The 288,358-nt window shown below is 40.4% G+C and overlaps 5 protein-coding genes and 1 long non-coding RNA gene across 12 annotated transcripts; 1 reads left to right on the top strand and 5 right to left on the bottom strand.

Moving 5' to 3' along the window:
* Nucleotides 1-108,398: 108,398 nt before the first annotated feature.
* On the bottom strand, nt 108,399-119,077 carry LOC131575539 (histamine H3 receptor-like). Its single transcript, XM_058831130.1, has 4 exons — nt 119,003-119,077; nt 113,644-113,932; nt 110,890-111,056; nt 108,399-109,184 (listed from the first exon to the last, which is right to left on the bottom strand). The coding sequence occupies exons 1-4, from the start codon at nt 119,075-119,077 to the stop codon at nt 108,399-108,401; spliced, it is 1,317 nt and encodes a 438-aa protein (XP_058687113.1).
* Nucleotides 116,550-124,693, bottom strand: LOC131576397 (histamine H3 receptor-like). Its single transcript, XM_058833093.1, has 3 exons — nt 124,161-124,693; nt 123,166-123,332; nt 116,550-120,061 (listed from the first exon to the last, which is right to left on the bottom strand). The coding sequence occupies exons 1-3, from the start codon at nt 124,414-124,416 to the stop codon at nt 119,267-119,269; spliced, it is 1,218 nt and encodes a 405-aa protein (XP_058689076.1). The 5' UTR covers nt 124,417-124,693; the 3' UTR covers nt 116,550-119,266.
* A 2,905-nt stretch (nt 124,694-127,598) lies between these two features.
* IMPACT (impact RWD domain protein) lies at nt 127,599-140,818 on the bottom strand. 2 transcript variants are annotated; one of them, XM_058833095.1, is made up of 11 exons: nt 140,679-140,818; nt 139,722-139,861; nt 138,960-139,012; nt 138,616-138,678; nt 136,448-136,533; nt 134,704-134,832; nt 134,327-134,421; nt 131,961-132,034; nt 130,313-130,403; nt 128,054-128,188; nt 127,599-127,805 (listed from the first exon to the last, which is right to left on the bottom strand). In XM_058833095.1, exons 2-11 carry the CDS (start codon nt 139,749-139,751, stop codon nt 127,734-127,736), a joined length of 828 nt encoding a protein of 275 aa, XP_058689078.1. In that variant the 5' UTR covers nt 139,752-139,861; nt 140,679-140,818; the 3' UTR covers nt 127,599-127,733. The 2 variants fall into 2 exon arrangements, with proteins under 2 accessions (XP_058689078.1, XP_058689077.1); XM_058833094.1 differs by having other exon boundaries at nt 139,733-139,861.
* A 6,573-nt stretch (nt 140,819-147,391) lies between these two features.
* Nucleotides 147,392-224,416, top strand: OSBPL1A (oxysterol binding protein like 1A). 5 transcript variants are annotated; one of them, XM_058830462.1, is made up of 30 exons: nt 147,401-147,691; nt 147,788-147,948; nt 153,289-153,411; nt 158,103-158,188; nt 160,088-160,162; nt 160,898-161,009; nt 162,187-162,272; nt 165,441-165,585; nt 166,321-166,388; nt 166,469-166,513; nt 167,900-167,973; nt 168,050-168,113; nt 169,033-169,134; nt 170,587-170,709; nt 172,501-172,582; nt 175,214-175,320; nt 194,799-194,961; nt 201,747-201,903; nt 206,912-206,987; nt 208,569-208,703; nt 211,553-211,650; nt 212,343-212,525; nt 213,009-213,116; nt 213,208-213,297; nt 213,559-213,685; nt 216,876-216,992; nt 217,763-217,886; nt 219,564-219,654; nt 220,522-220,545; nt 223,251-224,416. In XM_058830462.1, exons 3-30 carry the CDS (start codon nt 153,291-153,293, stop codon nt 223,351-223,353), a joined length of 2,886 nt encoding a protein of 961 aa, XP_058686445.1. In that variant the 5' UTR covers nt 147,401-147,691; nt 147,788-147,948; nt 153,289-153,290; the 3' UTR covers nt 223,354-224,416. The 5 variants fall into 5 exon arrangements, 3 of the variants coding, with proteins under 3 accessions (XP_058686445.1, XP_058686446.1, XP_058686447.1); XM_058830463.1 differs by having other exon boundaries at nt 147,788-147,971; XR_009276751.1 differs by lacking the exon at nt 217,763-217,886 and having other exon boundaries at nt 147,392-147,691; nt 223,251-223,378.
* LOC131575273 (uncharacterized) lies at nt 189,070-231,142 on the bottom strand. 2 transcript variants are annotated; one of them, XR_009276753.1, is made up of 5 exons: nt 230,884-231,142; nt 229,475-229,538; nt 201,617-201,755; nt 197,606-197,697; nt 189,070-189,821 (listed from the first exon to the last, which is right to left on the bottom strand). It is a non-coding gene; the product is annotated as an uncharacterized LOC131575273 (long non-coding RNA). The 2 variants fall into 2 exon arrangements; XR_009276752.1 differs by lacking the exon at nt 189,070-189,821 and adding an exon at nt 189,997-190,321.
* A 1,230-nt stretch (nt 231,143-232,372) lies between these two features.
* TTC39C (tetratricopeptide repeat domain 39C) lies at nt 232,373-270,129 on the bottom strand. Its single transcript, XM_058830465.1, has 14 exons — nt 269,793-270,129; nt 258,999-259,047; nt 257,357-257,485; nt 256,272-256,386; nt 252,457-252,811; nt 250,892-251,060; nt 243,735-243,828; nt 242,788-242,895; nt 242,178-242,287; nt 241,339-241,462; nt 238,297-238,394; nt 237,291-237,395; nt 235,573-235,611; nt 232,373-234,943 (listed from the first exon to the last, which is right to left on the bottom strand). Exons 1-14 carry the CDS (start codon nt 269,924-269,926, stop codon nt 234,854-234,856), a joined length of 1,719 nt encoding a protein of 572 aa, XP_058686448.1. The 5' UTR covers nt 269,927-270,129; the 3' UTR covers nt 232,373-234,853.
* Nucleotides 270,130-288,358: the final 18,229 nt, after the last annotated feature.

Below are 288,358 nucleotides of genomic sequence, written 5' to 3'. Positions count from 1 at the left end.
GACCATTTGTTTCCACCTCTAGATGATGAAGGGTTAAAGAGAACCAACTGAGTTGATGTATATGGTGTGTGAAAACATCTCTTTACCAAAAATTGAAGAAACAAAGGAGGTGTTCATTAGTAAACAGAGTAATGACCTTGACCCAAATTTACCTAAAATTCATGTCAATAGAGAAGGAATTACCAGGTGATGCAGTGCACCAGGCAGGACACTGGAGCAAAGGAAAACACATAGGTGTCAACCTGAAGTTAGTGAAGGTTAGGGTTGGGTCTTTTTCCTTCTCCTCCTCTCTTTTGCTGCTGATCTTTTGTTTTGTTTATTTGTTGGCTAAATTCTGTTGGTTTTCCTTTCATTTATTTTCACTATTTTATCTTGAACTTCAAATAGTTTGTTCTGGCCAACTAATTCTGAAAAGCTGCTACATGTTCGCTTTGATCATTATCTGACTCTCTCTTTTTCCTTCCAATTTTTTTCTTTTAGCTGTTGAAATGCCACAACAGAGGATATTGTTTTGGAGTGTAAAAGGCATTGTTTTCTACAACTCCCATTTCAAAGACCACTTGCTAAACGACACTGAGAACTCAAGCAGAGAGGAAAGAGAGATGGTATTTAGATGATTATTTTAAAGATTTGATCTTTCACAGTTACTCAAAACACAAGGCCAGACTATTCAATTAGGCACTAAGCCATTTTTCATGGCTTGCAAATTAATTATTGAAACTGGAACCTGCCACCAACTCCTCATCTCTCTGGACTTTTGTTCAGGATCCAGAACAAAGCTGAATTATAGGGCCAGGGTCACCAGATTGCTCTTGATGAGCCAAAAAAAGGAAAAAGGGGCAGAAACTTTCCATGTTTCTGAACCCACCCAAGCACTAGGGAAAGCATTTGCAGAGTGTAATCCTACACTGGCCACATGCAAGACAAAATGGGTTTAAACTGAAAGGGAGCAGGTTTAGATTAGATACTAGGAAGAAATTCTTTACTGTGAGGAGGGTGAGGAACTGGAACAGGTTGCCCGGATGAGCTGTGAATACCCCATCCCTGGGAGTGTCCCAGGCTAGGTTGAATTGGCTTTGAGCTGTGTGTTCTCATGGAAGATTCTTAGTCTGTGGCAGGGTGATAGAACTAGATGATGTTTAAGGTCCCTTCCAACCCAAGCCACTCCATGATTACACAAAAAGTTTCTGCAAAACTAGGCTTGTTACCTCTCCAGCTGCAGGGCCACTGTAAATAGCAGACATTTCTGCTTTGGATTATGTATACTGAGAGATAAGGAATTTTCTAGGATATAGGAAGCAAAGTTTCTTTGTGGTTTGGTTTGGTTTGGTTTGGTTTGGTTTGGTTTGGTTTGGTTTGGTTTGGTTTGGTTTGGTTTGGTTTGGTCTAGTCTGGTTTGGTTTGGTTTGGTTTGGTTTGGTTTGGTTTGGTTTGGTTTGGTTTGGTTTGGTTTGGTTTGGTTTGGTTTGGTTTGGTTTGGTTTGGTTTGGTTTGGTTTGGTTTGTGCGGTTATTGGAGGTCTGTTTGGTGGTTTTTTTAGGGCTTTATTTTATTGTTGCTCTTGTTTGGGTGCTTTGCTTGGTTATTTTTTTAATAGCTATCCTCCTCCTTCTCTGAAAGATGTGAAGAGTTTTCTGCTATATGGGCAAGCTTCCCACTGGCTGATTGGAACCTTTTAAATGGGCATCAGCTACCACCTCATTGTCCAGCCCAACAAATGCTGTGGCACTGACAGCCTTGAAATATTCCAATGGTCAGCATTTGCATTTGTACTGCCGGCATATCTCTGATCTGCATTACCATTCTGACCCCTCTTTCCTGTTCTTATGCACTGTGACTGACCTTCGAAAAGATACAAATTCCAGTTTACTTCACTTCAAATGCAAGAGTGTGAGTCAGCCCCCTGAGGGAATAGCAAGGAATTCATTATAGCAACACAAGAGAAAGATGTGGAGGAAGTAATGTGCTTTCTTTACACAAAAGGGAAAAGGAATAGATGTGAGAGCATCAAGCAAAGCCCAAGAAATCTTGAGATGTAATCTGACATAGTGGCACCGAACTCAATTCTTATTGTCTGTAGGTGTATGGCCTTATTAAAGCTTAAAAAGTAAGCCAAGTCTTGTCTGATCCCTGCTGCAGCCTGCCAAGCAAAGCAACGGCTTCCAGAAGTGGAAATCTTCATGATCAATATAAAACCACAAGAGGTACCACACTATTGTGGGTGAGATCTTTCAGAAAAATAAAAAGCCAAGATTCCTGAGTCACAGAAAATAGAAGAGGGCAAGACCTACTCTGTTTTCTTGTCTACCCCACTATCGGTGTTGTCTTAGACATATCTGTCGTGTGCTACATCAGCATGATTGCTCTTCAAAAGATCCTGAGGAAAGGCTTCCACTGGAGTACAAGACCCTTCTGAAACCAAGTATCTGTTAAGGATCCCATTATCTTTTCCCCAAGGCCAAGCTGTTGGCCTTGCTTCTCTTCCAACTGAGTAAATAGCATTCTGATTATTCAAATTCTTTCCAAAGCTAATTTTCCACTTTCCTATCCTCCTCTTCACTTTCAGTGGTATAATGCCAGACACTGAAATGTTGAGCTAAAAGTCTGTCCTGTTCCAACAAAGGTGTGGCTACGTTTAGAAAAGTGTTTCACATGTGAGTTCCTTACCAATAAAAAATACTATACCAGGGATATATTTTAATGCCATACACTCAAAATACAGTTGAAAAAAGGCAGTGGAACTCTAAAAGCTGATGAGTTACACAAGCATATTTTTGTACTGGATACAGTGAAGATGGATCCAAATTAATTTCAGCAGGAACCCAGAATCCTGTATTGGTGCACAGAGCAACATATCCTCTGATGCTATTATTGGTAGAAATGTAGAAATCATGTGGATTCTTAAAAAGGTTTTATTCTCTCATGACTGGACAGAAAGACCTAATTATCATTAATTACTGCCCAGCTAATTTTATTTGCAATTTAAATGAAAACTAAATTTAAAATATTTCTGTTATTATACTTTCATAAAAAAACACTTTTTTTTCTGTATCATTTTTAATATAGGGATTTTGTGATCTAGAATGTTTTGAGAAGTAATTGGAAATAGTTGCAGTCTTTCCCATTTTTACTATTTCCTGTATTTTTTTTTTTCCTTTAAGCTACCACCCACTACTCCTTTTTATTTTCTTCTCTAAAAATGCTTGCATCCAGCTTGGAAATGCCTTTAAAGAAGAATAACCCACCAGCATAAAAAGCACTAAACTACAGCTAAAATTCTTGCACAGGAAGATATGGTGCATATTTTTGTTTCAGACACATTCAGCAAGATTCACTAAGAAGAGCTAAATTCTCAGTACAGTGCACAGATGGAATTAATGGCAGTTACAAACTCTACTAAAATCTGGAAAAGACCAATATCCATTACAGAACTGGCCCGGAGTTCCTATTTCTCAGAAATTAGGTTGTTTCTTCCAAGCATGGGACTTGGATTAAACTTTCTGCTGAAGTTGTTTTAAATACTTTTCACTGTTTGTTTTTAAAACAGATGTTCTTTGATATGGTGGCTTCAGGAGGGTGCGGATTTTCACGTGTTCTGCAGATTGCAGCTCTGTTTTCCTGCAAATTTCCTATGCCCAGTCACACAGTACCTCGACTTATTTACAAGCACTCAAGGAAATGGAAGAAAATATTAAGTTATTTGGCAGCCACCAGGACTCCACTCCTTGACAAAACAGAAACAGGTATCACAGAATATAATTCATAAAATCAAATAAGGTAGAAATGGAAAATACCTTCCTTATCTTGTTGTGACGGTGCTAGCCACTTTCCCAAGCATTCACACTCCTGTGTTCTGCCCTAGTATTACCTGTTCCTGAGGACAACTGTCCTCCTGTAATGCTACAGCTACCCAGCTTTTCAGACTTTGGACTGCTGAGAGCTGAGCAAACCTGATAATGTTCAGGCCTCGACAAATCTGCCTCACTGGTCTTGACCAAAGTTTTATAAGGTCTTAATGCCTAAAGATGCAATTCCAATGAAGTATACAAACCTGAAGCGCCACCCCTCTCAGCTTCCCTATTTCCATGTTTATTCTTTCCCTCTTTAGCTTGGTGCCTTGAGATAAGCCCAGGAGCACCAGGCCCAGAGATTGAGGTCCCTTCCCACCTGAGGCACTTGGACAGGAAGAAAAGTTGCCCCTTGCAGCTGGGGAATAAACAGAACAGCAAAGGGCTCATGTAGCCATAAAGAGCCATGGCACAGACTTCCATGTTTGATTATCTCCATGATGTGTGTGGGTAATGCTTCCCACAGCGAGTTCCCCCTGTAGCAATATTTTCTGGAAGCTACTCCTGAGGCCAAACTGTGGTATTACTGTTACCTACAGAGCCCCTGGCCTCCTAGTGAAAGCCATCAAATGGAAGGTTATTTGTACTCCAGCATCAGTGGTATGGACACAAGAATGCTAGGAAACAGCCTAGATAATTTCATTTTATATACACTACAGAACAGCACATGCTTGCAGCTTTCAGAAGTCACTAGAGATCTGGGTCAGATTCAAATCAGCAACCTAGAGGTGAAAGTCTCAGTATCCCATTACCAAATCCTGAGACATCCAGTCCCCCATGCACATATTAATAGTTGATCATTATGAATTCCATGTTGGGATAATTAATTACCGCATCTGAACTCTGCCTTAGGAATTATTAGATCATTTGGGGCCTGTAATTTATTTTATTTAGCACTGTATGAAAACTGTTGCTTTTTTTTTTTTAAAAAAAAACCTCCTATACTTTAGGCTTTGAGAAGTACATAGTGTTTTCTGCAAAACGCAAACCACAAAACAAATATATCTCTTATTGGGCCTGGAGTAGTCCTACAGGATTTGTTAGCAGGCTCTGATGATAGACGTGAGCAGCCATGCATCCAGCTAATGAGCTGGCCCAAGGGATAAAGAACACACCAAGCCACTAGCAATGGAAGTGGAAAAAGAGCCAGGGGAATGATAGAGCATGTTGCCAAATGATGAGTCTTAAAGGTGGCTTCCCATATGAAATTAGAGGTTTTTGCAAAAGCAAAATCTGTTTTTCTCACTCAAAAATAAATCAGACAGTCAGACACATTCACTTCTGAAATGAATGTTCTCTCTGACTCCATTATGTTCTTAACAAGATGAGCTCGCTTGTAGAGAGCCAAATCCTTCAGACGTGATTTAACCTGCACTTTTGGGAGGCTTTGGTAGGTGTTGTGTAATGAGTCCTGAATAAAGACACAGTTGAGGACTACAGAAATTTTGGTCCTTTGTGGATAGGAGTTATAATTCCAAAGAAGTTGTAAGAAGACTATTCTACACATAGAAAGGTAAGGAAAAGTATCTCCACTTTTTTTTTTTTTTTGTACAGACCCTGCTTGCTATTCTGTTCTTTGCTGCAGGGATTTGTCTTAGTTAGGTCAGAAATTCTCTTCAATCTGAGGGCCAGATTCTGCCCTTCACTACATGTGTGGAATTCATTCCTTGAAATATATATTTTATTTTCAGTACTGTAGACTAAAATACTGTCTATTGATTTTTTTTTTATTTTTTTTTTTGCACAGCACACAGAATACTTTGTGCTGTTTTCACTTGTGTCAACAATTGGTAGGTATCTAACTATAGAATAGAAAGTGTCTCAGGAGATGTAAAAATACAATCCAGGTTTGTTAACATTTGTAAGCCTCTATAAGGCTTCAGCCGGGGCAAGATCTGTCTGCTTTACCCTAAATAATGCTAACTGCAGCTAATTTTACTTCCCAAAAAAGCCTCAGGAAAGCTAACTGCATGAAACACAAAACAAGTACACTGACAGTTTTGTTTTCTAATGATCTGTTTCCTCCATCTTCATTCAATCACCTGCTGGTAATTGACCCTGTAGTCCTAGAAAATTCCCATGAATCCTAAAAAAAAAATGCACTAGCTTCTCTGAGCTTCACCTTAGACAATACTTAGAAGCCCTCTGGTTTGTATCCTGCAAAAGACACTGGAAGAGGATTTTAATTTAGCACTCACCTCAGCCTGCATTAGGTATCAGCTGTGTGTGTTACATACTGTGCATGTTTGGCCTGCCAGGAAAGTTTGCAACTGTGAAAGAATCACAAAATGATGAACTTTTTGAATGAGTTTCTCAGAGGAAGTGGATGTGAGATTTACACATATGTGGATCCACATCTGTTGGGGGTTGTGCTGGAGTGGGGATGTCATTTCTTGCAGGGAGCAGTTTGTGCTTTCAGGGCAGACACATGGGATTCTGGGCTTATTTTTTTCCTGAAAGGCACTGCTGGAGATATTCTTCTCTGCTGTTATTTTTCCAGTGGGGAGTTTAGATTTCAGGGAACCTCTGTTTATTAGATTGAGTTTGTGGAAAGGTTTTGGGAGCAGAATCTCATGGTAATAAATGGAAGGACCATCAAAATGACCTTGGTAAGTTAGGGCACCACGACACTAGCAAGAAAAATGCCTGGCAAAACATAGCATGCACACTTCAGTAAGATAATTGCAGTTTTATACACCTGAAACACCTCGGGATCTCTTCTGCAATAATCCATAGTCAAAGCTGCTCAGCAGCTCTGCTTCACACTATACCACTGATGAAAACTGAGGAGAGAGAGAGGTGAAGCTGCTGTTGCACAGAGCACACAGGTTACTCAGCTGCTGGTTGGTGAGGCTTCCTTTAATGTGAGGGAGCTGCCTGGTATGTCTGTGTGTTGGGATTTATACAGCCTGGGTATCAGAGTCAGATATGTGACCACGTTATGAACACCTCTGAGACATTCCAAGCAGTTGTGCAAGACAGGAATTACCCTCATTGCTACTGCTGAAAGTATATTTCATGATCCATTCATCCCAGTCACATCCTCATCAATTGCAGATCCCATTTCTATGGCATTTGTGGTGTGTCCACACTTCCACTTTTCCCCATTTATAGCGTTCTGGACTTTTTATACAGCATCAAGACCTCTTAAGAACCTCTGGGATGACTTCAGGCTCTCTTTTGCAAAGCTTTTCAAAGATTAAGATGACCTAACCTCAGGTGTATCAAAGTTTAGAGTACCTGTAGCCAAACCTCCTCCATATTCTTTCAACCTGCAAAAAGCAAGCCTGAAATCCAAAGAGAACAAATCTTAGTGCAATTGTGTTACTATCTTTGAGCAAGCCTCATAGAAAAATTAGCTAACAAGGCCTTTTTGAGTTTTGTAACTCTCATGGCTATTTGTTACAGAGCTACAAAACTCACAAGAGTTTTAGAAACACTAGGAAAATTAACATTATATTCTCAGATCTAATTAAAGCAATGTGTGACTGACATTTCAAAGAAGGCTTCAGATTAATTCTTACATTATCTCAGAAACATGATCCCACCCAGTAACCAATATTCTCCATATTCAACCATCTTTCCCTTCCATTTTACTACCAAGCACAATAATGTTGCTGTTCATCACCATTGATTCAGCTCAGGCATATCAACTGTGCAGCACAGAAGCCGTGGATGCTAACATAGCTTCCTTTGGGAAAGTAGAATCTTTATGAGCATGTAGGGGTTGGAGTAGAGGAGAGGATGCCATGTTTTCTGAGATGGACATCCACTCTGAATCCCATCTCCCATTAATGTAGAGTCACATAAATTGATTTTTCAGACAGGGTGACACTACACAGCAAGGTGACAGGCCAGAACAGTGGCTGGACAATAAGATACTTAGGGAAGCTAGCACAGGCTTTATAGAGCTCCAGGGGAGAGTGCTGAATAATACTCTTCAAGCCAAAACCGTCTGTAGGACATAAGCACTAAATTATGTTTCTACTTCCCATACTGACAGGTCTCTGGAATCTGCAGGAATTCCCTACTCCTCAAAGGATATCAGAGCGCACAGTATGCAGCTTTCAGGGATTGGCAACCTCGCATTTGTGATCTCCTGTAATGAAATTTTACCCATAATGCCATAAGAATAAGGAAATAGAGCACTTGGAGACACTAAAACTATCAGCAGTTCCCTGCTCAGTGCCTGCACTGCTTCTTCGCCTTTAACTTTGTTAAATTGAAACAGTTTGCTGATTTATACATCAACTTGTGAGGAGGTATTTCCAATTATTTTGGCATTCGCATCTTGGACAAGCTGTTCTCTCAAATCACCCTGGCACTTAATAGCCTGCACCGACTGGTATTTCATATGACCCTGGCACTATTAGTCCAGCCTGGCTAGTGTTTCAATTCACCGTGGCACTAATGATCTGGAAGTTGTTCTTGTTTTCCAGATTAATGAGTACCCTAAAAACCACTCAAAATTGGAAGAGAACTAATGTTTTCAAAGGGGAAAAACAAGGCAAATTTGAGCTGCTTACTACCTCTTCATCATGTTCTTTCTTCATCTCCCTCATCTGCAGCTGCTTACAGAAAATAACTTCCATGGTGGTGTGGCATATGTCCATCAGCTCAAGGTGCCCACCATAGACTCCTGACCCCAAAAAAGCTCTGTGGTGACCCACAGGAGGGAAGGCTCTCTGCCAGCAGATTGCCATGAGCAAGGAGAAATGACTGAAAGGGGAAAGGCCTCATTCTCACTCTCATTGTGTGACATAGTTGAAGCTTTCAGGTCAAAATCCAGCTCAAGATGGGAGCTGCTTAACCAACATTGCCTTCACCAGAAGATGAGAACCGCACCCTCATGGGTCAAGTCAGCTCAACCTCCCTCTTTCCTGATACTGGATGGAGGTGGAGCACAAACCAGAGCAGAGCGAAGGCTCAGCCCACTCTCCCATAGCCAATAGTTGCTCCCAGAGGCAACGGGATTGAGCAAAGAGGCAGGCTCAGGCCAGTGTCTCTCAACAACAAAGTTCTCTGAGCACCATCTCCTTTAGGGAGAGGTGAGTGATCTGCATTGCCTCTGCTCTTCATGACCCCAGGGTGGTCCCCACAGGCAGGGATGGGGGAGTGCGGCAGACAAGGAGAGGGGGTGATGCTGTGGGATCCTGCTGTTTTATTAGACATTTACCCTGTGTGAGTGGGGCTGGCTTTTAACTTTATTTCCATGGGTCAAAATTTTCACCTGACTTACGTGCAAATGTGGCCCAGATAATGATGGACATTCCTAAGTTAACTGCAAGTTCCACCCTTTTGTTTCTTCACTGTGATTTGAACTGACCTTTCTTACTTATCTTTGTGGAAACAAGCCCTATCCCACCCTTGCTTTTAAAGAGAGAAAGAGGGAGGGAGAAAGGAAAGAGAGAATATCACGTGGCCCCTGCAGAAAGGTTTTAGAAGATTTTACATCTCAGCATTTTTTAGCTTCACTATGCATTTTCCATTGTACCCTATTATTGGTTCAATATGTATACTATGTTATTTAAATGTAAGGGGGGAAAATTGACTAGCAGTTATAGGAGAAGGCAGAGCTGTCACAACATATTCCTGCTAAGCCATGATTTGTTTTGTGTTCAGTCACACATTGTTTGGATTTCAGCTCTTATTTCAGTCCTGGCCTTAGGGTTTTCTGAGCAGCGTTGAAAGTCAGATACACGGAGTGCTGCACTGAATTTAGTGTTCTGTATTTCTAACACAGAAGATGGAAGAAGAGGGCTTTGTAGATGGTGGGAGGGACACAGGACAAGTTCATCCATCATTATTTACAGATAGGTAATCAAAAACAAGTTTGTGGCTGTACAGAATGTATTCTGTGTGTGTGTGTAGAAATATGTCTGGCATCCAGCGGGCTGACTCCCCTTCTCGGTTGTCTTGGCTCCAGCCCCACAGCCAGAGCTGCTCAGGCAAACCCCTGTGCCTACAGATCAGGTGTCTAAGAGTGGGAGACCAGGAAGGGTTCAGGCAACCTGTCTGAGTCTTGTCTTCCCACCACACAGCAGCTTCATCTGTCCCTGAAACCCCTGGTCCTCACATGCTCCAGACAGGTGTTAGAGACACAACTCAGATACCAGAATCAGAATCTGTTTTATCTATATAGATATATATAAAAATATATATAGATATATATAGCTATGTATAGATATATATCTTTTTTCACTATAAAAGCACTCAGCTGGCAAATCTGACTGGATTTCTGGAGATTTTTATCCTTCTATACAGAAGAATACTTCATTACGTCTACAGAAACTTGGGCAGGCAGAGGAACATGAGCCAACCCTGCAGTTACTGCTATCCTATGATGTTTACGAAATGCACTTCTATTTGGTCATTATGAGAATCATTCTCTGAATTCACAAACAAAACCATTCTTCAGAGCAGTGATGAGACAAAAATGTCAACCCAGCTGCAGCTTTCCTAAGGGATCTGTCACAATGTGTCGTCTTAACAGATAGACTATTTATTGTGCTAGGTTTCTGTTCATAAAGAAGAGTGCTTGGAAACATGAAGGAAAAGAAAATATGAAACCCATTTTTGGACAGAGGGGGGAAAATGTGGTGGGACCCCTCAGTACTCTTCTTCAGCTTTCACAATGGGGAATAGAGCATTAACTTTAGGAAGGGCACAGCAAGGTCTTCACCAAAAATGCTGTGGTTGTGCCCAAATAAAGCTCTGTCTGATTTTAGAGCTTTCTTTTGTTCTAAGCACAAATTCAGTGTCTGCCACCTTCTTTATATAGTCATCACCCCATCTAGCAGCTAGTAATAATAGCAGAAAGAATATCCTAATATCGTCTGCCTTCTCCCATCCCACCAAGCATACACAAATGCTGAGCAAAAGAGACTTTATTTCTGACATTTTTTGAAAAGCCAAAGCAATAATAGACGTAACTTAAATGTTCTTCTCTGGGTCTTTTTAGCTGTTGCCATTTAGACTTACTGCCAGCCTGCAAGGACATTGTCTCTAAGTGATTATTTTTTATTGCCAATGTCAATGAAATAGAATAGAGAGGAAAGAAGATGCTGTAGCAGTTACTAAATCTGCAGAGAATAATTTTTGTTGCTGGTGGCTTTACTTGTCTTTTAATATGACTTTATTCACGTGGCACCTTCCAGGGAACAAAAGTCTTTTGGAAAGGGAATGATCTGGAAATGTAATCATAATATAATAGCAAGGTGACCTCCAAAGGTCCATGCCAGGGCATCAGTGTGAGGAATCTTGAGCCTCTGGAATAGCAGCGAAGAGCTTCCCAGCACTGTAGAGCACCTTTCATAGCCTCACCTCGTGATTCCAATATTGGTGAAGTCAATTAAGACATGGGATACTTCCCAGAGGACTCAGAAGTTGGCACAGGTGGTCTCACCCTTGACCTTAATGGCCTCTGAATCAAATTTACAGGACTTTATTCATGTTGCAAAATTATTATTTCAGTCACAGAAATGTAGACTTATGTAAGGGTGGGAGAGCTTACCCAAATCTCATTCATCCCAGTCTAGACTAAAGGGTGCTCCTAATAATAACAACTGCATTTTTGTACCATAAAAACACCCCACAAGGAAAATTTCAGTCATGGAAAACTAAGGGGCTCCCACAAACATAAGAATAATTTTGAGATAGTAACTGATATTCAGCTGGCATTATTTACCAATTAGTTAGAAGAGGCTACAGGCAAAAAAACCCCACATGTCTTCCTAACTTACAAGTGGATTTGGCATAGAGATTTTCCAAACCTCTAAGTATTTGTTTGCCTTAGTTACTTGCAGGAAAAATCCTGAGCTGTAGAGGACAAGATTAACCTTATCTATCTTATTATTTAGAAATTAGGCAGAAACCCTTATAGTCAAAGACTGACTCTTGGGAATCTGTATCTGCTTGCACCTGATGAGTAGAATCAAAAGTTACCAGCTTTGGTAGCTTCTTAGTCCAAACAAAATGGGGAAATACACTGACAGATCACTACCACAACCCCTTACAAACCATAGTGTCTGCTGTTACCCCTGAAATGCAAGGTAAAAACACCGAACTGGAAAACTTGTACCATTGGAAAGCTGAGATACTGGAGGCAGGATGAGCAGAGCACTTTTCCTCCTGCTAAAACTAACTAAAAACCAGAGAGAAGCTCTGTCCCGCTGTCTGTCCGTGCTGCAGACACCACAGTCCAGGAGTGAGATGTGTGGGAGTGATGTTTTCTTTAACACAAACTGCGCGCTTCTTCTTCCCCCTCTCTTGCTCTCAAAGCCAGTCTTAAAGGTGCAGAACTTAATATATAACATAAACCAGATGACTGGGGATAGCAGTATCATAAAGTCACCCCAGGACATTGGTCAACAAAACCTTGATAGTGAAAAGACCCTGTGTCACATCTTTGTCCTAAGGTGAAGGTTAAATTTCTCAGTTGCTGTTCCTTTTATACTTCATAATGCTACACAAAACACTGATGAAAAGGATTCCATTACATTTCTTGACATGAGAAGGATGCAAAGGCAGGGATCCAAAGACAAGCTAAACTGCAGAGGTGATTTTATGTTTATCAATCTTATTTTTCTGTAATGCAATTCATCCCACAGTACAATACAAAATTTGCTAAAGCAGCCTCCAAAGCCAAAATCCCTCATTTGAAATACTTAGATTAGAGATCTGTTTTGGCCATTAATTGAGCTTTCATTGTAGGTCTCTTCAGCTTTTAAAAATGTTCTGTGGACTCTTTTAGGCCATCAAAAAGACACTTACAACAGGCTTCACAGTGAACTGATAGGAGTCCACTGCAATGCAGTCATCTCTGCAGAGCAGTGAAGAGAAGCAACACATGGCATTTTGCACAGCTGAGTAGAAAAAGTACTCCTCAAGGGCATCAGGGCAACCTCAGCTCTCAAACTACTGTAGGACCTCAGTGTGCACAGAGGGTGAAAAAAAGATAGCAAAGCTGCTACTGGTTTAAGACAAAGAAAAAAATTCATCCAACAACAGATCCATACCATCTAAAAATCTTGCAGCATTAATCATATATTATCTATATAAGAGGAATGAAGATCTAATCTGATTTCGCTACAAACTGAGCCTATGTTTCCAGCTAATCAAAGTTTTTCTAAGCTGGTCCTTAGATGTTAATGTAATTCCTGCTGAAAAACACAGTGATTGCTCTGTTTTTGTAATACATTCATCCCAAGGTTCATTTGTCCATCTGTTAAGTACTTGCATATGTTTGTTTTAGGAGATCATGTGTATGTGTGTAGGTGATGGGAGAATTTCTACTAGTAGTTTTATTGCTGTTGAAACAGATAAATGTATTTTCCTTAAAACCCCAGGCACAAATATTCAAAAAAGATAGTTTTGTTTACTAATGACTCCTCATAATAGCAGGGATTGATGCTCATATTTTCCTTTTTTCAGACATAGCAAGGTCTAATTTAATTGCTGCAACCATCTAAGATGAAGTTTGTAGTAATGGATAGAAAATCATAAGGTGATGAGTTACTACATATTCATGAACTCTCAGTCCTGTGAACTGGTTAATAATATCTTACCAACCTTGATAAAATTGGTTAGAAGAAAAAAAAATATAAACACAGAAGTTACTCTGGTTTGTGAATATTCATACAAAGAAATCCAGTTCACAGGACAGCAATCACACACTAAAACACAACAGTGATTCCAGGCTGACCTTAGTTTTCCCCAGCTAAGTCCTGTGAAGGCCTTGGGGACACGTGCATGAATAGCTGAGCACAGTGCTGAGGAGAGAAAGGGAAGGAGATCTGCCTGTTCAAGCATAAGGAAAGGTCCTTGCTGCCCAGGAGGCATCAGGAAAGCTCTTCTCAGTCTTGAAGCAAATAGGATAGTTGCCACTAGAGAGATTGAAACAACTGTGGGAAGACAGTGGAAGGATGTGTCTGGCAAAGATGACCACATTCTGGTTTTGAAGTTATTCTTCTTGCATGGGAAACTTTGTGCAATTTCAAGGGAAAACTCAGATCCTATAATATTGAGAACCACTTAGTAGCTACACACTCGTGCCAGCAGATGAGAAACTCATTCCTCCCTGTGCCTTGGGAAGAACTGCCTGAGCAAGTTCTCCAACTGTGCAGTCTGGCTTGCCACAGACACAGCTCTAGCTCTGCAGGAAGAGGATTCGATAAACTTTCCCTTGGAAAAAAAAAAGGAAATCAAGAAAATGATCGGGAGCTTGGGAGTTGAATGGATGCAGCAGGAGTGGTCCTCTCCCCCTGGCAAGCAGAGGAAAAGAAGGGAGGGCAGGGAAGCTCTGTGATCCTCTCAGCAGAGCAGTGAATCTAAACTAACAAGCAGAGAAAAAATTCAATCAAAACACATGCTAGTGCCTGCACCATTATTGTCCTGAGCTACCTCATGCTTTGCCAAAAACCCTTTGCCCTCATCTCCAGGAGCTTTGTTCACACAGATAGAGTATAAATAAAATTCCTGGATAGACAAATATCCACATTGTCCTCGGGTGACTTTTAAAATACGCCTTTTGTACAAAGAAACTAACATTTTTTAAAGCTTTTTGGACCCATTCCTTCTGCAAACATAGAATACCTACGATGCTTTGTAGTACAGTTAGCTTGGTTAATGTTTTTTCATAAGGAATTCTAGCAGGAACCACCATTACAGAAGGAACTTAATTCTTTGAACTGCTCTAAATAATGTAAGTTTCACTTTCATCCCAAGAAGTGTTAAGGATGCACAAAAACACACAGGGAATTTTGTGCTAGCACCACTGATTATATTACTTTCAAAAGAGAAATAAAATCTTACCCTGAAGCTCAGAATTATTAGAGTGAGCAGCCAGAATCTATTATACTATAGAAATATCACACAGAGAGCATTCATGAAAGAATTCACCAGTCAACTTGCTATGGTAGGAAGCTGTTCATTTTGTACACATTGTCTCGTTACTTACTTTCCTCCTTATTAATGAAGAAGTCATAATATGTGGGTAAATTAAAAGTCTTTCTGCTGTAACAGAGAAAAATATTCCAAAATTCATCTGCTGGGTCTTAGCTACTCTGCAGTTCTGCAACAGATTAAAGCTGGCAGAGGTGGAGGTTCTTGGTGTAAAGGTTGGCTCTTTCCTTCATGCCAGCACTAGCCCCACACAGCCATGACATGAGCCAGATTAGGAAACTGTTCTAGATAAAAATCAGTTTTCACCCCTGGTCTCCTCCTGCTGGATTAACTTGGAGCTGGTCAATTCCATCACCCATCTCCTGCCAGCACAAAGGAGGCCACAGGAACACACAGCCAAGAGGAAGACTTCTGCTGAAAGCCTGCAGATTGACAGTACCTTGACATCAAGGGGTCACAAAATTCAACACAAGCTTCCCAAGCTTGGGAAAATCAACAGAAGGGGTTCCTCGTACCAGGGCAGCCTGAAGAGCATCCAGGGGGTGTCAGCAGAGGCATCCTCTGCTCTTGTTACAACGTGCCACTGCTCTGGAGAGGTTGGACCAGACCTTTCTAAGGGACCAAAGTGCACTCCAGCACTTTTGAGATCTCACCACCCCAAGCACTACGTGCACTCTTTAGCACCATTAAAACCTCTTCATCCAGCCAGGCCTATCACCGCTTTGCACAATGCCATTAATGTTATTTTTTAATAAGCTGCATTGAAAATGTTACAGCTAACATGAAAGGCGCTTTACCATCACTCCCTCTGGGCAGTCATGCCCCAAGGACTATGTGTCACTCTTGCTCTGTCTGAGCTCCCCATCACATTTCAAAGCAACATTTTCTTTCGTTCCTGGGTGACTCAGGAACCTAATTTGTGTTTTAGAAGCAACTTGGGAACTAAAATTTCAGCTAAAATCCCAGGAAATTGACTCTCAGTCACTGACACTTTTGCATGCATTCCCATATGGTTTTGTTCTTAATTTGTCTAGAATATAATAGAAGCAAATTAGGCACAAAGGAATTGTGCCTTATAGAGATGCTTGTATTCTTATGCAGACTATGTAAAAACAAAACAGGCTTCAAGTATTGTATTCCTCAAGGAAAAATAAATCTGTGAGACCTCTAAGAAACCCATTGTCTTTTCCCAAGCTCTAGGACCCAAGAGCACTTGCTAGGCAGCAGTTCATGCCTTGGCTCCACATCTGGACAAGAAGTATACAGGCAGTTTCCAATCCTTCCTTTAAACAGTAAGGAAAGCCTGGCACTCCAGCTGAAAGGCAATCCTGAAACACTCTGGTCTTCCCTTCAGGCAAGGTACATTACAGCTTCCATCCCCTCAGAAACACAGATAAAGCTTTAGCAAAAGCAGGACAGAATTTGTTTTACAATTATTAGGTCAATTGCCTCTTACCCCTCTTTACGACATGCCTTAGTTAAACATAAGACTAAATCTTCCCATTGTCAGCTGTCTTAAAAATGCCTTTCTATATTTTTCAGCCTGTTTGAGTTTTTTGTTAATTCTACCATCTTTGTATCTGGTTGTTCAAAAATTTAGTATCTAAAGAAAACCACAAAAAAGCTCACATCTGAACCTGAAGTGTTCCTTCATATATGGTGGCTAAAAAAAAAATAAATTTAACTTTCTTTCTTCTTCTTTTTTTTTATTTTTGGTAATGAGCATCAAGTATTCCAAAGGCTACTGCAGCCAGTGGAATTTTTTGCACCAACTTTGATGGGTTCAGATCAGCCTCAGAGCACTTAAATTCATGTCATATTTTCAATTCTCTCCTGCTCAGGCTGCTTCTCATGTGGCGATGAGCTGAAATAGAAGTAAGGCCATTAACCATTCTTCTTCCAGACCTCCTCAATACAGTCAGAACTTTATCATGATTTTAAATACCACATTTATGGCCCTGATCTACTTTTTTTATTATTACTTAACCTTTTGGATGTGCCTGAGTTCACACAGTCAGGGACCTGTTCTTCAAAGATAAACAAATTGTTGGAGAACTAAGCAATACAGGAAATTCACGTGCTTCACTACCGAATTAAAGGGTGGTAGGCCGAAAAAGTCATTAGTTTTAGTGACCACAGCGGGTTTTATATAGAAGAAAGGTTTCATTCCCTAAATTGGCTCACATGTTATTGCTAATGAATGTCTAACAAAGATTCTTCTCTATAAAATGTGATCATTTTACACAGGAGATTTATCAGTCGAATTCTTGGAGAGATTGAGGCATTGGAGTCTTTTAAAAGTCCATTTTTTAAGTCTCTACTCCACATACTGCTTTTATGACCTAAAAAGCAAAGGGACTCCACATGCTGTAGGGTTCAATTGAAATTATTGTTGGAAGGTAGGAATACAACAGTAGGACTGTATTCATCACAAGAGTTACACTTTTTGTTGCTAGAGCTCAAGAAAAGTCCATAAGGATCAGAGTTGCAAGCCAGCTCTTTCATTTGCTCGTTCTTTGTGCCACACTTTGTCTCTCCCTCTCTGGCGTTAAGAGGGTCACTTGGTGCAGGCAGCGCTCTCGCACGCTCGCCCTGCTAAAAGTTTTCTGGCAATTTGTTCAAAGGTTTCTGTGTCTTGTTAAAATGCTAAGGCACGTACAACCAGCCTGTTTTTCATAAGCAGGAGCTCAGAGGGCCATGAGGTACACACTGGGGCACCTGTGGGAAGGGGGAATTCACATCACCCGCTTTTGGAATTTAGGGTGAGCTCAGTTCCTGTGGTCAGGGCAGTCAGCTCCCTCCATGTCCAGCAGAGAGAGCTGGGCACCTCTGAAGGGCAAGTCTCAGCATCTACATCAAATACTATTCCTTTAGCACAAAGTATAGGAAATCTTTTCCTTGACTGAAGCCCAAATAAGCCTTTCAAAATCCTCTTGGCAGGCCGCATAACTACAAGCCTTAGAATTATCCAACAATAATAAACACACGCACACACAGAAGAGGAACCGTGTGGCCACAAGCCATACGGAATGCAGCAGCAGGCCCTATCGGACCTCCTGCCGTATGCTCTGTGCTGAGGCAGGAGAGGTATAAATACCTTGCTCTTCATGCAGTGTACTGCAGAGCTCTGGCAAAGGAGCCTTGGGTATTAACAAAAAGGCTGTGCTACCATCGATAATAGCAGCAGAGTGAGAAAAGAGGAAAAGGAGTAGACAAAAGAAATCGTACTTCGATGCCAAATATTTGTAGCTGTGCTCACTCAGGACTAGCAGCTCTGTACCTTCAAAGCTACCCTGGGGAAGGCAGCAGTTTTCAACTGTTGTAGTTATTAGGCAAAAGGCATTGGGCATTGGGTTTCTCTTCCATGGGACACTGATATTTAAGTCTAATGCATGTGCAGTTTTTAGCAGCAATCCCATCAGCCACCTAGTATCCCAGCACACAAATCTTAACACATATTGTCATCAGGCACTTGTGTGGAAGTGAAGGGGACACTGCCTAAGCACTTTCAGAAATGGTCAGGCAATCCTTATACAGATGAAATTAAAATGGGGCCAGCACAGCCCTGGTTAGGCAAGAAGATGATACCCCTGCAGGTCTCTCCCAGTGCTGCTGTGGTGTATATGCGTTGTTGCTGAGGGGCAGCAGCTCCCACCTTACAACACTACATTCAGGTGAGTTCCTCTGTTCCTCGCTTGCTCTACATCCCAAGTAAGGTACAGATCACATGCAGGATGCCCAGCTGCACTCAAGGAGGTTGTGAGGGGACACAGCCCTACCTACAAACATGAAGCCCTAGGAGCTAGCCAGAGAAGCACATGAAAGGTGGCACATGTGAAACCTTTTAGGTGGGCATAATTCATAACAACTTTAGCTGTGCCACCACTAGCAACAGACAGGTGCTTAGGACTGCTCTGTGGCATGGAGACACACCAGTACAAGCCAACCTGCATCCATTGCCATCCTCCAGAGCAATACAGTCTTCTGCAGACTGACTCTGAGGAATTCCATCTATGCCATGCAGACTCCCAAACTGTGCCCAGCTCAGGTCTGGGCACCTAACACAGACCAAAACTGCCACAACTTTTTGACTCGGTGGGATAGACAGCAAGAGACTGGGGAAGAAAGATACTGCATTGTGCAGACATCACCTCCATACTTGCATTTCCTGATTCCCCCCGCCCCCCCCAATAATAGTACCTTTAACACTTTTGTCTTGACAGAAACTAACCGTCTGTGTGTTAAACCAGAACATTTGATTTAAAAAAAGACAAAATCATTATCAAAGCAAACAGTCTTCACCAAAATGACAGTCCTTTTTGCCTCTTAAGCTGCTGTTGTTTGCCCTGTGTGGTTGGATACCATTAATAAGTCTTTGGATTACAGGAAGAGAGGTTAAGAGCGAGAGGCAGTTTAGTTTCAGAGACCTATTCCAGCCTATATCTATTAAGGACATACGACAGGAGAGAAAAGGGGCTGTTGCTCATGAGCACATTCTACACACTTTTCTTTTTGAAACTTACTCTGTAATCATTAGCTTGCCTCTCTCCCTCTCATTTAACCTCATCTGCCTGCCTTTAAATTCATGGAACAGATTTGCACTTCCTTGGACTCCATGCAGTTGGCCATTGCAATATTCTTGGACCTTTAAAATTATTTTTTTTATATAAAAACATTTGATACCATTAATCAAATTGCCATATGTAATAAATTGGCTGCCTGTGGCACATTGCCTCAAACCGTCACATGGTTCCAATCACAGCTCTGCCAACTGAAAGTGGTTGTTGGAAAGTCTGACTCTTCCTCTCCAGCGTGGCGGTGGCGAGCTCGGCAGGGCTCTGTCCTGCGCGCACTGTACATTAATGACCTGCCGGCCGCCCCGCGGCACCGGGGCCAGCACTTACAAGTACGCACATGTTTGCAAGTGCCGCCGTACATAAGCAATAATCTGCTTGATATCAAAGCCACATCATTACGGAGTCAGCTTTCTGACAGCGTTTGCGAGGTTTGAAGGCTAATTCGGAACATCTCTAATTTGCAGCTTAAGTATCTGCCAGAGTGAAAGGTGGAGGAGTGGGGGGAAGTATTAAATTTAGCTGTGCAAAATAATTCAGGGAACAAGAACACTGCTCCTGTGATTTGGCTTTTGTGACTGTCAGGGCTCTTGTCAAGTCACAGCTGGAATGCTGTGGATTTATAAGAACAATAGAGTTATTGGGGGGAGGAGGTGGAGAAAAAGGAATAAAATGCTATTTGTAGCTCTTCAGCTAACACTTTGACACAGGTTCTTTGGATCTTTCTAAGTAGGCACGGACAGATTGGTTTAAAAACAGTCAAAAGACAAAAATCTTGAAACACCACAACTCCTGATCCTTTACTGAAGATGGTCTCGATTTTTTACTCAGAGCAGTGAAAAAAGTCTACTGACTATAGAGAAAGGCACAGAAAAAACTCAGTAGTTTGTGAACTGTCTTTCTACATGTCAGCTGAATGTGGGGAAGGGAAAGGACACTACTGTAATGAAATTATTAACCAAAAAATGGTTTGGGTTGGAAAAAAACTTAGAGATCATTTAGTTCTGACTCCCATGGTGATGGGCAGGAACGCCTCCTACTAGACCAAGTTGCTCAAAGCCCCATCCAACCTGACCTTGAATAGTTCAGTTGTGGTCACTCACAACTTCTCTGGGCAACATGTTCCTGTGCCTCTGCACCCTCACAGCCAAGAAGTTGTTCTTAATAACTAATCTAAACCTGCCCTCTTTCAGTTTAAAACCATTCTTCCCTGTTCTGACAATTTCCCCTGTAAAAAGTCCTGCTCCAGCTCTCTTGCAGGCCTGCTTTAAGGTCTCCCAAGAACCTTCTCTTTTACTGGCTGAACAACCCCAGCTCTCTCAGCTTGTCTTCATAGGAGAGGTGCTACAGCCCTCTGATCATCTTCATGGTCTCCTCTGACCTCACTCTAACAGGTCACAATCATTTATATTATTTTAGAGCCCCAGTCATGGATCAGGGCCCCACTGAATCAATTATAATGGAAAGGCAGAAAAAAGACAGCCTCTAAGCTCAAGAGATTTTAGTCTGGCCTCCGAGTTCACTGAGATTGTTCTCCTTTTTCAGACCTTCCAATTCCTGCCAGCTCTTAGTTGAAGGAAATACACATACCTCTAAAGATGTAGGCAAGGTACAAAAGAGCACCATGGGGACACCTGTTCTCACAGATCCTTGATCAGACCAAGAAAGGGAAGCCAAATGGAGAAAAGAAAAAGAAAATATTTGGAGAGAGCAAACAGTGCTCTGGTATCCAGATACTCAAGTTCGCTTGGCTGAATCAAGGATGAGTGCCAGCTGTAGTAATGCTGCAGCAATGTAAAAGTTAAAATGTACCTCTAGACGCAGCATATACATGGAACCCTGATGCATTCATAGTCTAAGGCCTAGCTAGCTTTGTGCTACATTGTTTTATCTATTAATCTGTTATTCTATTCTAGGATGAATAATTAGAAAAGTAAATCTTGCCATTTTATTACTGTGCCAATGTAATGAGCTGATGAGACATTATATAACCACCATGCTGGAAGAAAATAATGATTTAAAGGTCAGCAACATGAGAAACTCTGGACTCATGGGAGCTGCCATGCAGCTCTGGACTTTGGTCCTGAAGTCCTTGACTTCACTCATATATACAAACAGGCACATAAGTGTGGGCCAAATGTAAAGGCAGCACAGCAATTCAGATTCTCAGAAAAAACCCAATATACTATCCCCTCTGATCTATTTTTTTTTTTTTTCAAGAGACAGCTAATTTTTTTTTCCAAGCTGTTTCTCGGCTTTGCTTGATCTATTTTTCTTACAAGATATCTCAAGTTATTGCCTCACAGGCTTTTTTTCCTCAGAAGTTACTCTGAGAGGATTTTTCCTCAGAGGTCTTGATCTTTCAGACCTTTCTACCTGTGTTTAACTCAACATGTGATAAAAATCCCAGTTGTAGAATCATTTGTGAAAAACAGACAAGTATGCACAAAAATGCTTACAGGATCTCAGATTCACAAGGAAAAACTAAATAGTTGTCAAATTGAAAATGCACAATACTGAATCATGCTGTCAAAAAGCTGACACCTCCACAATGCATGGTATCTTACTACCTACTGGTGACATTTATGAGGGGTTTTGTTTTATTAAAAAAAAATAAAACGTTTCATGAGCCTGGAAAACTAAAGCTCTTGAAAGACTACATGAAACATTACCAGGCTGAATTTCATGAGCATATCATTTTCTGAAATTTATATAATCAAGGGCATAATTTTAGAGGTGTCTGTAGATGCCTTACAGTATTTCAGCTATAACAACAAGATAATAGTTTTAATTCTGCATCGTACCCTGCAGTACCTTCACAGAGCAGGCTTGTCAGGTGAATTGAGCTATGCATACTTCCAATACTGTTTTGATGTAATATAGACCAAATAAAAGACACTGTTAGTTTCAGCTGGGGAAAAATTTCCATTTTTTTGGTCTAGGGGCCTTAAAGGACCCAAGTGAAAAAGCTCCAAATACTTCTGGAAACACCCAAGCAGAAAATAACAAGCATATCAAGAAGGAATAAGCAACTACTGCTATGCTGCATAGTCCCAATGTTTTTTACTAAATGCTTGACTACTGCTGCACCAGGTGGTCCCAAAGATTTGCTAAATGCCTTACTAACAGGTACAGAAAAAAAATCTCAGTAGTAGCGTAGGTCAGCAAAGTCTTAAAAACAAACCCAAGCTAACAAACCACACATTCAGGGAAAAAAAAAAAAAAAAACACAAAACTTAAAATTTGGTGTGATTTCCTCTAGAAAGCTGCTCAGTTATCACACAGAGGAATGAGACTTAATTTGGGGCTCAAATGAAGAGGGAAGAAAGAAAAAGTCACATTCACCTTTCCCAGAAACAAATGGAACTACCATTCATCTTTCAGTATTTCAATAGATGGCTAGAGAAGGGAAAAAAACCCCCACCAAACAAAAACCCCAACACTAACAAAAAACCACCCCTCTAATTTTCAGAGTCTGCAAATTGCTCTAAAGCAGAAACCTTTCTCAGTTTGACCAATTTCATAAAGCAGAAGTTGCCTGATCCTCTTTAGTGTAACTTTACACACATGTAATGTTTACCTCATATGTATACAGCCTCTGGTATGAAAGGAGGAGACTCAAGAGTAGGCATATGCCCGATTTTAAGCTTGTAGGCATATTAATTAAAGCCCAGAAGCCTTTAGAGGTCAGGTGTTTGATTTGTCAGTACATTGCATAAAAACACAAATGTCTGCAGAATCTCCGTAACATGGACTGTCTTTTTTCCTTTGACTAGGGGCAAACCTCAAAGCAGCTCACAGCCCTTCTCTCTGGTCACCAGCAACAGGAGCTGAGGGAACACCGCATGAAGTTATGTCAGGGGACATTTAGGTTAGGAAAAGGTTTTTCTCCCAGAGGATGCTTGAGCACCGGAACAGGCTCCCCAGGGAAGTGGTCACAGCACCAGCCTGACAGAGTTGAAGAAGCATTTGGACAATATTCTCAGGCACCTAGCATGATTTTTGGGGCCTGTCCCTGCCAGGAGTTAGTCTCCAATGATCCTCATAGATCAGGTTCCTGAAGTATAGCCATTTTCCAGTAACCATGCACTAGCATTTTACTGTTAGGCTCAGGTATATACGCCTAAGATCTAGCCCTTAACTAAAAAAAGAAAAAATGTCTAAGCCAAAATTTCTCAGCTGAGAAATCCAGATCATTATTTTCAGGTACATACTATCTTAAAAAGAACTGAAAATTCTGGTAAGTTCCTCAGAACACATTTTTATTTTTTTTAAATTTTTAATTCATGTGACAAGTTAACAGCTAAAGGGTGTGAGATTTTTTTAAGCAGATTGTGCTCTAGCTATCTCACATTATCATACATAACCGCTTATATATGAATAATCAAATATATGCAGTAGAATACAATTTTTAGATTTAGATCAAGTTAAAGAAAAAAACACACCAAAAAAATACCAAACCCTCTAGGCCTCTATAGGGTAAATTAAAGCATTTAGTGAAAGGAAATACTGGAATAAACAAAGGCTTTGAATTTCAAATATCCTTCAAGCAGTTATTAAATAGAAGAGCCTCCACTGCTGAGAAATTAAAAAAAAAGCTGCATTTTGCCTGTATATCTTTAAATTGCAAAATAAATAATAATTACATTAGCTTAGACTCAAAGTAATTTTTCCATTTTTAATGCCTTGTGATTACTGGAGGTTTTTAAGCTCCTGAAGACGACAGCAACACACATCAAGGAGACAAAACTAGAATGCAAATAACTTTCTAGCTGTCTGTCAATCTACGAGCAATATATTGAGCTTTACTCTATTTGAACCTTCATGGCTTTTCTGCAGGCTTCAGCCTGTGTTACGATAAACTGTGCACATGATGACAGGCATTTGCATCTCCACAGATTTGGCTCCCAAATTCAAAACAGATGTGCCAAAGCTCAGAACCCTCTTAAAAATCTTTCTACTGCCTCATGAAAAGTCTGGGCAGAATATTGCTTTCGTCTGCTTAAGGGAACCAGTGAATACTCCTCTGCAAAACTCCTGGGATGATCATCACTTCTAACACTAGCCCAAGAGCTGGCTGTCCCAGTGTTCCCAGTGCTGCCATCGTCTTCATCCTCTGAAAATAATTCCCCTCTTATGGAGGTCGAGCTGTTGGCTTCACCCAGATGATGTGGCCTAGATCTAGAAGGATGACCTTCTTCTAGATCAGTCTCTGAACAAGCACAGGTGCAGCCTCTGACCCAACATCGAGGAGGTTCTTGCTTCACCCAGTATCTGGCAGACCTAGCCATCATTCCCATAATATTTCCATCATCAGGCAGTGCAGGAGTCCGAGAGCTTCCATCACTACCGTGCGCACTCACAGGTGGAGCACGACTGCTAAATTTGTAGACTGCAGAGAAAGTAACAAGATTAGATCAAGCAGAACAAGACAAAGACCCAAAGTTAAGAAAAGGTTTGTACCTGACTGTCCATACATCACCTAGTCAATAAATATTTTTAAGGTGTCTCATACCATTTCCCCCCAGCCTCACCACAAGCCTTTGAGAAAATAAGTCGCTTATCACAAGACTCGGCATCATTTTTCCAAGGTCAGCATTAAGAATTATCTGCACTTCATTTTGCTGTCCTCTACTGTTGTGAAAACAGCCCTTCCTGTCCTGCCAGTAAGAGCAGAGAAACCTCATGCTCTGGTTAACTAAGGTTGGAACTAAAGCCAGGGACAATGACCACAATGCTCTTGGATTTCAGTGTTCTCCCAGCACCACACAAGCGACTGCAACAGTCCTGCAATCCATCTAGCATGCTAACTTTAACAGAAGTCTAGGGGAAAAAAAAATTTGAAGGAAGGTAAAAACTTAACTACAAACTTTTCTTGAGCATCAATACTTTATTTCGCCTTTCATTCAAGAGCTTAACTCATTTGATTTACTCTTGACTCTTTTTATCACTTCTGTCTCTCCCACATCCTCCACCCCTCCAATATACCAGTTCTTGGTTTCTATTTCTTTGTGGTCTTTCTATCATCTCAGAAGTACTGAGAAAAGGGAGTTTTGACCTTGAAATATTGCTACATAACCTTCCCAGATAATCTTTATCAAGGCCCAGCTGTGGCCTTTGAAAAGGGTTTGTGTTACACAATCAAACCTGCTCCCAGGTTACAGGAACTCCCACCACTCTGAATAGCAAGCACAGAAGGGTATTTGGAGTTCTCCATGAGCTGGCCAGGAAGATTGCCTCCTCATGAGAGGAGGTCTATATGTATAAAACACTTCTGAAATTTAGGAGGCTTCCTGTACTTGTAAGCTGGCTGTAGGGTCTGGAAACTAGCTGCCTACCTGTTATATACCTGGCAGTATCCTTGCCTTGCAGTTCTGCTAGAAAGAAGCCTTTGGCTTCCACAGGATAAGAACCAGTAGGAAATTATTGTGCTGTTCCTTCTCTAACTTCAAGTCACACTGGGTAGGTACAAACTCAGTGGATTCTACATTGCTCTTGGTGAGCTACAGAGCTGAGCTGCACTGTGGGAAGGTAACATTGCTGTCTGGTAAGTAACTCCACTCAAACCATGGCCTTATGGCTACTCCACTCCACTCAGCCTAAACTCCAAGCACTATATAAAGATACCTTAAGTTTCAATGCCAGACATATTTCACATAAAAGAAGGAATTCTCAAGTAAGCACTGTGAGATGATATTTCTCCGCTTTCTTTGAAAGTCAGCAGGAGGTTTTAGCTCCTGAAGAAGAGAGCCAGAGCAAGGACACAAAACAAAATTTTGTGCAGGTCAGGAAACAGCAGTTCTGAAAACACTAACAGGACAGCCATAGGGGTGTCACCTAGAGCTCTTTTACTTTTAAACCCTTATTTCAAGGGAGTTTCCTGTATGCACACAGACAAGACAAATGAGGAATAGCAACTGAAGTTAAGCAGCACTCATTCTCCTCCTCACCCAATACAATGACCCCTTTCCCACAGATCACCTTGAAAGGTCCTAGGTTCATCTTCTCCTCGGGATGCAGGAGCTGCCTGCCTACGCCTTCTTCTCCGGGATCTAACTGGCCGAGGTCTGACAGGCTGTTCTTGGGTTTGGCTGTCTGGTGCAACATCCTCTTCCCCAGGGGGACCCAGGGCTCTTGGGCTGGGCTGTTGGGCCATTTGAATAGGGTCCACCTAAAGCTAAGGGTAAAGGTCAATGAACAGGGGACCTATCACAAAGTTACTGGTTTCACAAGAAAATGGGAAACAGAGTCCAAGAGCTATAAGAGCACACATTTACCTCATACATTACAAAGCAAAAGGAAAGTCTTAGGGCTAAATCAACACCTACAAAACTTTTCTAGTGCAACCAGACCTTACCTTGCAATTTAGCCTTACTTCTTTGTGAAGGCACCTCCTTTCTTGTTTCCTAGGTAGGAACACAGTGGCAACCCCACTGATAGAGGAAGGGGAGAGGACTATGGCTATAAGTAGCAAACAAACTACTGGAGGAGGAGCTAACACAGCATCTTCTCATTTGTAATCAGCAAAGCCTAATGAAATGAGAAGAGAGCCTACAAAACCTGTCTGTGATGTTTGGGTCTTAAAGAAGTAAAACATCACAAGGTTTCCTTGGTCCTTAAAAAGGCAAAGAAAGAAGGGTGAACTTCTCATTTGGCTGAGGTATGCTCAGCACAGGGACAAGGGCAAAATAAATAGTTTTTACTTCTTTATAACATATAAACATGTCTTATCATACTGTTTTCTATGATTTTCTTTCAGTCCTATTATGTGGAAGAATAGAAACTGGAGCAGGTACTTCTTCCTCTGTTCTAGGTGGCACTATCTCTCAGATCTTGTGAAAATGCACTCTTCCTTCTGGACTACCTGACCCTTGCACAGCCCCCCACTTTTCTCATAGATTTTCCCTAGCTTAAGAGTTTCTTAGGCTTCTTCTAGCACTTTGTGAATTCCTCTGAGACCCTTTCACAACTCTTTGAGGACCACAACAGTTAACCAAAAAAAGTCCTCAGGCCTATAGTGAAGAAGAGGCAAATTGCTATTTGCACTGCTTTCCATATCCTTGGTAACATACAAAGAGAAGAGGCAACTCTAAAATAAAGAACTAAACCAAAGAAAGAGTCATCTCTGAGTCACTTGTCACTCAGTGTTTGAAAGGGCAGAGTTGCTAATTTCTGTGCATCATAGCCTGTCCATCCCCAGACCCTCAGGCTAAGAGATAGTCCAGAATGGATGAGGGTGGATACTCCAAAAGTACTGAAATCTCGATGAACTTCCTGTGGACATGGGCTGTTTTGATATTTATGATTATAATCACCACCTTAAAAAAAACAATTCTGAGCCCTGGGTTAGAAATGCAACCAGACTGGCAAATCTTGTGTTTTCTCCTTGTCATATTTCAGAAGTAGCTAATTAAATGCAGACTTACGATGTGACTAGCACCAGACCACAGAAAGCTCGCTTCATTTCTGGGCTCTGCTATGTACGTGTTCAGCAATAAAATGCTTTTTCCCCTCCTGACCTGTCAAAGGCAAGGGCATCGTATCATGAGTTAGTGCTGGGGGACGTGGGGGTGGGTAAGGAATGGTGGCCCAGAAGTTGAGGTGGACAAAGGCTTGATGATCCAGCTCATATGACCTAATAGACTGTGTCACTGCCTTTGGGAAATACAAGCCTCCTGGCACATGCCCTTGGCTGGAAGGTCAGAATAGAAAAGGCCAAGCTCAGAAAATGAAGCCCTCCAGCTGAGAAAAATAACCCAACCATGGATTAGAAAAAGCTTTCTTTTTCTCCTCCGACTTTTCTTTTTTTCCCCAAATTTTCAGACTTGATGCATTGCTGTAGTGCACTTCACGTCTGATTAAATTAGTCACATTGCATTATGCCATATCAAATCTGACATGTTGCAATGGAATGTGAACAGCATATAAAGACGTACTGGCATCACAGAGCTGCTACCTGCTTCTGACACATCACTCTGCTAGCAGCAGGTAAGGGAGGCATTCAAGGTCCAAATCCTTCCTTGTTATTTAGTCATGCTTTTGCAGCTAAATAGTAGTTTCTTGTATGGTTACTTAATTTTTGCATCAAATTAGTAATCAGTTACTCAAAAAAACTCTCAACTACCCCACACCTGCTTGTGATAATACACAAGGATGTATCTAATCAGGATTCAGCCCATCCGTTAAGCGCATAGAAAATATGCTAACTAAAAGCTAGCAAAATGTAGAGCATATAGACAATTGCAACCTACAGAGAGCAGGGTAGAGGCATCACGTTATTGCTTGTGTACATACAGTTAATATTATTTTGGGGGCTGCAGGAATCCCCCCACAGGGAAGCTCTTAGATGTAGCTCACTAGCTGTCTTAGGTTGCAACACAAGATGTAACCAAAAGTACGTATTCTATTACCATCTGTTCAAAACAGGTGAGGCAGTGTTCTTTATCTCTTCCACGACCCATCCCTCATAACTGGGGGATATCTTCTGTTAATGGGCCATTGAGTCTCACTGCATGACTGATAAAATTACATCACCCCCTTGTGAGATGCTCCACCCAGGGGAGGAGCCAAGCATTCCTACCTGGATATAATCTGAGAATTAGAACACCATAAGCAGCATTTTTCCACTGGATTACCAGAGGAAGACTGGACCCATCTATACTACTGGGTGTTCAGAAGAAAACTACACCATTCTACAGCATCTATGGGATCATTACTTCAACAGAACGACATCTGTCACTCCAACAGGACAGCAGCCACCATTTAATCGGACTACCGACACCCTGACCAACAGGGTGTCAGGTTGTATTCTGATTCTGTCAGGGCTTTTTTTGTACTGCTGCATTTTTATTTTAATTTTCCTAGTAAAGAACTGTTATTCCTATTCCCATATCTTTGCCTGAGAGCTCCTTAATTTCAAGATTATAATAATTTGGAGGGAGGGGGTTTACATTTTCCAATTCAAGGGAGGCTCCTGCCTTCCTTAGCAGACAACTGTTTTTTCAAACCAAGACACTGACTAAGCACCTCCTGTTAGGCTGATATCAGTGCAGCTCTTGTGAGGCTCTGTAATGAATTGAAACTACTATACCAATGGAAAATTTTAATATGATCGTCCATCTTTCTTATGGTAAATGCCTGCCCCCCTGCAATATAGATCAAAGGATTAAAGAACATCCATACAAATTTGATCTCAGTAAGTCCACTACAAATGCACAGCCCAATTTATATTCACTCTGGACTTGACGTTTTTTCTGAGGTTCTTGCAGGATAGTTGGAAAGAGACAAGAACAGTTTCAGCAAGGTCTATTGAATTACTTGCCAAAGAGGTTCTAGCTCATTGCCACTTTTCTTTCCTGTTCCTACAAGTCAATAGCAGTATCCAATATATACCAAATGACAGCCTTCCTATGAAATTACTTCCTAAGCACTCAGCAAAGCCATTTTGTTGGGTAATCCTAGAAGACCAGAAAGGGGACTTCCTTCTGGTACAGGGCTGGCTATGAAGCTTATTCTATGTAACTTATTTTTCATATGTATATAATGAAATATATTATAAACCATGGAATATTCACTTTGTATTAATCATCTGAGGATGTAAGTTTTTAAGTTACAATTATTAATTGCAACTGTTTTCTCTTTTGCAGTACTGTGATATTTTGGACAATCCTGGAGGCCCCTGGCTCAGGGGTTTTAGGGAGCCGTAGCACAGCAGAATGTTCTCCTCACTTGCACAAAGCTCCTGTGACTAAAAGGGTTTAACTAGGTGGATGCAATGGGGGCTCCCACAACTCAACACTGTGAGACATTATGTGAAGCTGAAGAAGGAGGCTGGCCTAGCTGGGAGGCTTTGGTAACTCAGTCTCAGCAAGTCTAATTGCAGTGCTCATGCTCATTACCATGTGTTCCCTGGGGAAGTTGTGTCATATTCCGTGATTCTTTCACAGCATTCATCTTTCTTGTTCTGGGAAGAGAGTAGCCAGGTTTTGACAACTTTTGTGATGCATCTTTGACAGTGGAAATCCTTTTGCCTAGGGTATCTGGGCATTGCACTGTCAGGTAAATACACAGTTACAATAGATCTGTGAGAGGAATAGTGTGCAGGCTAGAATCATGAAAGCTGTACTCAGTCTCTTAACCACATATTACATTATGCTGTCTGTTTTTCATACTCAATCATAACCAAAAGTGTTCAAGCCACACATGAATGCAAATGCTCTGAATTTTCTGATTACATTGTTCAGTATTCTCTTTCTCACAGTTTCCAGCATTGCCTGAGGGCAGGTATCCCCAAAAAGTGTGTATGTGTCATGGTGCTTAATGAAAAAAAGTTTTGACTAATTAAAATCAGGACCATGGCTGTATACTTAAGAAAACATACCAGAGTGCCCGAACACACAGACCTCACTTGGGAAAATCCCCATTGTAGGGGTTCACCAAGAAGCTGAGACCACTGAACTATTCAAGTGCCTCTGCGGCAGACCTCTGAAAGCCTTACAGAAAAAGCTGTAGCTGACAGGGGATACACTTCCCTTTGCTTTTCCCATTCCCTGCAATTGGCTAGTTTCAAATCTTTTCCAGTGTGTGATCCAGAAAGGGAGGACCAGTCCCATTCATAGATTTTCCTGGCTTCCTTTTTCTGTCTTTCTGTGGTTCCTCTTTCTCATTCAATTTGATACATATTGAGCAGACGAAATGAATAACAAAAGGCAACTGTGTTGTAATTAATGCACATATGTAAAACCAGTGCCTGCATAGTTGACCTTTCCATTTCTGTATATTTGGCTGGGTATAAGAGAAACTGCCAACACAATTTTCCATTGGCAATGATGTGTTTATGACTGTACCGAACTGTAACACTTTCTGTGTTCTGGTGGATGAATACAGTAAGAAAGTTGGTGATTGTGAAACCAGGTCTGGATCTGAGGTAACCCAGTGTAGCACTTCTTCAAAAGTTTGAATCAGTTCCAGGATAACTAAGATGTGCTATCCACATTCCCTGAATTCATCTGCTTGAATAGTCCCTGTTCCAAATTTGGAAAATTTGAAAGAAATGCATCAAGTACACAGTCATATACTCATACCTGCAGCATGTCTGATGGAGAGCAAAGGGCTGATATTTGAAGGAGGCTGATGAGTACAGACTCCCAAAAGAGAATCCTTGGAGGAGGAAGCTGTGCACACCACAAAAGGTACCTCAAGCTCAAGAGCATATCTCAGGTTGGTTCTGAATTAGAAACACTGTGGCTTTCCTCTTAGGCTATGGAAGATTTTACTTGCCATATACTATCATCCAAAAGGAGTACCTTCCTGCTACCCCTTACTGGCTATATCTATGGGTGGAATAAGTCCTATACAGCAACCTAGGCAGACCTTTTCTGAGGCTTTGGGGCTAAGATCATATGTGGGTGTGAGACCTGGTCTTTGGCTGGTCATGACTTCACATGAATGTGGTATTTGAGCAGCTGCAGTCTGGTTTGGGATTCCTATAATTTACACCACAGATGATGTTGGCTCCTATCCAAGCCAGGGTCTGGGAGGACCACAGCCTTCATACTCACTGATTGGCCCACTAAAGATAGGGAAATGTGATGCTGCCCCAGCAGTAAAGCCAGGATTTTAACTGCCTGTTCAGCCATTTGATTTGTCTGGAGACCTGGTATGCATATCCAAGTGCTGGGGAAAGTAGAGGAAATACAATTTAATACTGAAGTCACTGGAGTGGAAAAGCTGTGATGTTGCACTCCCTCTTCACCCACTTGGTTTAGTCTGATAAGCAAGGAGCATCTAAAGTGATGTCAGGAACACGTGCACACACAGATGTGATGATCACAGCATGGCCATTGATACAGCCAGAGCCATGTGTTTCCAGCCACCAGCAAACCCTGTGCTGCAGAGGCACATTCTGGGGACAATGGGAGCAGGAACCTCTGCCTTTGCAGGAAGAGTGGAGGTTTAAAAAAGCCCTATGAATTAGGGTTATAGCCCTAATATAGCCCTATGCTATTGCTCCTATAAAAAGATAGGGAAACCGTTTGGTCACTCCTGAGCTCAGCTGCATGGGGAAAAGGAGGAATTGTTAATAAGCCTAGTTAACATGAGGCCACAAATTTAGGAGGGCAGGTATCTTGGGCTCTGTACAGGCAAGAAGTGAGAGTCAGAGAGTGGCTCCCTCAGGAGCCATTTCAGGTCCACTGGGATCTGAATGGCTGCCTAAGGCTTTGCTCCCTGCCTTGGCTTCATGAGGACCTCACAGGCACCACCCTGGTGACTTGGCCATTGCAGTTTAGGTGAATCCAGTGCTTCAAGCCCAAACACCCTCACAAATTACTGCAGGGCTACAAGGGACTGTTAGGAAATAAACTCAGTGAATTTTACTTCAGAAAGACATCCAGACATCTCCCTGTGTACTGCTAGGGCTTGTCTCTAGTGGAGCTGCCTGCTGTTTGCCAGCCCCTGGGAGTCCCTCAAAAAACAGCAAAGGCTAGTACCTGCTGTTTAAGGGCAAGGAAACAGAGGCAATGGGAGGTAAGTGTGGCACAGGGCCACAGGGTGGGCCAGAGGAAGGTTTAGAATTAATGATTGTGATTGACTATTTGTTTATTCCTCACCCTTAACTGGTAAAGGCTGTTCTGACTGTCATTCAGAACAGAAGCAAGGCAGCAGGTACTTTGTGAATAGGGAAAAGAAGATGCGTGAGGGACACTTTCAGCTCCCTAGAGATGTCATTGGTGAAACAAGCATGGTTAAGAGGCGACTTTCCTTGGTAGCCACCTAAATCTAACCTGAGGAGCACTCAGGAGGTGAGTTCCCATAGTCAGGTGCTCGCCCTGCATGAGCCCACGAGGTTCCCCATGCTCCAGCTCCTACAGGAAGGAGACCTGGGCATGTGTGAACCAGGCTCCAGAAAGGAGCCAAACTCTGGCACAAGGCATCTTGGCATAGCCTCTTTCCTGAGGAGGACAGAGGGAAGGAAATCTGTCTCAGAAAACTTTCTCTCAGTGTTTAGTGGAGCCTCTCTATGCTGCCACTGAAACCCAGCAGCTCCTTGCCTGTTATTTTACACTTCATACCCAGGCAGCAGGTAACAGCTTTGCTGGTAGATATGCAGCCAGCTTGTGAGGATGTTTTCCAGTTATCCACAGCCAGGCATCATAGCAGAGTGCTAGCTAATCTGCTAGCTACTGAATTTGCATTTATAAAGGCTTTAATAGCAAGTCAAATGCACTTTCTGTGAACTCTGTAGCTCTTATACAATGTTTTCAATTAATATCTGCTCAGTCTAGTTAATAGATTCCTCCTATAATATTTACAAGACTGTATGAACTCTCTCTTTTGACGAATTAACACATCTTTAAATTCCTTTGACTAAAGCTTTTTGTTGTCTGGTGAGTAATATTTGATTTACCAGGCTTTAGATTCAACTATTTGGGTGGAGGAGTCATAGGCTTATTAAAAAACAGTCTTTAATATACTTTCTTCTCATAGTAAGACAATGTATCAAGTCTTCCACTATGTCATCGTCGTTTGGTATTGTGAAAGCTTCCATTTTATGTGTGCTTTCATTTTAATGGTGCCATTTCACTTTACGTGGGGAAGCCAGGATAACTGATTTTTTCAGAGTTGATGGTTCAGAGGACTACACCTTCACTCCAAGCCTGATTCTGCTTACAAGAAATACACAGCACCATGAAAACTGGAATCACCTTTATCCCAGGACACTGAGCACTGCTTTTTAATGAAAATTATCTTTGCCTGAAACCAACAGAAAGAAAAAAACAAAACAGGATAAAATCCTCTACTATCTACCACACCTTGTGTCACCAGAATTGCTGAAGAACTGGAGACAGTGTTCTGTACTGGAAAAGTTATTCACAGCCTTTAAAAAAAGAATAGATTAGAAGCTGATGCCTTCAAAACAGAGCTCTACGCCTCTATAGCTAGAGGAAAACTAAGTCTGGTTTTCCTCACAATGACACCTCAGTATCGACCATACATTTCATTTTCTCAAAGTGCACTCGTGCTCTTCTTGGAGTGCCTGCTGCTGGACTCATGACATCAGGCACAGACATCTGACTCTTTAATTCCTCACTTCAGCACCTCTGTGCTACAATTAAAGTTTATCCACAAGCATAGTCAGTCAAAGTAGATAGCACAGATCTTTGTAAGAGGAGACCTTTGCTTTAAGGAGCAATAAAAACTTTGTTTTAAAAAAAGCACACAAGTGGCATCTGATTTAGCAGCCTTTGAACTCAGCAGCCTGAGTGTGGAAGTTCAGGGTGTATAGCTATTTGTTCAGGTGGATACCACTGACACTTGGGGGTCATATTTTTCAGATTTTCTTTCCTATCATAACACTAAGAGATTTCTTTTTAAAACAAGAAAAAATAAAGCTGACACCACAGAGAGAGTGAAGAGGACAATCTGTCTCTTCTAATCCTTGCAGGGGCTTTTGTGTTTAAATCATGCAACATGGTATTCTCAGAATCTTCAAGAAGATGTTTGAGTACCAATATTCACTAGTAAGTGCATTCCTACTCAATAAATTGAAGCAGATTTCTGCTTTCTCTTTCTGAAAATAATCTGTTTCAAAATGCTCCAAGTATTACTTAAAATGCATAAAATACTAGCATGCTTACACATAAAGGTAAAAAACCAACAACAACACAGACTCGCTTACACATTTTCATAATTTTATTTCTATAGTGAAATTTACCTTCCCACATGGAAAAATAAAGCAAATAGTAATATAGCTCCCTAAATATACTTTTCATAATGACCTTATAATAAGAAAAGCTGGTGGCCTCATATGTTATATAGTTCTATTAAAACAAAAGTGCCTGCTTATTAACTTCCCCTACCCAGACATTTTTGCTGAAGTTCTCAATACCAGGTGTCTGCCCAGGCTGACTGGCTTTAAAAATCTTTTTTGCCATTTTTTTTCAGCTATTTTCCAATCTACTTTAGAAAATCTGCAATGATTGTGTTCTTCCCAAATTTAAAATTCTAGTAGTCTTTGAGGCTTTTGAAGGCCTTATATTTCAAAACAGGGATCTGATATTTGGCACAGTGTGACCTTTCCAAAAGGAGGTGATTTACCATGCAAACCCTTCAAAACATGAAGCATCAAGATTCTGAAGTGTTAGATTTTAAGAGCTTCGTGTCTCAAGCTCTGGTTCCCATTAGGCATGGTCCAGACAAAGATCAAACAGCATTTTCTCAAAGTTTTCAAATTCCTGGCATGGCTAGGTTGGAGTTGGGTAAAGACTAAATGCAAGCTCATGGGAGCTCTTTCATGATCACAGTGAACTCCCAGCAAGGCACCAGCAGCCTGGCTCAGTGATAGTTGTTCTCATGGGTCCTTTGTTTTGCTGCCTCACTGGAAATATCAGAGCACTCAGAGCTGTTGAGGACTCTTATAATGGCAATCCTTTAAATTAATGCTGTGTTTTGTATAATACATGTACAATACTTACTCTCCTATGCACACACCTTATATAAAAGAGTAATATGTATTCATATGCACAGATGCACATGGGTTGTTCTGAAAGTTCAGATTCTTTGTGCCTCAAATTCAGCACTTGAAATCCTTGAATACTTTGGATCTTTATTTCTGTGGGCCTTAGTTCACCACTCATAAAGACAACAGTCTTTATTTTATATCAGTGTTGTGAAATTATTCTTCCTTACTCTTTGAGAGCATCCAGTTCTACAGTGAGGTGTACCATAAACATGTCCACAAAGAGGGGAGGTATTCTGTCTTCTGAGCAGGATTTGAGTATTGTGAAATACATAAAACACATGACCACACACCAAACAGCTGAAAGACAACATTGGATAGTTATTCACTCTTTCAGACTTTGAGTCCTGCAGAAATCCAATGGAAGAAATGGAATTTGATCAGGTAACAAAAAGTCTTATTTTAACATGGCATTCATTCAAGGACAGTCTGAATTCTGGTTTTGAGATCTTAATGCATGCTTGCTTATGCATCTTTTGTTTTAATCTTTTATTCTATAACGTTATTTTCATTTTGTTTGTGGGATCCAGTCTGAATCATGAAAGGATCACTTTGGAAAGGAAACACTGCCATTCGTCTATACTGCAGGATTAATTTAATTTGTGTCTCCTGAAAACAAAGCATGGTAAATATATTTCTTTTAAAATGTGTCAGTCTAAAATGACATTTAACATAGAAGATATCTTCTATTAAAAAGAAAATATGTAGTGAATAAGGGAAGAAATTAACAAAAGAAACAGTATGCCCAAGAAAGTACTAATTTAGACTAGCAGAGAGCTGAGAAGAGCTATTGAACAATTTCATTATCACATCCTTTTCAAAGAAGGAAGGCTCCTGCTTTCCTATTTCACGATAATTAGATGAAGAAATGTGGGTGGGAGCACAATTCATTGCAGAGTTTGATGAATTATTTACTAATTAAGGAGAGAAACAGGATAGTATGAGCTATATTACTTTGATATGAATGTTCCTTTTATTATATTATTTATACACATGCAATTGTTGCTTTTATTAACTAAGAGGTTAATCACTTGAATGGGATGCTTTGCATTCTTTACAATTACATACACCAGCAAATTGGCTAATTTTATGTGAAAAAAATAACCTAGCAATTTTTCTAGTACTTATCTGTATGGTGCAGTTTAATAACATTTTTGCACTGTGTAAAATGAATAAACCAGCTGGTCTTGTGCTTTGGCAGCAGCACTGCACATTGCACCGTGGCACACACAGGCTCAGGAGCCCTCGTCGGGGTTCAGGCGCACTGCAGAGGTGATGACACACAACTCCCCCAGGCTGGAAGATGAACCTGGTGACGTACGGTGCATCCAGACATCCTGTTTATGGGGCAGGCTTGAGAATGACTTCAAAGGTGACTGCCTCATTTTTTTCTGCAGCTGGGAGTGCCATTTTGTTCTAGGGCCGTTATTCCTGTAGCAAACTGATCTTTGTCTAGACTGGGTGAAGTTAAAACTGCCCTTCTCTCGGGGTTACAGCCTGATAGTGCAGAGGATACAGAGAACCCCTCCCACACCCAGCCCTTCAGTTTCTGGGCCTGAAGGACTCATCCCTTGCACTGCTGCAAAGCCTCAATGTCTGCATGCAAAGCACTGGTGCCATGAAACTGCCCACGAGCCTTTCCCCCCTGTACCATCAGCCAGACTGACACTGACAAGCCCCTCAATGGTAATTCCTCTCTGCTGCTATTCCACAGAAAGCACATCCAGGGCTTTGTGAACTGGTGCTGCTCAGATAAGAACCAAATAATGGAAAAGGTGCCTGAAGGAAAAGGATTTTTCATCTGGATATCTCTTCATATCTAGATCACCTCACCAGAACTCCAGAGCCCACACTGTAGCTGTCCATACCACTTAATTTATTTTTTTTTTTACGCACATACAGATTGTTTTTAAAAAAACCCAAACATATGGTCTCCAGATAGAAACACCTATTTAAAATATATAAAATATATTAAAAATATATATTTAAAATATATAAAAATGTGAAAGAATCTCTGTTTAGATTCCACATTTACATGTCCCACCCTTTCTTCCCTGATGCATATAAAGACATTGATATGTTAACATCATTTGTTAGTCATTAGAAAAGTAAGTAAAAGTACATGGTTTGGGTTGATGATGTAATAAATTATTTAATGATTTTCACTGATTCAATGAAAAAGTATATCTTATTGTTCACTGGAGATGGGGGATGGGAAGTTAATATACATTTTGCTTTAGATATGGAGCATTTTGGGAATATTAATGGATTTTTTTTTCAATTGTAACCACATGGGGTTTTATTAAACTTTAAAATGAAAAAAAAAATGCAGATGGTGCAGCTCAGCCATCTAACTCACTTTTCACATCTCCATAACACACCACAGTGCAGCCAAACCAAGCATTCATGACTGCAGTCCTGGGAAGCTCTGGGGAAAGCCTCAGCCCTACAGTGAAGGAGTCCATTCTCCACTGCCAGGAATAGACATTTTTTTCCATTTATCAAATTCTTCTCTCTGCAAGAGAACACAGGAACATTCTGACTGTTGTGGTTGTTCTGTGCAAGCATCCTTCTTTTACCATGCATTACTGGGACTCAGCTGAACATCACCCAGGAGTCCTCAACAGTTGAATCTAGGAGAAAAAACATTCTTAACTTGTCCAAGATGACTGAACTTTCCCACCACTTGGCAGCTGTATTCTGAAGAAGACATGAGTCAAACATAAGTATCCAACATACCCAGAAGGAAATTAAAGGGTGAGGACATAATAATGACAGTATTAGAGAAGCACAGTCTGTGTTCTCCAGTTGTCCAGGCAAGAAAGCATCCTTACAGCACAGAAGTGTGACTGAACTTCAAATCATTATCAGGTTTGGCAGACAAAATTCTCTTTCAGAATCAATTTCATTTGAAAATAGTTATTCCAAATAGGCAAACAAAGCACACACATAAATATAATAAATAAAAAAAATCTTATGGAACAGTAGTGGAAAACCTTTCATTTAATAATGTCAAAATATGCTACAGAAAAGCATAAACATAATGACTATACCAGACACCTATTTCATGGAGCTGTGGATGTGTAATTAAAAGAAGTTTTCCAAGTGAATTTTCTTTTACCGTACTGAAATATTTCATTTCAGAAAGATTAAATTAAAAACTCCATCAACACTGACATCTTTCTCTTAAACATTTATTCATTAACAAATCTGTCTCCTTTTTTTTTAATGGAAAATCCATCAATCAAAACTTTTTTACTTGTCCCTACCTTTCTGTTGTTGGAAAAATCAATCTCCCGTTCTGGGCTGGGAAGCAGCCCTTAGGTGTGGAGATGCACAAAAGGCTGTGGGGGGTACAGGGACCCTCAGGAATGGGCACCATCAAGCCTGAGAATCAGGGAGGTCTTGTCCCCTCAGGCACCACTGCTGATGTTGAGGACAAAGCTGGGCTGGGGGCAGCAGCAGGCTGACCTTTCCTTCCTGGAGCCTCAGCATGTGGTATCACAGCACAGAGGCTGAAAGTGGGGGGAAGGAATATGCTCATTCCAGGACTGCCCCCCTCTCTCCCCCCCTACCCCAGATAGGCACAGACTCTCCTAAGACACCAATCTAGACATGTAACTCGGGATTTGAGGGTTTATTGGATTCAAGGCGTCCAGACACAGCCTGAACCTGTGAAGTAGCCGAGTGTTGGGCAGGGCTGCTGACTTGTAGCAAAGGCAGAAAAAAAGTAATAGTGATATCTCAGCTTGAAGGAATATGCTGAGCCAGCTTTGCACTTAATTTTTCTTCATCTTGAATAGAGGAGAGGAAAATACCTCAATGGGATGTGGCACTCTAATATAAGGAAAACCAAAAAGTCACAGCTTTCCACACACACTTTTATATCATCTCATGTTTTTCCGTGTCTTTCCCAGTTTGTCTTTGTCTTCCCAGTCTTGCATTTGCTTGGATGCTGTGTGAAAGCTGCACTGGTCAACTGAACCCATTATGATGCTTCAATATGGCTGGGCTAGCTATATCTGCACTTTTAAAATGAAAATTTAATAACATTCCATATGGTTATAATTAAAGAAAAATCCATTTACATCTTAAAATGCACACACTTTATTGAAACCAGGCTACATAAACACATCTGGAACACAGCTTTAGATAAAAAGCATATGTGGGGTCTGATTCTGTCATTGCTTTTTCTGGAGTAAGTAAAAATTTACACCATCAAAGTCAGTTGACAGGTGTAAGGCCAGTGAGAGATCAGAATCTGATCATGGGCCTTTCATTTCAACAAACAGAACACTGCCAAGTTTCACTTCAGTCTTACAACTTGGAAGAGAGTGGAACCAAAAGTTTATAGCCCATATGAAGGATTATTGTATTGTAAGTTTATAGAAAAATTATTTCCAATGGTTAGACCTACGGTTCCGCTCTCCACAAAAGCAGACAGAAGAGCAGGCAGTAACTTCTCAGCTTTAGTAGGTTTTGTTTTTATTGAGAGGTCTGTACTTTAAGCAATGTCCAGCATGCACTGCTGCAATTAGTCATCTTCCATTCTACCTTTCAAAGAAATGTGACTGCAAATAATTGTATCCTATTTAATCAAGTGGACTCTCCACATTTTCATGGAGAGTCCATGACTCTTCTGTATCTTCTGTTTCAGTGGCACTCCACCCACAGATAAAGGATGTGTAGAACTAAAATGCCTGAAGTCCTGAATACTTGCAACATGTTCTAAAATAAACAGGTAATACAATCTTTCAGCCCTGCTCAGAACAGGACCTCAGCAGTGACACACAAACCAGACAGGTGGGTTCACTCATTTGGAATTGTAGGTATCTTGGAGTTAAACATCTTCCTCTCCTAGCAGAATTTCAAAGAAAGACAACCAACACATTATGTTAAACATGCAATGTATTGCATTAGTGGACACAAAGCACATTCAAGATAAAAATGCACTCTTTCTTCATTTTCTCATGTATATGTTCCACCACATGTATCCAGCAGGGCAGTAAATTAAAAACACTTCACCAAGGTAATGGTAGATAATTTATTCTGGTTTTACACACAGTTTTTAGCTTCCAGACATGGGAGGAATGATTCTCCCTTTGCAGCCAACCTTATCTCTTTTCCAGTGGGATTCACTTCTCTATTGATCAGCAAGGGCTCAGGATCTGTAAGATACCAGATTTTTTAATTTCATAAGTAAGTAAAAATTAAAACCTTGTAATTCTGGGCTATGTGTTTTCATGTGTGTGTATGTTATTGTGCTGACACAGGCTTGCTCTGTGTCATTGTGACATTGCACGTTGCCCTTGTGACCAGCATGACGAACATGTGTACCTGCACAGTTCATTTAATCCACTGTTACAATACTATAATTTCTGGGATAGAATGTGGCCATCAGCTAGCAGTCCACCACTCTATTATGAATACCTAAGAAAACACAGTACTTTATATTAAAAGCTGGAGGTGAATTTTAGGTTTGAAGGAATTTAGTTACTCTGAACAGAATTCGGTCCTGAGACGAAAGCTACCATCTTCACCTTTTGAAGCATGCCATGGGATCCTTAATGACCACAGATGGTTGAGGCCTCGGTTTTATGTCTCATCTTAGAGAGACAGAACAGCCTTTATAGATCTAGATGCAACTAACTGCTGGCAAAAGCTGAAACTTTTACATTTAATGAAGCTGAGAATCTAAGAGCAAATAGCAACTATTGAACTTGTTATGGACAAACCTAGAGTCTGATTAAGTCCATGGAGCATTCACTCAAAAAAAAGCAGCCCGTTGTGGTCTACATGTCAACTCTCCTTCACTGTTAAAGAAATCACTAAGTTCTCTGTGGTCTGTGGACACAAAAAAAGGCATCTACTCTGTGTACCAGGACCAAAGATTGTGCTTACAGTGAAGCCTGCGGGCTGTGCTGGGAACAAACTCTCATGGGACTGAGGATCTCATCTGGATACTCACCTGAGAGAAAACATAGCTCAAAACAAGACATTTGGCTTTTGCAATGCATTTACCTTGATATTCTCATTAACACAGCAGAGCCTGCTCTAGGGGCCGTACAGGATGGGAGGTGTAGCCTGGAAGCTCCAAGTGACAGATGATTTTTGAGAGTCCCTGTGCCAAAGTGTTTCCCCAAGGATTTGTAAATTACCTATCAAATTACTACAATAAGGTGTGTTATTTTAAATAGCTTTAGAAGGCAGGACTGTATGGCAAGTCTGACAAAGCACACAAATAATCCAGGAGAAAAAATAAGGCTGTATTCTTCAAGCTTATTTTCTCTAAAAAAAAAAAAAACAATAAAATAAAATACTGGCATCTAACTTCGGGATTTTTGGGAGCTATAATTCAGGCCATTAGGTTGATTTAATTAGCAGGGGCTAATCAATTTGAATTGGGCCTGGATGTACTGAATTCAGACCCCTAAACCTGTACAGTTTGCAGGCCACTCCACAGCTCGCTGATGTTTTTGTGCTTTGCAGTCATTTTCTGCTGCTCCACTGCCAAGCTTCACAATTAACTGGAATGTACAAACATTTCTCCTGGGTTTGACGGGAGCAGAGACCTGTCTGTGTGCTGAAGGTCATGTGAGAAGTTTCGGCAGGGTGCACTGTCTGAAGCGACAGCCTCTTGACATCCCCCTTGCAACCCAGTGTGCTCATTCTAGATGTTTTTTGACCATAGTTTGGCTGCTCTCTGTGTTTATTTTGGAGCTGGGAACTATACCCAAAAGGAGAGCGGTGTTTTTATTGCCCAGCGGGAGGCTGAGCCTGCGAATCGGATCTGATCTGACTCACCGCTGTAGGAGAGAAAACAAGCACATCCTGAGCCTCGATCCAAGTGTGGAGTCCTTACCTAAACCCCCAGCCCCAGGGAACTCCAAGAGCTGGAGTTTGGCAATTCTCGAGTCTCTAAAGCATTATCCAGAGACTTCTTCCCATGCAGTCACATTTTCAGTCAGGAGGCTTCCTACAGCAATAGGACATGACAAGGATTACTGTGATTTTGCATAATTCTATGGAGTTTGAAGTAAGGTGGTTTTTTTTGTAAACCACTGTGTTCCCCTACTTGTTTATTGTGTTTAAAATACAGTTAAGTTTTATAATATTTTTTAATTTTCCTAACATGTGAAAGTAAATATTGAAGGATGTAAGGTATATGATGACTGATCGTGCTAGGAATCATTCATACCTAAGTCAGACCTGCCATATAGCTCCAGTGGAAGACATTGCTGCTGACTCAGAGCAAAGGAGCCACTCACTGCTGTGCATCTTGGCTGTCAGGCCCTGACAGGCTGAGGGTGGGGTTAAATTAGAAAGTCTTAACTTCTGTGTATGGCTGTTCTTTGTGCCAAAGCAGTTTCAAATCTACGTATGAAAAGCACTATAAAATCTATTGTATATTGTTACTACTGAGCACAGATAATGTTGACTTTGAAAGCAAAGACTATTCACTTTTCACCATTGAGAAAAATGATATTCAGAGAGAACTGAAATAAGGCTTAGCTGAAGGTTGCATGAAAGCTATGAAGGGGACTCCAAGGGAAGTGCTATGTTTTCCCCTTTGTTATGGACAAAGGTGAGTGAAGGGAGCAGCAAGATTAGCAAGAAGTCATATTTTAAAGCTGGAGACATAAGATAAAACTTGTCTGAAAATAAAGTCTCTAGTCAGCAGTATTAATAAAATGCCAGGTTCCTTAAAAAAATAAGAAAGGGTTTCCAATAATAATAAAAAAAAAAGAATAATAATTAAATCTCTGTTTTTATTGCAACATTTAGTCTTTTGCTCTTCTAAATATGGAAGCGCAAAAGTTGCATGTCAGCAGACAGTTCTCCACCTATTGTTAAAAGGGTAGGTTGGTTCCAAGGTGTGATATGATAGACATGTGTAATATTGTATAATATTGCACAGGGTCTATTTTATCTTTCTAAAAGCCATACTGTACAATGCTGAACTAGTTTTGCTAGTCCCTCTGATGGATACAAAGTGCAAAGTGGTATCCATATGGCCCTATGGAAGTATAACATCACATTCTTCTAGCTTATACAAGTTTAATGGCACTGAATTAGCATGGGCTGCCCTTTGGTGCTAATTCTTTCTGCACTCAGGGGGTTAAAGGAGCTTCATACTATCCAGATGTTCAGTGGCTCCTGCAAATGAAAGATTAGCAATTTTTGCAACTGCTGCTTTTTCTTCTGCTCCCTTTTTAAAGCTGATATTTTCCTTAAGAACTTGCTTAGTATCTGAGTCAGAGGAATCTCTTCCCTCAGGTAAATCAATCAATAGGCTGCACAAGAAAAGGAACAAAATGTAGAGGAGGTAGGCCTGAGTTGTATTAATTTGTTTACAGGAATTGCCTTCCAGGGACCAATATATTCATCCTAGGGTTTCATTTTCCTCTGTGAAATAGGAATCAAACACAGCATTATTTCAGGGTATAAAAATAAAATAATAAGTAGCTCAAAGTTCTCCAAACCCCCCACATTTTTAGTGTTAGTCAATAAGTGTCCCTATTAATTTTTCAGATTAGACTATAGATAAATGATACAGGTTTCAGAAATGCAGCTCTTAATTCCCACCTGCCACTAAGGCATCCTGGAGAGAAACAGGAAAAGTAGCCAAAATTCATTTCAATAAACAAATACCAGCTTCATATCTTCTAAGCCTGTCTTTTGTATACATAAGTTTACTGAGGTTCCTGCTGCTGCAAGAGCTGTTCAAGCATGGAATAAGTAGAGTTCCAATGAGACAAAACCTTCTGCCTCAGCTGGCATTTTAAAACTTGTTTTCTTGCTGCAGCTCAGCTAGACTTTTTCTAACCTTAACAGAATTGCTAGATTTCACATCTTGCTCTAATATGTTCTATTCCAGTGCTCCAGTTGTGGTACAGGAAGCAATGAATTGTCAGAGGCAGAAAGCGATGTCGGATGTGTGTTACTAGCACTGTGACTGCGTTCTGTGAAACTCCCCTAATGAAGACATGCACCAGGCCGCTCTTGGTGATCTTCCTCTGCTTTTGTGAAGTCCAGACATGCACTGTGCCCGGGAACAAGCTCCTTCTCATGTAGCTCCAGCAGTTTCCATGCAAAGAAAACTAGGTGGAAATAGTAGCATATTGTATTAGTTAAGCCAATTTGGGGGCATGCTGGTAACCAGTTATTTGAAGAAAGTATTGGCATAGACCTATGACTACTTGAATTAATTGCTTATTTAATTTTATAGGCACTGATGTGTTTGTTTGGTGTTGATTCTCAGCACCCTGAGAGCCTTTCATACCCCTGGGCATGCCCATTGCTCTAAAACCTTGAGGATCCTAGACATCATGATCCCCCAGTCTACAAGGGGCAGAGATCAGTTTGGGAACACTGAGTAGGATAAAAGGAAAGGCGCACTTTGAGGAAAGGGTTCTTCCACAGCAGAGGACTCAGTTATGGACTTGCAAGGATTCCAGCGTGGCCCATCAGAGATGCACAGCTGCAGCCTGAGACAGACAGGATGTAAATGGATCAGGACTAACATGGACCATAAGAAGGATGGGCCATGGTTCCCATGAACCAGGTCACACACACACTTACCCAGCATTGCTCCAGGACTAGAGGTTATTGGCAGGGAGGCAGCTGTGCACTGAGGACCCAAAAGTACAGTGAAGAGTAGCTGCAGAACAAGAGAAAGAGAGGGGAAGAAAGAAAAGCAGAGGGGAAATAAATGTGAAAAAACAAGGATCTTAAATAAATTTCACCAGTGTGAGGATCTCAAGGGATGGAAGAGCTGATTCTCTAGGACTTTTCCTGAACTCTTGTCCCCTCCAAAACATCTTTGCTGTGTTAGTGGCTAGCTATGCTTAAATATTTTGAAGAGATCCATAGAATTTTATTGTGATGTGCTCTGTTTAGCAACAATATTTATCACAAGTCAGATTTAGGATCAGGCATGGTCCAGCTGCAGACACTTGACCCTTGTAAGCAAATGTTTGATTTTAAGTCTTTATTCCCATTTAACAAATGGGAAATTCTCACAGCAAGAGGAAGGCCAAACCTTAGCATATTACTTTCTTCTAACATGACAGATCCTGAAAGCTGCTTTTGTAAACCTCAGGCTTTGGGAAGGTGTAGGGAGCTCCAGTGACTAGTTAAGAGTCTCTTACCATTCCAGGAAAAGCAGCAGTTTGCAGATGTGGCAGGAAAGAGTTACAGCAGAAGGGGCAGGGAGCAATGGAGAAAGTTAATGATCAGATCGAAGAATCTCGCTCTTGAAAACTAATAGCATTACCTCTGTGTTTGTAAGACCTACAAACTCAATCAGAGCATAGCAAGTGGGAGAGTTCACTACCTGGCACCACAGCCTAATTTGGGCATTGAGCAGAACAGTGATGAGAGGCAGGTATTTGGAGGGCACTGAATCAGCAGCGATGACAAACTCACCACAGAGACTTTGCTAATCTATCAAACCAGAGCTGCTGTTGGCCAAGCAGCTAGATCAAGTCCAAAGCCCTGGGGGTTGTCCCCAGTAGAGTGAGAAAATCATGATGATCTACTATTTTGGATATAGTTCTTTTTATTTTACAGAAATACGTGAAGCCTAGCTTCCCAGAGCATGGGCAGAGAACCAGACAACAGGAGCCTGTTTCACTTTTTATGGCTTCTGGCTTCTTCCAGTCAGCATTCAGTCCCCAAACTCTCTCTCCAGGTAGCTGTTTTGTTTCAGGGCCACATTAGTACTACTCTTGCATCTGTCTTGTTTTACCTCACTGGCTCTTCCCTCAGTTGCTCCAGTCTTTCTGCTGTTTCTCAGAGACACTGAATTACAGACCAGTGTATCAGCCCATGGTTTTCTGTGCCAGCCACCAGGGACATAGATTGGTTTGTAGCTAATGTGAGGTTTGTGTAAATTCTACTTAGTTTTTGGGATGGGAAATGGTTCTTTTTTATTAGATCCCTGATATGACAAAACTGTATTTGTGGTTTTCTACAGCCATCTGAGAAGAAGGTGAAAGACTTGTCTCATGACCTGAAATTCAGTCCATCTTGTGAGAATAGTGTAAAAGTCTGCATGTTCACTAAATCATTTGCTTTTGCCAGCTGTCCAATGAAACAAGTCCCTCACCTCATAGGAAAAAGTATTTGGACCTCAAGCCAGTGTCAAGGGATGACATTATATCCACCCCTACCTTGCAGGCTCCAAATGCAAATCAAATATTTGCAAGAGTGAATGTTCGCTCTAAAACGCCAGATACAACATGAGCTCTGTCCCATATAAAAAGCCTGTGCAGTTCAGGAAATATCTTGGGACAATCAAATTCTACAAGGAAATCGTGGTCGCTGGAAAACATCACAGCTTCACCTCTTCCCCACTGCTTCTTTCCTCTGCTCAATGGGGAAACCATTTTCTCTCTCTGACACTCACAGCCTTTTTTTATCTCCCTTCTGTCACTCAGTTCAGCCATAATCCCACAGCACACTGTGTTCCTCGTGTCTAGTTGGCTTCCTTGAGTCTGGCTGGCCTTGGATCACACTGTCCAAGGCATAAAACAACATTGGTGGACACCTCAGGGCAGGAACAGCATCTCTGTCACATCACAGGAGTTACCGTAATTTAGGCAATAAAAATGAGAATACCCGTAAGAAAAGTCACCTTGGCTGTCCAGCTCCTTCTCTCCTTGAACTCCAGTGGCTTCTTGGCTTTTGAAATAATGTAGCACAGAAAGCTGGTCTCCCAGGCACTGAATTTCTTCTGCTGGGCTCTTGCCAGCTGCTCTCTTTGCCTGCTTTCTCTCTTCATTGACAATTTATTGGCTGCCCTACACCTGGTTTGTTTTTTTCCTCTTAAGTTTTCTCTTTTCTGGGCAATCCTTATACTTGACTCAGCTGGCAGTATATTTCCTCAGCACTTGAGCGAGAGCGTGTCGACTGCAAGGGGGAAAAAGAGACATCCCTCACTGAACCTGCCATGGTGCCATGGCCATGTCTGTTAACATCAAAATACAGCGTGCTTGGGAAATGAAACTGCTCTTCCATTTCAGTGCTACCTCCTGCTTGTACCTTTATACTTGGTTTATTTGGATCATCTCAGAAGGCTCTGGAGGATGGTCTCAAACATCCCTGACTCCCACCTCACCAATGGCCTCTCCTCGCTCTAGGCTCAGAGCTTAGTTTCCTTATTCCCCCTTCCAGTTGCTATGCCCAGCGCCTCCCATGGGTATTCATTTCTGTGCTCAGCTTCTGAAAGCATGTTTAAAATCACTTTACATTTAAATTAGCTAAGGGCCTTAATGTTTGGATTATGACTAAAGAGCAAGTGGGTTGTAACTCTTTCCTCTCCTTTGAAATTTTACATCTAGATTAAGGAAGGTTGAAATTTTTCCCTCTCCAGCTCTTCATCCTTTCTCCCAGCAGGTCCCCATCTCTAGCGCCAGTAGGAATAAACAGCCTGTCCGTGCTTGGGACTAATCGGGACTGGCCACAGGATGTCACTATTACTCCACAAACATACGGAGAGTGAGGTGTTTGTTTACAGAAGGCCAGGGTCTGAGCTTTAGTTGTCTACAACTCAGATTTCGCCAGCCTGCTCAGCTCTGGACTGGAACTCGAGGAGATACATCCCCGTGCTCCTCAACAGAGGCACAGTCCCGCACAGAATTTGGCAAGGTTCATTAAGACACAACTTGCTTGTGCGTGAGCCTGTGCACACATCAGCTTCAGTTTGCCCTAACTTTACATAGCCCTTGGATTTCACCTTGGATATGGGATTCAAATGCCTTAAGTGAGCCAAGAACTTCTTGTTTCAAGCCAAAATCACATTAAGCCTCTGAGTATCAAATGGTTCCCTGTAAAACCTTAAATCAGCCCAGGTCCCCTCCAACTCAGACAAGGCTCATAAAACTTAGGGTAAAATTCCGTTTCAAGTCCATAACAAAACCCAAAGGCAGGTTTCAGGTTTGCATTTGGATTTTGTTCTGAATGTTTGTGTAGCTCTGCTCAATGCGAGGTCACAGGCACTGGGTGGAGGAAAGGCTTTTTGAAATGTTTTCATTCTCCAAAACAGAGATAAACACATGACTGTGAGCTGGTGCAACCATGGGGTGAAAATTCAAATGTAACAGTAGATAGAAATGTCCATTCAGGAGAAGCAAATCTTCATAAGTAGAGACAGAAACTAGGCTAAGTAAAATGGTCAATAGAAAACATCCTTATCCTGGGAAGCTATCAATGTGTCAGCATAACGACCCTTAGTTTCCTCTTACCTCCCCAACACCTTGTCTTTTCTTTCTTATCCTTTGATATGTATGAGCTGCTGTACCTCAGATCTGATGTCTTGGGGAACCTCCAGGCAATTCCCTTCCAGGCCAGTAATCTTCCATCTTGCTCACAAAACACCTGAGTTCACAAAAACGTGTCCTCTGATTATATATTATTCCTGATAAGTTCTGAGAATTTATTCCTTGTTTACACCTCACTATATTGAATTCAAGTGGTTTGTTGTTATTGGTACAATTTTTTTTTTTTCCTGGGGAAGCATTTTATTATTTGCAGAAAAAGCCCCATATGTATGTACAAATACTGCTATGTTCTTAATTGATGCCGTCTTATTTGCTATCTTTTTGGAAGCACTCGGCTTAATTTTTACCCTTTGGATAATGAGGTAGCTGAAACACCAGGGGTAGTCATATCCTGTTCCTCTATAAATCAGAATTGTTTTTCTCAGTTCTGGTTCAGGAATCCCTGTTTTGCAGGGCTGGTGCCATGATGGGTAATAGGCAGGAGGTGACTTATGTGGAAGAGAGACCTCTACAGAAGATCATTTTAGACAGACCTGTCTTAATATATCCTACCAGGGCAGACTTCATGAAGGTTAGGTACATTATTTTGGGAACAAAACTTCACTGGTTTGACCATGGTGGGCTAAGATCAGTCGGACAAAGACTATTAGAAAAATCTGGAAGAGGATTTCTTTAGTTTCTGTGGAGCAGAAATATAAAAATCTATAAAAGTGGAGAGTTCCTACCTTATCAGAGGTGGAGAGTTTCCACCTCTTATTTTGTGTTTGTCTTTTTATGTAGTCTTAATGCCCTCTCACCAAGTCCCATGGGCTTTGACAACCAGCCTTAGGCCTTGACATTTGCTATATCTCACTGTTTAACTTGAAAGACTCTTGATTGGGACTTTGCCTGGTTATCTGGTGGTTTTGAGTTTTGTGCTGTCTCCTGCCACCAAGAGATAGAAGCAAACATCATTCAACTAGAAGACTTCCCTTACAATTCCAGCTTCCAGCAAAAAAACAATGGACCAGAAAGGTGACTGCTGCCTCTAGAGAGGAACTGCTGCTCCAGTCTGGCAGAATTACTACTGTCCACCTGAATTTGAGTGTAAGCAAGCTTCTGTTTAAACCTCCCCTCTCTCTGTTGCTTTGTGTGTCTGCTTAGGCACAGAAGTTGAGCTATCAAAACAGCTTCAGCAGATAAGAAACCTTGAGCTAGGCTGGTCCAAAGGTACACAGGGAATGAATTAAATAAATCAGTTGTTGATGCATTTAACAAGGATAATAATTTCCTGTTATTAAGTCTAAGAAAGAATTTGTAACATAGAGTTGGCTGCCTGGGCTGGTTTTATTTGTGCTGAAACAGCAGAAGTGGTATACCTCACCTTAGATCTGGGTAAAAAACTAGCTGGCAAATACCTCTACTGAACTATGTGCTGCCATGGCTGAATTACTAACACCACTGGAGACAGACAGCTTAATGCCAAATGGAATATGTCTCATGATCTGTCTTTTCATGTCCTCAGCCTACCTCATCTTTGCTCCACGGATGATGCAGTGCTACAAGTCTGTACAAATGACAATTTCAGTGCCCCCCACCCCAGTACCAGTTTAGTGCTGACAGCAGGAGGGTTCCAGCTTCCACAGCACTCTTTCCAACACTCCCTTCAGCTCATGGCACATCCCTACAGGGAGGCACACAACATGTGCTCATCCTGCAGCACACACCCGTTATTCTCTGTGCAGGTATGGAAGGTTGTGGCGGGCAGCACAAAGATATTTGGCACACAGGCCAGCTCATATTTCCATTGTTTAAGAAAATGAGTTGTAGACATTTATGTAGACTACCTGGGGTTCAGGTAGTAAGGCTCTGTCATGTCTCATTGTCATCAGACAGTAACAAAAGATTCTGAAGCTGTTGTCATGGGGAGTTACATCTCCTGATCGGATTAGAGCACCATCAGTGTAGTCCACAAGCCCAGTAGACCAGGCTGCTCTATTTTTGTGTTTACCTCTCATTCTCTGATGAAAGTACTTCCTGTAACAGGAATGTTCATCCAAGGCACGTGGTCCCCAGGTCTTTATCCATGTTTTGCATTTAGTACCATGTCCCTTGTAACTGAGCTGCAGCTGTCAGAGCAGCAAAGTGGATGCATCCAACAACTCCATACCCTTTCTGTCTGTCCAGTTGCATTCATGATTGCACCAACCCAGGTCAGACTCAGAAGTCATAATTTGCATGACTTACTTTTGTTATTCCTACCCACATCACACAAAGAGCTCAGTGTACATCAGCATGCCAAGATGCTTCTGAGACCTTATTCCTCCAGAGGCAAGCATAGCAGTTCAGGTTAGAAATCACTGTTCTGAAGCCAGTTGGTAGAGCAGAGATAAAGAAAATTAAACTTGTACTCCTACTACTAGTAATTGTTAAGCTACAGTGGGTATTTTATGTTGCGCCTTTAGACATGTGCCATGATATTTGAGTTAAATGTCTTCTTTCCTCTATTTTGTCTATTTTACACCTCTCTCTGTGTTTTACACATTCAAACTGCCATACAGATACTAATGTGCATGTTTGTGTGTTTGTATCCTAGAGGTCAATAAGGAATAAGGACACCTGACAAATATGGTACTCTCTGTCCTGTCTCTTTTGGCTTTGGGACAAGCAGAGCTACTATGAGGTACCAGAAGAAAGCACAGAAAGGTTTTTTTAAAATCAGGCTGAATGCACACATGGTTAGAGTGCTTTCAGGTGGCACTTCAGCATGTAAGAGTTGAACTGATTTTCTTTGGTTTAGCCATTCAAGCCACAAAATGGGTTAAATACAAATGTAATAATTTTACGATGTATCCACTAGATGGTAGCCTATCCTTATCCTTTCCATTTACCAATTCCATAAAGACATTTTATACCATGACCAATGATCCATTCCATCTCAAGAAATCTCATTGTGTATATTCCTATTGTCAAGGAGATACTCACCCAGTGGAAACCAGCACATGAGCAGGGAAATGCACCTCATAAAATTTCCTCCTTGTCAGAAATGCATGTGCCCACTGTCCCGGTTCAGACTTGGTCCAATTTTTAGTGACCTTTAAGAAGAATCCAAGCAGTATAACCTATATAATGCTGGCATCTGTGGTTACATTTTTGTTATTATTTCAAATTCAGAGCAGTCATTCACATTGGTCAACAATGGTTTTCCTGCTTACACTGGCACCTAAAATTATGATATTTTCTTATCTTAAGAAAGCTTATCTAGGGCATGATTAGCCTCTTACTAAAGGTCAGAGTCTGTACAGAAAGTCTAAGAGGTTTCTGCGTAGCATTTTGGAAAGAGGTAATCAATAGTGGATCAATGTATAAGTCTTCCTCTGAGCCTTCCTGAAAAAAAATCAGGATAATCATGATTTTTTGTGCCTCCTAAGCAAAATGCATTGCTTTGATCTATTTTTTTCCTAATACATATAAGAAAGGAGAGAGAGAAAGGGAGAAACATACATTATTAAGAAGTATCATCCCTCTTCACAATGGTATCTGTGTACCAACAAAGATAAATACAATCACCGAGGACTTTAAAGGAGAATCGAAAACAAAAATTATAGTGTTTTGTGCTGTGTGTGGCATAAACTGGTTGAAATAAAAGCATGCCACACAGCAGCTTTTCTGCTGTGCATGCCTCTAATTTCTGTCCTCGCAGTGCTGCCAGGTAGGAGGTCGCAGAGAGCAGCAGGTGTTTGACAGACATTTCACTTTAATGGCATTATATCAACATGCCACAAAATGTCACAGTTGCCTTTAATTAGCTGCATAAGCATTTTATGCTCGTAAATATATACATATATACTATATATATACATATAACATATATATGTATATCTATAAATATATTTCCAGCAACTCCACTCCAAGCTGGCTTCATCAGCCCCTGTAAGGGACTCCAGATGTGTCTGAAGATCAGTACTCACCAAGGCAGTTGACAGACACTGAGGTTGAAGGCATTCAGGTGAAAAGCTGGGACAGAAGACATCTTAAACAGCCAGCATGAGCCCTGACATCTGTCCAACATAGGGAGGTGACCATCAACCATTACAGTGTGGCACAGATTGCAGTTATTCTTAGCCTCAAAAACACACTGACTTGATACAAGGGCATTTCCAGTGTTTTTGTGTCATGAACTTCTCTACTAAAACTTTTAAAAAGTAATAAAATTAACTAGTTGGCAGGATTCCTGTGTGCAGATCTGGAAGTACATTTACACCCTAAATTGTTTTTACTCAGCAACTGAAAATGCTTCCCTAGTTTCTGCATCTCATTTGTATGATACACAGCAGTTAATAGAACACTTAGGAGAGTTATTAAAAATGCTCATTCCATACCATCTTTGCCATTTTTATATTATACCAAGGGGACTGAAGTGCACTAATGCAATACTAAAGCCCTTCAGAGTTCTTACTACTGTATTTTTCCTGCTTGGTTCGTGTACCATGAGTTTATATAATGTGGTCTGAAGGAAAAGGAGGGAAATATTATGAGGAAAGTCTCCTCTGACTTAAATTTGTGCTTGGACATTTGGTCAAGACCAGGTAGAAAGGAAGTTGACCAGATGCGTGTGGCATTTTTCAGCCAATCTTCAATCCACTATCACAGAGGAACCACCAGCACTGCTGAGAGGCTCAGCTTTGGGCAGCCCTGGGTCTACACTGGAGCTGGCTGGAGCTGGCTCTGCCCCACATGGCAGCAGCTCCTGGTCTCATCTCACAGAAACCAATCCTGAAGCTGTGCTGCTACCAAAACCTTGCCACATAAACCAAATACATTTACTTCTTCATCACATCAAAGGAACCTCCACATATTTCTACTTTTAGGGTTATTATAGTGGCTCATCCTACCAGACTAAAAAGATGCTTAGCTGTTCTCCTCTGATGCCGGCCTTATGGCTGTTCCTGGATAATTCACAGTCTGGAGGACTGTCTCCTTCACATTCTACATCCCCTGCCAGACATATCAAAATCCCAAAAGAAAATGAAATGGAGAAATGCAGCCAAATGCAAAATGTGCTCATCAGTTGTTAAATTTTAAGTGCTAATATCTGACACAAGAAAATGGAGGACTGTGTAGTGTGATCTCAGGCATTTTGTACTGGCACAGGAAGAATGCAAACATGCTGATGTTTAAGGAGAAGTCCCCAAGCAGCACTGTTGATCCTTTAATGTAAAGATCTGCTCAGAATTTAATTGCAGTTAAACAAAAAATAGGTAAGCACCATCCTGATTTTTAAAGAGAGAAAAAGAAAGTAGAGATTACACAGTCCCACAATAAGCATCAATAATGCTCATGCTGCAGCTACAGCATTTTGTACACCCAGTTTTGGAAAGGATACAGCAGGGGCAGGAAACAAGATGAATAAGGAGCCTGATATGGCTTCGGTATGAAAGGAACCAAAGAGAATGGGACAGTTAAGCACAGAGAACAGGCAAACTGCTGTACTTACTGTGCTATAAAGCAGGAAAATGAGATGCTCATAGTTACCATAGACTACATGGAATTATTCTGAAAGGCTGGTTAAAGGAAACACCTTCAACATACCCTGAAATTAGTCGTTGTATCGAGATGATATCAGTCTTAAGCCCTAGTATGATCCAAAAGTAGATGCTCCAGAAAGTCCATCTCCTGATCTGAATCTGAATTTTATAGTTAGAATGAGCTTGAATGTATCTGTTAAAGATATTGGCTTGTCAAAAAGAGAATATATGTTGCAAAAATAAACATTCACACAGGATATCTGTATTTCACATTTATCTGCTTCTCTGCACTATACATGAAGGTCACAGTTCCCACTTAGCATGACAACACTTACCAAAGTCTGGAAAGAGAACGCCGTTTCAAAGGAAGCATTTTCTCTTGGCAGTTACAGTAGCTATAGAGCAAGCTGCAAATAGTTAAAGAATTATTTGCCTAAGAAGGTCCTTATGAGTAGAACCTGTTCTTTAAATTTATATCTTATTTAATCCAAAATACTGTAGAAGGGTCAGCAAGGCCTAAATCCCAGTGCTTATCCCAACCCCACTAATTAGGAGCAGCAGCAGTAGCAATGCAAGGTGGACAGCTGCATCCTCATGCTCAGTGGATGCAATGGATCACACCCAGCAGAACCCACATTAACAAAAATGTTCACATTTTTTTGACAGAAAGCCAGTCCCCCTTCCTCCTGTGACCTTCCACCCCAGTGTTGGTGTGCTAGCAGGACAGGAGCATCCTCCTAACAGTGAATTGCCAAAGATGGAATGCAACCAGTGCCTTGGATTAGTGACCACCACAGTGGGGCAAAAGCAAATCCCCAGGGCAGACAAGCCCCAGCTGAGATCTATGAGGCGTTCAAACTGAGCCAGGATGATTTATTGGTAAGGCAGGTCAGTCAACTTGGAATTGATTTTGATTTGCACTCTCTTAAACACTTCACATTCAGACAGGTGTTAGCTCCATAATCAGAAGGTGAGTTTTGTTTAATAAAACTAATTTGCAAAATATTTTCCTGCAATGTGAAAACTTGAAAGACACTAATTTCTACGCTGATCCTTAGATATAGAAACTTTCACCAGTTTTTTGTATAGTATGAAGGGCAAATATTCCAGCATCACGATAGGAGGATTTTTAAGGTAGCTTTTGATCCTTGGGGGTGCTAATGATCATTAAATAATGGCATACAAACCCAAACCACATTGTGCTGGATAATCTTTCTGCAAGCAGGCAGTTACATCCACATAACATAGTGATGTGACTATTGATTACATTATAGGCTAAGCCACAGCTATTTAATTAATTTCTGTTGAGGTCTACTGGGTAATTTGCTGAGGAGTGCTCTGCAGGAAGCACTCTGACAGCTACTATATGTTGACTTCAGGGCTGATAACTCTGATAGTGACTAGCAGCTGTTCCCCAGGAGACTGGGATGATGTGAGAAAATGCAAGACTTCAGGACATCTCATGTCTTGGTGCAATCTGGGTGAGATTTTCTCATGGATCAAATCAAGTTGAAAATCTGCTGTTGAGGTATCTCTGGTTTCAGCACTCACATCTTCTGCCTCCAGTGGTTCCTCACATTCCTGCCTATCTGTTTCTCCTCACATTCTTTCTTTCTTTCTGTTTCCACCAAAGTGTGGAAGTGCTACTCCAAACAGCACCTTGTTATATACATTCCCATGTTACAGTTGAGGAGGTGCTGCCCTATAGTGAAGATCCCTAAGCATGTGCAAGTGTCTTGACCCTATTGATTACAAGATTTATTAACTAAAGCCATCCAAAAATCCATGCAAGATTTTGAGCTGCAGCTGTTTGTGCCAAAATCCCACATTTGGATCATTCAGTCACAGCCTCTCAGCTCCTGTCTCAAACCCTTCAGGAGTTTTCATTAGAATCATCTACATCTTCAGTTTTAATTTCATTATGAGCCTAGAAGGGCTGCCCTAGAGCACTGTTGACCGAGCAGGTTGGCACCAATTTCATGCATCCGCCTGCCTGATTCTCATGGAGCAGACATTCATCCCCATCTCACATTTTTGTGTGACTCAACTTAAAAAGTGGTCCGAGTGCCAGTCAGCAAGGTGAACATTACATAAAGGCCACTCAAAGAGCAGTGTGGTTAGTAAGGGTATTCATGCTACTTTTCCAAGATGTTATCACAGGGAGACAGAGGAGTAATCCATCCCATCCTCTGAGAGACCTTGGAAGCAGCCTGGAGACAACTATGTGATGGCAGAGGGATGGAGGAGAGGAACACTCTTTTCCTTCTCTGAAACTTGTCTCAGTGTGGGGTAACCACGTATGAAAGAAGTCTCAGAGAGAGAGAAAACCATAATTTTTAGGTATCATTCAGTGAGGGATTTCTTCACATTCAGAACATTCTTCCAGCAGAAACCTCACTGGTTGAATGTTTGGATAAGATGCATCCTGTGCAAAAAGCAACATTCACTGCAGGATGGAGAGGGAACAGATATGCACACCACCCTGCAAAGGGTACTGCACCAGGTGGTAAAAACCACCTTTCAAATCATCTAAGGCAGACAAGGAAATGGTAGACAGATTGTCCCCAGGGATCTGAGCAGGACAGTGTCTGTGCTGCACAAGAGGGAGAAGGTTCCCACTGGTCTTTAGAGAGGTTCCATTGCAGGGGAGCACTGAGGGTTTGGACCTGTTAGTGTGCGATTTTTTTTTTTTTTTGTGGCACAAAGTGTTCCTACATCCTGGAGGGGCTTGGACACCACCCTGGCACCTCTTGAACAGTGAACAGCTCTGCCAGCCCTGTTCTGGCCCTGGGGAAGCGTGGAACACCAAACCAAGTGCTGCACACCTAATCCAGACCTGAGGACTGGGGGTGCTAAGGAAAAGCTGTTGCTGGAGTGAGAGCCCTTCTGGGCTGGCCCAGCAGGAGCTCAGCTGCTTTGAACCCCGCCCCAGAGATATTTGGATAGTAAAAAACCTACCATCACAGGTTTTGAAAATTGATGTTTGGGCTGAAAGCTGCATATTTGAATCCTGGGGAGCATCCCATGTCCTGGACATGCAGAAAGTCTGTGGTGGAGCTGGGGATTTGTCCTGAATCTCAAGCTGGAATGACTGAACCACTTTTCTTCCTTCTCAGCTCACTGGAGACAAGAGTTTCAGACTCTTGTCATTGTCAAATGAGTTTCAGACTTGTCATTTAGTGCTCAGGCAGCCCCTGAGTTGTCGTAGATTTAATTCAGGTACACTGATAGTCCACAGAATAAATTGCATCAAATATCTAGGGCTACTGAGGGAAGGTAGCTGCCATATTTTTGATGTTTTTATACATGAAAAAAAAATTTGGTAAATTTGGTAAAGCTCTTTTCCATTCTTTTAGAGGAAGAAAAAAGGTCAATTTTTATCTGTCAAGTTTTCCTTCTGATTTTTAATGTGATTTTAAATGGATTATGCAGACTTCATCCCAGGCATGCAGTAATTATTCTGTCGATGACCAACTTACAGCCAGGGCATTTAATAGGGAACTTTTCACATACACTCATTTTCAAACACATAAATAAATAATCTCAGAAGCAGCAGAACTCAGTATTAGTAGCTAGAAATACACTTGCTTATTTCTGAAGTTCACAATCCCGTTGCCTGAGGAAAGAGCAAGAGAGTGTGAAACATTATAAAGTGTCTGAGAAATACTGAATTGGTTGGAAGAGCTGCCTCTCCCCCTTGGGTACCAGTGCTTGCTGTGATAGCACCCAGCAGAGCTTGGCTTTGGTACCAGAATGGCATTAAAATGTGATTGCTACAAAGGTGACCAGCTTGATATGTGGACTTACGTTGTGGGGAGTTTTTTCTCAGGACACGAAAGTAAAGAAGAACCCTTAACTGAAGCAAGCTGAAATGAAGAGGCCATGGTCCATGGTCTAAGCCAGCATGGAAGAAAGAACATGACTAAAAGCCATGTGGTGTGAGGGGCCCCCTTTATACTCACTTATCACCAGCTACATAATGACTAGTTAAATCCTCATGGGAGAAACAAACACATAGATTTTATTTCTTTTTCCTGGCAGCTGAAGTGAAATTTTATTGATTTGACAGCTTTTCAGATAAATCACATACAGATCTAGAATGCAAGATTTCTGTGACAAAAACTACAGTTTGAAAGAAACTCAGGCAACTCCATCAATAGCAACTGATAGAGCTGAATATCCAGAGGGAATGTATAAAGCGATAAAAAGCTTTTGGGGGGAGCAGATGGAGGCTGGGTCAGAAGATTGCAAGACTGCCTGTAAGGAGCATGTGCTAAATGTAGATTTCAAAATGTGTCTAAATTTGATCGTTCAGAGAAGTCAGCTGAAACAAAGAATTGGAGCATTTCTAAAATTTAAAAATTTTATTTCAGCAACAAGTATTTGCTTGTTTGTTCAAAAGGGAGAAGTGAAGTGGCACAAGACTGGCCATAAATATTTGGAAGAGAATCTGAAAATAAGTTCTGGGGGTGTCAGTAGGGACATTTGTAAGTTTTGTATGGTACTGTGGCAGGCCCAGACAAGAAGCAGCACAGTGGAATGGACAAGATAGGTCCTACATGGAAAAGCTTACACTGACCAGCTGGGTTTGAGACTCCTTTTTCTTTGCTATTTGCCTCATAATGTGTATAAATGCATAAACCAGCTCCACTGTTACTATTATCAGAACAGTACCATAATTTACTCTTTGCTGTACAATTCTCACTTCATGACTGCTCCAAGAAATGATGCTGAGGTGGAGCAGCAGGTGGAGTCTCTCACAGAGTGCTTCCTCCCTGGAGCAGGAGGAGTGTGACTGGAAGCAGAGCCAGCTCCTCAGTCTGCTCCCCAGGGCAGACAGTTTAAACAGACCTTGTGTATGAAAGCAAACAACAGTTTTAGGAGGCTGAAAGTAGATCATGTCTCTTGGTTCATTAGCTCTAGCCCACAGCTCTCTCAGATACTACTGCCTGAAAAGTCCTTCCAGAAGTTCATCAAGTGCCATCTTCCGGTCTGGTAGGATTTTTTATTTCATTGTTAAAGAGCTGATCCAGGACCTATTTTTGCTAAAAACTGTATTTTTTATTTTTTTTTGTGTGTGTGTACTTAACTCCCTCCGAGTTTTCATTTTCTGAGCATGGGCAAGTCAAAATCTTCCAGTCTTTTCTATTGCAAAGAGCTCCCCCACTCTTCATGCCATCAGCCCATTCATAACATGTTTTTTAGGCTAACTTCATCCTTCTTGAACTAGGATGACCCAAAATGTGTGCAACATTCCAGTTTAAAACCCTTTCACTATTTACAAGAAGGAACTTTTTAATAAATAGCAGTTTACCCAACTGATGATTTGATGGGGAAGACAAGATATGCTCTGAGCTCCCAAAGGCTCTTGAGTCATTTCTTGCTCTAAAAAACACAAACAAGAATATGTGGCAAGACCATTGGTGTGTAAACAATTACAACACCCTCACTGCTGAGACTTGAGTTTGCATTTTTGGTTAAGCTGATTGCTCATTGAAAAGTGAATATATGGGCTTATTTCTGGAGAGGTAGTGTATTCAATGATAGTTCTGAACTCATGGACACATTCCCTTGATCTCTTTTTAGTTTAACATGTGAACAAATGAATTTTCTGTAATGATCATGTTTAATTATCTATCAATATATGTACTGGGCAGTTTGTTAAACAGTATGCTGACTATGGAAAAACTATTATGACCATATTTTTTAGAATAATATTAATTAGCCTTCATGATAAATTAACACCTTCCCTTCAGCAGTGCCACACACACCATCTCAAACATAGTATTAACTTACAGGTGATAACAAAGAAATGCTGTCCATCTAGAGTGTGGTCTCTAAGCAGGGAACCAGACAACAAACTATTCCAGGCTTGCTTGCTTATGATATAAATAATGTTGCTTTTACCCTTCTGTTGTTTTTTCTTGTAGATTCTCTTCTTGCTTTCTCTCCTGGCATTTTAAGATGTTTGGGACACAATAAATTACATTAGCAAGTCATTTGACCCAAGAGGTGTGTAACTGTAGAGCAAAACTGTCAGTACTGGGACCCAAAAGCAACACTATTCATCTCTCATTTAATGTAACACATTTTTTTTCTATCTCCATTTTGGTTTAGTTGGATTCAAAATGCCAAAAATACTAAGATCTTGCATAAGCCACAGTTTCCTCTTTTCAATCAGCAACAAGTCTCTTTTTCTCTAAAAATATACAGCTGGACATTTTTATAATTTTCTGCCAAACATTTTATTATTTTGGATTGTGGCTTTTCATGAGCAAATCATTTGGGTCGCATTGGGCATCTCCTTCTTCCTTCTTGAAATACTGTGGAAGCTTGTTGACATTTTGGAGCAAAGTAGCAGCAAGTGTTGCTCAACATGTAGCTTATTCCACAGAATTCACTTAATATACTTGAAATCTTCCTGTAGATTTGTTCACCTAATTGGTAACGTGTGACTCTATCTTATTAGACATTTGCTTTTTGCCATTAGGTATGGAACACTTTTTGACAGCCACTGTAGCAACAGGGTAACTTTTGTATATAGTAAATGGAGGCTTAGCAATTGCATATCATCCTGTACCCCAGAGAAACAAAAAATGATGATTCCTGATGCACACAGATGCTTTTTATCTTCAGGGAAATACCAAGCAACTCTCTTTGCACCAGCCTCTGATGCTGTTAATGTTCATAATTACTATATGTTTTCATAATAGCATATTAAGGTTTTTTCTTCTTTATTAGCACTTTCATTAGCCTTTGTTTACCTCCTAAAATGAACCCAAGTTCATTTTAGTTTGCTTCCTTGCTTTCTTAACTTTTTCTTGTACTAGTAATAACCAGCAAGTTGCTTCATTTTAGGCTGGAATGTTAACAGACTTAAGCTAAATTCTCTTTGCAGCTGGGACCTGTTTAAGCAGGTCCTGCAGTTGGCTCTCAAGAGCCCCATGACACAGGCTGGGGGAAGAGTGGCCAGAATGTGGACAGCCAAAAAGGACCTGGGGGTGCTGGTCAACAGCTAGGTGAACATGAGCCAGGCTGTGTCCAGGTGCCCAAGAAGGCCAATGGCATCCTGGCCTCTATCAGCAACAATGTGCCCAGCAGGACCAGGGCAATAACTGTCCCTCTGTACTCATCACTGGTGAGGCCACCATGAATCCTGCATTCAGCCTTTGACCCCAAACTACAACATACTGAGATGCTGGAGTGCATCCAGAGGGCAGTGGAGCTGGTGGAGGGTTTGGAGTAGAAGTCTGATGAGGAGAGGCTGAGGGAGCTGGAGTTGTTTAGCCTGGAGAAAAGGAGGCTCAGTGGGGACCTTATCACTCTACAACCACCTGAAAGGAGGGGGTAGCAATGTGAGGAGTGGTCTCTTCTCCCATGTAGCAAGTCACAAGGGAAGAGGAAATGGTCTCAGGTTGTGCCAGGGGAGGTTTGGATTGGATATTAGAAAAAAAATTCTTCTCAGGGTTTGTCGAGCATTGGAAGAGGTTGTCCAGGGAAGTGGTTGAGTCATCACCCCTGGAGGTACTTAAAAGATGTGTAGATGTAGCAGTTGGGAACATGGTTCAGAGGTGGACTTGGCAGTCCTTGGTTAACAGTTGGACTTGATGATCTTAGAGGTCTTTTCCCAACCTAAATTATTCTATGATCCAAAGTGTTGGCTGAGTGTTACCACCTCTCTGTGAATCTAGAGGGCCAGAGGTTCAGATGTTATAAAGTGTATGTGTCACTTGCCAGGGTCAAGCACCCAGCAACAGGTAAAAGTTCCTGTACAATAAAGGCAGTGATGTATGTTCAAAGTTTGTATCTGCACAAAAGGCTGTTTGGTCTCAGAAGACGTACCTGCTCATGTCTAGACTTCATTGTTTATAAAAAGAAGACCAAAGAGGGAAAATAACCTCTTCCTTTTGAGGCATCTAAATATAGGATGAATTTAGGTCATTTTCTTTGTATCATTAAGACATATCCAGCGGTATATCAGATGTACCACATACACACCTTGGGGAAGCCTCAAGAGTTAATGCAAACCCAGGAGCTTACATATGAAAGCAGTGGGAACATTCAAAAAGAAAATGTTTCAGCCTATCAGTCTTGATAAAGGCCACGACGGGTAAAAATGTCAGCTTTATGTGTGTTCCAGCCACTCTCAATCAATCTACTTTGGTATGTAGGTTACTGAGTGTGTCTTCCCCAAAGCATTGAAGGCTTTAAATCTTGTGCCCAGAGTGATGCCATTATTTTCATGATAAAATTGATCCAGGCAGACATCAGCTTTCATTTTCATGGTACCAGACTGGTGGGATTGTACTTTTCAGCTCAATGATTCTAGAAATTCACATTGCAGTGGTGATGTATTAAATTGATTCTCTTTTGCTTTATATATCACTAACACTGCACAGGGGAAGTGATTTTTTTTTTCCTTTCTGCCCACATCTGGCATGAGGTAACTGAATTGCTCAAAACCAGGGGAATTTAATAATCTTTCCACAAGGTCTTACAGTGAATGCAATTAGGGTGTTCTAATTCAACCATTGTATTATTAAATGTGCTGAAAAGGATTCAGTGATGAAATGAAATGAGAAAAATTGCATTTTAAGACCTGATGCGTAGCATGCCTTCCCTGTTTCCTTGCTTTTTCCCACACTTGGTTCTGTCCCTTTTTTACTCTTGAAAGTTACACCACCTCCTCTGTAGCCTCTACTGCTATCATATGCTGTAGTTATATCTCATCTCATGAATGCTTTTTCGTCTCCTCATCTTTTCCCAATTCTCTCTCAACACTCACCCCTCTTGTTCATCTCAAACAGACATCATCTGCAAGTTGTCCTGTCCTTGTCCTCTTCACCACCAGTAACATGCCAAATCCTCAAACAGTAGCACAGCCCTGGACATCACAAAAGTGAACTGCAGGACAAAATCACTAAATGTCTCCAGTGCACAAGAGAAAATGGAAGGAAACCTTCAAGCAGTTAAGAATATCTGTTTAAGGGAGCAGACACAAGATTCAAGCACAATGTTGTCCAGTTTGGTGGTTACTTTTCATGCCAAGCAGCATGATAGAGTAGACAAGGCAGAAAGCAGCTCTTGACGCAATCACAGGTCTCAAAACCCCTGAGCATCTTCAGGTCATCAAACATTTTTTATTTATATCCATCTGCTTGTTAGACTTGAAATAACCTTTCCTGTGACATACTCTGACCTGGAAGAATTTACCCACAAATTTAAACCTTCACAGATCCATAGGGAGTCGATCAATGGGTGCTGTCACCTGCAATTCCGTTCTATGTAACAGCTTCCTTCTCAAAAGAAAGGTATTTCATTTAAATTAATTTTGTAATTTAGCAATTGATTTTGTTTTAAAAGTTTGATTTTTCAACTTTCCTTGAGTATTTTATAGACATAAACACCAACCTCCATATTTATATGCCAGTGTCATAGCATCTTAATGAATTGATGATACCTAAAATTATTATCTTTGTTTCAATGAGAATAGCATTCACCTTAAATCCTTGCGGCGTTGAGAGCATTTCCAGGGGATGCCCTTCAGTTTCTGCAGAACCCTGCTGCTTCCATCTCTATCAAAGTCTGTGACAGTTCTCCTGAGCATTTGCTTCTGCAGAAACACAGGTGTTAATTCTCAGCAACTCTGCATGTCCAACCTGCTGTGAAAATTACAGAAACTCGGAGCTGTTCTAATTTCTTCTCTGCTTCCCACTGCCTCTGAGGGAGCAGCTCTCCAGCACTGTCCCATTTCTTCTCCCAGTTTCCTTCCCTGATGTCTATTGGACTTTACAAGGGAAATAGAAGTCATAAGGATGCGTATCTACCAAAAGTGGGGAGTCTCTGCGTGCAACAGCTACGTCCTACTGTGAAGATCCACTGCCGATAAAGCCCCTCAACCTAAGCAAGTTAATACAAAGATTCCCTAGAGTAGCAGAGTCTCAAGTCATTTTTCTTCATAGAAATAATTTGTTTAATCAGCTCAGGAAAGTGTGCATAAATGTTGATATTCTCTTCTGAAAGAGTAAGATTTAAAATTCCTTTCCTTATTGAACAATATTTTAGCTATTCGTGCAGATCTCCTATACTTATCTGAAAGATGGAGGAAGATTAGAGTGTTATAAACATTTCCCATTTCATGTGCTATGTACTGGGGCTTCATAACTAAACTTCTCCAGGCTAAGTCCATAATTTAAATAACACTGGAATATCAAAACAAATCAAACTTTCCTTTCCAGGATCATAGGATGCCTAAAAGTCTAGATCCAAACTCATACTTCTAAGAAGCTTGAATGTGGCCACATTATTGATTTAAAGTGGAGTTTTTCTCATGTTACTCCCTAAGTCTGGTGGCTGCTTAGGTGCTATCTAATATACAGAATTATTTGAGTCTGAAGCCATTACATCAGGGTTGCAGAGAGCGTTATCTATCATACTTGAAGCAAGTCCATTGACACTTGAGGCTTTTCAGGCCATTCCAAAATAATATTGTTCAAATTAAGGACTCTCTACTAATTTATTGGCAGGAATATTCTGATCAGTCATATACCAGACTCCATGCTGATGCTTTCAACACCCACACTATTTCCATTCTCTGGAATTGTCACCTTTATTTCACTTCTAAACTATCAGTCTTTGTTCTGCTAGTCCTTTCTTTCATCCTGCTTTCCTTCAAAATTCTTTTTCCTTCCCTTTTCCTTTTCTTTCTTAACCAATTAAAACAGAAATTGAACTAACGTGACATTTACCTCTGCTGTAACATGTGTCTTCATGGTGGTCCAGATCCCTTCCCAATATTGTATCTGGATTGTTTTTTTAGATTTATGGCATAGACTCTATTCCACTGTATGGGCAGTGTAGTACAGTAAGGCCTGATTTTTAAGTTGCCCTATATGATTATAGATAATTATTACTCATAATTAAGAATATTGAAATTTCCAGAACATTATTTCTTACTAAGATCACAATCCAAAGATTACTGAAGCTAGAGGAATGACTTCTGCTGATGTGAATGGTCATCACTTTAGACCAGGGCACTCTAGTTGGTGTAGTCCAAAATGAGGACTCAACACTTGGGAAGTTAATGTATACTAAATCAAATCTTTTGAGGATGAGTCATCACGACACTCAGCTCTGCTCAGTGACATTTAATAATAGTGTTACAGATTTCCCAAAGTAGCCTTTCATATCTGCATAAAAATGTAAAGAAGCAAATACTGAACCAGCTTCTTGTATAATGAAGATGGTAGAAATTGTACAGCTTTTACCGCTGTGATTCTTTTATCTCCTTTCAATTTAACATTCAGAGTTGGTGCTTTTGAAATAGAAAGAAGTTTTCTTAAGGGATAACAACACTGCAGGGCTTGGAATTACACAACTGAATAAGAATATTGAGAAGGCTGCATACATCTCCCAGACAAACACTTCCAAGTAACCACCACTGGTAACCAAACATAGTCCCCCAGCCCATCTCAATGTGAATATGGTTTCCAGAAAGTACTGGCTCATGCAGCACTATTGCAATAAAAATATTTATTTATAGACTTCTAATAGTTTCTCTATCACAGTTGCAAATTCTGACTTCATTCTTGAGCCTCACTAGGGTATTATTTGCTTGTGGAGGGAGTGCAGAAATACAAGGCAAAACAACCCATTAAATACACAAAAAGGTCTCTTGGATTTCATCACATGGTGTGCACTACTTTGTGGCTTTCCAAAGGATGATGTAAAGTATCAAACCACTGTTGTCTTATATCTCCTGCAAGCTCTGGGATTTCAAATTGTCTGGCAGGTGCTAACTTCTCCCAAAACCATGACCTGCTGTTAGAAGATAAGTTTTGCTGAGTTCTCTGAAGTCAGTTCACCCAGGAGATGGAGCTCATTTGGCATTTTGTGGGTTTTGTGTTTGCTGCTGCGCACAGAAGTCTCTCTGTCTAATCAAGCTCTGATAAAAAAGACTTGGGAAAGGCTCCCAGACCTTTTCTGTATGAAAGAGCTCAAAAGTGAGATATATTTTTATTTTTTTAATGCCAGCACAGGATAAAAACATGAGGTGGATGGGCACAATGTGGGGAGAGATGTTTTATAGTGCTGGAATCAGAGCAACTCCACACTTTAGGACAGCAGTAAGACAAAAATCCACAGTGAAGCACAGTCTAACAAGCTCATGTGAGACTGACTATATCACTAAAGACATAGTGATCACCAGACCACTGCAAATATATTGGTGACTATAAACAAACATTATCAGTCTTACAGCTAGGATGGATGAGCTGAAATGGCATATTTAAAATGGAAGTAACCCTATAGTCACACATATTATTTAGGAGAACAAAGATGATCAGTGACCAATTGTAATGCTATGATACAAAGGAAACTCAGTCAACAAGTTCATTCAGTTTTCAAAGTACTAGGGAATATAAGATTAAATAATCACCTTAGAAATAATTTGTGATGTGGCTTGGAAGCCCACACACATTAAGCAGTGGATATCTTTAGTCTTCCACATCCCACTGAGGAAGAGAGATAAACAAATCTGGGAAAGCACACAATGATCAGACGCTCCCACATGCTGCATCTGTGTCAGCTGTAACACAAGGGCTGTTTTTCAGACACAGGAAACAACTCTTCAGATTAGCTAGTCTGACCATTTGCAAGAAGATATGTAAACTGTAGTTTTAGTTGATTTTAAGTAGGATTTTAAAAGAAGGTTCAGGATGCAACTGTGACCCTATAATAGTGAGTATAATGCATTTAAATTCAGTGTCTTCCTTTCAGAGGAAAAAATTTCTAAAAAATCACACTAAGTAACACCTGATTTTTAAAAGTAGACCTACAGAAACAAAGCAAATAACTTAAAGCAAAATAATGATGGCTTCTGTAATATAAAATGTGCTTTTGCTCTTGCTTTTGCTCTAAGGACTAAACATCAGAGGCTCAGGTTAAAGGTATATTACTCCAAAAGATTCAAACATGCCAGTACAGATAAATGTTAGAATAAATGAGGCTATTATGAGTAAACAGGTGTTTTCCAAAAAAAAAAAAAAAAAAAAGGGGGAATTCATGCATAGGTGAAGAAACAGATAAGAATACAAACATTTAAATTTATAATATTAATCTAAATTTTATATATATGTGTGCTAAGATATACTAATGAAAGCAAGAAAGACTTAAAACATCTATTCTAGAAAGAGACAAAAAGAAAGAAAGGGGAAAAAACCCAAAAAGGCCTACAAGAAAGTTTGTGGGATCAAAACTCATCAAAGGGAAACACATTGCAAAATCTATCCAACTTATTTGTATTAGCATGCACATCAGAAGCTAGAAAGTTTTCACACCTCACACATGGGGAATGAGCTTGAAAAATGTATTACAAAAAAGTGTCAGTGAAGATGTTTCAGGCAAAATTAGTAATTCAAATCATAACAAATCAGGAGGTAGGATTTTTTTTTTTAGCCCAAAAGCTCTGAAAGAACTCAAATGTGAAGTTGATCACCACCAAATTTAGCTTGAATCTTAGTTTATCTGACAGTTCTGTTTCATAGCATAGGGCTGAAAAATGGCAGCCATGACACACTCTTTAGAAAAGCCTTGCAAAACTTCAAAAACTACAAACCAGTAAGCCTTACGCTGGCACCAGGAAAATGCCTAAAGCCATAGTAAAGAGTGGAATTGACAGACATGGGGCTAAGCCAATTTTGGTAAGGTCAGCCCCTGTTAGTGTTCCTGAATCTATTCTGAAGAAGTCAGTAAGAGCACCAGCAAGTGGTGTTCAGCTCACTTAGTAGGGTTTATTCACGGCTACAAAGTGTGCTCAGACTTCCAGCTCACAAACCCACTAGGCTTTTATGGAAGATGGATGTCTTTTCTGCTTTTATAAGGCATCACATGAGGATTTCCCAAGGCTCTCAATGATACCCCTGTCTCCACCAAAGCAAATGGGAATCTTGTTAGAAGCAGGATGAGGTTGGGAGCTTTTAAGCATTTTCTTTTCTGTTTATGCATTTGCAGTGGCACATCTTTCCTCCTTCATTTATTATCTTTCTTGACTTCCTTTTAATGAGTTATTTTTATTTGAATTCTACTTTTCTGTTGCTTATCACCCCAAGTGCCTCTGCAGGAAAGTGGGGCATACTGTGCCCTTTGTAAATTAAGTATTAATTACATGATTAATTATTATTATGTGCAGTTCCCTGCAAGGTCTTATACAAAGACAGTTAAAATGCATAAATTCTCCAAGGTATGTCTGCAGAGTGATTATGGACTTCACGCTTATACAAAGCTATTGATTTTTCTCGTGTACTCTAGTCTATAATACCATATTCTGTACCAAATAGACACTATTTTACTATGTTCTTCCTCTTTATGATCAAGCTTTGTATAAAATTTTACACAAAGGTAAGGGTAAAAAAAGGAAACTCACACATAGACAGAAATTTGTTTCCTGAAAAAAAACCTATTCCCTTGGGAAGTGGGGAAATTGTACTTAATCTTTGTTTTCATTATTTGTCCTATATTGCCATTTTGTTTTCACACAACCCTACAATGACATTAATGAACCTTGCAGGCAGTGAAAGAATTCGCACTCATTGGTAAACTCTTAAGAAATATTGCAGGTATTTTTAAGCAAAGTCTGCTTTGGCAGTGGTTACCCGACAGCAGCAGCTTGGGTCCATGGGGAATTTACATTTTCATTTATTTCAGAGGCTCTTGTGACCCTTTTGAATTTTTGTGCCTCTGTTTTCCTCCAGAAGCAGAAGACCAGAAACTGCATGTTGGAGGGTCAGTACAGCCTTCCTCAGGGACATCCTGCACTCACCCCAATTCTGGGAGTTCACAGTACTCAGAGGAACATCCCTCAGAACATTTTCTTCCATTCAGTAAAGCTATGAAGGCAGATGCTTCTGAAAACACCAAAAGACAGAGATGAAGTGATTGTCATAGAAATTCAGAGTGAAAGAAGGGTACAGACAACATGGGCTGAAGGCCCTGCTCCATGGGCTTCTCCAGTATGGCAGGCCACAGTCCTGGAAACCACAGACGTAGGGACTTCCTGCACCAGGGAGGGTTTGTCTGCACCTTCCTTCCATCTGACTCAAACACAGTCCTGTTCCTTCTCCTCCTGATCCTCACATGATGGTGGTGAGCGGGGAAGATCTTAGTTAAAAGGTTCAATATGAGAAATTCACATTCTCAGCAGTACTGGAAGTTTTTCTAATCCTATTAAACCTCACTGCTACTGTCATAACAGATGTTCACCAGCAATAATCAAAACAATACAAAAAATACACAGCTTCTCCTTCCTGGGGAGAGAAATGTTCTGATTCATAGATTAGATTTTTTTTAAGACAAATTGTCATCAATTTCTCTAAAAATGATCTTTTTTGACAACATGAGAACATTCTCCTCTTCATGCAAGGGTATGGATGCCATTTGCCCCACCGACTATTAAGCCCCCATCCTAGAAGGAGAAATCCATCTGCTTCTATGCCCGTGCTTTAAACCATCTTTACTGAACATTTTGCTAAACCACCTCAGTCCCATTTGTCAATTGTAGCCTTTGTGTGATTCTTGTAGGCAAGTCAGAAGCCATACTAAAACCTTCTTCTGCCCCTCCTGTGGCCCAGGCTATGGACAAGTGACAACAAGTTGATGGACAAGCACATGCTTGTAAATGTTGGTACTGTTATTTTATTCTGGGTACAACTTCTCTTTTAAAAAAGCTTTTGTACAACCCTTGATTTTGCAGTAACAACCTTTGATTAAGTCAATAATGTTATTGCAAATTATGTAACTAATCTTCTCCAGTTATTTATGTATAGTTACATTCAAAAAAAAAAAAATTACCATAATAACTATAGTATGGTGAAAGCAGGACTATCTGAGTTGCCCTAATGGCCCAGGGGTCAGTACCCATCTCTGATCAGGTTCAGATGTTGATTTTGTACAGGCACTGATACCTGAGCCGTAAAAGCCTCAAGGCTATTTCTGTCTTGAATATGAGGCTGGAGAAAGTGGATGTCTGTGCCTACATCTGCACTCCCACTGAGACAAGGTAGAAAGAGAGAGACAAGGTAGCAGGAGAGAGTCAGGGGTGCCTTTCCTGCTGACAGATAGGTCAACAACTTCCAGGTATCAGCCAGCGCTGAAATGTGGTACAACAGGAAAGTAAGAGCAACGCTCTCTAAAATGATGAAATAGAACAACACAGCTGCCACCACAGAGTTTGCATTAGAGAGATGGAAAAACACTGGTAGAGAGGAACCAAGTAAGCCATACTTTAGGTACTTGGCACACCAAGTAACCATCACCTGGAGGAATTGTCTCACAAGTTGACACAAGGTGTGCAACGGGAACTAGAGTTCTGAACAGGAAATCATGAAGGGAGCCAGAACAAAAGCAAAACTTCTTCCTTCCAAGCAGCTTTGACACATGACTGTGAGTACTGCTGGACTGGGACGCAGCTCACTCTGCCCACCAGAGCCAGTGCATGGAAGGAGAGTGGCAAGAGACGTGAGCATCAGGGCTCAAGTGTCAAGCCAGCTTGACACTTGCCTTCATCCCTGGATTTGAGGCACTCTCCCATTACACATCCTTCAGTAGCACATGCAGCAAAAACACCATCCCAAAACAAGCAGGTTTGCTGAACACGGTTGCCAGAGGCAGAAGGTGGCAGGAGAGGAAAGGTATTGCAGGCGTTGCAAGGGGAGAGTGGTGTGCATTGAGTGACAGCAGCAACACCTCCACTGCCCTTCCATGAGGCTGAAGAGATCATTCTCAGCTCCCAAAGCTGGCACTGAGACAGCCCAGACCCCTGCCCCACCTCTGCCCCTCATGTCAGGTGACCCACCACACTGCAATGCCACCCAGTAGCTTGGCCATGTCCTGGCTCCTGGCGCTGCCTCAGCAGCACATCCAGGAACAGCCACAGCCAATGGTGAAAAGAGGTTGTAAAGCAGGGATGTTCACGGACTCAAACTTTAAGTTCTGTCCCTAAAATGAATTAGAAGCATCTGGCTGTTTTGCTGTTGGTGGGTAATGATGCAGCCCCGTCGCAAGCCCAGATGTGATTCTACATTCCTGCAGCTGTTCTGGTGGGAGTTTCAACACCCGAAACATCTGCTATTGGGAATCAGAGGCACGATACTTACATGATCTTTTAGGGCTGTTATTTTTGTATGTTTGCAATTTTGTTTTTTCCTTTCCTTTGGAAAATACATTCTATTTATGTAACAACGCTTTCTGTTCCTCCAGTAGTGACCTCTCCCCCCGTGAGGGTATCCCCGCGTAAGGTTGTTCTGCATTTCTGCAGCGTTGTGCATGAAATGCAGCAGATTCGTGTGTCACGAATGAGGTTTATGGGGGCTGAAGCTGCAAAACACTATGGTCTGTCATGTAAATATGTATGTAGGGAGCTGCTAAAATGAAATCATTACTGTCTGCTGCAAAAACATGTATCTGGACCATCTTTATAGTACAGAAATGTCCATCTATCAGGTAATTACATACTTAGCCTGTGGGAGAAAATGTTGTTTTGACATCCAGTAGTTACTTAAATCCATTCAAAAAACAAAAAATCATCAAGGCAAAGGAGATGAGAAGCCTGTACTGTGACTTTACACAGACAATAAAGGGAAGATGAAAGCTTTCAGGAGAAAGTGAATTCTGAGCTGTGTGGAGGTGGTGAAGCCTTATAATGCCCAGACTTATCTACTAAATTTTGTAGGGAAAAAAATGCAGTTCGACTGGGACCTCTAAATACCAGGATTAATCCTGAAGTGAAAGTTCATTATTATATTACTCAAACCCATTAGAAACAGATTTTCTAATGGAAATGCTGACTTTGCACTGTAACACAAGCAGTCAATATTATAATTTCTTATTTCCTGTTTCCATGGACAGTTAATACATTGGAAAGAAACAGAGGAACCTGGAAAATTTATACAAGAAACCATGTCATGCCATTTCTTACCATGCTGTTAATTATAGTTCAGTTCCCGCTGTGTGACTTGGCACAGGTTTGCCAGCCCCCTGCATCTGGAAGTCATCCCTTGCCCTCCCGCTTCAGGAAGTTATTCCTACACCTTTTAGGTGCTGCAAAGGACGTGCTATGCCACCAAGACTTCTGTGTGCTGGTCAACACCCACGAAAGCAGTAATCATCACACCTCTGGTCCTCATGTTATTGTAGAGAAGAGAGGGGCAGGGAGGCCATGGCAAGGGTCACAGGGCTGGTGGGAGGGTCCATCTGCACCGAGCTGCAGGCAGCACAAAACCCAGAGAAGAGAGGAAAAAGCCAAAATAGGCAGTAAGAGAAGGTGGGGACGCCAGGGACAAGGAGGCAGGGGCAGAAAAATCATAGGTGCAAGTGTCAAGAAATGAGAAAATGGAAAGGTTGGTCAGAAAAGGAAGGAAGGAAAGCAGTCTGGAAAACTGCTGCCCTCAGAAACATTGCCTTATTCATGCACTGCACTGTGGGGCTGTCTGGAGAAGAGCCACTTCTGGACAGGGTAAGGGCTCCTGGGACAAACTGGAAAGCCTTGAATTCCGCCTCAGCATAGAGAAGCAATGAGGTAATGGAGCTGAGGAGGGAGACGGGAGTGGAGGGAAAGGCACATCAAAGACATCAAGTAGAAATATTATCTTCTTTCACAGTATGGGACGAATCCCCCATTTCACTCTTCCATGTTTTCTTTGGATTGTTTTCAAGCAGGGCACCCTGGGTTCCTTGCTACCTCTTGAGAAAAGAAACTCCAGCAAAGCAAGACCAGCTCCTCACTTTGGCATCTCAGTCAGCAGTAATTTATATTGCTGTTCCTCCTTAATAAAATCCATCGTGCACTCCAAAAGAGTAACTAGGACACTTAGTTTTTATTCCACATGCATCTCATTTGTCTTCAGCAGGTTCTTCCATAATCTCATCATTATTGCAATCACCCTCTGAGGACAGCTGACTTGCATTAATCAGCTAGGCCTCTCATCCCTCACTAGATTCTTTACAGTTTTACTGTGCCCTTGGGCATCCTAACTTTACTTGAAAAATTAATAAACCTCCCCTCTCTTATCTTACCTTATTAATGTCTGTCTTTGTAACCCATTATCCCTGCATCTCTTCAGTGACCATTTGAGGATGTGGTTACCACCAAAGGATTGTGCCCTGGTGAGGCAGCACACGAGAGTGCCCTACATAATTGAAAAAAAAATGAAAAAAAAAAAGAAAATGAAAAAAAAAAAAGAGGGGTGGAGGTGATGAGAGAAAGAAGGAAAAGGACCATGAAAACTTTCAACCAGCAGAATTGTTTACAAGGGAGAATAAAAATATGGGAGATGCTAAGAACAAAGTATAGACTATTCAGATTTTTCAAAGAGTTCCTTTTTGCCTTATTCCTCATGTCATGTAAGCAGCCCCTTGTCCTGCAGTCCCCCCATGCATACCCCAGATCACACCTGCAGTCCCCCCATGCAGACCCCATCCCTCCCTGCTCCCCTTCCCTCTCACGCACCCTATTAAACATGACTCGCTCATTTTGGATGTTTTGAAATCCTGGTACATTAATCACTTGTGTTTGCACACACTTTATGTGGGTTGTTGGTCATGGTCTGTAGTTATACTGGCTGTCTCCCTTGCTTGCTTAAAAGTACAATCCAATTGAAAATAAAGATTTTGCAGGTTTGCTCATTTCACACAGCGATAGCAGCTGGTAAGTGTCTTTCGCAATTCATCAGAGGCCTCCCAGACCACCTGCTCTTGGCATCCTGCAAACAGCTGGCTCTGTGTAAGTACCATAAGCTATTATCTTACTCAATAAATAATGAAATAAAGGAAGAAAGCAGGACAAAACCACATCTTTGTAAATAACATACATTCACGACTAGCCATTTCTCCTGCTTTGGTGATGAAGAAAATCAAGTTAGGATCCTTTACTGGCTTTAGCAGTACCTTAGCATAGAAGATGGGGATAAATCAACACCAATACATAGGGCTTTGTATTTTTCTTTCTTTCTTTCTTTTTGAAATCTGCTCTATTTCTGAGAAGGCCATAGGGAGCTTTTATGAAACTTCAGCTAATGTCACCAGATGTCCCACTATTGAGAGGTGACTCTTGGTCTTTGAAAGACTGCCCCACTTAGATTTATTTTTTTTTTTAAATGAACTTTTGTCCTCTCTTTCTGGTCCCAAGAGTAGATATGAGGTCACTTTCTCCTCCCCAATGCTCTGCTGCCCATGAGGCTGCTGCCAGGTGTCCTCCAGGCTGGGGGAAGACCTGCCAGCTTGTCCATCAGGAGACAGGCTGGAGCTAAGGTCAGAAAGGCCATGAGCCACTGGAGTTGGAGCATGAAACACATCCCTGTGACTGGGAAGCAGTTTCAGAGATGAGAAGGAGGAAGTAGATGATGGAGGAAACAGTGCCAAACTATTCCCTCTGAAGACAAATAAAGGTTTTAATAGGAAAGTGCTGCATTTTGGGCACAAAGCCTGTAACTCATAAGGATTTTTATTTTTTAATCTATGAATTCTGCGAGGCGCATCTAACAGATTTCTTGCGCTGCAAACAAAGGCAATAAATAAATGCAATCTGTTGCATGAATGATTTATATCGGCACAATTTAAATTTAGGGTCTGATTTACCTTATTTTTTTAAATGGCCTCCTGTTTTATGTCTGCCATAAACTGAGGATGCAAGGGGTGGCAGTCGGAGACTTGACTGCCTGAGCAGTGGAGAAAACTGGGAAGTTCAGAGTCTGCCACGGTTTGCAGACACAAAGCCACTCTTTCTCCCATGGAGGAAAGCCTTGCTCTGCAGGCTGCCTCATTCCCTTTAATGGCAGTCCTCCTGTAGGAAGGTATTAATCACTGCAAGAAAAGATGTCTGACCCCAGCTCCTGCTATTGCAAGTGAGGACTGGGAGAAGGGTATTTAAAAGCTTGCTCTTAACATCCTGTAAAAAAAAAATAAAAAATACTTGTGATGGTTTTCACAGCAATTATTTCCTCCATCTTGTCTTTCAACCACCCTATGATATTTGCTGCTGAAACTGCAGACCAAGGTATCATTCCGTCTCCTGAAATAAGGTGGAGCAGCTGGCTCCAAAAGTGGGGTGGAAGGGAAGGATCTCTAGTTTGATCCCATCTGTCCCAGGCAGCATTGCTGCACTGGCAGTGGGATATTTCAGTTTTCTGCCCTCAGAGATCAGTGGCAAGTTAATACCTTGCTGACACGGCACACAGCCAGGAGAGGGTGAGGCAATACTCTGCCTCAGAGAGATGTCTCTGTTGGGCCCCTTAAAATCCTGTGACTGACAGGGCCATGCCATGCACTTCTAATGCAACATTTAAATATCCCAGGAAGCATGACAAATGTTCGTGACATCAGTGCAAGTTTTCTTTGTTCCACGGCAACTTTCCTGCCCTTTCTGGTGTCTCCCTCCTCTTGTTTTCAAGAGCAGTCAGCTCCAGAGACCAGCTCACAGATAAACATGAGATACAAAATATAAACCAGCCAAGCATGACCTCTCCTTTTGGGAGATGCTGGGGACAAACAGCCACAAAGAGAAGTCTTGACAAAAACTCTGGTGTGAACAGCACCAGTGGCTGGTTTCTGCTGATGCCTTTCTGGACTGATTTCCAGGCCTGCAACATGGCAGATAATCTCTTTGGAGCATTGCTATTCCAGCAACAGGGCAGCTTATTGAGGGAGCATGGTTTTATGGAGGGAGCCACTCACCCCAGCCTCTGCAGGTAGTTAGTGTTTGCCTGTTAAAATGGGAGCAAAGGAGCAATGGGCTTTGACATCTCACGAGCAGTTAGGCTGCTTTGATGAATGTGGTGAGGTCTCCAGAGAAAAATAGCAGGATGAGTGGCAGCACTTCTGTGGGTGTCAGTGGGTCTGCAGAGGGTAGAGTGGAAGATCTAAGTCAGTCTCAGGTACTGAATGTTTTGTGGCTTCACTCCTATGGCATTCATGTACTTTTAACACTATAGAGATGAATCCTGTCCTGCTGAACAGCGTGTGGTATCCTGTGCTTGCACTGAGCTGGAGCCTGAAGCAAAATCCTAGACCTAAATGTTCCTCCATTCTGTGTATGAGACTTTTCTTTATGCCCTATATTTTCCAGCTTTTTCTCTTTTTGCCACTAAGCATTTTCTGAAACTTGTGGCTAGAAGCTATAGTTTTTATGATATTTTTAGTACACTGTATGGTTGTTTAAAGTGCACCTTATAAAACTGCAGTCCTCAGCCAGCTCCCTATAAACTGGTTCTGTTTTACATCAGCCAGCTTCAAACCTTCCTTGCCATTTTTCACCCTCCCCTTTTAATAATAAGACAATCTGTAGCAACCATTTCTCTTGCATGTGGTGATGCAGCCTGCTCAGAATTCAAGACAGGAGGCTTTTACTTTCCTTTATTATTTCACCAAGACTAAAATCCTCCAGATACTATTTTCATTTTTAAGAGCAGCCTGGGTAAACACTGAAGATGGAATTAAGAATTTTGCTCTTGACAGAAAGGAGTTTGAATAAAATGAACATGGGATATAGAATAACCTAGCCAGGTACTGAAAAAAAAATAGTGATTCATTATGAGCACAGGCTTGAGCTATCATAACTGCATAACTCAGGCTCCAAACATCCTGAAACACATGGGAAGTTCAGATCTCATTTCTGGTCTGGCCAAATCTGTGGTTGAACTGGCCTTTCAATATTAATTTTGAGGAGTTTGGCTTTGCAGCCAGCAGATTTTGTTTTTCTATAGAAAACAATGATGGGCATCGCTCAGAGTGTATGAGTTTTGGTTTACATCTGCTCTTCAACAACAAGGTTATCTTGAGAGTTAAATGAACTACCATAAAACCTACAATACCATATTTTTCCTGATGATGTTGACTACTTCTTTTTCTATCAGATGGAATAAGTGCCATCTCCTGTATGATGCTGATGTCTCTAATTAGGATGTTACACTTCTGTTGGAGACTGCCTAGAATACTCAGCCAAGAGCAGAGCACCACTGCAGCACGCACATGGCTTATATATGTAATAAGAAACTTAATGCTGTGAAAAAATACCCACCAGTGAATCCCATTCATCACTTGTGCACCAGCCACAGTGGGACTTGTTTTCTGCTTGGATGGGGAACACATGCTTTCAAAACTTCATTAGGGACGAGACTGGGGATGCCAGAAAAAAAGTATTTTTACTCTCTCTATCAGGGTTATTGTTGTTATTTTGTTTCAGTGTTATTTTTGCTGAGTGAATGGAGTACCAAACTCCCATTTGTGGAAGTTCCTGCCAGTCTCTTCTGAATCTCATATTCCACTCCAGCCCTTCAGTGCTTGCTTGTCTTTCTCCAAGTATTGTCATGCACAAGGCAACATGTTTTTCAAGTTGCCTGCATCTGCCATTGAAATTCCCGTACTTTAGTTAAAAACTAAAAGTAAATGGAGGATATGGAGTATCAATGGGAGGTAGCACTCAAGCTGATGGTGCAGCAGTGTTAATTACACAATACTTTTATTGAGCAATTCAGTGGTAATTCTTACTGCTATTCCTCCTTAATAAGATCCATTGTGCACCATAAAATAGTAACTAGGACACAGTTTGTATTCCACATGCATCTCATATCTCTTTAGCAGGTTCTTCCATATCCATAATCTCATCATTATTACTATTACCCTCAGAAGACAGTTGACTTGCATTAATCAGACAAGCTGCCATTCCCTTGCCAGATTTTCTGCAGTTTTATTGTGCTTTTGGACATTTTAATTAACTTGAAAAATTAATTAAAAATCTTACCTTATTAATATCTCCTACCTTTCCCCTACTCAGTAATCCATTATCACTGTTTATCATCACTGACCATTCAATTCCAGAATTGTCTTGTAATGGGAGATCACACCAGAATGCCCAGATAATGCTGAAATGATGGGGTGACTCAGACATCTTAAAGTGCTCGATTTTGTCTTTTACTTAAAGTACACATGACTGTTGGAGAAGCGAAACCAAATGGCTACAGATCATTAAAGACAATTCCAATTCCTTCCCACTCACAATCCATCATAAATGCTCAGATCTTTCTTCCATGCTTGTACAGTTGGTTAGAGGTTGCCAAAGAATGGATTGAAGGAAATGAAATGAAAGCCAACTCATTTAGAGATGCCATGACACATCCCCGAAACTTGGTCACCAACCATAGTAGTTACAGTTTTACAATGTTCTTTATGAAAAAAAGAAAATTAAACAGAGAGCTATAGAAATTAATAAGGACTCCATGAAAATTACTCTTAAAACATATGCAGTTTAATAGAGAAAAAAACCTTTCTACTGGTATTTTTAAAATAAGCTTCAGAACTCTGTAAAGAGCAGTTGCCTCAACATTAAATTCTTTAGAGTAGTTTAAAATTCACAAGAGGTTGTAATTTTTTGTACAGAAAATGAAATGCTTGTCAGAAAGGGTATTTTTCATACATTTTTTGTCTTTTGTGCCCCACAATCTGTCAGCACTATTAATATGATTAAATCATGATTACACTGGCATGAGCAGTTCCACTGGGCCAGCTAAGCTAACAGCAAAGAAGGGCACACCATGCCACAAGGGTGCACAGGCTTGTCCTCAACGCTTCCATTGGAGGTGCCAGCTGGGATCTCAGCTCTTCAGCTCGTACACTGGGTGATGCCCAAACTGAAAGATTTGGAAATAAACCAGCAGATTTTTGATTCAGTGCACCATTGTTTTTAATTACCTCTGTTTAGTGACCATCCAACCATATGTCAGTGGAGTCACTACAAATTACCTCAGCTTTAAAACTCACTCAGTGTTGTATCTTGATGTTCTGTTAAGAAGGGCCAAGATACACCTGAGCCAGTTCCTCAGGTTTTAGGAACAGGAGTCCTCAAGCTGCTGAAGTGATAGATGATCACTTACCTTGGAAGAGCTCATCTCCCTTGTCCCTGGGAAGGAGAAAGACAGCACCTGTTACTGTATTCATGCACACAGGGTTATTTATATGGAAAATTAAGAAATAAAGCCAGGTTCCTACAAATATCACTTGTGATGCTCTACAACTTTCACAAAGAAATGTGGCCTGCTGGAAACCTGGTAAGATTTGAGCTTTACTTTCCTAACAGTAAGGGAAGCTTGTCCCATCATGAAAACGTTTGGCTCATGGCTTAGAACATGTAGGTTAAATTCCCCTCATGGGTATCCTGTCTGTGCAAATAATTTAGATATTTCTTGTCATGTTGATCACCTGTAGTCAGAGTCATGTAAGGAGCTATAACTAACACTACTGCTCAAGAGAGAGAACTAACAGCAGGGGGAAAGTTAACTGATTTTTGAAAATTTAAACCAAAAAGAAGTTAATTGTTCCCAACAGATAAAATATAAATTGTGGCATTTAAGAAAACAAAGAGAAACACCTAAGGAAGTTAAAATTGCTGAAGGCTGATGTGAGTTTGTCTCCTAGCCAACAACTGGCCATTTCTAAGAATTGCAGTTTTAACCATTGAAAAGTGAGATCAACCTGTGAACACCACCTTAAGACCTAAGCCTGGGAATTTCTTTGTCTCTTTGTTTCCTGGCTGTGAAAGGTAACAGAGCTCCGGCTGGCCTCCCGTTCCTGCCCAGGCCATGCGGCTCCATGGGGCAGGGGCCGGGCTGGGCCCAGCGGCTCCCGGCCGGGAGATGGGGCCTGCGGGGCTTGCCCCGGGCTCTGGCCGGGCCAGGCCGGTCCCTGGCTCGGCTGCAGTTTTTGCTGTGACTGAATTCACCAGAGGCTGCCGAGTAAAGAAAGGAAAAAGCTCTTGACCTGTGGTGGGCTAAGACAATGACCACACTCTCCAGAGCAGCTATGAAGAATCTTCCATCGCAGACAACTCCAGCTGCTGCTCTGGCAGAAATCACAGAAACATCTACAAAGCCTGGGCAAGATTTTAACCCTATCACTACCCAGATGAGACTTGCAGATTAATCCTTCTTTCCAGAGAAAGAAAAAGAGAGTAATCAACACGTAAAGAGACTTTATAAACTATCAGAGACAGTAAAGAAAAGAATTAAGCTTCAGAAGAGGTAGACAATAAAGAGATGCTTTAATTAAGCTGAAATATTTTTCTGTTAAATCTATGGAGATGGACAATAATGTTCTGAAAAAACTCCTTTAATTCATGACAGAGTATTTTGGGAGGAATAGAGTGTTCAAAGTGTAGATTTTGAGCAAAAGGTGGAGTAATTGTGATACAGTGAGGTGCTGGAACAGAGCAGAGAGAAGTAATAGTTGAAGATTTGAGGCCTTGAGAGGCAATGAGAAAACTTCTGTTTCCAGGGAAGCTCACAGAAATGGATGAAGAGAACTTTTGCCTTTGAATAACTCATCCTTAAAAATGACATCCCTAGACTCATTGACCCATACACACCTCAGAGTGATGTGAAATGGGAGGAGAGAATCTGATGGCAGATTTTTCCAGGCAGCTGGCATCAGAGAAATAGAAAGCTATAACAGAAATAGTTTTCTTGTGAGAAACTCCATAGATTATCAGAATAAGACTTCTGTTTCTCTACAAAGACTGATGAAAAGACTCTAGCAAGAATTAGGACTGTTTTAAACACCAAAGTTCCAAAGTTTTTTGTCTCTATGTTGTCATGTAAACAAGGGAATGGTTGGGTAGTGGGGGAAAAAAGGGGTTTTCTAGAGGTTTTATTCTGGTTTTGTTATTCTTGTAGTTTGTTAATAAACTTTCTTTATTCCTTTTAAGTTTTAAGCCTGTTTTGCTCTTGTTCTAATCCACATCTCACAACAAGAAATAAGTAAGTTTTCTAGTGATTTTTTTTAGTTGCTTCTTTAAAACCATGACATAAATATTCAGAGCAAGCACAGCACACCTGCAAATCCTCCCCAACAGGACAGTTCCAAGAGATCTGACAATGATCCAAGAAAGAGATACCCAAACTGCTCGTGGTCTTAGTCATTCCAAGAACAAAGAATTTGGGTTTCTTAATTGCTGTCACAATTTCACACACAAAGGCATTCACCCACTTTTCATCCAAGTAAATACACATTTTACCAGAAGACAAAGGAGTGACCAGTATGGCTCAATTCCTAACAAAAAGCACTTTGAGGTAGTTTAAAGCCACACATCCTACCGCAGCTAGGAGAGAGGCTTCTGAATTATTTAGTAAGCTTAGGCCTTTCAAAAGGAGAAGAAACTCATTGCCCGGTTTCATGGGACTTAGATGAAGTTGTGCGGGTAGGACTATTAGATATTTATTCACCATGGACTTTGATAAATAATTTACAGTTCAACTGTGACTAATAAGTTTGCTGAATGGTGAAATCTCCGCAATAAGAAAATAGAAATGTTTCCTCTTTGACTGCCCAGGTGGGGACCCAAACTCATCAAGGGAAGCACAGGCTGCATTTTGTAAAAATCAGCCAGGTAGCCAGAAAACCTCATGGCAGTGGACAAAAGTATTCTGCTACATAGTTATCATTATGGACCCAGTCTTACCTGGTGTGTGGTAAAATACATGAATTATTAATATAATCCTGGGCCACTGGATCAGTTGAGCCCTCTGCTCAGTACCACAATGCTCCCCATGCAGAGGTGGAAGAGAGACAAAAAAAATGTCTTGTTCTTACACTGAGCAAGTGAAAAATGTGTCAATCCTGCCCCAAATGCAGTCAGAACGCTTTCAGCCGTGAGTGCAGAAAGGAAGGGAGTTCTCCACTAACACTGCTAAACATACAGAGGCAGAATTTATGCGCAATCCTAAATAGTTATCTTCTCATTCTTTTTAAATAGATGTCCCAGGGGCCTTCCTTAAACCCCTGTCCTACTCTCCTTTTGAACTAAAGCCATTTATACTCTCAGTTGCCTGTGCACATTGTCAAGCAATAGTGACATCAAGTGGCCTGATCGCCAGCATTTTTGTTTCCCTGCTCATCCCGAGGGCAGCTATTGATCGTCATCAATCCTTTGTGTAAACAGATCTGAAATAAATCCAGTATCAGACATTTATCCTGTGGAGGGTATTGCTCATCAACTTGATTTAAGTTATGTTTATATGTGAGTAGAGTGTGATTTACAAGAGACCTTCCAACTTTTCACTGTATGGTAGTTTAAAAGTTCTCTATCAGAAATATACCTGTATAATCTTGACAGTAAGAAGATTAAGAGCCACCCTCTCTTATCTGATATATAGCACAAGTAGAGCAATGCAGCAGGAATGAGGATTATTTATTGTCTGAATTCCATGAGTGCCTGGTATCCACCAGCAGAGATCAGGGCTATGTTGTGCCAGACACTGCAAACGCATGAGGAGAAATGTTCCAGCACCAAGAGTGTCCCCGATGAGAAATGAAAAGAGCAGAAGCAGTCAGAAGGTAGGAAAGCACAAATCTATGAAGAGTCAAGAGCAACATAGTAATGTAGTTCTGCCCCAACAGGTTCTGAGGAACAAGGAGGCATAAAACCCTCTTATATGGTGACACAAACCCTAAAAATATGAAGGCAGTTGGAATGGCCAAACCATCACTATTGGATGGAACATTTTCCTCCATGCTCTTTCATCAGTAATTGTGATGGTGTATATGAAGTATATTTAACCACACTTTCAGGGGTTTCAGAAATCTTCGGGCTTGGGCAGCAGTGGACAAGGTGAAAAGCAATTTGGGGAAGGTGATAAATACCACGAGCACACCAGCTTTAACCTAGTAATGGTAAGCATAAGATCCTGGAAGACACAAAAGAATTTGAGTAAAAAAGATTACTAAGGGTGGGAAGAAGGAAGAAGGTGGGTTTGCTGCATATAGAGATTGTCTGCACACAGATATCTTTTGCTTCTCACATCAAAGGTGGTGGTCACAGCCCCATGATAGCACAGCCTCTCTTGTCTGACTGCAATTGTCCAACCTCCAAACAGGTCACTGGGCACATACCTGGATCCCTGGTTGCCAGAGGGGCTTGAGGCCTCTGCAGTGACCTTCAAAGATACTGATAGGCATGCTGGTTAACTGGCACCTGGCACTGGTTCCTCATCCTGTGCTAAAATCACGCGTTGCTGTAGAGGTACATCCATGGCACTGCTCGGTTCCTTCGCATCAGAAGCACAATGTGAGGGAACTAGAGGAAAGTTGAAGGAGCCAGGTTGACCATGGACTTGTCCCATATTTCTTTCTGTTTCCTGACATTTAAACAGCCAGATTCCATTTCCTTATCCCCATATTGAGAAGTCAGCAGGTTTGCATACCAGTGTCTACTGGTAGAGCCCATGTATGGGTACTGAAGGCCCCAAGTCCAGCTAAGAAGTGCCTCACAGCAACAAGCTGCACACGCAGAGTGACTTGTATGGCACATGCACAGCACACACAGTGCCACAGCAGGAGAAAGAGACCCTTGGAGCTGGGAAGTCCCACCACCCCATGCTGTCAGACAGCCCTGGTTATAGCTAAGTACAGGTGCAAGGGAGAGAGCATGTTCCTCATTATTAGTTATTCACCGTGTGTGCTCCAACATTCATTAGTCTCCTGTTTAACTAGAGTTATTCAAGTAAGGAGCAGTGACAATACCTTATGACTTGTGTGAACACACACGCGGTGAATAATGAATAGTGGATATCCAAAGTGAACCTCTCACTGGACTGAAAATGCTTTGTCCAAGATGTTTAACAAATACTTATTAACAAATATTCCCATTGACAGAAACTGGACCTTGTCAAGGAATAACTGATGCATGTACAGAAATAAAAAACACACACCGCCAGCCCTGCAATTTACTCACTATGAGTAATCTCAGTAGGCTCTACTATCCTGCAACTATGGGAATCCTATCCTGGATCCACAAGAGGAGGAAATACAGCTTTATATATTTACACACTATTTTTTTTGTTGTTGCTGTTATGGTTTTTTGTAGTATTCTGGACAGAGGTAGTACTGAAATAATTTCCTCTGACAGCAGACTGTTAAACGGAGGCACAGCAGAAAAGTAGGACAATGTTGCAGATACACAGGGGCTCATTCACCCTTTCAGGTTTCAAAGGGAGGGATGCTCCTCCCAGTAGCAAGCTGCCCAAACAGGATGCAGGGAGTATGCAAAATGAATGGAGATTCCTGGGCACAGACTCATTCCATCATTCAAGTCTATTAGGGAATGACATTTACTCTGGCTTTCCCGTGTTAGGTTGTCATATCACGTTGAATTCAGAACTCAACCCCAAAATGAGTGGTGGCAGACTCAGAATGGCGAGACAACTAGAAACAGAGGTTACAAGAGCTGGAAATTATCTCTTACAAAGCAAAAAAAAAATAAAAATAAAGCTAGCTGTATTTCTTGATTTTTATAACAGGTAGGCTGGGAAAATACTCACAGGCTATGCATGAATGCATAGCAGCTTGAAAGGTGTCCCGAACAGCTTAGGGGACCTGCTTAGGAGAAACTAATGTGTAAGACTTCCAAAGCCATCAAAACAATAATATGGTCTGAAATGGTTGCATCTTCTACATTGTGTTCTGCCACAAAGTGCTACAAGCCTTGAATTAAATCACAGAGACACAAGCTGAAAGTGAGGACCTGTAGCCACAGCTTGATCCTAATGTAAAGCTTACCTTGTGTCACCAGAATTATCCAGGGTAGTGTTACGAACCAAATTTTCACATTTTCTGCTGTCTGACACAGCACAGAGCATCATCCTTGGAAAATATATAACCTAGCAGAAATAGAAATATATAGACCCAGGATGCCAAAATAATTTGCCCTTTGCAATCAGGATCAACTTTCATTCTTAACATACCTCTTTGGTCCATTTAATTTCATATTGCTCTGCTTTGTTTTCTGCACAGGAGCCATGGGTAGTGCTGCAGATAGAGGGGGAAAATCCCAGGGCTGTGTTTAAAAAAATTCCAGATGTAAAGCAAAATGGATTAATACACTTTTCTACAAAGTGGTAAAATGAAAACACATCTGATGGACTTCCACACAGTTTGCCTCAGGCAAAGAGCATTCCATTAAAATAAAAATACATTTGGTTAGAGCAAATTAAATGTTCCCAAGAAGGAATAGTTTGAGGTCAAAGGTGAAGCCACTTTCCTTGCACACGTGTTTTCAATCTGCTTGACCTCTGTGATCAGCAAAGCTCAGATGTGCAAAGGGGAAGAAGCTTAAAAGAGATTGGGAAGAATAAAAAAATAAAATACAAAGAAATGCATAAAAGATCTGCATAATATAGTTGTAAACTCTCCTTACTGAAAGAGGAAAAGTTATGAGGAGTTTTTCTGTGATCCTGCTCTGAGTGATAAAAGACCTGGAAGATCTTGACCATATTACAGAATAATGCTTCTTCTCATCAGCTGGGACAGAAATAATGACTCCCAAGCTGTTGTGGCAGGGGTTCGTGTGCCTGGTGGTGAACAGTCCTGAAAAAAATCTAGGGAAGTGGATCAAAAAGAAGAAAAAGAGCAAGTGAAAGACCTTCTGTTGAACCAGTGCTCCATGTCATGCACACTTCCCAATTTCCCAATGAATGTGCTCTGGCTTCTCTCTTGCCTGCAAATTTTTGAGGCAGGTTTTTGTTCAATAAACCAGGCCAATCAGTCAGAGGACAGAACACTGATGTTTTCCTAGGTGGCAGCTTCCAATGCAATTTTTGCTGTGGCTTAAATCCACAAGGGATGAGCACCACATGTCCTGCCTCCTTTATGGGACTAACATAATGTAAGGTCTTACTTCTGCACTCTGGAGTGTCTCCTTGGCAGACAGGGGATAGGTTGAACAGGGGCAGGGAAAATGGGGTTGTGTGTTTTTTCTCAGTTTCTTTCCTTCCTCTTCTCTACTCTCTAAAAGACACCACGAGTCAAAATTTTCATCAGCACAACATGAATGTTTTGAACCCACACTCAATTATGTCCAAAGAGAAGCAGAAAAGCCAAACCAACCTCAGCTAAGGTTTTCCTGGAGTTTGCTCACTTCAGCTTATATAGCCATGATGCTACAAACTACAAACCATTTTATTGCCAGCCATGGGTTTACAATGCCTGCTAACACTGCCTGTTCCCTGCTCTGCCAGCCAGCATTTAACTGGCTTTCCCAACTAGCTTTCCTCTGCAGCTCATGCTTGAGAGAGGAGCCTCTCAGTGATGGCTGTGCCTTGCAGCTGAGCCTTAATCAGGTCAACAAGAATGGATTTTGCGCCACACGCCCGATGTAAAGCTGTCACATGAGCATGGACTAGAAGACCACAGATCTTTCGGACAAACTAGACCTACCCAAAAGCCACTGGTTTGTTAGATTGCTGTTTAAAAGCCAGTCAATTCAGCTACTCAATCTTTCACAACTTATCTCTTTGCTGTGGGTTAGCAAATCCATTGGCCCCTCTCCATCTGTGGCAGCTGTGTTACTGCCTATATTGCTGCAGGAAAGAAAGGTGCTTCACATCTTTCGTAGGTTGTTACTGCAGATTGATCCTTACAGAGTGCTGCAGCTGCAGCTGCAGTCCTGGTGGCTCACTACCCACCCACACTCTAGCAGGCACCAGCATGGCTGGTGCATCTGCTCTGCAGGGCCCTGGGCTCAGCTGGGGGGCTTGGGGCTCATCTGGGCTTGGAAGGCTTGAGTGGCATTTCCATAGGGACTTTCAGCATTCTTTTGTTTTCCTCAGTAACTGCAAAGCAGCAGATAACCACAAATGCATTTTTCAGAAGGAGAGTGTGTCTGCATCTCTGCTAAGTCCTGATTAAGAACAGCAGCTCTGTGTTTGCCACAAATTCATGTTCTCACTGCTCCTGAAATCCCAAAGCCAGTGTAAATGACAGGACCTGAATAAAAGTCAACTATACAATATGGGTTAAAATCAGATGAAAATCTGGAAGGCAGTGCTCAGAACATGTACAACGATCTCATGTGTGCTTCAGTTGCAAATCAGTCCCAAACTTCTGACCAAAACTAGCCATGCTTTGAGTCAGTCCCAAAGCTCACACCCCAGAGCTTTGGGGCAGTGGGGATCTTGAAATCAGGCTTGAATCATCTGGAAGATCAATGCTATTTACACCTTACACGATGGCAGTAACACATCCAAAAGGGATTTGCTAGACCTCTCAGAGTAGCCAGGATCTGGGATGTCAGCCTTTTTATTAACAGGCAAGGCTGTGCCATGTGAGGAACAGCAGAATTTACACTTGCCATCTGCAAAATGAATTACATGTTCCAGGCATCTGCAGCTTCATAAATTATAACACAGTGTCAACAGTGCACCTGTGAGGAGATTTTAGACTACAGGAGCAAAGAAACTGCCAGTGCAGCAAGGGGATGCACAGGCAGGAACGCTGGGAAGACATTTGGCTGCTGCCTCCTTCAGCTTGCCCGAGCTTTTCCCTCCTGCATGCCCAGCCGCCAGCAGATTTGCACCACCAGGAGTCACAGAGAGTGCACACTTTTATCAGCCTTTTAAACGCCGGGCTCCTTTCTGTAATTAGGTGTGGGGATGAGGCTCTGCTTGGCCTTCCTCTGTGGTCCCCCTTGGGCATGACTGGTGAGGGGCCCTTGGGGAAGAGGGGGCAGGCAGGGGGGCCGGGGGGCTGGGGTTTTGCATATGAGATTAAGGAATGAAGATCCCGTTCATTTTGCTTTTATCTGTCTGTGTGCTGTAGCGCTGAAATCTCTGCTTTCCCTGTGTTATATTCAGCGTGCAGAGTGACTCATCTGCAAGCGCAAATTACCTTGCTAAAGTATTCTTAGGAGAAATAATTAGCCACAAGCACCTCCTCTCCAGCCTCCTGTATGTGCCTCCAGGGACTGGGGCGCTTGACATAAATCATTTAGTCCCGAGCCCTAGCACACACCTTTCCCAAAGGACTCCATAATTGGCAAAGTAGTTGCCAACCGGGTTTAAAGTGATTTGAAATTGTTTTCCATACAGCCTTGCTGATAGCAAAAGGTTTCCCCCTTTCCTCAAGCATGAGTTACAGTAACATGATTGGATGTAACCCGTTATTCAGTTCAAGCTGTGATTCTGATACAGTATAGACAATATAAATTCCCCAGAGCTCTGTGGGGCCACCTCAATGGTCCATTTAAGTCCAATTCAATTAGGCTCACTATAGTTCTTAGGATTTCTTAGGTATGTTTGCAGCAGCCTTGGGGTTTGAATGTGAGAACAGTATTCATCTAGGAGTTTTAAATTAGGTCTCAGGTGTCATCATTCTAAATGAATTATTACAGTGGTGTGTTCATGCCATTACAGGTAAGGTTATGTTAGTATCTCCGCTCAGCCATATTAATGCACCAAGGGCTGGAGCTTGGTATGTAAGGTCCTTGCCTAACAGTGTCCACTTTAACCTCTTCCTCAAAATAATCGGGCTGCTGGGCACCGAGCTATGTTTAAAATACATGTAAATAGGTTGTTTACTTTCAGTTTCCGACTGATTGTCAGCAATGTGAATTAGGAGGTGCTGTTACACCTGCAGCACTGCCAGCGCACTTCCCTCCACAGAGAGCTGGGGGAAAGGGGCCCTGCCCATCCTGACTCACCACCACTTCCTATGGCAAATAGGTGAGCAGAGAGGAATGGAGTGCTAGGATGGGCAAAAGAACAGGGGAAAGACTGCAAACCTTGCTCCTGCCTTTCTTTCAGCTGTTGATTTTGGAGTCCTGGTTTTGCTTTATTTCCCTAGCCACAGCTCCTGGGGACGGAAACGTGAAGATGTTTCCCCAGCTTTTCTCCGTATGTGTCTAAATCTGATCTCCCTCTGGTATTTAATGCTCCTCTCAGTGCTTTCAGGAATGAGTGTGATGAGGGAAGGGAAGCACTTCAGCAGCCCAAATGGCCCCTCCATATTTCATGTCTACAGATGGACACCATTTGGTTCCTATAACAAGGCAATGCAAATACCAGTATGTAGATGAAGCATACTTCAAAGAAGGAAAAAAGAAGAAGCAGAGAAGATGATTAATTTTTAGCAGGGAACTCTGAAAGCCTAAACAGGCATTTGGATTGAATCCTGAGACTAGATTTAAAGGTCAAAGATAACATGTCTTTATTGGCCTATATGTCGAAATTATTTTCATTCTTTTACTCTGGTCCCACCTAGTGGCTCCAACAGAAAGTGAGAGACCTTCACTCCATTTCTGTATTAACTGGAAAAGCCACAGTCCCACTAAGGCTAAACAGAGAAGGACCAGGGGATATTTCACAGGTGGAGACCTGAGAAACAAAGCAATCAGTTGGCCTTTACATAGTTTCACACCAGCTGTCAGGTCTCCCAGATCCAAGCCTCCTGAGACTCACACAGTACTTTCTAGAGGAGCATCCCACTTCCCAGAGCCATAACCTTTTCCTATTGTTTTTATCCTGGAAATTTCACTTAGTTTATCTCCACTCTGATTTGCTATAGTTTGGCCCTATGCTCCTGGGAGAAACATGTCAATATTTTGCTGATGTTATGCAGGGGAATAGTCAGAAGAAAAGGCTCAAAATCTTTCCTCTGCTCTCTGTCATATCTTTGCTAGGGCAGACTGTAGCCCTAAGGTCCTTCCAAGATCAAATAAATGCCTCCAGGAAGAAAAGATCAAAGGAGAAAAAAGCTTAAGAAGTCACTAGTCTGGGTATTTCCTTCTATTAGAGTGGCCCATCATGATTCAAGTAGTCTCCAGGGTTACAAAAATTATGAGGCAAAACACATTTCCCTGGGGACAGAGGCCCCCAGGTGAGAGAGAGCATCTGTAGGGCAAATCCACTCAGGCAGGACTCACTTTTCTTGCAGCCATCTAGAAGAGATTCAGACCTCACCCACAAGCCAAGGAGCATTATTACCAATTATTTCCAAGATTCTCAGCAGGGCCCGTGGGCAGTGCAGCACTAGCACAAGCTTCTGGGCATCTCACAGCCAGGGTTTTGGCTGAGCACAGAGACGTGGCATCCATGAAGGTTCCTCCAAAGGCATTTGGGGCGCATGCTGAGGAATGGCTCTGCTGTTTCTGGACCTGAGCTGGGGTATCCTGACTGCCTCATTATGCCATAGGAGCTTCTCTGGGGGACTAACACTAACTGGGGGATACCTGCACTGTGCATAGATGACCACTTAACCAAATATATTAGGTCACCTGCTAGGTGCTGGATGTTTCCATTCATTTTCTTGTAGCCAGCTTCAATTTCTAATAGTAAGTTTTGTCTCCTCATTTTTCCTTGGCATCATCCTCCCTTCTTTTAATACTGCTACTATTAAAGTACAATGAAGGTCACTTCAGAGTCTCACTCCCGGGACTGTGCTTTGTTTGCAGATACCCAAGGGAATTAGATCCAAATGACTTAGTCCCATATGCAAATATCTTACTGAGTCAAGGCTTCAGTGAAAGGGAATGTGATAAAAATAAATAGCTCCTAAGGAACAAGATTCATTTGCCACTTTTTACCTTATTTACCAGAACATTTTTTCTGGGAAAGCTCTATGACTTCCTGAAGTTCTATTTAAATAATTAATTATACAGATGTATTTTCTTTCCATTTAACTAAATTCTTTTTGCTAGAAACACTTTCGGAAATTTAATCAAAGAAGACTTAGTAGGAAAACAACAAGTGCCCACTATATATCTTAAGAAAGGTAGGACATTGCACAGAAGACAAATCTTGACGTCCCTACAGATCTAATCTAAAGCCAGACTGGCAACTGGGAGAAAAAAACCTTCCCTAAAACACAAAAGCTCAACAGCTCTGTTTTGGACTCTCAGATCTAGAAACCAATCTTCATCCATGAGGAGCTTCTGTTCAATACAAGTATTGGAGAGGAGGAAAAGACAAGTAAAATTCCTTTGCCTTTGTCTCTCTGCCTGCCCAGCCTTATGGTCTGCTGTGGCCTAAATGCTCTAAACAGAGCAGAATTATTCACAGGTTTACCTAACATTGTACTGTCTGCAGTCGTCCTCTCTGGACAGACCCACTGCTCTGGGCTCACTGCTGTTTGTCAAATGTTGTCTGCATTGGGGGCACCTGAGGACACCTCCCAGCTCCCTAACTGGGCAGCCCAGTTTCACCCCAGCCACGCATCTGGGCAAGACCAGTCACATGCTGCTTTCCACACGCCCTGCTTGGCCCAGGAAGTGAGTGCAGGCTGGGAATGAAGTGCTTTTCCTGGCTCCCTTCCTGGCATCCTGCAGCTCAGCCCTGATGCTCTGCAGGCCCACGAGATGCAGCCTTCTCATTCTGGCTGGACTCCCGCTGCCCTCAGACCTTTGTATGCAGAGAAAAGATTAACTCTTGACTGTGAGGGGGCTGAGGCACTGGAAGAGATTGCCCAGAGAAGTTGTGGATGCTCCATCCTTGGAAGTGCTCCAAGACCAGGTTGGATGGGGCTTTGAACAACCTGGGCTAGTGCAAGGTGTCCCTGCCCATGGCAGGGGTATTGGAATTGGAGGATCTTAGAGATCCTTCCAACCACCATTCCATGTTTCTATGAGTCCATGAAGTGAGCAGCCCCAGGAAATGTCAAAGACCCTTTAAAGCTGCTGCTGGTGAAAGATCCTGCTAATTTCATCACTGTTTCCTTCCATTATCAATAAGTAGCTATCACAGACATTGCACAGCACCGACACTCATAGCATCCATACCTCACCGTCCCAGAATCCATACCGTCCTTTTGGGGCTGCTCGGAGCCACTCAGAGTAGCAGATCCCGCAGTGGGTGTGAAAATCCGTGTTCTGCCACCCCATAGGAGCTACCATCGCTCCTCCGCCGTGGTTTTCAGAGGGTTTCCGCGGAACAACAGTGACATCCAGTGGCCGCATCCACCCACCGAACCGGTGGGATTCCTGCTGCAGGAAAGTCTCGGGAGCATTCGAGATGCTTTGCCTTCATTGTGGGAAACAAACAGGCGTGTAGAGAGGACTGCCAGGCTGGTGAGAGCGCAGCCCTAAGGGACACGCGGGGCTCACTTTCCAGCAGCAACCCTGGGCTCTCCCTAAGGCAGCTGGAGTCACAGGTCAGTCGGGGGAAATCAGGAACTGCCCGAAGAATGAGGGAAGAAGCACTTTTGTGAGGGAGAGATAGTATTTCCGAAGGGGAAGGTCACCTCTATGCCTCTGGCCGCTGGCCTCCCAAAACCACAAAAGAGATGGGGAGTAGCGTCACATGAGTAAAATTATCCTGGTGGTGTTTTTCCTTCTCCTTGTTACAAACCTCACAATTGTGCCTGTAAATCATCCAGCTACAGTCAAGAGGAAAAAAAAATATAGAAAAAGGAAAGAAAAGGCAAATGCTGTGATTCTCCTGATATCTGCCCATCACTGGAACCTTGGCTCCAAAATAGTGAGTACAGGGAAACAGGCAAAATCAAAGGGTCAGTGATGCTGCAACCTCTCTGACTTTTTTCCCCCAACAGTCCAGCTTCAGTGTAAATGATGACAAGAGCTACCCTTAAAAAACCGACCTGAGGCTAAGTCTGCACTGGAAACCTCTAGCTGTGGAACCACATTGGTTTAAGCAGTGACATTTTTATTCCTGTTTTTTATTCCTGGTAAATCCCTAGAGCAGGATTAGCTGTACTAGCAAAAGTTCCTGTGAAGGAGTGATGGCAGGCAAGTTAACAGGCAGTAGTCTCGGCTCACTAGCAGCGCCTGGGGCAGCCCCAGCTCAGCCTCAGTGGCCTTTCCTCCTGACCCTTCTCCCTCTGAAGCTCAGCCCTTGAGCTGTGGTTGTGCTGGTGGGCTCTGCGGCTGCGCCAGCTCAGCTCTCTTGCTACAAAGAGACCCTTCATCATCACCCTTGCCTGTAAGATCCCTTATACAGCAGCAGCCCAGTATTTCCAATATGCATTTACTGGCAATAGAACTGATTACAAGTGCTGCAAGGTAATTTGCTACAACTCCTACACCAATCTTTCCTCTCATAAGATCTACAATAGTAAAAAATACTCAGTAGGTGGAAAAATGCCATCAAAAAAGGAGGGAGAAGGGCTCTGTGCACCTGAGTCATTCCTTGTGCATTAAAGATGAAGGATTGGAGTAGCTACATGAGAAGCCACTTCCCAATTTCATTATCCTTGGCTGCACTGTAGATATCATAGCTCTAACATTTAAGTAAGTTACATGGATGCTGAGAGAGGAATCCATGACCCATGAATGTTGAGAAGTGGTTTTTTGGTCCCTGAGAGGGAAAAAACCAGATAATTAATTAAGGTAAATAGTAGCTTTATATCTAGCTTTCCCAGTTTCTCCAGGGATATTCAGGACTGTCAGTGAATTGGGAAAAACTCAATAACTAATTGAGAAGTAAACATTTGCTGTTACAGGTCATCCCCTGCAACCTCAAGCCACAAAAGGAGAGCCCTCTTCTTTTAAAATTTCAGTGCCTCAGGCTGGTTTAAGAGATTGAGAGGACTTTAGTAGACCACCACCACCTTTCACTTGGTAGATTTGAGGGAGGACAGAAACTCTGCAGGTCTCCTGCAAGAGCCCATCACAACAGTGCCTGGGACACCCTCCTATCTCCAGCCTTGCTCTAGCCTTGCTTGTGTCTCCTAAGAGTCACTTTCTTTCTAGAAATACTGGAAGAGGTTTCCTAAGTAGCAGCGAACATTTTGGGCATGGGCACGTGGGAAGAGCTGGACCTATCCTGGATGAGACAGCACAGGACAGGTGCCTCTTCCAGAGGCAACTCTCCTTTCAGGGAAGACACGCCACTGATCTCATGACAATAAAATGACATTTTACCACTGCCACTGCCATAGTTACCATTACTGGCCATCTTGGCAGGCAGGCAGAGGGATGTGCCCCTGACCTCAGCACGGAGCTGCTCCTTTTGCAGAGTGCCCACAGCTGTTCCATGTGTGGAGGCTGAAGAGGAGAACAGACTCTGCTACTCCACCCCTCACTTAGCAGCTGCAGCAAAACGTAGACCAAGCCAGTCTGTAAGAGAAAACTTTCTCACGCAGTTTGCTTGTTTAACAGTATTGACTACTGCTGCTGTCTTCCATCCCCAAGTCTAACAGGGAAAACCCACTGGAAACCAGCTGCTGCTGGATGTGCTGCAGCTCCAGCAAGGGGCCCGAGTCAGCGACAGTGGTGGTAACGTGCCAGGACTCCTGGAGCCGGGGTACAGCTGTCAGCACAAGGTCTGGGTGCCAAAATTACACCAGCACCTCATTAACCTGGAGAGGCAGCTCTGTGCAGCAGAGGAGGCAGGGATGGCCGAGGAGGAAGAGACCAAGCTGCTGCTCGGGTGTCAAAGCACAGGCAATAATTGACAGCTACATGCTGGCAGGCAGCAGTGAAGGAGAAATCTGTATACTTGTCCTCCCCACATGAGGAAAGAGCCACATGGATCTCTAACAACCTCATTTCGGCATCGTCTCCCTTTTCATGTGCGTAATAGCTACCAGCAGCCTTTCCTGTCAATCGCTGACAAAGGATCCCACCTGGCACTGTGCAGATGCTGCCTCATGAACAACAGGCCACCAGGAGAGACGTGTTGAGTGCTGGAAGATTTATAGGAATCAAATTCTTCTCTGTAAAAGAGAAAAAATGTGGGTGGCAAGAACAAAAAGGATGAGAATAGCAAAAAAAAATACAGGGAGAGAAACCTGCTGTGAGGAAATCCAAGGGGAATAAACTTACAGGAAAGGAGTCAGTGGCCCAACCAGGCTGGTGTGAGGAGTTTGGTCCTCTCTTTTGCTTTTAAACTGTGTTAGAATTTTCAGTCATGGGTACGACCTTCAGATGGAGGTCTGAGTTTGCGCAAACAGTTCCTACAATTCATTTTAACTCATAAGGTTTCCAAGTAGTTGTCATTTCCCTTCCTGCAGGAAGGGTCAGTAAGTAAGAAGAAAGACCCATGCAGTGATATTTTACCCAGGTACTTCTCAATCCTTCCTTTTTATCAGTGTAAGTTCCAAAGGTGCTTTTCCTCGCCTCTAAATGTCACTAAGTGTGGATGTCAGGTAGCATCATATCTATGACCACAGACACTACTCTACAACTTGTCTTCATTTTTCACCTTTTTGTTTTGTGGAGGAACAGCTTCTCTGGCTCACCTGGTGAACTGAGTCATCTGACATTACATTTGCACTTTCCCAGAGGCCAGCAGGCTTCAGCTACTAAGCCATCATCATCCAGCCTCCCCCTATGGGCATAATATGCTAATTTATACCTACAATCAAGCATCTGTGATACCATTTGTGCTGCAGATACTGTGGAGGGATGGTTATTCTGCTCTTGTGTTAACTGAGGAAAAACTGATTTATTTTCCCACTGAGTGGAGCAGTTACTAAAACCAGTGTGGATGAACTCTGCTTTTTCAATGTGCCTTGGCTGCATGCTAATAGTTTGGAGTCTAGGTGACTCATTTGTTGGAGAAACTTTGCTCTCTGAATTATTCACTTATTCAGCCTACTAAGCCAGATAATAGGAGATGGCAGAATCCTTCCTCATCTCTCAGAGGGTATATTGATATCCTTTAAACATTCATACTCTGCCCAAATATATATACATTTCAAGACTTATTTTTGCCTGTGTTCTGGACATTTTTTTATTCTAGCTTCACTTGTACCATGCACGTTTGGCTGGGAACAGAGCTATACTTCCACACAAAGAAGGAAAATGAGTTCCCTTTTTTTACACAGGCATCTTACATGTGAAGATGTTCAGCTTTTATCATCTGTGAGGGGAAACACACTGCCCTCTTTCCTGTCTAATAGTCACTGTCTATATCTAAAGTCATTTCAACTCTATTTTAAAACACAAACAGCTCTATATGAGTGAATTCACCATCATTTACATAGATTACAGTAGTTTTTCTCTGAGATAAAATCCAAGGTACACATTACTTCTTGTCTGTATTCAAAACAGATTTCATGACACCTTTCTAGCTTTCTACCTTTTCACTTACACTGATCCCCATTTAAAATTCTCCTTCTACCCTAAAATCCTTTGCTGTACCAGGGCCAGGCTCCCCAAACTGCAGACCCCTTCTGTCTGCTCTCATTTTCCTAAGGGCCTTGCTTCTCTGTCTGCTTTACTTCCCATTCAAGTTACAAGAAGTAGATGAACCTACTACTCCCTCCTCTTTCCTTTTCACAACTTCTGTGCTGATCCCTTCTCCTAGAGGACAGTCTCCCCACCCCGACACTGGTCACTCACTATGTCCCCAAGCTGTTCTCCACTCCTCCAGCAAAGATGAATCACCAAAATCATGGCATTGCAGAGATTCAAGCCCCAAAGGTGAGCAAAGTACTGCAAGGCCCTGAATGCTGGCAGGGATTTTAGCATTGCTATTGCCCTTATCTATATATCACCACATAATTATTTATCACCGTAAATTCTGTTAATGAGGAACAATACTGGGTCCAACAATAGACAGACAAGATAGGTGTGATCCACCATCCCAGATCCCTCTTCAAGACTCATTTTTTCCAGAATCTCTGAAGTCTGATAAGAAGTCGCAGATGGTTGAGATGCTTTTAATGTACTAATTTTACTTCATTCTGTTGCGTATCAAGGCTGGTAACCCCTTTTCAGACAAGGACCAGATAATTCTGTGATTATAAAGCACCTGGCATGGCTGAATCTCAGTCCAGCTTGTCTGTCAGCCTCCAGTTATGCAAACCATGATAATATCTGCATGCCTCTCCATTTGTCCCTACCTTGGGATTTCCAATATGAGAAAGTAAATCAGGGACCAAGTCACTCTGTGCATTGTCTATTGCAATAGACTCCTGTCCCAAGTTTCTCAATAAAATTAATATAACATGATAATATGTAGAAAGTCTTCACTCAGACTTCCTTTTTTCCCATTTATTCTTACAATAGAAACTTAGCAAGGTCGCATGTAATAATAATAATGGGATTAAGGGTAATTTCGAACATATATAAGGACAGCTTCAGATCACAATAAGGTGAAACACCTCTTTCCTCCTGCTGAGGCCTATTTGCTCCAAGTCATTATTTATCTCTGGCTCTTCACAGCCCTGCTGTGCTAATACTGTTTCAACACAGATTTTTTAACATTTAATGAAGGCACTGTGTTAGATTTTAACCAACTGATTGTTGTATTCTGCATAGCTAAACTTTACTTATCCCCTTCACTTTTTTTCAGGCAAAGCATTACATTTCATTTCAACTAAGCTGGTTTCTGAATAGACCAGATTAAAATATCTGCAAACTTGCTTGCATTTTCTTCACCTAGGGATAATGAAGCACATGAAAGCACATGAAAGCCATGTTTCTGAAGTGTAGTGATGAACTACACATTGGAAAAAAAAATAACATGGTCAGTAATGGGTGAAAGAAATGGCACAGTGAGTGCTATTTTAAGAAAAGTTAACACTTTCAAGGAGAATAGGAAACGCACAGGGGCAGAGTGTGGCCTGTGGATATGAGCATGGGAGAGAACCAAAGTAATTCCTTCTTGCACAGCCAGTGTAAGCCATAGGAATACCTTTGGTGTGTGGTTGCACCTTGTGAGGTCAAGAAGAAGCAAAAAACCAATGCGTACAGACACTGGCAGAATCTAAAAGAAGAAAAAAAAAGTCTTCCTCGGAGATATCCACAGTCCTATGGGTCCATTGTACTGTACTATCTATGCCATCCCTTTGCAGCAGATGAATAAAGAAAGGAGAGTGTTAAATTTCCTGGCATCTATTTTAACACATCTTCCATTCTGGGACCTTAATTATATCCAGGTGGTGTCCAGGTGCAGTTGTCTGGACTATCTCCACTGGGCACATTTGCTTGTAGAATAGTCTGGTTAGAGGCTTTTTTGTTTTAGAAAAATGTGTTCTCCTGGCCATTCATTATGGGCTCACACTCTTCCCAAATTGTCCCTATGTCCCCAAACTGAAAAATATCTAATCAAAGCCATAAATAAAAGAAACCCACTTTGACAACTGCAAACACTTCTAACTAAGTTTATACAATACATTGGGCATCACTGATTTTTCCAAAATCCACAGCAAGGGCATATTTTAAAGAGTGCAATATTATTTCTGAAATTAATACGATTTGGGATTTTTTTCTTTTTGTTCTTGAGACCACTGAATTTCACCATGAAATCTAAAAAATACCCTGGACTTTATGAAGCAGTAATATGAGAAGAAAGAAAGTGATAATAATAAAAAATGGTGGCACCAATATACACTAAGAGCTTGAGAAAACAAAACAAAACAATATTTTTGGGAGGCAGAAGAATTTTCCAATGATCAGACACTAAATTTCACCACCAGATTTGGTTATACCCTACAATCTCAGAGCTAAGTGCTGTCAGAAATGTCGTTATGGCAAACTGTGACAGCCTAGATGTGGGTTAGCACACAAATGCTTTTAATGGTAATATGGTCTGACAATATCATTAACTGAGATAACCAACAAGTATCCTCATCCTCAGCAATCCTCATTCAGAAGATCAAGTCTGGACTTGATTTGGTTCATATCTGAGGCACTGTAAAAGACAGATGATTAAAGCAAATATCTTTTAAGGAGTTATTACAAACTATCTCAGCTTAAATTAAATGGGAAACACAGGAAAAGAAGTTTCATAAGTAAAGTCATTAATTTGAAAGAACAAAAGTGCAGGTAAGTCAGCCAAACTAAATATTAAATATAAAGAAAATGTTCAGCTTCTCTAAGACAAAGGTGATCAGCATGCTAGAATAAGAAGGATGAGATAATATCCTGCCTTATATTAGGAAAGCTTTGCCAGAAGATTTTTCAAGTCTGTTAGCAAGTCTCTTTGGTAAAGTAGTAAGGTTGTGGACAGTGCCATAGGACTGGGGAACAAGGGTATGACCTCCAATTAAGAAGGTGAAAAATTTGACCCATATTTACAGGTCTATTAGAGCCACTTGAATAGCTTGCTAGGCTTTAAAATAGTGTTCTGTGGGGAGTCTAATTAATGATGCAGAGGTAAAAGCAATATGGGATAAAATGCAACATGGGTTTACTAAAGGTAGACCTTGCCAGACTCACTTAATTTCCTTTTTTGAAAAGGGAACGATGAGGGCAGCAGGGGAGGTATTTCCAGTAAAAATAGGGAAGCACTGATGTCTTTGTATGAGGCCCAGGTGATACCATATGGAAAACTGCTACAATCCTGGTCACCCATGTTTCAGGGAGATACCTTCCAGCTGGAAGAGGCACAGAGAGGTCAGTGGGAAGGTCAGGAAAATGGATGTGAGATGTCTTGCTGTTCAGCCTAACAAAGGGTGGCTGACTGGGGATGTGTCTGCGAGAAGCAGCCTGGGGAAAAGAGACGTAGCTAAAATAAAAAGCACTGGCACGGAACCTATACATACAAAGTGCTCAGAAGTAAATTCAGGCTGGAAGGGAAACGAGCTGCAAAAGCTTTGCAGCTCAGGCAAAGGTTTCCAGCAAGAGTTGTGACACAGAAAGTTAACTACAACTCAGGCTGAGCTGCAGGTATGTGAGAAAGGATGGCCCCAAAAAGTGACCAGAATGTCACTTTGAAGACTCTTAATGAAGATTTCCTCAGCTCCTGCTCAGTGATTTCAATTGTTATGGTTTTACATAGAACACATGCTCTGAACTAACTTTCAAATCAGATTATTCAAATTAGTTCATGTTAAGAAGCTAGCACAAAACTAGCATTGCTATTAATTTTGCTAGTGGCAGGAGTTGCTGCTGGCTGCTGACAGGATCCCCTTGGCCATTGAAAGCCCTTGTCTTGTTTTGATGGGGCAGGGTGTGATGTGGTGGATCCCATTTTGCTGCCTCAAAAACATTCCCCTCAGTTTAAAATCTGTCTTGCTTTAGAAGTCTTTCACACAGGAAAACAATTGTGAATTGTAGCACTCTACTTCCTCTGCTTTCACTTCCTTGGAGAATCAGAATTGATGCACAGAAAGAAACTACTAAAAATAAAAGTAAAACTTGTTTACATATTTAAAGTGTTCTCTCTTGAACTAAATTACCTTTTCAGATTACCTCCAACCAAAATTATTCTGCAGCTATATGAAATGGTGCTACAGGCCTTGTCAGCCTCTTCTCCCAGTTGACCCCTCTCATGGAAGCTGGAAATGGTTTGGAGCAGAAAGGCTCCATTTGATGACAGGTACAGTCTACCTACAAGGATGGCACTGCAAGACCAAGCCATAAGAAAACTGCTCACAGCATCCCCAAACTCATGGATGTTTGAGGGGAAAAAATTAAACTTTGGGTAACAGTAATTTCAGTGGTGTTGAACAGTTTGAGAGGTATATAATGTGTAATCGAGTCAGCTTTGAAACCTGCTGGATTTGACACAAGCTCTGCTGCATAAGAAAGGCTTAATATTTTTTTTAAATGTCTGAGGGATGGTCTGCAAATCTGCAGCTAAGCTGTGTTAAAGGTTTAAAGACCATTTATTATTTTCTACTGATCTAAAATCCTTAAATCACCTTAAACTCTTAGCTCACCTAAGATCTTAAAATAGAAGAACTTAAGCTCCCTGTGTCACTGTATCAAGCATTAATCTGATCAATATTTACTAAACTTATGCAGATAAAAGTCTAGGCTTTATATTATTAAAAAGTTGTGATGTTTTAAAACTGTCATGACTAAATGTGGCTCTCAGCCAACTTCGCAAAGGCAGTCTGCACTCATGTGAACATTCATGCTTCAGAGATAGTTTATTCTCTGTATTGCAGGCATCCCTTCAATTTGGGAATTTATTATCTATTAGTCTACCCTCTTTATCATTTATGAGGTAGGGGGCCACTATAATAAAGAATAATCAAATGATACCAATTTTGTCTGTAAGACTAAGGAATGTATCCTACAGTATTTGAAGTTTGTGTGGATAACTGCACTCCATCATTTTGTTGTCGCTCAGTGGGATTTTAGTCACACGTTGCGCAATAATGACAAATTTTGTGAAACATATACAGGCTTGCAGCTAGTCTTTTGATTTATTTTTCATATCTTAGAGAACCATTAAGGTTGGAACAGACCTTCAAGATCATTAAGTCCAACCTTTGACCAAAAACTATCATGCCCACTAAAGCATATCACAAAGTGCCACATCTGCCCTTTTTTTTTGAACACTTCTGGGGATGGTGACTCCACCACTTCCCTGGTGATCCTCTTAGCATGCTTAATCACTCTTTCAGTGAAGAATATTTTTCCTAATATCCAGCCTGAACCTCCCCTGGTGCAAACTGAGGACATTTCCCCTCGTTCTATCCTTTGCTGCCATGAAGAAGAGGCCAACATCCACATTGCCACTGCCTCCTTTTAGGTAGTTGTAAGAGCAATAAGGTCTCCCCTCAGCCTCCTTTTCTCTTCCCTCATTTCCAGGGAAATTTAACTTTCCCTACTCGGTGTTAAACAGCCTTTCACTTCCTTGTATCACATCTTTTGTTGTAAATAAAGGGTAGTTTTGGTTTTTTCTCTCTGTTCCCTTAATGAAACCACACAGATGGAAAGATAACTTTGCTTTCCCCAGCACCAAGGATGCACCCAGAGCAGTTAAAGATGAGAGTAATAAAAAAAGGAAAGACAAAGGAGGCTTTAAAGGACTAGAATTTCATGTTACTGGAGCTGTGAACATTACAGTGGGGAAGGAATGGCTCAGCAGAGAAAATGGGCTGCAGCACTTTCATATACCCCAAAAATGTAGGGGGTGATGGGGCAGCCTAAGGACCCAGGCAGAGTGCTCAAAGGTCTTCCATGCTGGCCCTCATCTTCACCCTTCCAGCAAGCACATCAACCACATTCACCCTTGATCAGTAAGTTAACAAATTATAGTCTGGAAAACTCCTGTGACAAGATCCATAGCTTAATTTGAGGTATTAAAGAGGAGTAAACACCTCTTGGCTATAAATTGGAGCAGGAACTAAGCAGAAATTTTCAGATGAATTTTTTTGTTTTTCAAAGCCTGACATTTAGAGAAAAGAAAAGAATCAAAAGACACTGCCCAGCTTGGAACACACAAGCCCGAGGAATATCATAAGGTAGATAAACCTGCCCTCAATGTTTGTCATTATATGCAAAGATAATTTAGAATTGGAGACCCTGCAGGCTGAGCCATCCAGGTGCCTGTGCTCAGGGTACCCAGCTCTGGAAAGCTGCTTCCTCTGGTTCTCTGTTGCCCACCTCACACCTCTGCCCTCCTCTCTCTGGGGCAGGGCACAGCTTTCAAATTCACCTCACAGCTGTGGAGCTGTGGAGCTTTTTGCCTCTTGGAAAAGCTAAATTGGAGGCTAAGTGCCCTGACTGTCAGCAAAGCACAGCTGATAGCAAGAGCCACCAGGCAGCCGCTTCTCTTTGCAGGCTGCTGCCCCACCTCAGGCTCAGCCAGAAGCCCTTCAGGTGCCACAGAGGCAGCTTCCTTTTCAATTAATAAATCTGAACTGGGAAGAGCCATGGAGAGGCAGGAATTATGCAGGGCAGTCAAAGGGGACAAGGCAAAGGCTAATGGCCTGAAGCAAGAAAGAAAGACAATCCAAGATGAAAAGATCTTAACAGCAAGGTCTGCCAGGAAGCACCCACAAGAACTCTTAGAATGGTTATTTTTGCTTTGGGAGGATCAGGGGAAGGAAGGATAGGATGCAAAGGCTTCAAGTCCAAGAAATAAACAAACATGCTGTAGGAATACTAATCACTACAGAGAGACTTCAAGTTGCTCTGCTGTCAGTGAGGTAGTGCTCTCTCCACAACCTGGCCAGAAATCTGTAACATTATCAGCAGTGCAAAAGTTCAGTTCACAGTTTTCCCTCTCTGTGAAGCTGACATGCCAAAAATGAAGGGAAAAAAGCTCATTTTTTTAAATGGGCAATCTAGTAAACTACACCAATGTTATTAGCATCTCTGATTTTAAAGGATCTAGAAAATTTGGAGGGGAAAAGAAAAAAAGGAAATACTCTATTTAAACTCTCAGAGCTTTTCCAGCCCAGGACTGGATATAGCATAGCACTGAACTGCACCTGTCCCTCTGCTAGTTCCCTTTCTAGTGAAAAATACATCCAAAGAAACCTGCTACATCTCTCTATGGTAGCTGATTCACTCAGATCCTTTCTAACATCTAAGAAAGTATGTGAGATGAGACACTCAAATATGGCTCAAGGTCTTTACCAAAACCAGAGGTGTATTTTGTCTGTTTGCTGTTTTAGTAGGCAACCATTCCTCCTCACATCCCTTGTTTGGTTCAAAATTTCCTACCTGTGCCCACATTACCAAGGAGCAGCAAATCTCTGACTTCACAAGAAATAACTTGCACAAGGGTCAGGGTCTAAGCTCTGGACATGGGAAGAATCTCAGGAAGATATAAAACCACCACTTTGTTTCAGTTTTAGCTTAAGCTCTTCTTTCTTCAGTCTCTTAAATGCCCAGATTCAAGTAGCAAAGAAGACATAAATCTGAATGCTAGATGGAAAAACTATAATACTGTCATTTCTTATCAAGAAAAAAAGCTTACAAGCATTTACATGCAGGTTCTCAAAGCACTCTAATTCCAGTACCTCCAGCATGGTGAAGAGGAGGGATACAGCACCAGGTGCAAGGCTGTAAGAGGAGGTGAGTCAGAGGCCAGTGCAATTTGCTCTCATTATATCTGATGTATAATAATGAAAAAATTATATTGTGACATTAAGTAGTGTGAACAACCCAGCAACAGTGAATAGAAAGAAACAGTGTATAATACCACAAAATCAGGTGGCGAGTTAACCTGAGATGCCATTAGTGGAACAAACTGAAAACTGATTGATCTGTGTACACCAGAAATTATTACAGAAATAGAATATAAATAATAAAAATCCATCAACTTCAGAGGCTATACCCATTAACTTCCTTGGCTTTATTCCAGAAACTAATTTGGCTTGTGCCCTGTAAAGAAGGCATTTGCACTGACATACTGTCTTTGAATATACGTGAGGATTGACTCTACTTGCAGTCATTTGTCAAAAGCAGCAGAACCAGCTGAATGTAAATGTCCCAGCAGGGAACTCCACAAATTTTTACACCTACAAACAGTTTCCCATATACAAACGGTTCAAGACAGAGGTCAAGTTATTCAGGTCTTTAGAATGCCAAGGAAAGCATTAGAACCTAGATTTGTCTTACTGAGGATATTCTCCATCCTCAAAACCTCTGCTGAGCTGATCCCCTTGAAGTTCTCTGCTGTACAGATCAGGCAAAGGCCTACTCTGTTCTTGTTTGGCACAGCTTGGCTGTCTTGGTAAATCCCCAATGACTTTAACAAAGCTAAAGCTCTGATCCATAGGAAATGACTGAGAAACATAACCAAGTACTCATATCCAAAGCTGCAGCTTCATTGGCAGTTGAAGATAACCCAAAAGTAAGGTGCTGACAAAGGGCAGCAAAAAGGGTATGAGAGATGGACTTCTTTAGCAGCAGCCCACAGGTAGAATAGCTTAAAAAGCTTAATGAGAAAAAAACCCTCCTATATCAGAAGATAGGGGACTCTTTTTTCTGACAAGCCAATGCTGAGGACCTGCTCTCAGCTCACTGTGACTCTCTATCCTTTTCCATGGGTGACATAAGGCCCTGCTTTAAATTCTGAGCACAGGATGATTTCTATGCAGAGCAACTCAGAAAGAAGTTCTGTGCTAACTTATGATTATCTGTGTTACTAAAGTCTTCCTTTCTTTGCCAAGGTAATAAGCCATTCCCCTAATCTTTTCTGCAGCACAGTAAATATTAGATGTAATACAGCAGATCTGGTGGCAGTTTTAGCAGAAAGGTGCTGGTGTCATATCATGTAGGATTGTACACATAAATAGCACCTTTTGAAAAACCCACAGATTTGCAAGGTTTAAAAATACCGTGTAGCACCAGTGACATCTGCAGGAACATGCTGGTTGGAACAGCAACAGGAAAAAGATGCCAAAAAGAGGCTTCTGTGAGAAGCTATTGTAAGGAAAGCCAGCAGATGTACCCACAGTGCCCACCTTCCAGGCATATTTAAGCCTACCCTGGCATATTTCAGATAAAAATTTTAGGCAGGGTTGTTTAGCAAGGAGAGAAAGTAAATGAACAAGTATACACAGAAGTGAAGATCAGAGGACTGAAGATCAGAGCCAACATTTAAAGGCAAGAAAGTATGATCCAGCTTGAAGTATAGTAGCCAGATCAGGAAAAAAAAAGGGCTATAGGGGGAAAGTCATGAGAGGAAAATATCTAATGATCACTAGTGATATACAAAATTGTCTACTTTTTCCACTTCCCCATTTGCACAGTAAAAAGGTTGAATTTCACCTTCTTCTCTCATTACAGGATGCTGTTCCACTTTCGCCACACAAAAATCCAGCCACTCCACTTTATGCCAGTTTGCCCTATTTTCACTAGGAAAGCTAGTTTCTAATGCACTTGATTAACACTGCTGCAAGAAAATCGTGTTTAAAAAAAATGCAAGTTGAAAACAAAGCCAAATAAAAAAAAAAAAAGGATTTTTCTGGTCTGGATTCAATTTTGTGTTTCTTGGCTTAAAATGTCTTTTATTATTTCTGTGAAAAAGCTGTACCAATATGGCTGGGGAACTGTTGAGCAAGGCACAGAGAAATATGTGCCACAGCAAATCTATAGACACTACAACAGTGTGGAGGAACATGAACTATCTATTGTAAAATGGGAAACCTGGTAATACAGGAATGCAAGAAATGTGGTGAGTCTGCAAGGAAAAAGAATGCAGCATTGAAGGATACAAGTGAAGGGAAGATTGATACAATGATACAGTATTAGGAAAGCAGCAGTAAAAAAAAAAAATTAAAAATTGAAAAAACAAAACAAGAGTGGGATCTGGAATTCTTTGTGGGGAAGAAAGCAAAATATCCTTTTCAGGCAGAACAGACAACCTGCTGGGGAGTCCTTGAGCAGTTTGGATTTGACCCACTGGTGTGATTTCTTTCTGAGAGATGACTGATATCACAGACTATGCTGCTGTGGGTGACTTCAGTTCCCCAGGTATAGCTGGGGCAGAACATGACAAAACATGAGATGACAAGCTGGGTCCAAGGCCAATCTCAGAAGTCCAATTAAAGCCTCAAAAAAATGCAGAAGACAGTGCTCAGAGCAGCCTACAAGCACTGGTGTATCTCAGGAGAGAACCACCTCAGTTTAATGATGCTCTTAGGCCCAAGGCTGGAGTAAGGAGTGAAGGTCCAGGGGAGGTCAAGCCATGGCAATTAAGTCCTGTTTTGTGCCCATAAGGCCCTCATACAAATAGAATAAGACTTAATTGTTCCTGATTAAGCTTTCTCAGCAACAGGTCCTGCATGAGTTTTTGTTAGAGCCCAAAGAAGATGTTTTTCATGAAGGACTAAGGTGTTGACTAATCAAACTAAAAAGCCACCTCTCCAAGGTCCAGACAAAATCCTCCTAAAAGGCATGGTACTGTCTTTTAGATTTTGGTCTCAAGTGCACATCTGAATTTTGGTTTGTTTTATGGTTCTATCAGTTCCAGGGAGAAGTGAAATCTGCATCTGACAGCCCTATCAGATTTTTCCTATAACCATCAGCCTTACTGATGCCTTTCATCAGCATGGATCCCAAGCCGTGGCTTGCAGGTCCTGCACTGGCCATGGGTTCAGAGCAGGCATAAGAAGAATTTCATGACATCGGCATGAAAGTGTTACTTAAGTCAGTAAAGCAGCTTACTTGTGCAACTTCCACAAGCACTCACTGTCCACAAGGCTCCTCTTGATCTAAACCTTTCCCTTGACAATTCCAAGTGTTTCCACAGCCTGGATGAAAGGTAAGGGGTACAATGCACAGAGATCTTGTGAGACCCCACCTGGAGTTCAGCATCCCGCTCTGGGGTTCCCAATATGAGAAGGATATGTTGAAGCAGAGATCCAGAGGAAGGATACAAAGATGATCAGAGGACTGGAATACCTTTCCTATGAGGATTGGCTGAGTCAATTGGGTGATTGGGGCTGATTGTTCACCTTGGAGAAGGTTGTTAGCTCCAGAGAGACCTTGAAACAGCCTTCCAGTACCTAAAGAGGGCTACAAGAGAGCTGGAGAGGGTCTTTTTATAAGGGCATGTTGTGATAGAACAAGAGGCAATGGCTTTAAACTGAAAGAGGGCAGGTTTAGATTAGATATTAGGAAGAAATTCAAGGGTGGTGAGCCACTGACACGGGTTGTCTGGAGAAGTTGTGGATGCCCCATCCCTGGAAGTGTTCAAGGCCAGGTTGGATAGGGCTTTGAGCAACCTGGTCTAGTGGAAGGTGTTCCTGCCCAGGTATAGATGATCTTAAAGGTCCCTTCCAATCCAAACCATAGTATCAATGCAAGCATACATTCAAGTTTTTGAAAGTAGCTCCTATTTGCTTCTGAAGGCCAAAAACCTTTAGTGAAAGGAAGTAATCCTGCTATGTGCCTGACAACAAAAATCATAATTTCATTGGATGTTTCATATAGGCAAAAATGAGATTCTGAATGCAAATTATTCAAAAGAAATAGAACAGATAACAAGTTTAGAATTCTACTGACACTATGGGTAATCTACAACTTTATTTTAACAATTTTTAACTAATATCACCTGTGAACACAAATATAAGCAGTACTGCAGTTGAAGACAACATTTTCAGCAATCAGAATTGAGATAATGTGGATAGACTACTAGGTAAAGTCAGACAGAGGCAATAGACTTTAACTGGTTGATTAAAATAGCTGGGAAAAGTACACAAACCTTGGTCATGCACATTAGTCTACAGGAGGACATTTCACAGAAGGCATATTTAGATTTCCCAACTAGTTTAATCTCCTGGAAAATACTTAATCTATTTTCAAACAGTGGCTACTTACATTCCTCATGCAGCTCCTCATTACCTTGTTTTTCTTTTTTCTTCTAAAAAGAACCTGATCTCAATGTAGCAAACCTTTTGTGACATAGTATTTTAAGAAAAGCTATTCGAAATTTAACATGACAGAGAGGGTAAAGAAATGGGTTCAAAGAAGAATTGATCCACAATAGCCAAAAGGTTGCTTCATACAGGGAGTTATGGATGCACTTTCCCTGGCAGGCCCCACGAACAATCATTAATAAAGAGTATGGGGCCCAGCAAATGGCAAACACACAGACAATTATGGCAAGAGATTTCGCTACTTTCTTGTCCCACTGCAGTTTTGATCTGGTCTTTGTACAGAAAGAAACAGAAAAATAATTTTCTGGGGTTACAGAATTGTCTATGGATGGAGATGAGCAGTCAGTTTCCAAAGATTCTTTCTTTGGTCTCATGGAAGAAGAAACACTGTCCTCTGCTTCTGATGTAGGAAATGATGCCCCTGGCCTCGGCAAGCCACAAAACCTCCAGGACAGGCTGCTGCTCCTTGCAGGCTCACAGTCCTGCACGCTGCCACACCGCTGGCGCCTCTGGATGTTGTGGAAGATGTGCATGTTGAAGTAGCTCACCAAGAGCAGTGGCACAAAGAACTCCAGGGTGGATGCACACAGGAGGAAGTACCAGTTGTCAAAGAACTCGACATGGCACTGATCCGCTGCTACCACGCTGTGTCCGGCCAGGTGCTCCCAAAACAGGATGGCTGGGCAGTACAGGAGGAAGGCAAAGACCCAGATGGCCACAATCTGGATGGCAGGGCTGGATTTTATTCCCTGCTGGGCTCTGTAAGATACCTGTGAGGGAAAAAACCATAAAAAGTTCAGACTTGTAGAGACCCTTGGAACTAAGAGAAGCAACGGGAGGTGAGCTCAAGAGATGCTTGGTAATACAGAGATGTGGCTGTGCTGATCACAGCTGAAGCTCACCCAAGCACGTTTATTTCATTGATGCTGACAGCACAGGGTTGTCTCTCTACAAGTTAATGTCATTGTATCAGGGTCCAAGCCCAGGGGAGGAAACACGATCATCTATTAGCACCTAGAAATTTCATATGCCTTGTTTAAGACACTGATGGTTTTAAATGCCAGAGATATTAGCACTTTATAGTTGTTGGGAGCATGACTCCCACCCACTGGAAACTGCACTGCTTTTTACAGAATTTTACAAACAAATAATGGCATGCATCATGGTGCCCAACAGAAAAGGTGGCACATTGATTTAACCTATAAGAAAATTACTTACTAGACAATTCACGAGGATGAAGGAATAGATACCACACCTGCACCACAGGCCTTAGCTGATGAAACTAAAAAAAATCACCCATTTTCTTCTTTCTCCATACACTCCAGGGCCAGTACATATTTTCTACTATACATTGCAGAAAAGATACATGTAACGTGTTTCGCAGCCTGCTTCATCCCTTTCACAGGATGAATGTGTAATTCTGCAAGCTTAGACATCCAACTGATAACAAAAGTTTGAATTAATGTCACTAGAACTATCATACAAATGCCCATAGGTCTTAATTACATTTTTATAGGACCTCTGAATTTTGCATTTTGTAAATGCTGAATCTTTGACTTTCCAGATTAAGGTTTCTTACACACCAAAAATTTTGGTGTTTGGTTTCCAAGATTTTTGCCTTAAATAAAATAACATAATACCATTTAATAAAAAGGCAGAGGTAGGAAGCTAAATTAATTACCACAAATAAGACTGGAATTCTATTGTGTGAAGTTATGTTGACAGTCTCATAAGCTCAGAAGAACCTTTAGTTCTCTGTGATATTCCCTGCCACTTGAGCTAGCAGCGTGGCTGGTGAGAAATGCTGGCCTCCACCCCTAGCATGGCCCAAGACATAAAGCTCACACTAGGTGTGTAGGATTCTCTGCAGAAAGCAGAGACAGAATGTGTCTGAAGTTTGGGGTTCTGGTCCAGACACAAAGAGGAGTTTATTGCTGTGTATCTACAGGCAATTATTGCAGTCTGCCCTTTGTCCCACTTTCTGCCTGATTGCTCTTGCTCCCAGTCTTATCCAGAATCATTTTTGACCACATCTCAGGTCTAGACACCCTCCCCAGTGTCCTTTATTTCACTGCCCTAGCTCCACTGTCTTTTCCTTTCATGCCTGATTTTAGATCCGAACCCAAATCCAGTTTATTCTGAATTTTCTCTTTCCCTGCTCCTTTTTTACCAGGCTGCTGCCTTATCCATTTTACACCCTAGACTGCTTTTCCTCAGGCAGTAACACAAAAGCAGCTTGCAGCAGAAATTGTGAGAGAAGTCCCGGTTGACTGGCTTTGCTCTGAAGCATGCTCAATGTAGAATATTTGCTCCATCTGGCTGCAAAATATCTAATAATCACCAACCACATGCCAGTATATTTTTGAGGGATATTATCTTCACTAAATTTGGGCCTTTACTCATGAACATGGCAAAAGCTGGTGAATATAACCATTCAAGGAAAAAAATCAGAGAAGCTCTATACAGGGTACTTACAGCTTTAGTAACTGACAGGAAACGGTCATAGCTGATAAGAACAATGTTAAATACTGAAGCTGGGCAGAGGAGATAATCCATAACCAGCCAGAACTTGCAGATGCCTCTTCCCAAGTGCCATTTCCCTGTCAGGCTGTAAGGGATGTAGAGGGGCATGCAGAACACACCTGTGGAAAGCAACCAGAAAGACACCATGCAGTTCATAGGGATTGCAAACTCCTTGAAGCAGAGAGACACACTGTTTTGGTACTTGGGTAAAAAAAAATCAACAAATCTATTAAGGTGAACATGCAATTTATATAACTTATATACATAAATTCTTTAATTCTCATGAAATTTGATGGTGACTTTCTATGTCTTAGATCTTAGTGTGATTTATGTATGCTGATTGTTGAGAATAAGCTGAAAGCAATTCAGAAAAGAAGGATTTGCTGAAGAAGGAAATCCAAGTCTAACCAACCTAGACTCTCTAAAGATATAAAATCAGTGCTGCAGCATATATGCACTGTGGTTGCATTCTGATAGGTGACCTCATCATTGTATTTCCTCTATCCTTTCATCTGTATTAGAATTTTCCCCTAAACACATCTGCAGATGTTGCCAATGGTAGTTATTCCTGTAAGGTTGGTTAGCATTTGTAAGCAGAAAACAATATATTGGGCAGTCTGTGTGGTGTTCTACCAGAGATAGAGCAGACACACCAGAAGTATGAAACTCTCATTTTTAATGAGTTTTTTTAATCTTATGCTTCTTCTCTACCTGAGAATAACTCCAGAACTATTTTGGTTTGTTAAATTTGTATTTTGTCCGAAAGACCTTCCACTGAAGTACTTCATTAACAAAATCATGTTTGTGTTTTATTTTTAAGCCACCATCTTCTTCATTTTAGCACTAACATTTTTTTCAAAAGTGTGGTGCAATAGTTGATTTTTGAAATTCCTAAAAATGCTCATCTACCAGAGGCAAATAGAAAATTATATGCCGCTTCAAGATGCATTTTAAACTCTCCAGCTTATTCCTTTCTTGACATGTCCATCAAGATATTAGAAATTACTAAACCAGGGCGATGTGGTCCACTGACAATAAAACTGGACAATGAGTAGACAGACTGTTATCCACAGGGAAGTGCTCACAGCGCTTTCAATACTGACGGCTTATTTTAACATATACCTTAAATACAAGCAGCATCACTTTGGTACTAAATACTCATTTTTCATGGTTGCTGATAAAAGCTGCTATTCTCATGAACTTCAATGGGATCCATGTTTGGCAGCATGTCAAAGAGTAATGACTGCTTTTAGCTATGCATATTAATACAGAGGCAAACCCCAGGTTATAAGCATTGATATTTGAAGCTATTCTTACTTTTACTAATTAGTGGATGCAAAAGACGTAAGTCACATCCCTGGAGAGATTCCAGATTTTTAAAAAATTTTAAAAGAAAAACCAACCCCACAGCAATTTCAGAAAATAAAGTATTTCCTGACCAGTATCAGAGGCAAAAACTTAGATTTACAGTCTATATAGGCCCATATAATACTGATTGCAATCAGTTCCTCTTGGCTGACTTAAGAACGCATTAGACACCAGCCACAAAGAACAGATGCAGAAGGTAGATATTTAACTCTCTTGACTAGACTATGAGACATGAGGAGAAAGAGACTTTTGCAGAAGACCTGAGCAACGAAATAGCAGCTCCAGCAAATTGTCTACCTTAGCAGGAAAGCAAAGGCTTCATCACATGCATTGTTTGATTTCTGCCCCATGGAGTAAGGGACAGAATAAGGCAATACATGTTATAAATGGCATAAATGAAGGAAAACCTTAAAGCTAAACTAATACATTTCTCTATACAGCACTTGACGAAAAAACAGCATTTGGGGGAAGGTGTTGTCAGAAGTGCAGTAGGTCTGTGGCCTTGATTTCTTTTCTCATGGCTCAGTGAATATTGGTCTCCGTGGCCATCCTGAAGAGGAAGCCTTTGTGTGCAGAAATACCTCTGTACCTCAAGTCAAGACATTTGCTGGCACATTTGCCAGAGGACTATGGTTTTGCTAGGCTTTCTCTGCTGCGTGGGCTGTTTCCCTGGCTCCAGCCATGGAGGAGTGCTGCAAAAGGCAATCACTTGGTATCACCAGCCAGGACTGGATCCGTGGCAGCTCCAGCAACAAACTCTCCTGGAGTTCTGCAGTGCCACTAAGGGAATAGGGGGCCAATGAGGAATATAGAGTAGAAATGCCAGCAGGGTGTTACTGGTATCAAACAACCCATTGGATCAATAGCCTGTGTTAAGCTGAAGCCAGTAAAAAGTCCTGGTGATAAAGTGTCTTTTCTAAACCATTAGTACTATGTAGAGAAATAATTTATTTACCTGGCTGTATCACACATAGGAATGTTCTGAAGTGTGTGATGAACACTCTTACAGGAGAGGCAAGGGTAAATCCTAAACTGTAGCAAAACACCTCTTCAACAATTATTCACTTAGAACAGTCACTCCTTTGTCTTGAAGCATTATAAGTATTATAGGTATTATAAGTATTTATATGAAAAAGGATGCATTTCATATTATAACATATTTTGAGACATATAGGGCTATTAAAATACTTCATGCAACTTCCACCATTCCTCATCCTTCCCCCAGACACAGCTGGGAAATAATTCTCTCAGAAGAAAACACACAGAAAATAAACACCAGTACTTCTCCTAAGAGTCCTACAACACAATTAGCACATGGCTCCACAGCTGGTGACTTACCCACTGCAAAGTCAGAAACAGCAAGATTCAGAAAGAAATAGTTACTCCGATGCCTCAGGTTTCTGTCCATAACAAAAGCAAGGATCACCAGGATGTTTCCAAGGATGGTCACCACACACAGCAGCACCATGAGGAAAGCCAGCAGCACCAACACACCCAGTGAGAACTCGGAGCTCAGCGGCTGGCTGGGCCAAGTCTCGTTACACGTCGTAGCCGCGTGCGGAGTTTCTGCAGTGCTGTTGTGCATGGTGGGTATCCAGGTCAGGTCAGTCTGGGAAGGAAGTTGTATCTGGCAAAGTTATCCAAAAGGTTGAGACAAGTCTATTAGCAGGCTGGGCTGAATACTGAAACATAAAAAGAAAATATTCACAATATCAAAAAAATGGAACACAAGACTCTCTGACATTTCTTTATCTGAATGCATCTATTTGCCTTAGAAAAGGCACCCCATAAACAGCGTCTTTCCTGGACACAGATCCTTATCTACTAATCTAAAAAACTTGTCTGAAGAAAACTCTTTTCACAGTCAAGCAGTTTCCATATTAGCAATGTGTAAGTGGTTTTACACATCAGATGGTGCTGAATCTAAAACCATATCTCATTTTCACCTCCACAGTGGTTAACAGGATTAAAATTATTACAATTCTATTTCCCTTACAGTAAAATGTAGACACTTTTGCACTTGCTGCTATAGCACTTTTTAAATTTTACAGTTAATAACAGAGAGATATTTCTTAGTGTTTCTGATTACAGAGCATTTGTAATACAGTTACATGCAGCAGAAGCAACACCAATACCTCTTCAGCTCACCCTAACCAGAAACTCTGGGCAGAACAAACCAAATACTTGGACTTTGGAGGTCTTTATAGTGTGGCTAAGCTAATACTGCACTTCCCAAGTAATCCTAGATAAGCTTCTACTCCATGAGGTACCAAGCCTTTAGCCCTTTTCAGGTGTGAGTAAAGATATCCCATTTATTTTGATAGGAGTGCACAGAATTTGGTAGGCTATGGTTGTGGTTGACACTCAGTGACTCTGTAACATCATGGCACACTGAGTCATCTGCATTTCAAACTGCAGCTATATTGCCAGGTGTTTGGGAAGATGTAGGGCAAGAAACAAGAAAAGAGAGGATGGGCAAGATGTGGGGAGGAAAGATGCAGTGCTCTGCTACCATACTGAAGAACAAAGGGAATTATGTTGTAAAGAGTCATTAATGCAAAAGGTGTAGGGTGACAGAAACAGAAGAGACTTCAGGAATGGCAAGATGTGGCAAAGAGACACAGCTCCCTTAGGACTGTGTGCACAGCTGCAGCCTGGGGAGCACAGAGGAGGTACTAGAGCTTCCTGTGCAGTCACCAAGCCACACTTGACATGGGCGACATTGTGGTGAGAGCATGTTGCAGAGCTCAGGGTGAGGGAGGTGATTAAGTCTTTTTTAAGCAATTCAAGGAAGCTTCTGGACCACAGGACCTGCTTCTTATGTAGGACTTTAGCGTTCATGGCATCTGCTGGAAGTGCAACACATCAGGTCCTAGCAGTGAACAAGGTTCCTGGAGGCTGTCAGGGGGAACTTTCAGATACAAGTCCTGCGTGGGCTAATGAGGGTGATGCACAGCTGAATCAGCTGCTCAGTGATAAAGAGGGGCTGTGTAGGGATGTGTTATCAGTGCCAGACTCAGATATAGTGACTGAGGTAGTGGAACTCCAGGTCCTCAATGGGATGAGGAAGGAGAGTACCAGTGCAGACCATGGGCTTGAGGTTAGCAGATTTCTGTTTAGGAAAGTGGTAGTGGGAATCCCATGAGTGGCAGATCCAAAAGACAAGGAGCTCAGGGAAGCTGCAGGCCTCTAAGAACAGCAGCCTCCATGCACAAGAATAGACCATCCCAGCTCTCAAGAAAACAAGCAGAAGTACCATGACAGTGGCTAACCCTGGAGACTACAATGCAAAAAGGCAGCATGAAGGAGTTTGAAGGAGGGACAGAATACAAAGAAGATATTTAGAATATGTTTCCTGGCCACATAAGAATATGTTAGGAAAACAAAGCCTCATCTAGAGCTAAAGTTTGTAAAGGACATGAAGAAAAACATGAAGAACTTCAGCCACCCTATTAACAGCAAAATGATGAATAATAAAAATATAGGTACTTTTCTGGATGGGATCAGTGATCCAGTGACAGCAGGTGTAGGTACAGCTGAGGTACCCAGTGCTTCTTTAGCTTCATTCCTTACTAACTAGGTCTACCTTTCCTCCATGCTTAGTGAATGAGTTCACAGATGAGAACTGTCACAAGCAGGTGAGAATAAAGCAGGACTACTTGAAGGGACTTGACCCATAAAAGTTCATGGAACCCACTGGGCTATCAAGAGATCCAGCTACCACCTTTGCAAGGCCATTTTCTATCCTCTTAGAATGGTCATGGAGATAAAGGGAAATTCCCAACAACTGAAGAAAGGCAAATATTGCAACAATCTTCAAATGCTGCCACAAGGACAAAAGGTCAGATTGTCTTTAGTCCTTGGGAAAATAATGGAGTGGGTCCTCTTGGAAGGTATTTCTGAGGACCTGGGGGAGGAGAAAGTGACTGGAAGCAGTCAGCATGGACTTACAGAGGGTAAATCATGCCTGAGCAACTTGGTTGTCTTCTTGATAAAATTAGTGAATTAGTGAGAAAGGGGAATGTATTCATTTGCTTTTAAAATTAGGGAATAAATCAAATGTTGACGTTTTAATCATAGTCCTGTGTGGCACTCAGGGAAATCTATGTGGTCTTTCTTTTGGAAAATAAAGGACATGGACATTAGGAGAATCATTAGGATTTAATATTTGTTCCAGAAATAAACAAAAAAAGATAACACAATTTCTTCCAACATGAATTTTTTATTTGTTGAGATTTTGGGGTTTTTTTTGAATCTGAGAGGGTCAGATTAGAAAAAAAACTGGTGTGGTTTGAGTTGAAGCCCACAAAGTCATACAGCTACTGTCACCATGTATTTAGAAGGCCTACTGAACCTCTGCAAAGACAGAAGAAAATTCAAGGACATGAAATACTGAAATGGAAGAGTGACTGGTTAGAGAGACCTGGGTTAGAAAACTCTTTGGCAAGAAACATCCATTTCAGTCAGGGCATAAGAACAAATGCTGAATAAGTATCTTACCATAACCCTGAGATATGTCTGATTTATGACTTACAAGGGAAAATATTTATGATGCCGCCCTGACAAAGACAATTTTAAAGCTGTGGGCACAGCAACCCAGTGCTTGATTTACCCTGGGAGCACTAAGCAAAATTTTCAACAATTAGAAAAATACAACAAATTTGTCTATTACACAGGAGTGGTGTGAGAAAAAAGTTTGAACACTGTGTGTGTAAAACAGACTCTAAAAAAACACTGATCTCTAGTAGCTTCACCATGCAATGTTGTTTCAAGTTTGCTGTAGATTGTGCTGCCTGGCAAATTCCCTAACTAGTTTTCCAGCACTGCAAAATGTAGACTCAATTTATCTAGTCAATAATCTTGTAGGTTATTTTTCCAAAATGAACAACACATTCTTTAAACACAAAATGCAAACTAAATTTTTATACTAAAAGCATAGGGGTAGAAAAGCAGACAACTCAAATTAATTTCTATCTTGGGCCTATCTTCAGATTCTCTGTTTAACAGATGTTTATTACACCAGCTAGTCTATAAATGTTTTAACTCTGTGTGTGTGTTTAGATTTTTTAGGCATCACAGAAAAACAAACCCCACAAAATCTATGGCAGCACCATAGCTCATGACAGTAAAAACAGCTGTGCTGAATCAATGACCTCCTCCTGAAGCTGCATCTCTCTTAGCAATTAGGCTCACAATCGGTAACACTATCCACGTGAGGCAAGGACCATAGCGAGAATGAATGGGGAAAGATAATGTTCCAACAGTGTGAAAACTGGCAAGAGTTTTCTTCAGTTCCAGACCTCTGAACAGAAAGACATTCTAGCTCTTCAAAGCCATCAACTTTTGTGTTATAATTAGGCTGCTTCCATGCATTTGAATTGCGTTTGCAAAGGAGTACTCTGTTACGGCAATATTTCTAAAGCAAATTTCAAATTAGATTTAAAACTATTTAAATTGAATACTGGTCTTCATTGTTCTGTGCATCAGATTTCTCTTTCCATCTTCATACATTTTTATATTTATAAACAAAGAGGAATAAAATTACATAAAAGGAGAGAAAAACTGTAGCCAGTGAATCTCACTTACCCATCCATGAAAGCCTTCTGAGTGAGTTGCAACACTCAATACATGGTAAGAAAGTTTGGCACATGGAATGGGGTGTAATCAAGCTCCATTGCTTTCTCCAACACATCTACTCACTCCTTTCAGCACTGGACATTCAACTTCTTTGTTTGTTAAGAGCTGCTTAAGACATCTCTGTATCAGCTTCCAGACCTCTGTAAACCTCATTCTCAAGCAGTGAATATGGTCCTTGCACCCTAATTGAAAAAATCCACTTTGATATTTGTTCTGTGGCAGAGATATCCATATAATGTCACAGTAACAGGACACAAAGAACTGATCTAGTATAAAAATCACTCTGTCAGATCAAATTTGTTCCAGACATTTTGATGGAATATCTTTGCACTTGCAAAGCTTTACACTGGAGAGTCTATTGTCTATTCTCGCACAGCCAGCCAAAATCATAAATCCAGTATGAACTTAGCATTGCTTGCTCTGCTAATTCAACAGGAATTTTATCATGTGCCCAAGCCTGGCCTATCTTTTAGGCAATCACATAGTGCACAGATCTGTCACTAAATATCATTTAGGTGTGACCAAAGAGGCAGCACTGTCAGGTGAAAAAAGAGTACAGGTGATAAGACTAACAACCATTTATGTCTGACAATTTTGATAACCAATCTCAAAATTCTCTTAGTATGGAAAATTTCATTCTCTGAAAATCATTCAGAATTACTAACTTACAGGTACTTTGTCCTGCAATGCCAGGTATGCACTACATTAAAATTTGAAAAGGACAGATATGGCAAGTTAGGCAGTCCACTCACTTTCATATTGCTCACTATGGGGATTATAACAAGGAGAAGGCACGCTCTTGTCTTCATAATAGTTTATAAAATAAAAATATACTGCTTCCGTGAGTATTTTTACAATATTTTAAAAATGCAGCAGAATTGCTTCTTCACTGATAGCTTTAGGTTCATAAATAGGACACAAATTTTACTTAAACACATACATGAGCAGGTATCTCCCTCCAATGACTCTATGGAGACAGCGATAGCAGAGTTCTTTCACAGTGCCAGCTCTTTGTATTAAACAAAGGAAAGAAAAAAAAGAGAGAAGGAAAAAAATATACCTCACATTTACAAACCAAGAAGACATCCAGCAAAGCTTGTTGTTCTTTACAATGCACTAGACGGTAATCTGGCATCATACCAGCAAAACCAAAAATGAGATCCTGAAAATTATCAGCACCAAGGAAACTACACAACTCTGCTGCACTCTTAAACAATGTCATTAGTAAACAAATGGTTTCTTCCTGTTTATGCCAATGATACATATGAAAAGGTATCACTAAATAACAGAGGAACCTTATCTGCAAGACACTTATTTTATCTCTCTAAAAAGAAGGCGTATTAACAGATCTCAATGTTGCAAACTTTTTGGGACATAATATCTTCAGAAAAGCCATTCGAAACCTCATGTGACAGAGAGGGTAAAGAAATGGGTTCAAAGAAGAATTGATCCACAATAGCCAAAAGGTTGCTTCATACAGGAAGTTATGGACACAAGTTCCCTGGCAGGCCCCACGAACAATCATTAATAAAGAGTATGGGGCCCAGCAAATGGCAAACACACAGACAATTATGGCAAGAGACTTTGCTATTTTCTTGTCCCTCTGTAGTTTTGATCCAGTCCTTGAACAAAAAGAAGTGGAAAAGTTCCTTTTGAGAGCCATAGAACTGGTTTCTGTTCGAGATGGAGCATTAGCCACCACTGCTGGTCTCCATGACCTCGTTAGTGATGAAACACTGTCCTCTGCTTCTGATGAAGGAGATGATACCCCTGGCCTCGGCAAGCCACAAAACCTCCAGGACAGGCTGCTGCTCCTTGCAGGCTCACAGTCCTGCACGCTGCCACACCGCTGGCGCCTCTGGATGTTGTGGAAGATGTGCATGTTGAAGTAGCTCACCAAGAGCAGTGGCACAAAGAACTCCAGGGTGGATGCACACAGGAGGAAGTACCAGTTGTCGAAGAACTCGGCGTAGCACTGATCCGCTGCTACCACGCTGTGTCCGGCCAGGTGCTCCCAAAACAGGATGGCTGGGCAGTACAGGAGGAAGGCAAAGACCCAGATGGCCACCATCTGGATGGTAGGGCTGGACATTATTCCCTGCTGGGCTCTGTAGGATACCTGCAAGGGAAAAAGGACACATCACATATTCAGACAACGTTTTGGGAAAATTATGTCAAAAACCCATACGTAATCAAGCCAAATACAGTATTTGTTCTGTATGTCCCCAGACTCCTAGAACGTCTGTTGCAGTCCGCAACCTCAAGATCACGTCCAGGGAAGCCACAGGGTTCTGGGGACCAGCATGAAACACCAACAAGATGGGCTCCCAGTCCATGAAACCATTTATTCAGCATGGGAACAACTCAGATCCAGAACAGAGAGCCCTGAACAAAGGCAGAGCCGGGGTTTTTGAGGGACAGAACTCCCAAGGGTCTCCACCTTTGAGGGTGGAGTTCAGGGTCAGGGACCACTAGAAACATAACAAGGGAGAAACCCCCAGGGACTCAAACCCAATCAGAACTCCTGGGCTGCCCTTCACAAGGGGTTTGGGGTGGGGTAACTTCATCCAGGGCTCACATGCCCATCCCCCAACACAGGGGGTAAAAATTCACACACATGGTTTACAGCCATTCCTCTCCTTTCACAATGCTTATCTGAAACTAACTCTTTGCCTCCCTGAGGCACTTCACAACAAACGTCTTCACTATGTGAGGCTCTGAAAAACTGCTAGTCTTGTTCTCCTTACACTGCAGCTCTGTGATTTATTTTAATACTGGACATAGGAGAGGAGTAGAAATTATGATGGCTAAACTATTATTTGGCTTCCAGGTATGAAAGGGCATAGCTTGTTTCCACCACACCGTAAAGTAGCAATAAGGAATTAGTAAGGAATAGCTTTATGATTCATCAGCCCAGGCTCAGCTGTAGGAGTTCCTACATGCCCAGGAAAAGTAGAAGCCTTCTATATTAGACAGATTTCCATATGAGACTGCAAACACCAGACAGTATAATTTTTCGAACTGTTTCCTCTTGCCATAGCAGAAAAATCTATCCCAGACATATACTGTAACATCCCTGCCTTATTGAATCACCCTATTTTAATGTTAGCCTTATCTTGTAAGCAGTTCATTCCACTACTGAAAATCTTGATGCTTTTATGTCTACCCAGATAGCATATTAAGAATTAAAATAAAATCATCCAAGGTTAGAAAATACAAGAGCTAAGCCCACCTTGTAATATATACCCCAGCCATACTCTTGGTCCCCTCCATCTTTCATAGCACAAGAAGATAAGTTACTGAAAAGCCGGACAATTTTATTTCCTCTATACTGTTCAACATTTGGCATCTCTGGCTTTCCTCAGAACTTCTGCCTTCCTCATCAGATTCCTACGCTGTTCATTAGGAAAGCACCTGCATGCTACACAAATAATAATGAATGACACCTTCACAACCACACACCAACCAAGGGCATTGTCCCTATTTCACCATTGAGTATCAGAGCAGTAGTGGGTTATACACATTGGTTTGAATTTTCTGTTTTAAATATCTGTAGCCTGAAGATTCAGAGTCCTCTACATCTTAAAGCATCATATTAGCTTTACACGACTATCTCGTCTGCACAGCTCCAAGTTTGCAGTAATGAATTTGCTGCCCTGTGCAAGACCACAAGCAGCTCAATTTAGAGTCAGAAAGCAGGAAACTGGGCACAGCTCCACAAATTGTTAAGTCTGGACCCTAGCCACAGGCTAGGTTTGCAGCAGAAGCAGAGGTGGATTCCAAGTCTATGAGGAAGCATGATGTCTTTTCTTTGGATAACAGCTCTGTTACACATTCCTAGACTCACTCCATCCTAATAACCTAAATAAGAAAACCAGAATGTGATGATGTAAATGAAGACCATCAACATTTGCATAAGAACATGGATCTCAGCTAGGTTAAAGAGACCCTTGAATTTACATTTTTCTTATTCTGAGCTCTTCAGCTTCATTAGTATCTTAAATGCAGGGATTTTTATACTTTACTGTCCAGCTTTAAAAGAAGCAACAATCAAAACCAACAAACCAGCAAAAACCAACTGTAAAACCACACCACTAGGATAGAAGAGAAAGTGATTAGGCATCGTATCAGTAATTCCCAAATGAGAACCTCCCAGTCTAATATGAAACATGTCATTCAAGCAAGCAGACTCATCAGCCTGGAGAAGAAAAGGCTTTGGGGTGACCTGAACGCAGGCAGGTTCTGAAGGGCAAGTAAAGATAGGACAAGGAGCAATGGCTTTTAAACAAGAGAGTAGGTGTAGATCAGATATTAGGAAGAAATTCTTTACTGTAATGGTGGTGAGGAACTGGAACAGGTTGACCAGAGATGTTGTGGATGCCCCATCCCTGTAAGTGTTCAAGCCCATGTTGGATGGAGCTTTGAGTAACCTGGCTTAATGGAAGGTGTCCCTGCCCATGGCAGAGGGTTGGAACCAGGTAATCTTTATGGTCTCTTCCAATCCAAACCTTTCTATGATTCAATGACCAAACATAAAGTAGAGCTTAGAAATGGTGAATGTTAATATTGATAACTTAATTCTTATAGCAATAGTAAGTAATTCTATTACTCAATACTTAATACTAATAATATTTATTACTTGATTCCTCAGATACCTTCTGAAACAGAAGAACGACAACACTCAAGAAACATCTCTTACCTCTCCACATATTTTAGTATATTTCTTTTTACTTCGAGGGATCAGTTTCCACTCAACTGCTCATTGTTAGCACATGTCAACCACCCCCTGTGGTAATTCAGATCTTCATCTGATCTTCACTCAGTCCATCTCACATGTCTCTCCATACCCTCTTCTTACAAAATTTATCTAAGCCTTATCACATCCTTGAGTCAATCTAGTTTTCATCACCACCACCACTTCTAATGGCTAAAGTCCCAAGTTCTCCACATGCCTTCTGTCCCTTTCCCACCTTGACCTTTCCATCTCCTATGTAGTGTAATTAAATAATTTCTAGTGCAGGCATGAGGGTAACATTGAAATAATAGGCAAGGCAATGTCCTATCTCTAAGTCCCAGTGCAACATGGAAGGAGCATTGCTTCTCCATTAAAAAATGGTACCAATAACAAAGCACCCTTTAGCTTAAAGTATTAATTGTGAAACACTCTGAGTTTTATAGAAATCCCAGCATATATAAAGCAATAAATAGAAACGTTATTCTTACAGCTTTTGTAACTGACAGGAAACGGTCGTAGCTGATAAGGACGATGTTAAACACTGAAGCTGTGCACACAAGATAGTCCACAACCAGCCAGAGCTTGCACAGGCTTCTTCCCAAGTGCCATCTCCCCGTCAGAGCATAAGGGATGTACAACGGCATACAGAACACACCTGTGAAAAAAAACCGAATGCACACATCAGCCAGCATTGAACTGCATGAGAACAGAGAAACATTTCTGTGGTATCTGATAAAAGTTTGATCAATACTGGCTGGAATTGCCACATAGAAGCCTTTGTATTATCCTGCACCCAGAGAATCTCTATTATAAACTAGGTACTGGTAACGTTCTTATAATTAATACCTCTCTGGAAGGTGTGTCATGTTTATTACGTATCATCATTACCTCTCCAATTACCACTACCTGCTGAAGTAAACACTATTCTGTGCTATCTGCCTATAAAAACATATATTCCTAAGGTATTACTCTAGACAGAGCATGTACAGCAAAAAGTTTAAAAATAGCATTCATCGCTATTTAGTCACAAAATTCAGGTGATGATCTCTATTGTGTGACAGCAGAAAAGAAGAAACAAAGATATTGAGCATGTATGTAATCATACCATGTATTGACCATGTATGCAAGATCTGTCAGACAATATAAGCTGTATTTGATCTATCTGGATTTCAGCCAAAACTCTTCACAAGCACCTCCCATTCTTTGTTGTTCCATAAAATTCCCACAGTAGTATTTTATCCTGAAGCATTAAACATTACCTGCTTAACAAAGCATTCTTGTTTTTCTGAAAAATCATAGGCTTCTAAAATAATATCATAGGCTTCTAAAATACTTCATGCAACTTCCACCATTCCTCATCCTTCCCCCAGACACAGCTGGGAAATAGTTCTCTCAGAAGAAAACACACAGAAAATAAACACCAGTACTTCTCCTAAGAGTCCTACAACACAATTAGCACATGGCTCCACAGCTGGTGACTTACCCACTGCAAAGTCAGAAACAGCAAGATTCAGAAAGAAATAGTTACTCCGATGCCTCAGGTTTCTGTCCATAACAAAAGCAAGGATCACCAGGATGTTTCCAAGGATGGTCACCACACACAGCAGCACCATGAGGAAAGCCAGCAGCGCCAACACACCCAGTGAGAACTCGGAGCTCAGCGGCTGGCTGGGCCAAGTCTCGTTACACGTCGCAGCCGCGTGCGGAGTTTCTGCAGTGCTGTTGTGCATGGTGGGCATCCAGGTCAGGTCAGTCTGGGAAGGAAGTTGTATCTGGCAAAGTTATCCAAAAGGTTGAGATTGCTAAGGTGTCAAAATAGGATGGGTCAAAAATCCAATAAGCATCCAAAAATAATTGTCCCAGGAGGGGAAAAAAAAAAGATACTAGATAAATCTAGTCTTCCTAAGATTCTTTTAAAGCAGAACTCTAGCAGACTTCTGCTTAGGAAATATGCAGTTTTTCAAATGCAAGTTCTACTTTAAGCAACATGATTCTTATCTGTGGACGTCAGGAGGGTTGATTTGAGGTTCCCTCTTGCTTTCCTCCCTCCCTTCCTGATGTCTTCTGCTTGCTATCATTATATACAACAACTTTTTCTATTTTTTTTTCAACCTGTGTACATATCTTAATGAGAATTTAACCTACTTTTTAATTTTATCCTTCTTTTTCTGACATTGTTGCAATTCACCAAGCCTTTAGTCCCTCTCTATATATTTATACTTTTTGCTGATGAAAGGCACTGGTCAACTTTGTTGTTGTTATTGTTCTCCTTTTTGTGGACTCTAGGGCTGAAAACTGATACAATGTAAATAAGCATACATACAGTTATTTGCTAGAGCAGTCTATCTGTAATGATCCAACCCTCAGAGATCAGTTCAAAACTCTCACTGTTTCAAAAATCTTAGCAGCAGCCTCAGTGACAAAGCACCAGCTGCTGTTGTCCCAGAACCAAGGAAATACAGACTCCCTGAATGAGAGCTTGGCAGTTAACAGGATGAGGCTTTTCTTTCCACACTGGTGGGAAAAATCGTGTGTCTTCCACCAATGCTTATATTTTGTATGAATAATGAAGCCACTTGCAGAGAGCTGTGAGTATTCTACAGTTGTAAAAATTCAATCATTTTTATTACGGGTTCTAAAAACACTTTGGTGTCTAATTTTAAATACTTAAATTTGAAAACTGTTGGCTGTCATGCCTTTGCCTCTGTTGTGGGAACAAATTCATTAGCGTTTGCCAAGTGCTTTTACTGAATGTTTGAATGGCAGCAGTAAAAAAAGGCAAAACTTTATTATCCATGCAAATACCTTCACAGCATGTATGTCCATCACTGGTTTAGCTTTATTTCGTGTCCAGGTAGTGCAGAAAACATACTGTGGCACAATTACTAAGTAATACCTTTAGTAGCCTTTCTTCTGCCAGCCATACTGAAGCCTCAGAACAAAATTCAGCAGTTTCACTGTTTTTCAAGAGAACCAGCTGACCTTGCTACATGGCTGAAATCTTGGGAGTGCTTCCCAGGAGTATGTAGCTGCCTAATTGTATCCCCTCTCCCTCCCTCAAAATTTCTTATTGGATGTTAGATCTAACTTGATTTCTTGCAATCTTGAACACCCAAGTCTTCCACACCATGCTTGGAAAGCCTATGTGTTGCAAGGCACCTATACATATGAAGTTCAATAGGGGACACACTTCATGAGCTTTTAGCAGAATTTTTCTCTGTGTGTGGCTATGAGAGTGATTAAATTAGTCTAGAACATCTAGTCTAGCTAGAAAAATATTAAAGTAGCTAATAAACTGCTTTATTTCTTACTGAAATAGACATGCTAGGCAATAAATGCAATGATGAACACACCAAAAGCATCCACAAATAAACATCCCATCTTTATCTTCCCTTCCTTCTTTGCCCCACATTAAACACATGGTAAACAGTAGAAACACCACCTTGAACTACCTGCACCATGAAGAGATTACTAACAGCCCAGAATTGGTGTGCTGCTGTAAGATAGAGAATTATCTTCACTTTTAAAAGTTAAGATTTCCAAAATGTGACTTTCCATATTTCAGAATGAAGATTTCCAGATGCGTGCAGAACACTTAGAGGAAATGCTTGAGAGCAAAACCACCAAGCAGTTCTTCAGAAAGTATTCGACTAATGAGTTATCCCAATCAGAGAGCAGATACAAACTCTTGGTCTGCTCATTTAGGTGTGAGACACAAAGAAAAAAAAAAATTCTGATACTACCTTGTAGGAAACTAACACTGTAATGGCTAATCTGTATTCAGCTCTACTCCTGATTAATTTTCAGAATAACAAAGCAAAACCAGGAAAATAAAAAGATACAACAGAGTGGACAAAAAGACAAAAGCCACTATCCATCCTTTCCTGGTAATGTTTGATTCCTTGTTGACATATTTTAATGACAGGCAATTGTATTTTGGGTATAAATTAATTATATCATCCTTCTTTTCTTCCTTTTCCCAGGTAATGTAATTTGTAACTCTTCCACAAGTGGGCAGTATGTCTTAAAAACCTTACAGTATTTGATAACAAAAACGGTTAAAACTGCTGCTTCAGTTTAACATTAAAAATAATGTCCCAGCAGAATTTTAAGAGTTGTCATCAGACATTTTTGGAATCTCTTTCTCTTGTTGTATTATTCCTTAAAAAAAAGGAAGTTTAAACTTAGGAAATTTTTGCAAACAAAAATAGGAAGGGACTGTAACTTCTTTAACCGGAAGTGTCCACAAGACAGACAGCATTTCATGCTCTCTCTGAAAGAAATGGTGTGAAAGTAAAAATGCATTTCCACTCTGATGGCCTATTTTCAGACATTTTAAAGGACCGGGGATTCATTCTGCTCACTGAGTGTACGGTCAATTTTCCTGGTTCCTTTAATTATGCAACACAAAATCCTCATCTTTTCAACAGGTTCCTTGAGTGCCGACTATCACAGAACAATCCTCAAAGAAATTCTGTAGTAGTTTCATCACATTTCTTAGCTCACTGCCTATGTTCAGTCTTCCATATGTCACCAAGCAGGCCCTATCTAGCATCTGATCAGGAACTGCTCAGGCAGGACCAGGCACTCCAAACACCACACTCAACCCCATGCTTTCCTTTCACAAAGGAGTATCTGAAACTTTTTAAGTGACATGGTGTATGAATGACTCTAGTCCCACTCTCAGTACAACAAACTACAGAATTCAATTACTAACACAAGACACATATTTGAATCCAGGGATCGAGATCAGAAATCCACATTATCAATTAGTCAACTGTTGTTTGGTGGGAAGGGACTGGATGGAGCAATGGTTCCAGATGCTGCACTGTCCTCGTAACAAGCAGCTCCGGTGTATAAGAAACAGAAAACTTGTGTCTAAGCTCTACTTCAGAACAGCAGAAGAAATCACAAAACAAGATGAAAATATATCTATGGCTTTACTGAATTCTCTTCTGAATACAACATGTCCATTCTATAAGATAAGGCAGTAAGGTTCAGGGGGTTTTTGTATAAATATGTGCAAAATACTCTTTTAAAGTTTTTAAAAAATAAATTAGTGTTCTGTTCTCTTCTTGTTATCCTTCCTTATCTTTTTGCTCTTTCCGGCTTGTCTAGATGACTCTTCCTGAAATGAAAAACAAGCATTGCAAAATTTAAAAAATATTCTTGTAAAACACAAGTATTCTCCCAAGGTCACCCATGAGAACTATTTTTAATATGAACAGTACGAATAGGTCACATAGATTTATGAAAATTTGGACTTGTTTATCCATTCACACAGGTTGCAATTACTTTTCTTCTGGCTCCATCTAACAGTGGAAAGTCACACAAGTTCACATGCAAACACCTTCATTCTGGGAGGACGAAACATACCGTTGATGGTACATAGTCGTACTCCACAAGTACATTTCTTGCACAATTGTTTATATGTTTGAATCGATCTGGTCCCAGAAGAATACCTCCATACCAGCGGGACACCACAACTAACACATTGTGGACATTCAAAATCTGTGAATAAAAGAAAGCAATAGAAGTCATTATCTTTTAATTGAACCTGGTTCACTGCTGGCACCAATTTGAAACATAAAATAGGTCTACTATCTTGTATTTTAAAAAGTTACTGAGTTACATTTTTCATTCTTTGGTATGATCAATTATACTGCTCTGTCACTAAGCTGATTGTCTATTCACAGTTTTGGAAGTGTTGGTGGATGAGGCTAGTAACAGCCAGGCCACAGGCATTATACATATGGATACATAAAATGCTATAAGCTAGTACTGTTAATATGTGCATGTTACCAACCATTAATCATCTCTGTTAAGGAGAAAAAAACAAGTACCTGACTTGTTTGAACAATACTGTTAGAAGAGTCAATCATTGTTTGAGAAAACAGAAATATTCTTAGAATTTTAAAATAAAAAGAACTGGCATATTCTGTGACAGGCATTTTCTACTCTTCATTTATGTACTGGCCATAAAGCCTATGTATAACAACTGCTGACAGTAAACAGGATGGTACTAATCTAAACTACAGCTTCTTGTAACCTCATACAAGTACCAATCTAAAATACATTTTTTTGTAACACAGAAAGTGCTATTTTGAAATGCTGGTCTTATCTGAAACAAGATTAATTTCTATTTAAAAAACCAAAAACCTAAACCACCACCACCAACTAAAAAACCCTGTTAGGTTCAGCAACAATAAATGTTTTAAATCACCTAATTTTCATACCTATGTCATAGGAGCTCAAAACAAAAAAGCTACAACATCTATGAACATCCTGAAATCAGCCCATAAACTACTTTAATCTTTTCCTATGGCTGTAAATTGAATTTTTCTGACCCTTATCTTAGTAGTCTTCCAGAACAGAAATATTCCCAGTAACTAGGATTGCAGACACAGAATGATGATCCATATGATTTACACACATTCACATTTGAAAGTGACAGTCATGTCATGTTCTAACTGGATTTTTATGGAATATTAAGTGCCCAGACAACTTTCAAAAGTATGTGCTAACACACTGAAAAAAAGCTGATAATCTCAGAACGAACTCAGGTACAACAACTGCTAAATTGTATCTTTACATTATTTTCATAACAATAATGTCTTCATATTTAGCACATACACTTGCATATATTACATAATCTAAGTTTCTTTATTTATTAAACCTTCCCAAGTCTGGTTTATGTTATTTAGGAAGTCTGAAAAAGCTCAAAATTAAAAATGTCAAAATGTTTCCATTAACTATATTTTTTTCAGGGAAAAAAAAAGGAAACTTGGGGGGAAAAATATTTCCAGGAATAAGAGTGCAACATATTAAGCAAAAGAATATTCAAGCAACAATAGGACAGGAAAATAAAACTCCTGTTGTGAAGGGAACATCAATCTAAAATAAAAATAAATATTTTTATATTAAAAATATAAATTTAAAAATATTTTTATTTGCTCACACAGCTAAGTGACTTGAGGCACAGCATTAAGATATACCCAGCTGTCTCCTGTAGTTGGGCTATTTTAATTATGGTTTTACTAGGGCTCACATCATGAACCAAAATTTATCAATCTCAACTCACATTTAGTAGCACCTTTGACAAATATTATTTCAATACTTGAAGACTAAAATATATGTGAGTATGAGGGCTAAGGACCCAGAACAGGAAACAGCACAACAAAACAGACTAAATGATCAAACCAACTTAGCTCCTTCACTCCTTTTGTATTTGAAGTTCTACTCTGCAAGTTCATATATCAGTGTCTTTTTATTACACCTATTCAAGGGAACCATATGAAAGGTTGTGCACAGATCAGCTGTTATATTCTGACAGTCAGCTTTTCCCAGTCTTCGTTTTCTGCGTACCTTACATCACACAGGAAGCACAGGATTTAAAACTTAACCTTTAACTCAAACTATTAGTGCCACCTATGAAACATCACTTGCTTCTATGATCCGAGACTTGAAAGTGCTACAGTCTGTGCATCTCCTTTTACCTTGAAAAAGCAGTCATCTGGCTGGATGCTAGCAGAGCAAAAATTAAAATAATCTTCTACAAGTTTATTTACTTTGTAGCAATTTTTAAAATCAATATAAATTCAAGATTTCCAAAAGCCAAAGATTAATTTCTACAACCTGCATAAGATGAAGAAGACGTCCACCTGCTGCTGTCTCTCCATCATCTTCACAATCCTGTAGGAACGTCTGCTTATCTTCACAGTATATTCTATAAAAGAAAAAAAATAACATAAAATAGATTAGAAAATGTCAATCAACAAATATTTCTACATGATTAATAAAGTCTCAGATACCTTTCATACATTTGTGTATCAATTCTAATTCTCTACTATGCATATTTACATGACAACAGGAAGAGGCACAGTGTAAACCACAAGTGTTCATCTGTACAGTAGAACAAGTTTTGAGAAGCTTCTACACAGACTTCAGCTACATCAGGTAAACTCCAGTCATTACCAGTTTAAACTCCCTAAACAGAAAAATACCCAGGTTTTTAGCCTAATAATTGCATCTAGCTGAAACCAATGCTTATCAGATACAGATTCAAAAAACAGTACAAACTTAGAAGAACTTGGACAAAAACATTATGAAAAATTAATTAGGTCTGTATTTCAGCAGCAACACGAAACTGTTACTGAAATTTGCCTTTGGATTCTCCATGCCATCTTCTTCCTCAGGGGGCACTGCAGTAAACTTTTGGGTGTACTGTTTCATAAAAAAGACAGCTGCCCAGGTCTAATTTTCCAGAAGTAATGCTCAGAGGTCTACTGACCAATAAGCTGGCTTATTACCAACTTATTTCCTAACTTCTGAAGTTAGTTACAGGTGACACAATGAGAAAGAGGCTTCTAGTACTAAGATGACAAAGACGAAGCAGTAAGTGTAAGTATGTGCCTGTTCCTTTTTTTCCTTTTTTTTGTTTTTTGAAGTGGATTTGGATAATATGGGTGAAGGAAGCCAGATCATCATCTGTGAGAACAGAAATACCCTCTTTACAGAAACTTTTTACTTAGGTAGAAGCTTTTACTTTTTGGTAAAATTAGTTTTCATTTCTTCCCATTTCATGTTTCATTAGGATCACACCAGAATGGGCATGAATGAGTAAATGTCTGTACATACTTTTTTAGATGAGTGGTTCCTACAGTTCCTCCCTTTTACTGTCACTTACATTCCTCAGAAAACCTACACTGCTATCTGGACTGAGACCAATTCATTCCACATAAGCTATATCCATCAAAGTTGCCAGTGCCAGATGACTGCCAAACTCATTTTTACCTGTTTGTCATAATTCCTGAAGTTTCTTGTATTTCAGCTGAAACTTCATGCGCCAGATGTCTGCATCAGGCTTTCTGATTCAACTTTTATTTCAACTGAACATTTTCAGCTATTTCTAAGGTTGGGGGGGAAAAAGAAGTTATTTTACCCAAATAAAAACACATTTAGTTCAGGATGATGTAGCATTTCCATGCTCAGACATACTACAAAAGTACACCAACATATGTTCAAATCTATTTTTTTTTTCTCTTCCTAATGCTGCTTCACTATCTTATTTCCTACTGTATGTTCTACTTGCTTAACCTCAAATTCAAAATAACACCTGCAACGCCAACCATACAAATAAGAAACCTACTCCCTAAAGCAATGAATTGCTTTTAAAAGCAAGGAATTTAATAGTAAGGAATTTCTTTCTCATGTCCTGCACTCATTTGTCAAAGAACACTAAAAAAACACTAAAAAAAAATAAAAATCACTATTTGTTTCTCACCTGTATGCATATATGTTGTGGGTAGCACTTGCAATTTTCTTGTTCTCATATAATTTTTCAAGAACTCTTTTAACCTATAAAAGACAACAGAAAAAACCTTCCTTTTATAACTGGAGTTTCATACATTCCTCTCAATATCACAGCTAAAAAAACATCTCCCTAGTACTACAATGAAAAGATTTTATGCTTTGACATAAAATGTTTGGTGTAATAACTCAGGAAGCAGCTTTCAGTATTCTCATGCTTGTTTTAAACAATTTTCCTGGGATACTGAAAACAGCTTGTCCCTTGAACTGCTACATTGTGTACATTCATATTATTGCTCAAGATGTAGAAGTGTCAAATTGCTTTATTAAACAAGAGACAGTAAGATCCAGAAAATATTTTTAGACAGTATTAGGTATCAATTGCACCTGCTTATTTTTTTAGCATAAAGTTAAGCTGGAATAGAACACAATGTGCATATTCCCACTACATACTGCTTTTACTTATTTCACAAAAACATGATGTTTAGAAAGCCCTACTAAATTTCATGTTTTTCCTTTTCCCTCAAACATGTTTTGATTTTTTTTCAGTTTTCATTTCACAGGAAGAACAGTGAAAACAAAAAATATCCTATTAGGAGTCTGAAAGTGACAGTATTTCCCAGAAAACAGATATTCCCATCATATATCTCTTTGCTCTTAAGAAGTACCAAATTCAAAACATTTACCAATATCAGTTCATCATATGTTTCTAAATAAACAAGCTAGCAATTGTTCAACTCTTTCCAATGGTCTAGAAAAAAAGAAGAGCTTTTGATTAAGACATCATTTTAGTACATAATACAAAACATTACTGAAGTTGAGAAAGCTTGGGAAAACATGCCTGGCAAGTAAATTGCCTCCTGTTCAAAAACAAATGTCTCAGACGAGTAATCAATAGATATGTTTAATATCTGCCCTAGCTATACTGTGCTTTTTCCCACTCTTCTTGAAGAAATTCAACTGACAACAACCACCTCAAATAAAAGATACCACAATGAAAAGAATCCTATTATTAATGCAGAATATTGCTTCAGACATCTATCTTCTTGTTACTTTGAACACTGAAGGAAGACAACTTGTATTAATTAATACACTTTCATACACATGGACAGTAAGTTAAAACAATAAGTTCAATACAGGGACTTAAAGCACAAATCCTATGAAACTATCATTAACTTTGACATTATTATTTCCCAGGTACCAGGTTCCTGAAAACGTACTTTAGAGATAATTTTTGTGCTACAGCTCTATCTTCTTTAAGTGATTCTTTAACATATATATGTATAATAAATGAACTCTGTTACTTCAAAAAGGGAAGAAATGGGAATCATTGGCTTAATGTATCTTTTTCATTTTAAAATACTCTCACGCTTTTATCATGGTTTGTGAGTAAGTTTTTTCCTACATACACAAAACCCCACACAAATGTACAGTGTATGTGAACTTAAAAGGTCAAAGTGCTCCAGAAGGGATGCTGGGATTTAGAGACCAATTCTTCTGTCCATGCTAAGCAAATTATTGAGAGGGAAGAAAAAACAAAACCAAAAAACCCCACAGACAGTTTCAAACATTACAGCTTTTGTATAGACAAATCAGCCTAAAAACACTGTCAACCTGTCAGTGTTTTTTCATAGCTCATACTCATACTGGCTACATAGTAGACCTAGGTCACCTGGAATTTCAAGAAGCACTTGACAATATCCTTTACCAAAATTTTTTTTAAAACATCCCTAAAATTGCATAAAAAGAAAGAGAAAAATCCTCTCAAGGTTTAATTCTGAGTTAATAAAAGAAAAGAACGGTAGTTTCCCCACTAAAAAGGGCTGATCAAAGGAGGCTGATGGTGACAGATGGAAAGTGATGTACAAAAGAAGCTCCAAACCCCTCTCAATTAGGTCATGATAAAGGTTTACTTATGCACAATCCAAGTGTGTTCTTTAACAGAATTCTTTTCTGAAGGAGGGAAAACATTTATAAACCCATTAACCCATTTATTAACCCATTATTAACCCATTTAACTCCTTTTCTAGCTAACACATGATAGACTCGGTAACTTCCAAACATCTTATGACAAACTTGCCAACATCCAGAAGTCAAATTACAATGTTCTTATTCTCTTACATCTAATGCACAAAACAGTAAAGAATAGCAGGAAGAAGAGCTGTATTTGACTGTTCAGCTGATAGTGAAAGCAAGAAACCAGCAAAAAGCCTATTCAGACAGGATCAGCACAGGAAGATGCACAGACAACCCAACATATCTGGCAAATCCCAAGTATTCCAGTAATACTTTGTCAAGCTCAAAATACAGGCAAAAAGAGAAGAACTGATCTCTACTAACTTGTCTGGTTGTCACCACTGGAGCCAAATGTGCTTGGAAAGTGCTCCTTCGATCTGTGATTGGGTTTCCATGATGTATAGGGGGCAGTTCTTCATCTATGGGTCACAAACAAGGGAGTGTTTCTTTTCTTTTAAGAGTACAGAAACAATGCTTGTGGCTACAAAAGTAAAGAATGTCTCAACTTTAAAAAAAGGGACTTGTTACAGAGAAGTACAGAAAATAACATACAAACCCACCAAAAATATACTGCATTTTTTAATGACTGTTATTAAACTTTATAATAATTCTACTGTCACTTCTGAAGCTGAGCAGAAAAGCAGAATCTTCATGCCTCTTTCAAATTATTTCAACAGAATTAAAAAGAGTGTATTTTTTACCTTCCTGACTTCCAGATGTCATGGAATTTAATATTTTAATTTGATCTTCCTGAAGGGGTTGATAGTCTAGGAGAAAATCATCCTCATCATTTTCATCAACTTCTTCAGTGGTTTTCTTAATATCTGGTTCTATTAAGACACACGTAGTAGAATTTATTACACATTTTTTGCAGGGCAAGCAAAACAAAATTTCACACTCTCTTTCTTAAGAAGTCTCTGGCTTCTCAGTTCAAAACAGTTCGACATTAAAAATTATTAAATGCAGAATAGTAATATTAATTACAACAAAACCCAAAAGTACTCAGGCCAGTATTAACTTAAAACTTCCTGAGAATTAAAAGTAAAATACTTATACTATGGAATCCTTCCATAAGATCTTCTGCTTCAATATTAAGTAACAGTATTTCTAAGAAAAAAAGACAATAAATGTTTACTATTTCCATTAAACATTCAAATTCTACCTTTAATCTGAATTTAGAGATCAAATTAAGCTGATGTTTCACAAAAACTCCAGTCATTTACCGGTCATTTGGGGGAAAACGTAGTGCTGTTGCTCAATGCTACTTCATGAGGGTATAAAATTACTGGATTTGAAACATCTCTCTCAACATGCTTCAAGTATTCTGGAATTCCAAAAATCCTGTTTTCCTTCATGTATAGAACATCCAAAAAATAATAGTCGGTAACAGAAGAGAAAATATTCAGGGTTCTGACATCTGGATTTAAAACCAAATTAATATATCACAGTTTCATTCCTATTTAGAGGGCCTATGATGTGCTTATGATGCAGGTTTTATAATATATGTATTTTCCATAAAAAAAAAAAAAAAGGTGTGATAAAGCATGTTTAAAAATGGAAGCCATAAGGTTGTGGTGAAAATACTCAAACTTCCAACAATGTCAGTAAAATTTTCACTTCTCAGTGTCCACTCTTTTAGTCACATCAGTTAAAAAGGACTTCTCTGATGTCTGTGATGTAGCAACAAAATGCAGTTTATTGAAAGACTAACACTAGACCTTACCATGAAACAGCACTGAAAATGAAATTTCCTTTTCTTCAGACTTTTATTTCTCACAGGACAAAGATAAACCCCTGACAGAGAAAAATCTGTTTCTTTTTGCCACAGTGCATGCACACCTCACTCACACATTTCATAGCAGCTTAGCTATGAAACAAAAACCCCCCACCATTTTTTGAAAGAACAACTGTGAATTTATACAAACTCTGTAAGAATAATAGCAGAAGAATCACTGCAGCTCTACTGATGATGTACCTCTCATCCCAATACAGTAAAATGAATGGAAGGACAGAAAAGTAAAATGATGAAATACTTGATCATTTCTCTGCATAGTCCACTGACTATATAGTTTATCTTCTCTTGAATCCCAATCCTCCAACAGTGCACTCAACACCAGAAATTAATTACCGGTATGAATAACTCCTTCGCAGAATGGAGAGTAATATATAATGCACCTGTGGGCAGCACTGTCCTTTCATGCCAGTAATTTCATTCCTGATAGAACTGTGGACCTTGTTCCAGTTCAGAGGCCACCCCCACCTTCTTTTCCCTACTGCTTTTAAAAAAGGGATACTGCCACTGTAAAACAACAAGCCCTGACACAGGAGACTGTTCTCTGATATCTAGATCCAATTCAAAAATGAACATAAACTAATTTGTACTGAAATCTTACTTTGCATTGGAAGAGGAAGGAAAATAAAATCCCCATGTATTTTCTGAAGTACCTGGATCTGAAGACTGTGCCTTTTCTACCAGAACTTCTCGTATCTTCTCCACCCATAAATACAGTATACTTTCACCGAGGTTCTGTCTGGAAGTAAAAGTTCATGGTAAATGAAGAATCACTTTTGCAAATTTCATTTGGAAAGTACATAAAATAACATACAGATTTCAGACACACACATAAATTGAACACAAGCTAGTGAGATAAAGAGTTTAGACAGGCTTGCGTAAAGTTCTGTCTTAGTAGCTCCCTGGGTGAAAAACTTACCAGTGGACTGTGATAGTAGGTCAGTGGAGCATTGGAATTAATCAGTACAGTTTGGGTAATAGGCCATGGGACAGGGAGATAAAGATTTAGGCCTAGGAGGCTTCACTCAGGGCACACAGGTGTGTATTAAGGTACTGAGGGAGGATGGGTTGAACACATTTTATATACACATGCTAGGAGTTAAGAAATGCTTCTTTTCTGTGCACCAGGACCCAAACAACTCAAGACACATTTCAAGTGGTTAGGAAATGGTTTAAAAAATGGTTATGAACCATGCATTTTTGTCAAAATGTTTTGTTTCTTTCTGTCAAAATGTTTCTGTTTGTCAAAGAAACAAAACTAAAGATTTAGGGCCATGGATATCTCACGGGTTCTCATTAATTCTATTCTTACTGCCACCACCTGGGCACCAGTTAAGTAACAAAATTACATATTTAAATTTTGCTTAATGTATACAGCACTACTGATGGAAACAATCAAATTCAAATAAACATACATATTTTAAGAAAAATATTCAAGCAAAAATAACGGTTTTATGAACTTGTAGCTCTGACTGCAAAATCCAGACAGACTCCAGAACAATTCAACACCCTGATTTCACACTGCTTATTTTACAGATGCACTGCTTTAATACCTGAAGACTTTCTTTTAATGATGGAATGAAAAATATTAGAGAAGGAACAAAATTTCCCTGTTTTACAAAAGTAAATACCACTTTGTCCATCATCACCCAGTTAGTTTCTGAATAGTTGTAAATTACTTTGTGTCTCCCAAAACAGACTTTTGATCTATAATTATCCATTTTATCCACTGCAATTGACAGTACACTTCATGTTGGTTTAGACTGCAGAACTACACAACTTAGATCTCTAGGGACTAGAAAACTGGTCAAATACAATGCAAATAATGCAGAGTATCTCTGTTCATCTGACAGTCATTTAGACATTGAATAGATAAAAGGCTTTCACAAATACTGTGCACATCAGTGATTACCCCAAGTCTTTAAACCGTTTAAAATGACCTAAAGCACATATAATGGCCTGAAGTACAAACACCTTCATTTCCAGCTGAACAAACAGAAGTGAGAATAGACCATCAAGGGCTCTGACCAGCAGCTGACAGAGATAGAAGGGAGCTGAACCAGCACAATTTGACAGCCTACAGCACTGAACAGGGGGGAACGAAAAAAAGAACCAGCAGCTCTACCTGTGGTAGAGACTCCATCAAATCCTTAGAATCTGGACAGCACTAAGGACAACCTCTGTCCTTTTTCTCTCCTGAACAACTGTGATGAATATGTTTATGCAGAACTTTTCACTTAAAATCCTTGCACATTTTTAACATTTCAAATTAAATTTTACTTGGTTAAATGACCTGTTGCTTAATTAGCTAGGAAACCCAGTTAATCATAAAAAACCCTTATGCAAGCTAAGTGCTCTCTTCCTTATGGCACTAAAAAAATATTTTTTATGCAAGACTCTCAGATTTCACCGTCTGGGGCATGACAGGGCTTCCTTATGTTTTCATTTCATTTATATTGTATAATCTTTGGGATCTAAAAGAAATAAATAAACCATACAAAATTACTACATTTTCTACCCCACTTTCACAGGAATTCAAAATCATGTAATTTGAGTATTTCTAAATGCTGTTACTCACATGCATCCATTACGCCTTGTTGTTTGCTACACACTGTGTTCCAGATTCCATTTAATAGAGTCCACATGTGTTTATTTTAAAATGAACTTATCCCTCAGCTTTTAAGAAAAACTGGTATGCTACTTGTGCTGTAAGACACAACTAAAAGTTTTCACATCCTGTGTTTTAACACTCAAGTAATGAATAGATAGAAACTGAAAATATGTTGTCTCCTTTTATTGTATTCCACAGTCTTGAACTTACACATATATTTCTTCCAAGCTATTTGCTAGCTCCGTATAATCTTGTCCTCGAAGCCAAGGGGCACTAGAATGAAAAGAAATGCAATGAAAATTGTGCTACATGCTGCTTCCAACATTCCCAAATAAATGGGATAAACACCTTGAAAATATAACTTTGCCAACCATCAAGATTCCAGCTGTAAACATTTCAGAAAAAACAGAATAAAGAATAGAATATCCTTGCTGGAAACATCCCCCATCAGAGGTATGCTTTAATTCAAGGAGTATTTTAACTCAACTTTACAGGTAAACAATTAACAGTGGCAACTTATAAAACACAAATGTTTGAAAGAAAACTTCACCTACTTTAGTTGATAAATAGGTGGCTCTGCAGTTGGATATCCTGGTGGCAAAATCACCTGAAAGAAATTCACGATATGTATTCATTGGACTACCCTCAGCTAGATGAGCTTTACTGAAGGACCCTGCTGTCAAGCAGCAGGACTACAATTAGTGTTACAAATGAAGAAAACAGTTGGGTATGTTGTTACAGAATTACAGGAACAACTGAGTATCTGCATTTAAAATTTCTATGATGGTAATGCATACAATTATGTTTTATGGGGCAGTTTGTAAGGATGCAAAATAAAGTACAGAAAAAACTGAAAGCTGCACACGTGGTTACTGGACTTAAATAAGAGGTACTTCCCTAAGTGCACACTTCCATGTTTCTTACACTAAGTAAACTTATTGCTTTCAGTTCTGAAAACAAAGTAAGGAGTTGGATCAATTAAGTTGATCCAAATTTCATTCTGTCTCAACACTTTCCAGGAAGCAGTTCTAGATGCAACTGCAGTAGATTCACTGAGGCACAAAGTCGATGTGTAAGTATTTCAGAAATTAGTCTTTGGTGAAACACACTGAAATGCTTTGGTCATGTGTGGAATTAGGATATGTAACTACTGAATATATCACAAGCACACCAATGTGTTACAGGAACAATCACTGAAAAGCCTCATCACAGACTCTAATCCAAAAGCTTCTTAATCATCTGAGTAGATAATAAACCATATTTAAAGGGTTTCACCTGCATCAGTCCAACTGCAAAATTTGTGCTGAACTTCTTACCACCACTATACCTGCAAACACAGGGTCCATTTTGGTTGATCCAGACAGTCACTAATCTTAATGCAATAGATTTTTTCATTTTCATCAACAACACACCAATCATCACCATAGATTGATGAAAGGGCTTCAATTTCATCAATCTAAAAAAAAAAGAAAAAAAGCAAAAGTAAATACCACCCCCCCTTGAAACCCACGAAACTTTGTGTGCCGATCATCTCATCTTTTTAAAGCCTTGTTCTTCTACAACTCAATGACAGATGTGACACGATTCACTGCACTGGAAGGCCCAAAGTATTGGGGATCCAGTCCTGATTGACAGGACTTCAGGTGAGCAGGAGAGGTTTCAGATGGACATTAGGAAGAATCTTTTTCACAGAAGGGGTGATTAGACATTGGAATAGGCTGCCCAGGGAGGTGGTGGAGTCACTGTGCCCAGAGGTGTTTAAGAAAGGGCTGGATGTGGCACTCAGTGCCCTGGTCTAGTTGACACAGTGGTCTTGGGTCACAGGTTGGACTCGATGATCTCAGAGGTATTTTCCAACCTAACTGACTCTGTGATTTTGTAAGTAACCTTTGCTCAGTTCTCACACCTCTCACACAACAGCTTTTCAATTTCTGAGGGCAATCCTTTCATTCTCAGCACTGACAAGGCAAGCAAAGTGACAGGGCGCAGATACCAACACGTTCCCCGCAGCTCCCAATCGGTGTTGCTCCTGGCTTGGTGGGACCCCGGCTGGGAAAGGACCCTGAGGGCTCGGCACTAAACTCTTCCTGAGGAAGAGCGGATACACGGCAAATGCCCATAAAGAAAAACCAGAGAAGTACCTTCCACCTAGAAAGGAAACACCTGAAGTGTGTCGGCGGTGCAGGCTCGCCACAGCGGGCACGGAGCCGCTCAGGGCTCCCCAGGAGCCCCCTGAAGTCACCGCTTTCCCCGCGACCCCCTCCGCCGCTCACCTGCTGCTGGGCCCTTTCCGCGTCACTCGCAGCCATCAGAGCCAGGGAAGGAGGAGGAGGAAGGAAAGGAGAAGGAGGAAGGAAAGGAACAGGAGGAACGGCAGGAGAAGGAGGGAGAAGCACAGGAGCAGCCCGGCGCCGGGCCGTGTGCGCAGCCGTGGCGGTGACGCTGAGGGCCCTTCCTTCCGCTGGAGGGACGGAGAGAGTGGGGTCACCGTGTTCTCCTGTCCGGCATTGCCACACAATCTGCATTATAGCCCTCTTGTATACTTTCCCCTTACTCCGTACGTCCTCTTTTTAAGCTAAAGCACTTCTGTTTCACTGAGGATTTTACTGATGCGGCCGTTTTCACATTGCCTTTATGTCACACGTAATGAACGATTGACATACCCACAAAATTTCCTTTGAAAATTATTTGAAAGAGTAACAAGTGTTTCAAGCAGTTTTGATTACAGTTCTAGAAATCCATTTGTTTTATTTAACCTCGGGAAGTTTAAGGCATCTCTTTTAGAGACGGCACTGATCAGTAAAGCTCTCCTTGCTTGCAAAGCATGAGTTTCTCCGTTCTTGCAGTTTTTGTAGTTTTATGTTTCCTTCGAGTGTGATTTTATTCGGACACAGTCGGGAAGAATTCAATGTAAACTTCGCTTTGCCTTTCTCGAAATCTTGGAGAATTTGCACTTGTTCCGGAGAACAGGATTCGAATTCAGAATGGTTGTGACAATCAGGCAAAACAGAAAAATCAAAAACCAAAAAAACCTGACAACCCAGAGAATTAAAAAAAAAAATAAATAAATAAAAATAAAGGAATTAAAACTCTCGGGATGCTACTGAGTAGGGAGGCACAAAACTAGCGCTGTATTATCAACCATGTATATTCTGGATGGAGAACTACTACTGGTTGCACAGCAATTCTGCAGAAATTATTTCAGAATTAGAGTGAATCAAAGAACATCTTTGTCTTCAGTGTCACGAACAGAGTTGGTTTAATTATTTTTGAAAAGATAATTAGAAGAATATACCCAATCTCAGAACATGATAAAAAATGCATATTTTATCAGACGAAGTCACATAGTCTAGTTAATTTTAAAAGAGAGAAGGAAACGAAGACCGACAATGAGCTTATTGTTTAAACAATTGCCTTCTGACCAAAACTGAACTGAAATCTTTAATCCATAAGGACCTAAAAAAGATGGTGTTCCATCTGTCCATCCTAATATTAAATTTCCTTATAAATCTAAGGAGAGAACTGTGACAAGACATAAACTTTCTGACAGCACTTGTGCTTTTTAAGTTGCTAGTTTTGACTTAACTGAACAAGTGACTTTACAGTACTGTACACATTTTTTGCTATTAAATTATGCTATAAAATTATTAAATTAAAAAATGTTATTTCCATTTTTTATGACTGTTGTCTCTAAATCATATAAAAGCATTGATATGAAAGACTTCAGCAATCTCCTATTGGGCCAGGAAGAAACTATATCAGACAAGGAGGCACAGAGAATAAATCCCAAAAACTGTATGGACTGTAGACATCTCTGACAGATTTCAGGAGACTCACTAATATCTTTTCATTACCATTTGTATTTGTGAAGAGTCTTAGTAAGTAGAAACGGAGACAAATGTGGCTAATGAATCTCCAGCATGTTTATAGATACTAAATTTATTAATAACAGAGTACCTGAACTGATATGGTGCGCAGGAATATTTACCAGGTAATTAATGTCTTTGTCTGTCTTAAACAATCTACTAAAGCAGATATGAAATACATATCCACAGCTTTCAAACAAAGGATAACAGCACAGTGCAGTTTACTAAATTATTTGGGGTATTCTTTTAGTATATAACAGAACCTCGCTATTCTTTATAGTGAGGCATCTCCCAAAATGATACTCTTCACAGCAATGCATTAACTTTGATATTTAAAATGGTTAAAAAGTCTAACCTTGGTCCATCAGTTCAGTCTTTGTGAACTACAGATAGCAAAGAAAAACATTTAAAGCTCAAATCAAATCAATTAAGCCAAAGAAAACCCTGAGGTCAGGGAGCAGCCCAAATTGCTACCTTGAATTCAAATTCTTTGTTCTCTTGTCAGAGCAAGATAATACACTGAGTAATTACTCTTTCCATTCTGCAGCTGGAATCTAATACTAGAGCACAAAAAGCTTAAACTAAATAAGAATAATATTCATTCAATCAGGATTGAAACACAAATAAGTGAAAAACACAGAACTAAGAAATACAGACGAATTAAAGTTTGAGAAAAATATCCATAACCCTTCTTTATTTTGAATACAACAGTTCAAACAACATGATGCATCTTCAACTTCTCTTTTACATTAAAAAAAGGAGGAAGATTGGGAAGAAATAAGGACTATGTCATGTACTAATGATTAATCTCCACAGTTCTGGACTCTGGTTTTGGGCAGGATTTTCTTCTACTGGGACTATTCCAGTAGTGTCTTAAGAATAGTTCAAGGAGAGCATTTTGCTATAGTTACTTACCAACAAAACACTAAATTTTCTCTGATGTTCCAATTCCACATTCAATAGAATGTTCTCCATTCTACATTCAGTAGAAATATCATTATGTAATAAAAATCTTAATTGGGCCATCCAATAATGAGCATTTATCCATTTGAGGACAAAGTAGTTCAGCTGATTTCAGTTCCACAGTGATGCATTTTGCTAGATGGTGGTCTAAACTGACATAAATTAGCTAAAAGGTTCATGGCTCTAAACTCTCCACATGCAGCTGATTTATTGTTTTGGAACTAAAACCAAACCAAATTGGTCACAAGAACAAGAAAGTGCATTAAACAAACCTAGTTCTTGGTCTAAAACTACATGTCTGGTAAGACAAAGGAGAAACATAGGTACAAGTGACTTAATAGCTTGGTTAGAAATGTTTCTTCTCATTTAGCCACAACTCAGTTTTTGTGCTGGCTATAGCAGGGTACAATTGCCTTCTGTAGAGCCACAGAAATTCAAAAGCTTTTCTGTGAAGTAACTACTAGCAGGTTTTAGGAGCCTCCTGAGAGAAGAGGACCAGCAGTGAATTTTAACATTTTCTCCTGCCATACCTGCATTCAGATAAAAGCAGGCCTGTTAAAAGGAACTTTTCTCTGTTACAGGATTTTTTTCCCTGCTACAGGATACCTCAAGAAGCCACCTAAGCTTGCTTCAGTGCTGCTTTGAGCAGCAAAAAGCATTTCTCAGCCCAGGAGGCCACCCAACTCACACCATCCACAAATTCACAACATTATATGGTTATTGTCTGCAAAGTGTGAAAGGAACTTCAGCAACAGACTAGCATCTGTAAGAATTCCTATTGCAGGCAGTTCAGAAGAACACAGTTATTTGCTTTGACCACTCACTGCCAGTTGCTCATGGTAATCCAGAGTGTTCCACAAGAATCACATCTAAGAGTGTCAGCACATTAATTAATGTTCCTGTGTCTGTGTTTTGCCAGCCTAATAAATAAAATCTGTATGGAAATATGGCAAGGACCTGTTCTTGCTGCACTGCTTTTCAGAGCTGAGGAGCAGTTTTCTCAAGAAATGCACCAGGGCTGCAAGAAAGCTACTGAGGAACAAATTTTTAGGACTGCTGGTGGGCTAACAGTTAAATTGTTATTTAACATGCTACTATGTGAAAACAAACATACAACCCATCATGTGTCATTCATCATTTCCACTTCTCATTTCTCTATATGCACTCCAGTCTGTTGCCCAGTCATATATCTCAAATTTGACCAGTATGCTGTAGTCTGAAGTAGAAGAACACAAAGTGTCAGTGCAATAAAAGTTGCATCATCACAGAGAGTATATAAAAAATACTATACCGTGAAAATCAGAGACAAAACAGTTCAGTGAGTTCTGTGCAAGGCTGTTTGCCAGTGTGTTCAGCCCTAAGACAAGATATGTTTCAAGCTTTCTGAATCACTAATTTCAGCAGGTTATCTGAAAAAGGAATGACAGGGAAAAAAACCAAAAACAAACAACAGAAACCCAAACAAATAAAAGAACCACCAACAAACAAACAAAACAAAAACAACAAAAAAAAAACCAGGTAAAAGAGAATAAAACCTCGATATCAGCAACACTCTCTTTTTCATTCCCACACTTCAAAGCCCAAAATGCACTGGGGCATTATTATTCTGGGATGTGCAAAGAGGCAAAACACAGGTGGAAAATCAATGCTCTTTGAAGATGATGGAAGCAGGGGAAGTGCAGTGATCCTGGCCAGGAGAGCTCTGTACATCCAGGGGTCGGTGATTCACAGTACAATCAAATGGAACAGGCTCAGCTGTGTGCTGTGCTGCCTCTGGGCCTGAGTTGTGGTGCACAAAACCCTTGGAAGCAGGATCAACTTCACTGTGCTCCTTGGCACAGAGTGCAGGCGATTGTAGCACCTGTGTGGCCTTGCCCTTATCTAGAAGCACACAAGGAGTAAACCTCTCTTGTAAGCATCCTTTATGAATGGCTATTTTCTTGTAAGAAAACTAAAATACTGCAACCAAAGAGGAGCCTTTCTCCAGAGATGAAATCTGTGCAGCCTGCCAAGGGAGAAGTCCACCCAGGGTCAATCCAATGCTGCAGGAACGTGGACATAATGCCTTCTGATTTACTTGCTATCTCTGTTGGTCTTTACTCTGTCTTTTTAAAACATTAAATGTATTAAGTTAGGTTTCCAGGCTTTTCTTACTCAGATTCAGAGAAAAACCCTGCACTGACTGGCTGAAAGGTGAAATTGAACTGTGAAGTCTGTGTTGCATTGCAATGGTTTTAGAATAGGTGGGTGACAATACCTCTATTTCATTATAAAACTAATAAGAAATATGAGGTGATAAGATACATATTTTGATTTTGTTTTTGTGTATGCAAAATAGATAAAAAATAGGAAAAGGTTTTATTGTGAGGTTGCTTAAAGCATTTATGACATCGTGAAAAATGGCTCAGAGTCAGAAGCAAGAGGAAGAAATAAAGGAAAAGGTATGTGAGGATGACACAGCTAGTGCTTTGACAGTAAGGGCAGCAACTTGGAGCCCTGCTCCTAAGGAAAGAAAGACAATGTGATCCTTCCCTGAAGCCTCTCAGATGTTATATAATTATTACTAAAGCATCCCTGGAAGCAGATCTCTTAAGTAAGATAAACTAATTAAAAGTAACAAAAGGGAGCAGAAGCTCAAACATGATACATTTGTGTTATCCGCAGGTGTGCAGTTGTTAATTTTCTTCTTTTTGCTATGTCATTCTTCAAATATTAAAAATACATGTAGCTATAGACAATACAGAAAAATTAAGCTTGCCTCATTATTTACGCCTGAAGAATTTCACAAGAATTGCTCAGGTTTAAACTTGCCCACTTTTGGAACAAAAGTTTCGTTCTAATCTTTTGTGATAGTTTGTCATGGCACCTGTGGCTCCTGCTCTGCCTTTTCAGCGCTCCACCTGCATATGACACAGGCTTGGTCATCCCACAAAACTGCAAAGCTTTTCTGCTCCCTTAATAAACTCCTGCAGGAGTTCAGAGGCACTGTGGGAGTTTTCAAAATGCAAACCCCCTCTCATGTGCAAAAGAGAGGTGCCAGCTCTTCAGGTGAAAGGTGTAGTGGAGAATAAAGGTAGGACAAACAGAGGGGAAGGAGCAGTGGACCAAAGGGCCTTGAAAAATGTGAGTACTTCACTTTTTATCCCTGGTAGCACCCAATTTCTCTTTTAGGTTGCTTTTGGATGTGCTGTTCTTAGAAGCAGTGTGTGTATTGACAATTTTCTTTCACCTGCACCACAGTTGTATAGACTACCAAAGCGATTTCCAAAAAGACCCTGTTTTGCCCTCGGTCGATGCACCATTCTCCTAGTGTTACAAGTGCTCTTTGAGGCGGGTTTGCCCCTCCATGTCTCTGAACGCCTGTCGGTGTCTGAGTCCCGCCCCTGCCGGGGGCGCTCCCGGGCAGAGCGGAGCCCCGGCCGCGCACCCGCAGCCCGGGCGCTCACAGGGCAGTGTCATTCGCAGGATAGTTCGGGTTGGAAGGCACCTCTGGAGATTATCTGCTCCAACCCCCTGCGAAGTGCGGGTCACCCAGCGCAAGTGACACGGGAACGCGTCCAGGTGAGTTTGGAATGTGTCCAGAGAGAGAGACTCCATGACCAGCCTGGGCACCTGTTCCAGTGCTCTGACACCCTCAACGTAAAGTTCTTCCTCATGCTAGGGTGGAACTCCTTGTGTTTCAATTTATGGCCACTGCTCCTCCTGTCGCCGGGCACTACTGTAATGAGTGTGACACCAAACCTCAGCGGGCACGGGGCACAACCTGCGGGGTATCCCCGGGGTCGCAGGGGGTCACCGTCCCTCCCAGGGAAGAGTGGCCGCCTCCGGCTGCGCCCGGTGCGGGCCCGTTTCTCTCAGAGGGTCGGGGGATGGAGCGGGCGCAGCGCCCTAGGTGGGACATTGCTTCACCCCTCCCGGCTTTTCGGGCGGACTGGGCGAGATACGGACGCCCGTGCCAGCCAGCCCCCGTGCGGGCGGCGGTCTCGGTCACGGGGGCGGTGCGGCGGCCAGGCGGGCGGAGCGCTGTCGCGTCCCGCCCCGCCGGGAGCCCGCGCCGCCCGCCCTGCGCGGCGGGGGGAGCTGGGGGGCGCCGCTGCCGGTCACATGGAACCGCGCCCGGTGCGCGTAGCACGGCGCGGGGCGGCGGCGGCTCGCGGGGCGAGGCGAGGCCAGCCCGCCCGCCCGGGGCGGGTTTCCTTCCGCGGCGGGGCCGGCGGGGGATGCGTCGCCCTCCCGCGGAGGCGTTGGCTTTGTTGCTGCCGTGGCCGCTTCTCCCCCGCAGGCGCCGAGAGCGTGTTCGGGGGTGGGGGTGCCGCCGGTCCCCCCCGGGAGTGCGTTTGGGGCTGAGGGGACGGCCCCAAGCCAGGCTCGGCTCGAGACACGAAGCAGAGGCGGCCTTGGAGTCGGGGGCCGGGGTGGTCTCTGGCCCTTGGGAGGCGGTGTCCTCGCTTGCTGCTGTGCGTGGGTGTCCTTTCCTCCTCCTCTTCCCCCTGTTCCCCTCCCTGGAACAGGCGCGGCGCTGGCCGCAGGGCTGAGCGCACCTTTCCCCGCAGGCAAGGAGCGCAGCTGCTGCGACGCGTGAGCCTGACTCGCCTTAAAAAGTGTTTAATTACCGGGACCGGAACGAGCCTCTCGATTCCAGGCGGGCGTAGGGAACTCCGGAGGTTCTGCTGAAGTTCTGAGTGCTTGGGACTGTGCCTGCCTGCTGATCCCGGTGAGATCTCGCATGAGCTGTGGGTAAGCTTATTCGGAGCGCCTGGGCTGAAAGAAAGTCTTTGAATGTAACAGAAATAAAATATGTGCGGAAAACAGCCAGGAGATGCCCAAGAACGAGGATTAGTTTAAGTAGTGTTGCCTTGGGAGTGGTGCTGAATAGATGTGTTATTGCAGATATTAATTGCTGTTAAACAAACAGTATCTTGATTTTAGAGAGGTGCTGCTTTCACAGGAAGACTGTCATAGACAGAGGCATGACCAGCTTCTAACTTCTACAACCCTTTACCCGAAGACTGAAACAACTACTTTTAGATAACATCACTCATGCATCTAGTACACTTTCTTCTTGGAGCAGCTCCTCTCAGTACAGTGTGTTACGTGGGTTTGTGGACAGGTTCTGTCTGTTTGTGCGGTTTAGTGCGTTTTGTCCGCCTTCTTTGCAAGCATCACATCGTAATGTGTGCGTGCTGGGACGTGTAAGAAATCTTCCTGAACGAGTATCAGCCCTTCCTACGGGAATCTTTCATTGCTAGAGGAAGATCTGTTGAAATACTAGACAATGTTGTGCTTTTTGCTAGCCTTACTGTGTGTCATGAGGAGAAAACTTTCTATGCAACCCATGGCCACTGTCTCAGAGCCTTAATGTTAAGTTGGCCAGTGCTAGTACTGCTTCTCCTGCTCTTCTAGCTGTATATGAGTGAAACCCACTCATATTCTGCTTAGTGTATATTGTCATTGTTCTGGGCTGTGTACGTGGCTAGAGGATTCAGCAGGAGAAGAAATCAAAGCAAAAGCAAGTGGGTCTTACAAATAGTGCTGCCTCATAGTCAGGAGTGGCGCTTTGGATCTTTGTAGATTGCTTTTAGAAAAGCCGGGTTGTTTTTTTTTGTGTGTTTTGTTTTGTTTTGTTTTTTGCTTGGACTTTATCCTAGCAATTGGGTAAAGTTAGTTGTTTGTATGTAGGTAGTTAGGCAGCCTTTTGTGTTGAAGCATTCTGCAAAACTCCCTTAATCAGGCTTAAACAGAATGGTAACCTGTGTTATCTGTGCTGGAAACAAATGTGTGAAGACAGACCCTGTAGCAGTGTGGCAGGATCACTCTGGCATAGGTTTCATAGAAGATAAAAGTGGACCATCTCAATGCTATTTTTTATACCTTCTTAAGGGATAAGATTCAATTAGCAGTCAAGTACTGCAGTGGCAGTCCTAATGAGTTCAACCGAAGTTCCTTGCAGTCACATCTGAGCTGCAGAGGGCATGCTAAATAATGTTCTGTGATGTGGATACTGCCATGCAAGGGCACAAGGCATAAATAGGGGCCATGAAAGGCAATTTACCTGTATCAGCTGATTAATGGAATAAGGTAATGATGGCAGCATGGCTGACTGGAAGATGCGTTCTCTTTTAAGTGGCTAGTAGATGTACACAGAGTCAGCACAATCCATATGGATGAACGTTCTAGTACTCTCTTAAGGCTAGTAACTCCAAACAAAATATTAAATTTCTCCCTCAGTGCTGATGGCCTGTCTCGGTGCCTCAAAACTAGTGTGTGAGGATTTTGGAGCTCTTCATGGTAGATCATGGGACCAACTGAACTCCTGTCTGCACAGGAGTATAGGTGTACGAAGTACAGCTGCAAATACACACCACTTGAATGCCTGTGTATTGATTTGTTTCTATACTCTAAACTTGTCACTCAAACTTATGTTGATGGTTTCTCATCTCCATTATAGAGCGAGTCCTGTTACTTAAAACAGTATTTACAAGAGTATAAAAGGTTCTGTTAAGAGTCTCTTTGCTGCCAGCTTTATTTGGGCATGCCATTTAGCTCATTAGCTGAAACTGTATGTTCTTTATCATTTGTCTCATGGGTAACTGCATGCAGGTTCACTTCCCAACCCCAGTTGTAGAAACACTTTGATGTGAGTGATCCTTCTATGATTAGTGGCCAGACAGTAATTCTTCTGCATCATTGCATGCTTCAGGCTTACAAAGTTTATTTGAAATTGGAGGCTTGGCCTGAACAGCAAGGTCTTTGGGGACTAAACCAGTGAAGCAGACAGACCATTACTGTGCATGTTACTCTATTGCTAATGTTTACTGTAAGAGTACAAACAAATCGGTGATTTTAACCTTACATTTGGTGTATATTTGGTGGTAGAAAAAATATCCAAATAATTTTATATAGTGATTGAACTTTCTATGTATCTTGAGCTGTTTAAGATTCTGCTCATGTACATAACGGGCCTTGCTGCATACAAGAGTTGTTTATTTGAATTAGCATTTTGGTTTCTTTCCCAAACAGTCTTTTCTTCCTTCTTGTCAATATCGAATGGAAACAGCAGGTTGTTAATGCAGTGACAGTGGATTGCAGTTCGTACCTGCTAAGTATGTGGGATGTTGACAAATGATACAGAGTAATGATAGGAGCCTGTTTCTCATCTGAGACATGGCTAAAGCAATATTGTGCAGGAGGGGGTGAAAATGAACGATGAGCTTTGCTTTCTGCCTTCCCTTCTCCCCCACAATGATGGCTAAGCCAGCAAAATGAGTCTAACTGTCCTGTTACCTTTGGTTTGTGTGATTCCCAGTGCTGGGTTCTGTGTCCCGCTGAAACTGTATCACTCAGCTTCAGAGATAGTATTACAGGCTGATAATACATTAACATACATGATTTTGATCATTCTCAAGACACTGCTGGAACTGATTCACTGAGGGAAATTATACCTGTCCCAGTAGCAATAAACTGTACTGTGTTACCTCCACAAGTGGACAGACTCCTGTTCAAAGGAGAAAGTAGCTTCAGGGCCCAAAGGACTGCTAGAAGAACTAGTACTGATTGTTTTGTTTTCTGGTAGAACTGAAAAGCATGCATGAACAAGAGTGCTGACTAACTGCTTCTGGAGAAAGCATTTGTATCCTGGGTCTGTGGTAGATTGCAGGTGACTGATCCAGTCTGTTCTTCTGAAATATGCTAGGAAGGGCTTGTTTAGTCTTTGTCAAATTATTTGAAAACAGATTCTCTCTCTGCCTTTGCTGATTGAGGAAACAGTAGGGAAACCTCTCTTTGCTGTATTGTTAGCACTTTAGCAGTCTGTCCTGTTCTAATTTCTGCCCCAGTCTTGAACATTGCAGGATCTGCCAAGGTCACAGCCTTTTTGTTCCTTCCCCAGTGTTCTCACTGTCTCTTTTCTTGCTGAGTGGCTTCTTATCTTACCGTAGTCGAAGAGCTCCCTGCATCTATTTAAGCTGTGAATGTGTGTGTGGTGCAATCAAGCTGCCTGTTCAGAACAGCAGTGTAAACAGTTTGTGGCACCAATCAAAACCTTTGCTAGTATCGGAAAGCTAACTGTGTGAGGCCAGTAATCGTTAACTGTCTGCAGGACCTGGTAAACATAGTGTGTCAGGTGAACATACTAAACTGGAGACACTAAATTTGGAAGTCTCTTGTTTGCCTATTCTATCAACAGCAATAAATTGTCTGTATCAGTAGAGTCTTTTGAAGCACTTTTTAACATAGTTTCTTGACATCACTTAAAAGCAGTGTATTTAAATAGGGCAATGTTGTATCTAGGTCTAGTTGAATCATAGAATAAACTGAGTTGGAAGGGACCCATCAGGATCATCGGGTCCAGGTCCTGGCACTATGCAGGATGCCACAGGAATCTCACAATGTGCTTGAGAGCATTGTTCAAACACTTCTTGAACTCTGTCAGGTTTGGTGCTGTGACCACTTCCCTGGAGAGCCTATTCCAGTGCTCAGCCACCTCCTGGGTGAAAAACTTTTTCATGATACCAAACCTAAATCTCCCCTGACTCAGCTTTTTCCCCAAGTCCTGTCACTAGTCACAAGAGTGAAGAGATTGGTACCTGCCCCTCTGCTTTCCCCCATAAGAATGTGAAAGACTGCAGTGAGGTCTCCCTTCAGTCTCCTCTTCTCCAGGCTGAACAAACCAAATTACCTCAGCCTGCCTTCATAAAGCTTCCCCTCCAGATCTTCATTGAAGATCTTCATCTTCAGTGCTCTCTTTTGGACATTCTCCAATAGCTTAATGCCTTTTATGCCTTTTATGCCTTGTGGCACCCAAAACTGCACTCAGGACTCAAGGTGAAGCTGCCTCAGTGCAGAGCAGAGTGGGACAATCCTCTCCCTTTCCCAGCTGTGATGCTGTGCCTGATGCCCCCCAGGAAACTTTTGGCCCTGACTGCCAGGGCACTGCTGACTCAGATTCAACTTGCCATTGACCAGGACCCACCCCCAGGTCCCTTTCTGCACTGCTGCTCTCCAGCATCTCACTCCCCAGTCTATACACACATCCAGGGCTGCCCTGTCCCAGATGCAGAGTCCAGCACTTGTGCTTGTTAAACTTCATGCAGTGGTAGTTGTTGTAATAGCATTTAAAAAAAGCAAACCAACTTCAGATTGTGATTTCAGTATAGAAAAAGATTGGTTAAGACATCATTTAGTAACTTCAGCAGACCTAGTAAGTAGCAGTATTGCTTGCCCAAAGGTCTAAGGTTCCCTGTCTATTAGAGAGCTGTAAAATAGTTATGTTAAAAGTTTTGGGGTTTTTTTCTCCCTTCTTTGAAAGACATGAATACCACTTTTTCTCCTTTACAGTTCAAGAACAATAGTAGGTTTAGAATTACTTATTAGTGATCTTTTACAGTTGTGTGTTAACTTCTTTATATTGTACTATTGTGTTTCTTAAAGATAAGGTCAAATCTACGAAGTTGTCTGAGTCCTTGATTCCCTTTCGAGTTGAGGTTGCAGGGCCTCAGATACCCAGGCTCAAGAGATGATAGTACTAATCACTGATGGGTATCTGACATCTCCATGCAAAGACATTGTTCTCCAGGGTTGGCAGCCAAAATAACTCTCAATTAATTCTCAGGTAATACTTGGGTTAATGGATGTACATAGTTACTTTTTTTTTTTTTTTTTTCTTAGCTGTTGCCTTTGGAAACCTTAAGGGATAAGGGTGAAAGCCTTGTAAGGAAAAAACGCATGCTTGTAGCTGGTTATGCTTGTAGCAAAGCTTGCCTTGTTTGTGGCATAGAGTTTCAACTCCCAAGCCACCCTTAGAACCTAGAAAACAGAGAAGCAAGAAAACATGGGTTATTTAACTGCTTTGTATGAGGAATTTTAATGCTTCTTAGTAGCCTGAGTGCTGGACTGGTGCAACAGCTTGTGCATTAAGTGTGTTCCACAGAAAGAATAGTTATCTTTCTCATACCAGGGTTAGAATTTAGTAACAGCAAAAAGTGACATAATTTTAAGCTATAACTTACAGCAGTATAACCGATTGCAAAATCTCTTCTTTCAAATCTTTAGTTAGAGATGACTACGGAAGCAGAACAGCAGCTTCTCCATGATGCTAGAAATGGAAATGCTGAAGAAGTTAAACGTCTGTTGGATACCTTGGACAAAGGAGAAATAAGCTTTGATATCAACTGTAAAGGTTAGTAGCCTTCCTCAAATGTTTGTAATCCTGCTGTTGAAGTCACATGTAGTGAAACTGATAGTGATAGTATAATCTTGCTTTCTTTGGAGTGCTCAGCAGAGTAATAAAAACACAACTTAAACAGCTTTTACACAATGACTTAAGGGCATATTTGCATAGGGGAGAGATAATAAAAGAGTATGGGTAGTTGCAGTGTACAGAAAAACTCAGCATAATTCACAGACACTAGAAGTATCAACAAGACAAAGAATCAGTATCTCTTTTTGCCTGTGTTCATGCTTATGCCAACTTTGAAGCTTTAGAATACTAAACAGAACAGATTGGGTTGGTGCCCGGGGAATGTTCAGGGAGGTAAATAGCTTTCATCAGGGCTTCGGAGAAGATTAGATCAGGTCAGTCATTTGTGCTCTCCTCTGTGTAAGGGTTTTTTATCTTTGGGGTTTTTTTTAGGCCCGTATTTTGTTATCACACAGCAGAAGCGTTACATTTCTTGCCACTTGCAAAAATGTTTGGGACAAATACATACTTCTTACTTCTAACAGAATACTAGGTTACTAGGGAAAAGAAACTAAGACTGTTCTTCATCTTTGTCTGAGTCTTTGGCCATCACTGAAGTTTTGCTCATGTGCAGCTAACAGAGGTGTGGCTCAGCAACTTGCTTGCTGTGCATTAAAACTTCAAATTGGGACTAGATTTGCAAGCTTGCTAGCAATTGCAGACTACCTTACTTCTTTGTTATTTTAGTAGCTTTATATTTCTCTATATTTGCATGAGTGTGTTTCTGGTTGCTTCCAAGATGTGGATGTGAATCCCACTCTTTCTACCCAGGCTGGTATTCCATTGTTCAGCATTTAACTGTTTAGCAGCACTGAGAATAAAGTGCTAGAGGGAGGGTGGACTGTGCTTCCTCTCAACCATAACAGAAGGGAACACCTTGCCCTAAAGGGCAGGGATTCCTGTTACCTGAGCAAGCTCTATCCCTTTCCCAGGTCTTATTCTCAATCATCAGCTTACTTATTGTTTTGTTTAACTACTCAGCCGTGTTTGTGTTTCCTCAATGGTTAATGTACTCACCTCAGAAAAATAAGTTTTGAAACCCAAGCTCTTTCTACTTCATCTTTGGGGAACTACTTCATAATTTAAAGGGGAACCAGACGTGCCTTGATGAAGCTGAAGTCCTCCATACTCAGAAATATATCCTTGGTAACTATGCAAGACATGTGTAGTGCTTATACAATTGGAATAAAAGTACCTTAAGATTCATGCAACAGTGCCCATAAGTGAATTCCTGAAGTTCCCTGCGCTTAGAAGAGATTTCAGAGTGTCTTTAATGTGTTCTTATACATAATCTGAAGTCAAGAAAGCATAATGAAATGGCATAATCTGCCATGTATTGTATCAAGCAAATGGGTCTCTGATTAGAAAGTCTGCAGCATAGAAGAGACTCGGGTAATGAAGTGAAAGATTGGTGCTTAGCTGTTTTTCTAGTTTAGCAGTACGTGCCAGCTAGTTAATGCTTGCTAATGGGAGGTCTAGGAAGCTAGAGGGAATGTGCTTGTGATGTTATATTTAATCTAAACTAGTTCCAAGTATGGATTTTGTTCACCATGAAATCTTTGCTTTTGGAGTTTCAATTCTTCTAAATGTTAGAGGACACAGAAGCATAATTAGTTTTATCTGGAGGAACTGCTCTAGTTGTGTGAAACTTCAGAGTTAAGTCTCTTCTATTCTTCTGCAGTCACTTTTCAGAGCTTGACTTGTTTCACTTTGCCCCCATAGAGTGTTCCATTGGAAACAGTCTAAGACAAATTCAGGCCAAACAGCCTCAGCTGTATAGCCAATCCTGACATTCTGCCTTCTCACTAGCCAAAGCACTATATCTTGTTCTGATTGTTTTGATCTGTTTGGGTACCACCAGATAGTAATTCCATAACAAACTGATGATTAACTGAAGTACACACTGTAGACTGTAAGGGTTGCAAAAAGACAGTTAATCTTCCTTCTCTTCCTGACAACCTCTTGTGCTTCTGTCATTATCTTGGATAATAGATGTCCCTAGAAAGTTAGGGTGTGGGGAATGTCTTCAGTGCTGTAGCAGTTCCTTCAGGATTTGCATTTGATAGAACAGTTCCACTTGGCTTGAAATAAAGTGCTTCTGGAGAAGATAGGAGGCTGTACTGGAGGTGGTGTAAGCTTCCTGCAGGGTGTGCCTTGGTAGCTGTAAGTCTGACAGGTTGATGTGCCTGGGTGTCAAAGCCTATCTTCAACATCTTTTCCTTGTCTTTTCAGAGGGGAGCTACATCTGAGGCTGTGTGCGCTGTATATTCGTAAGTGTCAGGTCTGACAACAGTGATCCTAAACATCACAATTTCAGTCAAAGTGAAGGAAGAGAAAATAAATTCAGGCTTCCTGTACTCGCTCAGTTGTGACTGTATTCTACCCAGTCATTGATGGCAGATAAGCAGGAGAAAAATCCAGCCAAACAATCTGAACATCTCTTTTTGGGTTCGTCAGTTCACTGGTTTGGAAAGAAGGTGTCCATGTTAAACAGTACTGAACCCAGGTTTTCCAAGGCCATCTTTTGTTGGGTCATTCTCCTTCAATACAAGAAAATAGCATATCTAGGAATTTGCAAAGTGAAAAAAATGTGTAAAATAAGGTCAGTAGTGTGTTATGGCAAAATACACATTTAAAAGACTGCACAGTGGCCTAGCAGTCATGGCTGCCATGGAAAATGACTGCCTACCTTGTTTCCATTCTCTAAACAAATGGTAACACTTGAGACTTAGAATTAACTGGCATTAAAGCAAAGAGCTGTGTGCAAGAGGGAGAAGAATTATGTTTTTTGTTGGAGTTTCATTATTTGCATTCTCCCTAGTGTAATGGTTTAAAATAATAATAAAAAAGTACAAACACTTGTGGTCACTTTAAAGAGAACACCTCAAAAGCTTGAGAAATAAATGGACAGCTAACATCAAAAATTCAAACATTCAGAGTGGATGCAGAACAAGGGTGTGTTCTTACTTCATATAGTAAGAACTACAAATCTGGACAGGTCCTGGGTTATTTTTTTTCATGACTGAATTCCTTGGCAGCAAAAACATCTTGTCAGTGCTGTTAACTAATGACTGTTCTGGGCTAATTGTATAAATTCAGTGCAGCTCAGACCTCTTTTGTATTCTTTGAATGAACCTTATTCTCTACTGAAATGAGGGATGAGTGAAGTCTCTTTAGTATGTTATCCGACATAAATAGCCCCAGAGTTAGCAATCCCACACAGTGTTTATCTTCTGTGATACTTTGGCCCATCAATGACATAGGTAGGAGCTCTGTTGTGGGCCAGACTGTAATGAGGGAAAGATCTAAATCTGGGGTTGGAAACAACAGAAGTTGAGAAGAAAGAGAATCAAATTACAAAAGAAATTATCAGTAAAGGGCAGGAATGTTAACTGGAAACAGTTATAAGAAATAGGAAAATATTTCAGCTCTGAATCACATGCTAATGTTAATTTTTAATATGAGAGCAGAAAAGATGATGAACTTTCAAGATGAGCAGTTTCTTTTCCTTGTGCATGTTTTCTTGGGGGAAACTTGTGCTCCATGTGTCAGTACTTGAGGTTATATGACAGGGGAAAAATTAATGGTGGCAGTGATTTCAAAACAATTTCTACTGCCTTATTTTCATTTTTTTTTCCAAGTATAAAATGATAGCTTTTAGGTGACTCTGTAATGCTGTGTGTCTGTTGCTTAGTAAAAACAGCATAAGTTGCCTTTGCTTAATAGAGTTGAGTGTTGCAGTTGGAAAGTGAGTTGCTAACTTCAGTAATCTCTAATGCTTTAATATCTTGCTCTCAAAGAATTGATTGTAGGAGAGTTGTTGAATTTCATACAGCCAGTCCTCCCCATCATTTTTTAAATGCTTTTTAAAGTATAAATCAATAAATCATACTTTCCTTTGCATGGTTATTTTTGTGTCTGGTTCCTGTCTTTCCTTTATCATTCTGCAACTTAGAGTTGTAGATGATACATGAGTTCTATTGTGCTTATAGATTTCAAAGCACATTACTTAGTGAGGCTGTCTTTATTAAAACTGAGTAAAGCACAAGATAACAAAAAAACTGATGACAAAAAAGCCTCAACCTTAGGTCATTCCACCTATTTTATTTTGAATCCTTTGTTTGAAAGATGGGTTGTCTTACCTCTCATTTGGGTGAAGAAAATAAAATTGTGTAAACCAAACCTTTTTTTTTATAAACAAGAAAAAAATGTGCTTGCATGTGCCATTTTCATAGTGAATGAAGAATGAAAGTACCTGAAGCTTCTTGCTGGTATTGAAAGGTGCTACATGCAAAGAGAAGTTTTATTCTCAGTCAGGCAACATGACTTTTCACTTTTAGAAGGTTGTGGGGGCTTTTGTCTGGGTTTTTTGGGGTTGATTTTTTTGAGTTCAGTAGTTTGTTTTGGTTGTTTGTTTGGTTTTGTTATTTTTTTTGGTTGTTGGGTTTTTTTGTTGTTGTTGTTTGGTTTTTTGATAATTTTTTTTTAATAGATTTCAATCCAGCTTTCTTCCAGCCTCCTTGTTCCTCTGCTACTGTGAAGAATGGTCATCCATGGCACCCTCCAAACACACGACAATATTTCTTTTGTACTGTGTGACCAAAACTTAATTTACCTGTTTTGTCTTTTAGGCAGAAGTAAATCTAATATGGGTTGGACACCTCTTCACCTTGCTTGCTACTTTGGACATGCTGTTGTGGTAGAGGATTTGCTGAAGGTATATATGTGTTTTCCTCTCTGTGTAAGGCTAGATACAGTTAGTGTTCAGGTTTTTGTGACAGAAGAAAGGAGGCCTTGCAGAGAGGCAGAGGCACTCCTACAGTTTATCTACATGTAACATAGACATAACTGATTGCTTTGACATTAAGATAGGCCTGGTTTAGAAGGACCTAGTGAACGTGGAAGTCTATACAGTAGAATTGAGTCCTTACTCAGGGCAGTTTTTACAATTATTGGTACCTAGCTGGTTTTCTCTTCGAGTGTAACTCTTTGCATGTGGGAATTAAAGATGTGCAATATATAGGTGTGCACTGGTGAAAGCTCAGATTTTTTGAAGCTTAGTGGGTGTCTGTATATAATAAGCCAGCATGTGATACTAGTAATGCAATTATTTCAACAGTTGGTTAGTTTACTGTAGTACATAAAGTACTTAAGATTATGCAGTTTCAGTTACTGAGCTGTAGAAAAGGCTAAAGTGTCTCAAATGCAAAAAAAGCTGCATTATCTAATTCTATATTGTGAGTAGAAGCATGCACAGAATTTTCTGCAAAGTAGTTTGTATGTGTTTCTTTCAGGCACAGGCTAACACAGTTCATTATTTCAAAGACATTAGAAAGAAATAATGAGTCAAACTGTGTGATGAATTTTGAAATGATGGACTTCTGTTATCAAAACTGATATGTTTGTATTTGCATAACAACTGCAAATGCAGTGTCTGTGTGGCTTCTGACTGAATTTTTTTTTTTTTCTCTCAGGGTAGCTTCTTATAACCTTATTACCTTATTACCTTCTTATTACCTTAACTATATTAGACCCTCTCTAATATTTTAAAGATTTTGCGGGATGGCAGGAGTGTGGTAAATGGGCTCAAGTGCAAAGATAATCTAAACTTGAATTTCATTAAGAATAAAAGCTGCCAGCATAATCCAGAATTTAAAGGAGGAAACAAATTTGAGATTTCTTTGAGAAATTCTTCTCTAGCCTATACACTTGCTCAGTAAATAGTGCTATTTTCAATTCAAGTGGGCTACTTAAAGCAAAAGGTAGCTTTATCACTTAATGCATTTATCAAGCATCCAGTTTCAAGAGTTAGAAGAGTATATACGACTTTGTACTTTTAGTTCCTTTGATAGGGCTCTTGAAAGGGTATTATTTAAAGAACAAGGTGAGAAATAAGTGAGGCTGTGCACTTCTGAAAGCTAGGCATGTATAAGTGTGTCTGTGTACTTGTGCCAAGAGCAAGTGAAGGAGGCATTATCAGAAACAGAGCTCTGGAACTAGTCAGGTTCATCAGTTAACTTCAGGCAGGCAGCAACGACCTGGCTAAATCATGTGATCTAAACATATGTGATGAAGTTAAGTATGCCCTGCCCTCTCTTTGACCCTTTGAGAGGTTAGGTAGTGTGGTGTAGAAGAAATACTTAATGAAAGAAGGATAGGATTTCTTGGTTTCTTGGAAGAGTGCCTGTGCAGTGTGGCAAGCACTATTCCTTTCAGATAAAAGGTATGGGATGGAGAAAGTGTGTGACAAAAAGAAGGGCGATTCAACAGGAAGATCTACAAAACCCCAAACTACCCAAGCCGAACAAAAGCCAAGACAACAACAGCCCCCCACCCCTTGTATGAAACTTACTTCCCATATACCCTCTTATTAAAAGTGTGCCTGGAAGAATGCAGAGGGCTTTTCCTTTTTGAAGCAATTGAGAGAATGCTGGCTATGAATCTTAGATATGTACATACTTTATCCTTGCTTCCAAGATAACTGTGTTACAGTTCTGATATGATTTGCCACGAGGTCTACATTAGAGTCCTGTCTGCCCTTCCCCCCAGTCAGAGGGAATAGCCATGAAGTTCTTATTGGAAGGACATTCAGGTGTCTTTTGGTCTTGCTGTTTAGGCTGGTGCAGATGTGAATGTGCTGAATGACATGGGGGACACTCCGCTCCATCGTGCAGCTTTCACAGGGCGTAAGGTAAAGTATGGTGGGTTTTTTTAAGCCTCACTTGTAGAATTATTAAGAAAGTGCTAGCAATAAGATCACTTCAGAAAGATGTTTTTACAGTGTCTAAAAAATGACTTATTGTCTGTTTTGGTACAGCATGTTCAGAGGGATTAGGCACATTGCCTAGCTTGTGTAACTCTGTCCAAAAAAAAAAAGCCACAGAGAGAAACCACATTGTTTTAATCTTAGCAGCTTCTGGAGGGAAAAGAAATCTCTTAAATTAGGACACACAGGCCCATTTGGTATCTGGAAATGCTGTTTCTTCATAGTAATTAGAACTAAAGAGCTTTTTATAGGCCCGTGTAATGTGACTTTTTTTCTTCCCCCATGCCACCATCATTCCAAAACTAGTACTACCTCTGGGTAACAACTTGGCCCTTCAGGAGTGGCTACTTTCTGTCTTGTCAGAAGAGCCAGTTATACAATTTTTATGTCAAATTCAGCATTCACACCAGATATACCAGCTTTTCAGGGTCAGTCTGTTCAGCTGTACCTCCTGTTGGCTCCTTCAGCCTGACTGATGAGAGAGAAAATGGTGCAGTCAGTCTCACTCTTCAATCTCTCTAAAACATCCCTTCCTGTTCTCATAAGAAACCAGCAGTGGTGAGAGGCCGTTGGTTACAAGGATGTCAATAGCTGGAAAGCCTGATTGTGTCCTTGCAGTTGCACAGACAGATAAGCAGTGTTTTTCAAATTGTTTTTCAGGAGGTGGTGATGTTACTCTTACAGCATAATGCTGATCCTTCTATTGTTAATGGCAGTGGAGAGACTGCAAAAGAAGTTACTCATGACAAGGACATAAGGAATATGTTGGAAGGTAACTTCAATAGGCCAAAGTTTGTTTTGGGGTTTTTTTACATGTGTGCATTCTAAAAGCTGCTTCTTTTTTCATTTTTTATTATTTTTTAATTTTTTTTCTGCAAGTTACAGAAGTTCAATTGAATTTTCTTTTTAAATTTGGCTATTAGAAAGAAAATAGTCATAGTTTTTGATTCTTGTCTGCAGTACTGACAAGTGGGAGTTTTTGTGACTCGAGAGATAAGTATTATGAATACAAATAGCATTATTCAGGTAACTATTTCAGTCCTGCTGAGGTAGGTAGTCCTTGCTACAGCTTTGAATGGTACATGGGCAGTTAAAGCCTTGGCTCTTTGGAAGAAAAAAACCTCAAGAACAGTAAGTGGCTTTGTGTCAACCAAATCATTAGAGAGCAAAATTCTGAGCTTTGAAGAGGTGACCCAGTTATGATCAGATTTAGGACTTGCTATTGCTGTCTTAGGCATTGTGTCAAAAGCATAAAAAAATCAAAATCCTTCCCATTGTTTCCTCCATGGTCTCACAGGTGTCAGAGATGAGGCAGATGTTGTCCAAATACTAATCTAGTTCACTGATTATAGTTTTGGAGATTTCAAGAACTGTTGCTTCCTGGTATTACTATGTAATACTCCTAAATACTGATGGAGCTTTGTGTCCACTATCACAGACTGCATGATATCTCTTATGATTCTATATGCAAATGCTCATTTTCAAAAAAAAAAAAGAAACAACTCATTTCCACTGCTCATCTGCTGAATTGTTGGAGAAAAATAAAATTTTGGTAGGATGATAAGAAGAGTAGAAGAGAAGCTGAAAAGAACATAGAGAAGATCTGAAACGAGGGTGTTAGATAGTTCCCATTTTCCCTTCTGCAGGGAGTGGCCTTGGTTTTAAGTGTCAAAATAATGGTAATAATAATGATAATAACAATAGTAATAATATATGTGTATGTGTATACAAACTTACACGTCTTGTCAAATTTTATGTGCTTTTTTGTGTTTATATCTTTGCTCTGACACAAACTTCTCTGAGTAAATATTCTATTTATACCTGTCCCAAATAAATAATACTGGAAACTCTTGCTTCTCTAAGCTTGTTTTGCTATAGTTTTTTGAATGTTGTACCTCATATGTACTCTACTGAGACTGACCTTACTTCTATTATTTTTTTCTTAATAGCAGTGGAAAGGACACAAGAAAGGAAACTGGAAGAACTCCTCTTAGGAGCAGCGAGAGAGGGGGAAACAGGGAAACTGATTGCCTTGGTAAGAATTCAAGTCAAGTGATTCAGTCCATAATGCAACAAAATATGACTTTGTGCTTTGCACTTCAAAGGCTGTGACTTTGGAATATTAGTGCTGTGCACCATGTTATTGGTAAGGTGCTGAACCCTCAAGGATTTTACTCTTTGTTGGAGGTTGCAAAACCAACGGTTTTCAGCTTCTTTTGTGTTTTTAAATCCTTTAGAAAGAATTAGCTAGTTAACTGTAAACAGCAGTGGAATGGTTCGTGGTCTGCTGAGATAAGCTTATTATGTTATTGTGGATACCTTAATGTCATGAATGCCTAGATTTTCACCACAGTGTGGCCTGTCTTTAATCTTGAAAGTAAGGTCTTTGTCGTTAGCACCCACTGTAGTTTTTAATGGACAGTCATCTGCACAGCACCGTTTCATGCTGAGCAGAAATTGGAAACTGTATGTGTGTGTGAGCACACTCATAATACTCCCAGATGAACAGTGTGGTGGCATGGGAAGGCTGTGGCAGAAGCAATCACAGAAAGACTGGAGGGTGCCTGTGGATGTAATAGAGTCCAGCTCCAGTTTGCAGAGCAGAATGAACTAGAGCAGGTTGCTCAGGACCAAATCCAGCTGGGTTTTGAAGCGGAGTCACAGTGCTTGAACTTGGGCGTTTGAGAGTCCTGAGGAGTGTCCTTGGAAGTAAAATGCGCAGTATGGAATGGTTTCTACCTACTTAGCACCTTTAGTAATGCCTTTTCAGGCATCAAAATTCACAAATGTGAGATTTGTATATTGAGATATTTGATGTTCTTTATTTTTCTCTCTAGAAGCCAGAAGTGAACACCTGTTCACATTTACTTCCCCCTCTAAATTTTTTTCTTATAGCCCAAAGTGCACTCATCTTTCTAACTGCTTGCATGGAAACTCTTGTTAAGTCTTTGGTCATCCTTGTAATTCTTATTTGGAGTTTTGTGCTGTCCTCTTTGAAATGGGGAGAGAACCAGAGCTGTACACAGCACCTAAGATGTGGAAAAATGGTGCATTAATACACTGCACAATTTTACTGATTGTAATTAATATACTGACATAAGTGATTTGTTCTTGATTCTGATAATTTTAATACTTGATACATGTCTGCTAATTCTTAAGCTGATGTGGAAAAATAAATCAGAAAAAAGTGGCTTCTTGTAGAAACTTGTCATTAAAGAACTCAGCTTTCTCTCATGCAGCATTTAACTATGCATGAGCATGTAATTCTCCCTGTGAACATTTTAATTTCTAAGTGATTTCTTTTTTCTTTTTTTTTTTTTTTTTAATATTTGCTATCTTTAAGCTCTGTACATGTGAAGACAGCTATATATTGATTTCTAAAACTTCAAACTATTGTCACGTTTTTGACCCGGAGTCAGTTTTAAGTCAATTCTTAACAGGTGTTCCTTGGAATACACTTACAACTCTGTGGTGTAAACCCCTTTGACTTTCCTACCCTTAGGTTAATTACCTCTATGCAGAATTTGTGTAGCTCTTTACATAGCTACTATGTGCTATTGTGTAGCACAGCCCTTTAGCTCCAGAATTCCCCATACTTTGCCTTCTAATTGTTCAGACCTTTCTGTTCCTACTTAGATTTTTTTTTATTAGCAGACTATTATGCTCATGAAACTAGCTGCTTACATCTACCTTTACTGTGACACCTAACACCAGAACATGTTATTTACTAGCAGTTAGATCTTCAGCAGCTGAATCTTAACCCAGGCTCTTTAGTCTACTTGAGGCAAAGTGAGTGTGCTCTTCCTGTGAATTCCCAAAAATGTACATTTCCTGAAGTGAGTGGAGAGATTTTTATCCCAATGAGTTGATGCATGAAGCTTTCTTCCAAATATTCCCTTGTGACAGGGCATAAGGTGCTGAAAGCACAGACATGGGGCTTAAAAGTTGTGGAGGTAAGAAGCTGGAAGAGAGAGTAAATGTAAAACAGTTGGTTGGAAAGAGCTGAAGCTTAGGAGTCCTCAGGAATGCAAGACTACAGTGTTAAGGAGGATATGCTTCCACAAACTCCCTCTTTTTGACTTCTGTTCTCTTACCAGTTGATCTGTAAACAACAGCTATAGTAGTTTATCCCTTTTAGGACTATTTCTGAAATACATATAAGGTGGTTGCTGTTGATAACTTAAATTGTGGCTGTGAGAATTCTGTTATTATGGAATAATTTTTCAAAGAAAGCATATGGCTAATGTGAATGCTTAAACTGAGTTTCTCAAAAATCGTTGTCATGCACTTGTGACTCTGGTCTCCTAAGGCTGCTTCTCAGTAACTTACACTTTTTATTAAGGCACTCCCATCTGGTTTGGGAGCTTAAGTGATTGATAGTGCATGAAATGGTTTGGGCCAGAAGGGACCTCTACTGATCATTCAGTTCAATCCCCATGTACACATCCAGTAGCCATGTATTTGAGTGGAAGTGTAGTGGTGTTTTAGGGTAGTTAGCAGTGTTGTGCTCAGTGACCCTTCTATTTGAAAGGGTCAGTTTCTCAAAACATTTCTGTTGTGTGCAAGTAAAACTCAGTTTGGTTTTTTGGCTTTTTTTTTTTCCCTTGGTTCCATGGCTACTTCTATCATAATAGACTTAAGAATGCAGCAAAACTCTTTGTGTAACAGATTGCCTATACTAGGAGCTCTAAATGGCCTAGGATAGCTGGCATTGGGACTGGCAGGTCTGCCACCCTACAGTTCCGAGTTCTTACTCTCTGAAACAGTGGCTGCACAATTTTTTTGCGGATTTAGCATTGGCCTGTGGTAACTTCTGCATTGTGCCTAGAAGTCTTCTATGAAGAACAGTGGATTTTTTGACAGTAGAACTGGGCAGGGCAATTCTAGCATATAAATGACTGAACTGCAGTACTGGGCAACTTTCCCTGGCACTGTGCAGTTGAGCAGAAAAACGTGTCCATATTGTGCAGCAGAGGTGGAAGGGGTGTAGCAAGAAAAGCACTGAAGTTCTTTACTCTAGCTGAATGTCTTGTTTGATTGTTGCAGTTCATTGCCGTTGTCATATCACTTGCTAAATGCACTCTTTGTTGCCAGATCTACACTGAAGCATCCTAGTTAGGAACAAATAATTTTCAAAAGGGAGAATGTGGCATCTGGAGAGGGAGGAAAACCAATAAGTAAGCAGAACTTTGTTTTTTTCCAGTTAAACAAGCGCAAGCCACCTGATATCAACTGTACAGATCAGATGGGGAACACTCCCTTGCACTGTGCAGCATACCGTGCTCATAAGCACTGTGCATTGAAACTTCTAAAAAATGGAGCAGATCCTAGAATAAAAAACAAAAATGGTGAGTATCAAATGAAAAATATGTTAAGTGGAGACACAAATTCAACATCTTCTGTAAGCTGTGTTACTTATTATGCAGTGTTCAGGGAAAATGTTATAGTGCTTTGCAAGCTTTGTGTCACTAATAAAGGAATGCCAACAGTGCCTGAATTGCAAGAGGCTGAAGAACTGTGGCAAAATAATTATTGTATGTGCTTTTATTTTCCAAGCTTAGCTGCCTCTAGAAAGTTTACTCACTGTCTTAACAGTGAAATATGCCTGCCTTTTTTTTTCTTGATACTGAATGTTGAACACAGGTAACAAAAAAAGCAAGATTGAAATTGTGGCTGAGACAAAGTGACTCCTCAGAAGAAGGCTTCTAATGAAACCAAAAAGAGGAAAACTTGATGCAGATGTTATGCAAACTGTGTTCTTGTCCTATGTTTAAGGATGCCTCTGTTTTGGTATTTGTGAGTGTCCTAAACTGTATTTTATAGCTGGCAGCTAGAAACAAATTTAAATCAGTAAGGGCAAAGGGCTCTCTGCAGTTAGTAGAACTCTGACAAGCAGTGCAGTGCCTTAAAGTTCAATACCTTTTTTAGTCTTCTGTCCTTGAGGAGTTGATATTCACCAGTTCCAAGTACGTGTAGATGCTTAGAGGCCAAACTGATGGGTAAAGAGTGTAAAATTCTGATGGGTAAAGTACATCTAAGTTTATTTGCATCAAGTTCTCATTCCTTGTCTTGTTACTAAACAGATCAGACACCCCTTGATCTAGCCCAAGGTGCAGAAATGAAACTGATACTGGCAGGTAAAACTGGAAAGGTAGGAACTTTGGTATCAATTTAAAATGCCAAGGCTCTCTAGTTGAAGCTATTCCTATATGAGCTTTAATTTCTGTGCAGGTTATCACCAAGCCGCTGAGACGATATGAAGGTCTCCTATGGAAGGTATGGCTTATTTCATTTTCTAAAATAGCTTGTAAGATTTCAAAGTATGTCAGTATGTCCTTTTTCTATATTTAAGTGATAACTGATGAATGAAGGAACTTTTAAATAGTACTTAAGAGTAATTTAGTCTAATATGTATAGATGGGCTGGCTGAGTGGAGCAGCTACTAGATTCATGGTACCCTGATCGTAACCTCAGTCTCTAAAATCTCTATTTCTTGCTAATTTTTGTGGCAAAGCTTCACTACAATAAGGCTTTTTTCCTTGTCTGTGTGGTGGGCAAAATGCTTTTTGTTTTTTCTTTCCATGATAGATTGCTTTGATAGTCTGTGACTGATACACTGTCTTTAAGAAATTGTGACTAATATTTTGGTATCACCTTCTGAAAATTTTAAAACTTATTGGGAAGTAGCATTCAATGAATTTAAAGCTCATTTTGCTATGTTGCTCAAGTGTATCTAAGGTCTACATGAATGCTTAATTATGTTGCTTAATGAAATCTTTAAAGTTTTCTTCAGTGTAAATTTTCCTATATCACAATTGTAATATAAGGAACTGTTCTTAAATGAGAACTGTGTACTATAGCTTGAGAAGGATAAAACGTTGTAGTTGGATATCTCAGTGTGTTTTGTTTCGCATTTGATTTTATAAAATAGAACTGTGTGGTGACCAGCAATTCCTGTAATACTAAAAATTGCAACATTTTAATATTTCAGTTCTTACTGAATCACAGGCTCAACTTTTATCTTTAGGTGGTTCCAAAAACAAGGGTAGTGCTGCACTTGTAAAATACTGTCAGGTTGCTGTGATCATCAGGATATGCAGAAATTAAAAGGTTTTTGTAATATTTACTAGTTTTAAGTGTTAAGGAAGCATCTCTGCCTGACAATGCAGGAGTCACTCTCTCCACCACACTTCTTCCACCAGAGGCTTTTAACTGCTAGGACCAAAGCCCCTTTGCAGTTGGTGGCTCCAGTGAGTCCACAGGTGCCCAGCTTGGTTCCCTAAACTTGCCATACTCAGTCAGACAAGGTTTTCTTACTGACTTTCCCATAGTTGAGTCTCAGACCTCTGGATCCTTACTTTAATCATTGTGCAATAACAAAATAGCAGCTTGAGTTGGTGTCTCTGAGGAGGTACCCAAACAAAGGAACCCCTGCGTTTCTGCCCTTGCAGTACAAGTGTGTGAAAATCTGGAGTCTTCCTGCTGAGTCCTCGGCTCACAAGTCCCTGTGCCCTTGGCTAAGCAAAGGGTCTTTGCCACTTCATGGTCTCTTGCCTCAGGCTCCTACCACCCAGAGCTCAATTCTGCAGCTGCACACTGAGCTATTTGTACTAAAGGTGTTCTGTTAAGCTTACCTGGCTTTTTTATTTTTTTCCCTTTTAGAGCTCACGATTTTTTGGTTGGAAGCTCTACTGGATAGTTCTAGAACATGGAGTGCTTTCCTGGTATCGGAGACAGTAAGTTCTGTGTTTAAGTTTCTGAAAAGCAATTTAAGTAATTCCTGTCTTCACTAAATCTCTTCTTCTTTCAAAGAGCTGATGCAGTGAATAATGATCATCGTCAGGGATGCAAGCATCTAACACAAGCTGTCTGCACGGTAGGAAGTGAAATGTGTTGTAACTACTGAGTTGTTTTTTTTTATGTTCCATTGTATTCCATTCCTGGTTAATGAAGACTTCCGCTGGATTGGTAAGCCGATCTTCGTTATAAAATAGGGAGAAAGCTTGTGCTGTTGAAAGAAACGCTTGTTCCTGTCCAGCAAAGTGTTCTTTTATGTAAAGTGGCCATAAAGCTCCCTCATTGCTTTCTAAAGTCTTGAAGATTTAGACACACAAGGCATCCTGAAAGCAGACCGGGTCAGTTTGAAGCATGTGATCTAGAATAGCCAAAGCTCCAGTTCCTCCTTAGCTGTCTCTGGCTGCTTGTGACTGATTGCATAACTTAAGCTGATCTCAGTTGAAAGACTAATCAATTTTAAAAGTGACTTTTGGAAAACTTCCCTGATTTCCATTATGCTTGTGGGAATCCATTTTGGAAGGGGTGAACAGAGAAAACAAAGGCCAGGTGTCATTTATAATGCCCAGAAAGATGAAGTGTTTAAGGAAAATGCATTTAAGATAATTTCCATATTTCTATAACTGCCCTATCCTAATTTGGCACCACAAGTTCTGTTAAACCACACTTATATATACACTCATATGGTGTGGAAAAATGACTTGCTTTCCAGTATCTTCAAATTCCTTAATATTGGTGACCTTGAGCTGTTGCTGTGGTTTTGTCTGAATCAAGTGGTGCAAATAAATACAAATACCATATTTAGACATAGGAACCTCTACATTACTATTCATATTGTAATGGAAACTGTTCTGACCAAAGTTTTTCTAAATTACAATTACTTGGATCAAAACTGAGGCAAAAACTTCTGAGTTAAGCGTAATTTTCTACTTTGTTTACACTTAATTTTTTTTCTGATTGATTCATTAAACTAATTTTGTGTTTTCTCCACCTTGCTCTAGGTAAAATCTACAGACAGTTGCTTCTTTTCTGTCAGATGTTTTGATGACACTGTTCATCGTTTCAAGATTCCTAAAAATAGCCTTCCTTCTCAAACTAGAGAGGTAATAATGACTCTTTATCAAAGGCATTAAAACACGGTAACTTCTGTAGTGAATAATTTGCATACTACTTGCTATGGATGCATGAATATCAGCCTGTTTCATACTTTGATCATCAGGACTTGATAGCTTAAGTGCAGGTATTAAATCTTTTAGCATGTTTATAGATGAAACAGCACAAAATTGACCCATTGTAATTATCTCTTCTTTAAAATAAGTGCTACCTTGTTTTCCAGCTCTGTGCCTGTATTATGCCCTGTTATCTAACTTCCTGTTTTTCATTCCCTTCTCCATGTGGTAAATTTCTATTGCAACCTCCTTCTGTTGCACTTTCATAGTTCATTATCCCAAACAAAAGCACTTTTAATGGTACATTCTACTCTTAACTGTACTCCCAGATGACCTAATAAATTATATTTTCTGAAAAGGTGGCTCTGAAACAAAAGACTTTTTTTTTTTTTTAGGGCTATTTGTAGTATATTCACTGTTGTACTTCTACAAGTGTACTAACTAGAGATGGAGTTGGGTTGGAGGCAACAGGAGTGCTGGAGTGCTGTGTCCAGTTTTGGGCTTCTCACAACAAGAGAGATACAAACATACTAAAGAGAACTTAACAAAGGGCCATTAAGGTGATTGAAGGGATCAGAGGATCAGTTCTCCTAGGAAAAGCTGAGAGAGCTGGGACTGCTCAGTCTGGAGAAGGGGAGGCTCAGGGAAGCTTGTCGATGTCTGTAAATGCCTGAGGAAAGGTGCCAAGAGGGACAGAGCCAGTCTCTTTTCAGTTGTGCCTGGTGACAGGACCAGAGGCAATGGTCACACACTGAAGCACAGGGCATGAGAAAGAAGTGTGAGGGTGACCATGCACTGACACAGGGGGTCCAGAGCAGTTGTGGAATCTCCACGCTTGAAGATTTTCAAAAGCCATCTGGATATCCTGGCCTGCCAGCTCTAGGTGGGCCTTCTTGAGCGGAGGTGTTGGACTAGATGACCTTCAGAAGTCCTTGCCAGCTTCAGCCACTCTGTGGTCCAATGACCAGGAAAATAATCTACCTCTTAGTTATGATAGTGCTTGAGGTTTTGTACAGAGTTTGTCATGCATAAGGAGGCAGACTTTGTCTCAGGGACTTTGCTGTCTAAACAGAAGCCCAGAGATGCAAAATATATTCCCTACAGTCCTTTAATTAATAAGACTTTTTCATGTGACCCTGGATAGACGGAGGAGTGGGTTACATTTGCGCTTAATGGGTAATAAGTCTGTGGTACTCTGCCCACAGAGTATTTAATTTGCGATATGTTAGGTTCTCTAGCAATCTATTTCTTGCCCATTGAGATGTCTCATTTTACTAATGACTGTCTTATTTATATCATGAGAAAATTTTGTTCTTCTGCTTCCATGATACCTTGTTTTGGGGATGACCTTTAAAATGTTTATTAACTCTGTTTTTTCTTTTCCAGAGTTGGCTGGAAGCAATAGAAGACCACTCTGCATATAGCACTCATTACTGCACACAGGAACAGCTGAGTAGTGATGATGAAGATGATGCAATATCTGCTACAGACCTACAGGACACTCTGAAAGTATGTACTGAATGCTTACTTGGCTCATGGATCTGGGCAGTTGCAGATTAATATTGTTCTGTGTTGAAATACTTCAATATACCTTTGACTAAAAGTGATGGTTCCTCCTATGGATGCATAAATGCTGCTTGTGTTTGCATTGCTTGCTGTCATGTATTCCTGCACAGACTGTGTGCCTAAAATGACCTATTTATCTGAGCTACAGGGCTGTGGTTTCACTTTTGCCACCACTACTGTAAGACAGAAAGCTCTGCTTGGGAGTTTCAGCCAGGAGAGGGAGCTTTGTGTACTGTACTTGTTATTCTGCAGTCTCAGTGTCACCAAAGCTAACCCACATCGAGCTCTGCCTCTACAGAACAGGCAATGAAGTGTTTTAGAAGTGATCTTTTATCACCTCAGATGCACTGTACAGTGACTGCTCATACCTGCAATGGAAATGAGTAGTTTTTGGTAATTCTAGCGTTCAGCCATGATTCTTGTGTTTTGCTATACATGTACTGTTAAACCCTTCTATTTTAAGGGAAAGTTGATGCTGCAGTGAAAAAACTTCATGTGGCTGAACTCCAAGCAGCTTTTACCATTCCTTTTAGTACAAGAACTTAAAGTAGCTCGTGGCACAGCAGAGGTGGGAGGATAACTGGTGCTGGCAGTCCCCAGCAACCTACAGAAGATGGTATTATTTAATAGATAACAGTGCACTTGAAGCCCAGAAGACCAACTGCATCCTGGGCCACATCAAAAGCACAGTGGCCAGCAGGGCAAGGGAAGCGATTCTGCCGCCATCTTCTGCCTCATAAAACCCTACCTGGAGTGCTGCACCCAGCTCTGGGTCCTCAGCACAAGAAAGATGTGAACATGTTAGAGCAGGTCAGAGGAGGGCCACAAAGGTGTTCACTGGGAATGAATGAACAACTCTCTTTTGAAAACAGGATGAGAGAGCTGGAGAAGCAAAGGCTTCAGGGAGACCTCACTATAGCCTTCCAGTTCTTAAAGGCAGCTTATAAAAAACAGGGGCAACTTGTGACTTTTTACACAGGCCAACTGTGTAACAGTGATTACACACTAGATGCAGTTGTGATAGGATAAATAGGAAGAGGAGAGATTTTGTTTTGATATTGGGAAGAAATCCTTTACTCGGAGGGTGGTGAGGCACTGAAACAGCTTGCTGAGAGAAGCTGTGGATGCCCCATCCCTGGAAGCAGCAGCAAGTCAGGTTGGATGGGGCTCTGAGCAACCTGGGCTAGTGGAAGGTGTGGTTGGCCAGGGGCTGGAACTAAATGATCTTTAAGGTCCCTTCCAACCCAAGCCATTTTACGGTTTCATGATAGCTGTCTCCAGGTTTGAATGTGGGCTTGAAATATGATCTTGGGGTCGGTTTCTGCATGTCCCTATGCTTGCCATTTATTAGTTAACCTGTGAATGTGCTTATTTTGTCCTTAAGTTTCTCAAAGAACAGGGACTTGCTCTTCCTGGATTTTTAAACTGCTTTATAAAGAATGAGGGAAAGAGCAAAAGTGGCACATACAACAAAGCTTTGGGAGTTAATTTGCTACATTAAGTTAAATAAAATCTGGCCAGTGATAAAATGTTCATAAATATTTTGTTTGCTTGTGTGTCTTTGAAAGTACTTTAGATAATTTGTTTCAGTTTTAATATATTAGTCTTTGGGCTGGGAATCTTTGTTAATTTGATGCTGTCCAAATTTTGAAATTTCACTATAGTAAAGAAAGAAAACATACACTTTCCTTAAAACAAGGCACTTCTGAACAAGCTATCCTTGTTGTCTTTCAGAAAGCACAAGCATGCCAACAAAGACTCAGTAAAGAGGTTTCAGACTTCCTTGCAATGGTTAAATCTTTGGATGCTACAAAAGGTAAAGCTTATTCATTTAAAATGTCATTTGTTGCCAAGCAACTGATTTATTTTTTTTTAACAGGATGCTTTTATTTCCCCAAAATCAAATTTTCAGGAGCTTGAAAATAGAGAACAATTTTCCCTATGAAAAAAAAATTCAAATAAAGTAGCATTATAGTAATTGCTAACAATTAAGATTTCAGATTTGGAGAAACAACTAAGAAGTATGCTGATTGAAAGAAATTTTATTAGCAGCTGTAAATGCAATGAAACTGCCTCTAGCTATAGTCCTTAGTGAGTAGTATTGTAAAAATATAGCACAGGAGTCTGCTTTCAAGGATTTTTAAAAAAAAATCTGTAGTTACTAGCTTATTGTAGTGCATAAGTGTCTCCTCACAGGTACAAAGAGCAGTGAAATCACAAAACTATACAGAGAACTGAAGGCATGGTATGATGGGACATACTCCTGGTATGATCTGTCCCATCATGGTATGATGGGACAGATTTTGCCACGACTTTTATGCCAGATTTGGACTTCCCAGGTTTCATTTCAAGTTATAATTCTTAACATGTACCTGGATTTTCGCAGCATAACTGCTAAAATATATCACAGGCATCAAGATGCTAGAGGTCTGTGCTTGTTTTATTAAGTGTCTTAAACATGTACAGAAGTTATTCATGTATTAAACACAAAAAGGAGTTCTGTAAGAACATCTGACTGTTGGTCCTTTGGGCCTGAATCCTAGTTATATATTGTGGCTAAAATTATGAAACTCAGATTACAGAACAAGTTGTTTGTCTATACAGATCCCTAGCCTGTACTAGAATATCAGTTTCCAGAAGAAAAAAATTATTCTTTCATCCCTGTGCCTTTCCAAAAGGAGGCTAAAATACAGCTTTTTTTTTTCCACTTGCTGCTGGGGTGTTACTTCGTGATATTACCCTGTCTTTTTCATAAACTGAGTTCTACCAAATTTTTATTTCACAGGGCAGAGGGACATTTCATAATGTATATGAGTGTCTTATTGTGAAGGTTTTGCAATTACTATTATAGTAAAACTGAATTCTTCACAAAAAAAGCCCTCAATTTGAAAATTAGTATAAGGTGGATAAATTCCCTTTGGTAGCTACAGAGGCGGTTTCCCTGACTCCATAATGCTGACCTGAAGAACCAGTGAGGTGCTTTTATAAACAAGAAAAACATTTTTGAAAAGGATAGATAAACAGCTGATACCCATAGTAAAGCAAAAGCAGATTGTATCTCCTTCCTAGAAATTGCTAGTCTTGCCCAATAGCAGTAGTAAGTTCCTGTTTTCCTTCCAATGAATGTTTGTAACTTGCTAGGTCAGTGAACTGTTTCTGGGTTCATGTGTAACTTCTATAGGTCACAATAGAGACAACTGCTCTAGTTCTTCCATTGTTGTGGTATTTTTTAAGTATTTGAGTCCTCTGGCTCCAGAAGAGTGTAAATTTCTGAGTTAGAAACCCTTCTATGTGGGGTTTTCCCTAAAAACATTTGAGTAATATAAAAACAGCTCTGTTGGCACCTGATATTTAAAATTCTCTCCCTGTTTCAACATGCTGTTCTGAGTCCAGTTGTCCTTGAGACTTACGCATCTTGTATATTACAAATAAAGATGTCTCCTGCACTCAGTGTGCTGCCCCTCCTTCTAGAGGCACTAGCTGTTTTTAGTAGCTACTCTAAGAGTCAGTTTTGAGTCAGTGGTGAGCTCTGGTATCAGAGACCACAATTAGTGTGTGGATATGTACTGTATCTTATCCTGAATAAAGCAGTATAAGTTCAAAAATAAATTCAGGTACTATCAGTGATGGACCTCTTAATCTCAAATGGTGTGACATCAGCTTGAAGCACCTGTGTTACTAAATGGTGTCAACTGATCCTGGAGTCTGCAGGCACTAAACGTTGCAATTATTTTAATTAAAACAACTATGCTTCCTGAGAAATTTGCTTTCCTGATTTCCGAGGAATTGCTGCACATCACAAAACTTCACAGATTGACTCAAATAATTTCTACCAGCTGATTGAGTTACCATGATTTCCTGCTGGTTATAGGCATGCAGTCCCTTCTGTAAATGGAAGTCAGGATGTGAGGTGACAAGCTGTACTACTTACACAAGAGTCTATGAAAATAAGATCTTCCCCTTTAATTGTTCAAGGTGCCTGTGGTTACAACTCCATTTATTTTTTTTAAACCCAAATTTACAGCTGCACTGAGTGTTGTGGTAAGCTCTTTGTCTTCTGTATAATACATGGCAGAAATGAAAAAATATCTACATTTTACACTTTTATTTATGTTAAACCAGTACAAAATCCTGTTTATTTATGAAGCTTTAAAATCTAGAAAGTAGTTAAAAGGAGGTTGTTGCTAGTCCCTTTTCCAAGTGTCCTGCTGCCATGGCTTACTGCCTCTGCTTTCTAAACTGTGCTGAGACTTGATCTATTCATGTGACTCTTATACCAGTACTAGGGAAAGGATGCAAAAAAAAAACCTCCCACAGATTTTGCAATGCAGCAGCCTTCCTGTAGCATTTGAATGTTATGTCTGTATTACTTAGAGGAAAAAATAATTTAAAGAACCCTGTAGTTTACAATGCCCTTCTAACATTACTAATATTTTTATGCTTTCAGGAATATCTCCTCCCCTCCTGCAGAAAGTTGATGTGGTCTCTGAAGTATCCCAGGAAACATGTGAGGCTCTGTCTGAGTGCCTCACCCTATTCACAAAGCAAGAAGGGGTATGTATTGTGCTGTGTGGGTCTATAAAGTGTCGAAGAGCTTAGCATGTTCAGCTAGTTCCCTGCTTACCTGTTACAAAAATAAATACACAAGCCCATACAACTTCATGTTGCTGGTAAGCTGTCCTTTTGCATATTGAATGGGACAAAAATTCATTCCTCTAGAGAGAGAGTAGGTATATGCCTTGGCAAAAGGATATCTTAGCATTTGGGTGTTCAGAAAAGAGACATTTTGGTTACAAGCTACTGCTTGCAGTGTTCAAACTGAATGCTTGAATTCAATAAAGCTGTTGCTTTGCTGATTTGAAGGTCAAAATATTGAGAAAATTAGCTTTCAGATTTTTTTTTTTAATTTTTACTAGCTAACTGAAGTGTTGAACAATATTGCTTCTGAATTTGTTTTTCAGACCATGTGCTTAGTGGGTGTGCTATTTGTTGAACTTCTGGCTTTCTCAGTGACAAATATCTTGTATAGTGTTAAACATAGAGCAAACACTTCAGTTTGGGAATATATGTCAAATTCACTAGTTTCTAGAGTAGGCGAGCTGGTATTTTTCTTCCTTCTTGCAGATGCCCTAGTACCACAGAATAAACTTGTCTTCCTGTACTGTGGTAACTATAATCCCTGGGTTAGGCTCTTACTCTACTGTCATCAGTTCCCTCTACTGTCATCAGTAAGCTGTGTTTCAAAATGAGGTTTGTGTTGGTGCTGTTAGTCTTCCAGTTATTTAACAGTGAGCTACAAACACTGGCTCCATTGTCTAGGTTTGTTTTTTTTTTCATTCCCTTCCAAGTCCTTTCTCTCCAGTCACGAGTCTTTTAGACTTACTTAAGTTCTAGCAGAGTGGAACAAGCATTGGGTTTTTTTTACATTGAGTTTTTTCCTTAAGAAAGTCTGATATTAAAGTTGCCGGCTTCATTTGCGGATGAGGGGGAAATTGTTACAACAGTGGGTGTATAGTGTTACTTAGTATTCCTTAATTGTGTTGGCATCTTGCTTCAAACCAGACTAAAATAGCTTTCCAGAGTGGAGTATGGCAAAACATATGGTGAAATTGTAATTTCACCTTACTTGAACTTGAATAGTCTCAGTAGGTGTAATAGAGGCCTTATTTTAATCTGGAAGAACATAGATTTGGGCACAGAGGGATAGGGTGAGGTGCGAACTTGATTTTCCACCAGAGCTAGTGAAATCAGTCGGTCATAACAGGGACAAGATGTGATCCAAGTTTTTTGTCTTGGTATTTTTAAACTTCAGCCTACTGAGTTCAGGAATATAGTGCAGGCTTTTAAAGATGATATAATCTCTTCCCGAAGACTTGCAGCTTTTCAAGAAGCTACATTCATTGATCATTACTGTTCTTAAACCCACAGCATTTGGCTTTGTTGTCCTTTATAAGTCAGGGCCCTGTTCCTTGCTGTTCAGTATTGATTTCTAGACTGTTGTTCTGCTGGCATTTGAAAAGCGATATGTATAACCTTGCAACCGTATTGTGCACGTCCCATGGTTATCCCTAGAGCTAACGTTTTCTCCAGCCTGGTGCTTTTTTATCTTGCCTCTTTAAGGAGAATTCTTTTTCCCCTCTAATTTAAATTGTCAGCATACCAGAAGCTACTGCTTGACTAATGAGGAGAGGCTCCTCACTTCACTAAGGATTATTACAGTGAACGCACTTTTGGCTCTCTAGAGAAAACTTTTAGTGTTACGTATCACTGTGCCTTGGCAATTGTAGTGTAATCGCGCAGTCTGCGGATGAAACTGCTAACGCAGCACTAAAACGCTTCACCCGTCTTCCACTTGCTCTAGAAATGGTGCATGAGCGTGATCTCCGATCGCTCCATCTGCTTTTCCTTCCCCGCGGTGCGGGGCTGGGCGTGCCGGCAGCGCGCTCCGGAGCCGGCCCGGCGGGCGGGGGTCTCGGCCGCGCCGGGAAAGGCGTGACCTGCCCGCTCCGCACGGCGGGAGCGGCTGTGACGCCGCAGAGCTGGGAGCGGGGGGCGGGGGGACCTTCCAAAAATAACCCGATGCGGCGGGGCTTCGTGCGGGGCGGCCCCGGAGGGCTCGGGAGCCCGCAGAGCCCGCGGGGCCGCCCCGGGAGCCGCGGCGGTGAGCGCTGGGCAGCGCCCCAGCCTCGGCGGCGGGGCGGGGGCGCGGCGGGGGCGGGCGCGCTCGCTCTGTCAGGCCATTTTTAGCCGGGCTGGGAGCCGCCGTTTCGGGCTGGTTTCCTCCTGCTGCTCCGGCGGAGCCCGGCGGGAGCGGCGCTGAGCGGAGCCGCGCCCCGGCTGCGCGGGGCGGCCGCGACTCCCCCGCCCCGCCCCGCCCTGCGCCGCGCCGGGGCGGCCGCGGAGCCCGCGGAGCGCCGTGCTGCAAGGTGAAGGGAAGGGAGCGGGGCGGCAGGTGCTGCTGCAGGCGGGGCGCCTTCCCTCGGAACGCTGCTGCCCGAAATCGTCCCGCGGTACGTAGCGTTCGTGATGGGCTGGGGGCTGCTCTTGGTGGCTGTGCTTGGTTCGTGACATTGGGATGAACCCTTCAGTGTCACGCAGATGCGAGCGCAGATACTTTTTGCCAAATAGTTAAAACGTGTGAGGGCAAAAGGGAATGTAACTTGGTTGCTTTAATCTGAGTATTTGTTGGGGCGTTGGTGTCGGAGCCAACCGGCACAACTTGAAACGTTTTCTGCAGTGACTTTGGCACAAGGTTAGTGTAAGTAGTGTTTCAAAGCAGGGGTTGCCTTTGACTGTTTCTAGCAAATATTAGAACCTACATTCCTAAAGCGGTTTGATTCTAGTAGTTTTTCTGTCCTGAGTTATTTTATGTAGTTGTAGGAGGAGTTGCTCTTAAGGTTCTTTTCATGTTATGCTCTCTGCTAGATTTCCTGAATGAGTTTAAAATTCATCTCTAGTACTTGAACTACCTGTACCAAAACTGTGTGAAATTGATAGAAAAAAAAATATTATTTGAAGAATTTAGCTTCTTCCTTTTTCTGCCTTTCTTCTTCACTAACCAGTGCTTAGGTAAACCATGTGGATGAGTATCTTGATTTTTAACTTTCACTTTTACCATCCAGTGTTATATGTAACAGTAAATTAAGAGCTCATGTTGCATGAGTGTAGAACGGATAGCAGTTGTAAGCTGGCTGGTTTCATTTGTAGTCTATTTGTGGCTTTGATCTTCAGCCCTTGCAGATGTTGTCATTCTTTCTAGTTTGTTTTTGTCTTAAAAAGGGGACTTGTTTACAAGCTGGCAAAAAGCCTTAGCTGATGAGATAAGGAATTCAGGAAAGGTTTCTTCACTTTTTGCGTTAAATGAGTTGTATATATCAGCTATGAAGAATCTGTCACAACAAATTAAGCTTGTCACTTCTACAAAAGCTTTTTAATATCAAAATAGTGTGGTCATAGTCCTTGAACTTAGTTATCTTTACCATGGCATAATGTGCTATCTCTTGTATGTATGTACATCCTGTAAATAAAAAATGCGCACACAGTTCAACTGGTAAATACCAATCTCTGGAAGTTCAGCCTTAGTTTATTTCATATTTCTTGGAAACATAATTGAATGTCTGAAGGTTAGATGTGTCTCTGTGTGTTCTTGTGAATGAGTGAATGCTTGCATGCTCTTTGGCATACAAATAGTTGTCTTTAATATATTTCTGATTTGTCTTCAGGGAGACAGGTATGAGCACAGCTGTTATCACTTAAACCTGCTTCCTACCTTACTGTATTGTGAATGAAGAAGGTGCCTCTAGGTTATGTCCAGATAACACCTTAATGAGAAATTTTATTATCTGTTTCTTTGTGGGGGTGCAAGCGAGGAGAGCAGTGATGAGAATCTGCAGTCAAGGGAGAAATGCTGATAAAGGCACCCTGTGCAAATCTGCTAGAGAAGTCCTAACATCCATCAGCACTCTTTTTCTTCCACCTGGCAATATCATCAGCTACATTAACCTCCATAAGGTCTTGGGAGCCTCTGGTGTGTGGGAGAAAGAGATGAAGAGGGGTGAGGGACTCAGAAATCAGAGAAGTTAAGAAAGAGGTTAATGATAAGATTTCTGAGTTAGGTCTAGTAAGGGGATCATGTATTGGCTGGCTACTGAGCTAGACTTAGAACAACAGAGTCTACAGTCCCTCAGGTGATAAAACCAGTGCTTTCATTTTTCTGATCTTTTCTCTTTTTGTTTAGAAACAAGTGACAGCCCTATTTTTTAATTTTTATTTTTATTCATTTCAATCACTGGAACACAGAGGAATTAATGTTGTCCATTCTATTCAGCTCTCGCTGAAAGTAGTGGAGCTCAAGGGAAAACCTCAGTGTGTCAAGGCCTTTATGCAATGCCCTGAACAACTGGAATGGTGTTCAGGTTGTATGCTCGTGGAAGGGAGGAGTTTTTAGACAGCTGATGATTGGGCTGAACACAGCAAGAGCTGTTCATTGTTGTGAGAATCGAAGTGTACATACATCAAGAAAACCTTTATTGGCTCTTGGTCAGTAACTGACTTGATCCTGTTTCTTCCTCCAAATAAGTGGAAATATTCTAGAAATACCTAGTGCAGCTTGAATCTTGTTTGAAAGTATCAAGTTCATTGGAAGGTTCTCTATGTTCAGATGGGCTCCCTTGCAAAGACTCGTATTTTTCCCTTATGCAGAGGAACATAGGATATAAAGCATTGTGGAATGTTGTATAGGTAGGGTGTGTAAGAGAACAAAGCTTCTGACAGGAAAGTAATTTGTTTTTTCTCCTGCTAGAATGTTGACAGCTCTACTTGTTCCTTGATGATTCTTGCTGTACTAATTTTTGGGTTCTGTATATGCACATGTCTTTCATCTGGGCTAAATCTCTATAGTGAAGATATTAAAGCTGGAGTAACTTAACAGTGAGATGCTTGTGGATGGCATAGTGTTCTTCCTCTGAAAGCATTTTTTTTCTACCTTCAGTGGCTTCAGTGTACTGCAGCCTTGCAGGTATAAAGCTAGGTACAGATCTGTGAAGACAATGTCCTTATCAGTAGAGGCAGGAGTTTAGCAAGTCCGAAGTATCCTAGAGGTAGGGGAGTTAAAGAACATAACTTATTTTTTCTGAGATTTCCCTATGGCAGCCAAGATTCAATAGGTCATCAGAGTGGGAAGTGAAGCTAAGCAGCAGCCCAGACAGAAGCTTTTTAAAATAAGAAATACTGAGTCTCCGTTGAGGAGAAAGACAAGTAAATATTACTGCTGTTCTTTTATGAAAAAGTATTATGTGTGTTGACAGAGTGCCTTTTTTTGAAACACTTGATATAGGTTTTGAAGCAGTTGATAAGATCCTTGTGTTGGTCAAGTGTTTTATTGGAAAGGCTTCTAGGTGAAAGAGGGTTCTGGTTCACAGAAGGACACTCAGATGTTTCTCTAGGGTAAAAGGCAAGTGCATTTGGTCTTTCAAGTACAGCAGGGTCCCAACTCTGGAAATTTTTTTTTGTGGTTTTGGGGGTTTTGTTTTCTTATTTGTTTGTTTTCTTCAAGATTGCCAATACAGTGTATCACCAGCTACAAGGAAAGAAATTGCCTTTGAAGTGTACAAAGTGACGTACTGACTTCTAGTGACAGGGAAACTCTTACTGACCTGTAGCTCAAAAAAAAAGGTCAGACAGCTTGTCTGAAGGCATTCCTTGCTCCTCACTGTGTACCCCAACTGGAAGCCAACTGCTAACCTGTTCTTGCACTTTCTACAGTGGGTTAATGCTTATTCAAAGCTTGGCCTGTAGATATTTTTTGTTGGCGGTTGTTGTTAAGCAGCCTTGTGTAAACTAGCTTGGAATCCATTCATGGGCCTCTGGGGAAACACAGTGTAAAAACATACTGGTTTGAAATTAGACTCCTCCTTAATGTGCTTCTGCAGCTCCTGCTCTGAGGTTTACTTCTAAGGTCTTGTCTACAACTTGTTTGAGTACTTAATTTTTAATGTTGAGAAAACAGTCTTAGCTGAGGCTGCAGGGGGAAAAAACCAAGCGGCGATCAAATTTAATGGAATGGTCCTTGATAGAGTAAGCTTCTCAAATATGAATTAGGAATTCTGTTTTCTATGAATGTATTTGCAAAATTATGCTCTTGTCTTAAAGCTGATGGAGACAAGCAGAAAAAGAAATGTATGAGACCGCTATTTTCTCTAAGTGTTTTCACTACTTAGTGCTATGAGAATATTGGGTTTTTTTCCTCTCATGCTTGGAAAACAATCTGGAGTGAGAAGGGTGCACACTTTTATTCTTCTGATATCATTGTCATGTCATCATGGCATGTAAAACTGATCAGCTTGCTTTCCATGTTCTGGCTTAATTTGTACTTAATGTGTTTTGGAAGAATGGCTGAACATACAGTTCTAAGACTTGTTTGCTCCCTGCCAGACAGTTTATTGTCAGCTAAGGACTGGTAACATTTCAGGAAAAAAATAAAACAGAAAACAACCAGGATATAAGGCTGAACCTCTATGCATAGCACCATTCCTATTAACTTTGTTTGCTGGGATTTTGCATGCAAGTGTGTGAGATAATTGACTGCAGTCACGGTCTGGCTGAGTGGTCTGGTTTTGTGTCTGAGCTGCATAAAACATCAGAACACCAAACTGAATAACTGTGGTTACACAGTTTACTAATTCTCTGAAGATGTATTGTTATTCTTGACCTCTCTTTCTTCAAACTTAATTTATGAAAAAATAAAAATGTAGAACAAGAGGCCTTATTTTCTTGTATAAGTCTGATAAAAGCTATTTTATGATAGTAATAATTTTTAAAATTAATTTCTACACATATGAAAAATAATTTCATGTAGTTTACCAATTTCTGGATATTAACACATGCTTTTGGGGGAGACAGAATATTTAACTCTTTATTATGCATGTATTTTGTGTGAAGCTGTTTTAAAGGCAGTGTTTCTGGGCAACGTAAGTAACTTAAGGTTTTGTGTCACTTAACAGTTTTTCAATCATCTTAAATTTGTCATGTGGTGGGATTTTAGTGTATTTTAGTTTTGTTGGCTTCCTTAAACATGAGCGATACCATATCTCTTGCCTTATGGGCTGGTAAGCTGTCCATGTGTAGCCTTTCCTTGAGTAAAGGAGATTGAGTCTAAACTTGCTTTTTTTCTGTTCTTCCTGTTTTTTTTAGCTGGCTTATTTTAGTCACTTCTGGTTCCATGAAATAAAGGGGTCTTCTAACTATGAAGGAAAGAATGGATGATTTCCATTTAGACAGTATTAGTGCTTATGGGAGGGTGTGTTGTCCACTGTGTTTTTTGGTTTTAACCTAACCTTCACCAGGTCACAGTCACGGTATTTCAACCAGAACTGCTTTTTGTACTTTTTTTTATTCTGACTTATTAGAGCTGATACCGTTTTTATAATCAAGGTAAGCAATTGTGGAATTTGACCTCACGTCTGCTTTTTAAATCAGATGACTGAATGTGTACTAGTTGACCTCCCTCTCCCCACTCCCCCTATAAAGCCAGTGACTTTGTTTTAATATTAGTATTCAGAAGTGTGTTATCTCTGTTTGCTCTGCTGTCCAGTGATGAATGCTAGCTGCTGAGTCACCGACGATATCACTAGAATTGGTAAATGGACTGTGTTCAGAAAGTATTTACACCCAGAGAGTAAATCACTGGTGTTGTACTTTTCCTTGAAGGTACATTCCTGTTCATAAAGGAATGTGAGTAAGCTCTTTCTCTGTATTGCTTGTATTTTTCTTAAGGTCACTCTCCTTGAAATGCAGCAATAATACACTTTAATAATAAATGCTTTCAGTGTTATGTACAAATGGGAAATACAGGCCTATTCTATCCAGGTGGGTTGATTAGCACACACAAAACAAATTATGCTCCATTTATAGTGAACTGAATGTAGTTGCAAAGAAATGATAAGGTAGAACCCTCTTACAAACAGAGTGGATCCATTTGTTGTGAACATCCTGATGAGTCCAGTGTGAGGAGGAAGTCTGGCTTTCTGAGCATAGCCCTCATCTGAATATCTTGTCTTTGGGACTGATGCCTGTGATGTGCTTACTTTGCTTGCATAGCTTCATTTTAAGCCATTTGTACAGTAAATGTGGACTCAGTGTTTTTGAATAGGAATGTTTTCCCTCCTCTTATGCTTGCCAGGGCTACATTATTAATGTTAAAATGTGGACATCAGTGCAATAACTCTTGCATCCGTAGGTACACTTTGAGAATGGCTTTAGAGCATGCCTCTTTGAAGGGGGTCTGCAGTGTACCTTCATAATATGGGGGTACTTTATAACACAGGAGTACATTGCAAACTTTTTCATCTGCTTCAGGGAGTTTTGCGTTGCCAAAGGTGCACTGCTTCCACAATAGTCTTGTTCAAATATGTTTGGCCTTTAAATAGCAATACAGCTTCTTGTTAATCTTTAAATAAAATAGTGTCGCTATTGCACATCCCTTTTTTTTTTAGTCAAGAACTATGGTGGGAGAAAGGATAGAGAGAGCAAAACTACTTTCATCTTGTCTGGAAATATTCAGTGTAATTGGTCAGAGTATCAGCCTCCAGGCAGGGCTACAGTATCACAAAAGCATCTGCAGGAACTTGGTGGGTTTGACCTACTGGACATAAACTAATAGGACACCCATAAACAAAGCTTTTATCATTGTGGTGAGGAAAAATCTTGAGTTGTCAAGATAATAGAATACCTCTTCTAGGTAATGTGGTAATCCATGTATGTCAGTAGTTTTTACCTTTCTGGAAATGCCAAGATTATTAATTGTGTATGTATCCTGTGCTATGCATCCAAATTGGATTGTGTGTTTTTTTCAGTGAAACTCCTTGCTGCAAGGTCAGACAAATCAAATTGAGGTTAAAATGAGCTGGCTGTGTCTTTCAGACAGCTGGAAAACCTTAGACAGCAGGCATCTGTTCCTATGGATAGCAGAAATCTAGTTTTGTCTGACCTGTATCTCCTCTACTTCTGAAGCGACATTTTGGGCTAAGGCCTAAACCCTAATTTCACAGAACAAAATGGAAATGGTTGAGGTTGGAAGGGACCTCTGGAGGTCCTCTGGTCCAACCCCCCTGCTCAGCCAAGGCCACCTGGAGCTGTTTGCTCAGGACCATGTCCAGATGGCTTTTGAATATCACCAAGGATAAAGGCTCTACAACCTGTGTGGGCAGCCTGTGTCAGTGCTCTATCACCACCACAGTGAAAAAATGTTTCTTGACCATCAGAGGGGATTTTCTGCCTTTCAGCTTGTGCTTATGCCTTCCTGTCCTGCCACTGGGCACTACTGAGAAAAGCCAGGCTCCAGTTGTCTTTGCATCCTCCCTTCAGGTAATTATATAGATGAGATTTGCCCTGAGCCCTCTCTTCTCAAGTTTGAGCAGTCCTTAGACATACAAATACTTAAGGGCCAGTCCAGTCCAGTAGTGTTAGAAAACTTCAAGGAACCATATGTCAAAGGTCAGCTGGTAACATACAATCAGTGCTTTTCTACTATTGTCTTTGTTCACACATGCAGTTTATTGAATTAAAAAAAATATGTATCATTCTATGTCAGATTCTGTTTCAGCTTGGGGTGGGGAGAACTTGGAACTTTTATCAAATCTAAAAGTTCTCTTCTTCCTCTGAACTGTAGATGCTACTGGATTGCATATAGGGGAGTAGTAAATAGAAGACTTAACAGTAAATAGCTTTGCTGCAATGTTCTTGAAAAAAGATTTTAAAAACCCAAACAAACACAATAACAGCAGAAAGTCCCTATCACATAGGGGCAAAAGTATTTGAGATCATTCATAAGGAGAAAAGATCTGTTCCACTAAATGAGAACATTGGGATTATCGAGTTCTGCACTGAATTTCCGTACTCCATATTTATCTGTCTGCTCCAACTGCTGGACAAATGTCTGTGGCATACTCTAATTTCAGGAAATGTCTTATCAACTTACCCAGGGCCTGGCTGAAGTCTGCTGGCTGTTTCCTGGAGTAAGAGTAAGGACAAAAACAGTGTCTCAGAGGGAAATCATCCCTAAGAAGGGACAATCTTCTTAATGCTCCAAGTCCTTCAAAAATCTGAAGTAAAAGTGGGATTTTTGCATCTGTATTGGTCTTTGAAGTCTGATTCTTTAATATTGGAAATGTGGGAAGAATGTGTTCTGGGCTATAGCAGAAAGAGAAAAGAATGCTTTCCAAGGTGGATTTTATTTGTAGCTAAGAACTCCAACATTGCATTGTGAAACTTACTGTTGATTTCTGGCCTATGTAACATTTTTCACTGCAATTTGGTTAGTGTCCAAAATGAAATAAAAACTAGCAAGTGAGACCTCTGAGTTTTTCAGAAATGCAGAACAACTATACAAGCATGCATGTTTGGTTTGGAATTTCTTTTTTAAAAAACCCTGTCAGTTAGACTTAAAGAATAATGAATAATTAACAAGAATCCCAATGCAGAGCTTGTAGAACAGACGGCCAATTTCAGAAGTGTTAATTTTTTTTTTAATAGGAAGCTGTTTCCACTCTGAGTCAACAACTGAGTCCAGCAGCACGAGTAAGCCCGTAAGAGCCAATAAAAACATGGCAAAAACATGACATTTGCTTCAAAAGAGAAAACATTGCATGCATTTGCCATAATCCAGTTGGGAAGAAGTGTGGGGGAGAGATTACAAAGGGGTTTATCAAAGTAATCAGTGGTGTGTACGGAAGAATACTTAAGGGAACTAGTTAGATCAAAACTGCCTTAAGATCTATTTTCAAAACAGTCCTTAAGAATAAAATGTTTCCTGTATGTATTCTTAAGAACTCTTACATCTTAAAATCTGGTCTCTCTGTGAGAGCAAACTTCAAAGATGTCCAGTCCCTCAAAGGGAGAAGAAAAAAGTTGTCCCTACTGGATCTGAAAGCATGCAGCAGTATGCTGTTCTGGTTCTGTTCTAGTATCAGCATAATAGATCAGCTTCAATGAGGCCTTTAGCTTGAGGAAAGTTGCTTCTTGCAAATACCTCTGAGAAAATAAATGCCTAATCTCACTGGGGCAGCTAAATATCCTTGGGGTGTGGTTTTTCTCTGGTAATCTTGTAGCTCTGCAGCTCAAAACGTGCTTCCCAAACGTGTGCATCACTGCAGATGTCATTGAGTTTGTTTTGGCATTAGTATTGGCAAGAGTGAATAGCAACCATATTTAATTTCAGCATTACTCAAAATAGAAACAATACTTCACAGAAAATGACAAAATCAGAAGGCTTTTTCTTTGAAGTCCTCATATTTGACTAATCAGTATTATAGTACTGGAACACAAGTAGGGACAGAATGGGCTCTGGAGACTGGCAACTTCTGCAGCTCTCAAACCTAAGTAGACCTTGTGACATTTATCAGATTACAGTTAAATTGTTTAAAAGTAAAATGTGAAAAACAAATACATTTGAGAAGAAGACTTGGAATTGCCATTGAGCCTCACTTTAGAAACAAACCAGGAAGAGCTTTTTTAAGTCTTGACTGCACAGAAACACTTTGAAGAAAGCAAAGTTTCTGATTGAAAAGCTTAAATCCAAGGTTTTTGGCCAAAACCAACCTTCTAATCTACAATCAGCAATTAGTCTTTGCAGTTTGCTCACGTGCTCTTAGACAGATTCCTGGCTGGGAGCTATGACATTCTCCACTGGTTAAAATTGCAGCGCTTCAGCAGCCTCTGAATAAACAGACTTTGACATAGCCAAATGTGGAAACAGGAGAGGGGAAGGAAGGCAGCAAGGTCCGTGTTGAGGAGGAAGTGTTAGTGTCTTAGCAGGGAAAGGTGGGAGGCAAACAGTCCTTGTCCCTAGCATGTGGCTAGCTCAGAAACTGTTATTCCTGGCAGTCTTGAATGATGAATTTTTATATTAGGCACGTACACTGGGAGAAGGGTGCTGCGTGCTCCCAGCATCTCCAGCTTTTCTCTTGAATAACAGTTCTCTTACAGCCTAGATGTCTGAGTTGACATGATCCTGCCAAAGTAAGAATTCCTTTTGTGGATGATAACTTGGCTCTTGCTTCTACTAATGCTTCCGCTGTATTTTTGTGATCATACCTGATCCTCTCCTTCATTAGCAGAATTTAATTATATTAATAAATCAATTAAAGGGAAATACTACAACTTTGTGCTCAGAAGAATGAAATGTAGCCATTCTAAATCAGCCCTGCTAAACTCGTTCTCTTGAACTTTGATGTGAATGTTTGTAGCTGACTGACAATGAACTCTTGTGTTCATCTGGGGAATGACTGAGGCAGTCGTATGACTTGTTCTGCAAAGTCTGCTTTCTTCTGTAGACTTTGGGTTGGGATGTAAGAGAACAGATTACCAGGACCTTAAATTGGTATGTATGGGGTTTGGCTGTGTGTATGTGGGTCTTTCAGCCTTTGTACAGAAGGAAACTATGTTGGTGATGTTTTCTGTATATGGGTCTGAAAGCAAGCCAGCTGTTATGTTTGCCTTCCAAGTGTGTTTTCTCTTTTGAATGCGATGATCTCAGTAAGATGCGGTACTCTGATGCTGTAGAGTCAGCTGGCTGGACTTTGGAGATGAAGACTGATGCTGTCTTGTGATACAGTAAATAACCCTTTGCCTATCACCAGTGAGCTCAGCTTACTGCCTTGATTAAGCGTTCACATCTTGTTTTGCTTTTCAGTAGTTGCAGTAGCAGTAGTTCAAGTCACTTTCGCTTTCCAATTATGCTGGGTTTAGATCTGATAGATCTCTGAAGCCGGGTAACTGACAGGCTTATGGCACAGAGAGAGGGAAAACCTGAGCAAGAAGCAATGGCTGAAGTAAAGCATGATCTATTTTGGACCAGTCCTCTGGTCCTGGGATGAGCCAAGACTGTGATGAAGTTTACAGGAGCTAGTTTACTCCAGCAAATGAAGAGTTAGGATGCAAGACTTTACCATATGTTTATATAGCAGACATTTGTCACAAGTCCCTGGTGCTGGGGAGTAGTGAGTCAGCAAAAGGTTCTTTGTGAAAGGGTCTGTGTGTAAACAGATCAGAACTCTGAAAGTTTTGTGTAAAATATTTACATTCTTTAGGAATCTGGGGATGCGTTCATGAAATTGCATCTGTTTGGCAACACTTTGTTGTTGCTTTAATGTGAGCTGTCACACTTGCGGTGTTTTGATGTGCCATAGGAGTATTCGTGAATCCTTCATTCCTTTATCTAGTGCCTCAAATATGTGAGCCATACTTGTAAAGAAACATTCTGAAACTAGAACTGTACCTGCTTTTTAGAGGTGGAAGGTTAAGAGAAAAGCAGGATTATACGTATTCATGTGACAAACTAATGTGTGCTTAGTGGGAGTTCCATGAGTAGAGGTAAAAATCAATCCTTTTCTAAAATTTGTTTTCTTTTTGGGAAGCATCCTGCACTGAAGTTCAAGTATGGTTAAAACTATGAGAACTTTCAGAGTGAGTCCTCTTTGAGATCAACTGGTTTCAGTTTGCACTTCAGTAGCAGCTTATTCGGTGCTATTCCAGGTAGTCTTACCAGCACTTTTCATGGAAGTTTATCCTGTAGAACTAGTGCTGCAGTAGCATGCTTTGAAGTTAGCTAGCAAAATATATAGAACTGTTCTGTTTCTAAGCAAATACACCTCGAGGAAAATACTCAGTCTTTACATTTCTTCCTTTGTTCAAGACACAGAGGCAGGCCTGGCTCTTTATAAAACTTTTTAGTTCTTATTCTACATTAACAGATTTAATCAGTACTAGTTCAAACTAGACATCACAAAGGACTGGCTTATGCAAGAAGGCACTAGCAATAGGGACTGTATTGTAACAGCAAAATTGCAGCTGTATGAGCTTGTTAGAATAGACAAACTGCATACATTTCAAACTCCGCACCGAGGTTGTGGTTTCCACTCTTTGCCTCAGATTTTTTTGGTAGGGATTTTTGTTTGGTATGAAAATCACAGAAGAAGGGACAGAGTTCTCACTTTGGATTCCCAGTGCTTTCTGTGACGGGTTTTCTGGAGTGTAATGTGTTTCAATGCGGTGCTTTGTAAGTTCTGTCTTTCTGGATGTCACTATGTCCTGTTGGAGTAGCTGATCCTGGGAACTGTCAGCCTCATGTGAATAGAGGTAGTGTGAAACAAATGGCAGATTTGATTTGCTTTACTTTATTACAGACATTATCAGATGTTCACATAAAAATGCTATAAATGTTCTACTATAGCAGTGTTTTTCTAATTCCTTGGTTATGTGTTAATTTCCAGCCAGGTGTAGACTAGCCCCTACCTTCCTGCTGAAAACTTGCATGTCATTTCTGTGCTTTGTGGCAAATGGCCCATAAGAAATGGCATTTTTGGGAGGATGGAATTTCTGTGGCAGTTGGACAAAGCCATTCATTTTGAAAACCAAACCCTCCTTTCTGAGTTGTCAGAGACGTTGGTGAGGCAGTGTCACGGGCAGCTCTCCCGTGTTCAGCCTGCTGCAGAGCAGGGTTGGTACACAGTGTTCTGACATTCCAGCAGAGTCTGCCTTCAGATCCCCTCGCAGTTTCTCTGTCAAAGAGAAGGTACTTCCTTTCAGCACACCTCTGAAGTCTGTGTGTTTTGGGCAGTCATTCCTAACACTGAAGTTGAGTGCTTGAAAATAAAATTCAGCTAAATCACACTGCAGTGTTGTGAAGTCTGTCTTTTTTCTCTCAGTCCAGGAAAAGTCGGATCTAAGGTATGTTGTCTTTTAATTTACTGTTCTAACATTGAAAGCATCTGTATTACTGAGGTGTCTTCATTTGTTCTATGCTTTGCTTGCTGTATGTTTGGTTTAGTGTTTATTTGCAGCCGAAATAGCATGTTGCTGAGATAATTTATTAGCTGTGCATAGAGTGGTGTGATCCTTTCCTACCCTATAGAAGTGCCACTGTTGTTGCGCATTAATTTAAATTAAAAGCTTCCAGCACCAAACAAAGCAAGTATTTTGTGTATTGTACTAAGATGTCTTCAGGATGGACAGAGAAGCCTTGGTTACAGGCTGTGCTGATGTAGTTCAAGACTTCAGCCTTTAAAAAATAAAAAAAGGGGATTAAAAAAAGAGGAGTGGTTTGGTGCTTGTTACTGGTCTCTCATCTACCTAAGGAAAACTGAGAGTACAGAATGGAGTGGGACTGGTGTTTATTACACACAGATAAGTTTTTTGGTTTTTTGTAATAGACATGTGAAGTTTCTGCCAGTAGTACACAATGAAGAAGTTAACTTTTAAACCATGCTCTTGTGCTTAACAGGATTTCAGATAACATGGAAAGGCAATAGGAGTATTTGCAAATAGTTTGTTACTTTCCTTTAACAAAAGAAAGAGAAGTCTGATTGCTAAAATAACTCGCTGCTACTATTTAAACTCACAGTGTGGTGTTCACAGCACCAAATGTTACAGTGGCATTTACAGGAATGTTATAGGAAGCTGTTGGAAGCAGCATTCAATTAAACCAAAAGTGAAACTAGTTACCAGACCGTGGATATGTTTTTAAAAGTGGATTGTTGCAGTGACCTAGATACACTGACAGAGAACCACCAAGACTTCAGTCTGAGGATACAGCTGTGTCTATAGCTGTAAGGATAATGATGGAGTGATTGTTCACTTCTGTGAGACAAGGGTAGATAGTTTCCATCAGAATTAGTAAATCTGAAGTTTGACTGGAATAGCATTCTCTTCAGAGATGGAAGCAAGGCTGATCTAAAGTGTCATTGTCTAACGGTGTGAGTGCAAGCCCAGCTTTATTGGTAGCTATTTGCTGTTGCGCAGAACAGCTCCTGACAAGGGTAAGGTGGGAGGCCTGCCCAGTTGGACATTGGGAACTCAGCTGGCATCACACTGGGTTCACCTGAGCACTCAATGCCACTTTTTACGTAAAGCTCAGAGGAAAGCTTAGAATGCTGCTGGTGGCACCAGTGACGGGGATCGAATAGGTGGCAGCCACTCCATAGTTGGAAGATGAGGAGCTGAACCCAGTATGATTTGCCATCTGTCTCTTTCTCAGCTCAGGCACCATCATGAAAGGTACAGAAAACACTGTATTACAAGCTGTGCCTTACTCAGGCTATCAATAAAATGATTCTTCCAATATTTCCTCATGCTCAGACTGGATTTCAGTGTACACAGGTGTCTGCATCGTTTTGGTGTGATACTTGCTACATTACATAAATATTTGTGTCAGTTCATAAAATGATTTAGTATTCAGCTGATGCAACTTCAGAAAATCAAGGTGATACTTTGCTGAAAAATACTGGTTTCTCTGAGTCTGGTTTAATAGACTTGCTTGAAGCATTGAAATGCTTCTCAAGTTTTTTTTTTTATGCTTTTCCTCCTGCTTATTACATGAATCCTACACTTTTTGTGTTAATGAAAAATTTTAAAACAAGGCTGGAAGTTCCTTCTGTAATCTTGCAGATGTTTTTGTGTTGGGAACCTGAAGAAAGACACAATGGGAAAGAAACAACTTTGCAAAAGGGATAAAGCTGAAAAGCCATCTCTAAAAATGGTGGTGGAGTAGCAAGGTAGATGTACTAATTCATATCAGAGTCCTGTTCATTGACCATGTTTTGTGAATGAGAAATAAAGCATAGCAAAATGATGCATAATGGCAATCTGCTTCTTGAATTTTGGGAAAACCTATTGCTCAGTTGGTCAATTACATTGCTCAATAAACTTGCGATCTGAAAACAGCACCAATCTGCCTGCAGTGTTTCGTGTTAAACTGGGAAGAGAATGTGTGATTCTGAGAAAACAAAACAACAACATCCTCCCTTAACATTCAATTTACTTCAAGTGGGTTTTAGGGAGGTGTACCTCATCACCTTATCTTTTATTATTGACAGAATGGAGGTATCTTTTAAAGTTGCTTTGTGTTAAAAAGAAACAACCACCTGCTTATTTCAAGCAAGTCTTTTTTCTCCTGTATAGTTGAGTATGTCAGGATTCTACCAGCTTTATATAAGGGTAGTAGAATAATTTTTAAATTTTTTTTTCATTCTCATGTTGATACTGTGAAACTGTTTTTGTGCTTAAGGGTGTGGTGGGGTTGCAGTATTTCCTGCCAACAGCCCTCAAGGAATGACTAGTGTAGAGGTGACAGGCTGTAGAGATTGGTAGGGCAATCTGTGGACTTTGTCTGAATGTGTATGTGTCCAACCCATAACTGTTGACAAAAATGTTATATTGTAACTTTTTTCCTCAAGCCCATAATATTGATTTAACTGCTTTAAAACCAGTTTATTCAGTTATGAATGAACATCCCTGCAGTTGCAAGCAGCAAACTTAAGTGGGCTTTCTTTATTCCTTAGTTTCTGACTAGCATTATGTTGCTTATGGAACAGATGAAAAGCTTTGGGTTTTTGTTACCTACTGGTGTATAACTGCTGTACTAGTAAGTGTCTGACAACTGGGAGGTCTGGGAGCACACAGAAAAGTGAACCTTACTGTAAAGCTGGAAATCGATTTTACAAAAAGGGAATTTATTTGTAGTATAGCTTCTTCAGTTCTGAATAGCTCTACATAGTAAGACAGAGGAACCTTAAAGTCAAGAAAGCAGGCGTGGTCTTAGACCTGTATGTGTTGCTGCTTCTTTAGTCACACAGTTGTGACTAAAGGATGCTAAAAGGGTCCATCTGGGTTCTTAGATTGTTTTGATTTTCCTTCAATTTGCTGTAAGTTTCAGATAAAGATTTAAATCGCTCCAATCACTTACCAAACCAAAGCATTAGCTCATAATGGCATCTGATTCAATCCTGCTAAAACAGCATTATTGCAAATAACATATTCATAACTGGTTTTGCTTTGCTGTTTAATGAAAAGTACAGTTTTATTTTCAGTCCTCTATCCTCCCTGTATCAGGAGAGTAAAATACTGGTGCTGTTTCTCTAAGCGGGTGGTTCCATAACTATTTGACAGCATACCAAATGTTTTTAGCAGAAACTACCTAATAACAGATCTTTTGCAGTGGCATGTCTGATTTGTATGAAACATTGCAATAATTGGCTTCATTGGTACTGTCAGAGTGAACTTTAAATGAAAGTGACAGTAACTAGTCCAGACTTTTTTCATTTTGTTCAGAGTAAAACTATTAGACAGTAAGTGACTTACTGGTTTTTCTGCTTTTAATTAGCAACCCAATTTTATACTCTTTTAATTATCATTTAATTGGATTCCCCCCTTACACTCCGAGCCTGGCAGCCAAAACAGCTGATTTAGTATTTGGCACAACTGAGGGGTGAAAATTTCTTCTATAAATCTTTCTCTAGAGGATATGTTTCCACCAGCATAGAGGCTCTTTTCTGGAAGTGGCAAATCTCTTTTAATATCTCCTTACTAGTCTCTTTTGTGCCTAGCTCTGAATCCACTATTTGAGAAGTGGTTATAACTGAGGGGGCTGAAGCCTCCAAAGTAAAGCTTTAATGTAAACTGTAACCAGAGAGGACATACAAACAGTTCTTAAATTAGATTCAAAAAGGTAATGTTGGTATATGTGTAAGTTGTCCCTGTAACTGTTCCAAGAGATTAATTGTCATGTCCTTGCATGTTCTTAGGGGAGGGGGAATTAGTGTTGTAAACTGACCTTTGAGGGTAAACTAGAGGACAAGGCAGGGGTTGGGGATGCTTTTAAAAAGGGACTGGAAGGGAGAAAGAGAAAAACTCAATGGTTTAGGGACTGAAAGAGAGGCAGCACACTGAAACCTTGCTGGGCTGGGACAAGTGGCCAGTTACAGCCCTCTCCCCTCTGCTGGCAGACAGAGGAGGCAGGGAAGCACCAGCCAGAAAAAAGAGGAAATAGGAAGAACATATTGCTTATCCATCAGTAGTACTGAACTCAAAACATGGATAACATCATCTACTCTGCAGCCCATTGCATGTGTGGGTTTTAAAAAAGGTCCACCATCTGGTGGCTGGGCTTCTCTCTTTGTTAACTTCTGGCTCCTCAGTAAACTGTTCAGGGAGTTCAGAGTGGGGGCTGTTAATATCAACGTTAAGTCAGTTACCAGAGGAATCTCTATTTTAGCCTCCTCCTGTAATCTTCAGGGTTAAATGTTTTCAGCTCATAGTTCAGTTGCAGTTATTTGTAGCTGGCATTCACATTTGCTCTGTAATTCAATTTAGATGATGCTGCTTGGCCTAAATTGGAGCAGACTAGTAGAAGGAGCTTGGTGCGTTTAGAAACCGATCACTGACTCTGTAGTTAAGGTCATCCAAGTAGAGCTATAAATATTTCCCCTCAGTTTTAAGGTGTAGTTATCTGGCTTGAATTCACTTATGGAATTGTGATTGATACTGTCAGATCTTATGTGTCAGTTTTTTCAGCTACTAAAAATGCTGACTAACAACCTTATTGTCATCACACAAGTACTGTAATAGTCTCATTAATCCATGTGGTTTCAGTTCCAGCTGTTTGCTAGTTATTTATTCATTAGAGTCTATTTTCTGAATAGCTTCCAGCTACACATTCTTCAGAGAGATGAGATTTTATTCATACATGTATCTACTTATAGGTGAGGAATTTGAAACTGGAGCATGAGCAGGAGAAAAACAAGATCTTGTCGGAAGCACTAGAGACACTCGCTACTGAACACCATGAACTAGAGCAGTCTCTGGTTAAGGGATCTCCACCTCTCAGCATCCTCAGTGAAGAGCAGTTCTATGATGCTGTTTCAGGTAAGTGGTGATGTCCAGAATGTGAGTGTGTAGACAGCACGTGTGCAGTGAATGCCTTGGGGGCAGGTGGGGTGGGGGAAGAAGGTGGGAGCAGTCTCACTTCAAATGAAATCTCTGCCTTTCTAACATGGACTTAATTTTAGGGGTATGCTTGATGCATTTCATGAGCAGGGCTCTAAAAATTTGCCAGAGTTCACCTGCAGAATTGTATTGCTTCATCTTAGCTGTGACCAAAGGTTAGAAAACCTTTGGTTAGAAATGAAAGGTCTGATTGCTTGGGAGTCTACACCCTTTTTTTAAATAGCAAAACATAAGGCTCCTATTTTGGGAGAGGTAACTGTATCTCATAGCCTTACGACTTTCTTTGTCCATGGTGGTGTCTGCTTTTTCCTTTGTTCTGTTGTTAAGATCAGACTATAAAAATCCCTAGTTTTGAGGGATAATGATGTTAAGAAAGTCTTGTTCTGTTTCAATTTTGTGTACTTGAAGTGTTAAACATGAAAGAAGAGGATGAATCAAAATCCTGGATTCATTTCTTAAATGTCTTTTCTTTCCCTATCTGTTCTTCAGTTTAGTATCTTTCATAATTTCATATGCAGAACATGCCAATAGTGATTTTGGAAGATTCTGAACTGCCTGAAATGAATTCAACATGCATTTGTATAGAGAAGCTGTACATAGTGCAGCTCAAGAGTAGCTCTAACTGGGTGATCCAGCAGCACACACCTGTCTACAACTATGAAGGATCTGAAAAGCTTGAGGGTGAACATAATCTAACTGTAGCAGACAATTGGGTTGCGATGGCAGACTTCACTAGCAAGTATGGGGTTACTTTTTCTGTGAACTGAACTGTCTGATGCTTCTGACAGATGAGAAAAGCTGTGTTCCCAGACTGCTTGATAGGTATTCTGCAGTGAGAAACTTGAGCTGTGAAAAAAGAGGCAAAGGAAGTCTATGCACAGGAGCACAGTGAATCAACTTTGTGAAGCAGATTTAGCTGTTTATCAAGTAGGAGAAGTGACTGAGGAACACTAAAACAGGTTCTTCCTCTGGAACCCAAGGAACAATTCTGCTAAAAGGCCTCAGGATCTTTTGATTGTCAACCAAGCAGAGAATAGTTCTTTATCTGATGCTGTTGGAATGTAGTCTCTCCAGCTGGGCTTGCTTTGTGCATATGAGAGAATATTACACTTTAAAGAGCTGCTAGTCGATACATCTCATAACTGACTCTATCTCTTAATACTGTTGAATGAAACTGTCCAAAGTCACCTCTCCTGTTGTCAGAGGTGATAGTTTTGTCCTTTCAAGCTACAAACTAATCATATCAAGTGGATTTGTAAAATTGTGAAACTCGCTGAATGCATATATATAAAAACATACTTAAAAAAACCCGAACATGACTTCTTGCTTCTTTGGGAGAAGTTACTTGACATAATTCATCTTAATTGCATTTTAAATAATTTTCTGGGACAGACTTACTGTCTTGGCTGTCCATTAGTTTAATCAGACTGGTGTTAGATTCTCTTCTCTAGGTTGTTCACATTTAGAGTTTAGCAGAGATTAAGGTCCTTTCTGTCTCTGAAGAAAAATGGAAATGTGATGTATTTTCCTGACTGCTGAATACACATTACCACCTTCACTTTAAGCATAAAAGGAATTATTTTTTGTTGGTACAGTTTGAGGAGAGATTTTTTTTTTGTTGTTTTTTTTTTTTTTTTTTTGTTTCTGGAAATCTAAATTGTTGCAACTGTCTGCAAAGCTTTTGCTTAACCTGATTTGCAAACTGATAGCATTAAATTATATTTATTTTGTACAAATAGCCATATTCATTATCTTTCTAGGTTGTATAGGAAATTGAGCAAACAAATGTATTTTAACAGGGTGATATAACAAATTATAATGTCTGTCAGTGGGAAAATGCCACTACTTAGAGTATTTTTTCTATCAGAATGCCATCTTTTTCTGCTTGCAGTTCTATGAATTTTTAAATCCTTGCTGTAGGAGTGAGTTTAGAAGTGAGAGTGTTGCATAAGTAGGCTTGCACTTTGAGCTGAAGAATTGTTAGTTTTGACTTGACAGGTTGAAAGAAGATGCCACTACTGCTTTTTGTTTGGTTTTTTTACAAGAATTTTGTCTGTATAAAAGACGTTTTTTGTTTGCTCTCAACAGAAGTATCACTTATGAGACCATTCAGAGCAATTTTCAAGCAGGTTTTTGAGGAAGAGGTGTATCAAAAAGGATGTATTCACTACAGCAACTACTTGTCCCCATTTGCCATGCTCTGGTTCACATTGTAGAACAGTCCAGTTGCTTCTGAATGAAGCTGAACAGGAGATACAGTCCAGTTCCTATTGGACACTCAGTCCATGGCAGCAGAGTAAGAGCAGATCTGAAGAGAACAGCATTAGAAATGTATCTGGTTCGATTGTCAAGTCCTCAGCACCATCTGTTCCTCTTGCAAATCTGCTCCAGCCTGAGCCATGCTACCTGCTAGTGTTGGCATAGGCTGAATTGTTCACTGTTAAAATCTGTGGTGTGTGGTTCTGTTTGTAGAAATTGTGGCCAGAGTTACAGAAATATCCTCTTCCTTTTCCAAAACTGGAGTAAGGAAAATGTTTGTTTGCAATGTGGTAAGATTACTTACTGAAGCTGGAGTTTATTTTCCAAAGTCTCCTTTCTTTTTAAGTGATATGCTGTTGTCAGAACTTTCTGACTGTTGCAGTAATTCCTAAATCCCTGCAATGAGAGAGAAATTAAAGGAAGAACCTACAGAAAGTGCAAGTTTTTTGTCTTACCAAAGCATGGTATCCAGTGTTAAGAAGAGCAAAGTTAAGGGTGTTATTAATCTGAACTCTGATAGCCATAGGTCAGTTAACAACACTTCCCAGTGCGCTGATCCGCTCATCATGGGAGTGGTGGAAATGTGTAATTAAACTCGATACCACACAGAGTGCTGCAGCTCTCACTTTCAGGATTGAATGCTTAACATGTGTCAAACTCTTCTATGTTTAAAGCAGGGTGGGGCGGAACAGGAGGGCTCTGGGAAAGGGAAGAAGCACTGAACAAGTAGAAAAATTCAAACAGACCATCTCCTAGAGAGCTGAAGAAGTTATTAGCTTTGATTAAGACAGACCTGAGGAGCATATGAAAATGGGATAGGAGTGCAGAGAACATCCACAGTGCTGAAAAATGGCTAAGCAGGTCAAGAATTAAAGGGTAAAAGTACTTGATTTTTGCCTTTCAGACAAGATTCCCTTCTCATATGCAAATTGTGCACCCAGTTTGGGAAAAGTTTAAATTTTCCTTTGTTTTGCTCTTTTAAACAGGTTTTATCTGAGAGGTGGGGGTTTTTCTGCAAACAGGATTTTTGTATGTGTTGAGAGGGTTATTGATGTCTTTCTGTAGATGCAATCTTGCAATAAAAGCAGTTATTTAGCTACAGGAATATTTAAGTACACTGAAGCTAACCTGTCATAGTACAGCTTCTGCCGGTATCTACCGCTACTGCATGTTCTGTTTATAAATAACTCTCCTAAGTGGTACAAGAAGTAGCAGACTACATCCATTGCTTTTGCTTGTTTCCTAGTTTGTCTCCAGTAATCAGATCATTTAAAAGTAAAAATGGTGCAGAAAGCATTAAAACCTCTTGCCCTTCCTTCCATGTTTAGAATAGTTTGTCAAGTGGCTTTTCTTGAACGTGTACCAAAAATACTTCACAGCCTCTGTGAGAACACTGCTGCCTGTCACTTCTTGCCTTGAATAGAGCTAAAAGAATGAATTCAGGCATCTCAGAGGGATAGGAAACACCTAGTCAGAACTGAAACCAAACAGTGCCAGTGGTTAAACACTATATTTCTCAGGTTTATTTATTAATCAAAAACCTTGGCCAAACTTTTCTATCTGCATCTGAAGACTTACCAGTTGCAGCAATAGGAAATGAGGTCCCTTAAGTTTCTGTCATTGCTTCTGCTGCTTCCCGGTGCTCTCTCACTCTTGCAAAATGTAGCTGGTGTTTGTACTGTTACTCTTTCAGGTTTCATGAGCTGGAGAGCTTCCTAGTCAGCCTGGTCTTGTCTAAGAGATCACTTTAAAATTTTGGCTTCTGAACAGGGACTCTTATTCCTTCTCCCCCCTCCTCAGCCCACAACTCCTTAAGTTCAATTAAAAAAAAAACTAGTCATTTTGTCCTAGTCATCTGTTTGACAGCTGCTCTGTAGAAACTTGTGAATATAAATCTTTTTTTGCAGTGACGGGGGAGTATGCAAATCTTAATTCAGAAAAGAGTTCGCTGCAAGTGCACAGGGAAAAGCTTGCTTTGAGTTGCCTGTTGATCTGTGCTCACAATACAATACTAGGCTTATTCACTCTGATACTCTAACAAACTCTCAAGGCTTGCTAAGTTCTGGGTTAAAGGAGGTAGCTGAGGTTAAGGGATTGGAGACTGAGATCTTTGATGGCAGGAGCTGTTGTAGATGTACTTGCTCTGTTTCTCAGGAAACTGGGTGAGGTTTCTCTAGGGAGAAATTCCTTACAACAGTTGTGTTTCACTCTTCTACTGTTTCTTCTTGTATAGCATGGTCTTCTTGCATGAGGTAAGGCATGTGCCCTGGGGAAGCTTATCTGGGAGGTGTCTACAGCTCTGGGGAGGTTTGAAGGTATGGAGCTCAGTCCAGCAGAATCATCTATAAGGCCAGCATGAGGAGAACTGAACGTGTGTGGTATTTAAAAATCTTTGTTAGACCAAGAAGCATATCCAAGAGTGACAGGCAGTTCTGGTGCAGCTTATCTGATCTTGCCTTTCTGCTCTGGAGTCCTGGGTCTCCAGAAGCTCAGATTGAAGTAATTGGCATGCTATGACTCTTGTCTGAAAGCAAGACGGTCCTGGATGGTACAAGAGAAGAAAGGACCCTACAGGATCGAGACTTTCTTTTATGTTATTGGGTTGGCTTCATGCTTTTTTTGTCATGACAACTGTTGGCACAGTTGAGCAGCTCTTTCAAAAGAGGTGGAATACATACCTTGAGGGGATTTATAGCTTGTTGTGTGGTCAGGAAGCTGAGGGCCACGTTGTGTTACATTCCTAGTGTCTTTTCTTCTGCAGTATTTGGATATGCAGGAAAACTGTATTTTCCTGGCTACCTGGGTTTAGGATCTCTGGACAAATCTGTATTTTATGTAACAAACTTGTCCCAAGTAAAAATGCGTTTCTTTACCCTACTTGTTAAATATAGTACCCACCAAACTAATGCTTTGATATGTTATATCATAACTTGGCACAGAACTAGACTGACAAATTTGGGGAAAATTGTGAGAAGATTCTCTGGAGTGCCAGTCCACTTCTTTAACATATCCTCAGCACCAGCTGGCAGTTCTTTTCATTCCCTAGCAACTGGCTTAATTTCAGTACTGTCTTGATGAGGATAGGCATGGTTGTTTTAAATAGTAGGAAAGATCTCATTTATGCTTCTAGATCTCTCCCTCTAGAAAGGATGGAGACATTGTGACACAGCCCATCCATTTATCAGGATTCTGTCCTGTTCCTGACCCTTATGTGATCTGGATGTGGTAGAAAGTCCTCCTATTACTGTATGTGTGTGTGTATATATAAATATATATATATATACCACTCGGCAAAGCAATATACAATTTGCATGTTCTGTAGAAGCTACTGGCACAGCTTTTTTAAGACAGAACAAGAAAGCACCTGGCAGTAGACAGCTGTGAGTGAGATATTCTTTTGGACTGGCTGCTACTTCAGCAGATTTTGATTACTGATTTTGAATTAGAATGAGTGTGTGAGAGAATGGCTAATTTTTCAATTATTTCTCTGGGATTTTGCAGCCAAGAGTAACAGCATATGCTGGAAGCAGTACATGGCAGGAATAGTGTCTACTGTAGATCAGTTCTACATTTTTCAGAAGCAGTGAGACTTGCATTAAGCTGTTTACCATTCAGTGTGGTACCTGGTTTCTGCTAAAGAATTTTTCAAATGAGATAGAAGTTGATGTCTTGAGTTGTTCCTTCACTTCCTGGAACTTGCAATTGGATAATCCTTTGACAATCTTGTCAGGTTTGAAAGAAGACCTAACTCAAAAATACAGCCTTTGCCAGGAAATTTTTACCTTCTGATCTGGGAGAAGACTGTCTCTTCTCCAGAGGTAGACAAGCAGTACCTGACTAAAACACTGGTTGGAAAGAAGGTGGTGGTGGTGGTGGTGGTGTTTGGTTTAGTTGAGACGTGATATGGATTGTACTCTTAACCTGCCTTCCACAGTACGAAGTTTATCTTGTTGATTGGTGAGCTTATCACTTAGACTTTACTGGCACCTACGTAGTTCGCGCTTTCTATATGATACATCTCCTGTTCTTTGATACTTGTTCAGTGAGTTGGGAAGTGAAGGTTGGTGAACAGCACTGAGAGTCTTGAGAACTTAGAGCTAACTGAAGAAAGAGTCATTACTCAAGGTACCTGTTTGTTTGGTATGGCACTGGCACTTGTCCCAAGCAAGGTCTAGTAGCTTCAGTTTAATAAATATACCAGATTTTGGCTCAGTTTGATAGGGGATTTTTAATGTATTGTGGTCTTGCTTATTGTGCAATTTCTTTATGTCTAGATGCTGGGCTGCAGCGGTCTCTGGCAGTACTAGTTACTTACCAAATGGATGCTGTCATCAGGACACAGTAGGCGACTTAGGTTTCAGTTTTGTACAAGGCGGGGAGATCTGTTAGTGACTGAAGTCTAGCACAGGCGGTAGATTCATTAACATGCACCTGCTCTTTTGCAGATTCGGAATCTGAAAAATCATTAAGTGGGTTTGAAACAACAGCAGCCTACTCATTAGAGGACAGCATGGATTCAAAAGATACAATAACTTCAAGCATGTCTGAAGAAAAAGTGTGTGGCAGTGGGGAGTCGCTGTCAAACGGAATCAAAAAACACAGGTAGGATGTTGTCCGTTCTTACAGTTTTATAATATGCATTAATGGTAAGAGACCACAGGAATCTCTGAAAAGCTAACAGAAAACTTTTAAAACTTTGCTCGGGATGATTGACAAGTAATAGGTTGTGCTATGATTTTATAAAGACTGTTTTTCCAAGGCTAGTGTGCTCCTTCGCATCTTGATGATCCAATCTAAATAAGTAAAAATGAAATATAATGTGCTGTTTAAAAATGGACACACTTGTTTTTTATTAGATCTTATTGAAATCTATGTGGATTTTAATTCCTTCATTTATCTTTAATGACCTGTACCTCCTATTGCCTCTTTAATTTCGAGTTATTTGATCCTTCTGTTGGTATCAGGAATGAATGAAAAATATTGCTAGCCTGGCATCAGAAACTCAAATGTGAACAAAGGGAGTCTTATTCTAAAAGTCTCATCCATGTTTTATGTGCTTATTTTGTGTTGTCAAATGATCCATTTTTGTTTGTTTCCTTGCTGATAAAGGAGGACAATAGGTCTGGAGTTAATGAGATGTAACAGACACCACTATTCTCCAGTTTCAGTGAAAGGGCAATATAACATTTGTGCTACAGATAAAGCCAGACTTCAGCATGTTTCAAAGAGACTATTCTGGAAGTGTTTTGGACATACAGGATGATGAGGATACCACATTTATGTAAAAACAGGAAAATAATATTTAATTTTACAGCAGGAAGCTTGACAGGCTTTAATTACTTGGTATCTTAAATAGTTAAATTGCAGTAACTGTTGAAGTGAGTTGGTAGCATCAGACCTGATGTTTCAAGGGTCAACCTGTGCTTGTCTCGTACTATGCAGAGACTGAAGCAAATGAGGGCTTGGGTGGAGCACTGGGTGTTTTGGGGAGATAACATAAAGCAGCTGACTAAGCGTGTTGCTTTGCTCTTGTGCTGCTAGCAAGGTGGTATTTATGGCCTTGGCTAAGTGCCTTCCCTAATTAGAGCAGGAAGTTCAGGAGTGGGGGGAGGAAGCAGTAGGTGAAGGTGGGACATCTGAATTGCCTTCACTGCCTTGGAAACAGTGAGGAGAGAGGATGCAGTACATAATCAACATGAAAATGATGGTGCATGTTGACTTGCATTGTAATTCCTGTTAAAACTTGAAGAGTTTTAACATGAATTACTCTTCCATTTACTATAAAAAAGAAGTTACTTGACAACTTCTTGCAATGCTGCATGATGCTGTCAGACCTGCAGGGAGTAAGTGACTGGAGAAGCATTTCAGAGCTCCTGAATTTTATAAAGAGTAATGAAAAGTAATAAACATGTACATCTGCCTTAGTTGTTTCTCTGAACTGCCTCTTCTAGGAGTAAAGAGAGCATAGGACGTTGGAGTAAAATGGGTGCATAAATTGCTAATAATTTACTGCTAAAGAAAAGTGGAACCTTTTCTGAATCTGTTTTGCATTTAGATAAGAATGTATGGACATATTTTATGTAACTAAGTAGCTGTAGAATATATTGTTGTATTTTATGGGATTAAATTACCGTAACAACATTATAGGTTGAGCTGTAATGTTAAGCTTTTTGACCTGTCACTTTGGTGTCACACTGGGAGTTGTCCCCAAATATATTGATGCAAACTGTTTCTCCCCAGAAGCTCAGACAATTTAAGCTTTACCTCCAAGAGAACCTTCTCAGGGGATGGGAGATGTGTGGTATTTTTAGCCATTTTTCTGAGGCTGTTGGTAGTAGCCATGTTTGGCCTGGTGCAGCATCTGTTTCATGTGACTTCAGAACCTTCCTGGAGCTGCTGGCTCTGATTTGTGCCTGTTTTGTCTGGGGGCTGGTTCTAACTTGTGTGCATGTGGTCAAACAGGCACTGCCTGTGATACCACCCGTGTCCTTTTCAGAGAAAAAACTGTAATTTCTTGGTGTTATGCAAAGTTAGGGGTTCAAGATGTTTTGACATCACTTAATTCCGTCCTTACACCCTTGAATTTGCTTATAGTTGTCTTGGGTTTTTTTTTTTTTAACTTCCATTTGTGTTAACCACATGGAAACAAGTCACTTAGACCAGATTAATTTTTTTTACCTAAAATCTTAGTACCTTCGGATGAGTAGAGGATCTGTAGTTTGCCTTTAGGTTGCACATGAGATTACCTAATGCTGTGTAGCCATCAGTTTAAATAAGATTATTTCCTGTCCTCATCTAGACAACCTGATCTGTAACCTGCACCTCAAATATTATTTGAGTGGTTGAGAGTATTCCACACAGAAGTGGAGGTTGTTTTTTGCTTGGCAGGGGGAGCAGAAACTGCTTTGGGTTTGGAAATGTAGGAATAAGTCTGTTGGTTCCAAGGAATCAAAAGTGTTGGGAAGTACATATACAGATAGATGAAGCCAGTACCACATATAATCTGATGGTTTATTCTGGGGTTTTTTTCTGGATATTTTTTAGTGTAGCTTGCATCCTGCAGATTCTTCACAGAGTGTTTTGATTTTTGTTACACTTCTTGGGAGAGGCTTTGAGAGAAAGAATAATATAGTAAATAATCAGGAAGTAAATAACAGTAAATGATCAGGAAGAATTAAATCACTTTTTTTTTAAGAGGGAATTTTTTTCATCTTAGTCAAGCTTAAAGGAAAAAGGAAAAAAAAGCCCCACCCCTCAAAAAACTCCAGTCAACCCCCCAAAAACTCCATTGCATAAAAATGTTCTGTATTAAGTGCCAACATTTTACATCCACTTGTCACTGCTGTTTCCTTTGTACTGTTGAGTTTGTTGTCAGCTTTCTCTCTGGTCCCTGCATTGAGGCCTTTCAGAATGCAAACATGTTGGTGTTCAGCTTCATGGGAGCCAGGAGACTGTTCAGGTTGGCATGAAGAGCAAGCTGAACATGCCTTTTTCACTCCATATGTCTCCTTCCCCACAAGATGCCTGTAGCAGTTGATGTGTAATAGCTAATGCTTTGTACAAGTGTTTTTGTTTAAGTAAAGGATCTTAAACACATCTCATCTGTTCTACTGCACAGAAATTCCAGCAGATGTTTTTGTTACTTAAAGCTAAAATTAACTTCCTGAGTTGTTTTCGAAATTGACATCTGGAAGGAAAATTTTGCATTCAAAAACCTTTTGTTTAATCACAAAGTATGAGTATGTCAAGGCTATTAGGCCTCAAGTCTTGACTGCCTGTCATGTCCACATGTCCTTACGTGTCCCTGGGATCTTCCTTGGTGGCTTAAAACCGCTTTGTTTTTTCAGTACATGTATGTCAGAGGGAGGAGAGAACTGACTCCCATAGCAGTTTGACTGATACAGGCAACAAATGCAGATGAGTGGCTGAAACTGAATGCCAGCTTTTGAGTGATTAAACAAATTGAACAAAAGGGCAGATTAATGAAAAGTTTTAGTATGTAAGGAGAGCAATTCCTGTGTATACTTCAGCAAACTAAGGGTTAATGTGATTAGCATGCAGAAAGGCTTACTTAAGCACAAATATCCACTCTGCCTGCATTAAAGGATACGTGGGTTGGGGGGGCAGGGGGGAGCAAGTTAACATTACAAATGAAGATAACACTGAGTAGTTGGTGGACACTGTCCTCTCCTGGACATTTGCATCAAAACATCCATAGAAGTATTTTATACTTAATATTATTCAGGATGATCTGTTTCACAGAACATTTTTGTCTCAGTGAAAAGTCAAAATAGGGAGTGAATGGTGGTATGTTGGTCAATTAAAATAAGTCGTTCTACCCACTCATCCTCTTCAGGGGAGCTGAGTAAAACAAGTCAGTGTTGGGCTTGTAGCTACTTGCTAACACAGTAGTTTGCTACCATGAGATCAGACATGTAATTGGGTTTTTGATGGGATGGGGCTTGTTTGATTTTAAGGAACATTTTTTGGTTTTGTTCTTTCTGAAAACTTAAACTTCAGCCCTGGTAAAGGTATTCCAGTGGCAAGTAAGTAGGGGAGGTAGCACAGCAAGTAAGGCTACTGAAACAAACAATTTAGCCTGAGTTTTTTTTCTCTAGGCAGTGTTTCTGTTTATCAGAAAGGTAGGGTGGAGAAAGAAGGTGCAGCCTATTCACACTCTCTGAAAAAGACTGCTTTAGCTACCTTGAGCAGAGACAAGACAACCTTGGTTAGGAGGGCAACACAATAATTTAGAGCTGACTAACCTTTGAAACTTTATTAGTTCATGCAGTTTGAGTGAGCTCTAGGTACTTTTTATCTAATAATAAGAGCAGAAAATTTGTGAATTTTGCTTATTGGCAATAGCTTCATGATCCAAAAATGGATTTGTGTTGCGGACAAAGGGCTTTGACCAATATTTATGCCTTTCTAGAAGTAAATTGGATTAACAACTGAGCTGGTCAGTAGCAATAAGAAAACTGAACAAATCTGTGCTTGATCTCCCATAAGGCTGAGAAATGCATGCTGTGTTCTCAGCTTAAATGCTGGTCCTTGAAAGTATGCTTATGACTTGTTTTGGGATATGTCAGCCCCTGTAGAACAGGCTGCTCTGTTTGCTCTTCTTTAATGGTGCTGCTTTTTTCTATTGTTCTTGAAGGCTGGTTTTAATATAGACCATAAATGTTGTGGCCCTTCATTGTCAGTATAAAGGTGACTAGCAGAAAAACCCCAAAACAACCCCACTGTTTAGCCCTCAGATCTGTTCAGACATAGTGAATGTACTTATGTACCAATTCAGTTAACATTTTCTCACAAAGACACAACTAAACATCTTAAGGTGCCATTGTGAAAACTATTCTGATGAGTGCTGTAGACATTCTCTTCCTCTGGTGTTATGCAAAATTAATGGTTCTGGTTTTGGAAAAAATAATGTTTCTACACAGGTAAAACAGTTTAAGTGCTTCAAAGTAGCACTGTTATTCCCCCTGCCTTTTTAATTTAAAAATTGGGAAACTGTTACTTTCATAAATGAGCATGTGTATTTCTTAGTCATGGTTAGTTTTGGAATATTTTTCTTACTTCTGCTTTTTTGCCCTCTCCCTTTCCACAGAACAAGCTTACCATCTCCAATGTTTTCCAGAAATGACTTCAGTATCTGGAGTATCTTAAGAAAATGTATTGGCATGGTAGGTAATCAGAAAGCTATGATAAAAAATGGGGAGTGATAGTTTTATTTGAGGTCCAAATTAAAACTTGTTTGGGAGAAGAGGTCTTTTGTATGTGTTTTTTCGTTTGTTTATGGGGTTTGTTTGCTTTAGTTTATTTAGTTTATTTTTAATTTGCTGCTTATGCTTTATTTGCTTGCACAAGGTTAGAAGGTAAGACTTGGTCAGAGCAATATTCTTTCAGTAAAAGCATCTTCTCTTGACTTGAACCCTTTAAGTACTCCGTGGGGTTTTTTTTTTCATTTATTTTGACTGTGGAAAAAACAAATCAATCCCAGGAAAACAACCACTTCATTTTGCTTTTGTGCCTTCCCCTTAGCAACTGAGTATTCCCCCTTCCACATGGTGTTACTGACCAGTAAGTGGTCAGATCAGAGTTAGCTGGTTGGCACCTAATTTGCTTCCAGCTAGGTGGGAATTGAGAAGAGCTCTTCGCTCCCTTAGATCCTACAATAGGCTGAAAATACTTGCTGCTGATAAACCTTTGTCAGTCTCTAACAGTAGTCTACAGAAGGGAAGGTTTGTGGATTTGGTTGCTGCTGTTTTCTCCTCCTGCCCTTGGTGTAGTTAGGAGCAGCACCAATCAATGAGGTGTGGAAATTCTGGGGAATGCCTGCGTCAGCAGCTCCAAGTCTCCGTGGTTGATGTGAAGTGAGGCTTTTCCCAGTGTCTTTAGTGGAAAAGTGTTACAAAATAAAAAGAACACATTGAAAGCCTGCCTTGCATAAGGTGTGTACAGGAAAAAAGGGTCTTAATTCTGCTTTGCAGCATTGCTGCAGAGAAGTTGTGGTTGTGGGGGGCAGCAGAACTTGTAAAGGCATGTACCAAAGCATCTGCCAAAGCTCCTGGTGCCAGGTGCTGCTGTTTTGGCTCAGGACAGTGCTGTTTGCCGCACCCTTGGCCAGCAGTCATACTTTTACACCCTTTTTATTTGCTGCTGCAGGCAGTTTAAACCGTTGCTGTGTTATGCATTCAGAGGGCATGCTTTTTAAAAATGGAGAGAGAGAACAAACAGCATCTAAACTGTAGGCCTTCCTTTAAATTCTTATTCCTGTTACAAACCCCCTTTTTTCTTCAGAATACAGAATTCCTCTTTTTATTCTTGTACCACCATGTTTCCCTGCCCTTTCTCACTCTTCTCTTCCCCCCAACCCACTTGCCCACCTGCCTCCAAAAAAAGATAATATCTTTAAGTAGTTAAATGGTCTGTATCTATTTATGAAATAACAAATAACTTATTCTTTAGAAGGGTCCTTAATACTTCTTTCCACTGTTCCATCTCACCTTCTTAATGCATTCATTGATAGGAAGTTGGATGTTTGGTTTTCTTTTTGTTTTAAAAGTAGCCAAAACGCCAGCACAGCTCTGCTTATCAAGCTCATAAGGGTTTTGTCCTTTCAGTATTAGCAGAGCCAGGTCAAGCACACTGCATTAGCACTAAGAGCATCATTTATTTTTGTAATAAGCCAATTATACTTGGGTTACTGCAGGTCAGTGTATGTAATCATTCAACTTTTAACTCGAGTTTCATTTGTGCATCAGGAGTTGTCAAAGATCACAATGCCGGTTATATTCAACGAGCCTCTGAGCTTCCTACAGCGACTGACGGAGTACATGGAGCACACATACCTCATCCACAAAGCCAGCTCACTTTCCAGCACAACCGAGCGAATGCAGGTACGTTGGCTTTGCTGGTTCACGTGAGCTCTTGGTGAATGTCATGGGATATTTCTTCCTTATAGATGGTCTCACTGTGGGAGGAACTCCTGTAACTTGCTGCATGTTGGATTCTCTTATTCATTAACTAGTTTTGTTTATTGTCCTGGTTTTCACAGGGCTAGAGTTCAGTTTCTTCCTAAACGGTGGTATGGTGCTGTATTTTGGATTTAGAATGAGAATAATGTTGGTAACACGCTGATGTTTCAGTTGTGCCTAAGCTGTGTTTACAATAAGTTAAAGACTTTCTGCTCCTTGTTTGCCACCCCACCAACAAGGAGGCTGGGGGACACAAGAAGCTGGGATGGGGGCAGAGCTGGGACAGATATTCCATACCATATGGTGTCAAGGTTAGCACATAAACTAAGGGAAAGCTGTCTGGGGGCTGCTGCTCAGGATCTGATGGGGCATCGGTTGGTGGGCGGTGAGCCATTGTGCTCTGCATTACTTGTTTTGATGATTGAGATTCTTATATCATTATTATTTTACCTTGCTTTTCTGCCCTATTAAGCTGCCTGTATCTCAACCCACTGATTTCACCTTTTTTATCCCCCCAATCTATCCCACATCCCATGTGGGTTGGGGAGGGGGTGGGTGAGCAAACGTGTGGTGTTTATCCTGCTGAGTTAACCCCCAGCAGTCCTTTCTGGTACCCCACAAGAAGCAGAGCTTAAAGGGTTGAGAGAACAATGGATCTGACCAGAGCATAACATAGCAAATTCATAATAAGCATTTATTATATTAGTTTGATAATATTGATTTGCAGTGTTGATTTATTTGCTCTCAGAGCTGCCGTTAATGTTCTCGGAGTTGGGTTATGCAACATCTAACTCACTGTTTATGTTCCCCGCTGTGCCTCTATCACCTCTGAGGGCTGGGTTAAGGTTGGCATTTTGTTGTACTTTGTAACACTGTCTTATGATATGATAGAATGCCAGGTGGTGCATCTGAGCTGGTATTTGTACTTAGCATTGCCAGCATTTCCACACTTTGGGAGCCATCTATAGGAAACCATTCATAGTTACACCTTTTGCCTTTTCTCGTCAGAGAGCCAATCCATGTGCGAGATACCTTCTTCCATCATCCCCCCTCTCTTTCAGGCTAATCAGCTCTTGAGAATTTTGAATAGCATGAGGATATCAAATCTATTTGTTCCTTTGCTGCATCTCCTGAATGTGTTTCAGGTCTTGTTTATGGTAAAACAACTATTTATGGATACCACCCAGAGATCTGCCCCAGGGCTGGAAAGCTGAGTGGCAGGGTGTGCAGGATAGCATGGGTAAGCTCTAGGATAGTGGGCATCTCTAATGTTTTGAAATTTCACTCCTAAGCAAGTGCAGAATCCTGAAAAATTAATAAAATATTTGGGAAAAGTATACTGTTCCCCTGGCAATTCTAGAGTGACAGAAATCACTGCAAGGTGCAGGGGCCTGGCCCAGGCCTAATGAGCCCTGTTCTATGCTATTCATTACCCTCAAGGGGAAGAGAAGGCCTCTGGATCTGACAATAGAACAAGAGGCACTGGAGCTACTCCAACTCCTATGTCTGGTGCCACTGCTGAAGTGAAGAACCAACCTGTGCTGTTGTCATTCACCCCTGTGCACCAGAGGAACTATTGGAAGCAAAAGTCAGCTCATTCAGTAAGGGATGAAGGAGTTTCTTCCAAAAGGGAACCAGGAGAAAGATGCAGACAAGACAGACTACTCTGAAGCAGTGCTGTCATGAGAGAACAGGAAGAAGAGGAGAGGTAGCTGCTTACTGGGGAGGTGGAAAATGAAAAATTCATAAATGAGGCAGTATCCACCCAGTCCCTGTCCTTGAGTGAGCTGTGAGATACACAAAAAGATTTTGGCTGTCGTCCAGGTGAACACATGGTCACCAGCCTGCTCCAATGCTGGGGTAATAACAGAGCCAGTAGTCTGGGATCAGAGGGTAAGGGAGCCAAGCAGGTAGGATCCCTTTCTAGGAACTGGGGCAGGGACAGGGTGATTGGAAAAATGACACAAGTCACTGTGGAGGTGACACATGTCAGGTGTGAAGGAAAGATATTCCTTCAAGGGAGATTCCCAGACAAGTGGAGCACCTTGGAGAAAGGTATCGGCACCTGAGGGAAGTAGCCCTGCTGGAGGTGATTTATGATGACCTGGACGACAAGCAGCTATCCAGAGGTGCACATGAAATCAGGTGCGTGTGACCCATGTGGTGGAAGTTTGTACAGAACCAGAACTGTTTAAGCCAGCAGGCAGCTTCAATACCAGACAGCCACTCACCCTAATTCCCCTCACCTCCTCCATGGGATGGGGGGTAGAATTGGGGAGGTGGGGGGAGGAGAATAAATGATAATTTGAATATACAAAGCAAGTGATGTGCAGTGCAGTCACTCACTGCTCACTGAACAATGCCCAGGCAGTTTCCAAGCAGCAGCAGCTCCCAGCCAGGTTTCTTTCCCCCCTAGGTTATTTATGTGCTGAGCATGATGTCATGTGGAATGGAATATCCCCTTGGTCAATGTGTCAGCTCTCCCAGCTGTGTCCTCTCACAACTTCTTGTTTCTCCCAGGCTGGTGGGGTGGTATAAGAAGTTGAAAAGTCCTTTACTTTGTTGCTAGACATTGCGTAGCAACAACTAAAACATAAGTGAGTTATCAACATTATTCTCACACTAAATCCAAAACAGCACTGTACCAGCTACCAGGGAGAAAATTAGCTCTGTCCAGCAGAAACCAGGACACCTGTCTAGGAAAATATTTTGATATTCTGTAACACCATGGCTACTGTTGATTAACTGTGTGATCTTATTCTTCTGAGTAGTGTGTTGCTGCATTTGCTGTGTCTGCTGTGGCCTCGCAGTGGGAGCGTACTGGGAAGCCGTTCAACCCATTGCTTGGAGAGACCTATGAACTGATCAGGTAATGACCAGAGCTGCACTGGAGAGTGGTATTCTGTGGAAGAGATGTTTCATTAGATTTGTGAGCTGGCTGGCAGATTGCATTTCAGCTCATAAGCTTCCAGCCATTCTCCTAGCTGCTGCAAGTGCATGCAGTGCATGTTGATGTTCACCAATTCACCTGTCAGTGAAGAGAAACTACTTTACTTTTCAATTCACAGCAGGCAAATTAAATCTGCCAGGTTTAAATGCATGTTTTATCTACAAAAAAAATATTTTTTCCCTGAAACCTTATGAATGAAAAATGTGCATGGTACATAAGGAGAGTGTACAGTAGTACACTTCCGTGTACAGTTCAGAGTACCTAATAAGCAACATGGGTGTATCAATGTGTACCTGTACCTAAGGCAGATTTTCCTATCAGTTAATAGTTTGGCCTTTGTTTAGGTAAAGATTTAAGAAAGAGATCAGTATCAAAAGTAACTATATTGACTGATCAGATCTGGTAGTTCTTGTTTCTTTGTTATATTAAGTGCTTAGTTATTTAGAATGAGGATGTTCTATGTTTTAGTTCATCTTCTCAGCTTAGCCTAGGCTTTTAATTAACTCTTGCAACTATGTATGGGTGCAAATATCCCTTTCACCTCAGGAAAAAGAACTGCAACTTCACTCCCCTTGATATGTAGGTACACGGTTTGGTTCTTTATTTTGCAGAGATGATCTTGGATTTAGACTTCTCTCAGAGCAAGTCAGCCATCATCCACCAATCAGTGCTTTCTATGCTGAAGGTTTAAATAATGATTTTGTGTTTCATGGATCAATTTATCCTAAACTCAAATTCTGGGGCAAGAGCGTGGAAGCAGAACCAAAAGGCACGATGACTTTGGAGCTTCTTGAGTAAGTGGAGCAGTAATAATTGAAGGGGTACAGTGCCTCATCCTTGATGATTAGAGTGCATTAGTCTCACGGCTTAGTAACAGAGGTGTCCAACACCCATATCCCAAAGTCTAAAGGCAGTTCACTTTGTGGGGAGGAGGAGTTGGGAAGATGAAAGGAGTTTCCGTCGTTTCCCCATACATGCTGCTAATAGCACCAGTGGGGACCTGGGCCTGAATGTTCTTCAAGTGCCTGAACATCAGTTCTACTAAAGCCAGCATGCCTGAGTCCTGTTGGCTTTCTTTGTATCTTTCCATGCTAACAGTGACTGCATCAAAGTGGCCATTTTAAGGAACTGATAAAATCAGTAGCAATAGCTTAATAAATGTCTTGGGTTTACTGACTTATTGCCATGCCCATTTCAAGACTTGGCATGATGTCTTATTGAAGGACTGGCATCCTGTACAAAGATACAGTATTTTAATTTTTATTCCCTTCCCTTAGGCACAACGAAGCCTACACATGGACAAATCCTACGTGCTGTGTGCATAACATTATTGTGGGCAAACTTTGGATCGAGCAGTATGGAAACGTGGAAATAACTAACCATAAGTAAGTTAAGAATGTGAACACCTTCACTTCCTGCAGGTTTGAAAAGGAAAAGCATTTGGAAGTAATTAGTGCTCTCTTGTTCTGCCTTTAGAACTGGTGAAAAATGTGTACTAAGCTTCAAGCCCTGCGGTCTCTTTGGGAAGGAGCTGCACAAAGTTGAAGGCTATATTCAGGACAAAAGGTAACAGCTTAATTCTAAATAGGAAACAAATGACTGCCCTTGGCTCTGAGAGGAGCTGTAGAACTGAATGCCTTTAACAGAGTCTGTCAACAGCATGAACCTGCAATAGCAGGGTTATGAATTCTCCAGTACCAATAATGGAGTTTTTAAAGTTGCCCTCAAAAGTTGTTCTTTCATGTATTTTTGGGGAAATAATGGGGAAATGGGGAAATAAATCTCTTTTAAGTTCCCTTGTAAACTTAGTCTGCTTCTTTTTGACAGCAAAAAGAAACTCTGTGCGTTGTATGGGAAGTGGACTGAGTGTTTGTACAGTGTTGACCCAGCTACATTTGAAGCTTACAAGAAAAACGACAAGAAAAATACAGAAGAGAAGAAAAGCAGTAAACAGGTATTAATCACATAGATATGGGATCTCAAAAGCATGATAAGACAGCTAAATATTTTAGCATTTAACAGCTTTATGATTTCCTTCACTTGCTTTCTCTTTCCTAGTAGGATACAAAACAGATTGGGTGAGTACCAATATTAAGAGATAAAATGCTTTTCTTCTCTTGAGTTTGTATTCAAACTTCCCAAAACCTGGTGTGATCTAAATACTGTCTAGTTCATTACCTGCCTTTTCCTCCCAAGTGACATGGAGGAAATAATATATGCATTAGTTGGGCCATTTCTGATAATGTATGATATAACATATTCTAGTGTGAGGATTTTGATTCTTAGAAGCAGGACAGATTAGTATCTTAACTTGATAGAAAATCATATTTTCCAGCTTTTATAAAGAATTTTTTATTGCTTTCTATTAATTTTTCACAACTGTAAAAGTGCTGGCATTTTTTTATTTTTCATCACAAGTGATTTTTTTTTTCTTCTGAAAAAAACCTCACTCATAATTCTTTCAAACTTCTGGCAACAGTAAGCTTTTTGTTTAGGACGAATGGTTATGGTAACAGCATACAGCTTGGTGAAGAACTGTCACTTGGATAATAGTTTAAAACTGGGTTTTTTTTCCCTTTGTGAATGCAGGCAATTTTGGTTTTTTTTTTGTTTGGGTGTTGATAGTTTTTGAAGAAACTTATGAGAAAGTAAGTTGTTTGGAGAGCTCTGAAAGCAGTTGTGCCTGTGCAGGTTCAGATTGTTGCTGTATCTGAGCTTGCTCTCCAGTGCTTGTCATCAGGAGAGTAGTAAAGCACTGGGGATTGCTGCTTCTCTGGGAGTCTGACCTGGAGAACTCTAGGGAGAAGGAACAAATAGAAACATACCCTGTGTCTTTGTTCAGCTTTCTGCATTCTCCAACAATGCTCAGGATGATAATTGCTTTTCACTTTGAAGTGCAGCACCCTGTTGCATAAAGCTCAAGCTGCAGTGTTTCTCTGACTCTAAGAAAATGCTTTTCCTACTTAATTAACAGAACCCTTTCTCTTACATAGAAAACTGAAGGCTTTGTAATGTGAGGTATGAACCAGGCAGTCTGTGTTGAATATGTACTGCCGCTATTTTCTATGTTTTTGGAGAATTTAGGTGAGCCAAGTCTCACATAGAATGTCTGGATGTAGTTTCTCCCTTCATGGTAGTGAAGGATTCATTCAGGCACAAAAGTACATAGCTTTTTAAACTTCTAATTAGAATTTTCAGATTTATGTAGTTGTTTTCCAGATATTACATTGTGCTGTATTGCTCCTAATCAATAAATATTTCTCCCTCCCTTGAGGGAACCTGCTCGGATGAGAGTCCTTTTGAAACTTAGTCCAGATTTTCCCCCAAATCCCTTTCATTTTTATGGAAATATAATTTTTCAGGGAACTAAATAAGCCTTCATGCATGCAAAGGTGATAATTTACTAACATCAGAAGAGTTATAGTAGACCCACAGTTAGACCAGGGTGATTCTGCTCTGAATGAACTGGAGTCTTCTTTTAATCAAGATGAAGCATTTTGTGCAGAATTTTCAGTGCAAGTACATGGAAGAGAATAATGTAGGCAACAGCAACTGGCCTCACATGTGCCTCATTTATAGCCACCTCATTTACAGAGGTCTTGCTTTGGCAAGTGTGTTAACTATCCTCACAGCAATATACTGAACAGTTGAATAGCACTGAGCATAATATGTGGATCATTGTGACAAGAGTATACGAGAATCCACATTTTGCCTATTTCTCTGTAATTCTTATGCTGGTTTAAGATTTTGTATCCAACAAGGCAGAAATTGCATTGTGTATTGTAGCCTTTCTATAAAAGGCTTGGAATTCAACAGTCTGATACTGCATTGTCTTTGTTTTGATAAAAGGATAACTTTCTGATGTGTTCTTCAAATTCACGGTTTCTAAAGGATTGATCAGGATCATGTAAAGAATAAAATGACAGGTTGCCAGCACAGTTCAGATAGAGTAAAGTAAAAGCCCTGTTTGTCTTCGTAAGAGCTGAGGGGCTGAACCTGGTCTGCACATTGTTCTGCTGACGGTTCATTATAAAAAGCACAGTGAAGGGCTCCTCAGTGAAGCAGAATCCTCACTACTACTTCTGATTTTCTTGGAAGCGTAACACGTGAATCATCTCAGGGGACAGCTGAGTGCACGTTGGGTACTGGATGTTTTCAGTATTATCTGATGTAACCTTGGGAGAGCAAAGCTCATTAGCAGCAGGATTGAAGCTGCTGGCCTGTAGCCAAAGTATTTAAAGCATTAGTTGCCTTTAAGTTTGGCTTTAATCTCCGGTGATCTCTGAAATGTGCTGCTGTTTTTAGCTGTGATTGTGACACCAGGTTTTCTTGGGAGAGCCTTACTCATTGTCCAGCATGGCTTTAGTTTGATCTTCCAACATCCTCTTCTGTGTTGGAATTAATGTCAGCAGCATCAGAGCCCAGCTGCTTTAAAGCTGTGTGTAAAACGGGAAATGGTTTAGAACTAGTTCAGGTCATACCTACGCTGTGATCACCAGTTACTCTCCTGCCCCAGTAACCCTCTGTGGAGATTTTACTTCCTGGGAAAAGCATTTCACAGTCCTGTGGGGGACTATAGCTGCTTCAGCTCGCCCTTCATACACTTTCCATAAGCTGTAGCTAATTTAGGGTATTCATTTCACATTTGCACTTTGCCATTTCATTAGTGCAGTGGTTAATGCAAAGGCAGGTTCCTCTGGGCACAGAACAGTAGAAAGGGCTTTTTGTTGTGCACAAACTGGGCAGCTTTATGTGCTGGCATTTCTTTCTTGTGGAAGGATGAGGAATGTGACTTCTATTCTTCATCTTTAATGAAGCAGTAGTGAAGTTAAGTATCAGGCATGAAAATGCTTGTACTTGAGGAAACAGGACATCTCTGAAGTGGAAAAATTGGCATTTCTTAGAGCTTGAACATCCAGCTTACATCTACAAAGATGTTGATGCAAGAATCTGTTGGTAGTGTTCCACTGGGAGGGAATTGGGAGTATGTGTGCTATGTTAATGCCTCAATCATTGATAAGAAAAATAGTTAAATAAAATAAATAAAAATAAATAATTTTCTGTGAGTTCCAGTATTGGAATGATGGGGTGTAAATGGTTTGTGACTTCAAAGAACTGCACTTTTCCTTGTGTGCTGCCTTTAGGTGGGCAATACCGAGGAATCAGATGAGATGCCATTACCAGACTCTGAGAGTGTGTATGTTATTCCTGGAAGTGTTTTGCTATGGAAGATAACTCCAAGACCTCCAAATTCAGCACAGGTCAGCTATGCTTCTCCTTATTGAAAGTGTGTGCTATCCTGTTACTCTGTGTGGTTTACACATCCACTTGCTGTCTTTGTCATTAGCAAGTCTGGATTTGCCTGTTTATTTCAACAAGCCTCCCCACCACAACTGTAACTTTCTAATGTGGGGTTGGAAGGATAACTGCAACAGGGATCAATCTAGGATTAGTGGAATTGCTCTGGAAAATGGGATGCTTCACGTAGACAGTGGCATGGGGCCTTTCCCCCCACCTCTTCTCTCCATCCTGCTGCCCCCACTGAGGCACCAGCCTTGTAAGAAATCACACTGAAGGGCTTTATTAGAGGCCAGGCATTTCCAAGGACAGACCTGCATGGCACAAGTTGCTATGTGAAGGCTGCAAAGCTGGAGAAACACTAGGCAGAATACAAGGGTATTATGTGCAACTGAGAAGACAAAGAATTGGTACAGAAAAGATGACCCCACTGCATTAATCAAGGGGGAAATTTCTCTGTAGAGATAGAAAAAATACCAGTAGGACTGGAAAACAAAGTGAGAGAGAAATAGTGCACTGAGTAATTGGATACTGGCCTCAAACAGAAACAGCAAGGATCACCTACACTGCCTGAGAGTGCAGTTTTGCTGGTATCTTGAGCAACCCTGTATTGAGTGATTAAGTAATACAAAAGCACTTGGATGTTTGTTTTTAGACAGCAGTTTTCTTCTGTATTATGACAGTAGGTAGAGGTGTCATAGAGTCACCTTTCATCTTTGTCTCTGAATTTCAGATGTATAATTTTACAAGCTTTGCTATGGCTTTGAATGAGTTGGACAAAGAAATGGAGAGTGTCATTCCCAAAACTGACTGCCGGCTACGACCAGATATCAGAGCTATGGAAAATGGAGAAATAGGTAACTTCAGTTATGGACAAAGGCGACTTTATTTTTTCTTAAAACTGAGGGACTGGGAAAAAATTGTTAGATGAACAGCTAGAGGAAGTAGCTCCCCATGCACTCCTCCATGATGGCAGGCAGTAACTTTTTAACACAACTTTCTGCAGGCTGTGTTGAGCTTCTGGTGTCACCCACCTGTACCAGGGTTGGGATGGAGCTGATCTTCTTCTTAGTCGCCTATATCTGCTGCTGTGGTTCCAACTGGTGACCAGAGCAGTGTTGATAGACAGTATCTGCACAGCCTTAAGGAAATACTCGTGCACTTTTCAGTTTGTCTGTTTCCATCGGCGTGATGCAGAGGAAGTGGTGTTTTGTTGTACCAGTGCTGAGAAATGCAGTCAAAACTATGTAAGTGAAACTGCAATGCCAAAAAATACACTTGACGCAAAATTATACTTCACTGGGAGTTGAACACTTGTGCTGTCCTAGAATAGTGAATTAGAAATACATGATGAGACTTCCAGTGAATAGGAGTAGTGTGCTTTTAGAATATGAAAGCTGGATGGCCAGCTTTGTAGACTAAGAGCATGGGGCTCTTGTTTTCTCTGGTTTGCTAACTGGTTGGGGTAAGTCATGAAACCCTGATTCTGTTTCAGGGCAACAACTGTGAGACTGGTGATAAGTAGTCTGAGATCTAGCAATAAAAACCAGTGTCATGGTGTAACACAGTGCACCTGTGCAGTTCTGTTTCTTTTTTCTCAGAAGCTAATAACCATTTCTTTGAGGCTTTTAAAAAAGTAGATCAGTGAATTCCTACGACCACTCTATCCTGCCTGTACAGCTGATTTGTGGCCAGGATGATGGATGTATTTGGTTCAGAGCATCCCCTGTAATTTTTCTGTTTAAATTTGAAGTGCTGTTAGCAACAGACCATATTCCTTTATGACGCACTAGTGGCGTGAAGTTTGTATAGCAGCTAGTAATACACAGTGGGTTAGAAGCTGACAGGGAATGGCTAATTGAAAGAAATAGTTAAGAGAATAATTCTTGGAAGACTTAAGATGTGTATGAAATGCTTTTTGAGGATTCAGGAAAGTGAGTGACTTTCATCTAACCTGCTTCTGAGTCTGACTTACTCCTCAGACCTTCTGATCATGCTTCCTGACAAAGAGAAGCAACTGTTCTGCATGTTTGGGATGCTACATTAGTGTATTACCAAAAAAAATGAAGGCATGCTGCAGAGAGACAATTCTTTGTGATTTGGAAATAAGCATTCCAAACTCTGGTGATGAGGAACTAAACATCAGTAGCAACTTAACTCAAAACTCAACAAGAAGCAGGTGGCCAGACTTCTGAAATGAATTGAACATATCTTCAGTTTCCCAACTGTATGCCACCTCCCTTGACTCACATTTGCTGTCATGTAGACACATTTCCAGGGTCCTCAAGCCATGGATAAATATACATTTAGCAGTCTTAAAGACTAGGATGCCACTGGCTGATTCTGTGCCACAGCTGGCCTGGCTTTGCTCTTAGACTAAACCAGTAACCTTCAGTGTTCTGTAGCAGACTTTTTAAATGGACATTTTCTACTACTGCCCTTATTTATTTTCTGGGTCAGATGAAGTAATGTCCCTGTCTTACATATTATGCTTTAATGTCTTCTGTATTTTTGTGTAATTTTATTCCTTCAAGATCTGGCTAGTGAAGAAAAGAAGAGGCTAGAAGAAAAACAGAGGACCGCCCGCAAAAATCGTTCAAAGTCAGAGGAAGACTGGAAGACAAGGTTGGTGCCCTTGCCTCTGTATGTGTGTAGTTATGTAAAGACTTTGAACATTCAGGTTGAGTGACAGTCTCCACTGGTGACATGCAGTGAATGTTGTGTCAGCATGAAGAGCAGACAGACAGCATCAGGTCTGGCAGTGCCGCTGCCGTTGTGTTTGCAGACTTGGTCCCAGAAGGATCTAGCGCTTCCAGGGGGAAGTGCTAGGCTTGCTCTCGGTTCTTTCCCTCACTGCTTGCACACCCGTATGCAAATACAAACTGTTGTCTTCTCTGAGCTCTTCTTGGTTCTGACATGACAAAGATGTTACCTCTGATGGCTGCTTGTAAGGACTGTTGTTGCTGGTTAATTTATACTTGCCTCAACTTTGCATGCCTGGCCAAAGAAAGGAGGAAATGCTCCTCCCTTGTGAGCTTGCCCATGACTTCTCAGCCCAGTGGCTGACAATGCCATATTCTCAAAGTTTATCACACAGTTATCCAAGACCCTGCCTTCTTTTGGAGTGAGCCCCTAACTAGAAAGGAGGAGCTAAGGGAAAAGTTAACATACTACAGACCTGCCAGTATGTTCTGGGGATTTTTTGGGGGGTTTTCTTTAAACAATGAGGAGTCAGCTGGGAGCTCTTACACACAAGCTACGAAGAAACGGAAAACCTGACCAGATTAATCTAGTTTAACCAGACAAAGTATTTAAAAGTATAGTAGTAAGTTGGCATTATCTTCTCAGGAAAAACAACAGCAGGGCTAAACTTTAAGTAAGCAAGGTTCTTCTCTAGTATTAATACAGTCAGACACTCTGGATTAAATATCTTCAACATGTTTATAACTATAAATCACATTTTTTTGTTTGTTTTTTTTTTTTTAAATGAAGTCACCCATCATCCCAAAATCCCAGGTTTGGACATGTCTGCCTTTGTCTTTTTCCTGTGCCTGCATCTCCTGAAGTGTTTGGGTTTGTTTGCATAGAGACTGATGGAGAATAACATCTTTGTAAAGCTTCTAAGCGCTGGACAGCCTTGCACCTCTTGCTTCCTTTCCTGAATTCAGAGTGGTTCTAGCTCTCACCACCTGTTTTCAAGTCTGGGATAGTTGCATAGTATTTTCCAGGTGCCTGAGGTAGCTTAAATATAGCTCAAACCACCTGAGGCTGGAAATTGGGGAATTCCCATGGAGCTGTGGTTTTTGGGTTACATAATTAGCACAGATTCCATTCACAAGGTTCTGCAACTGCTGTTGTGCAGATTGTGTAGACCTGTTCAGCATGAGCCTGAGATATCCTTTAAGAACTCTTTGCTTTCCAGAGTGTTTCTAAAGCTTTGGCAGAAAATTCCTGGTGTCTGATTTCTTTAGTAAGAATGCCAGGTGTGGCTTCCTATGAAGAATGAATGTTAAGTTTAGGGAGAGTTGTGCTATGGGGGGAAAAGTGCATGTTGTGAAGATGAACTGACCTGTTCCCAGGTCATCTGTAGGTGTTATTCTGCAGTGCTTTATGAACTCAGATCTGAACTACTGTCATTTCCTTGACATAGAAAAACAGGTTTCTTGCTTTGTCTAGTAGATTTCCTCCTTCCTAAGATAATTCTCCAAAGTGCCCAGTGATTTTTTTTTTAATATATATATAATTTTATTATTCTGAATCCACTTTAGAAGTGGAGTCTTAGTGTTTCTTAAGAGATGATTAATGTTGAACATTTAATATTTTAGATGCTGACCAGTAATCTTAAGGCTTGAGTAAAAATATTTAATTCTGTTCTGAAATACAGCAGTGATGATTTTGATGAAGGCTGTCCTGTATTTCCCACATCACTGACTGGTTTAGGTCTTATACATGTCTCTCAGACATTGTTCTTCCGATTGCTTTCCCTTTCCTATTGGAGTAGGTGGACACTGGGGGAGGGGGCACTCTGTCCTGACCTGTACAAGTGTTGAGGACACACTAATGACCTGTGGGGTGGTAGAATTTCTTAAATCTGAGTGGTGAGGTCACTGTAGCCCTGTCTCACAGCGAATACTTGGCTTTAGCTCTGGAATGAGCTGCTGTCACCAGTGCAAAGGACACCTAAGGCAATCCATGCACCTCTTATTTGGGAATAGCTCCTCCTGTGGGAGAAGTAGGAGTGAATGACTTCTGTTGACTTCAGTTAACTTAAGCAGGGCAGCAGGAGTACCACTGGAGTGTTCACCTGTTCAGTTACTCCGGGAAGGCAGCACAAGGCATTTCTTCCAGCACAGCTCTCTCAAGTCCTTTGAGCCAAGCATGATTTGCCTGTTTGCTGCCCTCCTTTGTAACATAACCCTGCAGTACTGGTGGCCTTTAGGCTTTTGCCTTTTAAAGAGATGAAGTCATATTTGGTTCAAATGTTCTTTTTCTCATCTGAAATGTTATGGTGCTGGTGAAGGGAAGAGCAGAATTAAACAGGCTGTCTTGCAGATGATTTACTTAAGTGAGTGTGGTCACTACAGTGAGTCACAGAAACAACTGGCTTCTGCAGTCAGTGAGGAGGTGAAAGGAAGCTAGAGCACATTAACCACAGAAAGTTTCTACCAAGCTGGCTCATGCCATAAATGTGGCTTGGCAAAATACAGAAGGAAGTTAAAATGCTTGAGGTCTGGTACTGTGCACTGTTGAGGCACAAGATGGAGTAACTGGGCCAGAAAGTGGCATTCACTGTGTGCTATATGGTGCCTCCAGATTAGGCAGGAAGAGAAAAGAAAGGGAAGAAAGCAGGTGCTCAACTTCAGTGTTTCTATTAATAACCAGCTTAGTAAAACCTTGCAAGTAGCTCCATGCAGATGGAATCAGCTTTCTGGGCATTCAGATTGAGTCTCCTGCTGCCAACAGTATAACACAACATAGTTAACTTGTAATGATCCAGAACTCTTCCCACAGTCTGTGGGTGATGTTTCATCCACACCCGGGATAGATGGCACACTTGTTACGAGTTACCTGCTGGTCAAACCAAAGGGGAGGAAGCAAATGCACAGGCAGTGGAAACAAGACCTGTGAAGAATAGAGATGAGTTATATAGGGATGGCGTAAGGAAGGCCAAGGCAATGCTGGAACTTGGCAAAACATGCAAAGAATAACACAAATAGCTCCTACACATATGTTAACCAGAAAAGAAAGGTGAAAGAAGGTGATGGTTTTTAAGGTGCTTTCCAACCCAGGTCACTCTACAGTTCTATGATTTAAAAAAACAAGGGGTAATCTAGATCGAGGGAAGTAATACTTGTTTTCAGGACTGCAGTGCTTGTGGTGTTTCCATGTCTTGCAAAAACTGCTTGTGCATGCCAAAATGGTTGTTCACAACTGCTTTGAAATAAAGCTGTATCTGTCTTTTTTTATGCAATAATCTTGGTAGCTTCAAATGGCAAAACACTGGTGTCAGTAATTCCATCTCAGAGATGTTTAAGTGGTGTAGCAAACGGGGAAATGTAATCACTGAAGATGACTTTAAACTCACTTAAGAATTTAAAACCAACAGGACTCCTGAAATAATTGTTTTGTGCAGTAAACTGCTGAAGATGCAGCAAAGCAGTTCTGAACTTGTACAATTGAGTCTTAATAGCTTTACTAACATGCTGTGTGTTTCTTTACAGATGGTTCCACCAAGGCCCCAATCCTCACACTGGTACACAGGACTGGCTTTACTCTGGCAACTACTGGGACAGAAACTACTTTAACTTGCCTGATATTTATTAAAATGCAGTAAGGAGCCTCTGACTGATACAAATAAGTCTTAATCCATTTTAATGTTTTCCCTTGTTCTAACTTATCTCCTGAAAATACTGACATGTTATCAAACAGAATATTAAGCGTCTCTGCAGTAAATCTGGTGGTACACAAGCTGCAGTTCTAAAGGTAGGGGAATAACTTTTCTGGCTGATGGTGGTCCCACATGGACAAAGTCGCTGTGGTTTCAAGCTGCTCTGAGTACACCTATATTAGGTTGTGGTGTATGAGGAATAGAACACCTTCAGCTGTTCTATGAATACTTTATTTTGTAGATAACATTGGCACAAGTAAAAATGATTTTATTTATTGTGACATGGGAATGTTTAAAAAGCACACAAAGTAATTGCAATATTCTATTCTTAAATGAAGAAAAGGATGTCACTTCTGTAAAGATGTAATTTTTCATAAAGTGACTTTTCTTTTACGAAAGTAATTCCCTTTAAGTAATTCTCTGCTCAGGAGATTCCAGAAGTGTTCCCATCTCTGGAGAAGTAATGCAGTTGTTTAGGCTGGTAACATTACTCAGAGGTTATTTATTCAATGTTTTGTGCAGTGTGTTTTGAATTTTGCTCTCCTGTTTTGCTACCAACCTTATGGTTTAAGGAATTAAGAGCCATTTAAATATCTACAGATTTGATTTGAACTGCACACTAGTAACAGGTTTTAAAAGAATCTGTTTCATGCACTAGAAGTTCCGGTGCCCAGCACCACTGCGAGAACTGAATCAGTCCAAGAATGACCTAGTGAAACATGGCAGGGGGACAGGACTGTGTCTGTACTGTGCAAACTCCCTGAGAGGAAGTCTTGTGCATTTCAAAGGTAGTACAGCACCTCAGTGAGGCCTCCTGTGCACAACTGCTTTACCCCTTTTCAGTGGGGTGCATTCAATCTTAGCCTGTTTATACTGAACTGTGTACAGAGCTTCTAGAGGGCGAGCTGCTCTTTGTACAATATTTTAACTGCTGTCTGGAGGTTAGTGTTAATTGAATAATTTAATTGCTACTAAATAAAGGCTTCAAAACTTCTTGCATCTAGTCTAAAGTGAGTGGTGTTCAACAGTGCTGACCCCTTCTGAGCAAGCCTCATCCAAAACCTGCTGCAGTGAGGACAGGTGCTATGTTTCTTTGTGCTCCAGGGACCTCTCTTCTTCCTAAGCAAGGAAAAGTCTCCTTCTAGGAGCTTGGAAGGGCTGAGGAACTGAGAGCTGTGAGTGGACTACTGGAACTGTTAATAAGGCAATGAGATGCTTTCTATTTTTATTCTAGGCACTACTCGCATTACCCAGGTCTCGATGCTGAGACGTATTTGCATAGCTAAGGGAAAGCTTTTCCTTGGCAGCCTTTCCTGTGAGGGCCCAGCTCCCACAGTGACCTGTAGATGCAGGAGTTTAATGCCTGTTCTATCTATAGGAAGGTTCTACTCTGGCCAGAGCTTCTTGAAATCTGTCTTGTCTGTTGTGCAGCTTCCAGCTCCTCATTGGAACAGCTCCAGCAGATGTGGCAGTGGGCACAGTTCACACAAAGCTAACAATGGGGATGTTCAACATAGGAATGCAGTTCTAATTTGTAGCTGGCTTTTTTTTTTTTTTTTTAAGCATTTGCTTAACATTTATTTATCGCAATGTAAACTCCATCCATCCTGACCTCCTCCTGAAGTGCAAACAGCCTCTCTTCTCCAGCTGCTTAAAAATTAACATGAACTCAGTAGATAAGTGTGGAAGAACTGTCTTAGGTGCTCCCTAAATGCACTCCAAAGGGAAGGTATTTTGTCCCACTCTGAATATTACATGTTACACAAATGCTAGAAGGCTACAGGCAAGAATATGTGTATAAATGTGAGATTAAAAATGTGTTTTTTTCAGACTAAAATCAGAGCAGGACTTGCAAAGAGTAACAAGCAGAGGAAAGCAGTGTGGATATGTTATATAGGACAACTAGTTTAACTAATTGTCTCAAACATTATTTTATTTTGAAAAGGGTTAAATTAAGTTTCTAGTAGTAAAATCCAAACAGTATCACAGAAAGCTTACTTCTTCAGTACCCCCTGCTCTGGGCATGGGGTCTGAAGTACTGGTAGTCTGTCCTTGCAGTACTGTAACTTTCTGCAGGAGCACTTATTTACTGTGTGCTACTGCCAGCTGGTCTTTGCAGACATCACATCAGCCAGCTGGGAAAACATTGGCTGTGCATGGCTTAGCTGCACTTGCAGCTGCAGAATTAGAACCAGGGATTGCTGATTTCTCATCAGGGAAGGTAGTGGATCTCCTCCTTGCTCCAGCATCTGGCTATCCAAAGATGGCATGGGTAGAAAAAGGTTTCCAGTCCTGTGTGTTCTGAACATAAGAACCCACTAGAACAAAAAGCAGATAATTTCCTCACTTCATTTTTCTTGCATCACATAATTTGGAGCAAATATTAATGACAGCTGACCATGTTATTGATCTTTTCCCCTGGAAAAGCTAAGAATTGCCCAGGAATAAAGATCCCCACCTCCAGCAGGAAAAAGGCTTTGTGCTAATTTTTGTCTCAACTCAGACAACAGAAGGTCCACACATTAGAGTGTGGTGGATGTCCCAGGCACCTGAGGCTAAAAAGACAGAAACAATTGTTGGAATCAGGAGCAGCAAGTTCCAGTCATATTGTAAATCTTTGTCTTAAACAAACACACCTAGACCTAGAGAAAGCAAGTATGATATAGAAGGAATCTGGGACAGCAAACACAGTTTGGTATGTGAGTGACAAACACCTGCAACCTAGAAAATAAAATAAAAATGAAAAAAATAAAATACTCATTGTCAGAGCAGAGGCTCTTTTGTCTGGTATTTCTGAAACTGAACTTTGACAAACTGCCCTGAAAGTTTGGGGTTTTTTACAAAAAGCCACTGTTAATCTATTAATCTACCTAAGCTCAACTCTCCTTTACAAAAGGCTCTACTGTTCCAGGGAGACTGGGGCCAGGATAGCTCCACACTGGAAGATTTCTCCTGCTGCAAGGGCTGAGCCAGGCCCATGCCATCACAGAGAAGAGATGCTGATGAAGGCCTCACCTAGAAAGATGGGCAACAGCTTTCTTGCTCTTTGTGGAAGGATGACCAGTGCTTGGCCACTTAGCCCAGCTGCAGAAACTTACCAACTCCAGCCACCACAGGCCACCAGCACCACTTTTTTTCTAAGTGGAAAAACATAGATCACTGCTGGAATAAATGATCTTTCAGGCAAGTAGAATCAAAAGTAGGGCTCCAACTAGTCCAACTCACCTTAGTCACAGGGAACATGGCTTACATCTTAGGTCCCTAACACCTGCTTCAGAAAATACAGTTTTTCATCAAGATCATTTGGCATCAATGGGCACATTCCCATTACTTCTACCAGTCTCTGCCCTCAGGAGTACAGTCCTGGCCAGAGGCATACTTCTTGGACCAAATGGCAGTGAAATCTAACACATGCATTGGGACCAGGCAGACAGTGTTGGTTCAGTGGTTTCTTAGAAGTCATCTCTAACCCTGCATTGCACTGACAAGAGGTGATCTTCCATTTGTTAACCACTAAGCTGTAGAGCTGGAAGCTGGAAAAGGAGAGATGGTATGAATGCCCAAACTTTCTTACCAGACAAGACAAACTTGCCGAATTTGATTCCACTTGTGCTGCAGATTTTGTTCTTTAAGGATGACAATTAAATAATCATCAGATGGGCCTAAGGTTGTAGTACTTGAGGCCTGCATTTAATGGCTGCTTCACCTTTAACAGAAAATTTCTTCAGTCTACGAAAGGAATTACTTTGGAGACCGCTCCATAAAAGATAGAACCTCTGCATCGATAATCAGCTCATTGCCCCAACACAATGATATAACCTCACTGATTGAGGTAACCTTGGTTTCACTGCAGAAAGGTACAACTTGGATTGTTAGGATGGTGGAGGTGAAAGGCAATGATTCCCTGTAAAACCAGCACAGTAGTAGAAGAAAAGCCAAGTCTTTCAATGCATCACGAGAGCTCAGCACTGAGCTGCTTTCTGAATGACATCAGAAATTATGAGAGAAATCATCTGAAGCATTACAGAGCTAAATCCCCTCTGAAAAACATTATTCTGCCTGCCAACCCAAGCCAAGTCAGACCCATTTATAACCTGTCAGTACTGGGCAATCCCACAGAAAGGAACAGCTGCCTTGTAGCTGAGCAATCCAGTTAGCTCCCTACTGGTGAATGAGTCCCAAATCCTATACTGGCACTGTGGGTGGGAGACTCCAGAGGAAACCTTGTTCCTAGTGCAGGTGCTGTGAGTGTCACTGCCCAGGTGCCTCCTGGATGGTTGGGATGTTTCCTTAGCACAGGCATTCAGATGACAACTTCTGAATTATGCAGCCACTCATCACAGTTGAAAAGTCATGGCACTCAGGCAAAGTCCTCAGTGACTGGAGAAAATGGACTATCACATCTGTTTTTAAGAAAAGGTGATGAGGACTGTAGGAGCTACCAACCACTCAGCCTTACCTCTGTGCCTGGTAAGATCATGGTACAGATCATCCTGGAAGGTACATCACAACATATGAAAGATAGAGAGGTAGTTAAAGACAGCCAACATGAGCTGCAGCTTCTCCAAGGGCAAATAGTACCAGACTGATCTAGTGGCCTTAGATGATGGAGTGACTACATTAGTGGACAGGGATGAGCTACAGATGTCACCTGCCTGGACTTCTGGAAGGCCTTTAACAGTCCCTCCCAACATTTCTGGTGGCTAAATTGTGAGATATATGGGTTTGATGGACAAGGAAGTGGCTAGATGGGTGGAAACAAACCAGCAGTAAGTGGACCCTCAAGGGTCTGTACTGGAACCAAAAGTATTGGTAACAAGTTTGTAGCAGACTTGTTACTGTCTCTTCAATGACAGCAGGATCAAGTTCACCCATAACACCGAGCTGAGTGTGGTGCAGTTGATTTACCAGAGGGAAGAAATGCCATCCAAAGGGACCTGGGCAGGCTTGAACACTGGGTCCTTCAGCCAAGGCCAAGTGCAAGATCTTGCATCTGCCCCCAGCAGTCACACATTCCCATGAACCACTGCCTTTTCCCCTTCCCCACAGTACCATGAAACCTGCTTGTGCTTTCTGGTGCTGGCTTGCCCAATGCCCAGCACAGGCAGAACCCTTCTAAGCAAGTGCCTTTGCCAAAACCCACTTTCCTCACTAGCAGCCAAGCCGTTTCTTCCCAGCACGGGATGAGGGCAATTCTTCCCTCAGCCTCAGGCTATGATGTCGTCACACAATCTCATGCTGCAACTTGTAGAAAGCAGAAAGGCTGTGGTCACATCCTACCCCTCTGCCAGCTGCGGTGAAGAGATGGGTGCACAGACCATCCCCTGCTTACAGCCTGGCCTTTTAAGACAGGTGACATACAAAATGCAAGGGATTTGAACCAACAAACTGCAAAATACAGCACCTGAGAAACAGTGTTCTTTGGTGGCCTCTGGAAGGGACTCAGAGGACAGCTGGAGACTGTAACCTCTTCAATCACACCCCAAGAGGAAGGAGGTTATTCCTTCATAATGGCTTTGTTTGTACTGTGGAATCTTATGATTGCAAGGGCAAACCCTGAAACAAACCTCACCTGCCCAGGTGATTGGGGAAGGTGACATTTGCTTCCCAGCAGACGTTATTAGTAGGTACACACATCATCATCTGTTCCAATACAACAAGCACAAAAAAGGTCACTGTGTAGTGCTGTATTTTCAAGGTTACCACTGTGTTTTGGAGGATCATGAAGACAGAAAGATCAGAAGGGCAAAGCATGATCAGGAGTCTGCCGAGGGATAAAACTTCAACTACCAACATTGCTGCAGATCAGCCTTCATTATAATTGGAAAACCATCATCTACCTACCTACCTGCTCTTGCATTCTTGGATGTCTGCATCTCCACACAAACCTGAGGGGAACTCCAGCAGTACTGAAGATTTAAAACACTTGGGTGCTAAAGCATTTAAAAAATCTACAATGGCTTCTTTTTAAAAGTAACATGCTTGCAGCAGAACTCTCTGCTAATTTTGAATGACTTTCAAGTTCATTTACAGAAAGTATGCTAATGGTTCACTCACCATAAAATGCTTCTTGAATGTTTAGTAATTTCTCAAGAAAACTTCTCACATTATCTCTTCAGTCCTGGAGAGTGACAACACATACAACAATATTTGAAACATTAAATATTTGTATGTTATGACTTGTGAAATTAGGAAGAAGAGCTTCCTATAGAAAGAGTATTTTGAGAATATATATATATATATATATAGTAGAAAACACATCATTTTGGAATAGGGAGAGCAATCCAAAGTCTAGATTTCTGTACTGAGAGCATACAGAAGCAATATCAAGCATATAATGCCTTGATAAAGGCATTACACATACCTGAGTGCAAAGGTAGCCATGACTACTTTGAAACCATCCTCAATGAACATAGAGCAGAGGAGAACTTGCACATTTGCTTCTCTGGAAAACTTTAAGAACTCCACATCTGCAAATCTCTGCACAGCAAAAGCTTTAGAGAAGCTTAAGTACAGATGTCATAAACCACAGAAAAATGTATTACCAGAGGTGACAGAACTGAAAAACCTCTGTAAATATCTGAAAAGGCTGCAGGACCTAACAAAATTTTGAAACTAAAGAGCAGCTATAGGAAAATATATGTCTGGAAACTAATTCACTGTGCTGGAACAGAATGCTGGTTTTGGAAGCCATCAAGAGCAACATACCAGGTACTGTATTTAACACACATCAATGACCCTTTGGCCGCAGAGGGAAGGGCCTATCAGCCCACAGGCAGCCTGCCCAACTCAGGTCATTGCCTTGTCCTGCCACCTTTTGCCCCTTTGCAAAGGTAACAGCTTCCAGGCAATGTTGAAATCTAAGAGCCTGGGCAGAAGTTAAGCAAATCAAGGTCCCAGATATGCCTTATTTTCCTACCAGAAAAGGGATCAGGCCATTCATTAACTGAGAAGAAGTCTATGTCCCATAGTACAACTATTTTTTTTCAATACAGTAAACATTGCTTTTAGTGAATGTCTAAGAGGTCTTTATTACAAAAATTATTTTGCTTAGCAAATTCTGACAATCTCTTTCTCCCTTCTTTCTCAAATCCTCAACTCAAACCAGTAATTTTTTCCTTTTAAACCCTTCCCCCCTGCCCACCTGGGCATTTCCTCTAGGTAAACACAGATTGCCAGAAATGCCTGAAGAACACTGAACGACAGCCTGTCCCACTGAGCTTAACAGATTACTGGACTGGAACACCATCATGGAATAGGTCACATCAAAATACAAGCAGCATTTTGGAAAAAACAGCAATGGAAAAATTAGGGCTAAGTTAGTCTACTGCACATGAACTCCCCATGGCTGACTCTCACTGGTGGTTAAAACACAGGAGGTTCAGTAGATTGTGAATATCTTGGGGCAATTTGCAAAGAGGTTCTGAGCAGAAGCAGGGAAGAAATATACAACTAACTACATCTACCCTGGTAATCTGTGGTGGGTCCTGCCGCGGCAGTGTCCATGACAGGGGTGCCGCAACTACCCTGAAGAAGCCGTCCTGAGAAGGACTGCCCAGGGGCACAGGCACGTCCTCTGCCCGGCGAGTGAGCTCAGCTCAGAGGCAGCGTGCAGGCGACACGGAGAGAGACTAGAGAGCTGTATGGCATTCCACTGAGAAACAGCCTTTATTATAGCAGGGCCCTCAGTGAAGGGAGCCAGTGACAGCAGCTCTCCGAACAGGGGAAAAAACAGGGTATTTATAGGGAAGGAGAGGGGCGGGGGAAACTTGGATACGTGTATCAGGGTGGATTGATAGGGAGGGAAACCAATGGGGTGTAACAAATTAACATGTTCAACTCAAAGGCCTCTGGGAGTGACACTTTTTCTCTTCACGACATAAAAGGGTCTCATCTAGGGAGAAGCTCTCCAGGGGAGAGCCAGCATTTTGAGGTTGGCGGGTTCTTCAGCCTCCACAGGTCCAGCTGTGGGGTCCAAACAGATCAAAAAAGTGATTAAAAATAGAAATAATTCAGTATTTAATTCTGGAAGGGCTGCCTCAAGTTGAATTTCTGTGTAGTAGGAAATGGGGGGCGCAAAAGAGGCCAAGTGAGCAGGAATCCTTTTCACCATCTCCTAACAATGGCACAGATTTTTGACATGAACAAGTCTCTTCTAAATTTCACCCTTCCTTTGTGCTCTAGGCTCCCTGCAAAGCTTCTGACAGATGCCACTGGCTGCCCAATTGCCTTAAAATAAAAAGATAGGCATAAATTTACTTAAGATTACCTTTAACAATATTTGTTTGGGATTGCATAACTTCTAATGAAAGTGCTTCCTACCACTTTTGGTGTTTCATAATGACTGCTGGAAAGGAAGCTGAGTGCTGTACAGGCTATTCTGCTTTCACCCCACTGCAAGGTTTGATCAGACCTACGCCAACCTAACACCTGCTCCTGTTCACACTTCAGCAGGTACAGAGCAGTTCTTAAACACAAGTACAATCAATGGAAAGACACTCACATTGTTGCAAACTGAAAAGCAATTCCATACAGCACTTGGGGAATTTTATTTAGGAATAAAGCATAACTAGAATATAAAACAAGCATTCAAAGAGAAGAAATTGAAGTGCTTGCTTTAGAGTAAATTAGAAACACTTTTCAAAGGTGCAAGAATGCAACAAATAAAATTGTATGTAGTTCCTTTTCTTCAATGAAGAACAAGTGAATTTGATATTTTAAAAATGTTCCTTACAGCTCCATTCACTTTATGGTTGAGCACAATGTGACATGTACCTCACTTGCTAATCCAGGAAGCTGTAATTATACTGGAAGAAAAAAGGCTGGAGGCAATTGCTGACTGGAAAACTTTGTTACAGAGTCACTTAACATCCCACAAATTTTCCCAGAAGTTGGTATCATCTTGTTCAGCAGGCCACCACTTAGAAGTCAAACTCCAGAAGCAAAGGAACAAAATTCATGTCCACATTTCTTTTAATTTTACTCAGAAATATAAAAGTGCAAGTTCTGTAAATTAACAACATTTACAGTACATCACAATAAATATGCCACCTTGTGACATCTAAAAATTCTAGTTATTTATTTGAAATGAGTCGTACTGAGATAAAAACTGCATCAACATCAACAAAAAATACCTGTCCCAGTAAAGATGGCCTTAATATATTAATTAGCAAGATGCATATTCCATTATTGCCATTAGACCATGCCTCCGAGTTCCAAAGTATAAAAACTTACTAGTTTACACAAAAGACCATTGATTTTTTTTCTCATCACAGGCACAATCTAATATAAAAAATAATTTTGCCATATACAGTGTCGAAGGGTCTCCTATGAGGGCGGGGGGAAATTAATACAGAAACATACAGTTGTGGTGATTTGCTAAGCCCACAGGAAAGCTGCACAGAGTTATTGAACTGTTACATGAACATATAGTGTCTTTCTATACCCACTCCTGGCCTGGTGAGAACAGGCCTTTTAGTAAATTTACTACAGTTTTCTAGCTACCTCCAAGGATGCAGACTATAAATATCCCAACACAAATCGCATGCAGGTGCTTTGTGTCCTGAACAGCCAAGTCTCACATCATATTTAAGGAGTGTATTTAAAAAGAATTTTGCCAGTAGCTGCACCATTCCCAGCTATTTACCCAGAACAGACTGTCTGATTACAAAACATTAAAAGTCAGATAGGACAAAGTAAGATTTAAAGTACATTAAAGCCCATTTTTAAAATAATTATTTGAACTCTAAGCAGTCACTATATACATATACAATATATCATTTTCTAGTCAATACTTATTTGGATTGACCAAATAAGGTTGAACACTCATTTATGACTCTACTATTGTCAAAGTCAAATAAAAAAAATGCAGTGTAGTACCTGTAACACTCCTAGACTATAGAAAAATAAAATGCTTTTTAAAGAGTTCCTCCTCTCCTTCAGGAACTGCAACAGAAGTGTTAAACTGCTCTAGGAATGCCTTTCATAGCAGAACTGTATCTTTCTAGAGAGAAATGAAAGTGTCTCAACCATTTCATTTGGCCTACCAAACAGGACATTACTTCTCTCCTCCATATCAGTCTTGCTTTAGATGTAACCTCAAAAGCAAATCAATGAAGGTTAGGTGTGGGCAAAGTCTAGAACTTTGGCAACATGCTCTACAAAAAGCTAAGAAGAAACAAAAAAAAAAAAGCTTAAGCTAAGGAACTGTTTAAGGCAACCTGACCAAAGTAAAGATAAGGCTTTTGGATAACTACTTCCAAGGATATCCAGTTTTCTTAGCTTTGCAAAGTAATGTAATTCAACTAACGTTATGGTCAGATTTCCATTCATAAGCTTCTTTAAAAAAATATTTACCTTCCTAGAATATAATATTAGCTGAATATAAAATACAAGGAAATACTATAAATTACAGACAGAAGTAAAAAAAAAAAGCTGGAGATAAGCACATTGATGGCCAAGTATTAAAAATTATATGTTCATCACAAAAGTTTTAGGCTCTCTGAGGTATTTCAATAACTTCACAGGCTTGAAATACTTATACAGAGACTGAAGATATTGTAATATTGATGTAACTACCAAAGCAGATTTGTGGGTTGGCATTTTGTTTGGTTGTGGGTTTTTAAAATATCTTTAAAAGTCACTACTGTAAGGATCCAGTAGTTTGAATGAAAAACATGTAAAATCTTAACATAATATTCAGAATATAAGAGCCGAAATAAGAACTGCCCAAGCAGTAGCTGCATGTCAAAGTATTTGTCTGGAATGTACCAGAAGCAAAGAACCTAAATATTGACATCACTCATATCACAAATATGAGCTGGGTTGGGAGGGAAGGAATAAAGGATAAAAGGGGGTGAGAGGTTTAAAATTCACCAATAGTCATCATGAGGTAACTGGCATAAGCCACTAAAATTCAGTAAGATGTGCTTTTTGTGGCTGAACAGTTTTCCTTCTCCTCCTCCTCCTGTGTACTGGCTGATACTTGGAGAAAAAGGAGTATTCTATTTCCAACTTCAACATTTAAACCAATTACTTATATTGCATTATTCTGACCAAACCAAAAGTGCTTCTCCTGGCAAATTTTAGATGTAGCTGTTTTAAAAGGTAAAAATCAACCTTGCCAATGTTGTTGAAGTAAACCATGTGCTTGTTTAGGCTCACCCACAGAGTTACAAGTAATTGTGTTCAGATTAGTTTAAACAAAATAAAAAAATGAAGAGTTAAAAACACAAGGTCACTTAACCTTCCTGGCTGATGTACCTTTAGTTAAAACTGTAATGTTTTTACTCAGCTATACCAACTCTGACCATACTAGGAAAGTGTCTCTGGCACAAGTGGTTTTCAGAAGAAAAGCTGGACTTCCCAACAGCTCTTTCTTCTGCTTCATCCTAAAGTGCAGGAACTGTGGGAAAGGATGGCAAGCCTTCCTGTCAGTCACTGTGGAACCACTTCCCTTAGAGAGGCTAAGGCTGCGTGTATGCGGACGTGCAATCTGTTCTCAAAGTCATAGCCAGCAAATTCCTCCTGGAGGGAAAAAAAAAAACAAGGTAAAAAAACTCAAACATATACCTATTAACCTCCTTCACTTCAGGATATGAAGATATTTTTGCTATTAATGCTTAAAAAATCATGTTACAAAAGAGTCCAAAGAAAAGAGGTGAACTGGCGATTGCATGTTGTAATATCCTCACACTACCCACAGCAAAGGAATTATTACAGAAATTCCTAGCTGGTAAAGAGAGCAGATTGGAGTCCGTAAAGTTCTGAAAGGTTCTACTAATCCACAAGCTCCAGAAAATACCAACAGGCCCGAGGCAGGAACCAGTTGGAACAGACAAAGAATGGAGAATTGTCATTTCCAAAATTTCTGTAGCCAAATATTAGTTGAAAAACTTATCAAGGTTCTAACACTGCAGGTTCTAACTGCTGTCAGTGATATGGGCTCTGTGTGATGGCTGACCTAGCAGCAGTTACCTGTGGAGTACACATAAATGTGTATCATGCACATTAATGCACATCTATGTGACAGGAGTTGTAGATTAAAGGTGAGGGACACCACCACTTAACACCCACTCCCTCTGCCCCAAACCCCTGAAAACGCAATCTGCCCTTTCATCTCTGACAGTTAAATTAGAAAATGCCTTAGTTTTTACCTTCGCTTGGAGGAGTAAGGTTTTGCCTCTTGGCACAGTCTACAAAAAGACAAACATTGCATTGGAAACACATCACAAATGTTACAGAAAATACTTTAAGTAAATGAGATGGTGAGACCGGAGTAGCACCTCTATCTTTGAAAAAGGTACTGAGCAGACAAAACCCTCTCAAATTAGGAAACTGGAAACACTAAAGAGGCACGAAGAAGCACTGTAATGTATTTCTAGTCTTTTAAAAAAGGAGAAATTACAGAAATTATAAAATCCTATTCCCTTCTCTTTCTTAACCATTATGAAGCTCTAGCACAACACCCCAGCTACTAAATAAAATTTTGTATAAGCAGGATCCACTCACCTCTAGTTCTAGCTCTCGCTTTCCCCTACCCCATCCCACTTTATTGAAGTCAAGCATCATTTACCTTCTCATTTTCTGAGTGCCACAAGAGGGAGTTTCCTCCACATCCTTCATATGCTAAACGCTACCACAGCTCCTCCAGCTGAGGCTTGATCAGCCTCAAACACCCTACATGAGGCACATTCAGCTAAAGGAAGGACAGAAGAACTGCTCTCACATTTTTCAAATCTTAACATACATAATTTTGGTTTTTTTTAGTGACACTAGACATGATCAAATTTAAACATAAATGTGGAAAGGCAGCAGGAACATTATGTAACTCAGACCTTCTTTCCAGGCTTCAAAGCCCAGCTCTAAGTCAAAGGACAGGATGGTTTTCAAAAAGAAAATTAGTTTTAAAGGCATTTTCTAGTTCTATCCTTTGCCATGATAATTGTTTTTAGTGAAAGATTTTCCTCTCCTTCCACCTTTAAGGGGAAGGTTCAGCTCAGCTAACTAAACCTGACAACACCAAAACCAACTGAAAACAGAATCTTAAGAATATGAGATACTATCAGCCCAACTACTTCATACACTACATATAGTGAAGTGGGGGGGGGGGTTCAAGTGACTACCCTGTAACCACTTCCTCCCTAACTTGCCATCTGATTAATGACACAAGGTGGCATAACTCCAAGGACTGGAGTTACACATTCGAGGAGGGAAACAGCACCAAGAGTGCTGCACAAGTTGCTCTGGTTTAAGATTCTCTGAGGTAGGGTACGTGCAAAGACCTGAACAATTTATTGTACCATCAGCCAAGCCATTTGGGCAATCTGAAAGCCAGGTGAATGATCATGTTCCTCATCCTGGAAAACAAAACCTTCACTACTCAGAGTGGAAGTCAAAATGACCACACAAACAGCTTTAATGGAATTTAAATGACTGAAAGAAACCCACTTGCTATTTTAGGAAGGCATCAAATTCTATTTTGGAGAGGATAAGTACAGGTGAACTTTGAATGGCATTCAACAGGATATTAAATAGATAAGAAAAGGACCCTAGGCATCTACCACACTAAATACTACCTGTGGACAAGAAATCCCTGCCTACCCAGGGCATCCTGGTCAAGCCTTTGTTGCCACCATCAGCAAGAACACTCTCAATATTAAAAATATAAGACATTGTGACCTAAAACACATTCCATTTCTTGGATTGAACCCCCTTCCCCCACAAAGTTGTAAGCTTCTTTGTGGTAGGTATAAAACAAATTTTTAAAACTTAATATGCACAGGCACCTACAAGCTTTGTTTCACTCGTTGCATAGTGGTATGTTGACTCCTTCCACTACTTTTCTAAGTTTAAAAATAGGTCATGCTGTTACCTCTGGATTGTCTAACAGGATACAGCCAAGTTCATAGCAAGCATATGGCTGGACATACAAGTTGCTTTGACGGCAGAGTTCATCTTTAGCAGCTCGCTGAAAGTACTGTGAAAATGAAAGGGAAAAAAAGAAACCAAAGACTGTAGAGGTACATTAAAATTGACTGGTTGTTACTTCCAAACAATGCAGAAGCACCATTCAACTTTAAGCTGCAGAAATTAGCCAAATCTCAAATGAGAATGCATTAAAATTTACAATGGTATAGATTCCTAGATGTTTTTACTAACACTACTTTATCAAAGAAAAATTATTAGTTTGGACTTTTACCAAGTATTATAGTGACTGATTCAAGAGTTTTCCAACTTCTTATTGAAAAAAAATACTAGCTCTAACAAGAAACTGTGACATCAAAGATGAAGTACCCAAATTATTTAAGGTATGTTTGAGAGAAATGGGGCAGGGGAAGGGTTTAAAGTCAGTATCTTGTTGCTTATATGAACAGCATTCTATTTCGGGGAGGAAAAAGGAGAGCTGTATCTACAGATCAAAACCTGGAGTGGTGACAAAATTATTCTTTGGTATGTGCTAATAACCAAACCCCTCTCTCTCTAATATGTCCAGAGAAGAAGTAGCAAACCTGTGCTTTCAAAAGGTCAATCTCCAAGATATTAAAAAAAAACCTGAAAACTTTCTTTGGTGGACATCTAGCAGAGCAAGAACTTTTCTCTTATTCTTCCCAGCTTCCCCTTAACTCTTGTTACTACAAACCACTTTAACTGCCATGTTCATTCAACAAAGCCAATTACTTTCACAGCACAGAATATAATGAGGACATGTTAAATCAGAATATTTTAAAAGAAACTCTGTTAGAATTCACAAACCAGAATGATCAATGGCACTGAAAAACTTACAACTTTCTTAACACTTACTCAAAAGTATTCACGGTTTTTAAAATAATAGTTTATAAAGTAGGAATAATGGTGGAAATTACCAGTTAACTACTTACCTGAACAGCATCTTCAGAATTCCCTAAACATTTGTGTATGGCACCAAGAAGCAAATTCCTCAAACCAGCAGCTGATGAATCATCCACATCATGACAAGCTTAAAAAAAAGATTCCAGTAAACCAAATGAATTGAAACACTTTCTTAGACAAGAACTGTGATTTACATTGTATTTTAGTCTGATATTTAAGTTGTACCAGAAAAAGGAGACGCTAGTAACGTTAAGAGAAAGCCAAGCAAGTTTTTTTCTTTTAAATACAACCCATCCTGTATGAACCTCATCAATAAATCCATCACTCATGAGAGCAATTCCTAACAGGAATGAATGAAGTCAAAGGCAGTTGGTGTCTTACTCTCACAAGAGAAGAACTCGTCTCTACTGGTCTCTGAAATATCCACTAAAAGGTAAAATTAAGGAACAATAATTTCCTTCTGGTGTTACAGGACACTGGTTTGTCCCACATATTGAAAGAAAAACACACAGTCCAAGTTAGAAGGAACACAGGGCAAGCAATTCAGACAAACCTGATTTTTTTGTGAACTGAAGCCAAGTGACAGACGCACAAAAATCTGTACTGGACTTAAGAACACCCAGACTAGGGTGTTTTGGCATCACAATTCTCAGTGATGATGGGAGGATAAGGTTAATCTGCCAGACCTTAGCTGGTCCACAATCTGGGGACAGACTGTGCCTCAGCTGAGTAGTGCTCTGTTTCCAGGAAAAACTGAATCTTTCTAAACGATTCTTTCTAAACCAACCAGACTCTTTTGATCAAGCTTATTAGTGCCAGCTCTGCTAAATCAAGGCGAGTTCCATGAGGAGCCATTTGCACTTGCCCACACCAGCACCTCTACAAAGAAGAGAGTACAGGGCTTTTTATCCCATAACTGCTGTGTCTGGAGCAGTGTAGCTCCTTAAACATTTTGCCTCACAGCATAAACCCTGCCAGAGCTTAGCCAACTCGGCATTCACAACACAGATAATCCACAGCACAAAGAAGCCACCTATGGATAACTGTAAGATGGCTTCATGAAGTATTTGCATTGTCAGCTCCCACATAGATTAGTCTCAAGTTACTTAGCATTTTATTTACACAGATGCAAGTGGATACAAATTAACTCCTTTAAGTCAAGTTTTAGCTCTGTGGAAAAACCTGGAACTCCACCCCAACAAATTACAATCCAATTGTTCATTACAAGAAGAAACAAATGCGGGAAATAAAAAACACCCCTGTTATTCATGTTTTTGAAATACACATAAGGTGCAGAGGTAACATTCACTGCACAGTAAACTTTCAAACCAGGAATGGCTGATGCAGACATATTTGTCAGTGTCAAACTTACAAGCAGTGTATCTCTGAATTTGAACCTATACTGCTATTTCACATTAAAATGTGAACCACTGACTGGAAGCTTACACAAGCGAGACCTATTCTGCCTCTGAGCGTGTAGGAGATAATACAAACAAACTCCTTACACCCTCTAAAACTGACTTCTCTGAAGGCAAATTATAGCCCAAAAAGATTCTAATTTATTTTGATGTAAGTATATCTGATTTTAAAGCCTACCATTACCTTTGTGACTAGAAAACTAGGGATCTTAATATAACCCACTGCCATCATGTAATTTAAATGGACAAGTCAACTCAAATTAAAACTGGAACTAACGCCACTACTAGTCCTGACTCTTGCATTCAGTACTCGAGTTTTCTAGCTTAACATGAAAATTCTGTACAATCCCCAAAATTTCACAACTACAAAAAAAAAAAAAAAAATAAAGCATCCCATGGCAGACATTTTTTGTTTTATTTTCTAAATGTGCAAGTAATAATCAGAGGATTTTAGAATGGTTTGGGTTGAAAGGGACCTTAAATACCATCTAGTTCCAGCCCCCTGCCATAGGCAGGGACACCTTTCACCAGACCACGTTGCTCAGAGCCTCGTCCAGCCTGTCCTCGAACACTTACAGGGATGGGACAGCCACAGCTTCCCTGGGCAACCTGCTCCAGTGCCTCACTACCCTCACAATAATTTCTTAATATCTAATCTAAATCTGCCTTCTTTCCATTTAAAGTCATTACCCCTGTTCCTGTCACTCCCTGCCCCCGTAAAAGGTCCCTTCCCAGCTCTCTCACAGGTCCCCTCTAAGTACCGAAAGGTTCTCTAAGGACTTCCTGAAGGCTTCTCCAGGCTGAACATCCCAAACTGTCTCAGTCTATCCTCATAGGAGAGGTACTCCAACCCTCTGATAATCTGTGCCTCTCCTCTGGACCTGCTCCAACAAGTCCATGTCTTTCTGGTGCTGAGCACACCAGACCTGGACACAGCACTCCAGGTGGGATCTCACCAGAGCAGAGCAGAGGGGCAGAGTACCTTCTTGGACCTACTGGCCACACTCCTTTTGATGCAGTCAATGGGCTGCCAATGCACATTTACAGGTCATGTTGAGCTTCTCTTCAACCAGCTTGAAACTGTTTGCAGAATGCAAACATGAGTGATTGCTGGATGGAGTGAGAAGCACTGATCACTTCATGATACACACTGCTACCATAAGCTTCATGTGACAGACACCTAAAGTCAGCTGGAGAACGAGGCAATCACTCACCACTAAGAAGGTCCCAAGACAAACAGAACACCTCCCATGTCACAGATAAACTTACAAGCTACCTATTTCCTCTTAGAAGAAAACTGACATGCAGGAATGAATAGGTAGTTTTAACTTTTTTTCAATTTTGTTGCTAGGTTTAATTGAGTTACATTTCCACTTAGTGACTTGGAACAGTAATTATCATGCTATTGTTTCATTTTAAACAATGATGAACAAAGTTATATGCAGCAGGCAGTTACAACTTCTCCCAAAAAACTGTAAAAATGCAGCACTAGGCTGAGTCGTCATTATTATTTTGTTACTCACCTGTATTTTGCTATGACACATGCACACAAGTTAAAATTTTCATGTTACTGCAATTAGCTGTTCCACACAACAGCATAAAATCCTACATCTCATTAAAATGGAAATAAATAAATCAAGGAGCCATATATACCTTGACTCATGTGTTGTAAGTTCGAGAGGGAACAGTTTGGAAGGGCTTTCCATAAGTATAACACTTCAATGGATGCTAGGACACAGAGCTCTTTGGTTGGCACTTGTTTCCTAAATCTATCTGCCTGCAAAGTGGGAGAAAGAAGGAAGGGAGATCTATAATTCGTTCTTTTAGAGGAAACACGATATTCAAAAACAGTGTATCACAAACACTAATTTTAACTGTTTTATAAAGTCACCCAACAATTTTACGAAAATAAAGTCAGTAGTAACTTAGCATAAAGATTTTAAGACTGAAAATCAAAATCTTTCAGCTAATTAAAGGGCTTACATATTGATTAAAATTATAACCTCCTTGTGTGCAGCCTGACTGGGTTTTACTGTATTTCACAGTCCCAATACACACTGACTGGATGCCAAGACAGTACCATCTGCAAGATCATCAGTTGAGAGCTATTTCCTAGACAACTCCTAGCTCTCAGAAACAACTAAGGCTTTCACAAACAAGATAAAAAGGAGTAAGAAAGGCAAAGCTAGAAGGAAAATCACCAAAGCAACTACAGTATTGTGTATTTTCATCTTTAATAATTACTTACAGAGTAATTATTAAAGTTATATTATTATATATATAAAGTTATATTATTAGAGTTATAGAGTGAATAGCTAATTAATTTCTGTTGTTAGGTCCTTCCAATGACACTATTCTTTTTCCATCCCATTCCTTCCCACAAATTCTACAGAAGCAGCACAGCAGAAGAGATATACAACCTGCTAACGAAAACACCGACCTAAGAACTGTCATCACTGTTCCAAAACAAGTCACCCTATACAAAAGCTAACCTTTTTCACTGAAAATTGTTCGATCTGATTGTTTTTTCTTTTGAAAAGCTTCTGAACTTCCTTGAACACATTCTGAGCACCATTGACATCACCAGTGGCTCCTTGACACACTGCAAGAACACCGAAACAAAAATACATTAACAGTACTGCAATATGAAACAGGAAAATCTAAGATTAGACATCATATGGTCACAGAGAAAAACCTCCACACACCTCCAGAAAATGATCAAATTATCAAATTTTATCAAAAATTATCAAGGATTTGACCAACATGGTAATCTCAACTCCCCCAGGTACCCTTGCGTTCATTAAAAACTCAGTACTACTTTTTATATCCATTAAAGGAAGTAATACCACCAAGCTTGTAAAGTGGTAATAATTCTGTCTACATGGAGAGGGGTGTACAGACAGGCAGGTACATGTATGGGCATGCAAGTGCTCATTATGGAAACAAAGACAATTGTCCAAGTCAAGCCTGGCACAAAGCTGCATGTGCAGCAGGCAGTGTGGAAAGCACTACATGCACCAGCAAGTTTCCCAAAAGAAAACAATGCCAAAACCTTACCACATCACTGACTTACCATTTACCCAACACCCTGGGTATACTCACCTGCTGTTAAATAAGCATAGTAGCACTGGGACCACCTGGATTCATTTTTAAGCCTTTCAAAGGATTCAAACGCATCTTTGAAGTTCATCTCTATCATGCTGCACCAACCTAAAAGCAACACTGATTTAATTTCAGGGAAATAACAGTAATTCAAACCTGGTGTCAACATTATTGAAACACAGTTCTGCTGTGTTTGTTTTGTTATGAGAGCTGGAGCACATTTAACAACTATAAAAGTAACTGGAAAATTAAAAACAAAACAAATTATATACATTTGAAGTCTGGTTTGAATTTACTGGGACATTTTGAATTAGAAGATTCCATAGGAAATAATGAAACCACATTTCAGAGCAGGAACAAAATTATACCCCAAAAGCTCTCATTTTTAAAATTTAGATACTACATTTTGTAGAATGCTGAAACTTACAAAGCTATTACTTCTTCCCTTATTATTTTCTACTGTGACAAGATCCCACTTAAAGCTTGAAGCAACCTATCTTCTCCACTATAAAGACTTGTATGCAAATTAAGACCATACATCATATCCTGCTATTGATAGAAGGAAATGAACATGAAATACAGACCCTGAAAACGGTGAGGCTTCACTAAACTGATTAGTTTCTGGCACAGAAATGGTGACTCTACAGACAAGTCAGATGTATTTATTTCTAATTTTAAATAATACTCAGTAGATTAACAGTTTATCCTTGATTCCAGAGTCTACTCTCTGGTTTTCCATCATCTTGTACTTGCAGATAATTTTATTATGAAGAAGTGTTGAATTCTACTTGTCTAAACAAGATCATTACCATAATCTATCCAAGACAAAGGCCAGTAATCTAAAACCTTTTTTAAAATCCTAGTAAGAAGTCTCCAGTTTGTTTACTGAAGCTGCCAGTCAAAACTTGAAAGTGAGCTATTTATGGTGCAAACACATCCAACGTTACCTATTTCATATAAGCAGACGTGTTGAATCTCCCTTTGGTCTGTTGCAAGTTCCAAAGCAGTATGAAATGAGGTCAAGGCACTATTAATTTGACACTAACAAAAGTGAAAGAAAAAGAAAAAGAAAAAAAATCAGACACCTGAGATTTAAAATTTGCTGGATAATTTAATTGTGATAAAGAAAAGAATTCATATTTCTTTTAATAGGTAGTTAATAAAAATTAGAGGAGTTTAATAGCGTAGTAGCAGACGGGTCAGGCCAAGTCTCAACCTTCAACCTTAAAAATCAGTGACTGTATTCCTCATTAAGTCCAAAATTCATTGAGTTTGTGCAGTAAGCTTTTAAGTAATCTCACTTCTACTTGTAATAGTCATTCCACCTTTAAAAGTCATATTTTTAGCATCTGCCAATTAAGTTTACTTTCCTGTACAAGAGAAACCTTTAGTGTTTGATTTCATTTATTTTGAACTTTCCAACCTCTTCCCATATCCCCCAGAAACCCCTTTAAGCAACAATTAATAGAGAATTCATAAATGCTGCATGACATGTAATAAGATAAAAAAGCATATGAGAGAAAAAGCATTTTGATAAAATCATTAGCTAACAACAACTTAGAAAAACGTCAGCTCTTTTTGCTAAGAACTAGAATGATAGTTCTTTTGACTACGTGGCTTTCCCAGTCTGGGATGGGACTTCCCCCTATCAATCATTATTGGGGGGAGTGAAAATCAGTATTTAATTAGTTTTAAACATACTGTATATTCCAATGCAGCCTATATCAGCTTTAATACCATTCCTGTATTTATTATCACATACATTTATTATAATTTATACAACAGAAGAATTTTTAAGCCACTCTCTGCTGACTAAGCATGTGAGCAAAAGAAACCCTTGAAAATGCAAACTCACCATCTATGCCAGCATAACTGAATTCAAAAATTCCTACAAAGATCTGCAGCATTGTAGCTTAAGTCCAGGCACACACAGAGCTCTGAAATGATTGTATCAGTTTTTCTCCTTTGTCTCATCAGGGAAAACTGGTTTAGTTGCTAAGGAATGATTTAACTGTAAATAATACACACTGCATCAAGACAGCACAACTGCCTGCACAGGGAGCCACAGCTGTATCAGTATAAACACTGTATACTTTGAAAGTACAACAGTGATTGAAATAAGATGCTTGTTGACCAAGGCAGAATACAACACAGAAAGACAGGTGAGTTGTATTTGCCCTCAGAATTGTCAGTAAGCCTGGGCCATGCACACCTTGCTCACTGATGCTGTATCACCCCAACACAACTACCTGGAAAGGGCCAGTCTTATAGAAAAAATAAAATAAAATAAAATAACATCAGTTTAGAACTTTATTTCTGTGCTAGGAATTAAAAATCTCTGTAAATCTGTGTTTTCAATGCTTCTGAGGAAAAAAAGAAAAAAAAAAATCTGGGTATTTAGTCCTCTTCAAAGATATACTGCCTTCTAAACCCCTAATCATTCTGAAATAGGAATCATTTATTCCATACAATGACTACTGGCCATCAACTCATTGTCTACAATGCTGTACACCTGCCTGAGGCAGCACAGGAAATACCAACCACCTGGCAATATACAAGTTCAGACTGTTGAATATTCAAATCTTCTATAACCCACCTCTCTAACTCTCTCAAGTGTTTTGACATATGCCTAAGTCTTCCTTCAGCATCAAGCTCATTCAAGTATGTTTCAGAAACATTCATTAATAATTGAAGTTTCAATCATCTCCAGGGATTGCAGCAACATCCTCGAAGATGAATTACTACTCTTGGTGTTAATTCTTAAATTAATTACTATCTGTTTACTGTTTAAAAGAACAAACAAAAAGAATTATTAAGTCCTAAGAGTCTAAGCATAACATCCTGGCTGCACCTGAAATTGATGTTCTTTAGCTTTATAAATACATAGACACACTTAATTCCTTCAATAGATATCGCTCACGTTTCTCTTGGACATAATATAAAGACAAAAAAAGATGAACCATAAAATATGTAACATACAGAACTACAAAACCATAAAGAGGATGTATCAACCTAATGTGAGAAGCCTAGTCTTACATTTCTGGACTTCATATTAAAACTGAAAGCCCCAACACAACAACTAAGCATCTACAGAGCTTACCAAGACGGCTTCCAATGACAGCATACATTTCCCCAGAGTTGTTCTGAAATCTCAGGACACCTTTCTCCCTCCAGAACATCTCTGTTCTCAACTACCACTCTGAATTCATAATGATTTTAAGAAACCATGCTCAGAAATGAGGGAAAACCAAAAATCAACTTCTAAAAGCTAATAATTTATACCAGAGGACACTATATGGGTGTTTTAAAGCCTACACTTTCTATTCCTTAACACACTAAAACCCATTTTTCCTTAGACAAGTCACAAAATCAAACTGGAATTAAACTAGGATACTGTACTTTATAGCAAAAAGTAACTAGAAAAGTCAGCACATTTCCTGAAAATAAACTTTGATATTACATGTCTTCAATTTTTTTTTTACTTTAGACATCACTGTGATTGTCTTCCAGAAAGCTCATTTAAGACTTCTCAATGCTTGCTATTACTCTTGTCCTCAGCCTGCTTTTCTATACCACAGCCTCTCACCCCTAAATAAGGATGAAGGTCCTGATACTGTAACATCTACAAAAGGTAGCTAAAAAGCAAGAGCGCTTGTAGACACTACATTTAAGCACATGTTACCACAGCACATTTTCAGCAGCCTGCTCATCAACCACAATTTAGCACACCTAAAGCTACCACTGGTGTCAGCTGGAGTATTTGGTACTTTTTCCCTCAGACTATTTACATGCACCTACACCAATGGAAAAAATGGGTCAAGCCTCAGAACCTGAGGGATTTTTTTGCAGCCAGAGATTTCCTATTTTTTATATATACGTATATATATATATACACACATATATATACACACACATATATATAGATAGATATAGATATATAGATATGTACACACAGCACACACACAGGGAGTGAGTTCCTAATTAAAGCAAAGCCAACCATGTCCAGTTCATAACTTTTTTCAAATACTTTATTTTTGCTTTATACCCTTATTGCTCTCCACATGAAGCCATCAATTTATTAAACTATTGTTGAGGGGTATGATTTTAAAAGATTTTAAACAGTGTTGCTGACTAGGGAAGAAAAAACAAAAAAGAGAAAGCAAAACTGGAAGATGAAAAGCAGAAATGGGCAAGATCCAGAACACCACCTCTCACTGCCCTCTCCCATGCTACCACCATGTCCATCTTCCACTACTGGCTACAAAATCACACCTGAATAGTGTAAATCTTGGTTTCAAAATTAAACTGGGGTGTATTAACATCGTTCTAGTATCAGACAATACACATTTAGAATGTGGGTGGCAATATTTTTACTTTTACAGTAATAAGAAATGGAGTTTCTGGCTGTGTCTGTGGACCTATTTTAGACCAGTGGGTTTCAGCCATTATAATACCAACTCTATTTTTATGTACCCTTTAGGCCTAAGTATAAAACATAATTCTCACTTGTTTGCAGTAGTTTAAGCTTACATGAAATATCACTACCAGCTTTAAAGGTAAGTTATTTCAAAGAAATTGTGAGACCTTGACAAAGAAATACTTGTGAGGATGGAATACATACCATATAATCACAAATCAAGCACAGAAATGTCCATAAAAGCAGCCTTAGTGAATTACACAAAAGTCAGTAAAAATGCTACTTTTAATACACAGTCTCTTAACCTACTCTTTGGAAAGAAAAAAGACATTTGATCAGCCTAGCAGTGCAACCTTTAACTTTCTGGTGGATTTTCATTCCAGTCTCCCCAGATCATCCTTCTTTCCTTTCCCTTAAATTGCTCAATTCAATAGTCTCCAAGTGCTTTCAGACTTTTTTCTCAAAAATGTGAATCCAGGAAAAAAAAGCTGACAGAAAATTTGCTCCACATTTATTGCACCTGTAAGGCTACTTCTTTGAAAACTGAAGTCTGCTAAGGGTTTTACTGACTAATATCCATTCATGCTTTTTGGGGCACAAAGCATTATTCAGTCCCATGCTGTTCATTTGTCTTTTATAGACAGGAAGGTTTCAGAGAGATAGTGCTTTCTCCTTGCCTGCCTTTCTTGGCAATTTCCCCCTTTGTCAGATTTGTGTCTCACTGTCCAGTCCTGAATTACTGCTCCTGCGTTTTGAACAGTTTCCCTGTCTCCAGGTGTCCATGGTCTGAACAATGCTCCTTACTTGTTTTTTCTTCATAGAAAAGAAAAGACACATACATACAGTATGAAGGTTTCCTAATGGAAGCTGAATATACCATCAGCTGAAGGCTACAAAAAAAGCAAAAGGAAAAAATTTGATAGACTGAGTGCTAGCAGGCCCTAACGCAAACCCTACAACCATAAATGGAACACACAACGTCTTCTGAGTAACATCTAAGGGGCCTTTTATCTATCTGTACTATTATATTATGCCATAGAACTGTTAAGAGATGACAGATGTAAAAGAAGGACTAAAGTAGATAAGCTTCAGCTCAAGGTATACTTTTAAGTGAATATACATTAAAATACAATTCTGGTAAGCCACCTGGAATAATATCCTATGCCCATTGGAAAGAATTTAAACCTACCTATGCACTAACAGTTTCAAGGAAGGCCAAATAAGCACTTCCTAGGCTTTGCAGGAGCTCTTGGAAATGAGGAGGAAATTACAACTCAGCATATTAGCCTGTAATGTGAGTGTCTGTGCACGTCTGGTTCAGAATCACAGAATCGTTTAGGTTGAAAGAGACCTCCAAGATCAATCCTTAACCAATCATCACCTTGGCAACTAAACCACAGCACCAAGAACCACATCCAATCATTTCTTGAATACCTTCAGGCAATCCCACCACTTCCCTGCACAGCTTGTTCCAATGCTAAACAACCTTTTGTGCAACTAAATTACTGCTGAGGTGGAACTTTAATCTCCCCTAGTTCAGCTTGAAGCCATGTCCTTCATCCTATTACTCACTGCCTGTGATAGAAGAGGCTGATCCCCAGCTGGCTACAGCCTCCTTTCAGGCAGTTGTAGAGAAGCCACCCCTAAGCCTTCTCCAGACTGAACAACCCCAGCTCCCTCAGCTGCTCCTCAAAGGACTCATGCTCCAGACCTTTCACCAGTTGTGCTGCCCTTCTCCAGACACACCAACAACCTCAATGTCTGTCTTGAATTGAGGGGCCCAGGACTGGACACTACTCGAGGTGTAGCCTCACCAGTGGCCCCTCACAAGGGGACAGTCACTGCCCTGGTCCTGCTGGACACACCAATATGCAATGGATGCTGCAAGACCAATGCCCAGATTCAGGACACAGGTAACCACAAGTGTGTTGTGCAGAAACCCAGTGCAGCTCCACATGCCATTGCCACCAGTTACATTCCTTCCTTCGCTATTATGCCAATAGCCTTTAAGCAAATTAAGCTGGAAAAGTCCTACCAAAATCTAAAAGAGCCCAAGACACTTAACAGGAACATTTGGACGTAGCAAAACCTCAGTGACAGAGCACCACTGGGAACAAAGAAATGACGGGGGGGAGGGGGAAGAGGCTGCTGAATGGAAAAGCTCTCATGAAAACACACACATGAATAGATAGCAAAGGGACATTTTAATTCCTTCCAGCAACCAAAAAGCTTTCTGCTGACTAAGGGCATGGCTACACAGCATAATGCACAGCACTCTGCCTGCCTGAGCTACTGACTTAGTTAACATGGCCATGCTGTCGCCATTCACTTGGAGCTAAACTTAACTGTCTCCATACAGTATTTGTGCATTAAATAATGCAGTAAGATTACATTTAAACAACTCTCCTTTGAAACATTACAGTTCTCCAGAAAGGGACTGACTACACAAAACTGATACTTATCCTAAATATATCCTCTTTCTTTACACATACACTCCATTTATTAACAATTTATGCTCAGACTTTTGCCATAACTTGCCCTGAAAGTCAAAAGAATCATTTAAATTTTATTCCTTGTTACATTAAAATACCAATTTATACCCTGCATTGTGTAGTTATTCCCAACAAATTTGATTTCTACCATGAGAATGGAAGAGGCATATAAATGAATAAAACCCACTAAGGTCTTTCCTACTCAGGCAACATTAATACCTTCTCAAGACCAGCAACTTGCCTGTGACAACGTAATTTCCAAAACGCACCACTGCTTTCAGAAAGACAGCAAAAAAAGAAAAACAACATTCAAATCCCACGCAGGGGTATGCCTGCAAGTCTGAAAGGGCATTCTTCTCTGAAGCCTGTTCCTCTGTTCTGTTACTACCTCTCTGAAAATACTGAGCTACATCTGAAAGATTTAACGGCAAATCTAGCAAGGAACAACCATCAACATCTCAATTAGCTCTTGTAATTATAATGTTGACATGAAGGGTTTGAACATTCTGGGCTTCTGCTTTTGTGTTAGGTTTTCTGGTTCATGTAATTGCTCTGAAAATATTCTGGTCTGATAAAAGCAGCAACTAGGAGTTGAGTAGTACTTCAAACAGATTCTTAGAGAATAATTCAGCCAAAATCCACAAGGCTGCTGCAGTGTTTGAATAATGCTTTGCAATAGCATTCACAAACACATTTTCAGTGAATACATTTCTGTTTAGGTCAGAGCTCGCTCTTAGGAACAGAAAACATCCTGGTGTGACCTCTGAAAACCGAAGTAGTTATTTGAGGGAAACTACTGCAAAGAATTAGCTGTATATGAGCAATGCACAAAACCAAGAGGAAGATAGATACTATGTACTCAGCAGATAACGCTCAATTTTAGCTTGACAAGCAAAACTGAAATAGCTCAAGAAATCTGAGTGGCCAAATGCACTTCCTTTTAGCAGAGTTGCAGAAGTATCAAGTAGCTGAAAAAGAATTTAAAAATGTTATTAATTCAGATAGACCTAGTAGAAGAGCAAGTTTTGCATGTGAACTTGAAACTAGGAAGGACTTCATCCAATCTTTCTTATCTTTCCATGTACCTGTATCTTTAGTCACAATCTGCTGAAGCTTGCACAGTTCATTCACATCACAAAAACAAAAGAAACAATCAGGAGGAAAAATCAGTCTAAAGAATGAAAATATGCAATACCTCTAATCGCTGTATCCTTCCCTTGAAGAACATGAACAGAGAAGAATTTGGATAAGCAGATTCTTTCTTGGCAAGAATTTCTTTTGCCTCCTTCAATCCTGCCTTGTTATCACTGCCATCAAGGGCAAAAAAGGGACGAACAACGGTGTGGTACCACAACAGAGCTAATCTAAAAGAAATAGAAGAGTAAAAAGGATTACAGCTTGTAAACAGAAATTTAATGGTAACATTCTACACAGACAAACTTTTTAATTATTCTGGAAGACAAAGACAGATATGAATCTTGTATTATACAATCTGGCTTTATACTTTAAACACAGTACTACTGCCATACATCCTACATACTCCTAAACTGCACCTGAACATACAATCCAGTGCATGTTACCCAAAGGCAAAGTAACAATTGAGCTCATAGCATCAAAGCAATTGAGCCTTTAGAACTCAGCACATTTTAGAAAAGAAAAAAACACAATAAAACTTTGAAAACTAACTCTTCACTAGAGAGAGAAACAAACAAAAAAAGCCAAACAAACAATAACATAAAGCAAACAAAAACCCCAAAACCAAACAACCAAAAAATCCTGACAAAAATCAACAAAAAACCCTGAGCACACACCAGCAGACACTCTTGAAATCAATATGAAAACAAAATATATCCTGTGTTCAGAAGGGTAGATATTTACATGACCTACATTGCTCCTGGAAACAAAGGCAGAGCACAAAGCTTTCCAACGCTACCTAAAGGAGGAATCATTCTCCAAATGTATCATTTTTCTCCCTTAGAAAGGAGAAAGACCAACAGGAATATTTAATCCTAAAATTTTTGAAACTAACAGAATCACAATTTTTCTTCTGAAGCAGAAGAAACTTCAGCTCTGCTGTCAGTGTTTCAAAATTGACACCTGATGGTACCTGCTGTAGGTCCAGTAATAAAAGCATTAATTTGTAGATATTTGTAGATAATGGAATAATAAAGCCATTTATGAGGGCAGTTTAAATTAGGTCTGGCCAATCCTTCAGCTCTTGAAAATACCTGAGCGCAGTATGAAGTCTTAGGAAAAGGAATACATACAAAATACTCCCTTAAAAATACTGTAAGGAACATCTCATTTCACTGAGATGCTTAAAAAAAAAAATGAAAACCATTGAAAATTTTTTGTGTTAGTAGTAAGAAAAAATGGCTAAATGAATCCAGTGACTCATACTAAGTAGCATGCTCTCCACAGCAGAGAGTGTAACTCAGGTAAATTCACACAGCCTTCAGGGGAGCTTTTATTTACTCTGCTGGCATTTAAACTACAGAATATTAGAACTGCAGGTACTGAAGAATACAGCAAAATACTGACCCAAACCCCAAATACATGTAGATAATTAACAGCAGAGATATCATACATTAGTAACTGATGAATTTACTAAACCATGGTATGTTAAACAACAAACTACCAGTTTATTTTACCTGCTGTTGTTTCCTTTAAAGCAACATGACTTTCTGGTTTTGAGTTTTTCCCAGTTACTTACTTTTAGTACTAAGTTATCTACCAAAGCATTTCAATATAGCTACTCACGTAGCTAAAGGGGCCTTCATGTCCTTACTTTCACTTGCATACATCAGTGAGGAAAGCCCCTGTAGGCGGTCTCCAGGAAAACCCAGCAGGTTGATGATTTTGAGCAGGTTTGGGGGCACCATGGATATGCAAAGATGAAAAAGTCCATATCCAAAGCTAACAGCACCTTTCAGTCTGTTTAGCGAATCCTCCGTTACACCTTCTGCAGCAATATGATTATCATTTGCAGCATCAGAAGTCAAAGATTCCTGAGTTGTTTTCTTCTGATAAATTTCCTGAAGTGCATTAATGTCCGTATAGCACTTATTGTAAATTTTCCAGGCTTTTCGGAGTATCCACCCACCTTTTATGTACGCTATAAAAAAATCAAGGAAGAAAATAAATACTTCAAGGACATACTTCAGAAGCCAAACATCCTAAAGTATATTGTAAATGCTATTTTCCATACCCAGGATGCTCTATTTGCAACAACTTAGTGTATAAAGGATTTTGTAATAGCTACTGTTCCCTCAGAGAGGTCTTCCACACTGGGCACTATGAACTTCAGTGTGTACAACCACAGATTTTACAGCAGCACACAACACAAAGGCACCTGCAGTCAGCAACGTGGCAGTACAGCTGTCACAGAGAAAGAGAGCAATCAAAGAACTTAATGCTGGATTTTGCTCCACTGTAGAGTGCAATAAAACGGCTGTCTAGCAGAGAGAAGCAAAACTCAAAAGGGATTACACCTCCTCTTAAAATTGTGTTAAAAGACAGTTGATGGGAAAATACTAAGGAAAGCCTCTCCTTTGGGTTAGACAGTAAAATTTTCAACATTATCGTTTCCCTGCCCTTCACATGAACACAGTCCCCTACAATTAAGGACAAAAAAGAAAAAAGAAAAAACAAAAATTATATGTTTTTTAAGTATTTTTCAGTTGCCTAACTTCCTTAATTTAAAATGCAATGTGGGTACCTCAATTTCCCTAGGAATCTGGTCTTGAGCATTCTTGTTGGAGAATGACAGTATTCTCAGTCTGTGATCTTTACAGCAGGGTAAAAAAAGGCCTGACATCAAAAGATTAAGGTGTTCAATTTGTCTATTTACACAAAAATCATCTTTGTTACAAGCACACCCTTTAATAATGATAAGCGTTAAACATGAAACAAATGGAGAACATCCTTGCACAGTTTAGCTGTAAAAACAGACACCAGCATTTTGGCTGTGACAGAACCCTGAGAGTTAGGAACTGCAGTGACAAAGACTAACTAAAAATAAAATAAAAACATGGTTATAGCAGCAGTGTTCTAAACAAATATAGCCAGATTTGCAAAGATCAGTGTTATAACTAATGCCAGAATTAGACCATAACAGGTGGGGTGTGTCAAAGAAAAGCAAGATGCTATTAATACCAAACAACTCTATAAAAGCCTTTGATGCCTTTGACAAAAACCCTCACAAATCACAAAAAAAGCCCCAAGTTCCTAGAGAAAGTAACATCACAGACTAGACTACCTCTTTTTGGATTCTTGTTATACTAAGAGGGCACGAAGCTAGTTCGATAGTCTTAAAAAAACTGTACTGAGAAAGACTGTAAAATTTGTATTCTCAGTTATGACAGACGGGTTCTGTCAACATGAACTTGGAAATATTTTAAAAAAATTAATCCTCTCTCTTGAGATAAGTATTAAAGTATTAGAATAAAAATGAAACCCCCCAACCTTGATTCAGCTGCATTACAAGACTAACACTACTATAATTTTAAGCAATTAGGTCACTTTTTGGCTGCACAGAGTACTTTAGAAGTTATGTGGCTCACCTCAAGATGAATGCTCACACAACCCTGCACAGCAATGCAGCACACAGGTAGTAAGAAAACCCCACATTTTACTTCTCCTAAAGATAGTGCTTCTGCCCACAGCTAACTACTGCGTTCCAGTGCAAGCATGAAATGTAAAAGATGTGGTATGAAAAAAAAGCAGTTTTACACTTTACTTCCATTGGTCTGCTGTCATTAAACTGTTCACTAACACAGCATAACCATAATTGATAGGATATTGCTATACCAATACAGAACAACCTAACAAATTAAAACAAGGAATTTCTGACTTTTTAGACATAAAAATTAAATCAAGCCAAATCACGAAGCTGACTTCCTGACATGAAAGCAGTCAGACCCATGACAGTAGTGATAAATACCAAGAAAAGGTAGTTCAGTATTGCCAGGGGAAGCTAATGTCAATTTGGTCTGCCAAGAACTTTATGATGGAAGTATTTCTAATACATCCACGAGGGTGGAAAAGAAAATATAAAACGTGTTAAGCATATGAGAAACCAACTTGCGTAGCATCATATGCTTCTTGTCAAACTGTTCCAGGAAGAAAAACAAATAATTTTTCACCCATCCACCAATCAGAAGTATTTGTCTCCTGGGTTTTTTTTTGTGAAACTGCACTTATTTCAATAATCTTGCAGAAATGTGCAGAAATACGATAAAAACAAAGAACGTATGTACATAAACAGAAAGATAATATACTTTAAAACACAAAATAATGAATCCAATATCTCAGCAATGTCAGTAACTAGCAGTCACTGAAATAGCATTTAGCTACTTGAAATTTTAACTAAAGATTTCAGGTACATTTTTTGCTCAGTAGAATAACCCAAATATACTGCATGTTCTGCAATTCTCTGCTACCCACTTGAGTTCTCTGAGCTGCAGACAAGAGAGAAAAGGAACAGACACCACCTTCAGTTACAGCATCCAACCCAGTTATGCAGCTGCAGAATACATACTGAAACAAGGGGAAAAAGCTTCAAGAGGGAGGGGAAAAAATAACCACCGCAAACAAAAACCCAGAACTGCATCAAAAATAGCAAGACCCTTCTGCAGCACAACACACAAAGTAGACAGAAATATCTCCTGAATTTCTGCTAACAAGAACCAAACATATTCTTGATGCCATAGCTTGGAATAAAACAAATCTACATATCACAGAAAACATTACATCCTTGACTGAAATTTTTAAGTCTTATTTTAAATAATCTGAATGATATTTCCACATTCCTTTTCAGATGATCAGCAGAGTTTGGTCTGTCTGCCTTATCTTGATCTTCATTGATTTGGTAGGACCCTGAGGTACGCTCATATTTTCTATATGACCTTGACCAGAGTTTCTATAAACTTACAGATAAAAGTATGTTTTAAGATTGTGCAAGAGATGCAGAAATGCAACAAAACATCAGAAACAGCTCTGCAGTTGAAAGGAAGGGTTTGTATTCAACACGACAGGATTACTCTCTTTGGCATGCAAGGACGCACTCCAGTGACCAGAGAGTAAGAACTGATTCAGCAGTTCCATGTTCAGCACACACTCATTTAAAATTGCTTTCATTGGCACTTTGTCACCTCCCTGAATTGTCATGAACAGAATACATATGGAATATCAGGATTTTCCCAGTGGCCTGCATTTAACAGCCTCTTTTATCTTTCAGGCCACAAAGTGCACAGATGCTATCCATCTTCATCCCAACTCCTCTACCACCTCTATGATAGCAAGCGAACTTGTCTAAGGAGAACCAATTGAACATGATTATTGGTATGGAAAAAGAAAAAAAGCCCTAATTTGTAGCAATCCATCTCATTTTTCACCACTACCTACACACAGGTGGAACACCTCTGTAGGTGTATCAATTTTGGAATGTTTCAAATGGAACTGTGCTCCTTACAAAACAATTACTTTTCCTGATAATAATACAGCAATTTTATGTTTAAGCTTAATTAAGAAGATATCATGCTAAAATATATCTAAATACGCAAGCCACAGCACACCTGATAACTCTTGTTTGACAAATGAGAGCACAGCCAAGTAGACTTGACAGTCTGCTACAATTATTTGTCTTTGTAGACGATCTATCATGGATAGAGTGGATTTCCGTCCATCAACCTGTTTGGAATACAAACACAGAGCACAGAAAAATATTAAGAAAGATAATACATAACACTTGTCTAAATATGAAAAATTTAAAAAATCCAAAATTAACTGCAAGTGGTAGCATTGCTACTAAATTAACTTTGAAGTTGAAAGCTATGCTAAAATTTCTTGGACAGATCATCAAGCAAAATCCTACTTAACAGAGAAATTTTACACATATATTACCAGTTATTTTACACAAGGTTCTACTAATTGTCAGAACAGATTAAAATTTCATTTAATTATTACTAAATGCTTAAGACACGCAATTAACAGATATTAAACATGAAGAGCACAGAAAAGGGTGTATGACAAGTGGCAGGGTAAATACAGTGCCCCTTAAGAGCAGAGTTAAGTACAACAGGTGCAACACTTTTTACCAAGCAAACTAAACACTGAAGGGAAATGGCTTCTTTTTCTGCTGTGGTTCTGCTGTGTCACACTTGGCAGGCTGCTCACTGGATGTTTCTATACAACTGCTTTAACTTGTTCTGAATCTCCATGCTTTATTCTTCCTTTATTATTTACAATGAAAAATCTAAAAAAAGAAGAAAAATTCCCTAGGAATATGCCTGGCTCAAAGCAATCTGCAGCCTCAACGCTGCAACTTTTGAACATAACTAGAGCATGGATGAATTAAAGTTAGACTGAATTAGACAGGCTACAAGCTTCCTGAAATAATTTTAGTAGGTCACAAATTTTGCATGTTCAGAAAACAGTTGCTAGCATCAACACAACGTGACACTTCAGAAGACGCTTTACTCACCTGAGACTAAATATTTTAGAATAATTAGGAAATTCAAACAAAATATTTGACTGAATTTCCAAATTTATTATTAATCTCAACTGATCTTCACATACAAAAATCATATTTTCACAATACAAAGAGGACAGAAAGGAAGTTTCCAGAAAAAGTTATTCAATACACAAATTATGTTCTTACGTTCTTTTTAATTTTATTTTTGATTGTTTCTATAACTCCAGCTTCTTCACTTTCACAAAGTTTCTCTGTAGCCTTTAAGTCATCACATGCCAGTTGCATTTTCTCCTCTTCAAATGTCATCATGGCATTCTATCAAAAACCAAGCACATTTGAATGATAAAAACCACAAATACTTTTATTTCTACAAAAGCTGTGGGACAGTAAAAATTTTCATAAAAACTGGACAGTAGAATTTTTTAAACTGAAGTATTAATATACACACATCAGTGCAAATACTTCTAACACATAAACACAGAACTAGAAAATTGAGTGCTTTACCAAAATTTCAAGACAATCAACTCAGAACACACTAAGTGCTAAACACTACCCTAGACTTCAAATACAGTCAAACTAAATGCACTGTCAGATTACTTTAGGTAGAAGAAAAATTCCTATACATTCATTTGCAATTTTTGTTATGTAAGGCATTATATCAATCTGTGTAGGTATCTGTTTTTATTCATTCATATAAATAACAGGCCTTTAAGGTCAGTAGCAATAAGCAGCTATTAAATTCTTCAAAATAATAGCCAGTGCCTCCACAGGTAAGAAGAAAAAGAAACCACATCTGACTCCAAGTACTGCTAAACCAACTGAAAAAAAATTTCAGGACAAGTAACTTATTTTCTTGGACCTTATTAAACAAAAGCTCTGAATGACACAGGAACACAAAGTGCTGCTGCTATATTTAGAACAGCAGCTAAGCTAGATACTTTCAAGATCCTCTGATGCTGCACTGTGATGTTGCACTGGTTCAGCACATCAATTCAGATAAGCAAGCCTGAGAGATTTTCTCTTTCCTTTCTCCCCTCCACAACTTAAAAGGACGCATATGCCCCAGGAGGTTTCCTAACCGGTGTATTTTTTGATATTGCACACTACAGAGAATTCGTATTTATTTCATTCACAAATCATGTACTTCTGACATATTATAATAAATTCTGTTCTTCAAAAGAGTATTACCATAGATAATTTCTAGTGAGATCTAAGATGAAGCAGTGAAGTCAGAATAAGGAGAGTCTAAAAAACAAAGATCCAAATATTTTATAATATACTTGCTCAGTTTTTATACATGGCATTATAATTTCTAGTATGCTATATTCAAAAAAAGCATTTAACAAATCTAACTTGCTCATTATGACTTTTCTGTCAATCAGTCTTCTCAATTCTCATCTATCCAAATTGGAAGCAATGCAAATGGATTGAATTAACACCTGTCACCCGGACATATGGATGGAAAAATCTTCAACAGCAAAAGTTACCAGAGAAACAGGCATTCATGACTTTTATTTTAATCAAATAAATAAATAAATAAATAACTCAACTGCTCACTTAAGAGAACTTTTTATTATGGCTTCGTTAATGGAACACATAAATATTTAATACATCTGAGAAGCTGGATTGCAAAACCTTTACTTTCTATTTAAACCACATGAGTAAATAAGCTTTACACAGCATAATGCCTTGTTCTCTAGCTGTGTTTAATGTAAAAATTTGTAAAAAAATAGTCTCAGAAAAAGAAAAAAAAAGATAAGAGTATTATGAACACATGTATGCACATACAGCCATGAACCCCAAGAGATATGTGTTCTCATCTACTCACCAAAAAACTGACAAAACTGGCCCCAAAACTCATTAATGGGCTATGGTTTCTGTAAAGAAAACAAAAAATAGTTACTGTATTTGTACATACATATTTTCTGTAACAACGATCCATATTGAATCCCTTGGGTATAGCTTGTTATGTTTGTAAATAAATCTCAGTGGGTGCTCTGTATCAATTACAAAGATATTTGCAAAACCTAATGGAAATAGAAAACCAAAAGCTTCATCTTTTACTATACTGAATATATTTTTAAAAAATAATTTTTCAGGTATTAGGATACAGATATTTTAAGAGAAACCACTGCCATCAAAATACATTCAATTCAGGTCAAAAGAAAAAGCTACAAAAAAATTAAAAATCTGCCAATTCCACACTCCTCTTGTGATCCATCACTACGAGTCTGTCCTAGAAGACACATGTTAAGTGGTTCTGTTAAGAGAGTCCCATTTCCATCTGTTTCTAAGAATTTAAGTTAACCTACCCACTAAAAAAATGCATCTATACAACATTATGAAGATATTGTAATACAACGTTCTTACAAGGCTTATGGTTTTGTAGCTGTTTTCTTTCAAGCTCAGAATCCCTATCTTACTACCCTGTGTGGATCAGCTTTAAGATGCTTCAACCTATTCTGTTCACAGGGCTATTTACAAAGGGTGAAATCACAGCTAGATCAAAAAATTGAGGCAACTAAAACCATGGTAATACATTAGCAGACAGGTTTCATGAGGCTACAGCAATGCCACATAGACGGCACTTCGAAAAAAAAACAAAACAAAAAATGTCAGAACCTCCGTGGTACCACTGATTCACATTGTTCAGTGGTGGGCTGCCAGGTTATATAAAAACACAGACTTCTAGCATTTAGGAAGTATTTAAGTTAGGCTACAGAAACATATATAGCTACAGTACAGTACCTATTTTGTTTTCAACTTTATTTTCCAAGCATTAGATTAAAGCAGAGCTTTAAAATAGCAGAGGTACTTGAAAAACCACCAAGAAAGAAGCATATTGCTAAAACACAAATTTCCAGTAGTGAACCGGTACCATACAATACAATACAAGAGTAGAGTTTGGCTGTTTGGCAGGTTTTTTTTTTAAAAAAGCAGCAGTCAGCAATGCTTCCCCTACATACACCTTTTCTCACTTTTGATTTAGCATAAATTTCTAAAAGCAAGACCATTAACAAGAATAATGAGAAAGAAAAACAGGGAAGACAAACAAAGCATGTTGTAACAGGATAAACCTTTCCTCTCTATATACACTGCTCAATTCTGTATATACACCTAAATGTAAGATCAATACAACTCATCACATTTTTTCCATTATTTTTTCCAAAGGAACAATAGGTTGAGTACTTCCCCCTTTGTTAGGAGGCAACAAAGAACAGCTGCCAGTAAATGTCTCTGTTTTTCAGTACCTGGACTGTGCTTTCCCAGCAGCTGTGGTACACAGGGCAGCAGCAATCAGCCACACAAATTGCACTTGCTGCAGCTGGCACCTCCAGCATGAACTCCTACTGCAGAGGGCACATGGCTCGTTCATGATCCCTTCTTCAACTCATGAGGCACATGGGACCATTCAGCAGGCAGTCCTACCATCATACTCCCAGCACAACCTTCTCCACACATTTCAAGGTCACACCTGCAATATCAACGCCCAACTGATCTAAAACTGCAGAACAGATCAGCACACAGATCACATAGATCGTTTTCATGTCTGTAAGTAGGAAGCTGTGTACTGAGCTTCAAATAAGCCCAGAAATAAAGCAAGTTTTCATTTTTGTGTTTCCTCAGACCTACGTACACATGAATGCAAGCAGTTCTGGAGGGTTAAAAAATGTTAAAATAATGTTAAAAACTGAGATAACTACAGTTGAGAGCCAACTGGTCTTTAAAGACTACAAAATAAACTGAAGCAATGAAAATTCACCCAAGTGTATATTTGTCTGTGTACAGCTGAGTTTTTTCCCCAAGTACATACTTATCTTTTTCAACTGACCTTTCAAAACTGCTTCCATACTTGCACTCTTGACACTCACTGTTACTTCTGTTCCCAATTCATCCCCCATGATCAAAGATGAAACAACAAAAAAAATCAAGTCACATCATTATTCCACTCTGAAATTATCAGCAGCTATAATACATGAGGTAAATGTCACAGATCAGTTCTTTTTAACTTTCAGTCACACAATCTATAAAAAGCATTGCCATTACAGCACATATGGGCTGTAGCACAAAAGGACCCTGAAGGAAGGAAACGCAATGCATAATATTATCCTATGTCTGGGAGATGCTTCTGTTGAGACCATGGAATATGGCAATCAAAACATCAAAACTTTCCTGTAGGAGTCCCCCACACAGAACTTGTGTCATCACTAAAGAAAATAAGGAACACTTACGGCACATTCCTACACAGTCACTGGGTAGAGACTATAATTGCAGCTTTATGGAAGATCATTTAATAAGGTAATTTAAGTGTTTAAAATACAATTTTAAACAACAACCATGTTATGTGCTCAGTCTTCATGAGTCTGATAAAGTCGTCAACAGTTTAAGGTCCTCTTTTCCTTGAGAGCGAGGAAAAGTTTGCAATGGCATGGTACTGTTCTGAGGTGTGACTAATGATGGCAGTAAGTTTCTGGGAAAAACACAATCCCACAAAAAGCTCAAAGTCCTTGTAAGTGACCTTCAGCTTCAGACATGAAGTTCCATCCTTTTTGACAGACAACTCTAAAGTTGTTAAGAAACAAAAAATGAGGCAGTACTTGAGAAGATACTAACAGCAAAACAAGGGCCGCATCTATGCTGACAGGAGCTATGGAATCAAATACAAATTAACACTGAGACACTTGGGGTATATATATATATATATATATATATATATATATATATATATATAACTTGGGTAGCCAAGTTATCCTCACAACTTTGAAAGCAATAACCTCCATTAAGTAAAGAAAAATCTAACGACTTTCAATTAGCTCAAAGATGAAAGGGAAAAAAAAAATCAGTCTCCAGACATATTTTGTAAAACATAGTTTACACTTCACCTCGGAAACTAGGACTCCTGAAGGTATCTTTTTTATAAGAAACTATGTTATTAACACCATTACTACAAGAAACCACAGTAAAAATTCCTACATATCAATAAAGCTGGCATGTGTAACTAAACTTAAGTCAAAAACTTCAGAGCACTGAAGCAGAACTTTCCTCCAGACATATAAACTAGCATTACACAAGACATTGCTTCTTCCAAAAATCCCTGATTGATTTGCCTCATTTCATAGCATATATTTAAGGCATTAACTCAGTTTCAGAAGAAAGGTATTTGCTATGCCCCATTTTCACACACGATGATAAATTCAAGGGTTTAAAGCTTTGGTTTAATAATGCTGAGATAATACAGCCCAGTTTCACAATAAAAGAAAATACATCAGAACTGAAGCACATAAAAGCAAATAAAAAAATACTTCTCAGTATTTCCTTTTTTTTTTCTACAGCTTTTTCCAAGACAGTATTTCCCTTCTCCACATCAGCCTCTAAAGCTTCTACAGCCCAGCTCAAGTTTAAATTTAGAGTAATGTAATTAACTTGCCAACACATCCTCACAGTTTTTCTAGTCCTTGCTACTTTAACCACAGTCCATCAAGAATTCAGTCATCATGTTGAGTGATGCTCAGGTTGAAACAAAACAAATTAATTTTTATCCACAAAGTGGGAGAATAAAGCAAAATGGATGACATAGTTCATCTAAGTTCACAGATAAATACAGATGCAGGAACTAAATATTTTAAAACAAGGCAGAAAAATATGTAAATAGAAAGGTAAGGAATTTACTGCAACAACATACAAAGCCTTCGGTCATTATTCCATCACAGATCATTCTAAAATATTCCAGAAATTTTGTGAGACTACAAACGTGACAGATCCTCATATGTAAAGCTCTCGTCCAAAACTGGTATATAAAATACCCATGGTAATAAAAGTGTCAAGGAAGGATTACAGTATTACATCACATTGCGAACTGCAAATATCAGATCTAGGTTTAGTTTACATTTCATAATCAGCCCAAATTTGCTTTGTTAAATGAATCCTTAACATACATTTCTATTTTTACTAGAAATACACAACCAAAAGAGAAATTCAGGAATATAAAAATAATTCTGTGGCCCTGCTCTATCCAGTTTTTATCTCATTTTTTTTGGTTCTTCTGCAAATTAACGGGAGATTGCTTTGCTCTAACTTCAGGCTGTGAACTTTAGACACACAACATCAAAACACCAGAGATTAGAAGAATTTTCAATTGCATCTTCAATTTGAAACTAGTTACAAAGGTGAGAGACAAAGCTAGTTATATCAGCAGATTTATTCTAACTCTCCACTTGCACTCTCTAAATTTGCAAGAATTGGGGACTTAAGCAAAACCTTTTCTTCCAACCTGACCAAAATCACTTTCCATGACCAACTATAACAGCTGAACTGACATAATGTAACTGCTTTAGCATCTCTGAAATCCTGAAGTAGATTAAAATGAAAACATATCTATCCTATCACAACAACCTGAAATATTTTACCAGAAACAGTAGATCAAGAAGTAGGTGCACTAACAAGAGTAAAAAGTCTTTAAAGCATTTGCATCTTTCACAGAATTTAATAAGATCTGCTTACTATCACACCTCTTTTGCCATTTCCACCAAACCTGACTTATAACCTTTAAGTTATAAACCCAGATTTTAGCTTTCTGTCATTTTCACTTGGACTTCTAGCCATCAGATACTGCTCCATATGACAAACAGATCTCTCAACCTACCTTTACCCTTTCTACCACTTCTTCTGGCAACAGTCATAGTCTGTCATGAAGGCCACAAAACTAAGTGTCACACTCAATGTGATTATCTCTGTGTACTGAGGTCTTGGAAGATTTAAACTGCAGAATCTTAGAATCTTAGAATCCAGATAGCTGAAAAACTGATGCTGGTTTTATGTGCATCATTATTACTATTACCCTGCCTAGCACTGAGCAATGGAATCTCACCTCATTGAGGTACACATTTAGAATTTTGCTCCTAAAAAACACTTCCCTTACAAATAACTCCCTCTTCTATACATCCATCTAGCAGCTCTCCTCTGCCTATAGCTGCTCAAACAAAAGCACACAGGGTTGCTAGCAGGGCACTCACAATTTATTCTCACACTACCAATCCAGATGCTATCATCCTTCGACCAACCGAGTGACGTCAGCTCCCACTCTGCTGGCTTTATCTCTAGAGAACCTACTGCAGCACCTATTAAATCACTTCATTTTTGCTCTTAAGGTCCCTTTGCTGAGGTATATAAGAAAAAATTTCAGCAGTGGTTAGACAGCCCTTACATGGGTCATAATCTACCTCCTGATCAATGCTAGCTTAATGTGACCTTGTCTCAGCTTGCATTGGGGTCAAAGGTGTTTTTAGCTACAGACAGCATTTTAAGTTGGTAATATGAAGTTCACATGCCTATTCATAATGGACTTCTGGTCCATTATTAAGTCTGTGTGTCTGTTAATACACATAATGTAGCATGTCAACTTGAAATTAATTTCAGGGTTTTTTAGCAACCATAGTAAGCTTCCCAATTGCACCAGCTTCCAGTTCTGCATGTTCCTCTTTACCCTAGCAAGCTGAACATCATGTCTTTCTACACTGGCCTCATTCTTTAAATCTTTACACATTTTGTATTATAATCACATTTCTCTAGATAATCTTCAATTTCTTCTGTGGATATGCTCTCACTATATACATTTTACTTGTCATCTTGTACCATTTCTCTTTCCATTAAGGTGGCAGTTGGAAACTTTATCAAATGTTCTCAGATGCTAGAGTCATTCATGCAGAGTCAAATGTTTCTTTGGTAGGAGACAGAAGATTGTTGGATTTCTTGTGAGTTAATAGCCCTGATCTCATGATTTATGCCCTGGCAGCCAGGAGGGCCAACCATGTGTCCTGGGGTGCGTCAGGCACTCAAAGTGCCCTGCACTGGGGCAACCTCAGCTTGTGTTCCGTGCAGTTTTAGGCACCACAATATAAGAAAGACAAGGCCATCAGAGAGTGTCCAAAGGAGGGCCTCAAAGGTGGTGGAAGGTCCTTGAGGGGAAGCCATATGAAGAGTGGCTGAAGTCACTTGGCTTCTCCAGACTGGAGGAGAGAGAGAGGAGACCTCACTACAGCCTACAACGTCCTCTTGAGGGGACAAGGAGGGGCAGACACTGATCTCACTCATGACAAGCGACAGGACTCAAGGGAATAGCATGAAGCTGTGTCAGGAGAGGTGTAGGTTAAGTATAGGAAAAGGTTTTTCACCCAGAGGGTGCTTGAGCAATGGAAGAGGCTCCCCAGGGAAGTGGTCACAGCACCAGGTCTGACAGAGTTCAAGAAGCGTTTTGGACAATGATCACAAGCACAAGGGGTGATTCTTGGAGCTCTCCTGTGCAGGTCCAGGAGTTGAACTCATTGACCCTGATGGGTCCCTTTTAACTCAGGATACTATGTGACTTGACAATTTACATTGCGAGTAAACACTCAGCAAAAAACTCCTGGCTTTATTTAACATAGTCTTCTCTTAGCTGGAGGAAGTTTTTAAATAATTTTTGAATTGCAAATGCTCTTAAGAAATGAAAAATCAGCAAAAATGTAAGTTCTTTTGATAATTTTTTTCCCTTCTTATGTGTCTAGAAATCCACAAAGCTACAAGGGGAAAAAGAACACTCCAGTTCAGCTCTCCTGCTAGTGTCAGGGTGGTTCACCAAAACAGTACCATCCTGCTGCCTGAGTGCTCTATCTTCACTGTCTATGTCCTTGGTTAACCTCCATCCCTCTTGCAGCTTCCACAGATACTCAAAAGTTTAAACTGATGAGAACTAGGACAGAGTCAGCATTGTTCAAGCTGAATACAAAGACTGATATCTGACAGTTTCAAATATGAGTTAGCACTGAGGGAACCTTATTAGGTGCTACAAGCACTAAGGACAGTGGTGCTGTCTAGTAAAAATCTCTGAAAATACCACATCCAGTGGTATTTGATTAATGTTCAGAATGTTATCACCACTAGCAGGTAGAGGATCTGGACTTCTAAAAAACTTAAACTCATGAAAAAGCATGCACAGATATGGATGCTACATGCAGATAATTTTTCAAAATCTACTATCTTCCCTCAAGTATAATTTATAATAAAAATACAAACACTTGACAAATCATCAAGTGCTTTAGTGTGATAGCCAATGCAGTTCCAAGTACATGTTGTATCTGGCACACAACTGAATATCCATCTTCTTCAGATTTTCTATAGATACGTATATGAGCTGTAACCACCAGAAGACAAAATACCACTCTCCCATGTCCAACACAGAAATAACAGTTCTGTGGCACATAACTTCAAAGTACTACCACTCTTCATAGGTAAGACTTTACTGGTGTGGATATGCATATGAAACACAGCTGCAATTCCAACCCTGGTATCTTTAAAGACTGCATTATGACCAGCTTTCAAATATAACTGATTTTAGGCTTGGCAGATAGCTTTCTTCTGTGAGTTTCTTTCTTATATGCTTAAAAATCCACAAAGCTGCAGGAGGAAAAATAATACCCCAGTTCAATACTTCCTGGAAAATGTAAAAATGCAGAAGAGCAAAGAAAAATACATACTGTCTGTTTTAGAGACAAGGTTGCCTGCTGCCTTGCAAAGACAGAAGCATTAATTTGAATTCTTCACAAGATCTTTCAGGTGGCAAATGAATTAAAAACTGAAATAACAAAAAACAGAATCAAAACCAGCAGCTTCTAAGAAACAGTTTTAAGTAGTTTAAGTGATGTGGCTACTGAAACAGAAGTTCTGCTGAGTATCTACATTCTTCACTTCTACAATTCATTAATAACTGTTAAGTTTCTGAAACAGAGCTAAACTACCTGCATAGGCAGTAGATTAGAATTAACACTTTCTACAAGAAAGGTCACTTGAAATACAGACAACACACACTCATATCCAGTTAAAAAAGCTGCATGCCATCAGACATCTTTGACCTCTAGTACCATGAATTACAAACATCAATATTAAATTATGGAGAGCTTCTAAACCCTCCTCGTTTGGGTTTAGATCCATTTAGGATGGGTTCTATTTCATAATTCTAAGCACACACCTAAAAAAACCACACTCATTAAGACTGCATGCAAACAAGCATATAATAGCACTGCTTAAGTCCTTGCAAACACACTCAAGGCAAGCACAGAACCAAAAACTGTTGGGAAAAACAAGTGTCCCTCACTGCACATACCTCCAGAATTCAAGTTTATAGGAAGTTGACCATACTTTGCTCCATCTTCTCTCCTATATGAAATCCAAATTTTCAGCATACAGTTATACTGCAATTCAATAAGGGCTTATTATTTCACAGCAAGAGGAAGCCTACTACTCAAATTTTGGGATGAAGGAAAAAGTTTTTAAATTATTCTGAAAATCTCCAGCCCAAGATAGCAATTATCAATTTATGAACCACAAACTATTAATCTTATAAAGGGATTCCTATTTACTCCTTGCACAGGGTGTTTAAAAGCCACAATCAATGTACTACACTGAACTCAGAGGCATTTCTTGATAAAGTCAAACAAAGAAAATACTGCACCTGGCAAGAAAGACTGGCAGGTTTCTGCATTTAACACATCTTTAGTAATAAAACCTTCTAGATAACCAAGAGAATAGTTTGCAGAAGAAATCATTATTCACCCTTTCAAGGGAGGATTAAACTGCATTCTGAGAACAGAAACCTTAACAATTTTACTCCCCAGTACTACTTTAACATGTAAGAAGCATCACACATCTAGAACTCCAAGACTCCTTCCAGATCCACACTACTGAGAGAAAGCAATAGCACAGCACAAGCGAAAGTGGAGGAGAGGAAACTACACTGAGTGTTCGTTCCTTAACTGGCACCTTAAAAAAATTACACAACACAAAAGCATGCAACCAAAACCAACAGGTTCCTTAGATACACAGAACAACTGAGGACTTCAAAAGAAAGAAATACTCAAGAAGTAACTCATAGGGTGCAACTTCACATGGCACAGACATGGCAATTACAGACAGGGTTTAGCAGTGGTCTTCGCAGTGCTGGGTTAAGAGATGGACCTCATGTTTATGTACATGAGGAATGCAGAATAAGACCTTGCTTGTCACCTGCAATATTCCAGTCAGTTCTACACAGCAGTACTTTGTGTAACATAGCAGTATATACTAGAGACAAAATGACATGTTTAATATTAACCTGTTGCAGGTACACAATAAAGTGTTATTCCATTTTTTTTGTTATTATTAAGGGGAATGTTCTTAATGTGTCTTACTCCCTGCACCCTACTTCCAACCATCCTTTCTGTAAACGAGATTTAAATACATAAGTACACCATCACCATGAAGTCCTATTTTAAGTCACTCAAAGTCATTTTTAATCATAGAGACAACAGCATTATAGTGCATATTAATTATTTAGAATGTATGCGCAATTACAGCAGCTCAAGCTCAAGTGGAAGACATCAGTCCTAAGAAAAGAAGCAAGGACAGGTAGGGGCAACCTCTTCTTTAAACCTGACTTACACAGCTGTATTAATGCCATTCCTACCAAATGCCTACTTAACGCAGAAACCTAGAGATGATGTATGTGGGGATTATGAACATAATCTTACAGCCCAAAGATAATCACAGCAGCACTCACAGACCTTTCACTGCCATCCATTTGGTATGCTGAAGACCACATCAGACCACACACGAGCACCAGAGCAAAAACCCCCCAGGACATATCTCCAGCCACACATGTGTGTTCGCACATACATGACAGCCAAATGCAGTCAGTGCTGCAGAGGGACCCCTGCTCAGCCCCTCTCCACCCCTCCAACAGGGCACCAGACACCCCCCACCACAGCACAGCACACACCACCCCCGAGCCCTTGTGGCCAAGAAGGCAAACAGAAGCCTGGGATGCATTAGGGAGAGCAGTCCCAGAGGGACTGAGGTTGAGGGATATGAGCCTGCCCCTCTACTCAGCCCTGGTGAAGTCACACCTGAAGTGCCATGTCCAGTTCTAGCTTCCTGAGTACAAAGGAGCTATGGAGCTCCTGAAGCAGGTCCAGCAGAGGGCAACGAAGATGACCGGGGGACTGGAACATCTCTCTTACGAGGAAAGGCTGAGGGAGTTGGGCCTGTTCAGCCTGGAGAGGAGATGACTGAGAGGGGACCTCATCAATGTGATCTAAAGGGAAGGTGTCAGGAGGATGGAATCAGGCTCTCCTCGGTGGGACCAAGCAGTAGGACAAGAGGCAAGAGGCAAAAACTGATGCACAGGAAGTTCCACCTGAACATAAGGAGGAGCTCCCTTGCCGTGTGGATGACCCTGCAAGGGAGCAGATTGCTCAGAGAGCTTGTGGAGTCTCCCTCACTGGAGATACTCAAGAACGGTCTGGGGAAAATCTTGTGCCATGTGCTCTAGGATGACCCTGCTTTGAGCCGGGTGGTTGGACCAGATAACCCACTGCGGCCCCTTCCCACCTGACCCATTCTGTGATTCTGTGAAAACAACGCGTGTCCCTTCCTCATGAGAGCCCCGACCGCGGCAGCGAGCGGCAGCACCGACCCTTCCGAGGGGCTGGGCAGGGCGAGGCTTCCGCCGCCAGGGCCCCCTGCGCGCCCCACGGCCCCGCCGCCCGCTCCCCTCCCGCCCGCGGGGGCGGCGGCAAGGGGCCCGGGGAGCGGAGGGGCGGCCGGGACTGACCTGTATTTCTTGAAGAGCTGGTCGGACTCGCGGAAGCCGTTGTTCAGCAGCATGTTGATGCCGGCCAGCGCCAGCTCCGAATCCTCGATGGGCAGCGGCGCTTCCCCGTCCTCCCGCTGCTCCGAGCCGGCCATGACGATGAGGAGGCAGCGGGACCCAACCGACTCTGCCCTACCTTCCTACCTACCTACCCAACTACCTATCCCTTCCCGAGCGGCTAGGTGCTGCCTCGGCGCGCCTACAGGTGGAGCCGGGGGCGCCCGGTGTCCGCGGAGGCGCGAACTCGGCGGTGCCGCAGCCGCTCCGCGCCCGCAAACGCTCCGAAAGCAGCGGCGCCTGCCCCGCGCCCCAGCGCGCAGGCGCCGCCACGAGGCCGCGCAGGCGCGGGGCCGGTGCCGGGCGAGGGGCCGGGGGCGCAGCGGCTGCGGGCGGCTCCTGCTGTGGCCGGGCTGCGCTGACGGCCCTGGCCGCGGAGCCTTCAGCCGCCTTTCGCGCCGTCACAGACTGTCTTGGTTTGGAAGGGATCCACGAGGGTCTTCGAGATCTGCTCCTGTCCCTGTACAGACACCCCAAAAAAGAATCTCACTGTGCGCCTCAGGGCATTTTCCAAACGCTTCTTGAATTCTGTCAGGCTTTGTGCTGAGACCACTTCCCTGGAGAGCCTGGTCCAGTACTCAAACACCCTCTGGGTTCAGAACCTTTTCACAAAATCACAGAATGAACTATGTTGGAAAAGACCTTTGAGTTCACCATTTGAGTCCCAACCTATGACCTCCTCATCAACTAAATGATGGCACTGAGTGCGATATCCAGTCTTTTTTTTAAATACATCCAAGGAGGGTGACTCCACCACCACCTCAGTGGGCAGAGGATTCCAGTGCCCAATCACTTTTTCAGTTAAGAATTTTTTGTTATATCCAACCTAAACTTCCCCTGACACAGCTTCATTCCTTCAAGTCCTGTCACTGGTCACCACAGAGAAGGGATCAGTATCTGCACCTCTGCTTCCCTTCACGAGGATGCTGAAGGCTGCAGTGAGGCCACCCTCAGTCTCCTCCAGGCTGAACAAGCGAAGTGGCTTCAGCCACTCCTCATATGGCTTCTCCTTCAGACCCTTCACCATCTTTGTTGCCGTCCTTTGGACACACTCTAGAAGCTTAATGTCTTTCTTATATTTTGGTGACCAAAACTGCCCCCAGCACTCGAGGTGAGACCACCCCAGTGCAGAGCAGAGCAGAGCAGGACAATCTGCTCCTTTGCCCAGCTGGCCATGCTGTGCCTGATGCACCCCAGGATGCGGCTGGCCCTCCTGGCTGCCAGGGCACCACTGGCTCTGCCTGGCTGCTGTACCTCCAGCTCTGGGGACAGCACAGTGAGCACCAGCAGGAGAGAGGCAGGCACTGATGCCTGGATTAGGGGTGTCCGTGTGGGGAGCTGCTCTGCCTCCATGTGCTGCCTTGCCCTTCCCATCCTCCCATCCTCACACCTCGTGTTGCTGTGCTGGCAGGAACTGCACAGGTGCAGGCGGCTGCCCCCAACCCTCCTGCCCTCAGGTGGGCTCTCCACAATCCTGTGGCTTCTTGCAAAATCCACTGTAGTTTTTAATGGGTGGAATGTAGCAGCTGGGGTTGCAGCCAGCCCTAGAGTGTGAAGAATAGAAGTCCTAAGTCCTCCTCTGATAACGCAGCTTTCTGTTTCCAGAGAATTGATTTTTCTTTTTCTTTTTCTTTATTAGCGGTTTTATTCAGTGACTACAGTCACTAGAACAGAGAGTAAAAATTCCTCTTTCATACAATGGCGACTTTGTGACCTCCCCAGTGCAAGTCTGGGAAACAAGGGTTTCTAGGAATTTGCTCCCTATCTCTTGATACCTATCATTCCTGTTTCTAGGAATTTGCTCCCTATCTCTTGCTACCTTCATGAGTAGCAATGTGAAGTTACCTGTGATGCTGACAGAAAAAGTCAGTATTTGCAAGTTTGGTTCAGATACAAGCTAGTCTGGCCGGTGTTTCCAAGCACAGGATGGGCAAGAAAGTACACTTGTATAAATGTATCCATTCCAACCCAAAATGGCCAAGTACCTGGACACTGAAAATACACCCATGTTGTTTTCACCCTTCTTTGCAAGAAGAGGTTTTCTTTGCTGTGCTTAAATTTAGGTGAATACAAAGGCTAATACAAACAGCCTGGTCTTGCTTCCTGACAGCTAGAAGAGTGCTACAGCTGCTCTTGAGAAAAATGTAAGGCTCAGACTTCTCCCACCTCCTCTTGGTAACATACAAAAGACTAGGACCAAACACTACTTTTAGTAGCAACCCGTTTTCCCTATCAAGCAAAACGTCTATCTTCCATGAATCAAGTTGCCGTATTTCTGTACATGCCTTGTGGGAATTGCTACCATGCCCTCGGGAAATACTCTGTACCAATAACTTCTTGAAAAAACAGTTCTTGAGAGGTGTGGATTGCCTAATGCCAGGAGGCTTCTGCAATCTCTCAGGTGTGAATCTCATCCTTTGGCTGATTGCCAGCCCCTCTGTTTTACTGAGCAGGGCTGGACAATCAGGGGGTGTTTAAAGAGGACACATCTTCTGTCACAATGCATATCCCCAAAACAGCATGGTCTACACAGCCTAGAGATCCTAAAGGGCTTATAGAAAGTCAGCACAGAATGAGTAGGGAACAGTGTGTTCTCCAGTGTGTTTACAGGTTATTTGTGAAACTTGGACTCCAGAAATACAAGCAGCCTCACTAAAAGAAAATTGCAGGTTGCAGTTGCACTACCCTTATTCTTTGTTTCAGGCTCTCTGTTTCAAGACACTTCATTCCAAATGATAACAGTTACTCCTGTAATATTATCTGCCAGGCAAGATTCTGTGGGCAGGGGTTCATGGTGGAGCAGTTTATTATATCCTTTCCCTTTGTCAGATGTAATCAATCAAGAGGCAATGAATCTTCTTATTCAGTATTCCCTGAAAACTTGTCACAGGCTAACTCCTGCCTCCAAGTACTATTTCTGAGGAGCAGCAAAGAGTCAAGTGCTTTGTGCAACATCTACTAAATACTTTGTGCAACATCTACTCTATTTCTCCAATGCTACACTCCTATTTCCTTGCCCCTGTGTTTGAATAATAACATATTATAACATAGCAGGGCTGTGTGCTTCCTGCAGGTTTGGGTCCCATGCCCAAGAAGTTAGAATTCTTTTGAGATCTTCTTTCTAGTACCCAGTTGCTCCAGACCTTGCTGAGGGCTGGCACTGATAATTTGTCTTCTGTAACAAATGCTTTTATAAGTACCCAGTAGCTAGCTATTAATTTTCAAACTCAAGATGTGAATAGCTGAATCAACTCTACAGAAACACAGTTATAAATGTATGAGGAAAAAATGGCAGAATGAAACTGCACTTCAGCTGTTCAAGTAGACAAGTAACATGTTGAACACACCTTCCTTAATGAAGGAAGTTGTACAGTTTGACTTTATCAGCTGAGCAGCAGCAGTTTTATAGTGCCCATGTTGCTGTGATCTGCACTGCAACCTCATTTTCCTGCAGAATTGGATTGGAAGTCAGCAGAGCTGTAGGTCTCCCTGCCCTGCAACAGCAGATGAGGTCTTGTGATGGGTTACAATTAGCTTGATTCACATGGAGGATGTGGTACCGCTGATTCATCCTGCTAAAAATGGACAAGGGAGTGAAGAAACCGCAGTGAACAGGACTACATGGATGACTTGTATGTGCCAATCAAAGCTTATATTGACGTTGGAGTCTAACAGCATTCTAAGCATCTTTCTTGAGGTTTTTTGTGGGTTTTTTTGTTGTTTTTTTTTTTTTTAATTCCTGGTCACATACTATCATCAGCAAAATAGGCAGTCATCATCCAACCATTTCAGCACAGGGGTCAGTCGGTGGTGGCTAGCTTTCCCCTCATCTCACAGCTCCCTTCAGGGCAGTGTTGAATAATCCGTGCTGCTGTGGCCTGTAACCTCTCATGAAAAAAAGTTGAGGCAACAGATTTTTAATTACTCAAAGACAGTGAAGTTATTGGTGAGCAAGAATTGTCCTTTTAATAAATTTACTGGCCTGAAATTTCCAAGACCTTTACTCTAGCTTCCCAGAAGCTGTTAGACAAATGAAAGGTAAACTAGCTACAGTATTCACATCCCGTATGGGATACAGAATTGTGGTGGTGTTACAGCCCCTTTGCAGGACACTGCTGTTGTAGTTCAAGATAGCCTGCACCTTTGAATACTCAGCTGCTCTTCCCTTCGACAAGTTTTCCAAGTTTCTGCCCTATCTTTCTGCTTCTGGAAAAGGGAGAAATCCTGCTAGTTATCACACACTGGTCCCTGAGAAAAAAATATTGATGTTTTTGGTCCACCGTCTAACTGGAATTTAGCCTACTCATAAACAACAGAGAATAGCAGAAGCTGAAGTAGCAGGAAATAAATTATTTCAGAAAAGCATATTGATTTATCTAAAACATCAGAGAGAAAAGAGTTAAAAACAAAGGCAGGCCTATATTTGTATTTTCTTTAATATCGTTTTCATAGTCTGTAAATTAGGTCCCACTTGTCTCAGGGCTCTTCTCCACTGTGTCTGGATGCAGCAACCTAACCCCTTGTTTCTGTCTCAGAGTGCTCTAAATCTGATTTTTCTGGGTTTCTCTTTACCTATATTGTTCCAAAACTCTACCTCTGTCCTGAGACACCTCAATAAGCCTGGTACAATTTACAGTTTTTAGGATGGTGATGAAATTTCAGCAGTTGATTTAGAATATTTGACAATCAGCATTTAAGTTATAATCACTGCTCATTTCAGTAGAGAAAAGAAAATTCCTTCAGGATGGAATTAACTTTTTTCCTCTGTGTTGCAGAAAATGTGAGTGTGTATGAATGTAACATGTTGGAAATAATTAGCAAAATCATAAAGAAATCTCCCACACTTTTTGAATCTCTGACACAAACCTGTAGAATCTGCTGCTGTAATTTTGAACTCCTTTTTGAGGATTTGCTATTCTAGTTCAATATCAGATGCAGCCCCATTGTTGACTATGAAGTGGTGTTGCAATCCAAAGTATAGCCATCTTTTCCAAACCATCAGAGGGGGTTATCTGTGTCAGTGACTGCCAATAATGGCTAGTGAATATATAAATGGGGGGGCCTTCCCTTTTTGAATATGGGAAGAAAAAAAAATATTAAGTTCACAAGTACTTTCTAAGGAAATATACTTTTAAAGTAGCTAAAGTTACTTATTCTTGTGCCTTGTGCCTCACACTGTACCTCTGATCTTGAACAATAAAGATGCCTGTCTATTGTGTATTGTCACTTAAATATTTATGAGTGGTGAGCTCTACATCGGTTATCATCATGCATTTTCCATACAGCACAGCAACTAAGCAATACTACAAAGCCAAGCTAATCTTCAGAGCTGGCTCTTGACATTTCCTGATTAATATGCATTGTCCTTTTGAGGGCTAAACCCTGCCTGAGGACACACACATGAAACGATTTGTCTGTTCTATCAATAGACAAGGAATATGCATACATACCCTGGTAAAACAGAAGAGGTTCAATGAGTCTCTTCATCCAAAGTATTCCAAGGGTACTGAAAATTAGTCCTTTGACCCTTTCTTTTAATTAAAGAGAGTTACAGTAATAACAATAAGAAGAATGACCACTATTTCCTTTCTGTTTTCTGTTTGTTTTGTTTTGTTTTGTGTTTTTGGTTTTGTTTTTGGGGTTTTTTGGGGGTTTTTTGGGGGGTTTTTTGTTTTCGGTTTTTTGTTTTGTTTTGGTTTGGTTTTTTTTAGGAAGACTTTTGTGTATGGTGAGCTATCAGATAGAAGGTGACTGATCTTTTAGTCCTGGTCTCTTCAGCACTGATCTGTGGCTGCTTTCATTTAGTCTGTAACACAGACCGTACTGTGTCACTTCTGCACAGAGAAATGACAGAGATGGCTGGGTCAGAGCAGGTAAAGTTTTTGGAAGTTCAAAAAGGAGAGTGAAAGATGATACAGGGCAATTTTTTTAATATTTGCTTGTATTAGATAATGTTTATTTTTATCCACACATTGTTGCTCTGAACCCAATGTATAATCAGTCATATAATGGTATAAATTGATGTGCAGTCACACAGAGTTATTTTTACTGAAGCATATAAAGGTGTATAATTTTTGCTATATAAAGAATGCTAAATAACAGAGCTTTTTAATTTTGGAATTTTTTTCCCCAGAATGTGCTAATGGCCAAACATATGCACACAGTTCCGGAGAAAACAAAGGAATACACAAATATTAAATACTAACAGCTGCTCTGTTCAGGCAGCAGCCACATGCTGTCCTGTTTTATAAAAATTAATTGGAAAGACTTCCACTCAAAATAATCATGCCACTTGAATTTTTAAGAGCCAATTCAGAATGGTTTACTTTCAGACGAATGACTTCCTACAAACTTCAGATCTATATTTGGTTATAAAAATACCTGCTTTGTATTGCCACACAGCAGGAAATTTAAAGCCCAAAGGGATTACCAGAAATCCACCAGTTCTAGCCCAGTCCTTTCTGGGAAGTCAGAACAAATTCATCTAAATGGCAAAAGAAAACTCTTTTTCTGAATGTCCTCGAAATACTTTGAATATGGAGAGCCTGTAGATTAATTTCCCACATGTTCTTGTTCCAGTGAACAAGGAAAACAGTTATATGCATCTTTTTTATAGAAGCAGGGGGTTAGTGGCAAACTAAAACAGGTGAGCTTAATGGTTTTGTGTATGGAAGGTGAGGTAGGATGTCTTGCCGAAACTGGAGCATATAAACATTATTTGTCTCACTCGATACCCCTGTTTCTACATTATGGCCTCTTGATTGAGGCCCTGTTAGTCTTTCAATTTTTACAACAAATAGTATCTTCGACCTTTCACAAGGTCATCATAAATTTTAAACCTCTAATCATTTTTGCTGATCTACTTTAGAGGGGCCCTCCAGTTTTCCTGCATTACTCATTAGTGCATGAAACTACTTCACAGACCAGTTGCATTTCTGAAGGATTTTTTCTATATGTTCCTCTATGTCGGTGCACATGTATCTAACTATATGTATAGCATTTGTCAACAAATCATTTACCCAGATAGGGAGGATGTGCCTTTGTACTTTCAAGCTTGTGATGAGAAGCAAGTAATCAGCAAGGCCATAGATAACCTGTGGCAAATATATCAGCCTCAATAAACACCCTCTGTGTTAGTGCTCTCCCCAATCTTTGTCACTTACAGTAATCAAAACCCATTGTAAAACATATTTTGAATTGTTTGGAACATAATAAAGATAATATGGTGCTAACGCTTATTTTTCTTTCACTATTTTAGCAGTAAATATTTTCTCACAGGTGTCAAGCAGCTTAATGCATAATGTGATTTGAAGTGAGACTATTTAAAGAACATTTGTCAGCAACATTTATACTTTTCTACTTCCATTTGTGACTTTTGGCATTATACTTATTTTATATATAGCATTTCAACAGTTTTCACTTTTTTCTTTCTGTAGTCCTTTGATGGAAAGGCCATTCAACAGAACTGAGCTACAGAGGCTTTATTTTGGCTGTTAGGCATCACATTTGTTTTTCAGTTTTGAAATCTACATTTCTTGCCCCGCTTTTTGTTCCTAGACTTAGAATGGGAATTAGAATCTTTTGTTTAAAATTCTAGTGACAAAAATGTCAGTAGACCCCAATGGTGACAGGGTTTTTTCTGACATGAAACACAAGTTTATGTCACCAGATTGTCCAGATAATCATCTAGAGGAGACTAAGACCTAGCTTTACACTCCTCACTTTAAAGATCGTCACAGCTGCAATGCCCAGTAGTTGAGTTAAACAGAAATGAAGGCATGAGAAAAAAAAAATGGTGGGCTGATGGTTGGGTACAATCCATGAAAGCAGATGAGAATTCAGCGGAAGGTTATGAAACGGCCATGGCAGAGTTGTGAATTTGCCACTCCTGACGTTAGTAAAAACTGAGAACAATGAATTCTTGTGCAGATGTCCCTTTTGGCCTGTTTTCACATTTTCTGTACACTTTCAGATGGGAGTACTCCTTCATGCTCTAAGAAACTACTGTCCCCTGACAGTCGTAGGTCAGTCACATATGAAGGAACTCGCTTCACCAGTGCCTTTCAGCAAGCCACTTAAATTGTCTATGCATTTGTTCTCATAGCTATTGATGGGATTGTAATAACCAATAATTTTGTGCATCAACATTGGTGGCTACATCAAGATGTTTGGTGATCTACAACTGCCTCACTCTAAAGCATTTTGAGTTTCTGTCACTGGAATAGACCACACAGGACACATTCATTTGAGCAGCTCTGTCAGCAGTGTACATACAAACCATACCTACAAATATGGTGAGCTCCTTCCCTTGCATTTACACTTACTTAGTTACTGATTCCTTTGTGTCCAACTATTTCACTAATGTTTTGGGAGTTTAACCATGTCTTCTGGAGCACAGTGCTCTGTTCTTTACAAAACTCTTCTCTGAGGCTTGCACACATAGAGGTGGCAACTGGCTTTTAGAAGAAGCAATATGATCTGCAGCATATATCACAAGTCAGAAAAAAACCTAGAAACCATATTGAGAGACAGATGCTACCTCAGATATCAAAGTTTTTATTTATGGATACTGGCTTTTCATCTGTGAAACATATTTTGGTCTGACAACTTTTGCTGCTCACCCAAGAAAATAACTAGTTGAACCATTTAATTTAGAGAAGTTATTGTCTATTTGTATAAACCTGAAGTGAAGGGTTCATCTTCTTTTAAGGGTGTACTCAGGCAATATGTATATTTAGATACACCCAGGTCGCAGCATTATCTGGAGACAACAGCTAAATAAAGCCACATGCTTTAATGATCTTCATTCTAGTCATTGCCTTAATTTGTTCTGTAGTCATAAACATTAACTTAAGTGAATGGGATGCCAGTTGATATGAATGGAAGATTCTTCACATTTTGATGTGTAAAACTGTAAAACAGACATAAAAAGTATACTCTTGTCATTTGGTAATATTATTTTCTGTAGCCAATATTTAAAGATAATTTAAGAGACTGTGAGCTGTTGCTTGACCAACTAGACTTTGAGCTGACAGTTCTGTAATGAAATTAGCAAACCCAGAAATGTATGTGTTACCTCCTGGTACTTAATGAAATAAGCAGCGTGCAGCTGACTTCACATTCACTACAGTAAGAAGTGATTTCTCTTTTTGCATACCGTTAGGTTTTCCATTCTTCCACTTTCTTCTGGAAACTTGGGCCATTTATTTGGCATACATATTCTGTACAAATTAATTTATAATATGTTTCTATTTGGGCTCTTGTTAATCAAGGTATGTGAATTAGGAAACACTCTTGACAATTACAGATTCCTCAAAGCAGCGACTACCAGAGTCAGTTCCCACTACAGGAAGTGGCAGCTCTGCAAGCAAAACACTGCATTGCAGATAAAGGGAGACATCAAAGTCAAGATTCTGAGTGCGTGTAATGGTAACCACAGGAGTAACTTACAAATATTAACTTGCCACAAGATTTTTATTAAAGTAACAGCTTAATAACAAATTTAATAATCCTCCTCTTTTTAAAAGTGTGTTTGGATTCTGAAAGCACTCCTGCCTTTCTGAAGGCACAGTGCCTTTTAAAACCATACATTGGGTGACTTATCCAGTACTGACTCACAATTAATTGTTCTACAAACACTTTTTGTGAGGCTGAGAGCTACGTTCAAGGCAAGTACCTTAAACTGAGTTGCATAATTTTAGCCATTATGAGTTATGCATGGCGATAACCAGGGTAATACAGCACAAAAAGCTGTGTTTTTACTGCAGGCCATTTCTTCAAAGCTCATCTACCAGGCACAGCACAAGGAGAAAAAAAATCTTCTATTTTTTCAGTACACTTTCCCATTTTTCAGTTCATTAGCATTTTTTCTCAAAAGCTATTTTCTACTGCAATTCATCCAGAAAGTATTCCTCTGTTTTCCTTTCCATTCCTTTCGTTTTATAGCTCTTGCACTCACTTATTTTTAGAGGGGTTGTACATATACAAGCACATATAAATACGCCTTCTATCTCACATCCCTTTACTTTACATGCCTTTAATTTGGGTTCAACCTACGTTTTCTTCTGAGATTCTCAAGCTTCAAATCATACAAAGCACAGAAAAAAATAGTTCATCATATGGAGATGCCAGAAGCTAACCATGCTATGTCTGGGTGACTCAGTATTGAAAAGGATGAGTGACAAAAGCATTTATAATGTCAGATCTTCCCTGTAATTGGAAGCAGGAGATAATTTCCTGTGGCTTGTTCAGTTCTTCTCTGTGGCCTGCTGACAATACTGCACAACGGTATTTCTATAGTTGGGTCGTGAGGTGGGCTGAGTATGCCTGAGAACTAAAGTATAATCAAGTGCTGCATCCATCTTCAGGGAGTAAGTCCAGTGGGTTTCTTGCTTGGAGCCCAGAGCTAGGCTGGCTGCTGTCATGTGCTCTTACAGTATATATTTGAGATGGTGTCTAGGTGTGGTTTTGTTTGGGAATCACTAACCCTCCTCCATTGATTACAGAAAGATAGCCTAAAGTAGACAACCAATTTTTGTCCACCTGGAGTTGTGAGATGAGTAACCACTCTGCTCCACAAATGCTATGGCTCTTACTCAAGTCAAGTGGGTGTTACCAGTGCTACTGACTGATTTTGTATGCACCCAATTATGTCTAGCCATTCCATTTCCTTAAAATCAAATAGGTCCATGTATTTTGTAACTTTCTGTGGGTTCCCAAATGAAAAATAATGAGTTCACCTATCCTAATAGTAAAAGCCTCAACATTTTTGTCTGGATTTGGTGGTGGAATGTGCTCCTGTAAGCACAGCTATGCATGAAATGCAGATGCATGTGACAGTGTTGATAATGCTTGTTGGTGTCAACCAGGGTTGTTTTGCTCATTGCTAGTACAGGACATTCACAAAAAAACTCAGTGGTGTTGCCCACTGACAGACAGGAGATTCGTGTTATCTATATAGAACAAATTTTTGTTTTCTAACACATCTGTAGGCTTTAATAAGCTTCTGGAACAGCAGTTTTGATTTCAAATGACTACTTGGTGCAAACACTTTCTGCAATTTATGTGAATTTGTTATAGTTGGGAATGCCTACATTTTATTAACACACAGAGGCAAATCCGATGGAACATCACAAATTATATTCAAGGATGTTATTTCAAACATGCACAGGAATTCCACAGCAGAGAGTGTTATGTAGACTCTTACCTCAACAAAAGCCCTCATCAGGCAGCTTCATACAATGAGCAAATGCAAAGAGCCACATGGAATAATCACTGTTGTCCAGATTGTGAAGCTATTCCTTTGAATCTAATCCCTGCTTGAGGCACAGGGGTTTCTTTGATCACACTCCAGCCCTTTTTTCTCCAAGCTGAGCCTGCCCCAGCTGAAGCCCACCTTATTGCTACACTCCATTTTAGCATACAGATAAATTAAAAGATATGATGCCAGAGCCTGAAATTTAGGAATTTGCAATGCAGTCTTTGGTTTTCAAAAAACTAGAAATTGCTCTACTTTGTAAATTACTTTAAACTGCATCTCTTTGTTGCAGTGCTGAGCAGCTCCTATTTCACCTGTCTAGAAAATTTGACTGTATTACAAGAGAAATGAGGACACCTGTTCAAGACAACAAAATGCATAGCTATCTAAGGTCTCATTGCCAGCGGACTCTACAACTGAAAAGACAAGCATATGATAAATGTATTTACTTAGTAGGATAAGATGTTATAAAATGCCCTTCACAGCCCTGGGGTGGAGACTGTAGGGCAAATACAAACTTCTTTCTAGCTGCAGGAAGCAGGGAAGGTAGCATTTGCCTTGGGCAACTGCAGAGAGGCAAGAGTCAGCCGCACAAAACTTCAGCAGTCAGAAGTGACTCCCTAGAGCTCAGTTTCCTCTGATCTAAGAGGAGGAACTAGGCATGAAATCTGCTTATAGTCTCAGCTATGCTGGGATGTAAGCACGGATGTTTTGATTTGGGTCACCGCATCATGTCTTATGCAGAAAGCCGTTCCTACTGGAAATTGATAGATCAGAGGAAGTTCATCCTATTCAAAGTTATATTGAAGGGTTTAAGCTCAGCTGCACAACTGTCTTCACAAATAAAAAGGAGGCCAGCACTCAGTGCCTCTCAGAGATGCGCACGTGAGAGGGCCCTCTGAGGGGAACAGAATAGACAGGAAGGGGTGTGCAAAGCTATCTATGACTAATTGCTGTTTGCAGCTGCAGATAGACGTGTGCTTAATTATCTGCTATATGCATGCAAATTTGGTTGCTGTCACTGGAGTCCAGATGTTCCCTTCCATTATACTGAGTACAACAAACAAAAGAAAAAGGGTCAGAGAGCCTAAATGAAAAGGGCTAGGACTGGCAGCTTCGTGATGTTTTCTTTCCTGACATATACTTGGCCCGCCTGACCATTTTTCTGAACTGCCCATCGCAGACAGAGAATTGTAAGTTCGCAGACTGAGCATCTGGTCAGGAAAGGGGAAGCCTGAGCAAAGCCTTTCCTATCAGCACTGGGGAAGGGGTGCAGACAGGCACTCAGCCCCACAGCCCTCCCTTGGGATGAGAAGAGGTTGGGATACTCCGGATGCCACACAGGAGCAACCCAGGAGGATGGTACTGAGTCTCAGGTTCAAGCGATCAGGGCCTGCATTCCTTGTTTTAACCTAAAATTGTCCAAGTCAAATTAGCAGCAGTTTCTATCAGCTTCTCTGCTGTAGACACTTCCCTTGGCAGGGTAAGTACTCTCTGAGCAGTACAAGGCTTGCTTTTTCCTGCATACCTTTTCTTCTTCAACTATAGGATCTTTTTCTTTCTATCCATCCTCTAGGCTTGTATCTTGTTTTTAAGAATTTTTTTTTCACTGATAAAAAACCCTTACATTTTTTCACAGAAAGTGAAATGTAACATTCTTAGTGTCAATCCTTTGCAGCAAAGTCCTTCTCATGAAGTCTATGCATTGTGTCCCCAACATTAAAAACACATAAAGCTACACAAACACAACTAGATCCTCTTCTTCTATCTGCCCAAATCCAGGAACAACAGAGTAATGTTGATTTATCCCAATCAGGTACCTGGCCTTTATTCTGTTTGATGGCATCCAGTGTCTCTTTGATAGATTTAACTTATTCATTCCATTTTAATTAAATAACAGTAATGACCAGTAGTGGTTTTGTGGTGTCTGTTTTGAATTAAATTTGTGCTGAGCATGTATGCCATGTTGATTTGTTTTATCTTCTGTGATAAATGCAATATACAAAGATTCAGGGATCACATGTCCTCTTAAGTGGTTCTGCTCTGGGAACATTACCTTCCTTTAACATGCCAATATCAAGTTACAAGAATCTGACTAAACACAACGATCAGTCCAAAATTTGGTCCTACTCTTTTGCATCCAGGGATAATGAAATTGCCAGGAGAGTTTTCTTTTCTTTTGACCTAGTAAAGGTATAATGGGATGACTGCAGTTACTTTTGATTTTGAGCAGCATAGGAAACAGCTGAGCCTCAGTGTGGTCTTTGGCATCCACACTGGATGGCTCACAGCAGGCCAGAGACCTCCTCCCAGCATTGCCTTCTCCACTGACACTCCTCAGGGAACATGGTTTATCTGCTTGGTGTCCTTGCTTCCACTCTTCTTGCTGATGCAAATACCCTTTGTGTTTGTGTAAAGTTTCCATTTATGTATATTTGCATTAGATGGATTATCTTAGGTTTTATGGAGACTGTGTCCTGCCCTTTATTACATAACAAACAGATTTAATCGGCAGTAAGAATTCTCTATAAACTTTGGCAATATCTTAGAATACATTTTTTATAAACAGTAGGTAAGATTTACTGGATGTTTTAATAAGATGTATGAACCAAAGTCCTGTGAACTCGTTCAGTCCTTCCACTAAGCCACTGAACTTTGGATTATGCCTATGTGTTTCCCGGGAGAATTGCTCAGAGTGTTTTTAGCTTCTTTATTGCTTAGGTTAATGACCCCAGGGACATGTCATTACCTTTGATTTAAATGAGTACAGAAAAGGGGAAGTTAGAACTTTATTACTGATTTGACACCTTGTTCTCAGGTAAATTTATTAGCTGAAGCCCTTGACCTCACCAGAGGAGTCAGTACCTGGGCCTATTACTGGTTCTCTATGTTTGTAGTGTCAGGATAGTAATTCTGATCGGAAAGTAATCAAGATCTAAAATTAAGATTTATGGTAGGAGCTGTTACCCCAGTATATAAATCCTCTATTAAGTAATATCTCATGCTGATAGATTTTGGCTTATACTAATTATTAACCTTGTTAATTAAAACTGTGTCAGCAAGAGCTGGCTGGACACAAAATAATTTATTTCTCCTTTATCCTTTAAAATTTTTTCTTTGTAATGTCTTCAGGTGTCAGAAAACAATCAGAGCAATTCTTTCTAGATGGAAATTCTATCAGTTCCCTTCCATAATGTCTTAAGTTTTGGCCAGGACAGAGTTAATTTTTTGCAGTAGCTGAGGCAGCATGGCTGAAGGGGCATGGCAGGAGATTATTCTATACCACCTCATGTCATTGCCAGGAGCAGGGGTAAGGGACTCTCTGGCTTCTGTGGGAGAGGACAGGTCTTCTGGCTGAAAAAACCATGGGAACACTGTCTGCTGTTTTACTGTCTTGGGTGTCCCTGGTGAGCATCTTTGCATGTGAATTACCCTCTCTTTGTATACTTTCATTATTCATATTGTTGCTGTTACTGTTCATTTTCTTATCTCATTGCTGTTTCCAGTAAATTGTTCTTTTCTCAACCTGTGATCTTCACCTTTTGTACCCTAATTCTCAATTTCCCCACCACACCAGCAAGGGTCAAGAGAAAAGAGGAGTGGGCAAGCATCAGTGTGGTTTGGGAGAGTCTCAGTGGTTGCACTGCACTGCGAAACACCATTCCTAAACCATGAAACATATTATTTTATAAATTACTGACATAACTATGAATGTAATTACTCATTCTTACCAGTGCATAGTCCTCTTGTGACAGAAATTTTAGACACAGGCTCCCACACAATGGAGAAATGTGTTGTTGCTCCCAGTTTAAATATAACTGAACAGAGACAAAAGGCCACGATGCCAACTATCTTTCTTTTTATTCTGTGCGATAATGCAGCAGTGTTCCATCTTTCTCAACAAGTGAGTGACACCTGAACAAAGAAACTATTTCTCATGGAACATTTCACATGTGCTTCACATTTTGAACAACCCATAGGAAACACAGTAACTGGCTGAGGTGTTAAGTAAGGATAGGTGTGTTTTTAAAAACATCTTATGCTCTCAGCTGCAAAGCAGGAGACATGCTACAATATGAGCAACAGGTCATAGTTTGATTTCATTGCTAGAGAAGATCCCCATAACTGACAGAACATAAAAACTCATTGGTTATTTTGCTTGCAATTCTTTAACTCAGAGGGTGCTTCATTGCCGCTCAGACAATGACCAGCCTCTGACAATTTTAAGATGTCTGGGCTGGCTGCACAAAGGATGTTTATGTTCCTGCCTTGCAGCCTTAATGCCTCCAGTGAAGCTATAATATTGTATTATGGCACCATTCCCTTTAACATCCCTTTCGCAAGGTCCATTTAATGTATTTTTAGAAAATGCAGACAGATTTACAGAAGGTTGTATTCTAAATTTCCTTACATCACTAGAGAAAGATGCAGGAGGTTTTTGGTTTTTTTAAATGAGGAAACCACAGAGTAATGGTAAGAGGCAAAAAGCATGGCAAGAGTCCATTACAAAACCATAACACAATTACAGTGTCTTCACTAAGACTGCATTTTCAAGGCTATTTTATGAAGGGCAGAAAGGAAGAAGGGAAAAAATATCCCAAATAATAAAAAATAGCATATATGGAAAATACTCATGGAGGACTTAAAAAGAAGCAAAGAGGATGGAAAGCTAAAATTAATTGGCTCACAGGTGACTCAAAGAAGAGGTTACAAAACCACAGAAAGTTAGCTCACCCAATTCATGTTGGTGGTGACAATGAAAAAGGTCAGTGGCTTTGTATTTTAAATGAAAGCTCCACAGTAATAAAAGCACAAACCCTTAGCTCAGGTACAGAAAGAATGTTTTAAGTTTTAATTGGAAACTTTTGTTACTATAAATTTAAGTTACAGTCATTAATAAGCAGTGAAAAGGCAGTACGTTTTCCTTTTTTATATATATGCACTTTTTTTTTCTACAATGAATGTGTATTTCCTTCTACAGTGCCCTGTGATCTATTTAATTTTATTTGCTCTAAGTTCCTAGTGTCAGGCTTTCTGTCTTTCAGCTGCCAATAATCTGGCTATGGTTTGTAGTTATAATAAATGGAAACTCACAGACATTGGTGTCATCCACCTCAGATAATATGATCCTATTAAATCTAATGCAAATTAACTGGATGAGAACCCTTTGCCCTTGATACTTATATGGACAAGAGAGAGAGTTGATTCCTGCAATACCAATCTGGTTTAGTTTAGAGTGGAAATCTGTTCTCCTTCTGCAATTGTTTTGGGGTTCAGAAGAACTCTAACATGCTGTTAAAGAGTGTGCATTTTTTAGCCATTCAGTGTACTGAACATGGTATTTGATTAGTAAAGAAGCTATAGAATAAAATGTTACAGGGAATGCTTCTCCTGTGTATTTCATTCTAATATGGGAATTGCTAGTTTTGGGGGCACACCTGAAATGCTCCAGCCAACAGATGTAAATAATTCATGCAAGTTATTGTCAAATGGCAACACTGATGATGAAAGTCTTGGAACTACTGCTTCTAACAATTAAAAAAACCCTTAACAGTGTCCACATGGATTTTTTCAATCATAAAAATTCTTCATTGATTGAAACAGGACAACTTCTTTCCTCGTGTAAAGATCATCCACTGGACTTGATGATCCTTGAAGATTCCTTCCAACTCAAAATATTCTGTGAAAAAGCTTTTTACTAAGTGTTCCTCAGCCTAATGTAGTAAAATAGATTTACCTATGTGAAAGTACAGAACCTGAAACTCCAGTTAGCTTTTATTCATTGTCCCAACAATGTATGACAGCCTGACTCTGTGGAAGCAATACGACAGAAAAAAATGTTGTTTGTTTGGGAAAAAAACCTAAACAAACACAAAGAACCTTAAAACCAAAGAGATTTTACTATTTTTTTGTTATGCAAAAGTAGTATTGTATAGGAATTAGTACTTACTGATAGATATATCTTACATTTACTCAAGTCTTTATACATTTTTTATTTGATTTTGTCAGCTTTAAAACTACTTCTGATCAAATAAATTCAAATGGAAGGGAATTGAAATCCAGGACTGGCTCCAGATTGTGATGAAAAAATCTTTGCCTTTTTTTTTTTGTTTTGTCTTGTTTTAGTGAGGAGGGGTAAGAGAAGAATGAAAAGGCTTTTTTTTGTGATATGGGAAAATCTGCCTCACAGAGCCAACTGATGAACGTGAGATAGGGAATGTTACTAGAAAATTTCATGATATCATTTAATTGTTCCTCCTTTCTCCTTCTGGAAACTTTTAGTGTCAATCAGGCCAGTAAATGAATTGAGTATTTTCACAGTTTTGGTCAACTCAGTATTTGAGCAGTATTTGAGCTTTTATAAGTAGAAAGGATTCAGTTGTTGCTATCACAGGATATGATTTCTGAACCCATGACCTCCAGCCTGATGGGTGCTCTGTCCCGTGTGGCGGTACAGGTTGCTGTACAGGAGAATATGTTTCTGCAGGTATGTCCAGAGAGAAGGCTCTGCCATTACATGTCAATCCTCTGCTCCCTCTGAGCCCTCAACACCAGCATACATCCCATCCCCACCAAAACTGGCTTTATGCTTCAGGAACCTCCACATGGACACAGATATGCCAGTGCAAGAGTTGCCATAAAAGAGAAAGCAACACAAGATTAAGTGTGAACAGCTTTCTGACACTTTTCTCACCCTGCAAAGGACCTGCAAAGCTGCAAAAATTTGACAAGGGATTAATGACCAAAGCTATAAGGGCTACTGATCTGGCACCTGCTTCTATTAGTAGAGCTTGCACCTCATTTCTGAGGACCTCACACTGAGGACATGCTGCTGTACATTGAGAAGGCAGCAGTGGAAAGTAGGAGTGAAGGAGAATTTGCCGGCATGCCTCCCTGCATCAAGGACCAGCCTTAGAAAATTTTTTCATTTTTTTCACTTTTTCATTTTGGAGAAGAAGGTTGGCATCAGGGCACTGGGGATAAAAAAAAAAACATCAAAATGCTGAATCTGGATGCCAGTGGAAAAAGAAGCCATGTCAAGTCTGTACAGTCCAGCCCCTCTACTTGGAAGAATAAAGGAAACTGGGTTCCTTGCCCTCTACTATGGGTCACCATCAGGTACCAAACAAAGATTTGAATGTTGAAGGAAACAGTTTTGCTGGGTTAGTCCTGTAATTTTTCCTACATAATTGTAGCAGATGCAGCTGCTATT

The sequence above is a fragment of the Poecile atricapillus genome, chromosome 2, assembly GCF_030490865.1.
Source record: "Poecile atricapillus isolate bPoeAtr1 chromosome 2, bPoeAtr1.hap1, whole genome shotgun sequence".
In the NCBI taxonomy this organism is placed as follows: Eukaryota; Metazoa; Chordata; class Aves; order Passeriformes; family Paridae; genus Poecile; species Poecile atricapillus.
The sequence above is the reverse complement of the archived record's forward strand: the minus strand, read 5'-3'. Positions and strand labels throughout refer to the sequence as shown.

What these genes read in the sequence shown, in the direction of transcription:
- TTC39C (XM_058830465.1), bottom strand. Translation starts at nt 269,926, where the DNA reads ATGGCCGGCTCGGAGCAGCGGGAGGACGGGGAAGCGCCGCTGCCCATC. An exon ending in CGTCTGCTTATATGAAATAG is followed by an intron (nt 242,896 to 243,734) that starts GTAACGTTGGAT and finishes TGTTGCTTTTAG; the next exon opens with GTTGGTGCAGCATGATAGAG. An exon ending in ATTCTGAAGATGCTGTTCAG is followed by an intron (nt 237,396 to 238,296) that starts GTAAGTAGTTAA and finishes TCATTTTCACAG; the next exon opens with TACTTTCAGCGAGCTGCTAA.
- IMPACT (XM_058833094.1), bottom strand. Translation starts at nt 140,714, where the DNA reads ATGGCTGCGAGTGACGCGGAAAGGGCCCAGCAGCAG. An exon ending in CCACCTATTTATCAACTAAA is followed by an intron (nt 138,679 to 138,959) that starts GTAGGTGAAGTT and finishes TTTTCATTCTAG; the next exon opens with TGCCCCTTGGCTTCGAGGAC. An exon ending in CAGTGGTGACAACCAGACAA is followed by an intron (nt 132,035 to 134,326) that starts GTTAGTAGAGAT and finishes TGTCTTTTATAG; the next exon opens with GTTAAAAGAGTTCTTGAAAA.
- OSBPL1A (XM_058830462.1), top strand. Translation starts at nt 153,291, where the DNA reads ATGACTACGGAAGCAGAACAGCAGCTTCTCCATGATGCTAGAAATGGA. An exon ending in ATCTTTGGATGCTACAAAAG is followed by an intron (nt 172,583 to 175,213) that starts GTAAAGCTTATT and finishes TTATGCTTTCAG; the next exon opens with GAATATCTCCTCCCCTCCTG. An exon ending in TATTCACAAAGCAAGAAGGG is followed by an intron (nt 175,321 to 194,798) that starts GTATGTATTGTG and finishes ATCTACTTATAG; the next exon opens with GTGAGGAATTTGAAACTGGA.
- LOC131576397 (XM_058833093.1), bottom strand. Translation starts at nt 124,416, where the DNA reads ATGCCCACCATGCACAACAGCACTGCAGAAACTCCGCACGCGGCTGCG. An exon ending in TGTTTCTGACTTTGCAGTGG is followed by an intron (nt 123,333 to 124,160) that starts GTAAGTCACCAG and finishes TTTTTTTCACAG; the next exon opens with GTGTGTTCTGTATGCCGTTG. An exon ending in TCCTGTCAGTTACAAAAGCT is followed by an intron (nt 120,062 to 123,165) that starts GTAAGAATAACG and finishes TTTCCCTTGCAG; the next exon opens with GTATCCTACAGAGCCCAGCA.
- LOC131575539 (XM_058831130.1), bottom strand. Translation starts at nt 119,077, where the DNA reads ATGCCAGATTACCGTCTAGTGCATTGTAAAGAACAACAAGCTTTGCTG. An exon ending in TGTTTCTGACTTTGCAGTGG is followed by an intron (nt 111,057 to 113,643) that starts GTAAGTCACCAG and finishes TGCTTTCCACAG; the next exon opens with GTGTGTTCTGCATGCCCCTC. An exon ending in TCCTGTCAGTTACTAAAGCT is followed by an intron (nt 109,185 to 110,889) that starts GTAAGTACCCTG and finishes TTTCCCTCACAG; the next exon opens with GTATCTTACAGAGCCCAGCA.